The sequence below is a fragment of the Rhamphochromis longiceps genome, linkage group LG17 (genome assembly GCF_057381845.1).
Source record: "Rhamphochromis longiceps isolate RC_006_pf linkage group LG17, R_longiceps_female_GT1.1, whole genome shotgun sequence".
NCBI classification, from domain to species: domain Eukaryota; kingdom Metazoa; phylum Chordata; class Actinopteri; order Cichliformes; family Cichlidae; genus Rhamphochromis; species Rhamphochromis longiceps.
In genome coordinates this window covers 2492640-2727718 of record NC_140573.1, presented here as the reverse complement: position 1 = coordinate 2727718, position 235079 = coordinate 2492640, and the positions used below count along the sequence as shown (strand labels likewise).

The window sequence follows — 235079 nt, the reverse complement described above, 5'->3', positions numbered from 1 at the left end:
GTCCTCACACACAGACGCGCACACACACACACACACACACACACACACACACACACACACACACACACACACACACACATGTATATATTAGTGATGTCAATAGATTGAAAAAAAATTATCTGATTAACTGATCTCACAATTTTCTATAATTAATCGCGATTGATCACAATTACTTGATCAATAGTCTGGCTGTAATTACATTTTTTCAACTTTATTTAAAAAGCTTGTAACTGACATTTATGCAATATAATGAGTAAATGCAGAATAAACACAAAGAATGTTAAATGCTTAAATTCAAAGAGAATTTGAACAGTTTTCCTTTAGCACAGGCTCAACTTTTAAAAAGCCTATATGCTAATAGGGAAGTATACACTGATATATAATATATATATTAGTGCTGTCAAACAATTAAAATGTTTATGCAGATTGATCACAGGGTAACTGTGGATTAATTTTGATTAATGATTAAACATCATTTATTTTTATTCTATATTAACCACATGCTTACACTAACCAGTCCCCGGCCTCCTTCCTTTTGCTTAGCATACATGCTCAGGGTCAGGAGCTCTTTTGTCTTGATGTCAGTGGCTTCTATCTCCTCCTTTGGCCAGTTTTTTTTTTTCATCCCATCAGGGTACCTGATGTACAGGAGGTGACTGATGAAGGCTCCATTCCATAATCTGTATCCGTAGCCAGTCTTGTCAGTGATCTCACTGAGGGGTTTCAGGCCTATGCAGAACAGCAGTGGGGACAGAGCATCTCCTTGGTAGATCCCACACTCGATGGTGACTTGTGCTATGGGCTTGGAGTTGGCCTCTGTGTTGTACGCCACATCCCCACTGAGTTCCTGATGAAGGCTCTCAGGGTCCTGTTGATCTTGAATAGTTCCAGGCATTCCAGGTTCCAGCTGTGGGGCATTGAGTCATAGGCCTTCTTCTAATCAATCCACAGGTTGGTCAGCCTGGTCCTGCAGTCTCAGCTGACTGCTCGGTCTACCAGCAGCTGGTGTTTTGCGCCTCTGGTATTCTTGCCCATCCCTCTCTGTGCCCTGCTTTTGTATTGAGCCATGTGCCTGTTCATCTTAGCCGACACAGCAAATCAGTTTACCAAAAGCACCTATGCAAGGCCTAATTTCTATATTGTGTGAGTCCCAGCTCCGGGATTGCACATTGCCCAACTAATGCTGCACCTGAGCCAGTTAACATAAAAGCAAACCCAAATGCAAAAGAATCTGTTTTAAAATGCAACTCTTACTCTAAAATAAAGCAGTGAAGAGCAACAAAAGGAGAAAAGGAAAACAGTAACACAATCTCATGTGCAGCCTGCTCTGATATAAATTACATGTCAGTGCATAAATAACACATTTTTATCTGTTGAATGTATTGAATTACCACACCTCCAACTGACTGCTATGTTTACTACACAACTTAATTATTGTCCTCTTAATCACTACTAAAAAGCAATGTACAATAAACATCAGACACATTTCATCAAACTTAATTAAAAAGAGCTGACTTAAAAAAAGCATCTGTACCTTGAATCTCTGCTGTAGGGCAAAATAATCACAATGCGTGTGAATGGCAGCTAAATCTAAAGAGAGAAGAAGAGCACTTGCTGCTACTTCCTCCCTTTGATCCCTTGTGTCCTAAAGCCTTCCCCATTACATCTCAATCTATTTCCTGACCATGTTCATTCCACCTTTTGCTCCTTATATTTCTGGTTTTGTTTTCTGTCGTAGCAGATCCACCTTTTTTCCCCTTGTCTATCTGTATGATCCACTTCAACACTAAACTGTGTTACACAAGGTGCACAAGCACACAGGTAAGGTTAGGGAGAGGCCGGTTGTGTTAAGAGATTTAATTGGGCAATCTACTGTCAGTAGTAAAACTGAACCAGTGGGCTGCTGTCAGTGCTTAAGGGGCTTTCACGCCATCCTGTAAGCTGCATGATTATAACAACAAAGAGGAAAAAAATTATATTGACCAATTGGCCCAGTGCGTAGGCCCACCAGGCAAATGCCAGTTTGTATGCCAGATTTCCAGCCCCAGTTACAAACCAATGGTAACAGCTGGTTGTGGAAGAAAAAAAAAGTGAAAATGCACTTGAACAATCACAATGAAGCCGTGGTAAGAACACAGCTGCATTACTAAATATTAAGAAAAATAAAACTGCCCACATACTCTGTTCTTTATTCCCAGTCAGTAAATCCACAAGCTGTTGTATGCAAAAGTAACTTTTACCTCATTACTTTGGAGTTTAATGCACAAGAAGAAAACCAAACACCTAAAGATCTTTGAGTGCCCCCTACTGGGCTATTTCGGTTTGTGCAGAGTTGGACAAAATCCAGCATAGACTTGTTTCCTGTGTAGGAACGAACTGTCACAGAGGTGGAAGCTGAGAATAGTGTCCAGCTGCTGCAGCATCAGCATAGAGCAGCTGATGTACCAGCTGACTGTTGCAGCATCACTGTATGCCACAAGTCCTGCACACCTCTCTTTAATTTGGAAGCTCATCATTTAGCCTGGAAAATAGTTTGCTGCTTTATAAAAAAGAAGTTGTTTTGTTAGTTGCAAGGCACTGTAATTATGAGGCAACTTAAAGGTTTGATTCTAGAGGAATGGATGTGATCCTCTCTTACTGTATAGAAATAACCTCACTTCCAGCATTCACACCACCACCTCTTTACACGGTCTGATTCTGTAATATAGCAGCTACAGTGTATGGCCATCATGCTATCAAGTTAAAATACTGGAATCAGTTTAGTTATAACTCTCACAAAGGACATCCACCCAACCTGTAACTTTTTGTCTGTTACAAAGACAAATGACACTGTTAACTCCCTCTGCTTTGAATTCAAAAGAGGTCATTATTAACACGATTTAAATTAATGCATGTATTAGGAGTAGGTGGGACAATATGTAAGAGTTATATTTAACAGGCTGTACATTGCTTTAATTATTGGATTTTTCATCTGATAAGCTTTTAAAGAGAAACTGGAAATTTCTGAGACCCCCAAAAATGAAAGTATCTCACCTCCCTCTCTGAATAAAATTGGAATAGTGTGTGGATGATGGTGACGCGTATTTCTGATGTAGTGTCCAGATCTGCGGCACAGATTGTTTTACTTGATGATAAATGCAGTATTAGCAGTGTCAGCTAAATTTTCCGGTAGTGTACCGGAAGACGGTTGTGCCAATAGCACGTAGAAGCACATCTGAGATAAGAGATGAGCGGATAGGAGCGTTTCTCCTCTGAGTCTGTTCGACTGAAGATTCCACACGCAGTCAGAAACGAGACAAGTCAAATCGGGTTTCTGCTACTATTTTATTTAATTTGTTCAGTACTGGAGTTTCATGGACTAAACAATGGCACACCACTGCGTTACAGTTTCTCTCTTTTGATACAACCAACTAACACAAACGTTAAAATTATTCCTCTACAGAATGGACTAAAGTACACATACACAACCTCTGTTTCTATCACAGGCACCCAGCACAAAGACTCACACAAAGAATCAGTCACGCAGCGCACACGTTCTGTTGACACTCATAAACCACATTCGTACACCCACTCACAACCGAATACATTCTCAGAAAAAAACAATTATAAATTTTTAGAGCATTTCATATATTTTCCATAACACTCATAATGAACAGGACCCACCTCAAACAAGAAGGAGGCCGTACCGCAGTATGGAGCTGAATATCTAACAAAACGACTAATTTGGGAAATTACACAATGATTTTGGTGAGAACAGCCTTGAGGACACACTGTATTTCCACATGTAGCTGTCTTACAGGGATGATTCTCAGCCAATGCAAAAATAGATTTTTTATTTTCCTTACTTTAAAAAAAAAAAAAAAATTAATTCTGGACAAAAACCCTAAACTTTGACCAGTTTATCCCAGGTGAGTGCCATGCAGGACCATACTGCAGGTTTTGCTTCAGCCCATTAATTACAAGTAGTTCACAAAAATGCATACTGTTTTTCAAAGCAAAAGTCTTTTCATTGATTTCCTACCTTCTGGTTTCATTTCAGAGCACTATGAAAATCAACTTTCAGACTTTAAAAATCCATCATTGTAGTTTTTGTAATATCTTGTATTGTGGCGTACATTCAAGAAAATGTGTTTTTGGAACATCAAAGACAAACATGCTGGTCACAGCTAAGTAGTAACTAACGAGTTTGTACCATCGATTCTAATAGATCATTGAATTGGTTTCTGCGCTGTTTCTGATAATGACTTGGATCCAGAAAATGAAACAGTTACATTTTATTGACTGCTCCTTCACGTGTTGACCCAGTAATTTCATTGAGGACAAATGGCATTCACTGGCTAACAGCTAATGCAGCACACCCACTAACAGAGACACATACACATGATACATAATATAGCCACTAGCTGGCTCATCCTAGCTTTCCTTAGCTTTAAAGTTAGCTAGTAATACTGTTGACACTGAGGGAGCATCAAGTAATACTTTGGATTTTATCTGCGACATTCACACTGAAGTCACTCCACAGACTGTTACAGGCAATGCAAATTTGAAACTAAAAGATCTGAAACTGTTGAGTAACTGTGCTCTGAGTTTCAAAATGGCCCATGCTAGCAAACTGCACGCCATGCAAGTTTATATCAAGTAAAGTTAACTGTCATAGTGCACTGAAGGTTTCGTAGCTTCTACTTTGAAAAATACTCAGCAGTGATTTGTGTTTGAGAACAAAAGTAGCAAAACCATCAAGGTGGTAATTTATTTGAACGTCAGTGTGACAAGCTCCAATTTAGCGATGGCTATCCCTTATCTTCCTTGTGCCCAGCACAAAGACTAGAATGACACAGGTAACAGGACATTAGTCTCTAAAAAAATGTCAGCACTGATAAGGGATTTTACATTTTTACCATCAGCATGCATGTTGTTGAACAGAATTACACACAGATAAGTTCAGTGAAGCTGTAGTTGCTACAAACACTCGGGCAAGAGATGCTTCTCTTTCCGACTGCGCCACTACATTCACCTTCAGACCAACACTCCACTCACTCCTGACTCGCTTTTCAACTCCAGTCTCAGTGTGCAGATGTAGAGTCCATCTTCAATATGCGGTATAGGAATTTATATATTAGTAACAATGGGAATGACACAGAAACGTTTAGTTTGTTATAAAAGAAAAGTATAGTATACTCACATTTCCTGTTTAATGGAAAAGTGCGCATCTGTTTGAAGTCATTTTAGAAACTTGTAGATATTGTGATGTATAATGCCATCATGCAAGAAGCGTTTACAGAGACACTTCTTCTCTCTGGCAGCTATATAACGTATTTGAGGGCTAAAGTAGGACTGGGGGAGTGGAAACACGTACTGTAGCGATGGCGGCATGGCTGGCTAATCCAGCGCTTGCACTGTATTTCTATGCGTTTCAGTTTATTCTACAGTCGAAGGCTTTGAGATGCTTCAGCCTACCTAACTCTCTGTGTGTGTGTGTGTGTGTGTGTGTGTGTGTGTGTGTGTGTGTGTGTGTGTGTGTGTGTGTGTGTGTGTGTGTGTGTGTGTGTTATTCAGACAAATTTGAGGGTAACTGCAAGCTACAGAGTGGAAGCACAGGAGACACAGCTGCTTCTTTTTCCTATCACCACCACACCAGGCACATAACACAAAAAGGTAACAAAACATGTAACTTAGATCCTTTCCCCTACAGTTTAAAATATAAAATTCAAGTGCAATGAAAGTTCCAAATACTAGTTACACCAGGTACATTTCTCTATAACGTAACAATCTGTTACTTGCAGGTAGTTTTATCTCATCTCAAAATTACAATGTAGATTTTGCAATTTGCCCAATTTAATCTTTCCCCAGTGGATAAAGCATCACTGGAGTGGAAGGATTTAGATGTCACCACTTTAACATTTCTGATTTAAGTGCACTGATTGTTTTCTCATCTCTGTCTTGTGCACGACAGGGCCAATAAAGAAATCCAGTTCAGGCTGTGCTCTGCGTGGGCACCTGTGTATGTCCACACGCTTGTTCGCAGATCATTTTTAAAACATCTGCGCGCCCCTCTGCAAGTTCCAAAATGTTCAGTATAAATATTAAAAAAGGACATAACAACACAGAAAGCAAATAGGAAGACTGTAGAATACAGTTGTTAGAGAATGTGCAAACAATGGGAAATGACTGTGAGAAAAGAAGAAACAGAGTTTGACCGATATATTGGGTAGCTGATGCTGGCCTTTTGTTAAGTGCTGCTGTGTAATAGCATGCGGATTCAGACTTTTAGATGACTTTAGAGTTTTTTAATATGCATGTTTTAAACAACAGCTACATGTTGATAAATTTGCTTTGTTTTTGAGTTGGATGAGAAGATGAGGTTTTGTTAAAGCTGGAGTAGGCAACATGTTTGCCTGTGTTGGTTATGCTCTCATAACCTTGTAGGATTTTGTATTTGAAGTAGTCTGACAGGGAATAACACCCTTGCACCTTCACAGGGTTCTGCATTCGGGCTTTAGTCTAACTCTTAGCGAGAGACGTACAGTTGCAGGTCTTTTTACGCCTGATCAGCTAGACTATAAAACAGTACAAAGATGGAAAAGGTCATGTTGTAAGCAGAATACAGTGGAGGAATGGATTACGGCTGGTTAGCCTAGCACTGACAGACTAGGAAAGACTAGTCGATAGACCGAGTCATCTTTTTTCCACGAAGCTGCGCATAATATTTCAGTTTTTTGGCGGTGGGCATGGGGGTCTCCCGCAGATGAAACAAACTGACATGTGGGATGTACCATTACCTACAGGTTGGGACACTGCTGTTTCGCTGCACATCCTCCACTTGATTACCACTTTATATACATTCTATAAAACATTCAGAGGAAGGAAATATTTGCCAGATGATTTTACTAAATTAGTAAATTACCATAGTTACTGTACTGTTTCTGCTGAAAAATATGTATTCATTGTTACTGCCAGATAAACCCTTACTCAGATAGCATGCCTGTGGTAATTAACAGTTCAGTGCAAAATCTCCAAATTTAAGAAAGAATATATCAATACAATATACAGTATAAAAATATAAATACTGGCCTTCAAAAACCTCTATCGGTCAAACCTTGTACAGAAAGCTCCATTGTTAGTGATGTCTTACGAGTTAGAAAGCTCAAATATACATGGATGAATAGACAGAGGCAGGGCAGAAGTGGGATGGGGGTTTGGGTTACATTTAGTTTGCTGGATTTGGAATGATGCAGGATGTCAGGGTTGTTGACCAGGACCGCAGACGGGCCTGTCTATTTGTATGGTCGTAGGAACCTGGAGACTTTGGAGCGCAGCAGCTTGATGAAAGAACGAGGGAACATCTCTTTGGACTCTGCTGCTGTGTACTTGAAATAGTTCTGGGGGTGAGCCAGCACATCAAATAGGGCTTTTATCAGCTTCTTGTCCTGTGGGGAGAATAAAGATACAAAGACTGTCAGCATACTGGACCCATCTTATGAGGTGATGACTTTTTTTTACCTTATATGTTAGTGTGACCTTGGAACAAAGATCAGCTGGTAATATGATCACATTACATGCATACCTTGAGAATCTCCTGGTGATTCTCAGAGGCGTATAGCCTGCCATCCCGCACGATGTCTTCTATCAGCTGCTGGTAGTCCTCTGCAGCATAACAGGGTTAAATCAGTGGGTGAAAATACGCAACGCAGTGAAATAAAAAGCTGTAAGATTGTTTAAGGTTGGCTGTCGCTGAACTGCGATGAAGCTGACTCACCATCGTAGGTGACGTATGGAACTTGGAAGCCTTTGCCGCTGTTCCCCTCGTTGGACTTGAACTGGATCCAGAGCTTACGGGAGCGGGAGGTGAAGGCGATGGGTCGCTCGTAGGTCTGACACGTCTCGTAAGTGGTGATGGAGGTGGGATGGGCTGAAGACACAGCACACAGCACAGTTAGAATCTTCTAGAGCTTGTTTTTCTTGGAGCATGTGGAATGACCTAAAGCTCTAGAAAAAAAGCTGATCTTTAAATCGGTCCAGTCTGAAATGAATGATAAACAGTTCAGGTGTGACAGCATGACATACTGTGCCACTGGACACATGTGCATGTCATGATAAAGTCACTGTTCACAGGTAAGCATTTAGGAAAGAACCACAGTGCCATATACTTTCTTACAGGCACTGCCAACCCTACCACTGTGCAACAAACACAAGCAGGCACACTTTTGCATCTTCATTTAAAGAAACGTGAAGTCAACGAGTTCATCAGTTCTGTACATTCATATTTCTGTTTACCGCTCTTCCTCATGACCAGCACGTCTCCACATTCATCCTCAATGGGGAGGAAAATCTCTGGCACCACAATGAGGATGCGTCTCTTGTGTGGTGGATTTATCATCCACACACAGTCCACGTTGGATGGGTAATCTCCAGGGTAGTTAGGAGACTCAATGTAGCCTGTGTACTCTCCCAGCTCCCCTCCGCACACCTGGTCTAAGGACAAAATTGTAGAAACCCTTTGGAGTATTTAAACCAATGCCAACAATATTGTGATATACTTCTCATTATCAACCACAATGGGTAATAGTGGGCAGCTTTACTTTTGCACTGGGAGACGTTGGTAGCACCATCGAAGTCGGTGGTGGTGTTGCCCGGGCAGGTGATGCAGTAGTTCTGGCTGGATTCTGACTGGTAGGTGCCTGCTGGGCACCGGATGCAGCGGTGGGTACTGGAGTTGTAGTAATGCCCGGGAGCACAGTGCACTGAGGAAAGGTAAGGGGTAAGTGTGCACACAGTACAACTCTATTAAAGAGCAGACACACAAAGAAAACACTGAACCGCACACTCACTAAACAAAATCAGTTTGCACCAAGTTCCATCTCAACACATCTGAGCACTACTTTATGGCCCCTTAGTTATGTGGCTTTATTAACCCATTAAAGTGACAGCATTGTGTCATTCAGACAATGCGCTCCTTTATGATAGTGTTTACCACAGATTCGATCAAACGTAACCAAACATTAAGAGAACGAGCCACAGTAATCAGTGTGAATCAGCTAAACGCATCATTAATATTCTCATTTGCTAGTGTCGTGAAATTTTCCAGATATTTCGTCTTAAACGCAAGAAGTTCAGCATAAGTCTTATTAAAAGGAAACAAACAAACAAAAATAGTGGTTTTCATCCTCTAGGATCATCAATGGATGAACATGCTAAATTTCTAAATACACTTTACTTATCTCAGTGTGGACTGACCTGAATACATGACAACAACCAACAATCTCTCCACACATCTAACAATAAGACAGCCATCAAACCAGCGGCAGCTGGCCGCAGGGTTTAGGACAGTGGCTGAAGCAAAAAGAAGTTTGGTAAAGTCGTGAAACAAGACTTTGATCAAATGTTTCTGGCACACTGTCAGGGAACTCCGTCCTTACTGGTCGCCTCTGGCACTTCTATTTTAATTGTGTTGTTTATTGTTGTGTATTATTTGAACTGAACTTGCACTATAAAAGCAATTCTGACAAGTACCTTCAAAATAAACCACAAAAAGAACAAAAGACACACCTCTGGCCTCACAGTCCCTGAAGGACACAGATCCTTCATACTTGGTCATGAGGCCTCCTCCACAGGGGAAGCACAGGACACGGCCTGGTTCTGGCTGGTAGAAGCCCAGCGCGCAGGGCTGGCATGGGCGGAACCCATCATCAGAAAAGTGACCAACTGGACACTGACCTGAGGGGATGATAGAGGAGAAACTTTCTTTTTGGTTTTCATTTCTTCTTTCTACAACATTAATATTAATATCCAGATTTTCTGACATTATAAAATGGAAACAATCTCAGTATTAGTGAGGAAAAAATGGGATAGGGAATTACCTCCACACTGGGATACATTCTTGGCACCAGCGATTCCCTGTCCTTCAGTACTGGGACATGGCTCACAGGAAAGTTGTCCCACCGTGTCCTGGTATGTACCAGGGGGACACTGGACACACTGCTCTTGCTCCCCACTATAAAATGTCCCCACACCACAGCTCACTGAGAAGAAATACACAAGTTAGATCGATAGATCCTGATGAAACAGTAACACCCAGTCAACTCTTTCAGCTGCAAACATACCACACTTTCCATCTCTGAGGACTTGTCCTGTGCTGCAGGTCTCAGCACCCTCTGCCGCCTTAGGTGGCTTCTGGGCCACTTCATATTCGGTCCCAGAGAACTGGATGTAGAACTGCTGTTTGGTGATGGACTTTCTGAGTGTCCTCATGGCACTCTGCAGCCTCTGCTTCATTCTCTCCCGCACACAGTCCACGTTACACGACTCTGAGGAAACAACATTCAGACCACATTTCGATCATAAATATTTGATTTCTCTGTAGATTTAATGTTTTTGTGTCGATTATATTTAAAGCAGAGTTAAGAAGGATCACCACACCTGAGGCATCTTCCTCCTTCATCTCCATCTCAAACTCAGCGGTAATGTGTGAAACCTCCTTTGAAGGAGATTTGCGTCCTCGCCGGCGCTTCTTAGATGAGTCACACTTGAGGTTGACAAACGTTACCTGGCAGTCATCGGTGCAGGGGAACTGGCCTCCTTTCAGGCAACCAAAAACAGTGAAGAAGATCAAATTTAGAGTGGGCTATAAACGCCAGTATAATATCAGTGCCAGATGCTGCTGTTTAAATATGACAGTTCATTACCTTGGATGTTCTGCTTGGATACGTCTCGGTGTTTCTCCTTGTTGCGGGGCTTCAGGTGACACTTGGCATCTTTGATCTTAAACCTGGCCTTCTGCTTGATGGGTGGTGCCAACGTGTCTATTCATACAGAACAACACAAGCTGTTACCTCAAGATCACTTTACAAATCAACTCTTTATTTGATCATTTATAGGACGCTACAGCCATCACATAACTGCTCATTTGCTATTTGTTGCACATTTGTTGTGTGTATAATCTCAGTTGCTTGTTTGTGGTCTGGTTAAGTGTGTGAACAAACTCAGAGTGAAAAAGAGGCAAGTGAAGAAGAACTTGCTCAGTGCATCATGGGAAGCCCCCAGCAGTTTACTGCAGCATTTAATTAGAGCTATTTCGTTATATTTGGTAACTCATAACATATCCTGTTCTTTCATTTTGTTACTCTCTGCCTCCCGCTCTACTTTTGGAAACTTTAGTCACCAGTAAACCTGCAGAGTAAACTCCTCTGTTAGTATAATACACTGAGATATGACAGGACCTGATCATTCAAGATTTTAAGCTAAATTCCAAATTCAACAGGAAGGTCAATGAAGAGACAAAAACATAACAGAAATGTGGTCTCAGGCCAGTTAGTAATCTTGCATGTAGTTGTAAATTATGCTTATTTATGTATGGATTATTATGTATTTATGGATGGATGTTGTATTTTCAGTATGTACCAGCTACTGCCTCCTAACTACCTGCAATTAAGATAAGTGCTAAAATAATAAATGCTACCAGAATTTAATGAGTAATTTGTGTAAAAACAATTTCTCAAGTGGAGACGAAGCAAATCCAGAATAATATTTTGTAGAGTCAGTACATGTGCAGGGAGCATAGAATCCCATCACTGATCTGCACCTACTGTGTCCCATTATGTTTACTGTACCGGCACAGGCGGGTAAAGCCGTGGTGACGTTCCTCTTCTGAGGAGGTTTACCAGGCTGGACGGGCACTCCGCAGCTCAGTGTGTAGCTGTTCTCTGAGTCTGTGAGAAACAACAACGCAGAACAGGATTAAGTGACCAAAGAAAACCAAAACCTGATGATGAGAACAGGTTAGGACTCTCGTTGTATGTTTCATAGGATGGCCAAAGGCACAGTTGTCAGCATTATTAAAACAAGTTTGGTAGATGTTTAGTGGTATAAACAAAAATGTGACCTTTGATTGTGAAATGAAGACCCAGATGAAAGATCTATGAGCCATGCTTTTCTCTGTTAATACACGTAGAGACAAAGATGCATTTGGACGGGGAAGTGAGGGATTAAAAAAGAGCCCGGGCTCCTTTCAGCCACAGGAATTTACATGGCTCATTCCTCCTTAAATTAAGATGTACTCATAAAAGACACAAAAACAAATATTTCACTTCATGCCTGAGAGCGATCCATCATTCTCACACAATAGCTGCCAAGTAAAACGAAGGGACAGCCATGCTGTGGAAAAATTGGCATGATCAAAGAATGCAATCGATTTACAGATGTGTGTTAAGTACTATTGCAGGAGGAGAGGCTGGGGTGCCAGCAAAGAGGAAGGATGGGTGAAGCCAACAAAACCTCTCAGAGTGAAAAACACATCAGTCTGAGCACAGAGGCCCCTGAAGAATCCACAAATATGGCACTAAAGAGCGCAAGCTTCATCAAGAGGGGAATGGCACAGACAGACCACCAGAGGGCAGCAACACATGCTGCACCAGAGCAGCACAAAGGACTGTTTCCAACATACAGCTACAGAGACAGAATAAAAAACCATCGATGGCAATCAACATGTTAATGTAGAGATTTTACTGTTGTGCTATATAAATAAAACTCTATTGAATTACTGTTAACTAATCTTTAGTTTTTAGGATTAGTTATAGATTAGATTAACAATTAATCATTTTGAAGCTACAAATGAAGCTGACAGCAGGTTAACAATTGCTCTCTCCTTCCTGTCTGACTTTCTGCAAACTTGTTTGTGATCCTTCCTGTTTTTAATACATATTCAGTGCAGGTTTGCTTTGGGTTTTCTTCATTTTTTCAATCAGTTTCTTTACAGATTTACAGATTCCAGATTCCAATTACACATTTATTTGCACCAAACAACCATTTAATGGACTGAAAAAAAAATGAAGGCATGAATATAAGTTGTGTCAGCATTAAACATTTGTGGTCGACAGATGAAAAGGAAAACCCAAAAAACCAAGCTCCTACATACAGTGGGGCAAAAAAGTATTTAGTCAGCCACCGATTGTGCAAGTTCCCCCACCTAAAATGATGACATAGGTCAGTAATTTGCACCAGAGGTACACTTCAACTGTGAGAGACAGAATGTGAAAAAAAAAAATCCATGAATCCACATGGTAGGATTTGTAAAGAATTTATTCGTAAATCAGGGTGGAAAATAAGTATTTGGTCAATAACAAAAATACAACTCAATACTTTGTAACATAACCTTTGTTGGCAATAACAGAGGTCAAACGTTTACTATAGGTCTTTACCAGGTTTGCACACACAGTAGCTGGTATTTTGGCCCATTCCTCCATGCAGATCTTCTCGAGAGCAGTGATGTTTTGGGGCTGTCGCCGAGCAACACGGACTTTCAACTCCCGCCACAGATTTTCTATGGGGTTGAGGTCTGGAGACTGGCTAGGCCACTCCAGGACTTTCAAATGCTTCTTACGGAGCCACTCCTTTGTTGCCCGGGCGGTGTGTTTTGGATCATTGTCATGTTGGAAGACCCAGCCTCGTTTCATCTTCAAAGTTCTCACTGATGGAAGGAGGTTTTGGCTCAAAATCTCACGATACATGGCCCCATTCATTCTGTCCTTAACACGGATCAGTCGTCCTGTCCCCTTGGCAGAAAAACAGCCCCATAGCATGATGTTTCCACCCCCATGCTTCACAGTAGGTATGGTGTTCTTGGGATGCAACTCAGTATTCTTCTTCCTCCAAACACGACGAGTTGAGTTTATACCAAAAAGTTCTACTTTGGTTTCATCTGACCACATGACATTCTCCCAATCCTCTGCTGTATCTTTGCTCACCGTTCTCATGATCATTTTGACCCCACGGGATGAGATCTTGCGTGGAGCCCCAGATCGAGGGAGATCATCAGTGGTCTTGTATGTCTTCCATTTTCTGATGATTGCTCCCACAGTTGATTTTTTCACACCAAGCTGCTTGCCTATTGTAGATTCACTCTTCCCAGTCTGGTGCAGGTCTACAATACTTTTCCTGGTGTCCTTCGAAAGCTCTTTGGTCTTGGCCATGGCGGAGTTTGGAGTCTGACTGTTTGAGGCTGTGGACAGGTGTCTTTTATACAGATGATGAGTTCAAACAGGTGCCATTCATACAGGTAACGAGTGGGGGACAGAAAAGCTTCTTACAGAAGACGTTACAGGTCTGTGAGAGCCAGAGATTTTCCTTGTTTGAGGTGACCAAATACTTATTTTCCACCCTAATTTACGAATAAATTCTTTACAAATCCTACCATGTGGATTCATGGATTTTTTTTTTTCACATTCTGTCTCTCACAGTTGAAGTGTACCTCTGGTGCAAATTACTGACCTCTGTCATCATTTTAGGTGGGGGAACTTGCACAATCGGTGGCTGACTAAATACTTTTTTGCCCCACTGTATAGAACACGCCCTGGTACGAATCTGAACATCACGGCCCCAAAAGTTCACTGACAAAAATAGAAAAATATATGATTAATAGGAAACACTGTTCTGCCATGAGACGCCAACATGAGTGTGTTTGTGCACACCTGCGAGGAAGAGGGCATTGGAGGGGCAGGACAGTGAGCAGACCTCAGCTCCTCCGCTCTTGATGCAGGTTAGCTGGGCTCGCGGTGCTGGCTTCCCATTGGGCAGACATTTCACTCCCTCTGAGGAGTACAGAGTCATATCACTTCTGTTGTGTGATCTGTTCACCGTGCCTCGCACATTCACAAATGTACACACAGGTGAGTGTGGGCTGGTGCTTACCGATGCAATCTTTCTTGTTCCAGTGGAGTTTCTGTCCGGGTGGACACACACACTCGTAGCTGCCCTGGGTGTTTATGCAGCCGTACTCACAGCTGCCGTTGTTGATGCTGCACTCATCGATATCTAAGACAAAGACAGGATTACAGCACGTGCGTTGGCATTTCACTTTTCAGCTTTCACGTCTAATGGATTTTATGCACCGCGAAGGAGAGGCGATTTGTACAGGGTGTATCCCACCTCCCACCCTATAATAGCTGGGATGGGCTCCAGGCAAGCGCCCCACCCACACCCCCTCACTCCCAGCACAACTCTTAACTGGATAAACACTTAGGAAAATTGATGGATTGAGTTATGCAACACTCGTAGTGCTCTTTAAGGGAAGGTTGCAGATGAATACGGCTTAAAGGTCATTTTAGACTCTGTCTATTGTTTCAGGTTAATTTAGCAGCAGTTATACATGGACTTCATCCTGGAGTTTCATTCTGTGTTCTTTGGGTTATTTAAATCTCTCCCTCTTATTATTTATATTTGAGGGTATTATTGGACAGGCCCTGCTGGCGACCTGTCCAGGGTGTACCCGCCTCTCACCCTATGACAGCTGGGATAGGCTCCAGCGCCCCCCGCGACCCTGAAAAGGATAAGCGGAAGCCAATGGATGGATGGATGGTATTATTGGACATCATGCAGTGGAAATGAAAGGAAAGAGAAATGAGTTAGGCTACGTTCACTCTGCAGGTCTTGATGCTCAATTCAGATTTTTTGATCAAATCCGATTTTTTTGTCTGCTCGTTCACACTACAAATAAAATGCGACAGCAAACGCGCTCTAGTGTGAACGCTCAAAGCGGCCGCATGCGCAAAAGAAGACGTCACACACAGACGTCTGTTTAGACCCAGAGCAAACAGTGTTGTGTGACTGATGGCCTTAATATAAAGACTTCGGACTTTACGTTTCCCAATTTTTGCTTTAAGTTATTTTGTTATTTACATAATAATGTAAATAACCTAATAATGATCCTTGTTGCTGTTTCAGAGGAGCGCTGCTTCAAAGGATAGCTGCAGATTTCTGTCAGAATCTGCAGATTATACAGTACAAATAAAATGTTCACGTTGTCTTCCCAAGAGTTTCACTGGATGGCCAGGAAGCGTTCACCATGTCTTCTTGGGCGCTGATAATTGGCGTCTGTCTCGTGTCAGTGACATAAAAGACGGATTTAATGCGACGTGACCATCAAACAGCAGTTGCTTTCTAAAACATCACATATGTATCGGATTCAGGACCACATATGAAAGTGACCCAGGTCGGATTTGAAAATATCGGATTTGTGCCGTTCACACTGTCATACCATGATCAGATAGATGGTCGCATAGGGTCAAAAAAATCGTATTTGATGCGCTTTCACCTGCAGTGTGAACGTAGCCTTAGAGACCAGCCATGTACCAGCACCCTAGGATTAACGGCCCTAGAAGACACTAAACTCCGCCCACAGAGTACAATTTACTTACAAAGTTCTCCTTTCCAAATCACATATCAACCCGAAGTTTTACGTTTTACATTTCTCAAGGACTCTTTGTCCATTTTACAAGTCTTTTCATTGCCTCAAACTGTAGAGAATCTAGCCTCTCTCCCTACTGTACATGCGTAACTGCCTCTTAGGTACATGTGATATCTAAAGCTGCTAAAGGTGAAAACATCTGCCTTCAGAACACCAAAGCGCTTCAGTGTTGTCACTATTTTTTCCTGCTTTCACTTGAGTGTTATTAGCTTACTTCTGTGCTTAGATGTTTCCTGTGTCTTTAGTTCTCAGAAGCTTCTTGGATGAGGTGAAACGTCTTCAAGAACCTTTTCTATCCAGGCTCCTTGGACAGATTATAAATTGCTACCTTTTCAAAAATTAAATGACCTTTTTCCATTGCTGTGTGATTCAGTTCATGCCCTTTACAGGTACCAGCAGAGTACATGCATCGCCATGACCTTCAGTATACAGGGAGTGCAGAATTATTAGGCAATATTAATATCAAAGCTGAATGTTTTTGGAAGTAGTTTTTAGTTTGTTTTTAGTTTGAGCTATTTTAGGGGGATATCTGTGTGTGCAGGTGACTATTACTGTGCAGAATTATTAGGCAACTTAACAAAAAACAAATATATACCCATTTCAATTATTTATTTTTACCAGTGACACCAATATAACATCTCCACATTCACAAATATACATTTCTGACATTCAAAAACAAAACAAAAACAAATCAGCGACCAATATAGCCACCTTTCTTTGCAAGGACACTCAAAAGCCTGCCATCCATGGATTCTGTCAGTGTTTTGATCTGGTCACCATCAACATTGCGTGCAGCAGCAACCACAGCCTCCCAGACACTGTTCAGAGAGGTGTACTGTTTTCCCTCCTTGTAAATCTCACATTTGATGATGGACCACAGGTTCTCAATGGGGTTCAGATCAGGTGAACAAGGAGGCCATGTCATTAGTTTTTCTTCTTTTATACCCTTTCTTGCAGCCACGCTGTGGAGTACTTGGACGCGTGTGATGGAGCATTGTCCTGCATGAAAATCATGTTTTTCTTGAAGGATGCAGACTTCTTCCTGTACCACTGCTTGAAGAAGGTGTCTTCCAGAAACTGGCAGTAGGACTGGGAGTTGAGCTTGACTCCATCCTCAACCCGAAAAGGCCCCACAAGCTCATCTTTGATGATACCAGCCCAAACCAGTACTCCACCTCCACCTTGCTGGCGTCTGAGTGGGACTGGAGCTCTCTGCCCTTTACCAATCCAGCCACGGGCCCATCCATCTGGCCCATCAAGACTCACTCTCATTTCATCAGTCCATAAAACCTTAGAAAAACCAGTCTTGAGATATTTCTTGGCCCAGTCTTGACGTTTCAGCTTGTGTGTCTTGTTCAGTGGTGGTCGTCTTTCAGCCTTTCTTACCTTGGCCATGTCTCTGAGTATTGCACACCTTGTGCTTTTGGGCACTCCAGTGATGTTGCAGCTCTGAAATATGGCCAAACTGGTGGCAAGTGGCATCTTGGCAGCTGCACGCTTGACTTTTCTCAGTTCATGGGCAGTTATTTTGCGCCTTGGTTTTTCCACACGCTTCTTGCGACCCTGTTGACTATTTTGAATGAAACGCTTGATTGTTCGATGATCACGCTTCAGAAGCTTTGCAATTTTGAGACTGCTGCATCCCTCTGCAAGATATCTCACTATTTTTGACTTTTCTGAGCCTGTCAAGTCCTTCTTTTGACCCATTTTGCCAAAGGAAAGGACGTTGCCTAATAATTATGCACACCTGATATAGGGTGTTGATGTCATTAGACCACACCCCTTCTCATTACAGAGATGCACATCACCTAATATGCTTAATTGGTAGTAGGCTTTCGAGCCTATACAGCTTGGAGTAAGACAACATGCATGAAGAGGATGATGTGGACAAAATACTCATTTACCTAATAATTCTGCACTCCCTGTATAAAGCACAGCCCTTACACAGCAGGCTGGATTTCCTGTGTGTCTTGATGCCTTTCTAGCACACACAGCATTGTGTTTTTAGCCTTCTGTCAGATTAGAGCTATTGTGTCACGCATTAGGGAGCCTCTGCACCCACGGCTCTGCCAGTACTTTACCAGCTGTACTTCCTTTGACGAGCATTAGTACTGGTCAAAGGAAGTACTAAGCACTGCACACTGAGATCACCCCATAGAGCCTGTCATCTTTGACCATCACAACAAGCAAACACATCATACTGAAGAGCTCACTGCACATCTTGGCAAATGGCCCTGTTACAGATTATTAATGCTACTCACTTCTGCTGTCATTGTTTTGATGTTGGGGGATTTCTGTAATTTCCAATGAAATGTGATTTGTCTAACTCACAAATGGACTTCATTCATAGGTCTTGTTCTCTTGTTGCTTTTTCTTCTTCTCTCAGCTGCTCCCTTTAGGGGTCACCACAGCAGATCATCCCTAACATATCCTCCTTCACTGCATCCATGCATCTGTGCCTCCCAGCTCTATATTAAACACCCTTTGCCCAATATATCTACACCATCTCAGCCTGGCCTAGTTTCCCCTCTGATATCCTCATTTCCAGTCTTGTCCATTGTGGTCACTCCAGCTCCGTCAACTGTGCCACCTCCAACTCTACCTGCTGTCTCTATGTTTCCTTTTCTTTGCACCTTTACACAAACGAACAGATCCTATCGATTGTCTAAGACTAGATAAAAACTGTGTTAAAAAGTCAGTTTCATCATCTTGTTGTGTTTCATGTATTCTTCTCTTTCTCTGGGAAATAAATCTGAGCTGACACTCACCTCCACAGTGAGTCAGACCGTACAGGATGTATCCTTTGTTGCACAAGCACTCAAAGCTGCCAGGGTAGTTGATGCATGTGTGATCACAGGTTCTCTCAAAGGAGCACTCATCAATGTCTGAGAAAGACCGAAAAGACACAACAGGTGAGGAGGAAATGAGTCAAAGTAATACTACAGTGTAATAATACAGAATGTCTTCATTCACTCATTTCCCCATTCATCTGGGCATGCGTTCTTTGAGCCAGCATCCACCCCTCTAGCATACCTGGGAGGGTCTTACCAGGTCCATCAGCTGTCAGGCATTGCTCTCTCATCCTCCCCCTTTACATCAGTCTATGTTGGCCTTGTGTTTGTTTTTGTTAGTTTATTTTTAATCAGTTCTTTTTAATTTAAGTCTGTCTCGTGTCGACTCCCTTCTAGATAATACTAACTGTTAGTCCCATGATTGGTCACTATAATATGCCTTCATACACACTTCTCATAAAAAATGATGTGCCCTTAAATGACCCTAAATTTGTAGCATGGTGTCCTTTATTTTGGATATTCATTCAAAGGGTAAAGACTAAAAGCATCGTTCTGTCGGCTGCTTTCATACTGACCTAAGCTTATCTAATGAGTTGGCGGTCTGTGTTGTTAAATACAGTTTATACAATGTTGACTTTGTACATTATGGTCCGATTAGGGTAAGTCAGGGTGTATTATAGGGTTTGGGTTTGACAAGGTGCTACTATGTAAGTGTGCCTGGTGTCTTTGGGTTCCCGGTCATATCTACCCCTCCCTCTCATCAATATTAGACAATATTCATTTTGTTTCCTGTCACGGGGCTACTAGAACATGAGATTCACAAAGGATAGTGACAAATGTTCAGTCAATTAAGGAGAAGAATGACTGCGATTGTTCAAATCCAAAACAAATTTGTATTCTGATGACAAATATTTCAGGGTATTAAGTATTTCCACTTCAAAAGTTTCACAAAAGTCTGCTGGTGCATCTCTGGACAGGTTCAGTCAAATAGATCTAAGAGAATACAAAGGCTCTCCTGCTGCATAGAAGTAAAGGTCAGTGGAATGAGTAGATTATCAACAATCTGATGGCAAAGACTCATTTCAGGGTGCTCACCAAGTACTGAAGAGGCCATGTCATTAATGTGCACGTTAGAGTAAACAGATTCAAGCGTCCCACACTAAACTAGGACAAGACTTATTCTAATAAAGCTGGAAAAACTTCCCGGAAATGAGGCTGAGGCACATTCACTGTTGCATCAGTGTGAATATGTGTGCACGAGTGCGCATGCCTGCCTGCGTATGTGTTTTTGTGTACTTCTCCTGCGCCAAATATTATTAACCTAGCAGGAATGGAGGGCAGCTTTTTAGGCTCACCTGGTTTATTTCAGGCTTTTCTGTGGGGCTTTAAAGAGGCTAAAAATACAACATGTTATAATGGAGGAAGTTTTTAAGGGCTGGACGTTGGCTCGGTAAATACTCCAGGCAAACGTCCATGTCAGGACGTAGGGATAGCTCGTCTGTTTAGAGTTTAAATAAACCGAGCTGGGAACACAGGAGCTGCATATAGTGATTTAGGATAGAATGAAGCAGCGCTGATGTCTGGAGCGTGATCGTTTTTTCAGTGAGATACACCCTTGGTGATGATGAGGTGTTTTGATAGCTATTTTAGATGTTTATTTAAGTGCTGGCAATATCCCGTCTTTATAAACAGTAAGAATGGAGGGAATCATTCGTGGAAACTAATGATGCAGCCGTGGCAAACAACTAATCTTTCTGCTTAAGTTTCTCAGCTAGGTCTGGAAAATGCTCTACAGTTGGCATGTAGTGCATAACCAGAAGCTATTTTCTCTGGAATTACTCAGAAGCACAGAAGATGTTTACGAATGAAACAGTATATTTCATTTTAAGGTTATGTTGAGGCTGAACATGCTAGACGGGGCAGCTATTCGGAGCCACGAAACAGTGGCATAGGTGTGTCAGAAGTAGAGAGTGGTGCTGTGATGTGGCTGACAGGACTCAACACCACGCTCTTAAACACTCCAAAAGCAATGCAGAGTTACTCCAACACGCCGCGTACACAGTTTTTCCATCCTGGGAATTTGAGGCTGAGGGCAGAAGTACCTCAAGGTTTAATTGTTAATAAAAAAATCATTTTGTGTCTGCCTGCCTCCTGTCTCACTTGCTGTGACTTGTAACCAGGAATCTGCCTTTGGTCATATAAGCATGAGCACTAAGGAGGCCTGTTGACTAGACACCCAGCTGACGAAGCAGCTACACTGTTGCAACAAGCACATTCGTTACATTCTGAGAAACATTTGGATTTTATGGAAGTATTTGTATTTAACTTTCCACAGGTTCAGATGAGATAACAAAAGGCCAAAAGGTCCAGTAGCATGTTAACTTAGCACAACTATAGGAAGTGGAGGTAGTTCCAGTACACTGTATCTTTGCACTTGACGAGAGGTCAAAGTGACTTTATGATCTTTATATACAGTGCTGCACAATATCATTGCTCTCATTTCAGTTAAGCAACATACTTTTTAGCCTGACATTTATAATAAAACAACAGAAGAAGAAGCATCAGAAGCTACTTTCAGTTGTTGCCTTATTCACAAAGGTTTGATTTTACGCCAGATGCCCTTCCAGACTTTTTTCTTCTCACAGGATCAGACTGGTAAACAAATGCATAAGCCACTACTGCTAATATACTAATAGTAACATAATTTATTACAATAATTTTATTTACAAAAAGAACAGGAAATGATATATCCAGAATAATACTATAAATTATTTTGCAGTGATTTTCCTTCCATGCTTCACTGTGTTCACTAATGCCACAGCACTTTGTCACAGCTGGTGATATACAAAAGTCAAACTGTGTCACTAGCAGCTGAGAGCGACTGACCTTGGCATGTCCTTTCATCTGTGAGAAGTTTGTGGCCTTTTTGGCAGCTGCACTCAAAGGAGCCCACAGTGTTTCGGCAGAAGTGGTCACAGCCTCCGTTATTCTCCTCGCATTCATCAATGTCTGGGCAGAAAAAATACAATGAAAAGAGAAAGGCAGCAAAACTTTGTGTCAGAACTGAACTTGTGATTTATGAAATGTGACTTGAGTCATAAAATTAGATGTAACATTATCTACACCTACTTTCAGTACCATTGGTATTAATTTAGAGTAGTTGTCAAACAGCTAACAGATCATCTGCAGAGGTTTATTTGAAGAGTTTCAGTCAGGGTTCAGAGCTCATCACAGCACAGAAACAGCTTTAGTGAAGGTTACAAATGATCTTCTTATGGCCTCTGACAGTGGACTCATCTCTGTGCTTGTCCTGCTAGACCTCAGTGCAGCGTTCGATACTGTCGACCATAATATCCTATTAGAGCGATTAGAACATGCTGTAGGTATTACAGGTACTGCGCTGCAGTGGTTTGTATCATATCTATCTAATAGACTCCAGTTTGTGCATGTAAATGGAGAGTCCTCTTCACACACTGAGGTTAATTATGGAGTTCCACAGGGTTCAGTGCTAGGACCGATTCTGTTTACATTATACATGCTTCCCTTAGGCAGCATCATTAGAAGACATAGCATACATTTACACTGCTATGCAGATGACACCCAGCTCTATCTGTCCATGAAGCCAGATAACACACACCAATGAGTTAAACTGCAGGAATGTCTTAAAGACATAAAGACCTGGATGGCCGCTAACTTTCTGCTTCTTAATTCAGATAAAACTGAGGTTATTGTACTCGGCTTAGAAATATGGTATCTAAGCAGATTCTTACTCTGGATGGCATTACCTTGGCCTCCAGTGACGCTGTGAGGAACCTTGGAGTCATTTTTGACCATTTTTTTTTCTTATCTTATCTTAATTCAATTCAATTTTATTTATATAGCGCCAAATCACAACAAAAGTCACCTCAAGGCGCTTCATAGATACAGAGAAAAACCCAACAATCATATGACCCCCTATGAGCAAGCACTTTGGCGACAGTGGGAAGGAAAAACTCCCTTTTAACAGGAAGAAACCTCCGGCAGAACCAGGCTCAGGGAGGGGCGGGGCCATCTGCTGCGACCGGTTGGGGTGAGAGAAGGAAGACAGGATAAAGACATGCTGTGGAAGAGAGACAGAGATTAATAACAGATATGATTCAATGCAGAGAGGTCTATTAATACATAGTGACCTTAATGACCTTGTAGTACCATATCACCCTATTAGAGCACTTCGCTCTCGCTCTGCAGGCCTACTTGTTGTTCCTAGAGTATTTAAAAGTAGAATGGGAGGCAGAGCCTTCAGTTTTCTGTGGAACCAGCTTCCAGTTTGGATTCAGGAGACAGACACTATCTCTACTTTCAAGATTAGGCTTCAAACTTTCCTTTTTGCTAAAGCATATAGTTAGGGCTGGACCAGGTGACCCTGAATCCTCCCTTAGTTATGCTGCAATAGGCTGCTGGGGGATTCCCATGATGCACTGGGTGTTTCTTCTTCACTCACTATGTGTTAACAGACCTCTCTGCATTGAATCATATCTGTTATTAATCTCTGTCTCTCTTCCACAGCATGTCTTTATCCTGTCTTCCTTCTCTCACCCCAACCAATCACAGCAGATGGCCCCGCCCCTCCCTGAGCCTGGTTCTGTTGGAGGTTTTTTCCTGTTAAAAGGGAGTTTTTCCTTCCCACTGTCGCCAAAGTGCTTGCTCATAGGGGGTCATATGATTGTTGGGTTTTTCTCTGTATGTATTATTGTAGGGTCTACCTTACAACATCAAGCACCTTGAGGGGACTGTTGTTGTGATTTGGTGCTGTATAAATAAAACTGAATTGAACTGAATTTCAAATGCATCTTTGGGCACGAAAAGAAGCCTTTGGTAATTCCATGACAAATATCATAACCAGTAATAATGTCAGCAACAAACATCCTGAAAGAAGTTTTGGAAAAAGATTAAAACCAATTTTTCTCTCATTATGCTGTGAAAAAAAGTGTTTTAATCAAAAACATCTGATATTTATATTTTATATTTTCTGCATTTTTCAATCAGAAACGCCCTGCTGTAACTCTCCCTGAATGCCTTTTTCTCAAGCAGAACATAACAAAAGGCAGGGGGGCTGATAAAGTGACAGCTTCATTTAAACATACACCATGTGGGTACAGTAGCAAGACATAAGCTGGTTGCTCAGGCAGACATTTCACAGCCCATTGTTTTTTTGTGGTGTCCAATCTTGTCTGCAGAATCACAAAGAAATATTTGAGGACTGGAAACAGTCAGCTGGCAGACAGAAAACAGCTGACTGCATCATTGTTATAAAACATAAGAACTGGGGCGTAGTAAATCACGAGTGATGAGTAAGAGTACCCATATGGAAAAGATATATATAAATCTTTTACTATTTCTTTTCCATATGGGTATGAAATACAATATATATATCTAATATTTTTTGAAGAAATAATAACAAAACAGCTCACCATGTTACATGAAATAAAAGATCTAGAAAAGGAAAAGGAAAAGAAAGAACTTGGTGGAACATCTCATAACTAAACAATTAGTTAAGAATAATTTTTTTGCACATGTCGAGGAGCGTGTCAGGCTACATTTCATTGTGTGTTATACTTGTATAACTATGCATGTGACAAATAATAAAGAACCTTGAGTAAGAATTATATTTGTCAGCAGAAAACTGCAGTTTCTCGATTTTATCATTTTATACTTCTTTTGGCTGCTCCATTTAAGGGTGGTCACCACCTGTCTCCACCTCATCCCATCCTTTGCATATTCTTCTGTCACACTTTTGCATGTCCACCCATGAACCTTCTCTTCAAGAAATCTGAGAAATCTGTGGAAGTAGTAAACAGGACAAGACTTTGGTCCTCCAGATTGCAGTGCACGTATTATCTTGTCCATGTATCTGATTTAGAAACTGTATAAAATACTGTAATGTTGAGAGTAATTCTAAGGCTTAAATGGATCCAGTTTATAATTTCAGAGGTCTAATGTGCAGCCATCAGCTTAAAAACTCTTTAAGCATTTATTTTTTCGTATATTCATATATTTATGAAAAAATAAATGTATATAAGAGCATATATCTTAGCTGTTCCTGAGACCATGCTCTACTGGACAGAGATCTTAGACGTTGTTCCTGGGATCTGCTGGAGCCACTCGCCTAGCTTGGGGGTCACTGCACCGATTGCTCCGATTACCACGGAGACCACCGTCACCTTCACCCTCCACATCGTCTCGAGTTCTTTACTGAGCCCTTCGTACTTTTCCAGCTTCTCGTGTTCCTTCTTCCTGATATTGCTGTCATTCGCTAGATCGATCACTACGGCCGTCTTCTTCTGTTTGTCTACCACCACTATGTCCGGTTGGTTAGCCACCACCATTTTGTCCGTCTGTATCTGGAAGTCCCACAGGATCTTAGCTCGGTCATTCTCCACCACCCTTGGGGGCATCTCCCATTTTGACCTCGGGACTTCCAGGTTATACTCGGCACAGATGTTCCTGTACACTATGCCGGCCACTTGGTTATGGCGTTCCATGTATGCCTTGCCTGCTAGCATCTTGCACCCTGCTGTTATGTGCTGGATTGTCTCTGGAGCATCTTTACACAGCCTGCACCTGGGGTCTTGCCTGGTGTGATAGACCCCAGCCTCTATGGATCTTGTGCTCAGAGCTTGTTCTTGTGCTGCCATGATTAGTGCCTCTGTGCTGTCTTTCAGTCCAGCTTTGTCCAGCCACTGGTAGGATTTCTGGATATGGTAAATGGTAAATGGACTAGTTCTTATATAGCGCTTTTCCACTCTGAGCACTCAAAGCGCATATCAGCCACCTCCTCTATCTGCTGGTGGTGCATACCGTGCAGGGCCCTGTCCTTCCTGGTTTCTGCTGCCTGAGGTATTCACTGAGCACACTGAGTGGATGTTCGCTGTCTCATCCTGGACTGTGGTTCTGACACTCACCAGTCCCGGCCACCTTCCCCAGACCTAGCATACAGTCTCAGGATGCTGGACTTGGGATGAAACCCTCCATGCATGGTCAGGAGCCTCCTCACCTTGATGTCAATGGCCTTAATCTCTTCCTTTGGTCAGCCCATTATCCCAGCGAGGGTACCTGATCACGGGCAGGGCGTAGGTCTTGATAGCCCGGATCTTGTTCTCACCGTTCAGTTGACCCCTCAGGACCCTCTTGTCTGTCTGCAGGTGCTTGGTGGTTGCAGATTTCCTAGCGCTATCTTCATGGTTCCCATTTGCCCTAGGTACCTGTAGCTATCCTCGATGTCTGCAATGTTGCTTTCTGCTAATTCGATCACCTCAGTTCTGACTGTCTTCCCTCTCTTTGTTACCATCCGACTTTACTCTTCCAATCCGAGTAAAGCAGCAATGACATTCCAATGCTGCATTTTATGGTGGTGTGGATCAGTGAATCGATGTCTTTTTCACTCTTGGCATACAGCTTGATGTGTGCTACTTAGCTACACCCAATAAAACCAGTCAAACAACTGGGAGACAGACTCAGTGATTGAGAAATAAGCCTAGTAAAGAAACATTGGCGACTGTAACTAAAACAGATGTTTGTCTATTTATATTGCTCAAAAAATGAAGGGAAAATTTATAGTCACGGTATAACAGAGAGTCAGTTCGACTTCAAGAGTATCAGTCTGTTCAATTTGGAAGCATAAACCACTGTGAATCAATTTCAGGTACTTTGGTACAAACATCAATAGGACAAAATGACAATAGGTGCACTGGTGAAGCAACAGCAAGACCACTCCCCAAAAGAGAATAAATTTGCAGGTGGTGAACGCACACCATTGCTCTGTCTTATAATCTGTCCTGATGGACTTTTCTCTAGTTTTGCTTTTTGCTAGTGCTGGTAGGATGAGACTGTACCTACAGCCCATTCAGGCTGCACAAGTAGCACAGCTCCTCCAGGATGGCACATCCACACAAAGTTTGCACCAGATGGGCGACCTGTCCAGGGTCCTGCCTCTCAACCTGAGACAGCTGGGATAGGGTCCAGCCCACTCATGACCCTGAACTGGACAAGCAGAAGGATGGATGGATGCCAGATCACATAATTTCAGTACCTAAGTTATCCTTTAACAGTTTTACCTCAAAGTGTATATTTACTCCCCTCACCTCAGTCTCTAAGCGTATATTTAGTCTTACTCTTCCTACATATATTGTTGTTTTTTTGCACTGAATGGAACTGGAGCCTCGTCGTCTCGTCTCTCTACTGTACTGTATGTAGCAGAGATGACAATAAAGTTTATCTGCTCATTGCAAATGACACATGAATGAATGTTAAGTTATGGTTGTTATGGTTAAAAACCTTAGTTAAGGTTAAGAAAAGACTGAAATGAAGCATAAGATACAGTCCATTTCTACATTTGAAAAATACTACTTTAGGCTTAATTGTAAAAAATTGTAGCATAAATTTTCAGATTCTAAGAATTCTTCAGTAATCCAAGTTTTAATTATAAATATGAATATAAAGTATCAAATGTAAAGTAAAGAAAAGTTTGGGAAGCAAAGGAAACTGAGTGCCAGGACTTCAGAGAAGCATCATTAAAATCATATTTGGGCCTTCTTGCTGCCAAGGATGGTGAGATGAGAGCAGTTTTCCCTGTTGTCCTCTTCAGTCTGTTTTCTACTACGGCACATTTGCAGCTTTCGTTACAATGTTTTATACACCGGTAATCCAGGACAATTCTAAAACTGAAGCAGTTTGGATTTAGGACCTTAACAATCATTATACAATGCTTCGTCAGCCAGTGTTATGTAAACACTGTTTGTGATGATTCAGCACTCAAACAGTTATGTGGTCCTGCTAGAAACTGTGTGCCAGTGAAATAAAATCTGGATACCTGAGCTCTAGCTCAGGTGTGGTGCAGCAATCCACAGCCACAGATTCAGAACAAATAATGCAAAGGCAACCCTGAGGCACCAGGTTCACTGCCAACCACAAACCTGCTGGTTTCTGGTTTCACCAGCTCCAAACCTCAAATCTTATTTCCTCCCCTCTTCCAACTTAGCGCGGCCTCAGATGAACCCAAACTTCAAAATAGTTCATCTTTTTCTTAGGAATACATTTTAGTACTCTTCTTTTAAATCTCTTTAGAACAAGTGCATCCTTTCCAGATAAGGACTAAAGTCTTTCTGTTTACTCACACAGGGAGAACTAAGCCCAAAGGAAAAAAGGTGGATGGGGAATCGAGAAAACAAAAGAGGAGAGAAAGAGGACAACGGTCTGGCATATTATACACACTAAGCCTTTTTTGATTGGTGCTCTAAGTGATGAAAACTGTGAGGGATTAACACCTAAGCCCTTAAACCAGGGAATAAGTTGAGGAAGACACTACAGAGAAATAGTGGAGTAGGTGTGTGTGTGTGTGTGTGTGTGTGTGTGTGTGTGTGTGTGTGTGTGTGTGTGTGTGTGTGTGTGTTGAAGTGGGGGGAAGGGTGGGGGGGGGGAGAGGACAGGAAAGTATATGATGACAGAGAAAGAAGGCGAGGGACGAGGAAGAAGGTTCCCACCAACTACGTTTGCTTTTTTGTCTCCAATTTGACGTCTTGGTTGCATCGATAGTTATTTTTTAGATGACATTTCAAACAGGAAGGTTTTATTTTTCTAGACCATCAACTACCACGGACAGATTTGTGTCTTTTTATTGTTTGTATATCCAGATAGCTAATCAGTTTAACGTTAGTTTCATAAAATGGTTAAAACACTGACTAACGTTACTTTTTAATACACCAATAAATGAGAAAAGACTCTGAGGACCAGACTGGTGTATTTGGTACATCCAGAAGTTCAAACTACTCAGCAATGTTATGGTTTTAGGTTTTATTTTAGTTTTCACTTTTTGTGTTTTTAGTGTCTGCTTTTCCCCACCATCTTCTGTCTCCAGTTGTGCTGAGATCCAGAAGTGGACAATGGATTGCTGCTGCCAGAGTTGTGGTATTTGCCAGTTCTGCGATGACTAGCCGGTCAGTCAGCCGATCCGTCGCCTCCTTTATGCTCCAGCAGTCAGCCAGTACTCTCAGAGGGCAAGTCTGTGTATTTTGAGGGTTTGATCTCTTATTACATATAATCTTGTTATGTTCACTCCAGTGTAATGAGACCCATCTGAATTTGTGCATTTATGCTGAATGCTGCCTTCTGTAATACTAACACAATGCAGAGCAGCTACCCAAGTTTTCCTACCACCGAGATCAATTCTCACAGTGTAAGACTTTGGATACTCGTCTGAAAAACAAGGCAGCATATCAGAGATGCTTGAATCTCTTGTAATACTGTGCACCTTAAAGCAGATTACATGCAAGCTGGAGAGTAAATAATTTTGCATTCATTCAGTTGATCTTTGGCTTTGGAAAATAGTTTTTACTCTATAAAAAAAAACCTTTCCATAAAGCTAGGAAATCCTATTCCCTCATATTTGTCTCTGAAAACAGAGCCAGTGTTCTGATAAGCCAAGTATAATTCAACCAGCATTGGCTTTATGAATTTATTCCCTGATACACTTGAGCAGAGTAACTCTAATCATAGTATACACAACTGCTGATGTTTACCCACAATAACATCTTTCTCTGTAGCATCAGTCTTCAGTCCCACAGACCCAAGCTACCGGGTATTATTGAACTGATAGCTCTGACTTTGAGGTTTTGCTTATGTTACATTCTTGGTCCTTGGATTATGGTTTCTGTGTCACACCATTTCTATGCCTCGTGTTCCCATGTTCCAAGTTTTGGTGTTGAGTCTCAGTTTCCTGTTTTACTTTGGTAATCCTTGTCCCATGTTTCTGGGTTCAGTGTTGCTTCCCCGTGTCACATCATGCCTGCATTGTCCCTCGTGGCTCGCATTCCCTAATTATGCCAGTATGTATTTAAGCCCTGTGTTTTTCCCTGTTGTCACGTCCTCCGCGTTAGCTGTGTCATCAGGTTATGACCAGCCACGCCATGTATTCCCAGTTTAGGTCTTGATGCATCTCAATCATCCAGGAAAGTAAATCTCCAAAAAGTTGATTCTGTTCATCTGGACGTAGCGTTTTGTGGGAGAAACGTTTCGTCACCCATCCAGGTGACGTCTTCAGCCTCAGCTGACTGCAGGTTTCCTTCCCACTGAAGGAACAATGGGCTGGGAGGTCAGTTCCTTAATCTTAATTATGCAAATTCTCAATCTTTAATCTCCCAGCCCATTGTTCCTTCAGTGGGCTGGTTTCAGTCATTATGTAAATGTACTGTTTATAAGATTGAAACCTTTGTAAGAAGTCACCTGGAAGAGTGACGAAACGTTTCTCCCACAAAACGCTACGTCCAGATGAACAGAATCAACCTTTTGGAGATTCCCAGTTTAGGTTAACCCTCCTAGTTTGAGTTTTGTTATTGTTTTATAGTTCTCATGTGTCTAAGTTTGTTTTGCCTGCAAATAAAGCCAACGCCTCAAGTTTAATATTCCGTCTTTGAGTCCTGCGTTTGGGTCCAACCACTTCCTGCCACACAGCTTACCGTGACATGGTGAGAGTTAAACCCTTACCTGGCCCACCGGTCTAATTATAGACTGATTTCTAACTTTTTTTATTTCAAAAATGAGTTGTCAGGTAGTTAACTGGTCACTTGCAAAGGAATGGTCTCCTTGAAGAACAAGAAACAGCACTAGTGAAGGTCATGAACGATCTTATGGCCTCTGACAGTTGGCTCACCTCTGTGCTTGTCCTGCTCAGTGCAGCGTTCATCACCACTGACCACAATGTTGTAATACAAAGATTAGAACAATGTTATTATTAAATTAACTGTCATGCAGTCGCCTAAAACATATCTTTGTGATAAATTCCGGTTTGTGGAGTTAAACGGGGATCCTTCCTCATAGAGTTGCAAATGGTTCCAATCAGGTTACAATGTACTTTTTACATCCTTCTTTTAGGCTTAACTAGCCTTAGCCTCCCATGACACAGTGAGGTTATTCTTAATCTGAATATGTCCTTCAGCATGCACATTCAACAGATATGTATCACTCCCCTCATTCATTTGAGGAGCATCACTGTTATCAGAACATGCAGTCTCAGAGTCTCATGAGCACTTTGCTCTGAGACTGCAGGCTTACTGATGGCTCCTGGAGTTTTTAAAAATAGAATGAGAAGCAGAGCCTTCAGGTACCAGGCTCTGCTACGAGCTTCCATCCTTTAGTTATGCTGCAATAGGCTGGTGGGAGGGCCCCTGTTTACTCTTCACTCATTTCTTTTCACTCCCTGTATCTATACACCATCATACTTTAATCATCAGTGATGATTAAACTCTGGCTGTCTCTCTCATAGTGTGTCGTTTCTCCTGTCTCTCTCTGATCTCTTCTCTTTCCTCTTACCCCCAACCGGTGACGGTGCAGTGCAGCTGCTCTCCAAACCTGGTTCTGCTGGAGCTTTGTTCCTCTTAAAAGGGAGTTTCTCCTTCCTACTGTCGCCAAGTGCTTGCTTATAGGGCATCATGTGATTGTTGGGTCTTTACTTTTAGTTGTAAATTGGCTTTTCTCCACATCTTTGTGTCTCAAGTATTTCTTTGTTTTATTGGCTCTTGCTGGATCATCTTTGTACAGTGCCTTTTGTTGTAAGTGTTTTGTTGTTGTCTCTTTAGTGGCACTAAATGAGTCTCAAACACACATTACCTGCTTTAAACTTTCACAATCAAAACTTTTCAAACCCCCACTTCCCAAGTAATCTTCCACTGGGAAAAAAAAAATGAAAACCCTGCAGCAAAAACGTACGATGGTTCATGGATATCATGAAAATGTTAACACATGTAAGAAGCAGTGTGGCTTACACTTACATGGCTTACTCTTATATATTAAAAATGTAGATCTTTATGGCCTGAGTGAAGAAGTCAGCACAAGAGCACAAACACGCAAAAACCTTCTGGTTTATTTTAGCGTGTCATATTCCTGCCATACATAGTTTTCTGCTTAGACGGGATAATCCACTGCAGTCATGGAGACTGAAGTCTTACATTTCTCTTGAATAATTACTAATAGATCTAAGATTTGCATGGTTGCTGACATCAACCTTCCAGAGTTTGTGATTTTGAGGGACTGTGATGTTGTGATGCTGTGACAGTGAAGAGGAGCACCTGTGGTAACTTGCTGTTGTGTTAATTAACAGCACCATTACATGTAAGAAGTAGCATGCATTTAATGCAGTGTGTAGCTTTAACCAGTTGGAGCCAGTTACTACCAGCATCAGTAAGAGGTGGTGAGAGCACAGGAGTACGCGCACACGTTCTCTCAGTGTGGCGTGATAGGAGCCCCATAAAACAGTAAGTCATCCACTGTGTTTTTCCAGCAGGGCAGACTCAGCCTCTTTGGCCCGATCATCTCAGTCTCTATCCTGAGGGAGTTTCTGCTGAATGAACTCTTCATCTAAATATGGAGCTGAGACAGGAATCCAGAATGAGCTGGCTTTGCGCCACAGTAGAAATGTAGTAAACTGTGTCCCGCCGTGCCCTGTTTAAAGGGATTGTCCCTCCATCTGGCTGCGCTAAAACAGATTTCCCCGTGGCTGATGGGAAGAAAATAAGGCTCAGGGATCTTTCTTTTTTATGGAGTGTAGGACAGGTAAGGGCATCCAGACACATGCAACAGCCTGTCGAACACTCCAGACTGTGATGTCATACTTACAGATAAGTACAAGGAGGCTGCTGATTGCTCCTTTTTGCTTTCTGCTCTTCACTGTCAGAAATTCAACTTGGATTTCATTTTTGTGTGTCATCTGCTCCTACTTTCTTTTTTACACATTGTATTTTTCTGTATCTTCCTCTTTCGTGTCTAACGTGAGGCTCTGATTCTCTCTGAGGATTTTAAATCAATCAGCTGCTTTCCTGTTCCTCTGTGGCTGACCGCAGAACGCATGGCTATCTTTCCCTTCAGGTACCAGCCCAGGCACACTTGGCCTCAGGACTTTGAGACTTTAGGAAGTCAAGAGCTTTTTTGGGTTCATTTTCTGCATCTAGTAAGTTCAGTAATCGTTTAAAAAGAATTTACCTAAATTCTCTCAGGTATACTGGCCTATATACCAACTAAGGAACACACACATACACACACCATCACTCCCCTTCTGCCCACATTGTCTCCTCTAATGCCTCTAATGTAACAAAGGTAGCTACCACCATCTACCCAACACAGAAAGCTTCCTAATTATTCTGGCAGCTGCAAGCACTAGCACACACAACCCACACTTAATGACCCCACCAGGGACCGCTGAACCTTATAATGGGGTATGTAATTACCCTGAATGGAGCTTAAATAAGCTTTGAGGTTAAATAAATACATTAAGTTTTAGCACATCTTGAAATGATCACATCTAGAGAGAAGACACAGGACAGTTAAAGACAAGTGAGGTTGTGTGATATGTGTGGCATGTCAGAGTTGGTCTTTCTACACGGAACCACTGCTGCAAATCCATCCATCCATCCATCCATCCATCCATCCAGGAGGAATCCAGGAGTCAGATGCCCAAACCGCCTCAGCTGTTAGGAGGAGGAGCGGCTCCTACTATGACTCCTTCGCAAATGGCGGAACTCTTCATCCTCTCTCTAAGAAAATGCATAAAATATCACCTGAGGAACCCAGTCATTTTATATAATCATAAAAAGAGTGCAATCCTCTACCAAGACCAATGCATTATTTCACAACTTTAAAGTTTCCTGCATCACAGTTCAGTGGGTTCATGCACCTCTCCACCAAGCTTAGCCTTTTAATTTTGCATTCAGACGATTTTGCCTTTAGCCATCATGATGAATTTACAAGGGGCCAAAGGGTGAGTGAGTTAAACAGGACAATAAAACCCAACAGCATTTGGTGGGACTTTATCCTTGGAAACTGTCTAATGGGATAACGTCAATAAATAAGATCACTGAACACAAGGACATTGATATGAGTTAAGGTTTTCACAGCTAGCAAGCAGGTGGGTAATGCTGTCTTTAAAAGGAACATTTGAGAGTAGAAGGTGCTTTCAAAAATACTTGTCAGTTTACTGGAGGAATTATTTGTCTCTTGTAACACCTAAAACAAGACTAGCTGCAGCCAGCAGTTCCTCACAGGAAGCTGACTCATCAGAAACAAGAGTGATTTGGCTACGAGCGCAAAGGATGAAGCCTAGCAAAAGTGCTGTTGAGAAACTCAGGGGAATCATAAACCAGAGTATTTGCATTGGGCAACCTCAGGATGGTGCTAGAGGTCAAATCACAGGACCCCCAAGGTACGTGACATTCATCATCAAGGAAGTGTTTACTGACAGTACAGTCGACACTAAACAACATAATTTGTAGCTGGGCTATGCAGTGCTATCACAGCTAACAACACAGCACTTCTGCTTGTGTTTGCATGAGAAAACAATAGAAGAACACCTTTATGGATAATGAGCACATTGATAGCATCGTGCAGGTCGTGGGTTTGTTAATGCAGGTGAACTAACTGCAAAACAAGCTGGACTGAGCTGAGACTCTCTGACAGGGTGCACATGCAATGATGTGTCCTGCCTTTGTAAAGGGAGTGGTTGAACATTTCAACCCCACTACCACCACCACACACACAAACACACACAGATACACCCACAGGCTGTCTCTCGGGATCCATGTCTGACGTTTACTCTAGACGATCAATAACTTACTCCAGCCTCCAATCAATAGTTCCAACCTTTACCACGTCTCTGAACACCACGTAGGTCTACCAGACGATTCAAACCGATTGTGTATGAATGTTTATGTTCAACAGCCAAATTTAGTACTTTTTAGACCTTTTGTAAAGTCACTTTAAGGATTTGGATTTACGAGAAATTTATCAACTACAATAAAGTAAATAAAAAGCTGGCGAGAGCAGTCCACTTCCAGCTGAACCTAGGTAATGAATTTTCTGAGAGTGTGATGCCACTCAAACACAAAATCAAACATTACAGAGACAATGAACGGCTTCTTTAGGGATAGAAAATGTGTCAAAATGTTTATTGCAATGCTGAATTTGGAGTGTTTCTCAGTAGAAATTAAAAGTGTGCATTAACACGGAAGAAATGAATTTAACAGCGTGTAGCAGCAGAGGAGAATCTCGCAGAAAAACGGTGGTTCTGGAAACAGTCATAAAAGTTTAGAGCAGAGCATCGTTTCGACTTTCAAACACAGAGAGAGAGACATGACACTCACTAAGTCACTCCTGCAAAATCTGTCTGCACTGCTAAAGAAAATATTCTGGAACCTTTTAACAAAAAGAGAAAAAAATCACAAATGAGAAGACTTGCTGACATCCACCTGAGCCAAAGGAAACAGGCCTCCCGACCCCTTCTCTTTCTCTCTGTGAGCCTCAGGCTGGGTTTGAGGAGCCCAGTGTTTGGAATGAGAAACCTGACTCCAGTGGAGACCCTGATGATGCTGCAGAGCCTGATTAAGACCTAGCAACTGGCCCAAGTGATCAGTGCTGTGGACTATACTAGCCAACTGGAGGAATGATGGACTCTAACTCCTCAACTCTGACTGTTGCCTCCAGAGGTCAACGGTAGGGTCTCCAGTATGATTGCCTGTCCATTTCGTTGAAGCAGACTGACCAGGAATACAGCTCTGGTCACTTAAGCCAATATAAGATTTGTTGCAGGAATGTGCACACAGACCTCCTGAGTATAAGCTGTGTGGTTTTACCAAATATTTGCAGTAAAAAGCAATTAAATGGAATAAATTTGCAGAAACATGAACCTCCACAAATAATTATGCACGGGGGAAAGGAGATCTAGTTTTCTTGAAGAGCGTAGGTGTTCTTTGCGGGGTGCTGGTGGTGACGGGGACAGACATCATGCCGGGAGGCAGCGTGTATTTGTTCAGGTATTAAATGATCCTAGTGTTCGATCCTAGTGCTGTTTAATAACAAACACTCCACGAGGGCATGTGGGCCAGGGCTCCAAACTCTCACAACAGTGAAAGAGTCAGTGATCCAGCCCGCTTCAGCTGGAACAGAGACGGCCGGCTGCGATTGAGTCAGTGTGTCTCAGGCTTGATCTCACTGACCTGCGACTTCTCCCGAGGTCAAAAGTGACATAGGAGTTACTAAATTATGTTTCTATATAAACTGTCGGACAAATGTGTCATATTGAAAGACTGAATGAGTCGCATCCAGACTGTGGCTCAGGAGGCAGATGCTGTTAGTAACTGAGGTTGTGATGTTGATTTTGGTCAAACGTAGCCACCTGCCCGCCGTGTTTTCTTGACCGGGAGCATCTATAAAGAATGTAAACAAGATTAAAAATGCTGTCACAGCAAGTTCACGCCACACTACCAGATCACTTTTGTACCAAAATATAAAAAAGGTGTCACATGTGCAACTGGTGTTGTTACAAGAGTGTCACAGCTTCATCCTCACATCACGAGTGTGAAGCTCTGTGCAGGTGTCTGCATACCAGCCAGTTATTATGACCGTGTGAACTGGTCCTCGAGACACTACACCACAATGCACCAACTACACATGTGTCCTTCAGGGGCTGAGTGAACTCCAGAGACAGCTAACAGGAATGTACAATCACCTGCAGGTGTTGGGCCACTGACTCATGTTCAGTGCTTGACTTTTACAGAACGTTCATAGCACATGTAGCATAATTAAACTTCCTAGTGCAACTATGAAGCAGAAAATTGAAACATAACCATCGCTAATCATAGTAGACTGAAAGCAGGGTATGTGTTAACTGACAAGTTGTTTCTTTATGCTTGTGTTTTTCAGTCACTAGTTCTGCTTCAAAACACAAAGATCAGCAGAAAGACAAACTCACAGTAAGGGACGAGCACAATTGTTCATCTAGATGATTCCCCTTCTGTAAAGGTCTATTAATTTCCCCATGAATGGCTGTGATCATGTCCTTGTCTCGGTTTGATGTGAATGTATGTTTGTCTGTTTGTTTTCACTTCTCTTTAAGTAGAGAAGGAATGCAGGCCAGTGGGAACGTGTCTTCGGTGCCACTGTAGTGGGATTTGTACGCCGACCACACAGAAACACAGATAACCGCACGCAGAGGTCCAACAGCGTACATGCAACCGAAATCTGCGTTAATTAACCTGCAAAAACAGAAGCGCGCACACATGTGCTACAGTAACATATAACCACCAGTGTGCACCATCTAATCAAACATCTGGAAGCTGTTAAAAACAACCTCTCCCTCTGTCTTTCTCTCTGACCCAGTTGTCGGCACGAGAGCCTGTGATGAAATGGCTCCTCTGGTTGGCGTGTCTGTCATCGTGAGAGGCTGAACCGCCTTGTCTTTCAGCGCAGATGAAAGAGCGTTTATCAGACTTGTGGGTTTTAAACATGCCCTACATATTTATATTGAAGTGATTATGATAGACAGACATGACAGGGCACATCCCCTTGGCTTTAGATTTAAGTTGGATGCAAACAGGCCGAAGGAGAGCTGTCTGTCTCGATCAAGCAATTTAGAGGCACATTAGACGGGAGACCACCTCATAGCACGGCGTTTATCTTGCCACTAACTACTATGTTCTGAAAACTGCTAAATGCAAGCAATTATACCCTATGCACTACAATACACTGCTAACACTACTGTGATTACACGCGCCACCAGAGTGGAATACACCTTCACACACACGACGCACATAAATACGCGTATATGTCCTGGAGCAGGATGTTGCATCTTCAAGGTAACAGGAAGCTGTCACCCCGCTTTAGATTGAATGATGTCGAGAGCCCATATACAGAGTAATGATATTAACACAACCTAACGGAAGATGTTAAAATATTCAGTCTTTTACATCCAGGACTGGCTGAAGTGAAGCAAATATTCTTAACTTAAGACACTTAAAAGGGTGTAATTTTGTTGCTAATATACACCAGTAAGTTGAAAATTGGAACTGATAAGGCGTCACACACGGTTCAGAAAATGAACGCACATCCAAAGAGTTTAGACACTAGAGACTGTTTTTCAGCCAGTCGTCAGACAGGAACCATTATCACACATATGTAAAGTATCATGAGTGGATCTTGAACACTAAACAGTAAACTCTGCATGAGACACGGGGTAAAAGCATGGACTGTAAGTAAAAGATGGCCACAGCCACCTACTGGTCATTGCGTCTTTCAGCTTTAATGGCGATGCGGTCGCGTTTTTCTTGGGCTGTTGACTTTGATCACTTTTTCACTGTAGCCATTTCAAATGAAGAGGCAAACAGTAAGCCCACATTTAAGGACCTGTGGGTGATGTCACACTGTGGCCATATTTCTCCAATCTTACATGTTTTCTGACCTGATAGACACTGATGTGAGCTGCCTGCTCTGTGTTTCTCAGTTCCCCTCAGCGCTGGATTTATGAAGCCCGGGGGCTGATCCACAACCAAATTATGTGGGCGTGGGACAGCTGGACTGCACTCCTATCCATCTTTCTAACTCAAGGCAAAAAAGCAGAGCGGGGAATCTTTTTTTTCTCCACTATAAATGCTGGGTTCTGTCAGCATCACAAATCACCCAAAGGGACAGTGTAAGTGTTCGCACAAGATGCTGGGCTCTTAACTTGACATCTGAAGAGATGATCTTCCAGCTGTGATCTTTACATAACTGCCAGCAGATGATGGTGCTGAAAGGGTCGCTGGAATCATTTTCAGTACACATCGTGTGCAATAATTCCCTTTGACTGATTTCTGTCTTTAAAACGACTCAAAAAACAACAACAACAAAAGGATGCAGCACCAGTTGTTTCAGCAGGTACCTCAAAACAAAAGCAGGTCTTACATCTTTACGTGACTTTATCTTCAAGTATTTATGGCTGAGCAAAGAAGGAGCATTGGTTCTACTTTGACCCCCTCCAGCTGTACTATTGTGCAGTTTGTCATAATGAAATAAATCAGTCACGCTATTAAGCTTTTAGTAAGGTATTAGCAAGTAAATATCATTTATATAGCATTACTCCTCCTTAGTAAACCATTTATGAACACAGCGATTATTAGTAGCACTGTTAGCAGTACATGGTTACACCACATACAACAGTGACAGCTGTACATGGTGTAACAGCAGCAGATGGATAAACATATCAGCATAAATGACATACCAAGTACAAGTAATGACATATAAATGGAGAAATAAACACTTGCTTACTACCTCAGTATTATGATAAAATCTAGTGCCACCACACTGGAATCAAGTTGTGACATGATTTAAGTACTGTACTGTAACACAGGGTGGGACCACACAGCTTTACAAACTCAAAGATCAGTGATGCTCCAACAGCATTTAACATGAAACTCAGGTACCCATTAGTAAAGCTAATTAGTTTAAAATTAGTTATGAAATTCATACCCGAGAAATTGTATATTGAAATGATTAAAGTCAACAATTTACAAGCTACAGGGTGACAATAACAGATCATGTTTTTTCATTATTAAATTTTTTGTCATCTTAATAATCATAAATTATGGATTTCATCCTTTTTACTGGTTGATTTGTTGATTTTAATTTTTACATTGTTCTCTTTTTAATGATTTCACTTGCACCACGTTTGCTTTTTGATAATTTTTTCCATTCATTTTCTTGTTTTTTGACTTAGTTGACCTACTTTTATATAAGCTCTTGTGTCATAACAATAACATGTTAAATCAATGCATCCAGTCAAAGCTGGCTAACATTATTAATTAATCATTTGAAATTACGCTGACTCGTCTTGCCTTGTGGTTGAGTGCTCTTGCAGGTAAATGGATGTATTTACTGTATTTGCAGCTGGATGGTGCTGTCTGTGTGAGCGTGTGCACATCAAGGTCGAAGAAGAGAGTGTGTGTGTGTGTGTGTCAGAGAGAGAGAGCGAGAAAGGCCAGCGTGGGCCTCACTGTTCAAACATCTCAAAGTTTGCCGACACGTCGTCTGCCTTGCAGGCCTGAGACAGCTCTGGCTCCAGAATTTCACACACCTACATGCCACATTCTCAGACTGCCCCACAGTCATTTTGCAGACACACTTTATCTGGAAGACATGCACGCACACAGTATTTTAAATTATAGGACCATACTTCCATAAGACCAGCTGTCCAGATTCTGGACATCTTGCCTTGTGCAAAATGACCAATTCCTTGATTCTACGTCGACATCTATCTCACGTCCATCACCTGTGGGCTGTTCACTGTAAATGTCTCTCTACACATCAGATATCACTCACAGAACGTACCACACTGAAAACCTGTTCACATCTTCTATTACACACCAAAATAAACTTTTATTTTCAGGCAAATCTTTACTGATATGTAGTTGGCATGGGTCAGCAAGGTGAAATTACACAAAGAGAAGGTGCTACTGTCAGCCAAAGACCAAAGACTGGGAGAGGCAGGACGTGTGTTTGGAGGCAGTGAGAAGCAGAAGAGCAGAGGTGAGAGTAAGGACCATCAAGGGAAGCAAGGATGGTGGATTCAAACTGTTCTACAGTACCATAGGAAGCTAAATGGAGTGGGACTAATCCTGAAGGAAGAGTATGTGACTGTGACTCTCAACACTCCCACAGAAGCTTAACATTTATTAAAATGGGGCAACTTGGAGTTCAGTAAAAAGAGCGAGGGAACTGATCTTTGAGTAGATGGCCTATTTTACTCCCAGAGGCATCCTTAACTGTTGTGGAGGTGTAGACTTTGTCAGACAGCATAATTAGTTTTGAATCTGGAAATCGAAGGCGTGCTGTCATGAGCATCAGTGCGTATGACTCCAAGTTGGATGTTAGTTAAAAGCGAGAGCTACTCTATAGAAAAGTGGCGCAGAGTGTCTGCAAAGGAGGTTTGCTTTGTTTGGGACAGACTCCAACAGACATGTAGGAGAAGGAAATATACCATACCTATCCTATATGGATAGGTATGGTGTAAAGGAGAGAAATGCCAACGGTGGTGGAATTTGCAAAAAGGATGGAAATGGCTGTTGAACACTTTAAGAAGAGGAATCGACATAGCATAACATATAAAATTAGAGGAAGGTGCACACAGAGAAGAATGTAACTGGATGGCATTGTGTGGGATGACTTTGAAAATCAAATTGAGGAAGTGAGAGAAGGTAAAGGACTAAAAGCTGAGAAAGAGTGTTGATGGAGAAACACAGGAGTTGCACTGTGTCTCTGTGGGTGCCAAGAGAGGAACTGTGGTCCTGCACGAGGAAGTCAGGAGTGGCAGAGAAGCATGTGAGGGTGGTATGGTAGGAGTGACAGATGGTTTCAGAGTGGGTGTGGGATTACATGAGGGATCAGCTCTGAGTCCCTTTTTGTTTGCAATGGTGACGGACGGGACAAACGAGGTCAGGCAGGAGTCTCTGTGACAAGCTGTGATGTTTGCAAATGACATTTTGATCTATAGTGAAAGTAGGGAACAGGCTACAGTCTGGAGAGGAGGAGGGGTGCTTTGGAGAAAAGAGGAAAGTCAACAGAGGCCGACAGAATGTGAGAATCAAGTATAAGAGTGAGGAGTAGTGGCAATGAGTTTGAACACAGAGAATCAACAGCAGTGGACACTGCATAGGACAGGTGGGACAGGGTGGAATAGAGATGAGTATCAGAGATGGTTTGTGACAGAAGGAGATGATTCCATGTGAAGCTGACGTGATATTATATTGTTTGCTTTACTTGCTGCTTTGTTGAAATATTTCGGCGATGTGGGACTAGGTCTGTTCATGATAATATGAAGTTTAACTGTGATAAACTGCAAAAAATTGCAAACCTATTGCCGAATATGTCCCGGTCCTGGGTCGGTGGCCCAGTGTTTTTGGTTTTGTACTTTTACTTTTGATTTCATTACGAAGTATGACTGTTTGTTTTGGGTTCTGTCCTAGTATTTCAGCTTCCTAGTTTTGGCAGTACTTCCTGAGTTCTTGTTGTTAGGTTTTGTTATTTGGTTTCCCAGTGTTTATCCTCTTCTCTGTGTTCCTTCTGTCTGTCCATGGTGTTATTCTGTCTGCTCATGAGTCTGCGTCTGGTAACTTCTGTCTCGTCTGGCTCGCTCTGTCTGTCGTGTACTTCCTGTTTTACTTTGTAGGTCTGTGCCTTATGTCTGTGCGTTCAGCTCTGTGCGCTCCCTGTCTCGTCAGTGTAATCAGCGTCAGCCGTGTCTCCCAGCTGTTTCCTCTTAGCTCTGTTCACCTCTTGTATTTAGTGTCTGCGTCTTCCCCTGCTCGTTGTCGCGTCGTACCCTCTTTCACTGTGTGTTCTGTTTGCCAGCCTGTCTACCTGTTTAGTTTGTTCCGTATTCCCAGTTTAGTTAGTTTTTCTGTTCAGTCTATCCCAGCAATAAAGCTGAGTTTTCTGAATTACTTCTGCCTCTGTGAGTCCTGCATTTTGGGTCCTCTCTTCCTGCCTGCACACAGCCACGACAGAATGCATCCACACTAATTCACATTAAACAGAAATTCACACTAATCGCTTAAATTCAGTCGAGCCAGACCCTCACAGATCTAAAATAAGAAAGAAATTCCTCCACAAACTGTAACAGGATGGCGATTCAACACAAAATGATATACACTGCTTGTCAAACTTGCCTTGATTTAGAACCAGCTGGCAAACACTTGAATTGCTTTTCCAAACAGATGTGTTTTTATGAATTAGCAGTTTTTTGCAAACCTTCACCAGTCTGTATATCAGTGACATTCAGTGCAATTACTGAGAAATCACTTTTATTTGCTAATCACAAGGTTGCATTTTTACTCTAGTGTGAATGAAACATCACATAATTTTGTTGATAGTCAAATTTCTTCAGCTGGCTGTACTTCGGTGATTCATCTTAGAATAGTGTTTGAATGCTTTACTTTCACTAAAGAAAAGCTCTCAATTGTTATTGTGTATCTTACAATATTAGGCGCCTCGAGGCGACTGTTGTTGTGATTTGTCTCTATAAAAATTGAATTGAATGAAAGGTCCTGAGGAGCTGAGCAGACAGAAGCCCCTACCCTCTGGGGTTCTTCCACCAACTGAAGACAAACAAACAGAAGTGGCCTGCTCTGCACTGCTGGACGTATGAATGCAGTCTTTAAAATGAGAGCTGATGACACATTCTCAGATTGTTTGGGACCGCTATTCTGCTCTTTATAACCTCTTTATGCATTTGAAAAGTTCAAAAACAGAAAACCTTGAAGCCCTTTTGTTGCTTCTTTGTCCAGCCCTGACAAAAATAAAGACTTGTGTGGGACTGGGCTCCAACCCAGCCACAGACCCACAGGTCTGCCTTACTCCACGAGGTTGTTTGTTTAGAGGAAAGTCAAAAGGCTATAATAATGTGTTTGGATTGTTAAGGCCCACGCTGCAGCATCTTCTCCTCGGACCACCGTCATTGACGTCATAGCTCGGCTCCCAGAAGGGGAGAAATGCTCAACTGCAAAACCAACAACAAGCAGCAGCAGAGCAAATGACCACGAACGAAGCTTTGTGCAGATCGAAGTGAAGCGGATGGTGAGGCCAGAGTTTGGCTGTGGATCACTCAGAAAGCAGTCGTGTGAACCGTGTGAAACTAACCCTTTCCACTCACATAAGTCACACACATGTATATTCACACACTATCTTCTCTTTACTGACCTTTGCATGTTTTTCCATCAGGCTGGAGGGTGAATCCCACAGGGCAGCTGCAACGCACCCCCGTAGCTGTGTCTTTACACGTCCTGTCACAGCCGCCGTTGTTGACGGCACAGGTCTCTGCAGACGGCAGGGCAGAGATGGGAGAAAGGAAAGAGGGCTTATTACCATGTGAGCCCTACCTTTGAAAAGATGAAAAAGCTATTTCTGACACCTGACACAGGTTGAGACAAAGCTTCATGCGGTAGAAGAATACAGTATGAAATGACAGCACAGTGAACTGTATTCTCGTCTCATGTAGCTTTGTCAACACACGGATGAATCCTATGACAACTGCAGTTTTTATGAATGGAAGAGTTTTATATATTCATTTACAACACTTGGTAGTATACACACGTCAAGATTTATTATAAACAATGTATCAATACAACAAGACAAATTCCACTGAGGAGTGTGAAGAACTCTGAGATCGGTCCTGTTTCCAAAAGTGACAAGAAAACACAAGGGTCAGTAGATGAAAAATAAAGTTAGTGGATTGAGTGCTGTAAGTCTAGAAGACATTCATCAGAGCTCAAGTGTATATTTTCCTAGAGAAAAATGTTCTTGTATCTGGTGGAGATAAGTATTCCCTGAGCTGATCCTAAACAAACACAAGTCCATGGTAACTCTGGCTTACCTGCCCAGCTGCTGTTGCTTTAGCAAAGCTCAACACAAACCTGCTCAATGGGCCTGCAGAAGTGCTGAAGAGGCTGAAATTTGACATCCAGAGGAACTGATTAAAACTACACCTAATAAGGAAGATTGGCTTTGTATCTGTTCTGCTTCTGGTGGAGGTGACTGAGATCCAGAGAAAATCGTACCAAAGTATTTCTGTAAGGAATACTAGAATATAGTATAATAACAAATTTAAGGAAACAAACACACCTCAGAAACATCCAATCGAATTTATTTAATTCCTAAGAAGATGACACTCTGGACCTTAAATAGCGTTGGCAGGGACGCCCCCCACCTCCTTTCTCTTGGCAGCTTTTCCTTTAATTAAAATGCTAGGAGATTGTGTGCCCGAGTGAAGTAAAGAGCAAAGTAGGAAAGGCCTATTCAGTCAGGCAAACACATCCACATCTAAAGGTCAGTGCATTAGCATAATGCCCTTTCAGAATGCAGAGTCACAAACACATCTGAGCCAAGATGGCTGATGTTTGCTATCAGGAAACAGGAAGGTATTTGTACATTTGTTTGTTTTCCCTCATGCAGCACCAAACAACATCAGTCTCACGCCACCATCCCATAATCTGTGCTTTCTGGTCCGTATGTGTTTGTCACTCTGCATTCATCATCCTTTTAATGCCCATTTCTCTTGCTGGAAAAGTTTCCAAGCAAGAATGCAAAATGATTTCAAATGTAAATGTCTGGCTCAAATGAAGCATTTCAGAATGACAGCTGGCAGTTTTGTAGTTGCAAAGACTGGAAGGAGAGATACCTCGACATCCAGGCAAGACACAGCAGAGCCCTGTCCCGGACTCAGGCCTCTGTCAAGTGTGTGTCTCACAAATGTCTATTGCATTGAGGTCAGTGTGTCTGCATAGGTGTGTACAGTAAAAGTGTATGTGCCTGTCAGTGTGTGGAGATGTTGTTTATGGGTCAGGGTGATCTATACCGAGTACAGTGGGCCCTGTCATTAGCTGAGGGTGAGCCTCTCTATCGCCACGCCCAGCCCAGCCCCAGGGCCAGGCTGAGCTCGGGAGTATTGATGAAATGCTGGGCCTGCCTGACATCCGGCACAAGCCCCTCATACTTTCCTCTCCAAGCCTATAACTCCAAATACTTCTTTCAGGTTTATTTGAGAGTGAGTGGTGGGACTTGTAGCAATAATCCGTTCTTTGTATTTTATTTTTATTTTCTACGATGGAGGGTGGATGCAAAGAAAAGAGAGACAGGCTTTCACTGGTGCTTGCTGAAAGTTTATGACAGTGCTTGCTACCAAACAAATACTCGCTGTAGTCTTGTGTTCAGCATGCAGAAAAGTAGACCTGAAGATTATATTTCAGCTGTGGGCTCTGCGGTGAGTACGTTACATAAATTAAATGTGAGCAGTTCAGCGTAGACGGCTGCCTTGATTAAAACAGGTCGTCATGTGGTGATTTCAATGATGCTCAAAGATCGCCCTGCAAAAATAACCTCATTCACTTTCTCATGTCTGACCTTGTTAAAAAGTAACAAAATCTGTCAGTTCACAGCTCTAAAGTGCACACATTAACACTAATTGAAATTTTGCTTTCATCCACTGCAGCGTCTTCCTGATTGCTGGTTGCTTGTGTGCACAAGCAGTGTACCAAGCATTACAGTTGATGAAGTTAATATTCATTATTCAGGTTATATTCATTTACTTAGTCAATTACAAGAAGACCCTGCGATGTGCACAGCTGCTCCCTTTGATTATTCAGTATCACGTCCATACATCAGATATGGACTCTAAAAACCCCAAGAAAGTGATATATACAAATTATAGAGGTTTCCTTCAAACATTCAAACTTAAGCGATGCCTCTGGTCAGAATTCTTTTAAAAAATGTAAATTTAGAATTCTGCAAGTGACACGTCTGTTAATGTGTCAGTAGCCTAAAACACGCCATTTAGTATGGCTGCTCCGAGTAAAGTTAAAAATGTTCTCCTCATTGCTAAGCATTCAGAACTGCTTTTGCCAGTGTGGTTAACAGGGGTCACATCTTTTTCCTTGTGTCTTGTGTATTTGTGCACATTTTAAAGGCTTGTTATGTTTCTTAGAGCACTGTTTGTTGCTGGAATGTGAGCTAATCCCTCAAAAACACGCCCAAGTCCCTGACAGCCTCACATAGTGATCATCCCCCAGCTCCATTTATTAAAAAATACTGGCAACTGCCAGTGCTACCCCTCAGCCTCCTAACAGACGCACCTAAGGTATCAACTACAAAATCTTACGTCACCTTGTTCTCAAGTTGTAGCATTCACAAACGTTGGCGTCCACGTCACCTGGTGTGGGGATGATAATACCCCATGTAAAGCCTAGCTCAGCCCAGTAGAGCTATTTTGTAGTATATTTATATTTTACATAATTTTAATATTTGACCATAAACATATATATGCTTATACTTGTTGATGTGGCCATTTTTAAAACTGCTATTGTTGAGAGGAGGCTGGAAGATGATACAGACTGAAGAAGAGTCCAGCTTCAGCTGTCAGGATTACAACAGGCCACACAGGAGAAGAGGAATAAAAGGTAAAACAGTTGTACATACATATCTGTTACACTCCTTACATATTAACACTGACTGCTGTTGCCAACTCTTTCCATGAGAGGAGGACACATCTCCTATTTATTTAAGCTGGGGAGCATAAAACTGTGCATGCTAAAGCAGAAAGGATTAGGACCTGCTGCACTGCTGTAAAAAGGGAACAGTGGCATGACCTCTCAGCACTCGACAAGATCCACTGTCGATCCTGCGGTGGCCATGTTACTGAGCTATGTATAGAAACACCAGTGTTGGGGAGTAACGGAATACATGTGCCGCCGTTACATATTTAAAATACTAAATATGAGTAACTGTATTCCGTTACAGTTACTCTCATTGAGTAACGTAACAGAATACGTTCCAAAATACATTTTGGGGCATGTAATCTGTAATCTGTACTGGGATACATTTTAAAAGTAACCTTCCCAACACTGATAAACACACACATAAACACACATGACACACGATCAACTGTGATGATTTCCCTTGTAGCACCATTTATTTATTTATTTTTACATTTTGCTCTCTCCTGTACCTGATCCACTTTTAGCTGCTCATACAATATTAACACCATGAGCTGTCACAGAATGATTTAAGCCTAGTCTCTTTCCTCCCTATTTCCCCTCTCCCTCTCCTTATGGCTCGTTTTAGCAGCACATTTTCATTAGAGCCTCGGCTGCAGCTCGATCAGTCTTAAACACTGTGTCATCTGCAACAACGAGGGTGGACACTGCAGCACCATTTCTCTCAGAAGCAGAGAGAAAAATGATAGTAGTGTCAAATCTAACATACTGATGCTCTCAGACAGTTTCAGTGCAGCAGTGGTGAGGTCTCTGTGCTCTAAGGAAGCACATATACATATTTATGCTCACAGATCTGAAGGAAGCATGTGAGGTATTAATGTTTTACAGAATTAGGGTCATGTTTAGGACCAGGCTAATATCTCTCTATGATATGTTAGCGCACAAATCAGCATTTATCAGTGTCAGTCAAATTTTAATTCAACAGCAGTTATTATCAGGAATTGACTTGTCACGTCAGATGGGTTCTTAGTATTTAGTTTGGTTTGGGTAACACATGTGTCACCTGCTGTTTGCTGTAAATCTAGTCTCAATAGAGACTTTGGACATGGAGCTGTCCAACACGACTTATTTCAGCTCTTATGGGAGTCTGCTGCATGGTTATTATTGGTCCAGCCGATATGGTTAATGGTTAAAAGCTAAAATGGAAAGATCTTGTTGACAACCAGCTAGGCATCAAAAAAGGAAAGAGTAGATCTTTATTACACATGACATGAATGAATTAGAGGCGCTGCTTGTTACAGAATCGTGTTTCTCTGTGGAGGTTTGTGCCATTCCAGCGTGGCATACATGACAGACTTTCAGCAAACCTGTAACACTACTTTTGGGGCAAAATCAGAAGAGGAGGCTTGCTGATATGACAAGAGATGAAGCAAGGTTTAGAATGTGAGCAAATCAAATATTTGGTAAAAAGATGAATGGGAGCGGAGAGAAAATGGAAGAAAAGCTAAAGAGGAATGAGGAAGCCTGCGAAACCCAATTTTCCATCCTTGCTTCAAGCCACAGTGGCCAGAACCTGCTTAAAGAAAACTCGTGTAAGTTTGAAACATGTTTTAATGGACCACAGAGTATACAGGACATTTGGTAACAGCAGGACTTTAAGTTGCTCGACTCCTGTCTGAGAAACAAAAAGACCCCAGGCATTGAATTAGAGTAGCAATGTGTTGCTTCAGAAAAGGCACATCTTGACTGATCCACCCATTTGATTTGGTGAAAGTCTGATTGATTGAGGTGCTACAAAGTCATTTTAAAGGTGTTAAAGTAACCACGCTTGATGGTAGGCTCCAAACCTTCATTAACTCAATCGTAGTTTGATGTTTTTAGCCCACCCTTGGTGTTTTTGGAATTAATTACAATTGGGATTAAGATTAGTGGCTCCAAAATTTTCACCAATAGCACAGACGCTGATCTGCAATAAATTTAAAGGCGGAATAGATGGATACATCCTCAAAGTGGTACAAACCATCACTGAACCATCAATGTGAACCAGGGATCTGGCTGCTACAGTTTCACAGCCTCTTACCTCTTCGATGGCTACGGTTATGAGAACGTTCTGCTAAGTACAGCTGGAACCTTTTATGCTACACTTGTGTCAACATGGGGAAAGTTGGGTCTATGACCTTTATTTTTCTATAAAGCCTTTTGTTTTGGAGCATCAGTAATCAGAAATACAGGAAGTGGAAAACAAAACATTTGGAGTATAACTGGGAAAGTAAATGTTAGTCACTGAGAAAACCTTCGAGGCCTCCAGAGGTTTGAAAAGTAGAGTTATTCAGTGAGACTTGTTTTACCCGTGTTTTTAAATCTCATCAGATATGAGAAAAAAAATAAAGCAAACTGTGACTGTGGGGGTAGATGCAGTGAGCCCCGAAGGGTTTCCAATTTTCTCTTGATAAAATTTAGTTAGAGAGGAGAAGGAGAAGGGCGCGGATAGGAGTAGAGTCGGGAATACAAGCACAAGCGCCATAGCAACACATAGAAAGAGGAAGAAAAGAGTTACCCATAAGTAGCCGCCGTTTCACCCGCTTGTCCACATCAGCTACTGACGTGGCATTGAACTCAGAGCTCTCAATTGCAGCCTCATCTTTCTCTAAAACACAAGTAACAAGGGGACAAACAGTGAGCAGCAGGTTAATGAGAAGCCCAAATGACCAGACCTTCAGCCCCTCTTGGCGTTTGAGCAAAAAACCAAAGCCAAGAAGCAAGAAGCGATGAAGAGGCGCCAAAATCCCTGTTAGAGTGTTAATCCCCAAACAAATGATGAACCCCCAGAGCAAATTAAAAGAACAAAACAAAATGAAATGAAAATGATCAGTATCAGTGTGGAGCTTTCAAAATGAAGCGGTAGGTAGACAATAGGTAGGGAAGGGAAGGAGCTTCAGGGCCCACATATGAGTAGATTTGTTTAATGATAGCGGTGTGGGGTTTTAGGGGTGGGATGGGGTTGGGATGAACAGTGGGATCGGGGTTTATTTCTTTGATGGAGCTTCTGTCTTAGACCAGCCATGCTTTGTCAGCAATGATTTCCTCACATTAGGATGGAGGGACACGAGAAAGAGAGGGAGGGGAAGTCACTCGTGGAACATGTTCGAGACGAGCTGCCTTAAACGTGGGCACAGAGACGAGAGGGATGACAAGAAAGAGCAGAAAGAGTGATGCACAAGAGGTCACAGGGTGGAAGGAGTTGCCTGAAGAACTGAGCAAAGATGAGATGATTGAGAGGGAATGAAAAACACAGAAGAGCAGAGAAAGAAGAAAAACATCAGTCCCATCATGCCCCACAGTGGGAGAGCTATATGAAGGAAGGAGGTCTGAAGGGATGGGGATTGAAGGGGGTGTAAGGAGAGCATGCAGAGAAACAAAAAACAGGAGGAGGTAGTCTGGGGGCAGCGCTGGTTGCCTGTTTGTCTATGGCACATGTCACAACTGGCTTTAACAGTCAACGCTGGAAAAACCACATTCCCAAAGGCTGGGCAGCGGAGGTGGGGTGGGGGTGGAAGAAGGCAGTCGGATGGCTGTTAAAGAGGCATGCATGTGCTGCATTGGGGATGGTAGGTTTGGCGATGAGCAGGAGAGGGAGGTGGTCTTTTATTGGGCTTGAGCCATTAAGGCCTGAATGAGCAGCTCTGTGAATGCATGCCACTCGCTTCAAAAAGGACAGGCCTTGGATGTACATGCTCGGTCTCATGAGGTGTGGATGGGGGAAAGGGGCATAGATAAGGGGGCAATTAACGTCTGCCTCAGCCTGCGACCATTTTCTCCCTCTCCTCTCAGGCACATGATGGACAAAGTGGAGGGCTCTCTGAAGCACACTCAGGGATGAATGCAGGCTTTTCTGGTGCTGAGCTAGTGGATAAAATGTAGTTATTTGAATGTGTGTGAGTGCCGAAGCAAGAGCTGCTGCATACCATCTCTTGTGTGAAATAATCTGTCAGAGTGGGAGACATAGTGGATGTGGATGTGTCAGACAGGTTTAGAAGGGGTTGAGGGAGAGAGGTCCCAGCCACTCATCCCTAAAGAGTCTATGGGACTAAGTGGTGGTCGAAGTCCCATAGAGAGGGGAGTTGCTTTAGAGAGCCAGACCTACAGAGAATGAGGAGTGGGAAGAATTGAACCACTCTACTACTACAGCGAGGAGGAGATGGTAAAACCAATGCACTGGGGACGAAACAGAAGGACCAGTGTTGCTACAAACAACAGCAGCAGCAGCAAAAGAAAAGTCCTTCAATTAAAAAAGAAAGAAAATTGAAAGGAAAAAGAACAAAAGTGAATTACAGGCTCTCCTATGCAGCTGAGCAAGCAAACAAACAGCCAGACAGATTAATGAAAGACAAACGGTCGATGTGGCATGTGAGTGACGCATGCAGCAGGAATGGCAGGTAATAAAGTGAGGATGGGTGAACCCTCCAAGTCCCTTTTCCTCGGTTAACATGTATGGAGCAAGAACAGGTACAAGTGGATGGAGTTGCAGCGACTTTGGTTTTTAACCAGTCTGTGAGATGGAGGGTGAGGAGGTAGTGAGAGAGCTGGAGGAGGAGGTTAGCTTTGCTTTTATGGGAGCTTTCTCTAAGATCAGGCTGCAATTGAGATTTCCATTTTTAACCACAGAGTCTAACAAAAGGTCCCCCAACCCATAGTCACTCTTTCCTCTCGTGCACTGAGGATTAATCCCCATATCCACCTGATTCGGTTTGAACATGGTTGCTCAGACAAGACAGGCAATCAGGTACTATCACCAGAAAGCAGGAGGAGGGAGGAGGAAGAAGGAACAGAGGAGTAGCGCTATATAGAAAGGGTCAAAGGGGGTGGGGGTTAAAGGTAGGCCCATAAAGCAGTTGGGACACTCAGACAGAGGGGGTCCTTGCTTTGATCAAAAAATGAAGAGAGAGACAGACAGAGAGAGAAAACACACAAGACACTGGGAAAAGAGGGAGAGAAGTGTTCCCGCTCTCATTTTGCTTCCTCTTCACAGCCTTTTCTTCATCGAGTGTTCCAGTTCTTCAGAGCAGCTGGAAGGAAAAAGGGTTAGTGGCAATCAAAACCCGGCGCTGCTGAAGAGCAGCACAGCAACCTGCTCCAGTGTTAAGGCTGAGAGACAGCGAGGCAGGTGTGTCCAGTGTTCAAACACAGCCATCAAAATGTCATCAGATAATTATGTGTTCACCAGTGTTCACAGACACGACTGACCACAGACTCATCAGCTCATCTGTAACATTAAATATGAAATCACACTTTAGGTTTTAACCTCTCCTTGATGTATACGTGTTGTGTTCACCGAGGTTCAGCTGGCAGTTAAAAACCACCTGTGAGCCACAGTCACACAGTCTCATCCGAAGCTCTGAACTCGATTGCTAATAATCCAAGGATTTCTGTCTGGAAACATACTTTGACCTTTTCTGGAGTTCCAAACAGCCACATAAGACTCATTTTGCTATCCTTAACTTTCCAAATATGAGGATCTTCCAGCTTTCAGATGTCAACCTCCGTCTCGTAATACACATAAACGCCTGGGTTTTTGTCCTATTTTCTTTAGCTGACTGGGATATTGTCATTGCTTTTGATCAGCAGCTCTTTTAGCAGGAGACACAGAGATTTTTCCTGTGCACCAATTTAACTTGAACAGATGGTCTCTGCTCTCATTTACTCTGAGCCAAAGTGAAGCTTCTTCCTTAAAACTTTAAATAACTAAGAACAGCAACTGAAAATACTAACTATGCTTAATAATTCACTCCCCAAAATTAAATAATTTTCACAAATATTACACAAGAATGGTCATTTTAAGGACTGTATCTAGTGTGCCATTTCCTTCGTGCAAACAGTGAAAACGTTGTTTATTCCGTACTGTAAGACACCAGAATATCTGCGCTGCTCACAGTCCAAGCTAGCCAACACAGGAATTTACCATGCAAAGTGTTTGAGAATCATGAGAGGCCACCTTCACGTCCTACTGCAAATCCTTACAGTAGCGACATTTATTTAAGTACACTGAGGACCCTGATGATTATTAGAATATGTAATCTGACGATCAAAAATACAAGTGATCATGTGTGTAACAGCAGCACTTGTACCCATATACTTAAACTACGACAAGCTCTGATAAACATGCTCTGAGAGCCGGGTTGTAGTGATGAAAACTGCTTTCAGATTTAGCAAAGTTTCTTAAATTTAAGTCAACAGTAAGAAGGAAAAGCTCTGAATGGCTTCACATACCTGGAATGCCTTATTCATGCTTTACTGATCGGAGAGCAAGTGAGATGAAAATGAATCTCCTCTAAGCAAGAACCAGGATGTGTACAAATGATCTGTGTGAGCAGAGACAGCTCCCTACTGCTCGCTGACTGAGCTCATTACTTCTGATATAATGAATGTGATTATTATTCAATATGTGTTTAAAATATGTCACCACTGTTTCCTCGGTCCTGACATGTTACTGCTGGCATGCTTAATAAATACGAACTTTAGCTCTCCTAAATAAGCTTGGATACAGTAGCAGAGTTGGGTTTGAAAATCATTGCACTGAATCTTTCATTTGCATTTTACATGTTTTTGGGAAAAAAACATTTATTTGTGCTTCTTCAATTATATAAAAAAGCAGAGTTATTTTAATTTGTTACACTATATTCTCTCTTGTCTTACTGTGTGTGTGTGTGTGTGTGTGTGTGTGTGTGTGTGTGTGTGTGTGTGTGTGTGTGTGTGTGTGTGTGTGTGTGTGTGTGTGTGTGTGTGTGTGTGAACTTTTACTCTCACACAAGCATATTTAATCTTACAGTATCACATTTCTTATTTATATAAACCATCACTGACGGTGTCAGTGGTTCTAACTATGCTAACAACATGTTCAGATATGATTCCCAAACAGTGGAGTATATTATAAATTCACAGTAAGTTTGACAAATGACCTGAAAACTTTAAGTAGTCCTGGAAGTATGAGTCACAGTCAGGTCTGCAACTATGATTAACTGTACATGTATCGCAGTGTTCCCTTCCTGTCGAAGCCCAAAACATTAGTAGAAATTCTCATCAAAGCTTTGAATCCATCGTCTTTTTTAAGGTCTGTGTGAAAAGCTTCCTCGCTCCCTCGTGTTCACAGAGCTTAAGTACGGTAAGGTTGAGGCAGTATGGGGGAAGAACTTTTAGGTGATCTGTCTGTTGACTCACCAGCTCCAACCCCCCGTACATGTTACTCTTTGTTCTAAGCTATAAAACTGTCTGAGGCCTTCCATTATACAGCAGATGTTACAGTCAGGCAGCTGTGAGAGCTTCGGGGTGTGTGTAGAGAAACTCGGTGGCTGTCACTCACCAATGCAGGTCTTGCTGTCTGAGTGCAGGGCATACTTCTGGTGGCAGCCACACACAGGCCCCGTGTCTGTGTCGTTGCATGTGTGCTGGCAACCGCCATTTCCATAGTTACAGGTCACTGAAGATAACACAGACATCAGCTCTCTTTAGAGTTTATAATACAGTGCCAGTGTTCATTTACTTGTTTATTTGTCTATATTTGTTTACATTACTGATCTCTGGTCATTTGTGCTGTAAGACGCAATCAGATTTATGCTGGTCAACAAGTCAGCTTGACGTGAGTGAGAGGACAGAGAGAGAGCTAGAGGAGAATACACTGAGTGGGAATTAGATGGGATGGTAGCAGAAAAGGGAGAAGAAGTAAAAAAGAGAGGGAGCAAAAAGTTATTACGGTGGAAGAAAGGGCGAGAGAGAGGAAACGCATACTGAAGCATAAAGACATGGAGGAGAGAGAGAGACGGGATGTAACGGACGGAGAGGAGACTGAGCATCATGTTCAAATCATTTCCGTAGCAGTTTCTATATGTTGCTGTTTCTGAAACGACCGGACATTTTAAATACAAATACGCACAAAAAACAAGAAACCATCAATATTTGTCTGCCTAAGATCTGATATGTTTTACTCTTTCATCCACCTCAGCCTGGATGGAAAGCTAGCTTTATGGCTCCACAATAACATCAGAGTACCTCCTTCTTATTTGCAGCACAGGAGCTTTGTCTCTATAAGGGCACAGGAAGAACTGACTGTGTTGGTGATTGCCATCCTGGCTGCTGCCAGGGCCTAAGGAGCTTGGAAAGAAAAGTGTCTGGACTTTTTTAAGTTTCTTGAAGACGTTTCATCCAAGAAGCTTCTTCAGTTTTAAGAGCAATTGGTGGAGAGTCCCAGATTTAAGCCCTATGGGAGTGTCCCCAAGGGGGTCACGGACCCCCTATTGATCCTCCACCTAGTCACTTGGTTATGAGAGGTGAAACGTCTTCAAGAAACTTAAAAATGTCCAGACGCTTTTCTTTCCAAGCTCCTTAGACTACGATGACCTGGATGAAGCTTCACAGACCAAACAGTGATTACTTACGTGCACTGAATAAACTCTATACAAGACCAAAGGCTTGAGTTTGGTCATTAACCGTTCAGGGAAAGTAAAGTAAATCTTCCTGTAGTACTCAGGAACAGTGTCTGGTCTTAGTATCTAGCAGAGAAATCCAGTTTCAGCTTTTGTTCCTTGGAACATAAAAACAATCACCTATGAATTCCTATGTTATCATTTTTCCATCATTTTCAGGTCCTCCTATTTTGCCGAGTGTTCACAGGTCACAAAAACCAAGTGTAAATAGAAAAACTTAGATCCTTAAGACTCTTCATCCTGTGTCGATTAACCCTTTAAGACCTACCATAGAACCAAGTCCGCCAGAGCTTATATTATATTTTTACATGCTGTGGAGCCATTTTTGGGAGCATTTCAAGTTGCTATACATCAATACAACCATTATAGCCCAGATTTTAATAATATGTATTCATTAAGTGCATAGTAATTACATAAATTGCAAAAAAGTGCAATAAACTACAAAAAAATTGAAAATCGTTTTTGATTTTTTAACATATATTTGTAGTTAGAGAAATTTAAGAGGCTTATCCCTCAAAACTGTAAATACAAAAAAGTTGCACAAAATAGTTTCCCACCACAGGAAATTTATTTTGAGTGTCTTCATAGTTTTATTTTTGAAATACACCAATTTTTATACACTGCAGGAAAAACGAAAATAAATATTATACTGCAAATTTGCAAAAAAGCAGCATATGCATCAAAATAAACTATTTCCAGCAGTGCAATATGAGTCCTAAGCATCCCAGAAACGACACAGAAAGTCATAAAGTCAAAGATAACTTTTAAAAAGAGCAGTATAGGCCCTGAGGCCCTGATCGCAAAAAAGACTACATTTCCGCGAAAATGACGTCACTTCCGGTTTCGGGCAGGTAATGGCGGAAATGCAAAAGTTCGCGCTGACGTCTATTCCAACGTAGGAAGTGTTTTGAACAGCTGATCGGACCAGCAAAGCGTGTTTCTGGAATATTATGTTTTTGTTCCTGCAAGCGCTTTTTATGCAGTTTTTGCAAAGCTTTATGTGGAAGGAAACCGTGACCTAGGACAAGCTGATGGCACAATATGTAAGTACAACTCCTCCGGTTTCATATGCCAAAAAAATTTTTGCGCTAGCTTACGTGGTTGCAGTGCTACTGGGATTTAAAAATAGTTACGCATAACAGAGCGTGCCCGCTCCGATCGGCTCTAAAGGGTTAAGAACATCAAACATAGAGAACTGGAAATGCGATTAACAGGCATAAGAATGACAGAGGAAAGTGAGGTCTGTGCGTCTGTATGTGTGATGCTGGAGGCTTTGCAGTCTGCCAGTTCTTTCATCACTCATTTACTACCGTCCACTGCTGCCATGCTCAACAGGCCAGCACAGCACCGGGTCCCTTGCCGCTAATGAAATATTACCACAGTGGGGGAAACATTAGAGCTTTTTTGAGGCTTTCAAAATCTTAATACTCTCACTGCCTAAAAGTATAGCGAGATGATTTGCCAAACATTGTAAGTGAAAGCTCACTTTCCCCCATCAAAAACAGCAGCCCAAAATTCCAGGGCTGCAGGCTCTAGGTGCGAGGAGTGAGAAACAGGAACTGAGTTGCAAAAGGACATGAAATCGCTCTTCTGAATCCTTCAGCTTGGCTTGAAACGCTTAGCTGATTTTGGTATTAAATGTCCAACCGTATATTTTACCACGGGAGGCCCGGTGGAATTGGTCCATTCATTGCTATTGCAGATGTTTATAACAGGAACATTTTGATCCTTCGTGGCACTAATACATCACCTCAATAAAATCAGGTCTATAAAACAAAGTGATAACACCTTGCTGTCATGTGAATTGTAAAATACAACGACAAGCACACATCTATGAAAAACGTATGTAGACTTAAAGGCCACTGTGTGCGTCGGTTTGGGTAAGTGAAGGTCAAATGTGATACATACATGTGCAGTCCTTCTGATTTTTGGCCAGCTCAAAGCCAGGACGGCATTCACACGACACGCCGCCTTTCCCCGGAGCTTCCCTGCAGATGTGGGCGCAGCCGTGGTCCTTGTTCATGCAGTTCATTCCATCTGGGTGGGAACACGGAGAATATTTAACACTTTACATAAAGAAAGCTTTTTTACCTGATTATACAGAAGTGAGAGGACAGTCCTGATCTTGACTGACTTAGCCCCTCAGTCTGAAACAAGCCTTTTTAGCTGTAATGAATTCTACTATTTGAAACTACTTTCTATGGGCAGAAATCTGTGCCATCAGACACTGAATTTGAATAAGTTAAATGTGAATTTGAATCGCTTGGATTGAATCTGAATTGTAACTTGAATAAATGCTTTTAAAAGCTGAATATGAATTATCCTAATTTGAAATTCAATTTATTGGTTTGAAAATGATCATCACTAAATTGAAATTGAATTTTATATTTTGAAAATGAATTCATTTGCTTTGAAACTGCATTTTACCCTTTAAAAATTTAGCTCTTGAATAATTTCAGATTCACTTCTCACCGTTCAGTTTCAGTTCCAAAATTCAGTTTTTGGGACTTACATCCGGAGTAATGAGCGCAGATTAATAGAACTACGTTTTACTAGCGGACCGAAAGTGTTACTGACGGGAATCTACAGCGTCTTGAGCTGAATTAAGACTTCAGAAGTCATTCGTCATGTCGAATGACCAGCGGATAAACTCTCAGGTTGGTAATAAATGTATTACATGTATAAGAACAAGCGTCATGTTAACAAATGATAGCCGTACAGTAGCATTACAAAATGCAAAAAGGAGCCTTGAGTGTTAAACCCATATTACTCCAAAGGTGGTTTTTAGTTGTCTAGCTGACTATCCCGATTCCTCTGCTGACATCCTTCACCAACTTCATCATCCTTACACCCTTAATCACAGCTGTAAAAATCCCACAGGGTGCCGTAATCACACACGGCAGGTCAGCCGCAGTATTAAAAGGAGACAGCAAGGAGACTTGTAACTGAAGAACTGTGGTTTCTCTGTTAGATGTGTTATATGTGACAGCAAGCCCAATCTTCAGGGTGAGCTGAACAGCCAAGGGTCATTAAACCGCTGCTTTTCTTTCCTAATGCTACGAGCCAGAATGATGCTATCTGAAACCTCATTCTCACACACGGTAGAATCTCGACACGTCTTCATCAGGACCAATTAAAGTCTACATGTCAATGCTTGACCCATCTCAGCTTCCACTAAGGCTTTTTCTTGTCAGCACTTACTATTTCTTTGTTCTAGTCTGTTCATCCATTCGTTCAATCACAGAGGTCTGCTTGATGTGCTCTTAGTCTACTCCTGGTGATTTACAGAGCACATTGTGGCAAGAATATGTGAAATAGGACAGGGGAGGAAGCAAAGAAGCAGAGGATGGAGGATCAAGTAGTGAGGAAAACGCCAGCCAAAGATATCACTGAGCTCTGGCAAGAAATGGGGAATTCGTTTGGATTTGTGTCACAATCAACTGACTTTCTCTACAAAACAGAAGTTGAAAATTTGATAGGGGGCTTCAGTTTGAAAGAACGGTTTGTTTCATCCTCGTAAGAAGTTGTTTTTCTTGCATAGCTTTTTAGTGGCTGGTTGCTCATACGACTCCTTTCACTTAATAACTGTTGAACAGTCTTTATTCTCCTGAAATGGGAGTGATAATGAATGATTAATGATTTTTAACTGTACACTCTTAATTTGACTATTCAATCAAAGTGCAAAATCAAAAGCACTCATGCAGGAACATACATTTACATACATTTACATAGCTGACAAAGAGTAAAACCAAATCCACCTCACATTACATAATTCAGCCAGATTGGCTGGTACTGATATGCAGCCAAATCTGGACCCTGTACAACTCATAAAATTAGCAGACCAATGATGCTAGAGGGTAAAAAGCTCTGAACATATGCCAAAGCATGCATAGATCTTATTTGAAAACTAAACTCATAAGAAAGCACTGTTTCTACAACCGGTTTAAACTTTGGAGAAGTCAAATAAACGGAGAGAGAGCGAGAAGACGGACACAGGCCCGGCCGTCAGCACAATTGAGCCTAAAACAGCAAACAGAGCTGCGGGCGCGAACTGTGGCCAACATGACGAGGGGGTTAGGCTGCCTGGCTAAGCCTAGAGCTCACTGACACACTCAGTGTGCTGCATGGGTTACTGGTGAAAAACGGCAGAGGTTCATGGACCAGATCTTAAGACGTTAGAACTATAATAAGTGTATGAAAATAAAACAAAGGATTTTTTAAACCCATACGAGAAAATGATAACGGTTGAATCAATTCCCATTTTAAAAAAAGTTGCACCAATAATGGAACAGTTAGGTGAATAAACACAACCGTAAGAAGTCAAAATCCATAAAATCTAACTGAAATTTTCTGATAAAGCAACCCAACAAACACCTTGAGTGACTCCTGCAGTCTGAACAAGCTGTAACAAAGACTTTCACTCCTTGCGAGTATAGTTAGGCGATATTTGCAGAAGTTATGCAGATCAGCTGTTTATGTGGGCATAACAAAAAAACTACACACATACACACAGCTGAAGCATGACTGAACGTCCCTTAACCAATGTGCTTTTTCAAAGGCATAAAGAATATTAATGCATTTAAAATATATATATATATCTGACCTGACCTCTGACCTGTGGAGTCAGTGGTGCTTTGAAGTGAATAAAACACACCAAAAAACAATGATATGTGCTGCCTGTGCCAATTGTGACTGCATTTCTTCACTTAGCAGTGAAAAGGTAAAGAAAGGGTTGATCTTTCTTCTTTCCAGCTCAGTGTGCAGCTTTGTTTAGACAAAGAAGGTCAGCAGGTTTACAACTACTGAACGTCCTCGCTGGGAGCCCCAGAAGGTCCAGACAAAACACTGAGGCACATCCTCGTGGCCCTGTAGGAGCCCCCAGGATAGACTTTGCCTCTCACACAGGCTCTCCTCTGTCTCTTTTATTATCCTCTGTCTGTCTTTCTCTTTCACCTCTCTGCTTCTCTTTATCCAGCAGTCCTCACATCCCTCTCCTGCTCTCTCAGGAGGTCTGACTCCAGATGAGGTCCAAGCATATCACAGCCATGTTATTACAACCTGACTCTTGCAACGTTACACCCCAAAGCCCAAAAGTCTGGCTGGCAAAGTACAATCAGAGACAGAAAAAAAGGAAGGAATGAAGTGAAAGACAGAGATGGGAGACAAACTGAAGAAAGACGAGAGGAATGTGGAAAAAGAATGTTAGAAGAAAGGCGAGAGAGGGACGCAGAGCGGGATAATTTAGAGTCTCCGAGTTACTCTCCTCCCCGTTTCCTTTGAGGGTGATGAGGAATGAGGTGATGCTGACAGCGAGTCTCACAACCCGATCTCCCCACTAGGGACAAATACACATTTGACAGCTCAATTCAACTGTAGATGTTAAAGTTTCAATAATGTGAAACACCTATACAAATACGACATAAATGGAGTCTGGGAGCTAGTTCGGTCTGTCAGTTGAACTGTGTTCGCCCCAGTATGCTCACATTATGTACCAAACACACCCCTCCCAATTTAGCAGCCAATTCTCAATAAAAAGGACATTTCCCTGACATGTTTCTACATCCACCCACGCCACCAACACCCACCTTCACTTTGCCGCTCCAAGTGGATAACTACTCATTACTCCTCTGTTCAAATGTGTGGCATGTTCATGGGGAATGACGATGATCACTTCAAATGTGTCTTTTCTGACTGAACTATATTTATAAATCCCATGAGATTAATAGAAACACCTTTTTAAAGTGAATTTCTTTTGTCAGTTACTCAGGTTCAAACTGGACACCTGATAGATGAAAACGATTAGACTTAGTTTGGTCAGAGTTCTCATCTTTATGCACTCATTTAATTCTCCACTGTGTAAAAAACACCTAATATTAAGCAGTAAATTGATATCCACTTATTTAACAAAAACATGACCATTGTTCACTGGCAGCACTACTGGCATCACATTTAGTGACCACTGGTTTCCTAACCACTGGTTGGATTTCTTGATGACAGCCACTTCTCCTTTGTACAGATAGATATCCCATGCAAGGGCTTGGCCGTGCATGATAGTTCCTCTTCGTCTTCCTCATCGTTTTCTAGCTTCAGCTGCCCGAGGCTTTTCTGGAACAACTCATCTCGGGGATCATCATTCACTAATCGTGGCCCTCTCGCTTTCCATTGCTCATAGAACCTCTGGGTAAGACTTTTGAAGTGTTTTGGTCTTGATGTCAGTGGCATTTATTTCCTCCTGTGACCAGCTTATTATTCCAGATGGGTATCTGTTGACTGGTAGGGTGTATGTTCATCTTCACTGAGTCCCACGGAGTTCCTGATGAATGCTATTAGTGGACAATTTGTCTTGTACAGTGCCAAGAACTCCAGTATCCATGTTTTCTTGTAGTCAGTTCAAGTGGTGCTCAGATTGGTCTGCCTGGTCTTAGTGTCCTGACGTACCATCAACCAGTTTTTTAAGTTTGTGCTTCGGCTCTCTGGTGTTATTTTCAGTATCTGAACTATGTCCATGGATTGACTCATATACCTGCTTGGCTTGGTTTCTATGATGCCTAAGAGGAGCTTCCATGTTGTGGAGAGGCAGGTAATCAGCAGGTAGCTTAATGGTGTTACACCCTTTGGAGCTTCATGATCAAGATTGTTCTACTCTGTGTGAGCCAGTCTGAATGAGTATCTGGTATAAGCTGCCTCCTTATTTGTGCTGCCAGGCAATTATGGAGTGTTGTTTAGCTTCTTCAGCCAGTAGGCATGGATCATGTCAGGTCCTGGTGCACTCCAGATCTTCATTGCAGAGACGTGTTGTTGGATGTCTGCTCTTAGATCCACCAGCCATTGATGTGACAACTCTTTCCCTCAGATGTTCTTCCAGCTCTGGGTGGGTCTGCCCTTGTGTGATCCTTCCTTTGTAGCTGAGAGTACACCCTGAATGGATCTTTGGAGATCAAAGCTCCTCGGGGTGGCTGTAGCTCAGGTGGTAGAGCAGGTCAGCTAGTAATTGGAAGGGTTGTGGTTTGATCCCTGTCTCCTCCGGTCTGCACGCCACATGTTTTTGGACTTTGGGGCGATGGTGGCTCAAGAGTTGTGTGTTCGTCTTGTAATCGGAAGGTTGCCGGTTCGAGCCCCGGCTCGGACAGTCTTGGTCGTTGTGTCCTTGGGCGAGACACTTCACCTACCGCCTACTGGTGGTGGCCAGAGGGGCCGACGGTGCGATATGGCAGCCTCACCTCTGTCAGTCTGCCTCAGGGCCGCTGTGGCTACAACTGTAGCTGCCTCCACCAGTGTGTGAATGTGAGAGTGAATGAATAGTGGCATTGTAAAGTGGTTTGAGGGGTCCCGAAAAGCGCTATTTAAATGCAATCCATTATTATTATTATCATTATAAGATACTAACCCCAAGTTGCTCTCTGATGCATTCATCAGAATATATATGTGTGTGAATGTTAGAATAGATAGAAAGCACATTTTTGTTCTCTAGCATATCTCTTCAGCTTGTGGCCAGAGCTGGACCCTTTGTTTGGCAGTTTCAGTTATCTGTATCTTTTTGTATGTGTTTTTCATCCAGGACCTTCTGCATGATGCCCTTCTGCACCTCAGTTAACCAAATAATCTCCTTCCCTGATTTTGACTTCCAACCTTCTTCTCCATTGGGCGCCTCCTGCATCCTTAAACTTAAACCCAAGTGCTCCTAGGATTACTCTGGTAGTGGTGTATATGAGCCATATGGTTTCAGTGTTACATCGTCTATTTCAGCTCCACTGCTCTCTTCTATCAGGGCTGGATCATTATTTCCATACGTTGTCCAATGCGCTCTAGCCCCAACATCTCCAGCTTTCATAGTAGCTTTCGGCCATTGAAGTTACTGCACTGAGCAACTAGGTGCTTCTTGGTCATTGCTGATGTTGGCTTTCTACTCATCAAATCAAATCAAATCCCTTTTATCATCACATCACATGTGCAGGTACATTGGTACAGTACATGTGAGTGAAATTCTTGTGTGTGAGCTCCACAAGCAACAGAGGTGTGCAAAAATACAATAACACAAGAACAAGCAAAATATAGGAATGGCTAAATCTGAGAATTATATGAATAATATATGTACAATATAAGCTGTCTCTCAGTCTGCTGGTTCGGGACCAGATGCTGCAGAACCTCCTTCCTGATGGAAGTAGTCTGAACAGTTTCTGGCTGGGGTGACTGGAGTCCTTGATGATCCTCCCCGCTTTCCTCAGGCACCGCTTCCTGTAGATGTCCTGGAGGGAGGGAAGCTCACCTCCAATTATCCGTTCAGAGCACCGCACTACTCTCTGGAGAGCTTTGTGGTTGTAAGCGGTGCTGTTGCCGTACCAGGTGGTGATGCATCCAGTGAGGATGCTCTCAATGGCACATCCATAGTTCCCAAATGCATTGCACATAGACCCTCTCACTGGGTTAGCTGGTCCAGTATCATTGCATTACTTATTATCAGTCCTTGCCCATATATGCCTTGTTCCTTCCTCCTGACTCAACCTCTGTATACTTCAATGAGTAAAACTGGTCAGCTATGCTGGTTGTGGGTTATAAGAGAGTAATTCATGTTTTGTTTAGGCAGAGAAACATTAAATAGTCGGGGAGGTCCAATAACCCTGAGCCTGAAATTTTGTCATGCTTCCTGTACATCCCACAAAAGTGGTGAACATAACAGGGATTTCAGCCATAAGCTTTTAGCTTCTGCTAAGCTTATAAATGATAAAAATTCTGTTCACTTCATTGAGCTGGCAATATTGCGTCACTGTTTTTTTAAGAACTGTGGAAAAAAATTCCAGTTATTTGACATCTACATGTCCAGTATCATGTAATCGTATACATTACTGCACACGTGCAAAGTACCATCAAAAATGAATGCCTAACCCTCTGACACTAAACACATTTTGAACCTCAAATATGGCTTCAAACTCGTGGGGACGGGCATTTTGTCCCCATTAGTGACTGTTGGTCCCCACAGTTATAGTAGCTTGCCAATCCTCACAAAGACAGACACACACACACACACACACACACACACACACACACACACACACACACACACACACACACACACACACACAGTAAGACAAGAGAGAATATAGTGTAACAAATTAAAATAACTCTGCTTTTTTATATAATTGAAGAAGCACAAATAAATGTTTTTTTCCCAAAAACATGTAAAATGCAAATGAAAGATTCAGTGCAATGATTTTCAAACCCAACTCTGCTACTGTATCCAAGCTTATTTAGGAGAGCTAAAGTTCGTATTTATTAAGCATGCCAGCAGTAACATGTCAGGACCGAGGAAACAGTGGTGACATATTTTAAACACATATTGAATAATAATCACATTCATTATATCAGAAGTAATGAGCTCAGTCAGCGAGCAGTAGGGAGCTGTCTCTGCTCACACAGATCATTTGTACACATCCTGGTTCTTGCTTAGAGGAGATTCATTTTCATCTCACTCGCTCTCCGATCATTAGTGACTGTTGGTCCCCACAGTTATAGTAGCTTGCCAATCCTCACAAAGACAGACACACACACACACACACACACACACACACACACACACACACACACACACACACACACACACACAAGTTTCCAGTTCAGTAGTCAGAAAACCACCCATAAAAGAAATCAAACAAACAGAAACAACCTCCACTTTAAAGAACACTTTTACATAAAAGCTTTGAAATCTGGGATATCAAACAGGAACAGTTTAAACAGTTTATATTGTTACAGTTTCCTCTTCAAAGAAAACCCAGTTGCAGACTAGCTAACAGAGCAGCTTGCCATCTGCAGTGCCTTGGGTACGGTTAAAGTCTATTTAGTGGTTTCAGTCGAGGAAATACTTCCAAAATGTTAAAAAAAAAAACCCTCTATGCAAAACATCCTTTTAATTTTTCAAAGACATCAAACTTTGTTTTTGCTAACCCAGAAAATTATAAAACTAACCCTAACCAAGGGAATTCAGCAACTGGTTCCAAAAAGTGGAACTTTTCTCATTTTCTGACTTGGAGAAATAGGATGTGAAGAAATCTTCTTTACAAACTGGAGCAAAGAGGCTCTCCACCAGAAAAGAAAAAAGCAGCCCCTCTTAGCCATCGCCCCCCTCCCTCCACTTTTCCATCCATCTCTTGTAAATGCCATTTTAATTTAAATCTGTCAGCCGCTGGCTGTGTGTCTCTCACTGCTCTGCTCAAACCACAGTGCTATAGGTGCTAAGCCATGAATTTCAATGAGAGCTTTTCTTCAACTCGCTGCATTGAACTCCTTTAAATAAGGACTGTGCCTTTTTAATAACCCTCCCCAATCTCCTGGTTAAACACAAGAGGAAACAAGCACCATTCCCACCTACACACACACACACACACACACACACACACACACACACACACACACACACACACACACACACACACAGAGTTTATTTTGCTTTCTTTCCTTCATCTGGCTCTAACCTAAGACATATCGGCATATCAGGAATGCAGATTTAAATACTAACTTTGGTTTTGAGTTATGAGCATAATTACTTCAACAAGCATAACACCAAGCAATGATGCTGTATTATTATTATTATTATTATTACATTGTGGACAATGAAGTAAAACTTGGACAGCAGCTGAATCAGTTCACTAAGATAAAGTGCAGATAAATTGTTCTGAAATGTGGAATGGAAATATTGTTTTTATCTTCCACATAAATGAAGCCAAAAAGAAAAGCAACACACCCAGAGAAATAATACAGAGAGGCAGCAAATAACAAAAGGGAAATGTGGTCTTTGTTCACAGAAATGCAACCACTATGACACGTGCTATTAAAAGTCTTTAAAGTGTTTAAAGCTGCCAAAAAAAGGATTTAAAAATAGTTAATTTTTAAATAAACATTTGTTGTTGAAACAGTGTTTAAAGGCGTTTAATTGTAACATTGTTGTTCTCTATCAGTACAGGAGCTCGAGCATTCAAGATGAAGGTCTCCTTCATCCAACACATGTTTATATTTACTGTTTTGTTCATTTATTTTGAACAATTTTTCTACAAATCTAAAACATTACATTTCATAACATCAGTCACAAACAGGATGCAGCATCAAAAACCACCTTGGCTTTGGTCACTAGCAGATTACCATGGTCGCCTGTAGTTTGCATGGAAAATGTTAACACTCACTAACTAACCACCATGTGGTTGTGAAACCGTAACATTCACCTTCAAAGTAAAAGTTATCCCTTACAGTTTCACTACAGCTTAGCAAGTAATTGTGTTTGCAAACTACAGGGAGTGCAGAATTATTAGGCAAATGAGTATTTTGTCCACATTTAGTATTTAGTATTTATTTATTTATTGTCATTGTCAAGAACAATGAAATTGCGTTTGGGGCTTCCATACAACCCAAAAAAAAAACAAAAACAAAAAAAAAAAAAAAACCTCTTCATGCATGTTGTCTTACTCCAAGCTGTATAGGCTCGAAAGCCTACTACCAATTAAGCATATTAGGTGATGTGCGTCTCTGTAATGAGAAGGGGTGTGGTCTAATGACATCAACACCCTATATCAGGTGTGCATAATTATTAGGCAACGTCCTTTCCTTTGGCAAAATGGGTCAAAAGAAGGACTTGACAGGCTCAGAAAAGTCAAAAATAGTGAGATATCTTGCAGAGGGATGCAGCAGTCTCAAAATTGCAAAGCTTCTGAAGCGTGATCATCGAACAATCAAGCGTTTCATTCAAAATAGTCAACAGGGTCGCAAGAAGCGTGTGGAAAAACCAAGGAGCAAAATAACTGCCCATGAACTGAGAAAAGTCAAGCGTGCAGCTGCCAAGATGCCACTTGCCACCAGTTTGGCCATATTTCAGAGCTGCAACATCACTGGAGTGCCCAAAAGCACAAGGTGTGCAATACTCAGAGACATGGCCAAGGTAAGAAAGGCTGAAAGACGACCACCACTGAACAAGACACACACGCTGAAACGTCAAGACTGGGCCAAGAAATATCTCAAGACTGGTTTTTCTAAGGTTTTATGGACTGATGAAATGAGAGTGAGTGATGGGCCAGATGGATGGGCCCGTGGCTGGATTGGTAAAGGGCAGAGAGCTCCAGTCCGACTCAGATGCCAGCAAGGTGGAGGTGGAGTACTGGTTTGGGCTGGTATCATCAAAGATGAGCTTGTGGGGCCTTTTTGGGTTGAGGATGGAGTCAAGCTCAACTCCCAGTCCTACTGCCAGTTTCTGGAAGACACCTTCTTCAAGCAGTGGTACAGGAAGAAGTCTGCATCCTTCAAGAAAAACATGATGTTCATGCAGGACAATGCTCCATCACACGCGTCCAAGTACTCCACAGCGTGGCTGCAAGAAAGGGTATAAAAGAAGAAAACCAATGACATGGCCTCCTTGTTCACCTGATCTGAACCCCATTGAGAACCTGTGGTCCATCATCAAATGTGAGATTTACAAGGAGGGAAAACAGTACACCTCTCTGAACAGTGTCTGGGAGGCTGTGGTTGCTGCTGCACGCAATGTTGATGGTGAACAGATCAAAACACTGACAGAATCCATGGATGGCAGGCTTTTGAGTGTCCTTGCAAAGAAAGGTGGCTATATTGGTCACTGATTTGTTTTTGTTTTGTTTTTGAATGTCAGAAATGTATATTTGTGAATGTGGAGATGTTATATTGGTTTCACTGGTAAAAATAAATAATTGAAATGGGTATATATTTGTTTTTTGTTAAGTTGCCTAATAATTATGCACAGTAATAGTCACCTGCACACACAGATATCCCCCTAAAATAGCTCAAACTAAAAACAAACTAAAAACTACTTCCAAAAACATTCAGCTTTGATATTAATGAGTTTTTTGGGTTCATTGAGAACATGGTTGTTGTTCAATAATAAAATTATTCCTCAAAAATACAACTTGCCTAATAATTCTGCACTCCTTGTAGTCTGCATCTTCACTGCACACTACGGGCAGCTGCAACAGTCTGGTAGCAACCAAAGCAATCGCAATTGTTTTTTCTGTGCAGCACCATATAGCTAATCGTCATCAGTTTAACTTAGCAACAACCATGACCACTCACAGTCATGCAGGCCTGGTGAACAGACCGGGCCTGCATGACTGTGGCTTTAGCAGTCAGTTTCACAGCCACTAACACTCCCAGCCAGTCTGGGCATACTAATGTTTTTGCTAACTGGTTACCAGGTAATTGCCAACCCGTCTCTATGGCTGTGGGACAGAGTCCTTGTTAATTATTCTTTCCATTATACTCCATTTCATCCACACAGTGTATCAAGTTAAACAAACTCAGCTTTGAGTCACATGACTGGGGCAACATGTCACATGCCTGTGAGTAGCCCTTCACAGACATTGCATCTTAGCATATCTTAGTCCAGACCACCATATAAATCTAATGAAGCAGTTTTTGTAATTACAAAAACAAAAGTAAAAAGGATGTAGAACTGTCACTATTATCTGTTGGTGTATAATTTTGCTGCTGCTGGATCCAGGTCCTGATACCAAGGACCTGATACGTGGTGTAAAGAAACTTGCAGGAATTTAAACAGCAGAATGTCTGAGGTGAGAAAGTGGCAACCAAGCCTGCTACAAGGTGTTGGGCAACAACTTAATCACTTTCTGTGAGGGCAAGGCTTTATTCTTTATACAGGACACACCTACACCCATGGGCAGCCACACTACAGATATCCTGCTTGTTGGCTGGTTGCAGACTTTTGCACATCGGATAACATTGTTTTCAAATGAATATAAAAGTCACATTTAAAATTGGTCTGCTGCTTTTTATGATATGCCCACTGAAGAAGCCTGACATGATTTGGCAATAAGGTGAAAGAGCCATGAAACACATAATGTCAGCTGAGTAACGGATGGATCAACAGAACTATTGTTTGCATTTCATTTCTCCTTCCTATCCATCCCTCACCTGCAGTGTCTTTACTTCAAAACTAACACTCTGATTCAAAACTATAAATAAGTGATTAAAAAAAACACCCCATTATTACATGAGAGGTGTTTGGATTCAAGAGTCATTCACCAAAAATCACAGCACATGAGCAGCTACTGGATTCAAAGCAGATAATATACAAAATGGATGTGAGTGATTACACTCTGTAAGCGCCTAAACTGTCAATGCTGCCAAATAACCCAACTTTGACAACAGACTAAAAGCACCTGAACATTCACTGTGATTAATCACCTGTCTGAAGCAACTTACAAGTCCCTGCAAGTTGTCTTTCACAATGTACTGAAGTGAACTGGACTGCCTGAGCTTTAGCTATATCTAAAAACTGATGGAGTTCTTTGAAAAATGGTCAGCAGTTATGTTAAGTACACTTAATGTGTAGTTAATGAGGTACAACCTGCAAACCACAAGCCTGCTCCTTAAACACACAAGCAGTGCGGGTGCTCGTGCCCTCGGAGCTACAGCTATGGTGTCAAAGCAGCAATGCTTACATGGAAGCCAGAAACAAAAGCAGGGCAGCGTTTAGTGTGTAATGTTACCAGAGTCCAGCTGCTGATGTCATAGAGAGACAAATGTCCAGGGAACTGTTTGATGCACATAGTCACTGTTAACTGAAACAGTTTAAGCACAAAACACGTGTCCAAAGCAGGTAACTGATGAGAGTCGAAAACGTTTACTTCATGTGCAGATATATATATGTGTGTGTGTGTGTGTGTGCGTGCGTGCGTGCGTGCGTGCGTGCGTGTGTGCGTGCGTGCGTGCGTGCGTGCGTGTGTGTGTGTGTGTGTGCATGTGTCTCATTTCCCATAAAGTCGTCTCCCCGTGTTTCCTGTGTTTGCTACTGTGCAGTGGCTGCTCACCAGCTCACCTCCACGCCCTCGTATTAAACATTTCCACCTACCAAAGACAAACTCTGAACTAAAAATACAGCCAGAACAGGGAGAAAAAATGGGAATTCGACCTTCCGCTCTCATGTAAATAAGTTATATTTACCCCTGAGAGAAAGACAAACAGAGGGATTACTCAGTTATTAGAATTTGCGTTAGGTTAAAAAGGTTAAAAATCACAAGCTGGAATAATATTTAAACAAAGTATTTATAAAATGAAAGAAGAGGGTTTTGGGAGGAAAGCATTAGAGTGTGCTTTGAGTGTGTGTGCATATGAATGTATCTGATCAGCCCATAGTGTGTAGTTCACTCCTGAGACACACAAAAGCAGCTTTTACGTGTTAAAACAGAATTGAGACACATGCCTGGCAACATTTAACATACTCAGAAACTCACAGCATCCAAAGCCAGATGCAAACATCAAGCTTTTCTTTTACCTGCACTGACCAGGAAAGTGAATACAAAGGATAAACATAGACCATTTTAGGTCTGGTTCTTTAATGTGGGGTATGAAAAGACACGAGTGCTGCAGTTTGGCTCGTCGTGCAGGGAAAACACACAAAACAAGATGGTTCAGCTTTATCAAATATGCCACTAAACCGTGACAAGGAGCAAGCATTCGTACACTCAGCCTTATCTTTATGGACAGCAGAGAAATGCATGAAATCCTTTCATAGCTGCAGAGTTTGCAACATTTCTGGTAGTACTGTAGGTAGGTAGTAAGAAACCTCAAATCTTTTCATGTGTGGAAAGTAACAAAGTAGAAATACTTTGTTACTTTTTGAATTTTTGAATATTCATTTTTCTGACAACTTTTGACCTTTTTACAGGCGTGGGCTGCATCTTGTTGTATTCAGTGGCGTAAATCCACAAAGAGCAGTAAACCTCAAAGCAACAGCAGCACATGTTGGGATCCTTTTACCCACTCAGACTATCTCAGGAGTCCCACTGACGGCACTCATTCTTCTGTTAGGTTTGGAGGGGAAGTAAAAAAAATATTATATGTTCATATATGTTATTATATTATTATTAGATTAAAATAGCATGAGGTGCAGTTGGCTTTGCATACATCGTTCCTTTTTTGAATACATTTCAGAGGCTGTACTTTTTCACTTTTATTTGAGGAAAGAAGTTGAATTAGTAATTCAGGGTATGTACTTGAATGTGTGTATTTTTGCCACCTCAGATAATCGACACTGCGGTCAGTCTGAGCTCATTGTTGATGCTTGTAGGCGTGATAAAGCCATTATAAAGCTTGTATACAGAGGTGAAAGTGTACAAGTGGTGCTTAAGAGCATTATCAACTATACAAAATACAATACAGAATAAATGCTGCCCTCAACAGCAAGCCTGACCCATAGTCCATTATTGTACTTTAGACTGCTGGAAAGTATCCAGTAGCTTATTCTCACACTTTTCATAACATAAAAATAATTATTCAGTGTCCTTTTAGGAACATTTCACAAGGACACTGAATGTAAGCTTAAATATATCAATCTGCCCTTTTTTCACTCTCAGTTGAGTCACTGCAGTCGTTGATTCTATTTTAGGGGCTTTTGCATCAACACATTAAACACTATAAAAACAAGTATCAGGTTCCTAATTGTCAAACTAACAATCATTTACAGTGAAGCTGTCGATATGAACCTTAATGGCATTATTTCTAGCTTTCGGTTAGCTTAGCTTTCAATTGATGCTATGATGATAGCAGCCAGGTACACAGAGTTCCCTGTACTTAAGGTTCCCACGTGGCCCAAGCCTGTCATTTAAAAGCTCTCTGTACCTCCAATTTCCTGCTATGGTTTGTTTAAACTGAGAATTCCTCTGTCATGAAGAGGATGTGTATGTGTGCGAGTCACTGTGTGTGTGTGTGTGTGTGTGTGTGTGTGTGTGTGTGTGTGTGTGTGTGTGTGTGTGTTGTGCAACAACCTTAGCCTCAGTCTGCTTCCTCTCCTCGCACAGCTCCAAATAAACAGCACTGCTCCAATCCACTATGTTTTTCTCACTGTTTATTTTTCTCTTTTTCTACCCAAACATACACACCTCCCCCACAGCCTGCTCCCACTGCTCTCTTTCCTTCTCTCTCTTGACACGGTACAATATGTGCATATATATATATATATTGTGTGGATTATCTCATTATTTCAAATAATTCCCAACTCGATTAGTTAGTTATGCTGCTATAGGCTCGGGGTGCTTGAGGACTTCGTGTCCTAACTCCATGTATTTGTATCCTGGGCTTAAAGCAGGATCTACAGGTGGGGGGACGCTAAGTTCCAGTGGAGCAATGCACCACGAGAAATGACTCACTTACAAAAAAGTCACATAAGAATTTCTACTGTGAGCTTCAATTTATTTGCTTTCATGGTGGACAGACTGTGGTCCACTGACCCGTGCTGCTACTGGCTCTGAGCTTTACTGCTCTTTGTTGATGTAGCCAGCTATATTCTGCAATATATAAGCACATGTTACATAGATATTATGACTACTTTCAAACCCATATAAATTCAAATAGATGAGTCCAACCAAAGTCCTTCTAGAATCATCTCCTCTGACTCATCAGTCCCATTGGACCAGTAATTTTGAACCATTATCTAAATGAACTTTTTTTTTTCAGACAAATCTCTTAGATGTTTGACACCAACATTACACAACTTACAATCCAAAAGTCTTTGGGTGCCATCTGCTACTATCAGGTCCTAATATAGCAATGACTGCAGACACCCCAACCTGCACCCATCCAGAATCGTCACAATCACCTGTCCTCCTCGTCATACATTGTTTCTAAAATGCAGCCTGTCCATCTTTAGCTAGAAAGACAGATTATGTACCAAACCACACAGAAACATTTTGTTTGTCTTTGTCGAGCTGTTTAAAATCCTGCATTTGAAAAAGTTACTTGTGCCTAAAAGTGTGAATTGATGACAGGAATAAGAAGGAAAAAATCATTTTAATAATCATTTTATTTACTGATTAACCAAAGATATCTAACATTTGCCTATTTTGTCCTTTTTCTTTTTCATGGTCTCTCTATGCTCTTCTGCATTAACCCCGTCCTTGCTTGGTTCTGCCGAAGATCTTGTCCTGTTAAAGGGGAGTTTTCCTGTCCACCATTGCCAAGTGCTTGCTCTGACTGGCAAAGGGCTGTCCTTTTTGCCATCTGGTTATCGATGTAACCACACTACAGAAACGTCAGCTTACACTCAAAATGCTAAAAATACTGCTGGCGGCCAGAAGCAGGTACACCTGTGTGACATCTGACTTGAGTTATTCCATTCACAAGATTTTCTGAAAACTTGAGTTCAAGATCACTGAAATTCGAAGTTGCCTGAGATTTTGAGTAGATGCCTTTGCTATCGATTTCCTTCTATGAGGCTTTGTTCTCGAGTTATCACATTCACAATCTTGGCTGCTCACCTGCAGGGTGATGACAACACCCCATCAGCCGTTCACACGTGGGGGGTAAAAAGCATCAGCAAACAAAGGACGCTGCAGTAAATACAAACCATTAATGTAACATGATACTGTAAATTTAGTTGCATTACACTTACAAACATGTCCTCGCTTCCTTTACAAAGGTGGGCTTTGTAGTCATACGTAAATACTAAGATCACACGTCTGTTGTCATTAGGACAGGAAGTTGTGTTGGTGTGTGAGACTGGACCCTATAGGGTTTATATTGTTAACTCATAATTAGGAGACAGTGCATTTCAGGCCATTTTACAGAGAAACGAGAAAGTAATACAACGAGAAGTATAAAAAATTACTTTCCCCTCGGAGTAATCAAGTAACATCCTCCCTTCTTATTAAGAAGAGTTGTGTGTAATATGTGTAAAACATTTTTTGAGTAACAACCCCAACACTGATCAAAACAAAGAGGGGAAATGCCTCCAACACACAAACACTTGACCACACATCACACAATTAATTTGCATTAATATAATGTGTTTGATATTCTGCTTAGAGTCCGAATGGAACTGATAAGTGACTCGATAATGGAATCAGAATTGCTTAATTCATATCAATTCCCATTCCTAGTGTCCATACCTAAAAAACTGAAAGAAAGGTCCTCATCATCTTTATTGGGGATTTGTGTTGATGTGTGAGACTGTAGGTTTATATTGTTAACTGGTAATTAGGTGACACTGCATTTCAGGTCACTTTACAGAGTCATGAGAAAGTAATCTAATGAGTAATGTAGCAGATTACTTCTAAGAAATGTAATGGGTAATACATTACCAACAATCCCAACACTGGCTTGTTGAAGATATTGTGGGGTTAACCTAGTACGCAATGACCAGTGTCTACCAAAGAAGAGACCTGTAGGAAAACACATGCACTGAGGCATCAAAGGTGTTTAGGGTAACCACAAACTAACCACAAACTAACCACAAACTAACCACAAACTAACAATATTAAGCAGGTGGATTTAACTTGGTTGCAGATCGGCGGTGCTTTGCGCACTCAGCTGTACTTATACCACTGTTACTGAATTTCCCAGAGGAAACCACCCGAGGGATTAAAAAAGTTCTATCTAATCGAATCTTATCTAAAGTTCATAAGATTGCAGGGGTTTCCAAAACTGGTCTCTGCTGGTTCAGTCTGTAAAACACACAGGACAGCTCGCGCACAACTGTGAGGCTGAAAACTGACTTCATGGAAACACTCAGACGCAGAATCGTTAAAATGTATCTTGATAACTAACAATCAGCATCGTGATTCTTTCTTTCTAGCAGCGTATTTTTCTTACCCAATATTAAAAATCCTCAAGTCCTTGGGTTCCACAGTTCACAGAGATTCAGCCGACCATGGCGTCCGCATGAAATGGTGTTTAAAATTCCCAACCTACTGCCAAGTCCAACTTTGCCAGGAATTTTGGTGTTGAGCTCCGAGAAGAATTTACAAGCATATTGTTTTCACTGTGTTTGGCTGAGGCCACATTGTCCAAAAGGCACAATAAATAAATCAGACAAAGAGAAGACCTCAGTCAGCTCAGAAGCATCAATTTATTCTGTAATACTACACTGCAACTAATCAACCTCTGCACTGCTGCTGCAAATCATAAAAAGTCAGGGTCACAGACAGTAACGTGAAACTTTCACTGGTTTAATTAAATGATGGCTAAATAACTGATGGCACAAGCTTTAGCCTGAAGTCAGCAGGTAACCCAAAGCCCCAGTTGACAATCCAGATCTCCCATTTTCGAAATCCCCAAAATGGAAAATAGCCTCTCTGTTCAACACGCATGTCACCGTTGGGCCTTTGAGCCATACCTGACTCATGCTGTCATAGCTTTCTCACGTCATGACAGATCGGGAACATTTGCTGGGAGGGCTACTTCCCAAATCAAAATTGGGAGCTCGCAGGCCAGAGTTTGGTTCTCGTCTGGATGTGCTTCAGACAGAGCTATGAAGCACAACAGAGTGGAAAACACACCATAATGGAACAAACAATTGTTGCTAGGCTTTATTATCCCCCAGCCGAGTGTCAGGAAGAAAGAAATGAGCCGCGAGCTGACACTTACCATATGCAAAGCAACAACCTAACACACAGCGTCTCTCCTTCTCTCACACAGACTCCTCTGCTTTTACAAACACCAAACAGTTGTATGTCTAATCGTTTGTCTCTAGAGTCTGTTAGAAATGATTCAAACTTTTAATACCTACAGTATGTTCGAATCTCTGCAGTAAAACGTTGTGGTCTGAGATGAGTCCACTGTCAGAGACCATAAGAACCTCCAATAGTGCTGTTTCTGCACTGTGATCAACTCTTTGAAGACTTTGTGAAATAAATGGAAGGTTGGAGATTCTCACTCTGTCTGGTGTGAAAAATTGCTGCTCATACTCACGCTGGTCATACAGTGTAGATCGTTGTGAAGTGCAGGAACTGTTCATTTCTACTGGTCTTCACAAATCTTTAAACAAATCACAAACCCATATAATATGTTTCCATAAATACATTTTGAGGCAGATAATCTGACTCAGCATTTACCGTCAGGTGAACTACAAATGATCACCAACATAATATCCTGAAAATACCAGAGCTTAAAGAAATTCTATATTGCACCACATAAAGTTACATTTTTATCTATCTAGTTACAGAGTACAGTTTTTTGGGGGCTCAGTTGCTTTTAAATAGTTTGACCTACTTTAGAAATAGTTAATTTTCTGCAAACTAGTGGTTGGAGATGCTCCAAAGAGTCACCACATAGCTAAGAGGCTATTAGATGACTAACGGGAAAGGAAAAGAAGGAAAAGGAAAGTTCTGCTCCATGAATCTGTTTTCATTTGAGGACTGTCAATCACTGATTTATAAAATATTATTTTACAAATACTATATAATTTAGTTATTAGTTATTCAACTGAAACCATGTGAGAAGCTTAGAAGAAGAATGTCTCTTTGGTGGAACTGTTGGACATCTTAAGTGGGACAAACGGCCCAAGCGGGACATTGTCTTTTATGTACATTATGTACGATTTTTTTAAGATGCAGAATTCTTCATTAATGCTCTGAAATAAATGCTGTTCAGCATCTTCTGACATATAGTGAAGCAGAAAATGAAATCTGGGTCATCACAGCATCAGTATGAGATATAAAAAGCTGCGTTCTTTGTGTAATCTGCAGAACTTGTACAGATTACATAAAGAACAGGAAGAAGGAGAAGATACAGGATTAGGGAAGGTGGGCTTGGAAATGTGCAGGGAGATTCCTGTGGGATATTGGGATGCTGCTGCTATTCCTGTCCAGTGAGAGGTTCAGGAGACAAGCTCTTGATTGAGGAGCTCTGGATGGGGCGGTGCAGTGGCGGTTAAAGGCTTGAGACAGCCAGCAAGAGCAGGGCAGCAGAAATATACCACAAGCATCTTCACTGGTTGTTTACCATGAAGATCCCCCTGACAGCAGCAGGGATTACACAATCTAAAAAGTACACAGCACAGAGGACGGGGTGGACAGACAGGAAGACCAGAAGTACTGAGACTGAGAAGGTGCTGTTTCTCTGTTAAGGTGGATTCCTAAAAGCATCGATGAAAAACAAATTTAGTGTTAACATAAATGAATGGATTAAATGAAATGGATCATTCAGTTTTTCAAATACATGATAATCTGCGCTGTGGATAGTTGACCAAACTTCGTCGGCTACATTACACAGAAATGAAGAAGAGGAAGTGTCCCTAGCTGTCACCTGAATCTGCTTCCCCTTTTGTAAGATGTGGAGAGAGCAAAAAGACAGGCATTTTATGGTGTTTCCAGTGAGCAAACACACATCTATTTGTGGATCTCTCTCCGAACATCTCAACAGAGAATCCTCTAACATCCTGATACTAGCTCCTACGTGCCTTCACCCTGACCACACCAACACTGTGACCACTCAGGCTAGAGAGGGACAGCACAGAGAGGCCAGTCTATCTCTGCCTTTTCCTTTTACCTCACTTTTCTCTCCTCTAACTCACCCTTCAGCACTTTGCCCCAGTGTCCCCTTTATGTGTCACTGAATAGAAGACAGATGACTGTCTTCTCATGTGTCTTTGAACCTGATTGCAACACTGTGCTCATTCATAGGCCCATTTATTGCATTTATAGAACGAGAAGAGAAAGCAACCCCTGTCCGTGTCAGGATCACTGGTCCTTCAGTGGTCCTTGCCACCACACATTGAGTGGATATTAAATGTGACAGATTGAATGGGTTACAACAGCAGGATAGTTTCAAAGGATTTAAAGAACCACAGCTGGCATCAAATGTCACGCGATCCATATCTCGCCTAAGTGTGAAAGTCAGAATGTCAGTGCTCTCACTATGGGCGCTTACATAGTTATCTATAATCTACAACGTCTAAAATAACTTTACATTACGTTACTTTAAATTACTTTAGTTACAATAGAAAAAAAAACTGGTGCGAATGGTTGTCCGTGTCTATGTGTTAGCCCTGCGACGGATTGGCCACCTGTCCATGCTGTACCCTGCCTCTCACCCTACGACATCTGGGATAGGCTCCAGTCCATCTGCAACCCTGAAAAGGATAAGCGGAAGAGGGAGGGAGGGAGGGATGGATGGATGGATGGATGGATGGATGGATGTGATGGATGGATGGATGGATGGACAACAGAAAATGGTAGGGCTGTAAACAGGAATGGGTAAAAGTGGGGAAGAACAATCTGGAACAGCATACTAGTGCCTTAAAAATGTGAAAGAGGTTACTGCATATTATTGCTGACTGAGTTGATGTTTCGTGTCCTGCAGCCTGGCCTTGCTTTCAGCTCACATGCTCTTACTATACAGGGAGTGCAGAATTATTAGGCAAGTTGTATTTTTGAGGAATAATGTTATTATTGAACAACAACCATGTTCTCAATGAACCCAAAAAACTCATTAATATCAAAGCTGAATGTTTTTGGAAGTAGTTTTTAGTTTGTTTTTAGTTTTAGCTATTTTAGGGGGATATCTGTGTGTGCAGGTGACTATTACTGTGCAGAATTATTAGGCAACTTAACAAAAAACAAATATATACCCATTTCAATGATTTATTTTCACCAGTGACACCAATATAACATCTCCACATTCACAAATATACATTTCTGACATTCAAAAACAAAACAAAAACAAATCAGCGACCAATATAGCCACCTTTCTTTGCAAGGACACTCAAAAGCCTGCCATCCATGGATTCTGTCAGTGTTTTGATCTGTTCACCATCAACATTGCGTGCAGCAGCAACCACAGCCTCCCAGACACTGTTCAGAGAGGTGTACTGTTTTCCCTCCTTGTAAATCTCACATTTGATGATGGACCACAGGTTCTCAATGGGGTTCAGATCAGGTGAACAAGGAGGCCATGTCATTAGTTTTTCTTCTTTTATACCCTTTCTTGCCAGCCACGCTGTGGAGTACTTGGACGCGTGTGATGGAGCATTGTCCTGCATGAACATCATGTTTTTCTTGAAGGATGCAGACTTCTTCCTGTACCACTGCTTGAAGAAGGTGTCTTCCAGAAACTGGCAGTAGGACTGGGAGTTGAGCTTGACTCCATCCTCAACCCGAAAAGGCCCCACAAGCTCATCTTTGATGATACCAGCCCAAACCAGTACTCCACCTCCACCTTGCTGGCGTCTGAGTCGGACTGGAGCTCTCTGCCCTTTACCAATCCAGCCACGGGCCCATCCATCTGGCTCATCAAGACTCACTCTCATTTCATCAGTCCATAAAACCTTAGAAAAACCAGTCTTGAGATATTTCTTGGCCCAGTCTTGACGTTTCAGGTTGTGTGTCTTGTTCAGTGGTGGTCGTCTTTCAGCCTTTCTTACCTTGGCCATGTCTCTGAGTATTGCACACCTTGTGCTTTTGGGCACTCCAGTGATGTTGCAGCTCTGAAATATGGCCAAACTGGTGGCAAGTGGCATCTTGGCAGCTGCACGCTTGACTTTTCTCAGTTCATGGGCAGTTATTTTGCGCCTTGGTTTTTCCACACGCTTCTTGCGACCCTGTTGACTATTTTGAATGAAACGCTCGATTGTTCGATGATCACGCTTCAGAAGCTTTGCAATTTTGAGACTGCTGCATCCCTCTGCAAGATATCTCACTATTTTTGACTTTTCTGAGCCTGTCAAGTCCTTCTTTTGACCCATTTTGCCAAAGGAAAGGACGTTGCCTAATAATTATGCACACCTGATATAGGGTGTTGATGTCATTAGACCACACCCCTTCTCATTACAGCGATGCACATCACCTAATATGCTTAATTGGTAGTAGGCTTTCGAGCCTATACAGCTTGGAGTAAGACAACATGCATGAAGAGGATGATGTGGACAAAATACTCATTTGCCTAATAATTCTGCACTCCCTGTATTTGATCAGTATTATGATGACCTCTCACAAGACTTCCTCTTTTCTGTCTTATCTCTGTGATGTGTTCACAGTGAGGATGTAAATAATTAATTCAGAATATTTACTATTTAAAAAGTAATTTCAAATGTACAAATATAACTGTAATAGCAGCAAACATCAGGATAGCATCTTGCTAAATGACTGATATTTGTTGCACTTACAGCCTGAGGTGTTCTCTGGGATGTTAACCATTGCACTTTACCAAAGACAAAATGACTAATGCCCTGCGATGCTGCAAACTTTGGTATCAATCCAACACCAAGTAAATACAGGGCCAGTACTACAGATTCTACTAAATCATTGTGCTTGTTACTTTTCACAATAAGTTTACAATATTGAACACAACAAAATGCACCTTTCAGTTTTTCACGTATTTTTCAACTAGTTGTTTTGTTTTGTTTTGGGGTCTCTTGTCCTGCAAACAGGAGGAGCAGACAGAGAGAATGTGCCACAGATACAAACCTCACTTTTTGTTAAGCAGCTAATTGTTGGGGCTTTCTCTTATAGTCACTTTGAGGCAGTTGTTGCTGTGATTTTGTGCCTTTAATCCATAAAATATTTCCTTATAATCTGCAGCAGTGATAGGAATTATACAAATGTGGTTTCCATGTATAGCTTGGTCAGGGGCAGGATCTTGTAGCAAGCAGGGGGAGGAAGAATGATAAAGTGAGAATGTGCTACCACCTTAAGCCATTATTGGTTACACTTGGACAAGAACCATGAAAACTGAACACTGTAAAATTTAACTAACTGAAAAAATAAAGCAAGTCAAACATGCGAACACAAACCAAATTCATTTTCTTTTTTATATGTCTCAGCATTAACTTATTTTGGCTTGTTAGCCAAAAGTAACTCATAAAGGAGCTCTGTGAGTGCCTACATCGTAGTGAATTGTTGTTACAGTCTACTTACAGAACTTCAAGTTCACTAAAGTCCTTTAGGCATCAAACCATTCTGGAAGCTTGCTTAGTTTGTATTTGAGGAAAAACTATGAAAGAGCTTCAGAAAGCCTGATGAAATACTGCCCATCCATCCATTTTCTTTAACTTATAGTAGCTGTCATAGCGTGAGAGGCAGGTGCACTCTAGACAGGTCGTCAATCTGATTGATCAGACCATTTTAAAAATGATAAGGAAGTCTGACTCCTTGGAAGGACAACGTAAAGAAATGTGACTCAGAAACTGTTGATTCTGTTCATCTGGACGTAGCGTTTTGTGGGAGAAACGTTTCGTCACTCATCCAGGTGACGTCTTCAGTCTCAGCTGACTGCAGGTTTCAATCGTATAAACAGGACATTTGCATAATGACTGAAACCAGGCCACTGAAGGAACAAAGGGCTGGGGGGGTCAGTTCCTTAATCAGCTTTGACAAAAGTCCAGCTGGGATAACCACAGTTACTCAGGGCCTTCTTGATGTTCTTCTGCCTCCCTGGCTGCTGTGTCCGTGGGGATGGTGTTTGCTCTGTGTTGTAGCGTCCTGATGACGCCCAGTTTGTGCTCCAGTGGATGATGAGAGTCAAACCTTAAATACTGACCCATATGCGTAGGTTTCCGGTACACGTCAGCTTTTAGATGTCCCCCATTACTGATGGAAATCTCACAGTCTAAGAAGGCTAACCTGCCACTGTTCATATCCTCCCTGGTGAATTTGATGTGTCGGTCCACCAGGTTACTGTGATCCGTGAAATGTGGAACGACCTGAGATTTGATTTTCACCCAGGTGTCATCCACATACCTGAACCAGTGGTGGTGTTTCAGGGTAGGATAGCAAAGCCCTCTTTTCCACTTCTTCCATGTACAAATTGGCCACGATGGGTGAAACTGGGAGCCCATGGCACACCCATGTTTCTGCCTGTAGAACTGACCCTTGTATGTGAAGTAGGTGGAATGAAGACACAGTTCAAACAGACTTGGTCGATGCTGAGAGCGGTCCTGTTGCTGAGGTTGGGGTCATCCTGTGATCTCTTACAAACTACCAACGCTTCTGTGACTGGGATGCAAGTGAAGAGAGATGTAACATCGTACGAGACCACGGTTTCATCTGCCTCTTCATGCAGCAGCATTTTGTGTTCATAAACAGACACTGTGCAGGTCGCAGCTCAGCAGCTGTCTTGAACACCAAACTGAGTTACTGTTTATGCTCCTAAGTGCAAAGAGCAGCATAGAAGTGGACAAAGATAAGGATATAATAATGCCAGTTGTCTTTAAACAGCTGCAGGTCTTACTGACAGTCCATAGTATAGTACTTTAGCCAATCTACCAAGAGTAGCACAGATTAATTTGTCAGATCTGATGAGGGTATGTCTAATCTACTTAATCATAAGTGCAGTCTGTTATGCATGAAAATGTGCACAATTTCTGCTCTGTGATATTGCAACAAGTGTTTATTGAACTAAAAAAAATGGTCTCTTGCACAATCAGCACATAGTATGCTTTCTAATGTTTGTAAAAAGTGCCAAATTAACCTACACAGTCTCATTTGTGTGCGTGCTGCTGACTATGCACACAAATTTAGTCTTCTGTGGTCTTTACATAATTTTTTTTGCATGTTTTTTATTTTATTTTTGTGATGGACTTAAAAACTGGGAAGGAAAATCAAAAAGAATTGCAAAAAGACATCATATTGGACACTCTGTCTCCCATTTCCCTCTAATGCTCCACATTAAATTCTACTCTACATCAAAATCGACTACATCGACTACTGAGCACCATTTACGTGCACATTTGCACGTGCACTTTGTTGTCTGCTGTCTGTTAACATGAAAAAAAAAAGTCTTCCTTAGATAGTTAGATAGTTAGTTTTTGTTAATTTATGTTGTAATTCATGTTAGGTCAGTCTGTCTTGTCTCTGCTAGCCAGCTAACTAGGCCTCTTAGTTAGCTAGTTTAGTGTTTTCTGTTTATTTATGTTGTAAATTTATGTTGCATGTAGCACCTTGGTCCTGGAGGAACGTTGTTTCGCTTCACTGTGTACTAACTGTATATGGGTGAAGTGACAATAAAGCCAACTTGACTTGACTTGACAAGCATGAATAGCTCAGCTCTAAACATTTGGAATGACCTAAAACAATGTGCTAACTGTTATTCATTCACTGATTCTGACTCAAACAGCCAAGTAACAGCAAAGAAACATCAACTATTAAATGGCCGACTTACTAAATATTTATATGATAATACAAAGATTCTCCTTCGCAAGTTTGTGTTATCAAACAAAATGAAAACTTCCCAAATGTTCACAGCATTTCTTCAGTTAATCCTGACTGAATGTGTGTTAAAGTACAGTACAGTGGACGTGGCTCTCTTTAACTCGCCGTGTGTTTTCCAGGCTTCGTTGAGCGGGCTGAAGAGCTCGTAAGAACAAAAAACACAAACGTTTTAGGACTAAAAAACAAGTTTAAGCTGTTACGTTATTGCATCACTGCTGAGAAACAGTTTATTTGAAGAGTTCCAGTCAGGTTTCAGAGCTCATCACAGTGAAGCTAAGAGACAGATGACACGTGGATCTCATTAGGATAGAGATTTGTGTTGGTGTGTGGGACGGTGGTAATTACAAGCCAGTGCATTTTGGGTCATTTTGTGGAGAAACACAAAAATAATATAGGAATAGTGCAACAAATGGCTTTCTCCTGGGAGCAATTAAGTAAAGTACTGTATTTAAGAGTTCTGTTTAATATGTGTAACATACATTACTGTTTTTTTGACTAATGACCCCAACACTTCACAACAAAGACAGGAAAACATCACAAACATTTGACCACACAGTCTGCAGTTAATGGTCTTTGATATTACATTACATATTATTTTGAGAAAATAATAAGAATAAGAAATATTGATAATGGCATCAGAGTTGCTAAATTCTTATAAATTCCTGTTCATTATTATCAGACTGTCCTAAAAGCTCACTGAAAAGCCTTTGATCCAAAACACCTGAGAGAGTACTGACAGGGACATAGCTCTCCTGGATCCTTCACTTCACTGGATCCTGTTAAATTTAAAGTCCTTGTCCTCACACACACAAGGTCTTGAATAATCAGGCACCATGTTTTCTTAAAGACCTCATAGTACCGTATAAGCCCAATAGAGCACTCTGCTCTCAGTCTGATGGTTTACTAGGGCTTCCTGAGATATTTCAAAGTAAAAATGTAGAGTCTTCACCTTTCAGGACACTCTTCTGTGGAACCAGCTCCCAGTTTGAATCCAGGAGATAGACACCCTTTCCTTTTTAGATTAGATTTAAACGTTCCTTTTTGACAAAGCATAGTAGTTTATATATATAGTGACTGTTTCTTGGGTCAGGTGAACATGAAATCTCTCTTAGTTATGCCCCAGAAAGTTGATTCTGTTCATCTGGACTTGGGGAGAAACGTTTCATCACTCATCTACATGACGTCTTCAGGGATCAAGAAACAGACCTACAGGCCACTGTTCTGCTGCTAGTTTCAGTCATTGTGCAAATGCATTGTTTACAAAGGTTGATTAAACCTGCAGTCAGCTGAGACTGAAGAAGTCAGTTGGATGAATGACGAAACGTTTCTCCCACTGAAAACGCTACGTCCAGATAAAGAGAATCAACTTTTGGGGATTTCCTTACCTGGATATTTATATTCCACTTTGCATTTCATTAGTTATTACTGATTTCTGGCTCTCTTCCACAGCATGTCTGTCAGGAAGGGCAGTGGCTCTCCCTCCATGAGCCCAGTTCTGTCAGAGGTTATCGTCTTGTGTTTGCTCATATGAGATCATCTGCTCATTGGGTTTATTAGGGTCTCTACCTTAAACTATAAAGCCCTTGAGGCCTTATATTGAATTGTATTAACTCACATTAAGCATCACAATCTAAAGATAAAATGTTTTCCAGGAACATTTCATGTTTCCCATTTGAGCATCACTATCATTGGCTATACCATCATTCCAATAGCAAAACTGCCATTTTCATTCTGTGATTTTCAGTGAAAAAGTATTTGCCCCTTTCCTTCTGTTAGGATCTGCCCAGCTGACTTTGCAAAGAGAGACAATTGAGAAGTATATTCATGAGAAGTATATTCAGGCCCACCTCATCTCTAGTGGGCGTAGGGTTGTTCTTTGTGGACAAAAAGGATAGGACTCTCAGGCCATTTATGGACTTCCTTAGATCACTGTAAAAAAAAAAGAAAGAAAGAAAGAAAAGAAATACCCACTGCCAGGAAACAGTTCTGCTTTCAAGCCCCTCCATCTTTACAAAGTTGACCTCAGTACCATTTAGTCAGAAGGGGACAAGTGGAATTCAACACACCACTGGACTACTTTGAATACCTGGTGGTGCTTGTTGGACTAACGAAACACTCCCCCACCATGTTTCATGTCCTAGTAACTGATGTCCTCGGACACTTTCTGAACATCTTTGTATTCAGCATGCTGCAGCAGTTAACTGAGATCCGTCTCTATGTGTTTCACACACCCTCAGTAACTTTTCTAAGTTGTGTTTTCAGAGGACTTAGAGGGGGTCGAGCAACATTTTGTAATATGGACTAACCATAGGAACTTGACTTATGTGCAGAACACCAAAGGCAGAATTCAGGCATGTTGGTCTCTGCTCTTTGGTTGTTCAGCTGCTCCGTTTCTTATCATCCAGGGTCAAGGAATATAAAGCCTGATGCCCCTTCCCATGAGTTTTCACCTGATAGAGATGATCTTAAGCCAGAGAGCGTTCTTGCATGCTCACACACAGTGGGGAAGATAATCCTGGGAGTTTAAGCAGGATCCTTGTCACAGGCCTTCTTCCATAGATTCTCTAAATCAGGACATTTCATAGTTCCTTCTCTAAATTATCAAACTCCTGCCACTGAAACGTTTAATCTCCATCTTGAACATGTTTTCAGGCTCAATGGCATTCCTTTGGAGATTGTGTCAGACCGACAACCCGCTTCATATCCCAGTTATGGAAGGTTTTCCATTCACCTCTCGGAGCCAACCTGAGTTCCGGATTTGCGGACAAACAGAAAGATTAAACCAAGAGTGGAAGGCAGACCTCCGCTGTGTTGGCTCAAGTAATGGACGGATGGATTGAATGTGCGCATAAGTCACTTACCTCATCTGCAACAGGTCTCTCTCCATTCAAAGTGCCCCTAGGTTACAAGCCTCGCATGTTTGTGGGCACAGACAAGAGCCCGCCTTCTCCACACAAATGAACAGAAAGGACGTCTCTCTGGCCTCCCTGCTACTCCCAAGGTGAGAGAAGGGTGGTTCTCCTGAAATCTCTTTCTAGGACTCTCCGCTGTAAAACTAAAATTGCTCCAGGATACACTGAACTTTTCACATGTCGCAGTTAAACCGTGTTTCTTCCAGTCCACTGCGCTCTCCAACCAACTGCGTACCTCCCGCCAGCTTGTATTCGACGGCAGCCTGCACACAGTGTTTGATGGATTGTGGATGTCTGGCACCGGGAGCATCCGTAGTTGATCGGGAGGAGTATGGTCCTGTTTAAAACTGCAATCCAATCAATTTTACACTCTGCTTATACATGAATACCCTCCAGTGTGGCTGAATTAAAATACTTCTGAAAAGAAGAACGGGGCAAACTTTCTCCACAGCGCTGTGAAAGACTGAATGCAAGATATTGCTAAAGATGCTGCTAAGGGTGGTAAAGCAGTTATTAGGTTTAGGGGGCAAATACTTTTTCACACAGGGCCAGGTAAGCTTGGATGGATTTTTCCCTTAAATAAAAGAATTATTTAAAAACTGAAAGTTGTCTCCTTTGGTTATCTTTGTCTAATATTTACAATTTCTTAATGATCTGAAACATGTAAGTGTGACAAATAAGCAAAAAAAGTAACCAGGTAAAGAGCAAATACGTTTTACAGCAGTGTAGAGCAAAGGCCGTTACAACCTAATCATGTTGTGAAAGCGACACGAAATTCATAATTTTCAGGATATGAACTTGTCATGTACAAACCGAACATGTTTTTGTGAAAATTATCTCCTCAAAGAAAGCACTGTGAAGAAAATGAAGTCAATATGAAGCCATGATGAGCTGGTACTGATGTTTCCAAACGAGAAGGAATCAGTTCATCCAAAACTCACAAGAAGGAAGCAACAGGGAGAATTTCAAGGTTTGCTTCAGGAATTGAAGCTGTATCATGGCCACTTTCTTACATATCTTAGGATCATACTGGGGCTGTTGCAGCTTTTTAGCTACCGAGTTTTGCCTCTGAGGAGGCAGTGAAATCACTTCAGACACAGAGCAGCATCTAGCTACTTGTCTCAGGTAAAATTGTATTATTCTACAATTTGTATATTCAGTACTGGTGTGCACGTTGAGTCATGTGTGCACTTGCTCAGATCTGTTGATTAGGATCAGAAAAAATGATCAGACTACATGGTCAGTGTCGACGGCTGCTCAGGTGACGCTATTTAGTTGACTCAAAATATTTTTAATGCACACAGATGTTACACATCTGGTGTGTAAATGCCTGAACAATAGGTTTTATGATGTGCAGATGGGTTTCTTTATTCTCAGCATCTAGATCTCCTGCAAGGTGGCATACATTGTTGTGGTTGTATTTGTATTCAGTGTATTCAGTGGTTGTGTTTTCTTCATCAACAAAGGCTAGGGTGGCTGTGGGGTTCTGTGACTGTCTTACTGAATTCAAAATGTTCTGTCTACCTTCCTAGGTTGTAGTCAAAATCCTCGGCTGAAACACAAAACTGAGTGATGAAAACAGTCAAGAGAAATAATTTTATGGAATGGAATCAGTTTTCAGGCCCCTCCTCTGTAGAAGAAGCTTCCAGTTTGGATTAAGATCAGGCTTCAAACTTTCCTTTTTGCAAAAGCATATAGTTAGGGCTGCATCGGGTGACCCTGAATCCTCCCTTAGTTATGCTGCAATAGGTGTAGGCTGCTGGGGGATTCCCATCATGCATTGAGCATTTCCTGTCACCTTTCTCACTGAACATGTGTTAACAGACCTCTCTGCACTGAATCATACCTGTTATTAACCTCTGTCTCTCTTCCACAGCATGTCTTTATCCTGTCTTCCTTCTCTCACCCCAACCAATCACAGCAGATGGCCCCGCCCCTCCCTGAGCCTGGTTCTGCCTGTTAAAAGGGAGTTTTTCCTTCCCACTGTCACCAAGTGCTTGCTCATAGGGGGTCATATGATTGTTGGGTTTTTCTCTGCATGTATTATTGTAGGGTCTACCTTACAATATAAAGCGCCTTGAGGCGACTGTTGTTGTGATTTGGCGCTGTATAAATAAAACTGAACTGAATTGAATTGAATTAAATTGGAGGAATAATTAAACACAGAGCTTGTTTGCCACAGTTTGTCCAATAGCCTGCCTACATCTTCATGCCTATGTGGCAATTCTTTTTCCAGATCCATAAAGTTTTGCATTGGATTTTGACACCTCAAAATTATATTCCCATCTGGACTGACTGGGAAAAGCTTCACATCATGATTATGAGCTATTTTTATCCTCCTTATCAAGACTTGGTTTGGTGCTCATGACATTGGAAAAAAGGTCATCATCATAATTATCTGTGATAGAAAATGTAAATTCTGGAATTTTACAATGAATTTTATTCCACATATTCACATTTATATTAGCACTATCACGAGCACTATCACGTTTAGTGTTGCTCAAACTGCAAATCTACGACATCACTGGTCAGTTACAGTTATTGTCTTAGAACAAATAATTTGATGTTGCTAGTTGAGCCATGTGCTTCAAAAGTCAAGATTCAAAACCAATGAACCATCATATGAATTAGACTTGTTGCCTCACAGCAACAAAAAAGTGTTTTGTGTGCGGTCCACGGTGAGAGTTCACTGTGGACTGCACTCTTTCTCCACTGATGTCTTACCGTCAGAGCGGTGGATGCAGGTATGCTGGTTGTCACTGAGGAAGAAGCCCTCTGTGCACATACACTCATAGCTCCCCATGGTGTTAACACACACTTGCTGGCATCCACCGTTGTTGTCCAGACACTCATCCACATCTGTTTGGATGGAGAGATACAGAGAGAGAGAGACATAAAGGGAAGTGAGCAAGATAAAGTCGGCCACGACAGCGTGCTGGAATAACAGCCCATTAGACTTCATAAATAAACTTGTGTCAGTGAGAGTTTATGTGCCGGGAAATGTCTGATGAGACGGATGACACCAGAGTCAGGAATGCGAGGGCCACACGCACACGTGCACACACAGACTGGGAGAAAGGGCAGGCACGCTGTCCTAAGGGGCCGACCCTGGCACAGCGGGCGGCCGAACCAAACTTCAGGCACTGTAAAAGGGGGTGACAGGGGTGTGTTGGTGTGAGTGTCTGCATTGTGTCGTTGCGTCTATGTGTGTGTTAGTGCACACTGGTGGTGCACGAGTGTGTTTATAGGGCCCGACTGTGCTGCTGAAAGGCCAGTAAATTTCCAATGGGGCATGTTGATGGGCCTGAAGTGAACTGGAAACATGTAACACCCTTGACTGACTTTAAGAGGGATCAAACAGGGCCACCCCTGTGTGTGTGTGTGTGTGTGTGTGTGTGTGTGTGTGTGTGTGTGTGTGTGTGTGTGTGTGTGTGTGTGTGTGTGTGAGAGAGAGAGAGAAAGAGACTTTGCATTGTGTTTAGTCTGAGGTGGTGAAGTTGACGTAACAGACAGTGCAGACAGGTTACACAAACACAGGCAGAAGGAAGGACAGACAGACGAGAGGCGATGTCATACGTGCTGGGAGACTGAGGGGATCAAACATGGAGCTTTTCTTTCTGTTATAATTAGTGCTGTCAGTGGCAGTGCTGTTGCCCCGTGCGCGGGGCTGCACGGCGCTAACGCGTTAATGAGCTAACTGCGCTAATGCGTTGAAGCTGTTAATGCGGTTATGGCGTTAACGTCATTTTAACAAGATTAACGCTGACAGCACTAATTATAATTTGTCAAATATTTTCAGTGGTTGACAGGTCTGGACTTTAGGTAAGCTAAATTAGACTGTTATTAGTGAACCTTGCTTTAAATATACATATATGGTAAATGGTAAATGGCCTGTATTTATATAGCGCTTTACTAGTCCCTAAGGACCCCAAAGCGCTTTACATATCCAGTCATCCACCCATTCACACACACATTCACACACTGGTGATGGCAAGCTACATTGTAGCCACAGCCACCCTGGGGCGCACTGACAGAGGCGCCCCAGGGTGCTTTCGGTGTATGTATATATAAAAACACCCAGCACGCCCCTGCGGGTGGTCTATCCTTCCAGCTCGGGTCCTCTACCAGAGGCCTGGGAGCTTGAGGGTCCTGCGCAGTATCTTAGCTGTTCCCAGGACTGCGCTCTTCTGGACAGAGATCTCCGATGTTGTTCCCGGGATCTGCTGGAGCCACTCGCCTAGCTTGGGAGTCACCGTACCTAGTGCTCCGATTACCACGGGGACCACCGTTACCTTCACCCTCCACATCCTCTCGAGCTCTTCTCTGAGCCCTTGGTATTTCTCCAGCTTCTCATGTTCCTTCTTCCTGATATTGCTGTCATTCGGAACCGCTACATCGATCACTACGGCCGTCTTCTTCTGTTTGTCTACCACCACTATGTCCGGTTGGTTAGCCACCACCATTTTGTCCGTCTGTATCTGGAAGTCCCACAGGATCTTAGCTCGGTCATTCTCCACCACCCTTGGGGGCATGTCCCATTTTGACCTCGGGACTTCCAGGTTATACTCGGCACAGATGTTCCTGTACACTATGCCGGCCACTTGGTTATGGCGTTCCATGTATGCCTTGCCTGCTAGCATCTTGCACCCTGCTGTTATGTGCTGGATTGTCTCTGGGGCATCTTTACACAGCCTGCACCTGGGGTCTTGCCTGGTGTGATAGACCCCAGCCTCTATGGATCTTGTGCTCAGAGCTTGTTCTTGTGCTGCCATGATTAGTGCCTCTGTGCTGTCTTTCAGTCCAGCTTTGTCCAGCCACTGGTAGGATTTCTGGATATCAGCCACCCCCTCTATCTGCCGGTGGTACATACCGTGCAGGGGCACGGTATATATATATATATATATATATTAGGGGTGCAACGATGCACAAAATTCACGGTTCGGTTCGGTTCGATACTTTGGTGTCACGGTTCGATATTTTTTCGATACAAAAAAATGTTCATGCATTTTTAATTTGTCATTTATTAAAATTATAAATATATATTTTAACTCAAAAGTACAGTTTTTAAATTTAACCCTAACCCTTGTGCGTGTTTTTTATTTTGACAGCGAATGCGCACCTGCGGACCACTTATGTGCAGCCCTGGTTATTTAGCTCATCATATCGCAGCCACAGAAATTCTTTTGTCCATGAAACCATAAAGCTGCACTTTCTTTTTGCCTTATAGTCTGATTTGTCATAACTTCTCCGTTTTGTGGTAAGCTTTTCTTTGGCTGTCACTTCTTCACCCTGACCTGTCTTATTTGGCTCAGCAGAACTGAAATGCTTTTACACGCTTTTACACGCTCACTCAGCGATTCTCTGCGCGATCAACCTCTCACATGTTTAAGCTGCGGGAGATTTCACTTGTCATGTTTGCATAGTAAGCTAACGATTAATAAGACGATGTCAGAGGAATTGGTGCGCAAATTATCATCACTCACAGATCAGTGCTGTCGCTCTCTATACACAGTTTGCACGATTGCAAAGTGAAAGCAAAAAAACAAGCGCAAATTCAAACATGATTTCAATATGTCACATATTGACAGTGGCTCACCGATGCCAATGACATAATTACCCAGCTACATTTCTGAAAGAATGCAAAAGCATTGACATATATTTTTCCTTCGTACAAAAGCCCGACGGGCAGGGCAGAGATAGATTTTGGTAGCCCGACTGAAAAAATCGCTAGCTCCGGGACGTCGGGCTAGCGATATTGCAAGCCCTGTATCTGATTGAGGAATCACTCATCTTTGGAAAAGAGTGTTTATTACAGAGAAATGTCTCTTTCAAAATAAAAGCTATACTATCCGCTTCTTCTGGGCTATATTCTCAGCAGCATATTAAACATATCAGGTCCCCATAAGGAGAATCATATGCTAACGGCTGTCTAAACGACTCGGGTAAAGTTTGTAGCATGCGTGCTTGTTGTTTTTGTCTGCTTCCACTTGTCTTTGCACTAGGATGATGTCGGCGTAAATGTGCAGTCATATTCGTTGTGTTCCCACTAGTGCTTTCAGGTTAATCTCGTTGAAATGACCTTAACGCCACAACACGGCAAATCTCCGTTAACGAGCTACCGCGGATCGCCTTGAGCGTGGGGCTTGATGGCCAACACGTTAACGAGCTAACTGCGCTAACACACTAGTTCCCACCCATGTAATTGAGCATTGCATGGCACATCCAACATACTTTACTTTAGTCCATGACGCGCTTACCTTCAGGGTCATACGTCACATGAAAACCAAAATAGTTCCAAACGCCAGATCTGAATGAGGGTGGGGGAGGTTCAATTTGCCATGTTGCAAGGAGAGCTTAACTTCTGTCTCACTAGCTTGCCCTACGCTCAGTGAATCTGCGCTCGACTGCTGCACTGTCGAGCGCAGATTCACTGAGCGCTCAACACAGACAGCATCGTCAGAAGGAAAGTTGATAAAATAAATTAAAAATTTTGTATTGTTCGATACATATGCGTACCGAACCGAAAGCACTGTATCGAACGGTTCAATATTGATACGAATATATATATATATATATATATATATATATATATATATATATATATATATATGTGTAGCTGGATAGCGTAGTGGTTAGACTACACGCCTTTGGAACAGAGGATCGCAAGTTCGATTCCTTCCTGGGGCGTCTGTATCCAGTAAGGGTCCTAAGGCTAGACCCCCTATGCTAAGCAAGCCTACCGCAGACATGAGCGAGACAGATAAATATGAAGGCATGCCGGCTCGGACGTCGCCCGGATCAACAAGGTCCGCGTCAGGTGTTGAGGAACCAGGGCACCCTGACGAAAAGTGGGCTACTGGAACAAGAAGGCATCGGTGGGCAAGAGACGAAATGAACAGGCACATGGGTCAATACATGAGCGGGACACAGAAAGGGATTGGAAAGAATACCAGAGGCGCAAAACACCAGCTACTGGTAGACAGAACAATCAGCCGAGACTGCAAGACCAGACTGACCAACCTGTGCACTGCCTGGATTGATTACAAGAAGGCCTATGACTCAATGCCCCACAGCTGGATACTGGAATGCCTAGAATTGTACAAGATCAACAGGACCCTAAGAGCCTTCATCAGGAACTCAATGGGGTTCCTGATGAGGCCAACTCCAAGCCCATAGCACAAGTCACCATCAAGTGCGGGATCTACCAAGGAGATGCTCTGTCCCCACTGCTGTTCTGCATAGGCCTGAACCCCCTCAGTGAGATCATTAACAAGACTGGCTACGGATACCGACTACAGAACGGAGCAGTTGTCAGCCACCTCCTGTACATGGATGACATCAAGCTGTATGCCAAGAGTGAACGAGACATCGATTCACTGATCCACACTACCAGGCTATACAGCAATGACATTGGAATGTCGTTCGGACTGGAGAAGTGTAGTCGGATGGTAACAAAGAGAGGGAAGGTAGTCAGAACTGAGGGGATTGAACTACCAGAAGGCAACATTGCAGACATAGAGGACAGTTACAAGTACTTGGGGATCCCACAGGCGAATGGGAACCATGAAGAGGCCGCTAGAAAAGCTGCAACCACCAAGTACCTGCAGAGGGTCAGGCAAGTCCTGAGGAGTCAGCTGAATGGTAAGAACAAGATCCGGGCCATCAACACGTACGCCCTGCCCGTGATCAGGTACCCTGCTGGGGTAATAGGCTGGCCAAAGGAGGCGATAGAAGCCACTGACATAAAGACAAGAAAGCTCCTTACCATGCATGGAGGGTTTCACCCCAAATCCAGCACCCTGAGGCTGTACGCTAAGCGGAAGGAAGGGGGCCGGGGACTGGTGAGTGTCAGCACCACAGTCCAGGATGAGACAACGAACATCCAAGAATACATTAGGAAGATGGCCCCAACTGACCGAGTGCTCAGTGAATACCTCAGGCAGCAGAAACCCAAGAAAGAGGAGGGAGACGAGGAACCATCATGGAAGGACAGGCCCCTGCACGGTATGTACCACCGGCAGATAGAGGAGGTGGCTGATACCCAGAAATCCTACCAGTGGCTGGACAAAGCTGGACTGAAAGACAGCACAGAGGCACTAATCATGGCAGCACAAGAACAAGCTCTGAGCACAAGATCCATAGAGGCTGGGGTCTATCACACCAGGCAAGACCCCAGGTGCAGGCTGTGTAAAGATGCCCCAGAAACAATCCAGCACATAACAGCAGGGTGCAAGATGCTAGCAGGCAAGGCATACATGGAACGCCATAACCAAGTGGCCGGCATAGTGTACAGGAACATCTGTGCCGAGTATAACCTGGAAGTCCCGAGGTCAAAATGGGAGATGCCCCCAAGGGTGGTGGAGAATGACCGAGCTAAGATCCTGTGGGACTTCCAGATACAGACGGACAAAATGGTGGTGGCTAACCAACCGGACATAGTGGTGGTAGACAAACAGAAGAAGACGGCCGTAGTGATCGATGTAGCGGTTCCCAATGACAGCAATATCAGGAAGAAGGAACATGAGAAGCTGGAGAAATACCAAGGGCTCAGAGAAGAGCTCGAGAGGATGTGGAGGGTGAAGGTAACGGTGGTCCCCGTGGTAATCGGAGCACTAGGTGCGGTGATTCCCAAGCTAGGCGAGTGGCTCCAGCAGATCCCGGGAACAACATCGGAGATCTCTGTCCAGAAGAGCGCAGTCCTGGGAACAGCTAAGATACTGCGCAGGACCCTCAAGCTCCCAGGCCTCTGGTAGAGGACCCGAGCTTGAAGGATAGACCGCCCGCAGGGGCGTGCTGGGTGTTTTATATATATATATATATATATATACATATTTGCAGAATGTAGTTTGGCATTGTCCTGCTTAATAAAACAAGACTTGCCTCTGATGAGAGTTAATACATTTAAGTTTATAATGTTCTACCTAGCTTACATAAATGGCAAGCAAAGCACACCAGCTAACCTCATCTCAAAGCAAATAAGCCATCCACCCATATCCTTCTGCTTGGTAAAGGGCAAGAGACAGGGTACACCCAGGACAAGCTGCCTATCTTTCACTCACCAATTAACCGGACCCATCCATATCTTTGGACTCTGGGAGAAAGCCAGAGTACCATGACATGGAAGCTCCACACACACAAAAAGCCCCAGGCAGGAGCTGAACCAAGGATCTTCTTGCTATGATGAAACAGTACTAACCGCCACAGCACCTTTAAAACAGCCATATTTACTCCAATTCAGAAAGGAACACTTTGGAAAGTCTGTCATAACGAAAAGGAAAGCTGGTAATTATTTACACTTAGAAGAACCTTTCAGCTTTAGTAAAATGAACACAGCACCTTAATTTCTAATGTCAGATAAGAGAGTTCAGACAATAACTATCAAGAGACAGGTCCATAGGACCTTCACATATACCTTCCACTGAATGAACGGATGTCTTTGTGAGTTCCTGTATATTAGCATGAGACCCGCTGCTCTGCACAAACGATATACTTCTGTTCAGTATCAAATGTAAAACTCTGAGCATAGTGTGACCAGCCTGTCTGCTAGCATCTGAAACTGTGATTTTGCTAAGAGGTTTTTCCTCTTAGGTACAGGTAGGTCTTTCCTCTTGTCTCTTGCACTGTTTACTAAGGTCGCCCCCCACATGGTGTTAAAGAGAGAGGCTCTTCAGGGAATACAGAAAAACAAGAACAAGAAATGCACCAGACATGACACTCCTCTAGTTACAGAGCCCTATATTATGTTCATTTAAAGGGAGGCCATAAAAAAGAGTACATATGTGTAATATATGGGCCGCTGTGTTGGTGGGAAATCATTTATATAGTTTCCAGCTTCGAAAAAGCATTTGCAAACTGGAACTCTGTCTTTGTAGTAACTGCTTGAATGACATAAACAACACAATTAGGTCATTCTAAAGATGTATTATTGGGGTGGCTGTAGAGTAAGTCAGTGACTAATCGGAAAGGTGGTGGTTCGGTGCCTAGCTTCTCTGGTCTGCATGCAAGATCCTGACCTCGTGTTGCTCTCTGATGTATCCATTGGTGTTTAAATATCAGATAGAAAGTACATAGTACTCGAGCGGTTATTTTGTGTTTAGTTTGTGTGTGCATGACATCATATGATGTCAGTGATATCATATCACTAACATCATCAAATGTCCTCATGGACTCCTGCTGTAGCAAGAGACTACCACAAGGTGGTTTTGACTAGTTTGGCAGGTGCACATCCCTCTCTCTGAGCGTGCTAAACCACAAGATGCAATCACAAAGCTTAAACTGTGAAAAATGAAACTCCATAGACTCGACTAGACTTCAGACTTTTATTCTACTGACCTTAACTGCACTGCATTTTTACCAAATGTAGGCTACTGTAGATGGCGCATGAATGGGAGTCTAGACAAGCATTGTGTCCTGGCCTTATAAATGCATGAGCTTCCAGTAAATGCGTAAATAAAGTGGTTTAAGAATAGCACAGAAGTCACGTTGTCCTCGCTGAACCCTCAGCTTTGTTTTTATTGCACTTCCTAACACTATTTCAAGCAAATCTCATGGTTTAATGCTTGTCATAATATGACTGGTTCATTTAGTTTCCAGGCTGGAGAGGGGGAGGGAGTGAGGACAGAGAAAGAAGAACTGAAGCTGTGTCCAAGTCTAAGTGATCTCTGCCAACATTTCTGCATGAACAAAGGCCAGTTCCAAAATGCACTCGTCTGTTTTGTTTGATTGCGCTTTGTAAACTTGTGTAAAAGTTTGTTTGGACACAGTGACAATGTGCTTCTCACATCAACTGAGAGGCTGAGGGAGGCAATTCAATTCAATTTTATTTATATGGTGCGAAATCACACCAGCTTCCTCAAGGTAATTAAGGCAAGGCTTAAAGCAAGGCAAGTGGGGTGAAAAACAAAATGGAAAAAGGCACGGAAAGGTAAGGGGGGTAAAGCTTGTAATTCATAGTTGCGATACAGTCATGGGGAAAAGAAAGTACACTCTCATTCAGACAGCATTAAAAATATAAAAACCAGTGGGTACATAGTGGATCCTAAAATTATCTATTTGCCATCTATCAGCATCAATATATGTAACTGCTAATAATGTACGTCTTAAAATGTACAGAAGAGATTGCGAGAAATACCGTTCAACTTGTAACATCCTAAGTTGCATTATTTGTCCACTAGAGGGCACTCTGCAGCTTCCTTCTTGGTAACGCGTGTGGAATGCTACAAACGTAACAACCTGCTCATCTGAACAGTCAGGCAAAGCGTAAACAAGTAAATAAATAACTACACATAATAACCGTTAGAGAAATTTGTTCATGTTTTGCATATCTAAATCAATCAGTATTCTGATTTAGAATATTGGCTTTTAAAGTTTGAATTTATTGGCATCAGTCTTCCTATATCAGTCAGGCAAAAGCAAACCACATATTAACCAAAACACCTCAAACCAACAGTCGAGCACAATGAGGATGATTTTGCCTTGATTTGAAGAACGGGACAGCGGCACAATCCCGTTACTGAAACCTCTGTATACCAAAGTATTCTTAATGTGAAGCCAGCTAAAACTGGGCCAAAAAACATGACAATAATCCCAGGCATGCCATCCACATCAACTCTACAAGAATCACTGTGCAAAAAAGTAATCAGATTACTTTTTTCAGGTAACTTGACCAACACTGCTCCTGACCCAGCATTTTCAGTTCTTTGTGATCTTTGGATTATGTCAGGTTCATTTGTGATTTATTCTACGGTTCCTAGGTTTTGATCCCCTGCCCCTCATGTTTCTCTGTGCCTTCTGTTCTGTGTTTAATCTTCTCTGCCTGTATGTTCCCCCTGTGTTGTTGCCTATGTGAGTTATTGTGCTTTGCTCCCACTCCTTGTGTTCCGTGTTTTCCTCTCCCCTTCGTGTATTTCTTCATGTTCTCTCCCTCTCTCTCTCCAGGCTGTCTGTGTACTTCCTGTGTTACGTTTAAAGTCCACATCTTGGTGTCAGCGTTTCTAGTTTCGTGTCCTCCCCGTCCTGTCAAGTGTAATTGTTCTCAGCTGTGTTCCCTGTGTGCTTCCACTTCCCTCATTACCTCCTGTGTATTTATGTCAGAGTCTCCCTCTGTTCCGTGTCGCGTCGCCCCTCATGGCTGTTTCCCTGTGTTTCCTCGCGGTTCAATTAGTCATTTCCCAGCTTGGTTTAGTTCTGTTTTCCCCGTTCTCCTGCAACAGAGCAGTGCTTTTGAGTTTATTCCTCGTGTCTCAGTGAGTTTGTGTTTGGGTCCAATCCCTGCCTGCACACAGCTGGAACATGACAGTTCCCAGGTCACTGGGATAGGCTTCAGCTCCCCTGCGACTCTGACAAGGATAAGCGCAAGAGAATGGGTTCATCTCACCAATGAGGTATCTTCCAAAGTCTGTTTATTCTCTTTTGCTGGGCAATATGTGCACTGTTAAACTTTGGATGATGCCCAGAAAGACTTTCACAACCCAGCCTTATAAATGACTATGTACAAGTACTTTTTTACTGTGGTGCATTTCTGTGTCTTATCTGTTGGTGCAGATATTCCACCAACAGCATCTCTTCCATACATTGGAAGTTGCATGCAAGTTTGTGTTTCCCCATGCAGACCTTGTCTTTTACATGTTGGACTGCTCTGTGACACACTGTCTCTGATGACTGCCCCACTGTGCAGTCACCTCTCAGATCTCCACATGAAATAAAAAGAACTTGTCGGAACAAAAATAAACTGAAGCGAGAGCGCCAGACATTCACAGAGGGCACCGAACCATCGACACATTGAGGCCAGCTGCGTCTAAGCCAAAGCCAAATAAATAAAGTCAAAAGAAGAAAGGAGCTGAACAGGATCACTCTTTAATCAGAACAAAATTAAGCAATCTTAAATCAATTAGAGCTCGACTCGTTGACACGGTGCATCTGGAAGACTTCCTGCAGACTCGCACACGTCTGTTGCCCTTTTTCTTTTTTCTTGGCTCACTTTTTCAAAGTGCAGTTTGTCATCCCAGGCTTCTTCAAAACACCACAAGTTTCTGAGGTTTCTGAATGTCATTCTTTGGGTCTATTAAAAACCACGAGTCGTTATTGTTTTCCACAGGCAGGCCCAGAGAGTGTGAGAAAAATGAGAAATAAATTGAGAGTGAACTTTGAAACAAACAAGCTGGATAAAAATGTTGTTTTCATATTATTCTGTTGCCCTGTGATGGTGACCAAACACCGCAGTCAACTTACCACTTCCCCGTCAGCTTTGATCATCGGCAACCTCTCCTGCTGTGAAACCACACAACCTGAACCCGAAGCTGATCGGACCTGAAGACATATGTGTCGCAGCAATCGACATTATTCGCCAAGCTATGATTAATGAGTCAGAAAGCAGAGCAGTGCCTGTTAGCGACTCTTTCACCAGTCATGGAAGACATATGACTTTAATGTACAACATCTTTGCACTTATCACAGCTGATTCAACCCACAGCACTGATATACGATGTTATGACAACTTGTAATATGAGAGCCAAGACACTATCTGTCTATGAATCAATAGTGTTCATATACAAAACGAGTGTGCAACACATTTTCTATACAGTAAATGTGCTGAATGAGACACTGGAGAGTGAGACATTATAACAAATACTGCCGTTCTGGTTGATGGGCAGCACGAAGAACAAGACTAGAGCTCGGCTTTAACTGCGGTTTGATGTTAGGCCAACACGTCACTCTCCGAAAGTTCTGTTTATAGGGTTACCATGCATCACAGGGCACTATTTATCTCTTTAGCTAGCGACGACAGTAAACACGAAGCATCAGAGAGTCTCCATGAGTCAATACACAGGAACGTAAACTGCAGTGTCATATATCTTCTCAAAGTGGGCTTAATGTAGATGGATTCTATGTAACACACATCATATCTGAAGTATAAGCTAATCTTCTGGATCTTTGGTGGCCAAACAATGCTGTTCTCTTTTGGCTTTATGAGTTTTCAAATGGAAAATTCAAGGACCGCATTCCAAAATGAGATATTGTCCCACATTTGCAAAAACATCTGGGATCAGAGTAAGCCACACATCACAGGGCTACTACTAAACATGTGAGTAATCCCAACACCTTTGCCCACGAACTGACTGGATTTGTCTCGTTTGAATTCCTTGTTTTCAGCTGAACTTTAGGGAATAAAAAAGTTCAACAGAGGTCATACAGAAATGGCAAAACCACCAGGTGGGTAAAATAAATGGCAGCAGCCCAAAACAACATCATTCCATCTTGCAAATTTAGTAAATTATTTTCTGTTTCATGTTTAATTGCTGAAGACGCGTCTAATTCTATAAATATACCAGTGCCAGACCACAGTAGATACCATTTGTTGTTAAATTGTTTTTTAATGAGCAAACCATTTATAGAAACAATTAAGACATAAAAGATCTAAGAACAATTTTATAGTAAGTTATACACTTAATTTACTGTAATCGCATTACAAATGACAGATCGTTGGAAAGGCACACGAACTGTAGATTAGGAAATCCATTTGACATTTTTATATTCTGTGTAGCAATGGTGACATCACCACAAAGGACATAACACTGCATTAAAAAAAGCTAACTTCACTGCAACCTTCACATTTCTGAAGGTCTTGCCTCTCGTCCATACATTTAACCCCAACGGTCGAAAATGTTCCAATTCAGAGAAACATTTTCATGGGCGTGACTGGTTTCTTTGGTTTCTCCATTTAAAAACAACAAACCTTTACCATCGATCACGTCCCCCACTGAGCCACTTCAGGGTGCCGCAGTAGTTTCCTAATTTATTTTCACTTTGTACGCATCTGGCAGGGAGACAAATACTGTCATTACACACCTTTGGGGTCATTTCTATATCATGGTGTTTGGGATTATTGCCCAAACATCAAAGTCCTGGTGAATGATGGGACGCGCTGAATATTTCTGTTTGTCTGTCTCAGTTGTATTCTCTTTGCTAAAGATGTGGAACAGCGTCACATGAAAATGGGTCTGCATTTTGAAAATATGACTTTTAGTTTGAACAGTGTTTGTGTAGTAACGCTATATTTGCTTCTTAAACGAACAGAAGAACATTTCCTTATCCTCCTTTTAGCTGTAACAGGTGGCAACATGAGGGAGTAGATGAGTAACAATTAACAAACTCTCTCTCTACAGATTTATACTAAATGCAGAGAATGCCTTTTATTGTCACTATACATGTGTACAATCAGACACAGAGATACAGAGATCTCCTGCTCAGTGCAGACATGGGCTGAGGTGCACAGTTCTACAGCACATATGAACAGTGTTCAGAAATATCCAATGTACAAATATACAAAAGAAAAAACCTAGATACATACCTTTAAATACAGGCATGTATTCAGGTATACTTATAGCTGTTAGCATAGCTGTTTCTGTTCACATTTGTAGCTGCTGATGTGTTATAAGACAAAGGTCAGCAAACAGAAAGATTTCGAAACATGCTAAAAACATGACAGAGAAAGATGGGAGGATAAAAAGAGCATGTCACAGATCAACAGAGGAAGCACTGGGCGAAGAGATGGAGGTGAAGAAAAACTCAAATAATAGAGTGAGAGAGGACTGTGAGGCAGAGATACTGGGCACCATCAGAGAACATGCTTTCAAAATAAAGGCATGGAATATTTATGAACAGGAGAATAAAAAGAGGGGAAAATGGCTAATCAACAAGAACAGAGAACTAAATGACAAATGCCAAAATACAGAGAAAAGGACAGGAATGCAGAAATTAGGAAAGGCAAACAAGTAGCTGGTAGCGGTCTGACTGTGATCACACACATCGTGCATCTGATTTCACACTTTACTGCCTCGTTTGAACTCAGTAACCTGGTTTTAATTAGCAGCAGTTCATAACAGCCAGTTTCAGTCACCATCTAATAAAACAAGTCTCGCACTGATTTCCTGTCACTGGGCTGCAAAGAGCGACCGATGACAGTTCCCACAGCAGTCAGTTGGTATCACTTGAATTAGTGGCACAAACACGTGCGGTGAAATGCCACGAACCACATGCCCTCTTTTTAAGGACGACGCAAAGGCTAACCAAGCTAGCGGCACAGGATGACAAGCCAGCAGAAAATAAACAACACAAAACACAGCAACACATAATTATGGTGACAGCTTCCCACCAACCCACTGCTCCACATGTAAAACTGCCATGTTCTCAGGGAAAATCTCTTTAACAAGCATGGGCTGCTGCCATTATGTCTCTCTCAGCCAGTCACATTTAACACATTTCGAAAGAGTTCAAGTCTAAAACCCGAAGAAACTCGTGAGAATTGATTGAAATGCAGTTCCTTTAATGACCACTAGATGCTGACTTATAATGAATTAAAAGGAATATAGAATAAGAATAGCTCGTGCAAGCACAGCGCGCCCTCTTAGTGTTAAATGACAAGACAATGAGGGGAGAAAAACAATGAAAAGTTGGAAAGGTGTAAAGTTCTGTAGTGTGAAGAAACCTTTAGCGTGTTAGCAAGGAAGCCTGATGATGATGGAGAGGGGAAGTCCTGTTTCAAACAAGTGCAGGCTGCACCAGCACTGTCTGGGAAATCAGTCAGTTGAATGAAAGTACTGCATTTAACTGCATAAACATTTAATATTTACAATTGATAGAGCTGGTCGTCAGCAGTGTTGGTCAAGTTACTTGAAAAAAGTAATCAGTAACTAATTACTGATTACTTCCCCAAAAAAGTAATCCCGTTACTTTACTGATTACTTATTTTCAAAAGTAATTAATTACTTAGTTACTTAGTTACTTAGTTACTTTTTAAAAACACGATTTACAACCTGAAGAGGTGATAAAGTGATAGATCTTTCAGCCCAATTCTACTTTTTCTGCATAATCCATCATACAAAATGTAATCAAATGGAAAAGTCTCTTTTTAAAACTTGTTTTATTAGTTTTAATCTTTTAACTTTATGCATCAAGCAAACATTAAATTATCTGCAACATTCTCTGACTGGAAGAAATTAGTTTAACATTTAAACCTATTTTCTGCACATTCCAGCACATAAAATAAAATATTTTTTGTGTTTACACTCAGTCTTTCAAATAGATGCAAGTGAAACACAGCAGAAAATAAATAAAGTCAAAGACTCAGCCTCGGTCCTGTTGCTCTATTTTCACCTGTAAAGCAGGAGTGGGGTAGGCGGAGGTTTACCCTGGTGCAGGTGTGCCGCGGTCAGTGGAAGAATCCGCGAGTTTCTCTGTGAGTTTCCCATTACGTCGTAGCTACTCGGTGCTTGTTGGGAAGTTTAGGGGTTTTTCACTGTAAAAAGAAGTTTTCTTCCCACGCACAGCGGACACTAATGTTTTTGTCACTTTTTATGGAATCAAACTCAAAGTAAGGTCAGTGCTTCCACGCTTTAAACGCTGCACGCTCATACTCTCTCCCACACTCCATATATGATCCATTGTTGATCCGCACACAGCTGTTGTCACTAACGGCGCACTCGCTTACGTCACTGTCATGAGACACTCTCGCAAAAAAATCACGGTTTTAGTAACGCAGTAACGCAGCGTTCCTACGGGAAAGTAACGGTAATCTAATTACCATTTTTGCAATAGTAATCCCTTACTTTACTCGTTACTTTAAAAAAGTAATCAGATTACAGTCAGAGACAGCCACACAGTGAGTATAGAGTATGATCTGAGCTACCTTACAGACATATGATAGATGTGGGTGATCACAAACACTACAAAACAAACCAGGAAGTCAACTGAAGCATCAACCTTTCATCATAAGGCTGTTTTGTTCTTAGTTTCTGAAAATTGATCAACTTTCCTCTCTTTAATAAAAAAGGAGAAGAACTAAACTAATTACATTTAAAATATTTAGCAGGGAGTTATTATTAATAAAAAAAAAAGGTGTGTCATGTGTTTGGAAGTGCAGTCAATGTTAAGAATGTAGCTCAATAGACAGTGTAGTAATAATGCCTTTGACCATGTTTGTGCATGAAATTAAATTCTAATGGCAAACCTTCAACTTTAGCTTTAACTCTGCTCTATATCAGCTGTCTGAGAGTCATTCCTGTGAGGTGAATCCACAATTCAGCAGCTAGTCTCCACTGGCAGCTGCTGCCTTAGCAATCAATCTCTCACCTAGTCTCTCTAAAAGTTTAAAGAATGAGTTACAACACTTTCAAATGCCAAACATATCCCAGCAAAGACACACGAGCATCTGGAACGACTGTTCTTATGTTTCTGACGTTACTTTGTGGTCGTCAGTCAGCAGCACAGGACCGATGAGATAAAGTGTGTTTGAGCACATCCACGCAGTCCTGCATGTTACACGGGGCAGGAGAAAAAAACACAGAAGTCTAGCTGACTGCAAGTGGATAACAGAGCACTCGGCCTAAATGGTCTGATCTGTCAGTACTAAAGCACAGCCAGATATCTGCAGGAGAACTCTTCAACCCTGAGCGCCTCCCTGCAGTACACAGAAAAGAGCATAAAACAGCACAAATCATGGAAACCCTCCAACTGATGACAGAGCGACTATGCGAGCAAGGCGTCCTGAGCCAGACAGGTTTAATAGGTACAAGGACAAAAGTGCACACACTTAAACACACATACTCGTTTTTATATCTTAGTGTGGACATCTCATTGACATAGCCAGAAATGAATGTCTAAACCTAATGTCTATGTCTAAACATGTACACACACACACAGATATATAGATTACCCATCATCACTAAATGTGCACGCAGTATGCAGACACATACAAGATACTCAAGATGTTCTCATTTTGAACAAAGCTTAGTTATTTTGCAAAACACCACAAATGTCATTGAGGTTTGTATCCTGTTATAAGAGATGCACACGAAGGGGAATAATGCATTGAAAAATTGAGTTACCCAGACAGTTGTGTCCATCGTGGGCCAGCATGAATCCATCGTAGCACATGCACCTGTAGTTGCCTGGTATGTTGATGCATTCGTGGACACAGCCCCCATTGTAGTCATTCTCACATTCGTCCATGTCTGATGAAGACCAGAGGGCAAAGGTTAGTAATCATGCCGGCCTAAATGGTGTCAAATGAATTACAGAGCTGACGTAGCAGTTGAGTCATTAAAGCCCGGTTTCAGCGGTGTAGGCAGTCGCTCTTAACTGAAGTAAATTGAGAATAAACCATTTTTTTTTCTATATACTGTAGAAGTAAACGTGAAAATGACCACTTTAATGAACTAAATATTGCTGTTTGAGGGGAAATGCAGAGGGTATTTTTATTAGCAAATTTGAAACTTGACTCACAGTGCTTTCCATTTGGTAGCTCTGATCAATGACTCAATGCACTCTGTGTACTTAAAGTCTAATAAGCTTTGTGAGTGGGCTCTCGCTCACTGCCACACCTCTTCACACAGTCTGGATGAAACTGGAACCCTTGAAACCTGAAGGCTGAATCAAGTCTGTGCATCGGTCACAGATGCTAAATGAAGTTACAGGTAACAGTATTGTATGTAAATATGTTAAAGGTGCTATGCATAGGAATATGAAGAGATGCTTCTGAGTGCCTTTACAATTTCACCATCACTGCCCTAGAGTGGATTTCCCTGGCGTGACATATCAAGTGTTCAGCTTGAGTAAAATTGTCTCGGACAGAAACAAATGAGAGTAAAGACACCAAAACAACACACAATGACAGCAAACACACATTAGAGAGGCACTCTAATGTGTGTTGTTTGATACAGTGATTAAAACGACACACACACGTCACCATAAAAGTCTGTTCCTGCTGGTTTCTTAGGTAGCAGGAAATCCATCAACCCTGATGAGTGCCATCCTTCGAGAGTAACCCCTGAAACATCACAGTACAGCTCAGGAAGGGAGTAGTTGGTTGGGGGATGTCAGTGAGTGTTTATTCATCTGGGGATAACCACCCACCTCCATGCTGAGCCAGCAGAGGTTTTCATCGGAGCAGCTTGCAAGTGGTTGCCATGCAGAGCCACTTAAACAAACAGTCCTCCCCCTCCGTGTGAACAGCAGGAGATCTGCCGTGCAGTAGAGGAAGACTTAAGCCCAGGTCCTCCTGCTCTGTCTGTGCGACGGCTGATGCAGCACAGGTCTACGTGCACTCTGATTCAGGCTGACGTCTGTGCACCTTCTCTTCCTTGAGCCAAGTAGGATGCCGCCTGGATGGGTTAGTCAAAGTCATGTGCAGCCTTTCATTCTTCTTTCCTGGCTTCCTGTGTCCCAAACTCTCTCCCTTTTTATCTCGTCTCATTTTGCTCTGCTCCACACATCTGCTGTATTATCTGCCTGTCTATCTGCCTACAGTTCATCTGACAGGTTGTATACATGAAAACAATTTAAGAGTAAATTCACTGGAAAGAACCTCATCCGTGCACCTTGCCCGATGGCCTGATGACTCAATGAAAAGAGTTTTGTGCAACTCTGAGCTAGAACTCTGTGAGCTGTGAGTTACTCCTCATCCTGTTTTCCACAGATGAGGAGTAAGAGACATACTAAACCCTTTAGTCCTTTACTTCTGTGGCTAAAACAGATCTCCAGAGACTCTTGCAACAGCCTCGCATATGAGTGCAGTCAGCAACAGCACACAGTAATAGTTGACATGCAGTGACGTGGAACCGGCAACACGACACATTACAGTAAATCAGAGAGATGCACCTAAAAACGTCCACATTTATCCTGCATTTAAAATATTTTAAATGCTGTACATGTGCATTTTCACAAGTAAAAGAAAGAAGGACAAATTGTAAAAATGAAACCCTCAGCCATTCACTTCCTTTCACAAGAGTGATGTTGTGATGTTGGCTCAAGCGACCGCTTTGAAGAGTCAGACAGACATAAACATAAAGGATCCTCATCAGAGAGGTTTTACTTAATGGTTTGAAAACAATTATGACTGCCACGATCTCCACCATGAAGCATCACAGACATGTTTACCGGAAGCCAATTATGCAGACTAACACACACAAGGGCATTTTAATTCGCTTTGTTTGATCTCTGACAATACAAGCCCATATTGTGTGTAGGTCATGGACCAATGTGATTGTGATTATATGAGAAGATTAATATCACTGCCTAACATTCAGTCCTGTTATAGGAAAAGGTAACCAGAGCCCTGTTTAAAAACTTTAAAGTGACCAAAGTACTTTAATTGAGCTACACGTGAGCACCAACAGATTGAGTTCATTTTAAAATGAAAGAAAATGTAACAAAAAATCACTCATTTAAAGAGCATGAGCTTTGTGTATACAAGCTCCTCACGGCCATCACTGGCTCATCCTAAAAGGCATTTGCAACTAATTACACTGAGCTTGAATGGGCGTCTGTTTGGGGAAAGGTTGTTTGGACACTTTGCTGTGCTGCCAGCTCAGATGGTGTGGTTCAACACGATGTGGCACCTCCTTTGTCGTCTGCTTTTCATCTGTCAGAGACAAAGGGGAAGGTAAGGGCTACAACTAACGTTGCATATAGGGAGAAACAGCCTCAGCGCTGCGTGTGAGTGAAAAGCTGCAGGTGACTAATTGGTGTCTGTACTGTTTCAAACAGCCGGACCGAGTCTGTATCGTGGATTATGTTAAGATGGCCATATTTGAATACACGTCTTTATGGGCTTTTAAAAGCGCAGTATGCAATATCTCATGGGCATAATGACACAAAGTAAAGTGGGAGCAGGAGCTGCAATCGTTTCTGATTCACTCTTGTTGATAATTAAGGTTGAGTTTATGTTTCCGATCTAGTTAAATAGATGCAAATAATGCAGAACATCATGCACAATGCTAGCTTACCATTATAACTTGAGTCAACTACACATGCAGATGCTGTGCTGACAGGTGTGGGGGAGCCCGGGACTCGTACCTGCTGCCAAACTGAGCTTACTAAAAGAAACACTACAAACGCTCACAAAGCAGTGTACACAAGTGGGTAAAATAAATAACAGCATCAAGCGCCGTAATAGCCAATAAAAGGATACAATAAGACATAATACTATAAACAGGTAGTTTTAAAATGCATAAATAATAAATAAATAAACATTTTCAACACTAAGCTTGTTTAAACAATTAACTTTTCAGCTATTTTTTAAAGAATCTACAGAGTCAGCAAAATGTAAAATGTTCCACAGCCTTGGTGTTGCAGACAGAAGGGATCTGTTCCCTGTACTCTTTAGTCTCGTACAGGGAACAACTAACTGAATCTGAGCCTGTGAATGAAGAAGCAGTAGCTGAGATAATCTGGAGCCTAGTGCTCTAATTAACACAAGAGACAACGATTTTATATGTGAGTCGAAGTGCAGAGAAGAATCAAATATTTAATTCAATTCAATTTAGTTTTATTTATACAGCAACAAATCACAACAACAGCCATTTCAAGGCGCTTTATATTGTAATGTAGACCCTACAATAACACACACAGAGAAAACCCAGCAATCATATGACCCCCTATGAGCAGCACTTTGGCGACAGTGGGAAGGAAAAACTCTCTTTTAACAGGAAGAAACCTCCGGCAGAACCAGGCTCAGGGAGGGGCGGGGCCATCTGCTGTGATTGGTTGGGGTGAGAGAAGGAAGACAGGATTTATATAACAAGATTTCAAATGCAGGACTTAGCAGTCTTGCAAAAAGACGCAAGAGCCCGACTGTAACTCAGGAGGAGCAATAATCTCAGTCTTGTTGGTATTTAAAAAAAAAGGGTAATTGTTGGGTTTCTTTAGTAACCTGAGTCAAGCAGTGGCCGTAGACATGAGGGTTAGAAGACATATGCAGCTGAATATCATCGGCATTAAAATGATAAGGAATGCCATTAAAAGATTGAAGAATGCTAGCTAAAGGAAGCATGTAAGAAAGAAATAAGACATCAAAGGATGCACTGAGATCAAGCAGAATGATTATAGATTATAGAACAACTCTCTGCATCAGACGCCAATGTAGGACCAAAGCTGGTGCGAGTCCCAGACAGGACAGATGGCTAATATGTCTAAGGATAAAGGTTTCATTTTAGATTTCAAGTCCATCACCTTGGCCCTGTGACAGACTGGCGACCTGCCCAGGGTGTACCCCGCCTCTCACCCTATGACAGCTGGGATAGGCTCCAGTGCCCCCCGCCCTGGAGAGGATAAGCGGAAGCGAATGGATGGATGGATGGAAGTCCATCACCTTATTTACAAGCTGATTAAGAAATGTGTTAAAAGCGTCATCAGCATGTAACACAGCATGTTGAGTTGTAGAAGAAACACCTTTGATAGTATCACATAAATCCTTGGATTATTCTTATGACAATTTATGCGATTGTGGAAATAAAAGTATCTAGCCTCTTTCATGCATCATTATAAGAGTGAAGGCCGTGAGTTTGATTATTTAACCAGAGTGAGTGGGAACTGACAGCTGGATAGTTTGTAAGAAGTTAACAAGGAGCTCCACATTATCAAAAAGAAGAAAACAGTTATCGATAAAGTGGCTGCGCTAAAGACAAACTTCAGAAAAAGACTCTGAGTTACAGGAAACATTAAAGGAGACTGACTTATGGTCACTGAGAACAACTTCACTTATGTTCACACGGTCAATAGTAACGCCATGAGTGAAGACAGAGTCCAAAGTATGACTGGCAACATCACTACCCCCAGATACATGCTGAGCAAAGTTCAGAGTGCATGATGCTCAGGAACTCCTCAGTACTCTCTGATGTATGTTAAAGTTCACTTTTTACTGTTTAGTCTTTTTCTTTATAATCGTATGGGGGGCATATGTCAGACGTACGTTTTAGAAAAACCAGCACAGCTATTTACAATAAAAATTCAGAACTTGACAGTCTTGACACATTTAGAGTCTCACAAAAAATGCTTTTCCATGAACATCAGTCAAAAAACAAAGAAACTGTTTTACCAAACTAACAGATATATTATATTTTTATTTTATTGTTTTGCTTAGCCACAGAAACCCATGCTAATGCCGAGGAGGCTTGGAACTCTGCAGTTATTGCAGTCAGCACTCGGCCACCTGTGACTGCACGCGGTCAGGGATGCTGGTTTAGCTCAGTGGGTGAGCAGGTGACCATATGCCGTATGGCTGGACAGCAGTAGGCCCAGGTTTGAGTCTGACCTGCAGCCCTTTGCTGCATATGTTCCCCCGTCTATCTGCACTGTCTGTATCCATAAAAGGCCAAAATAACTGTGTGTGCTGTGATTCCTAAACACTTCCTTCTGTAACGTCATTTTCTGTTTCACCAAGATGCTTAAACTGGTCTATAATATAAAATCATATATACACATTAGTGTGGTTTGAGTTAGTGCTGAACCATGCTTGTCATCGTGGTAATAATCAGTGGGCTACAAGAGGCAGTGGTACAGTTCATAGAATAAACACACATACTGAGACAGTATGAAGAAATGCCAGCTAGCAGCAATGAACAATAGAAAAGTGTGCAAGTAAACAAAAGTCAAGCCACAGTCGCTTTTGTGACACTTTTTGCTCCCTGTGGGCAGCTGTGGCTCAGGTGGAAGAGCAGATTACCAGCCAATTAGAAGGTCAGTGGATCAGGCCCGGACTCCTTCGGTTGAAGCATCCTTGGGCACAGAACTCGGATTTCCCCCAATGCGTCGATTGGAATGTGAGTGTGTGTACAACTGTTAGAAAGCACTTAGGCACAGATACACACTGTATGATTGTGTGTGTGATTGAGTGAATGAGACTTGCAGCAGAGAGCTCTGAGTGCTCAGTTGGCACTCAAAGGTGGGATGTAAGTGCCAGTCCATTTGTCAGTTACACAACTGAATCATATGTTCAAAACAAGCTCCTTCAGTTTGCCACATTCAACAAAGAAGCATCAAAGAGACGAGCAGTCTGTGCTCATGTTTCCTGGAACAAACTATTTGAAACAATGGATGCATAACAGTCCACACAATTCAACTAATTCGTGGCAACTTTTCTGAACTTCTGCTTATTGCGTAAGCGTTAAGTGCTCATATGTTTGTTTGACAGAGAGATTAGAGGGAGGTGGGGAGCTGTGTAGAAGGAGGAGGAAGGCATTTCACTGGATCTACTTTGCCTCAAACAGTGCCACTTCCTGCCCCTGAGCTGTTGCTGACATCTGACAGCAGTGCCCCAACACTGACTCAGTGGCTGCTGCTTCCACTCACATGCACGCATTTTCTAATTACTAGAGAAATGTTTATGCTCCACGTCTCATCAAATGAATTAGGCGCCTTTGCTGATGGACCTACACCCCCACTCCCACACTGGAATTATATTCTGAAGGGCACAGGGAGTAAATGAGAAAGGGGGAGGATGCAGCTTTCCTTTCAGGTAGGATACTGGCCTCTGAAGGTTTCTAGTGTCTGGATTCTAAGTTGAATAATTACATGCTCTGTTTACTGAATACCAATGCTATTTTATGGCAGGAATTAATAAATAGGTAAATCAGAGGTTACTTTACTTCAGAATGCATTTTTCTGATAACTTTTTATTTTTACTTCCTACATTTTAGCACAAACACGTATAAATGGACGGGTTGTTATATAGTGCTCTTCTACTCTGAGCACTTAAGGCACTTACACAACTTGCCTCTTTTGCTATCTAACACTCAGATGGATGCGTGGGAGTATATTGCCCGAGCAACTTGGGATTAGTATCATGCCCAAAGATATTTGGTATGCAGACGGGCTGCTCCAGTGTCCATACCAAACATCAGTAACCTTGTAATGCCCTGCTTTAGCTCCTGAGCTATAGCCACCCCAGTCTGTGGGTTCTCCTCCCTACATTTTCAAAACACATTCACTACTTTAGGTTTCATTGAAATTTTAATTTCACAGCACTGCACACCTTCAAATGTCCTAAATAGAGGGAACAATAGCACATTAAAGACAGTCTTATTGGTGTATCCATCACTGTGGCATACAAAGTAATAGTTGCAGTTCTACACACGTCTCTGCAGTTTCTCTCGTCCTGTGATTCCCTCAAACTCCAATCCCCACACCATCAAAATAAAAAATACAAACAGCAAGAAATTTAAAAGAAAAAAATAAAAAGAATTAACCATAAATAAGAAGGATGTAACACTCTCAACCCATAGCTGGACTGGCCATCGGGCATACCGGACATTTGCCCGGTGGGCCGATGGTGATTTTTCGTTTTTATGGGCCGATGATTTTTATTTATTTATTTTTTATGACAGTATAAACAATGAGAGGTGGTGGATTGGCCAGATGCTGGCCGATGTGTAAAAATAACTCCGTTGTTTGGTGGTGGCATCACGGAGCTTCCACAGAGGCCAGCAGGTGGATGAGGGAAGGGGAGGCAGGAGGAGAGCCCCGAGGCGGCCGCCGGTCCGAGTGTCAGGTGAACTGAACTTCAGGTAAGAAGTTATGACCTGCAGTCTGTCTGGGTCAGATATGAACCAAGCCTCGCCTCTGTCAGTGCGCCCCAGGGTGGCTGTGGCTACAATGTAGCTGCCATCACCAGTGTGTGAATGTGTGTGTGAATGGGTGGATGACTGGACGTGTAAAGTGCTTTGGGGTCCTTAGGGACTAATAAAGCGCTATACAAATACAGACCATTTACCTTTTTTTTTTTTCAAGTTTAGGTGGAGTTTATTTTCGTTGTGCTGAGTTTTTACTGTCAGTTATAATAACTCGTACTGCGTGCTAGCTAGCATGACGGAGTTTCTACAGCTGGGTGGTGCTATGATGATGTTGAACTTTATTTTGTTCATAAGGTTAGTTAGTAGAGTTTCCAACCGTCCCCTAAAAAACTGAATCGTCTCGTATTCAGAGAAAATATTACGCGTTTCGTGTTGAGCTGAAAAGGAATACAGTTTATCCCGGACTTCTGCTACAATGAAAAAGACAAAAAGATGGATTTATTCTGTGTCTTTACACTGTCAGCTGCCTCTTCTTCTCTCATTCAATCATGAAACTGATCAGTGATCAGCTGATCGGCTTTTCTCTCTTGTTTGTTTATCGCCCACTTTGCGCCAGAAAGAGGAAACCAGCGGATGTCGCGCTAAACAACAGCAGCAGTTTAAGCTTGATCAGCTGTTGTTAGAATTTATTTAATATTAATTTCTAGTATCAGCTGATGTTTGCTGGAGCCACAGCTGTAAAGCTGCTGGTCATGATGTCGGTTTGGATATGTGGTGAGAGGGAAACATGAAGATGAAACCAGGAGATGTCCTTACTGAACCATCAGAGCTGAACAGGTGATGGAGAAACAGGTTTACCTTTTAGGTGACATGAATGAGTTGAAGGGAAGTTATGAACTGTTTCTGAGAGACAAATAACACCAGGATCCTTTTCTAAGTAGCTGACAGCTGGTAACTGTGCAGGGGCGGATCTAGCAAAGTGTTGCCAGGGGGGCAGGTAGGGCATTAACAGGGAGAGGGGGGCACAAAGAAATACTTTTCTTTCTCATTCTCATTTAAAATATCTAGCTTTTAAAAAATAATTGTCTGAATCTTACAACCAAAGTTTTTATCTGATGTAAAATGTATAGAAATCATACATAAACCAACAAGACAGCGTACATCACTGTCACCACAGCGTCTGTTTTCATTCAAAGGCTTTATGGCTTTTCCTGTAATACCAGGGGGGCCGGTCTCTAGTCAAAATGCCCGGGGCGATTTTTTGTCCCAGTCCAGCCCTGTCTCAACCACAAAAAGAGTAAATGAATTAAATGTGTACTATTAAACATTAGGTCTCTCTCCTCTCAGTTCTTTTTAGTAAATACTTTAAAAATTAAACCGCACATTCAGTTACTGTGCCCTACAGAAACTTGGCTACAGCAGGATAAATACGTTAGTTTAAATGAAACAACACCGCCGAGTCATACAGTCAGAATCCTTGAAACCCAGGCCAAGGAGGAGGAGTGGCAGCAATCTTTCACTCCAGCCTATTAATCAGCTAAAGACCCTGGAAAAGATCTAACTCGTTGAAAGCCTGGCTCGCTGTCATGTGGACCCTAACCAGAAAGGTCACAAACAAGTTTTAGTTCTTATCTAGCATCCTCCTGGCCTTAATCAGAATTTCTGTCTGATTTCTCAGACTTTTTATTTAACTTAGTGCTGAGCAGAGATGGGCAGTAACGTTACTTGTAACGCGTTACTGTAATCTGATTACTTTTTTTAAAGTAACGAGTAAAGTAAGGGATTACTATTGCAAAAACGGTAATTAGATTACCGTTACTTTCCCGTAGGAACGCTGCGTTACTGCGTTACTAAAACCGTGATTTTTTGCGAGAATGTCTCATGACAGTGACGTAAGCGAGTGCGACGTTCGTGACAACAGCTGTGTGCAGATCAACAGTGGATCATATATCGAGTGCAGAGAGAGTATGAGCGTGCAGCGTTTAAAGCGTGGAAGTACTGACCTTACTTTGAGTTTGATTCCATAAAAAGTGACAAAAACATTAGTGTCCGCTGTGCGTGGGAAGAAAACTTCTTTTTACAGCGAAAAAACCCCTAAACTTCCAACAAGCACCGAGTAGCTACGACGTAATGGGAAACTCACAGAGAAACTCACGGATTCTTCCACTGACCGCTGCACACCTGCACCAGGGTAAACCTCCGCCTACCCCACTCCTGCTTTACAGGTGGAAATAGAGCAACAGGACCGCTGAGTCTTTGACTTTATTTATTTTCTGCTGTGTTTCACTTGCATCTATTTGAAAGACTGAGTGTAAACACAAAAAATATTTTATTTTATGTGCTGGAATGTGCAGAAAATAGGTTTAAATGTTAAACTAATTTCTTCAAGTCAGAGAATGTTGCATATAATTTAATGTTTGCTTGATGCATAAAGTTAAAAGATTAAAACTGATAAACAAGTTTTAAAAAGAGACTTTTCCATTTGATTACATTTTGTATGATGGATTATGCAGAAAAAGTAGAATTGGGCTGAAAGATCTATCGCTTTATCACCTCTTCAGGTTGTAAATCGTGTTTTTAAAAAGCAACTAAGTAACTAAGTAACTAAGTAATTAATTACTTTTGAAAATAAGTAATCAGTAAAGTAACGGGATTACTTTTTTGAGGAAGTAATCAGTAATTAGTTACTGGTTACTTTTTTCAAGTAACTTGACCAACACTGGTGCTGAGTTCAGATAAAAGAACAGTTGAAAAGCTTTCAGTTTATCAGAAATGCTGCAGAAGAGCACTACCTTAACAGGAGTGACCATATAAGCTTCTTTTAACTGACTCTGTGTTGAATTAAGAATTTCATTTTAAATTATTTTATTTTCATACAAAATCAGGTCCCATCAGGGTACTTCACTTTCAGACTGCAGGCTCTGTTGTGGTTCCTGGACTTTCCAACAGTAGGATGGTAGACAAAGCTCTCTCCTGTCAGGCCAATCTTTTTTTAGGTTTAGGACCAGAAAAATACATAAATAAAGAAGCTCTCACTACCACTGCTTACAGAATAGTAACCCATAAGTTTACCTGTGCTTTTATTGTAACTGTACATTCTTCAGCCATCATATTAAAACCACCTGGATTATGTATACCACACTTCTGTAGGTACTTTGTGTTACTTACATAAGTGCTGTGTGAGCCCAGCTTGTTCCTCTAAAATAGCTCGGATTCATCAGAAGACAGGCGTTTCTCCTGGTGTCGGAATTTTCCACATCTTCTAATACGGCAAACAAATGTCAATAACAGCTGGCCACAACCAGACCAACAAAACAACTTTAAGGGAATTTACCACCAGGCCCAAAACAAACAGTACAGTTAGCAACAAGCCTGTGAAGACAGTCATTAGTGGAAGCCAAACAGACCCACAACCTCGGTCACACAAGCCTAGTGCCTGACAACCTCTGATGGCTAGAGGAAAATGTATAATGTGGTGTCTGGCTGTCGCCTGGGGAAATCAGCAAATCAGCAACGAGAGTGCTGCCCCCAAAAACCTCATGTGATTGTTTTGGTCACTCACAGACTGCTGCAGTCACTTCTCTACAAACACAATTTACTCTCCAAGTTGTAGTGAATCTTCACAACCTCACACAACACGCGAGAGCATTTTCATCTTCAAAGTAAACATTTGTCTTCCAAGTACAAGTTGTGTAACACAAAACACACATTTCAAAGGCACAACTTTTCCTTTAAAGTCACAGAGTACACCGTTAGCGTCACACAGTTCCATTGTTTGTTTGCAAGTAGCTGGCAGATAAGTCAGCGTGATATATGCAAACTTATGGTTCGTGTCACGTGTTTTATCACAGCTTGCTTATTGTAAGTCTGAAGCTTCTTTTAGACTTCTACTTCCCAGGTGAGGACCAAAAACAAAGAGGCATGAATGTATTACAACAGTATAGCAAGCAATCATGTAGTAAACTGCGACATCCCAAACAGTTACCAGTTACCATATCATATGGAGGCTGTATTTAGTGGACATCTGATTGACAGCTGCTCTAAAACCAACTAAAGTCTTTACCGCTACATACTGATTTAGGTTTTCATCCCCCAAAATGAATGCGAGCTTATCCATGAGTCTGGGTGACAGAGAAAACGAAACATAAAGTTTGTACTTTGTTTGGAAACCATAACATGTCACAGTCTATCGCTCAGGCTGAGACTGTGGTTGGATACAGAGCCACAAAGCAGCTGTGTGGTTGCCAAGTCAAGACCGCTTATGTCATCGGGGCTTTGTCTTTCAACTCTGTATAGAGTGAGATGGACTGAAGGCTAAGGCCGGTAACAGTCTGTGTGGCATTTCTTTCCTCCTTCTGCACTTTTTCTGAGTGGCATTACTAATTGCCAAGAAGCAGGCTGTAGATGTTGCCTTAAGGCCTCGTTATCTATATATAAAACTGGAGCCTTGGTGAATCTGACCTGCTCCACTCAGAGTGTGCAAGGAAGTGTCAGAAAGACAGACAAGCGAGAGCGGGAGGTGCAGCAACACACTCAGCGATGGGTGGGATGGATTTCTGTGAGTGTGTGAGCTGAGTTATATCATCTATGTGTGTCTGTAGGTAGCCAGTGAGGAGAGGCTGACTGATGACGGAGGTGCAGACACCAGGCAGACAATGGCCTAGTATCTCTCTGCCATTTCGTCTTCATGCCCTCCCACCTGCTCTGTCTCCCTCATCATCCATTCCTCCCATGAGATGCACTTTTTCTCTCTTTCTCTGGGTGTTCGTCATTACCGCGTCACTCTGGAATCCAGCGTCAAGCTTCTCCTCGTGTCATTTTGGGATTTATTTCTTAGAGCAGAAGAATGTGGTTAGAATTAGGCTTAACCTAAAGGTACGTGACAGGGTGGTGTAGGTTTTGAAACAGGCAACGATGCAAGGCAGCTGTCACTTACTCCAATAGTCAAATGTGCACATTGTTTACCAAGATCTCAATATGCGCTGTTGTTACGTGTACAACAGAAACCTCCTGGCAACTGGGAAAAACCAGTTACCCTGTAAGTGACAAGTGTCGGGTAACCACAGGGTGGCTTTGCAGACAACCCACAGCTCTGCAGCAGCCAGGTCACTCACTCCCTGGATCATCACATGCTGAAATGGAGCTAACCTTTCCATAAAAGATGAAGGAATGGTGCATGATATAAAACAAAGAAATAACAGGCATCTTTGTCATTTTAGGAGGGTTCTTTTGAATTGGAATACCTTCACTAATCTTGTGGAGTTTCTCTTCCCTGAACTATGAAATCCAAGTTTCTTTTATTCCCAGTGCTCCTGCTTTTAAGCACCGGGAATGTTTTCAGTTTCAGCTTGGGAAACCTGTGCACAATACTACTACATTTTGCGGCTCTAGCCCCGTTCTGCATATGCACACACTCACACAAGCACATGTGCAGTTACGCAGGCTCGAGCAGCTCGCCCCACATACTCTTCATTTTACAGCACAGGGATAAAAGTTCACATTTTTCCATAACAAGCTAACTGTATCAGCTAATGGAAGCGTCTACAGACAGGGCAACGCTCATAATCACTATATCAAATTTCCGTGGCGAGCGTTGTCGGCACACTCATTTTAGACAATCACTCTAGTGGGGGCACAGTACTGATGGGAGGAGAATTCAAGTTAGGAGATAATAAGAGAGCATCCGTGTGTGTAGGATTTGAACCTTGTGAAGATAAATATGGCCTGGAAATGCTCATTTCTAGTGCAACATGTCGCGAAGGTAGACTGAGCACACAGATCATCTCCCGTGGTCACCAGAGCTCGAGTCCCAGCCATGACAAAAGCACAAGAGAGTGAGAGGTTTCTAATGGAGCTGCACAGGCCAACTCCCTCTGGAACCTCGAAATTGCGTTGTAGTTATGTCATCATCAACATAATCTATGGCTTTGTTGTTTCTTTACATGTATTGACACTGATTTTCAATATTTAGCTGAACTTTTGACCATACAAACTCTTTCAACCTTGAATATGAGCCAGACCTTCAAGATTTTGCAATTGTTTTGGTGTGAAAAAACCAAATCAGTCTACATTGTTGATTTCTTTGGACACTTGTTTATTGCTTGACAAACTTTCTCAAAACTAAAGAATTTTCCAGTAAAATATCTGCAGGTGTTTTTTTATCAAGAAACATCAAAGTTCTCAAGAACTTTGGACGTGAGGTCAAGCTCGATGTGTTCGCAGCACAGATGTCAGATCCTCATCCAGGTGTTTTGATGGTAGAGAAAGCACAAAAAAGGTTCTCTACCATCTAATGCAAATGTGACATGTTGCTTCTTACTTATGTCCAGAAAAGTAAAGCTGATAGTTCACTTTAAAAGACGATGCCATGCGGAGCCACACTGTCAGGAGAGACATACCAAGCAAATGCTCGGAGAACTCCGCGGCCCCTTACATTGATCCACAACTGTCATGAAGTTTATAGACACGAAGGACAAACATGCTGGGCTACCACATGCTGCCAGAAAAGCTTCAGCGTACCTTGGCATTTGTTCTCCAAGCATCTTGAACTCTGCTACAGGAACAAAACACAATTCTTTCACTACGATCTCACGCCATCGTTTGGTGTTCAGAGTGCATCAGTGTAAAATCTCCCCTGTAAGATCCAACCCATCAAAAAATATCCAGAACATTCTGATGTTTATTAACCCTTACCACAAGATCCACAAACATTTTTTCGCTATATCATGTTGTGTATGACATATTTATTATATTTTTAATATATATTTATTATATATTTTTATATCACATTTGATACTTTGGGCATTTTTGGCAACTTTTCTTAACAACGTTAATTTTAGGCAAAAAGGTTTTGTCCATAACATTTTGAAATTATGGCAAGTATTGATCATGTTGCTGAGATAGAGGTCTATCATATATGATACAAAGGGCATTATATATTATATATATAAACTACTGTAAAGCCAGTAGCATATGATTCACACTCATTCAGCTAAAGGAGAATGATTCCTTCCAATGGGGCAAGAAAAACCATGCGAGCAAAACGCCCCTGTACAGAATGAGAGCTCCACTCATTGCTTAGAAGTTTCAGGTTCTTCAGTGTTTTCTGTGAGTTACAAAATGCTGCTGGTGACTTTGCTGAGGAGGTCAGTTTTGTCTTATAGTATATCAAGACATGAAGTGGATAACGAAAGCACTCCCTGATGCAGACACAGCACACTGCTGTGTTGCAATAACAGCTAATGAACAACTTCAGGAACCCAGAATTTTCTTTACATTGGACTTACTGTCTGTAGTGATTCAATGCAATGGAGAGGTGTTTACCAGCAAAGCAGACGTGTTAAAGAGCTCAGCCACTCTGCAACAACAAAGCCTGCATCACAGCAACATTTCAGTAGTTGCCAATTATATTTCAATCTGTTTACTGGAGTTAACATCAGAAAACGGTAGTTATGCACAGGAAACATACTAATAAAATCACTTGGGCAAACACTGACACTGTGGTTGCATGCAGTCTTATTGGTCATTATAACCCCCAATGTTTGCCAATGCTGATGTCACCATAACGCCCTCCATCACCCCACATCCTCCTTACGTTGTGCTAAGATGTTTATTAGTTTGATTTGGTCAGATCCACCCCATGACCATTACCTCCAGTTTCAAAAAGCAAAGATGGAAGTCTTCAGAAATCAGACTTGACACTATACACATAACTGTCTTTTGTGCCAGTGCTTCTACAGCATCGCCCTTACTTTCAGTACAGGCCACGGTTTATTTGGTTCTTAAGACGTGTCTATTTACAAAGCATGAAGAGTGCATCTGGAGGTCTCTGAAACACAGGTGCTCTGGACCTGGGAAAGATGACAAATGAGAGCAGCAGTCTGGGCTATCATAAATTTCTCGGTCAATGCACTTTTAAGAAATGGGGAGTAAAATGTCTCTTATAAGCACTTCTTTTGACACAGTTTTTCATGATCCTCTGAATGTTTCACTACACTGCTGAGTGATCATCCACTGATATGGAGTGATGCTGATAATAAAGACACAGAGATGACCTTAGAGCTGCGGAGAGCAAGCACAGAGACTCTGCTGCTTCCAGGTGCTTCCAGGAATAGCAGAGCCACTAATGGCGCTGGCCAGCAAAGTGGGCTGTAATGCCTGTTGATGGAAAACACAGCCGGCCAATTACAGCGACCATATCTAATCACCAGGGTCAAGGGTCAACTCCCATCCACCATCTGTCTTCATTTGGCGTCTCTGTCATGAGCTGTTGCTTCATTGCCAGTGAAGAGTTTAAAAGACCTGAATGTACAGTCATGAGGCAAAGGGAGGACAGTGCATGACACGTACACAGTGAACAGTGATGTCTTAGCTGACATTCAAGGTCCATCCATAGTGCACTTCACAAACATGCTCACACTGATTCAAAGGTATCTGTGGCTGATGGGACAGATCTGCTCAGACAGCAACATTACGGAGGGACATCATAACCTTGAAAAGTCTGGAGCCTCCTGCCGTCTCCTCTCAGAGGAGAGAGAGAAGCTGTTGTCATTCAGCACACATGGTTTAGAAAGACTGAGTGTCAAGTGTAATAAATCACCCTGTCTATGCAAACAGAAACAGAGACAGATCCGCGTGTATTCTGAGACATTAGTGTGCACAGTCAGTAATTATGCATGTCTAAAGGGTCAGTTCATCCAAAAATGACATCATTGTGAGATAAGAGCACATGCTGATAGTAGAGAAGAGAGTTCATGGAAAGATCAAATGGCAAGTTGTTGTTGTTGTGCTTTAAACTCACTGTAAAAAGTGGAAGATGTTCTACTGACAGTAGATGTTGTAGCATTTTATTTTAAAAAGTTAAGCTAGCTCTTGTGGATTAATAATAATTCTCCTCTATATGTACTGCATCACATCCTGTCTGGGAACTGTTGGATTTGAACTAAATATTAAAGTTTCTATTTGAAGTTTGAAAAACCCCACAAAGCCAGAAAGACAACGAGTTTCTCCAACTAGAGATTAGAGGGTTTTTCCATAGCATTCCTTGGATGCATTATTTTTTTCAGTCAGTCACTTCTCACTGGAATTTCACATAATGTTAGCTAGCTAGTAGCTCACAGAGCTAGCAGGCGTCTAACAAGAGAAGTTAAAAAAGAAAAGAAAACTGAAAACACAAAGACTGGACCGATGTTACAGAACAACTGCCTATTGAAAACCCATGAAAAATTCCCACACTGAGGACCTGAATGAAAAAGCTGCAATTTAGCTTGAACAAGCTGATTAGACCTGGTTTACATAATCTAGTTAAAGTGGCTATCCAACTCAGTGAGTTACAGATCAGCCACAGCGATCCTGTCATGTTCCTAGACTCTAGTTCTGATTGGTGAATTATCATTGCTGTTGGGAATGATGACTATTTCATAGTCAGCTGAAAATGTCATTTATTATAACCAGATCTGAGGCGATAAAACAGGAAATAGAAATATACTTAAATTAAACCAGTGTGGGAAAGATTAGATGATCACAGTGGTCCTGTGAGCACGTTTAAATAAATGTGTGACAGCCTAGACCTAACAGAGGGTGAGAGGTGGAGAAAGTGTATCTGTGCAGTCGGCTGTGGCTCCAGCTGTGGTGTGCTTTCAGGCAGGAGTGGAGGTGTGAGCGCACAGCCGGGTGCCGCCCCCTTCTCACCCCGACACCCTCAATAAGTCGCTTTCTCTCCGTTAATTAGGAGAACCCTGTGGGTGTGGGGTGTGGGGGTTGTGAAACAGCTGTCCATCCTGCGGTTGCATCAGAGGCCCAGTTCATGCACTCACATCTAAGCAAATTCACAATAATTACGATGAACATCACCTATCCTTCATGTGAGGAGAGCATACTCTGATACAACAGTCAAAAAGTCAGAAGCAACCAAGTATTTTAGTCTTCTTTCAAAGACTTTCAAAGATTTGCTGTGCTATTAGAAAAGTTTGTACACTGTCATCATTGTCATAGTCCCTCTGTGATCAGCGTAGAATGAACCTGTTATACATCTTACAGCAAGGCAACGTCTTTGACAAATCAGTGGAATAGCCTCAAACACTTTCACAATGGAAACCTGCTACCCAGTTAGCAGTAACTGACTTTAAAAATAAAGTTATAAAATTATAAAATGGAAAATTGTCATTCTTGAAAACAAAAAAGTAAAATGAATCACCAAATTTGCTCGAAGAACTGTTAATAACCTAACAACCTGCCCAAGCGAGTCTCTGTGTGAGAAACACCAGACTGGCTGCATTGTACACCTTTGTATAAGAGTCATAGTGTTTTACTCTTCCTTCAAAGACGTGTTACTGCTAGAAAAGTCTGTTTTTAGGTTGTGATCCAACGCTATCAACGTCTCCATGAAGAGGTTGTTTCAAGCTATTGCTAGATCTGCCAGGCATCTTGTTTAAAGCATACTAAGGACTTAAAGCTGTTTGTCTCAACCTATTGCTTCTGGATGTGCTCTCACTCTCAAAGAGGAGTAACATGAAGATGTGCTTTGCGTTCATATTCTATAACAACTGGTACATTCCTGCGTAAATCCCAGCCATTACTGATTGTGCTTTCACTGGGATGAACCGAAAGAAACGTAGCACTCACCCTCGCACTGTTTCCCATCTCCCTTGTATCCAGGCTTGCAGATGCAGTTGTAGGATTTGGCTGTGTTCTGGCAGAGGGCGTCGATGTGGCAGTCGTCTGAGTCCTCTGCGCACTCATCTACATCTGCACAAACACAAAACATCAGCACCTAATTAGACGCGAGTCCCTGGATCAATGAACTCCACGGTGTTGCATGTGATAACTGATATATTGTTGTGATGTGATGTCATCACTTTACACATGTGAGCTAACTTAACAATTACAGAAGGTTTTTTGTATTTCCTTTGTTTGTTTGTTTGTTTGTTTGTTTGTTTGTTTGTTTGTTTGTTTGTTTGTTTGTTTGTTTGTTTGTTTGTTTGTTTGTTTGTTTTGCCTGTCCCGTTTGGTTCTTTAGCCGTCAGAATTGTTGTCTGAAGGCCAACAAAGATACCCGACAGATTTACTTTATCAATCATCATCATGATATTGATATGATAGTGGTTGAGAGAGTCATTGAGGCTATTATAAAACCGTTTACATACATCTGTAATTTATCATTTCAAACTGGTCGATTTCCAGACAGAATGAAAATAGCAATAACTATAAAACCACATTACATTCCCTTTTTACTCTTCAAAAAAAAGCAATTCGAATCATCCACAATGCAGGTTATAGGGAAATACAAACTCACTATTTTTACAGTCTGAAATATTGAAAATTGGCGATCTAGTGAAATTCCAAACAGCATAAATTCTATTCAAAGCAAAAAATAAAGAACTGCCAGGTAATATTCAGAGTATGTTTTTTTTGAAAGAAGGAAGTTATAATTTAAGGGGTTTTTGTAACTTCAAAACAATGAAGGCACGTACTACAAGAAAGAGCTTTTGTGTTTCTGTGCATGGAGTGAAACTGTGGAACAGTCTGAATATGGAATTAAAGCAACGTCCAAACATAAAACTGTTCAAAAAGAGTTATAAAAATATGATCTTCTCCAACTATAAAGAAAAGGAAAATATTGAAATTAAGTGAATGTCTCTATTTAAAAAAAAAAAAAAATTTATGATGTGATATTACAGTATATATTATATCAGAAATCTGTTCACTGTTTTTATTACAAATGTTATCAGTAAGGAAGCTGACTAAATATTAACTGATAATTTATGGCAAAGGGGTGGGATTAAATAAGTGTTTACTTCTTCCCTTTCAACATGTAAATTAATCAGAAGGTTTTTTGTATGTATTTTGTATACTACTTTTTTTCTCTCTTATTTTCTTTTCTAAGTGTACTTGTATATTGTTCACATGTTGAAATAAATTACCAATCAATCAATCAATCAAATGGATCATCATCATGCCGTATCGGTCCATTTGATCGACCATTGTTGTTGTTATTTATTTTATTTTCAGTTGTTACAGACGGGACAGACATGGCTGTGGGACAGGAAAGGAAGAAAGAAAGAAAAAGAGAGGGGAAGAGGGACAGTGAGAAAGGGCACTTAAAAAGAGAAAGAAAAAAACCTCCCGGATCACCTGTTGAGAGAAAGAAAAAGAAAACAAGCAAAAAAAGAGAGCAACATAATAAACACAACACCATCGCATTAATCTAGCTAAGTGTGAATAACAGTAAATACTAAATATTGAAAGTTGTTGTGCAGCACGCAGGATCGACAGCACACAATTTACTTTGAGGTAGCAGCCAGGTTTGTGTTAGTTTGTGTCTGTGAACAGTGAACACCTGTGTACACACCTGTGTGGATGAGCGTGCTTGTATTCAAAAAGGGTATTTCCATTTATTAAACAGGAAGCTCCTGTGTTGGATACACTTGCAGCAATGAGCAAGTGGTCATTGCTGCACTTTACCGAGACAGGAGCGTCCTTTGGTGACAACACATATATACAGAACAGATTCAGAAAAGGATGCTTTGGCTTGTTTAATTACAAAGTTTGCCCAGCAGGGGGCTCTGACTGTATTGTTCTCAGCACTGTCTGCAGTACATGTAGCAGAGTACATGTCAGAGAGCCCAGAGATAATAAAATCATTTGAGAAATAAATTGCTAAAGTTATTTAAATATAAACCAGTTGTTATGAACACGTAGTGTGCATCAGTTTGATAGTAATATTCCCACTGACACATTTGGGTTCTTCATATTCTTCTCTCAAACGAGCAGTGACTGCTGTTGAATATGAACAATAAGAGAATTGATGAGTGAAACTAGCTACTCTGTGCGATGTGTCGTCCAGTCACGTGAACACAGAGTGGCCAAGCGTGGAAACAGGTTGAGGTTCAAGCACCCACTGATAACTCTGATGAAACACACTGATTTAATACTGTAACAGTGTAACAATGTTCCAGCACTCAACTTCCACATTTCCACACAGTCTGTGAACTTCATTTAAGGAATGCTTTCCATTCTTGGTCTAAGCAACAAAACTTAAAACTGCAACAAGTGAAAGTCCTTCATTTATAATTTTACCAATGTGGAAGTTTCATCATGAAAAAATGAATTAAAGTATTAAAGTTCTCTATGTAGAAAAGCACCCCTCCTGGGTTTTAATTGCACCTTAGAACACACATGCATCAACACTACAATGAGCGGGTGGAGGGAGGTTTGGAGTCTTCTCTCACCCCCATTCTCTGCGGCCTGCTGGAGCGGGAGGGCTAGTAGGAGGAGTTGGCCGTCCGACTGCGGTCTGGGGTGTGGGGCCTCCCTGCTGCTGCGGAGTCGGGGTGGTCTGCCTCTCCCCACCGCAGGGAAAAGGGTAACACCACCTGGGTCTGGGTGCAATTCCCCCCTCCAGGGGCAAGGGTACCTAGACCCGGTTTGTAGAGTACTCTTGGGGAGTGTGATCGTGTGTACAGCGTCTCTTTATGTCTGTCTCCACGTTGGTTGAGTGTGGAGTGAGTGCATATGAGAGCATGAGGGTGGGAATGGATGTTTGTGTCTGTGTGTGCCTGTATGTCTGTGTCTATATGTCAGGTTGGGTGTCAGGCGCCACCTCTCTGGGGACATCTCAGGCCCTCCAAGGTTTGGAGGCCTATCTCCACCCACCACCACTTCCCCTGCCGGTGGCGGACTCCCTCAGGTGTCGGTGTGTTGGTGGTTCTTTGTGTCTGGGGGTGGGCGTCCGGGTACACACCGGCTCACTCCTTGGCGGCCGCTTGTCGGGGCCTGGGGCCTGGGGCTCGCTCGGGCCCCTTTGGAGGTGGGGTGCCCCCGGCCTCTCGGCCTGGGGCTCGGTCACTCAGGCACAGCTGGGGGCCGGCGGAGCTCACGGGCGCGTCACTGCAACTCCCCCTGACTTCTGCTCCGCGGCTGCTGGGCGAGCCCTCATCTGGGACTCTCCTCAGCTCTTACTGGAACAGTGGCGCGGCTGCCCCTCTGTTGGTCTTCCATGGTCTCTTGTGTTCTGGGGGCCTCTGGATGTCTGGAGTTTTGATCTCCTCCATACCCGCTTCACACCCTGGAGGACGGGGCTGTGGCCCCCCCACACTCCCTAGCAGATCATTACATGGAGAAACCTTTGGAATGCAAGCATGCTGATCCACACAGGTATGCACACATGGGTATTCACAGACGCGGACTAAAGCTTTCTTGGCTGCTGCCTCAAAGCACACTGTGCGCTGTCTATCTTGCGTGCTGCACAATATCGTTTATTATTTAGTAAATATTGATATCTATGGCTAGCTAGTTTATTGTGATGGTGCTTTGTTTTCTCTATTATTATGTTGCTCTTTGTTGTTTGCTGTCTCCTCTGTTTGTTTTTTTTTGTTTGTTTTTTTTTTTTCTCCATACAGGTGACCCAGGAGTTCTTTTTTTTTTTTCTCTCTCTTCCCCCCCTTTCTCACCGTCTCTTCTCCCCTTTGGTTTTCTTTCTTTCTCTCCCCCTCTTTCTCTCATTCATTCCCCCTGTCCTATTTATTAAAAAAAAAAAAAAAAAAAATGACAAAGGATGAACTGAAGCTCTGCCATCACGTAATGTCGCATACTGCTGTTTCTGATGTCATTTAGAAAAAAAAAAAAAAAAAAAAAAAAAAAGCACTTTAATGACATTATTTTCACTCATACATTACTGTCAGGATTCAGCTGTTAGTTTTTTATACTTCATATCTAACTGCATGTATCTGCTCACTAAGATTGCTTTGGTTTATCTGGGCCCAGATTGTCTGTGCAGAGGTGCTACGAGCTCAGTGAGCTGTTCTAGGGGAATACTCGTCTCGTGACTTCCAGGATGGGGTTTTACCCTGATGTGTTGTTGCAATGGTAATCCTGCTCAGCATGAGAGGAAACGTCATTTGTTGTATGAGTTCAGGAACCAGTGGTGCAAAGCTAACAACTGAACACCTCTAATTAAAAAAAAACCTGCCTAGATGCACCACTGGTTGGTCTCAGATAGCCGGACTCAGCTGCTGAAGGAGAGCTGTTCATGACTGGGCTTGGGGACAGCTCGATGAACCTGATTTTATGTTAAGGTCTTGTTGAAAGTCATTCTTTGATGAGGCAGCTCATGCGGTAGAGTGGGTGGTCTACCAACTGGAAGGCTGGTGAATCGATCCCCAGCTCCTCTAGTTGAGTCCACAGTTGCCTGCAATCCATATATGTGCATGTAGGATATATGTGTGCATGATTGGGTGAATGAAATGTGTAGTAGGGAGTGCCCAGCTTGAGTAGAAAGGTGCTATAAAGATGCTATATAAGTACCAGTCCATTTACCATTTACCCTGACAACCAGGAGACATGATCTGTCCTGCTTATCCTGTGTCTGCTCCAAGGTCTCCTCACCAACAGCTCACCTTAAACTCCAGCAGGCATCCTAATCAGATGCCCCGACCAATGTTGAGGACATATGTAACTCAAACTTCTACTTAAAAACCCGGGTAACTGTACTCAGGCTCTATTCTGGCACAGCTTGTATTGTATAGAGGTCAAGTATCCACGAACTCGAGAAAATATTGTGAGAACCATCAAATTAATAAAAGCAAATGAAAGACGAGTAATTACTCGTCCATCATGTCAGACATTTGTGTTATTAGACACACTTTTGTTAGACAATAAGAAAAGTGAAAACAGTTTGAGATATTATAACCCAGACTATTCTGTTCGATGGATCAAAGTGTGAGAGAAAAGATTGTAAAGCTCCAGGTTAAACCCATGGTTCGACCAGCTGTCTATAAATGATTTGAATAAAATGATGTGTGCTGCCTTATTCAGCTTTAATGTGACTAATTTGGCTCTTTTGCTGTTTTAAATCGTTCATTTTACCTCTTTGTTTTGCTTGAGAGTGTGACAGTGAAGGAGAGCTCTCCCGTCATGGTGCAGCTGCAGATGACATGCAGAGAGCAAAGGGCTTAACAGCTCTTCAATTGATCAAGTTATTGATAGAGGAGCTGGTCACATCTGGGCCTCAATCCAAGGGCAAAGGGCCAGCTTATTACAGAGGGAATAAACACACACACACATTCACACAAGGGGGGGACTCACAAACACAGACACAGAGATTTGTTGGATCCTACTGTCAGATCCTTCACCATCTCCACAGAGCTGCTTTCCTCGTCCTCCGCTTCCACCAGAATACAAAAGGCCAAGGTGTAGGCTAGCTACAGGCGATGAATACACCTTAAAAGGAATTTTCCAATAAATAATTTCCCAATGGAAAGAAAAAAAGTTTGGACCTAATTTGTGTAGAAGTGAGAAAGAGAAAACTAAAAAGTGGTCTGAGGGTTTCAGCTCCAAGTTGTAGCGTTTTATTTTATTAGATCATTGGAGGGGGGCATTTTAGGAGTTTGTCTGCGCTGCCTGCATCGTGGTTCGCTGTCTCAATAACCTCACCCTGTTCCCAGAGGTGAGAGTCTTAACAATATGCTGCTGCTACTACAGGCTCGTTATTGGCGCCTGCTGCCTGCCTGTTCCTCCTGGGACTTTTGACGGTCCTCCTGTCACCTTCACCAACCCTCCTCACCCCACATTTACACACACACACACACACACACGCACGCACGCACGCACACACCTTCCTCCTCGTCCCCTCCTCCAGCTCTGGAAAGCCGGAGACGAGATGCTACGTTTCGTTAAATGACTTGCGCCGTCTCACCCCCTGAGTAAAATCCTGAAATCAGGCAGCGCTCTCACTCCAAATCAAAGCAAACGAGAGCCCAGACCATAGATCAAGCTGTGGTTTCCGACTGAAACTGACCTTTGCGCGCAGGAAACAGAAGTTCCGGTGAAGTCTGGGAGTCCACTAAACCAAATTGCGCGTCACAAATGCCGCACAGAGGGAAAACGGTGATGTAAAACAGAGGTCCTGCCAAAGTGGTGTCACTTAGCTTAATAGATCAAGTATGCTTTTATGAAACGCCCAAGTTAAATTCACACCGAGCGAAAATAGTGCGCAATCGCGAGTTTTCAGTGCCATGAAGTGTAGTTTTTGCATCAACACAGCGCTGTTATGTCACATGAAAACAAGTGCCATGTAATGTCATTGCTGTATTAATACACAATGCGATTGTAGTTAAAAGGTAAGTTTAAAGACGTCGGGATATTTGAAAGATTGTTTTAAAGTCTCCAGCGACAATATTTTCACTCATCATTTCCTCATCGGAGCCGGCAAGACAGAAGCCACCACAAAAGTACTAATGGTTGACAATAAAGCAAGACAGAGAGGAAAGGGGAGCGCTTACCTGCCAGTCCGGCATTCCCCATCACCCCGCAAGTATTTATGAGGAGGATGAACAAACAAAAGTCCCGAGAAAAACAAGCGCTCCCCATGCTGACAGACGGTGTGAGGATTCAGCACGGCTTTTCTGGGGGTTTGGACTGGACTGAGTGGTGTGTGTGTGTGTGTGTGTGTGTGTGTGTGTGTGTGTGTGTGTGTGTGTGTGTGTGTGTGTGTGTGTGTGTGTGTGTGTGTGTGTGTGTGTGTGTGTGTGTGACAGGAGAGGAGGAGGACCGCTTTCAGTGGACTGGCAGTGCAAGAGAAGAGAGAGGGGGGAGAGAGACGGGGAGGGGTGGTGGTGGTACTCGGGTTCTTTTCAAGCTCAAAGCTCTCCGATAAAAACATCATTGTGAAAAATGACCAAAAAGGCCGGCGACCCCCAAGACATCCCAGGAGCTGATTTTTTTATTTTGAAGTATTTATCTAGGTTTTCCTGTGTGAAATCACTTGTATAGTAACCTCTCCAGATCTCTTTAGATGAATAAAACAGTAACGCATTAGTGTGGATATAGCCTGAGGCTATGGAGAGGGAAAGGTACTTTTTGATCAGAACCCACGCACATGACATATAACAAATACCGATGCCAAAAGTCAAGCGCGCTGTGAGCCACTAAAAGCTTTCGCCGGCGATACAGAGTCCTGTCAGCGCGCATGCAGCGATTTTCTTTGAGCAATCCTAATGTTTCCATAGCAAAAGGAGGTTATGAGTAAGAACAATCTATTTAAATGTGTACAAATATTACTGGGTTCAGTAGAAGCAGCATAAATCTTTGTTTTAAAAATGCACGTCAGACTGCGTTTCTTGCTTGGGTCAGATACATAGACTGTATATAAAAGATGAACACAGTCACTCACTGGTCTGATATTTTTAAAAATCACTACACTATTGTTGCTCTTTGCCATCACAGGGTCGTGAGCAGAGGCTCGGAGCCCCCCCCCCCCGACTATTGAATTATTTGTGTGCAGTGATTTTAGCGAGAATGCAGGCTTACGCAGCTTCCTCATTAATCTTTCAGACATCTTTTACATACAGCCAAGACCTCTGCCTGGATCCAGATCTTTGAATCCATCCACCCTCTAGTGGCTGATGACAGAAAACAAAATTCCATCCTCCTAGAAACTAGGTGTCATGCTGAAGCACTTTCTGATTTCTGGTCGGTACGAGGTCGGTGGAAGTGTTTGCTGGTCACATGGTTTCAGAACAAACCAGATCAAGAACTTGGTGTAAGGTGTGGTGAAGTTTAATGTGTTCATTTTTATTTTTAAGGGCTTTATTGGCATGGATGTTTAAATAAACAAATATCCAGAACATACAATAAACAGTAACAGCAATATAAATCCTTTCCTTCTTCTTCTCTTGGCAGCTCCCTTTGTTTTCAGCCGATCACCTGCCTCCATCTCACCCTCTTGCTCAACATGCCTACATCCATGAACCCTGGTATGGGTGTGTTTTCCTTTATGTCCCCGAGGTTTACAGTCTGGGAAATTACCTATAATTTTAATCTTTTAGGATGACAGTGTTTCTCATTCCTTGCACATTGATATGCTTTCTGAACTGTAACCGGCATGACTTTGGCGCTTTCATGGATAAGGAGGACACCTAGTGGCCTGATGTCAAGAGGCTAAGGAGTAGCAAATTAGGAAACAGACCTTTGGGGGGAAATTGAGTATGTAGTCATTTGACTGAAAGGAAAAGCACAATGAAAAGAAATGCAGGGATAGGAGGAGGTTCGCTGTCTTGTGACAAAATATTCCACGTGTTCTGAAGGGTCAGATATGGCCTGGCTTCTCTTTTTGTTAGAACTCAAGGACTACAGTTCATAACACTGTAAACATACATATGTGAAAATGAAATTATTTTTGTCAGACATATACAGTGGGGCAAAAAAGTATTTAGTCAGCCACCGATTGTGCAAGTTCCCCCACTTAAAATGATGACAGAGGTCAGTAATTTGCACCAGAGGTACACTTCAACTGTGAGAGACAGAATGTGAAAAAAAAAATCCATGAATCCACATGGTAGGATTTGTAAAGAATTTATTCGTAAATCAGGGTGGAAAATAAGTATTTGGTCAATAACAAAAATACAACTCAATACTTTGTAACATAACCTTTGTTGGCAATAACAGAGGTCAAACGTTTACTATAGGTCTTTACCAGGTTTGCACACACAGTAGCTGGTATTTTGGCCCATTCCTCCATGCAGATCTTCTCGAGAGCAGTGATGTTTTGGGGCTGTCGCCGAGCAACACGGACTTTCAACTCCCGCCACAGATTTTCTATGGGGTTGAGGTCTGGAGACTGGCTAGGCCACTCCAGGACTTTCAAATGCTTCTTACGGAGCCACTCCTTTGTTGCCCGGGCGGTGTGTTTTGGATCATTGTCATGTTGGAAGACCCAGCCTCGTTTCATCTTCAAAGTTCTCACTGATGGAAGGAGGTTTTGGCTCAAAATCTCACGATACATGGCCCCATTCATTCTGTCCTTAACACGGATCAGTCGTCCTGTCCCCTTGGCAGAAAAACAGCCCCATAGCATGATGTTTCCACCCCCATGCTTCACAGTAGGTATGGTGTTCTTGGGATGCGACTCAGTATTCTTCTTCCTCCAAACACGACGAGTTGAGTTTATACCAAAAAGTTCTACTTTGGTTTCATCTGACCACATGACATTCTCCCAATCCTCTGCTGTATCATCCATGTGCTCTCTGGCAAACTTCAGACGGGCCTGGACATGCACTGGCTTCAGCAGCGGAACACGTCTGGCACTGCGGGATTTGATTCCCTGCCGTTGTAGTGTGTTACTGATGGTGACCTTTGTTACTTTGGTCCCAGCTCTCTGCAGGTCATTCACCAGGTCCCCCCGTGTGGTTCTGGGATCTTTGCTCACCGTTCTCATGATCATTTTGACCCCACAGGATGAGATCTTGCGTGGAGCCCCAGATCGAGGGAGATTATCAGTGGTCTTGTATGTCTTCCATTTTCTGATGATTGCTCCCACAGTTGATTTTTTCACACCAAGCTGCTTGCCTATTGTAGATTCACTCTTCCCAGTCTGGTGCAGGTCTACAATACTTTTCCTGGTGTCCTTCGAAAGCTCTTTGGTCTTGGCCATGGCGGAGTTTGGAGTCTGACTGTTTGAGGCTGTGGACAGGTGTCTTTTATACAGATGATGAGTTCAAACAGGTGCCATTCATACAGGTAACGAGTGGGGGACAGAAAAGCTTCTTACAGAAGACGTTACAGGTCTGTGAGAGCCAGAGATTTTCCTTGTTTGAGGTGACCAAATACTTATTTTCCACCCTGATTTACGAATAAATTCTTTACAAATCCTACCATGTGAATTCATGGATTTTTTTTTCACATTCTGTCTCTCACAGTTGAAGTGTAGCTCTGGTGCAAATTACTGACCTCTGTCATCATTTTAAGTGGGGGAACTTGCACAATCGGTGGCTGACTAAATACTTTTTTGCCCCACTGTAGGCTTCACCCGTTGCCTACTGGTGGTGGTCAGAGGGCCCGGTGGCGCCAGTGTCCGGCAGCCTCGCCTCTGTCAGTGCGCCCCAGGGTGGCTGTGGCTACAATGTAGCTGCCATCACCAGTGTGTGAATGTGTGGATGACTGGATATGTAAAGCGCTTTGGGGTCCTTAGGGACTAGTAAAGCGCTATACAAATACAGGCCATTTACCATTTAGTTCAAGAAGTTATTTAATGCTGCTGTGTGCCTTACAGGTGTATTAGTGATGTGTTCAATGTTGGTCTGTTTAGCCTCTATGTGAAAGTCGGCTACGGGAAGATGATCATCTCTTTCTGCTGGACACCAAATTTAGCTTTTCTTCGCTCAAAATAAATTTGTCTTCAAAATGCAACACTTGCACCCGCAATTTTTTTTTACGTGTGCTCAGAATAGTGGCACAAAAATAACGCCATACCCAGAGCTCCGAGTGGTTATAGAAGCTGTATCCTAGTTCAGGGTCTGCAGCCTTAAAGGCCGCATTTTAAGGCTGATTACGTCACAGCGACGCGACGAAGGCTGTCCCAATTCAAAGGCTGCTCGAAATGCGGCCCTCAAATGCGTCCTTCATTTCCCTGAATTTTAAGGATGGGTCTGTGTAGCCTTCGTGGCCCAACATATCCCAGACTTCATAGCGCGGCGGTGGTTTGGATAATTTTGCCGAAAAAAAACGGCGGAAGCGTTGACTGAACTGTCAAAAATAAATACTGAATATGACGTCACTTATTTATGTGCGAATGTTTAATAATGAAGAACATTAAAACATTCCTGTTGGCCACATGTCGGCAAAGTTACGAACATAAGCAATGTTTGTACTAACTTGGTTTTAAAGCCTCTACTTCTAAATATATATATAGTCGACCTTAATCTCACAGAGAATGTGATGATTTATGGATAATTAAAGTCAGTCATATATCCACAAACACAACAGGCTGAAAGTCAGTGATGCTGCTCGGTCCTGAATATGACGGCACAAGCAGGATCCACTGCACTGTTAATGTGAGCTGTGTTATATTGCTGCCTCTGTTCGCTGGTGTCGAGCCAAACGGACTTTAACGTGTGTTTGAACGAGCTGACGGTTCACTCGTTAAGCTGAAAGAAAGATGCTTTAATCACAGCAGTCACACATGTGTCCACTGCACCATCTGGAACTCTTCTTGTTTACACTCGTAATAACACAAACACTAAATCCTCCTGTTGTGTAGCAGTGTGTACACCTGAGACTGTCACCTGTCTGTCTGTCCTGCACTCTCTCTCTGTTTCTTTCTCTCTGATTGTGGAATAAAAGTATGAACATGTGTTTATAAGTTACACTTGTGTTTGAATCCTGCAGCTTATCACACATTTGATTTCTATGTGTGACACCTGCAAGTGTCCAGAGTGAGGACAGACTGAGGGACCCACTGCTGCACATCATCTATGAGGCTTTGCACCCCTGATGATCCACCAGGACAAACTCAGCAGTGTGTGAGGAAGAGGAGGAGGAAGAGCCAGCAGCAGCTGACAGATGGAGAGAATAGACAGACTGTTCCCTGTTTGTGAAGGACTGCTAGGAAAGTTTAACTGTCTGTGCTGAATCAGTCTTATTAGGTAATGTTCAAATAATGTGATCATCCCAGTGTTTCCAGTGTGGGAGAAAGTACTCAGGGCCTTCAAGCTACACACTATGAAAGGCAGCAACAAGTTTGATGTTCAGAAACCTAAAGTATGTATCAGCAGCAGAATGGAGCTAAAATAAATGTTGGTTTCAGTTCTATGAAGCTTTGAGTATTTTGGATCGGCATCGTGGTGGGGGGCGGCATCACGGGCATCGGCAAAAAAATAAAAAATTGCTGGTACTCATGCTGCCCCGACGTCAGCCAGCGCATATTGGGAATGGCATAGGCACCGATCGGTTTTCTATCGCCCATTTGCTGGGAGTAAGGGCGCCCTCTGTTTGCGAGGTGCGCCTGCTGCTTGCGGCACAGGGAGGAGAGGGCGGGGCGGCGGGTGATTCTCTGACCGGCTGGAGCAGCATCTAATAATCCACCCCAAAATAAAACAAAATAAAAACAAACCAACAAACACAAAAACCAGACATTATGATACAGACTTATAATTTGCACCGATGTTTTTTCAAAATTCTATACGTAAAAAGTGAGCGCGAGAGCCCTCGGTGTGCCTGCTCGCTGCTGAAGTCAAAGTAAACTTTATTGTCATCTCCGCTACAGTCCAGTATATAGAGAGACGAGACGACGAGGCTCCAGTTACAGCAGTGCAAGTAAACAAACAATAAATATAAGACCAGTAAGAAAATAAATATACACTTTAGGACTAGAGGTAAAGGGATCAATAACAATTTAAAATATATAATTTACAGGTTGATGATTTAAAGTCTCACACACAACACATCGAAACGTTGAGGGGGGCCGGCTGCTTCCAAATAGAGCACATTTCATTCATAATGCTGTAAATCCAAGCCCATTATGTGTTCATGATTTGAATCCTGGGTTGTGTGAAATCCTAGAAATAAACCCTAGACAAAGTGAATCTGTGAACTAAGGTGTAGGTCTATTAGGTTATGTTGTGGTGATCCTTGAGTTGGGGGATGGGTGTTCATACTGTGCAAAATTAAAACCAAGGTGGAATAGAAAAGTTCAAAGCCATCAGGTGCTCAGTTTAGAAAAAAAGAAAAGAGGAGGAGAAACGAAAGATACAGGCAAGCAGATGTGTGATTGGATAATGGCAGGTTATGTATCCTGAAACAATCAGAATACTTTATTAATCCCTAAGGAAATTATGTGGGTTACAGTTGCTCCAAGAACTGGTAAAAATAGTAACAGTAACAGACTAAACTCCAAACAATACATTATATTACAGATTTTAATATTAATTAGTCATTGTCAGTTGTTGATTTGTCCTGTTCTCAATGTACGACGAATTATGATGGCTGTTTGGTAGTCGTTTGCATACTATGCATACTCTCTCTCTTCGCGTGTGTGTGTTTCTGTGGTGAAATTCAGTATGGTTCCGACAGACAACAGTTTTATGTTAATGTACAATCGTTAATTTTTATGTATGTGTGTGTGTGGGAGTGGGGCGCCAGAGGGAGTGTTCGTCCAGGGCGCCAAACAGGCTAAGACCGCCACTGCTGTCAAAGGTACTTGTCTTTGAGTGAAGATTTAAGGTGACAGGAAATATAAATAACTGCAACTTGAGTCTCTGACCCAGAGTTCAAGCTCACTAATCAATCTATCTGACAATACATATAATATTGTCCATATTTTCACCACAGGGAGATGATTTTAGTCTCAAGAACAACATTAGCTAATTGTTATTTACTAACTAATCTTAAATGAGTGTTCAGCACAGAAAGGAAGCCCAACAATCATGTTTACAGTCCTGTGGTCTCAGCCTCAGATACTCAACTAATCACAGTGATGTCATGACAAGAATGAATGACCAACAAAACATTTTTTTCTCCTTCATTTCTGTCACACAAAGCCGTATGAGACATTTCTCGCGGTTAGTATCATGGTTGCTAGGCAACCTGAACAGCGCGACGAAGGCAAGACCGTCCCATTTCACAAGCCTCTCACTTCCGCACTTCTCGTACGCACCGTACGTAGTACGCGTAGTGCGCGTACTTCAAGCGTGCAGTCTCCTAATTGGGACACAGCCCCTGAATTGAGATACAGCCGCAGTCGCGTCTGCGTGCGTAGTCGTCACGTGACTCGTTGACGTGGCAGACAAGTCCAATGACGTAAAAGTCTTTTATCGGTCCGCTTGACTGTCTTGCACAGACCTCCAGGAGGCAGGTCGGAGCAGAGCAGCGCTGCATTCCATCCAATCACATGAAGAAGCCACAATGACGCCTTTAAGAACCAGAAATATGTTCGCTTTGATAGTTACAATCATGTAATCATATCTTTTTCTTCTCCTCGAGATTGTTTTTGTTACATTACCGCATGTAACCTGTCAAAATGTCCTAAAATAATGAATACTGAACGGAGTCTTTTGTGGGGATAACAGTGTGCCTTTATTTTCGCGTTACAGTACAAACAATAGCTGATAACTCGTACTGACATTACAGCGACCCCGTAACAACCTGAAACGTTCAAGTTACGTTATTTCATTCAGTTTCAATTATCAGCGATGACCACAGCAACTTTTACCGACTGTCAACATTTACCGAATGTGTTATCCTTGATTGAAGCTCTGTACATTACAAGGTGTACACGAACGCAGCACTGAACTCCAGCAACTGTCATGGCGTCTTCCTTGAAGGGGGTTTGGTACTGGAGAAAGTAGCTGCTGTCACTTACCAGTTTCTCCGTATTAAAGCGCAGCTGACGTGGACTGAAGAGTTTTGGGGCGCCGGTAGTTAAAATGGGGACCGTCCATGCTAAGGTAAAGCTTATTTCATCCTAACCTTTAGGTGCATTTTATATCATGACCTCCCTGCCCAGTGAATGCTGCAGGCTACAGAGTCACCAGCATGTGTACTTCACGTACTGTCACACGCAGTTAGAAAATGACCAACAACAATAAAAAGCGACGCGTCAAACTGGTTGATTGCTCTTGTTGATTAAACGGTTACACTTTGCCTTTAGCTCACGTAACGAGGCGAAACGCAGGTTTTTCTCCGCTGGTTTGTCACCACGTTTTAGATAAAACTCCTGGTTATAGTGATTATATTTTAGGGACATTTGCGCCTTCGAGTATTTAAAGGAAAACACTAAAAATTCACACCTGTGTGAACATTATTTTCCAGTACTTGCCCAGACCAGTATTGTCATTCATTTGTCATGTCCCGCACGTATTTACTGCGTGTCAGGACTCCTGTCTTTGCTAGTACTCCACGTCCAGCGACTTTCACCGGCATCAGACACTCCTTCCTGAAGCTCCACCCACTGACCCTCTTGGCCTTTGTTTTCCAGCTGGTTTTTAAAGGTGTCATACGAAGGGTTTTTTCCAATTTGAGACTTTTTATTTCCTTCTTGTACTGTGACGTAAACCATTTCAAAATACAAAATACAGCATCAGACATGGAAAAATAGCAAATGTAACTTTTTTATGGACACTTTTTCAATTAAATATGTTGCAAAAGTCAAATTTGTTTCAGGTATCCTGTGCTTCCTTGCATTAATGCACTTTATTTGTCCTCGGTGCAGAGTCTGGATCCACTCCCAATGCATGGCCGGGACTTGGATGTCCACCCTGAAGATTTCATGGAGACTCCAGACCAAGGGCAAGACTCCAAACAGGAGATCCTTGAAAACAAAGATGTGAGTAGTTGTCAAAGCAAAACATGCTAGTTGTATGTTTCTATGGTTTATTGTTTTATGTCATGTATGTTCTGCAGCTTTGGATGTTCATATTAAACATGGCCAAGTATCAACTAAAAAGTTAAACTTTTAAGAAAGTGACCGCGATCAGCCAAAAACTCAGGCCTCAGGTTGTCCGTACAGTCACAGTTGGATGTAGCCAGCTCATTTGCTTTGTAGGGTCATTGCTACAAGCGCAGCATGCACGTGGACAGGCAGAACGGCTCGCGAGCTGCCTGTTTGTAGGTTAGGGCTCTGTGAGGAACCACCAAAAATATGAAATGAAACTGTCAAGATGCAAACGAAGTGCAGACCTTAATTCAAGGAGCTGAACAAAATCTTTGCATTGATTGTTAAGAAGCTACAACAGTTTTATTTGTGTGAAATGTCTGGAGATGATTTCCCTGTTTCCAGTCCTAAATGTATATATGCTTGATAGTACGGTGCTGAGCATAGCTGTAACTAAGTGTTGTGCACCACAATAGTGCAAAGAATAATAGTAACTGTTGTGATCCTAACCAAACTCCACTTCATACAAGTGTATGAAGTGTAAACTGAATGTAGGATACAGTAAGATTGCCATAGTTCATAATGCAGTGTGTTGACTCAACCACGAGGTCATGCAATAGGATATGACCATCAGACACATGATTAAAAGTAGCAGTTTTTAAAAGAAAGTAAGTGTTTGGTGACGATGTGACTTTTATCCTTGATCACAGGTGGTTGTCCAGCATGTGAACATCCAGGGTCTGGGGAGAACCAAAGAGGATCTGCTTGGCTATGAGATCTCTGATGTTTTCCATGCCAAAAATCTCATTGATGTATGTCTCATAATTCTGCTTTTCATTAAGCCGTCACGGTCGTCTCAGTGAGTCTATCTGAGATCCGTAAATAACTGCAGAGGTCTTTTTTCAGGTGATGAAAAGAGCTCATGTCGCTAGGCAGAGGCTGCTCCGCCTGGGAATCTTCAAAGACGTCGAGGTTCTGATCGACACATCTGAAGGTAACTGATTTACACCTGCAGCCCAGAACAGAGCTTTGATTTCACCTGCTGTTCTCATGTGAAGCAGGGATGGTCTGTAAAAGTGACTGCATAGTGTGGTAAACACTCAGCTGACAGAAGCATTCTTTGTTCTGATTGGACCTCAGGTACAGACGCTCTGCCCAATGGCCTGGATGTAACTTTTGAGGTGACAGAGGTCAAGAGGCTGACAGGGAGCTACAATACCATGGTTGGCAACAATGAAGGAAGCATGGTGAGAGACGCAACAGCTGGCATGTTATTTAAGCTGCATGTGTTAACAGTGATGAATAACTTGCCCAGTTTGTATTAATAAAGACACTTATCATACCTCAGAGCTGCCTGTTTGACAGAAGTGTGTTTGTGACCCTCTGTAACGTCTCTCAGGTTCTGGGTTTGAAGCTGCCCAACATGTTGGGGCGAGCTGAGAAACTTACCTTCCAGTTCTCCTATGGGACCAAGGAGACGTCCTATGGCCTGTCTTTCTTTAAGCCCCAACCCGGACATTTTGAACGCAAGTATGTGCACAAAATCCCGCCTTTTGTGTTCTTGTTCTTTCACTGTTTTTTTCAGTTGGGCTCTTTTTTTTTGTTTTTTTTCCCCAAGACGGATCCTCTGTTCAGCCTTGTTCAGAAGGTTTTCAGTTTTTTGACAAATGGAGACATTATGTGATTTTTCTCATGTTCTTCCATAACTACAATCAGCTGCGTTCATATACACTTCACTCCGCTGTTAAACAGAGCAGGAATTTTTAGCACAGCTTTTCCAAACATGCTTTTATTTTGGATGCTTTGACTTTACACACAGAGAAAGAATTATTTCACAAGCATCAGAAACTGTCAGGGTTAAGATTATTAGTCCTCCTGATGTTTAGAGGGGAACTGCAGTGGTTTGAATCATATCTATGTAATGGACTCCAATTTGTTCATGCAGATTACACAATATGATTAATTATGGAGTTCCACAGGGTTCAGTGCTAGGACCAATTCTGTTTACATTATACATGCTTCCCTTAGGCAGTATCATTAGAAGACATAGCATACATTTACACTGCTATGCAGATGACACCCAACTCTATCTGTCCATGAAGCCAGATAACACACACCAATGAGTTAAACTGCAGGAATGTCTTAAAGACATAAAGACCTGGATGGCCGCTAACTTTCTGCTTCTTAATTCAGATCAAACTGAGGTTATTGTACTCGGCCCTGAAAAGCCTAGAAATATGGTATCTAAGCAGATTCTTACTCTGGATGGCATTACCTTGGCCTCCAGTAACGCTGTGAGGAACCTTGGAGTCATTTTTGACCAGGACATGTCCTTCAACGCACATATTAAACAAATATGTAAGACTGCGTTCTTCCATTTGCAGCATAATACTCCCACCGCCGTGTTTCACCGTGAGGATGGTATCCATCTGGCTGCATGCCTCTGCATTCTTTCTCCCAACATAAGCAGAATCTCTGTGGCCAAAGAGCTCTAGTTTTATTTCATCTGACCAAAGGCTGTGCTTCCATTGCGCCTAGTCTTTTTCCAGCTTATCTTTAGCAAGCTTCAGTCTGGCTTGGTGGTGTCTCTTCTGCAGAAGTGGAGTTATTGATGGTCTACAGCCTCACAGTCTGTCTTCACTGATGGTACTGTCAGGCCCTTTAAGTTTGTGCAGCTTGCCCATTTGGAAGGGATTGATGCATCTACCACAGGTGTTTAACTGGACTTCACTCAATGACCAGGCAGAGCTTTTGTTTCTCTTTCCTCTTTAATCCTCTTTTCAGCCATAGATGGAAAAACCAGCTGCCTCCCTTTATTTTATAGACACATCAGTTCCACACAGTCTCCCTGCTGGTGACTACTTGTTGAAGGAATTATACTGGTTTCTTTCCCCGCATGTGACAACTTCCTGTCATTCCATAGTTTGTCTTCTTTTCTTTCCCGGACAGAAAAATAGACACAAGATTAGTTCCTGGCTTGCCTACCAAGCTGTCACTGTACTTGTTGCCTCAGGGTTCACCGCCTCCTAAATTCCTGACTTGGCTAAGTCCTTCACTGGTATCTGGGCAGTTGTTCTGGAGTCTGTAGATGCATTCAGCTCAATTGGATTCACTTCAATCCCAAGAAAGGCACCGGGAAAATTTTTACCAAAACCTTCAGTTTCATAGGTGCCTAATATTTTGTCCTGTCTGCGGTATTTGCTGTCACACACTGTTCCTCATAGTCACAGCTTGCTGTGTTTAACATGTGTTGATCATAATTATTGATAGTCCGGTACAGTCAGTGCATTGTTTGGAATTGTGCAACATGTGTGTTATTGTTTTACAGAATAGCATTTTCAAAATGTGATACTAGCAGAAGGTGGCCAGTAGGTGTCACTGTGGCAGTGGGAGTCGGACTGGTTCGAAACCTCATTACACAAATGCTTTGAGCATTTCAAACCTGGATATGTTGTAATTGTTTTGCACCTTTTGTGCAGTTTGAAGGCTGAGGTTAGAGAATCATGCTGATGCAAAACTGTCTGTCCTGTCTGGTTCCCCCATTAAAATCCATTCGTACTGTACAGTGGCTTCTTTAAGATGTGGTGATCTATAAATATACATAAAAGTTTGTACTTATAGTCTGTACCCACCCCTCCATCGAACTACCATATGCTACACAAAGGCTCTCTGTAATATGAAGAAATTGTCCTAGGACTGGCTGGGGAACTCCAGGCCTCGAGGGCCGGTGTCCTGCAGGTCTTAGATGTGTCCTTGATCCAACACAGCTGATTCAAATGGCTAAATGACCTCATCAACATGTCTTCTCCAGAGGCCTGGTGATGAACTAGTCATGTGATTCAGGTGTGTTGACCCAGGGTGAGATCTAAATCCTGCAGGACACCGGCCCTCGAGGCCTGGAGTTTCCACCCTGTCCTAAAAGTTGATGTATGAAAAGTAATTCATGGTCATTTTTTGTACTTGTCAGTCTCTGCGAGGTTATAGACACAATGAGCCTTCAGCGTTACTTATCATAGTGGAACAGCTAATCATGTAGACCTTGCAGTACCAGAGTTTTTCCTTACTGGAGTTCTTTGTTTTTTCCACCATTTCCCCCAAACAGGTTTCAGCCACAGCCAAAGGAAAATCACCTGGAGTTAGTTTAATGAGGAACTCACAAAGCTTTGTGGCATTTTCTGACAGCAGTCGTTCTTCTGATTTGTCATTTAACTTGTTTCTTACGCATTCATCTACCAATAGGCATCTATATGTTGAAATATGTGCCGTTGTCTGTTTCAGCCTCACCCTCAACATGTACAAAGTGACGGGCCAGTTTCCATGGAGCTCCTTGAAAGAGACTGACAGAGGCGTATCTGCAGAACTGAATGTCAGTGGAAACGATATTAAAAATGATGACAGTTACTGGGAGAGGGAAGGAGTAACATTTGTGTCTCTCTGCAGTTTCCTCTTGGCGTGACCAACCACACGCTGAAGTGGGAGGGTGTATGGAGGGAGCTGGGCTGCCTGGCGCGCAGCGCTTCCTTTGCTGTGCGAGAGGAGAGTGGACACTCACTGAAGTCTGCTCTCTCTGTATGCCACTGAATTATTACGGTTCCTTTCAACATGTGCTTTATTATCATGTCGTGAGAGTTATTGATTATTGATGATTGCACCAGTTCAGCAGGTCTCCTGTTGGTTTTGTTTGCAGCACACTGTGTCAGTTGATTCAAGGAACTCTGCCATCTTTCCCAGCAGAGGTGCCTTACTTCGCATCAACCAGGTAAGTGTGCGCACATAAGTACACTCGTAAACGTCTGTCTGCCACACTTTTGGCTCTTGACATTAGGTTTGAAAAAGTAGCAATCCCCACATTTGCCTCACCTGACCTCTGAGAGATACGTCAGGTACGATGGACAGACAGGCCGTATAGGGAAAAATGGGCGTTTCTTCCAGGTCTAAAGGCGTTGCCACAGTGGGTGTGCCTTAGACCTGAGTACAAGTTTTATGAGAAAATGAGCCTTCGCTGATAAATCACTAGATTCAAGTCTTCCTAAATATAACACCGTGGTCCTTTTTCACTCCAATCTTCCCCCAAAGGATCTTTATACACATGAGCCTGAACTCTGTTCTTGAAGAAAAAAGTAAAGTTTTAGCTGTGAGATTTTTTTTACTACTCTTCCATTGAATGATATTGTTACCAACATCAAAATCATAATGATCAGTAGGTGTGTTGCAGGATTGTAACCGAGTGTGTTTGTATGTGTAGGAGCTGGCTGGATACACTGGAGGAGACGCCAGCTTCTTGAAGGAGGATTTTGAGCTGCAGCTCAACAGACGGCTCTTCTGGGATTCTGTAAGAGTGAAATAAGTCACACATGAGCCGTTCAGTATGATTCTGTAATAATATCTGTGTTATGGAGGGTTTCACTTGGTCATTTTATACTTGATTACTCAGGCTGTGTGTATGTCAGCCAACCAGCAGGGGACAAAAGAGTTGGCTGTTAAACTAAATGTGATGTGTATAAGAAACGTTTTATGTCCCCTCAGGTTTTGTCTGCCTCTCTGTGGGGTGGGATGCTGTATCCCATTGGAGGACAGCCGTCCTGCATAGCTGACAGGTATGCCTGATTTCTCCAAGAGCTGATGTCTGACTTTGACTCACCAGCACTGCTACAGTAGATCAGCAAGTAAACTGAGCTTTCTGAGCAGTCAGTTACTCCAAATGAAATATAATAAAGCTGATTTATTGTGAGTTTGGTATGAAGGAGGACAATTATTTTTATAATTTGTCTTTTAGACTTTTGTACTTACCAGTAGAACTGCTTTCCTACGGCTTTCTTTACCCAGTTTTTGTCATTTTGTCATCAAACTGTCGCCTGATGGTGAAGTCATTTTGTATTTTGTCCAGGTTTTACCTTGGAGGCCCAACTAGTGTACGAGGATTTGGGATGTACAGCATCGGGCCACAGAGTGAAGGTAAAGTCCATTGTGACATCGATAACAGACATCACCAAGTGTTCTGTCACAAATGTTTGAACACCTGAGAAAGAGCGGTCTGCAAACTGTGAGCTGTTTTTCTGTCACGAGGCTTACGTTAGTTAAATTGTAATGCGGTACGTCTGTGTTACATTGTTTCCAAATGATGTGACAGCCTGAACCAGACGGATACATAGGAATCAGTCCGTTTACCAAAAGGTACAGGTTTGTAACTCTGTGCTGTCTGAATGTGGATGGACTCCCATGCAGCATATTAACAAGCAGTACAAATACAGAGCAGATAGCTCAGTAGGTAGAGTGGTTGCCCCATGATCGGAAGGTCGGGGGTTCGACTCTACTGAACAGCTACCCTGAGGTACCCCTGAGCACCTACACACTGCTCCCCGGGCGCTGCATTGGTGGCTGCCCACTGCTTCACTGGGCGAATCCCTACGGGGACTAACACATACACATTAGAGCTTAGCAGCACAGAAGAACAAAAATAGACAGTTCACTGTGGTTCCTCTGTGTGTTCTAGGTGACTACCTGGGTGGAGAAGCATACTGGGCAGGTGGTCTGCACCTCTACACTCCTCTACCATTCAGACCAGGCAAGGGAGGCTTTGGAGACCTTTTTAGAACACATTTCTTTCTCAACGCAGGAAATCTCTGCAACCTCAGCTATGGTGGGTGAACACTGTCGTCTGTGAGATTCAGCTTTTTCTTTTTGCCTCTGTCTTTGATTCGTTTGCCTGTTTGTGGCTCTTTCACAGTAAGATATAATAAGTTCGTTTCCATCTGGGCTTCGTGACAATTTTATTTACATTTTTTTGAGGAAAGTTTTTTCTCAATCAGCTGTTACTGTTTAACAGAAATGATGCCATGAATCTGTAGTGTGCAAGTTGTGCTGCATCATTGTTCCATGTTATGTTGTGCAGGTGACGGTCCACGAGCACACCTTCAGAAGCTAGCTGAGTGTATTCGCTGGTCGTACGGAGCGGGCATCGTACTGCGGCTTGGAAACATCGCCAGACTGGAACTCAACTACTGTGTGCCCATGGGAGTTCAGAGTGGGGACAGGTGGGGGTCCGGTGCAATATGACTACTGCATTTTACAGGGTTCGGGGTTTTTATAGATGCAACATGGGAAGGGCATGGCTAACTGGTTAGCAGTTATTGAATTTTAAAAGTGTAGGAGGACTGTCCAAAGTCAGGTGATGATGGCGTTATTGTATCAGATGAAAAAAAAGAAAAATGCTGAAACTACCTCAGTGAATGGCACAAACTGGGACTACTTTCTACCTAATGTGGTAACGTAGATGTGCAGTGAGTGCAAAAACAGCCCAGCCTGCTTTCAGTGCCAGTAAGGAGTCTACAACAGCAGTGTGGTAGTGGTGGTCCTGAGGCAGTAATCAATGTTTTTATGAGAGCACAGTGCTGCACAGAAACATTAGATTCAGAGTATTGTACAGAAGAAACACGGCTGTATGTAAACTACAGATAACCTTCCAGCTCGTCCTTAACTCTGCACGTTTTTGGCTCGATATCGATACCTGACATAACTGATTTTACGTCAATAACAGACTAAAAATATAGCGTCGAGCTTCATGGTAGCAGGGTTTCTGGGAAATGTCTCGTTAAGCGTGAGAGCCTGCCTCCGGATTTCCCGACTTGTGTTTCTCGTCTCCTCTGTAGGATATGTGACGGTGTCCAGTTTGGAGCTGGAATTCGTTTCCTGTGACCTCATCTGTCTGCCGCCCCGAGTCCTCCAGTCGCTGATGTGAAAAGGGAAACGTTTTGTCATTGTCACCTGTAACTTGTCGTAGACTGTGTAACACTAGCATGGATCCTGGATAAAAATGTGCCTGACCTTGCCAAACTCTTCTTTTACATGCAACAAAATGATAGTTAGACATTTTACAGAACTCAGCTGATTGGTCAGTCAGACGCAACCTGATATAAAATGTGTTTAGCAGCTCTGTAAAATACCCAACACGGGTGAAAAAGCGTCTCAGCAGTCATTGATCGATGATTCCTCTTCCTGGTTTGTTTGCTTTTCCTTTGTTTGAGGTCAGCAGCACTGGCACCTTGTTTGTGGTAAAATAATCCAACCAAGTTGTTTCCCGTGACAACACAAAATAAAGAATTTCCAGAATGTTTAAAGATGTTCTGGGCATGCAACATGCCATCTGCTTCTCCAGGAGCATCACATGTTAATCATTTAATTTGACAGTTAAACATACACCGCACGCTCTCTCCTGAGTTGGCGTGTTTGCTCGAATTGTACTTGATGGACTGCAGTATAGAAACCAGCACTTTTTTTGATCACAACGGTGGCGCGGGAAGAAAGCGAAGAGGAGCGGCGTTCCCGTGCTCATCTGTCAGACGTGCAGAGGCGGGAACCCTCCCCCGAGCAGCATCCACCAACAGTGCTCTTACCTCTTTTTGATGTTGTTCAAGCTATTCACAAATAAATCACATCTGCTCCCTGCTTTCTTTCCTCTCCCCTGTTTGGTGTCTCAAACACACACTCAGAATGGGATAAAAGTAAAAGAGGCGGGTAATCGCCCTGTTTTATACCTTTTAGTGGGTTTGTTTGAAGCTCTAATAAGAGCTGCAAATTGATACCACGGACGTGTGCCAATATTTATGCATTTGTTTAAATGATTCTCACAGTAAACATTCTCTTCAGTAGCGCTGTCTCTCTTGACGGTTAGGGCTCTGTGGCAGTGGCCTGGTTTTTCATTTCATAACAGCAAATGGTTCTCTGTTAGGTTTGACCTTGACTAGATTGTTTTGGACCACAGCCTTTACATCTGTTAATAAATCTGAATCTTATTTGAGCAGGTAATAACATAGAATAGAATAGAATTCAACTTTATTGTCATTGCACATGCACAGATACAGGGCAACGAAATGCAGTTTGCATCCATCCAGAAGTGCTTTAGTGATATAGATATATTACAATATATATTAGCAATAGTATAGATATGTGAGTATATTACAGAAATGGGTCTATTATGGTATGTTATAATGTACACGGTATGAAGTATGTTGTGAATATTCTATAACTATAAGTATGTACAGGCTGTAGTGAGTACAAGCTATGTACAGGCTATGAACAGGATATAAATATGAAAAACTATACAGAATATGAAATAAATAACTTTACAGAATCTGAGATATACAGCTATACAGAAATGGGAACTATGCAAGTTGTAAACAGTTGTAGGATTAAAGATTATCGAATGTACAGAATGATTATTTACACAGAGCTATACAGTAGTGCAGTTAAGATAAGTGAGGGTGTAGATAGTTTCTACAGAGGCTATATAAAGTGCTAGTGGTTGTGAGTGGTGGTTCAGTCCATGTTATTATTGTGTGTTTGAGGGTACAGTTGTCCATTGTGGGGTTGTGTATGTCCAGTCCGTGAGTTTAACGTGGGTCAGATGTCAGGAGGCAGAGTTCAGGAGTCTGACAGCTGTGGGGAAGAAGCTGTTCCGGTACCTGGTGGTCTCCTGTAGCGCCTCCCAGAGGGCAGGAGGGTGAAGAGTCCATGTGATGGGTGACTGGGGTCTTTGATGATTTTCCCAGCCCTTTTCAGACACCGCTTCCTGTAGATGTCTTTTATGGCAGGAAGTGGTGCTCCGGCGATGCGCTGGGCAGTTTTCACGACCCTCTGCAACGCCTTCCGGTCCGAGGCAGAGCAGTTCCCGTACCAGACTGTTATACAGTTGGTCAGGATGCTCTCGATGGTGCAGCAATAGAAGTTCACCAGGATGTCTGAGGACAGGTGGTTCTTCCTCAGAGTCCTCAAGAAGAAGAGGCGCTGGTGAGCCTTCTTGACCAGCTTGGAGCAGTTGGTCGTCCAGGTGAGATCCTCGGAGATGTGGACTCCCAGGAACTTGAAGCTGCTCACACGCTCCACAGCCATCCCCTTAATGTGGATGGGTGGATGTGGGTCAGCATTCCTCCTGTAGTCCACGATGAGCTCCTTGGTCTTCTCGGTGTTAAGCAGCAGGTTGTTTGTGTCGCACCACAGCCAGACGATCCACCTCCTCCCTGTAGGCGGCCTCATCGTTGTCCAGGGTGGGGGGGGAGACAGGATTTGAAGTGTGCTAGGACCAGCTGCTCTAAGCACTTAGTGATGATGGGGGTGAGTGCTACTGGGCGGTAGTCATTGAGGCAAGATGGGTTGGAGTTTTTGGGTATGGGGACGATGGAGGTGGATTTGAAGCAGGCCGGTACCACAGCATGGGCCAAGGACAGATTGAATATGTCTGTGAGCACTCCTGCAAGCTCCCCAGAACATGTTCTGAGAACACGCCCGGGGATGCCATCAGGACCTGCAGCCTTGTGGACATTGATCCTGCTCAGCACCGCTCCTACATCGGTGGGGGAGAGAGTCAGAGGTTGGTGGTCTGGCGTCATGTCTGCTTTGGTTGTGGTTGTGGGGTTCCCTCGCTCAAAACGAGCATAAAAGTTGTTGAGCACGTTGAGGAAGGAGACATCAGAGGATGCGGGGGAGGGTTTGGTGGTCCTGTAGTCTGTGATGGTCTGGAGTCCTTGCCACATGTGTCGGGGGTTGGAGTTGGAGAAGTGTTCTTCTACCTTCTTTTTGTAATGGTGTTTGGCTTTTTTGATGCCCTTCTTTAGATTAGCCCTGGCTGTGCTGTAGGCGTGTGCATCTCCTGACCTAAAGGCGGTGTTGCGGGCCTTCAGGAGGAGACGAACATCCCGGTTCATCCAAGGCTTCTGGTTGGGGTACATGGTGATCCGTTTCTGGGTGGTGACACTGTCTGTGGTTTCGGAGATGTAATCCAGTACAGATGAGGCGTACTGGCAGGCACGTGCAGAGGGGGGGGCTAGAGGGGCTTGAGCACCCGCCCCTTTCCTGATGGGTGCCCAAAGTGCCCTTTTGTTGAGGCAACCTTAACATTTTTATTTTTTATTTTTTTTTATGTGCGTGCGTGCGGAGTCCTGTCTGTGCCCATCAACAATAATATTTAACTATTAATCACAGTTTTGCTAAATAAAAGGATCTGGCTTGCATCAGTCACATGATCACATTTAACCAATGATCACTCTTGACGGCAGAACGCGCTGGTTACGAGCCGGGAACGAGCTCACAAAGAGCACGCGCATTTTTTGCGGTCTGGAGCTGCAGGAGAAACACAAGTTAACTCAGAGACACAGACTGATGCGACAAACCCAGTAAGTAGGTGTACAGCGTACACTGTAGTGTGTAGCACCCAGGAGTATTAGCTTATTACGTACACGTTGGTAAGTTGTCTTGTTGCAACTGACGAACTGAAACAAACGAGCGTGCTGTGTGTGCAACAGCGCGACAAACATTACCTGTCCTTTTATTAACTGCACAGGTAGTGCTGGTCACAGCTGCTGGCTACCTGTGTAAGGCTGTCATGGGTCTGTAGCTCTGTCACCGTTTTAGGGAACATATTTAGTTTTAAAGTATTTATAATAATAATAATAATGGATTGGATTGATATAGCGCTTTTCAAGGCACCCAAAGCGCTTTACAATGCCACTATTCATTCACTCTCACATTCACACACTGGTGGAGGCAAGCTACGGCAGTGGCGTGTCTAGAAAATTTTTGTTGGGGGGGCCAGGTAGGGGCACAGATTTGGAGAAGGGTGGCAGATGTAATTGGCAGATAATGTTAAAAACAATTCTACCAACCGTTAACCATAATTCAATAACCCTGTAAACCTAATAACCGTAACCTTATTAGAATGAGATTTTAACCACTACGGTGCAAAGTGTTTAGATACTGTGTTGATTAAGTACAAGAGATACAATCAGTCAGTGTTTATTCAGCATTCAAGGACATCAATATTTGCATAGTATTTTTACTGACATGTAGTGCACATGTGTTTTGGGCAAAAACATTTTTGAATATTAAAATACGAACATTTTTAACATACAATTGGCAAATTAGCCAATTCCAATGCAAAACCAATGCCTGTTAAAAAAAAAAGAAGAAGATAATCTTCTCACAAACTGGTGTTTGATTTTGAAACAGGAAAAAAGTGGAGAAACAACTGAAAAGACTAACATTTGAATAAAACCTGAAAGCAAGTAAATACTTTATATGCTGCCTTACTTTGGTAATATTGAGAACAACACTGGCTGATGATGAAATGCAGTCAGCTGGCATGGTGACACTGCCAGTATTAACCTGCAGGGCTGGACTGGGACAAAAAATTGGGCATTTTCACTACAGATTGGCCCACCAGGTATTAAAGCCATAAAGCCTTTGAATGAAAACAAATGCTGTTGTGACAGTGATGTACAGTCTTTTTGGTATATGTATGATTTCTATACATTTTACGTCAGATAAAAACTTTCTTCGCAAGATTCAGATAATTATTTAATAAAAGCTAGATATTTTAAATGAGAATAAAAAAGAAAAGTATTTCTTTATGCCCACCTCTCCCTGTTAATGCCCTACCTGGCCCCCTGGCAACACTTTGCTAGACCCGCCCCTGCACAGTTACCAGCTGTCAGCTACATAAAAAAAGGATCCTGGTGTTATTTATCTCTCAGAAACAGTTCATAACTTCAACTCATTCATGTCACCTAAAAGGTAAACCTGTTTCTCCATCACCTGTTCAGCTCTGATGGTTCAGTAAGGACATCTCCTGGTTTCATCTTCATGTTTCCCTCTCACCACATATCCAAACCGACATCATGACCAGCAGCTTTACAGCTGTGGCTCCAGCAAACATTCTAACTAAATAAATTCTAACAACAGCTGATCAAGCTTAAACGTGCTGCTGCTGTTTAGCGCGACATCAGCTGTTTCCTCTTTCTGGCTCAAAGTGGGTGATAAACAAACAAGAGAGACGATCAGCTGATCATTGATCAGTTTCATGATTGAAGTAGCAACAGGAGAGGGAGGGGGAGAGAATGAGAGGAGAAGAGGCAGCTGTGCAGCGTAAAGACAGAATAACTCCAGTTTTGTGTCTTTTTCCATCCTAGCTGAAGTCCGGGACAAACTGCGTCTCTTCTCAGCTCAATACCAAACGCGTAATATTTTCTATGAATGAGGGACCATTCCATTTTTAAGGAGCTGTTGGCAACTCTACTAACTAACCTTATGAATAAAATAAAGTTCACTATCAGTAACATCATAGCAACCGAACATCTGTATAAACTTGTCATGCTAGCTCACACAGTATGAGGTATTGTAACTGACTGTAAAAAGTCAGCACAACGAAAATAAACTCCACCTAAACCTGGTTTATATCTGACCCAGATAGACTGCAGGTCATAACTTCTTACCTGAAGTTCAGTTCACCTGACACTCGGACTGGTGGCCGCCTCGGGGCTCTCCTCCTGCTTCCCCTTCCCTCATCCACCTGCTGGCCTCTGTGGAAGCCCCGCCATAGCCACCACCAAACAACTGAGTTATTTTTACACATCGACCTGCATCTTATAACTCATAACTCTTATGTTAAGTGGGGGAACTTGCACAATCGGTGGCTAACTAAATACTTTTTTGCCCCACTGTACACTCACTGGCCAAATTTTTGTTAGATACACCTGTTGAGCTGCTCATTAGGTCAAATACCTAATCAGCCTATCACATAGCAGCAGCTCAGTGCATTTAGGCATGTATACATTAATAAGATGACCTGCTGAAGGTCAAAGGGGATTTAAATGACTTTGAACATGCATTGTTGTTTGTGTCGGACAGGCTTGTCTGAGTATTTCAGAAACTGTACAACCATCTAACCGGTTTATAGAAAATGGTCTGAAATGGAGGAAATCTCCTGTGAGCAGCACTTCTCTGGGAAAAAATCACTTGTTGGTGCCAAAGATCAAAAGCGGAATGAGCAGATTACTTACAGCTGTAAGGAAAGCAACATGAACTCAAATACCCACTTACTTCAACCAAGTTATCAAGAAGAGCACCGCTGAAAGCACAATACGTTGAACCTCGAAGCTGATGGCCTAGTGTCACCTGCTGGATAGAGGTGAAAACACAAAGCAAACAATGTCTCTTTCATCTGTTTCACAGCATGCACGGGAACTGGAAACTCGCCGAAGGGAGGCAGAGGAGAGAGAGCGGAGGAAGCAGAGGGAGGTGCAGCTGGAACTGGAAAGACAGCTGAAAGAGGCTGTGATGGTAAAAAAAAAAGTTTTCCACTTGACACCAATTATGTACAGAGTCTTTTCTCCTTGACTTTGATCTTTGAGAAGTCCAGCAAAATGTTGACTGTCATTATAAAATTCACACCTAGTCTTTAATGATTTGGAAAAATGGTTATGACAGTCCAGGAAAAGGTAATTCAGGAATAGGTCAGTTTATACCGCTCTGTTGGTGCATCTGTTTATGTAGCTGTGTGTGTGTGTGTGCATAGATAAAAGACAGCATGCAGGCTGAGATGCAGGTGAAGGAAAAGGAGGCTGAACAACAGAAGAAGAGGATCAGGGAGCTGGAGCTGACACAGCAGCAGCTGGAAGTTGCCCTTAATATGGAGATCCAGGCTCGGCTGGAGGAGGAGAGGGCCAGACTGGAGCTTGAGCGGTAACAATGGATTTCTAACTCTTATTATGGCCCTTTATTATTTTATTTGTGATGGAGATCTGAGATATCCATGAGAAGTATTAACATTTTCAGTTGCTTCTTCCCTTTTTCCCCTCCTTCAGGTTGCTGCAGGCTGAAGATGAAAAGAGGAAACATTTCCAGCTCCTCCAGGAGCAGCAACGTACAATGCAAAACCTCAGCCCCATACAGGAGCTGTCAGATGGCAGTCCCGATGAGGACACCCCCTCAGCCCTCAACTCTGCCTCTCAGGAGCTCCAGGATCTGCAGGCATCTCGCCAAAGAAGTCACCAGCGTCTGGAGGTGAACAAGTTTGTTTTGACTGGCTTTGTGAGCAGCATCTTATTTAGTGCTCTTCTAAAACAACACTGATGAAGATGCCTGCATGATTTTTGTTTCCAGGAGGTTCAGGAGAGGCTGAGGAATGCCAGTCAACAGGTACGGCACTGGAACATCCAGCTGAACCGACTGATGACCCCCATTACTCCTGCAGGTGCGGTATTCACTTTGCCTCTTTGCAGCACAGACTTCTGGAACAGAGTGTTAGTATAGTTAATAACAGTGTAGACCAGGGGTGTCAAACTCAAACACACAGTGGGCCAAAATTCAAAACTGGATCAAAGTCACGGGCTAACTTTAATATTTATTGAAATATATTTATTCCTCCAGATATAAGAATGAATCTTTTCTTATGGACTCAAACACATTTTGCTGAAAAACTGAATATGGAACAAGCAAAGCTTAATACTAAACAATATATATATTAGCTGTATAATACCAGTAGGCCAGCTCTAATAGTAATTTGGTATGGCTTCGCGGGCCAAATGTAATTAGGCTGCGGGCCAAATTTGGCCAGAGTTTGACACCTATGGTGTAGACCATATAATCTGTCAGATAATTGCATTAAAATGCTACAAAAGGCACCTACCCCCAAACATGTCAAGAGATTCATTCAGTGACTTGAATGAAAGAATCTGACTCACCTCAAGTTAATTAAAATTAAAAATAAATCTTATTATGATTTAAACACGGAAATCTTAAAACGAAAAATAACCGCATGCACAGTTGTTACAGGCTGCAAACATGTTTTATACTGCTTTGAAGTCTGGGACAGCATCATAAGAGGCATAACTGATCTCACCATAGTCCCATGAAGACTCAAGATGAGTGTTTTCACGACTGCCATCTTGGTGTTTTGAAATCAGGCATGATGAATGAAGGGAAGAACTGTCTGTTAAGGTTCTCAGTCGTTCAGGTCATCGTAGTCTAAGGAGCTTGGAAAGAAAAGCATCTGGACTTCTTTAAGTTTCTTGAAGAGCATTTCACCTCTCATTCAAGAAGCTTCTTCAGTTCTCTGAAGAAATTCTGAACTGAAGAAGCTTCTCAGATGAGAAGTGAAACATCTTCAAGAAACTTAAAGAAGTCCAGATGCTTTTCTTTCCAAGCTCCTTAGACTGTAGTTAAACTTCACACACTGGACTTGTCAGTCACACATCCTTCGCCAGTAGGCATTCCCAGAATGATCTTTCCCCTTCTGACGCTTAGAATGACCAAATATGTGCAAAATGGACAATTCCACATGCCACCATGTCAGTCTTTTATTAAATATGACATGAAACAAATGACTGAGCCATTAAATTTGTCACAAAGGTGTTCACCTAATTCCAGGCAAATGGAATAGACTTCTATGGGACCATAAGTCTTTTTGCACTTTGACATTTGTTTTACTTTTCAGATCTGTAACCTATAACTTTTATACTGTATGTGTTTTGATCATAGGAGTCTACTTACTTACTTTTAGCACGTTTAGCAGATGATGTTGGCTTCTTTTTTCAGTACTGGAGCTTCCTGCTCATTGAAGACTTTTCTAAAAGGAAATGCTTAATCCAAAATGGCGTTTTAAGGGCTTGGATTAATGTCAATTTCAGCAAATATTCTTTCTTATGTTAAAAGAACATGGATCTCTGTCAGTGATAACTTCTGACTTTATAACTCAAATTTTAAGAGAGAGCTTCACTGCTAAGCTCTCATCTGTGTGGGTGTCACGGTTCGCTTGAGGACTCACACGCAGGACTCAGAGGCACAGTCTGTATTTATTACAGTTCCACCAGGTGTATATACAAACAGTGCAGGGGATAGTGCTATATACAAAGCGGTGACAGGGAAAAGGCTCTGGGGAAATCCAGGTAGGGAAAAGACACTTGCTCCTCTTCTGACTCTCTCTCCAAACACCGCTCGGGGGATGCAGAGTCGGGTCCAGGGGATCTATGTACAGAAGGAAACACACGTTAGAGGTTTTGCACAGGGAAGCAAAAGAGAACTTGCTCAGAGCCGGGCTGCACTGACGCGAGTCACACACAACGATCCAGTGATGAGTAGAAGCCACTCCCTGGCTTAAATGCTGGCTGCACTGATGAGGCCCAGGTGTTTCCTCCTCAGAGGGGCATGGGCCGAGGGCGTGAACCCACCATGAGTTCCGCCCTGGCGAGAGAGAGAGAGAGAACACTACTAGTCAGCGGCCTGCTGATCCCCTGGCCGTGACAGTGGGGTTCAAATCCCTTATTCAGATTAAGATTTTATGTGACATTACATTGGCAAAAATTAAATTTACTTGAATAATGTGAGTATTGGAGTAAGTACTTGAGTAGTTTTTGAATAACTTTAATTTTGTAATGTGCATATTTTATGAATAATGATGTTTCAATACTTTAATCTACTGAATAAGTAAGAATTAGACTTAATAATCTTTTTACTTTAAAAAGGGAAATTGTGTACAATCTTTTATTCTCCAAAATGCACATAATAAAAATGTTTTGGGGAATGTATATGCTTTTTAAAAACCAATTGCTTCTTACTTGATGCATGCTATAACTTTCAGCAAAACTGAACTAAAATGTGTTAACAAGCTTACCAAATAAGAAATGTTTTGCACCAAGGCGTTAAAGAAATGCTAAGAAAAAATGAAAATACTACGTTGCAACCTGTGTGTGTGTGTGTTTATATATCTGTATCTATATAGATATAGATATATATGTGTATTCGTACCCTTTTTTCATCATCTAGTTTCCTGTGCCAGATCTTCTACTGATCCACTGAGGCAGACATGTAAAAAACATGAACTAAAGCATATTTCTGTATATAAACAGGACTTTAAATCTTTATCAACAGCTACTTTAGAGGAAATTCTTCAATAAACTGCAACCAAAGGCTCAACTCAGAGGACAAAACCCAACCTGTTATAAATAGTGTGACACCAAACTTTCTCTTGTGTAAAGTTACAAATAGGAGTAATTATCCACAGAAGCTTTTATACATAATGAAGTTATAATTCGTCCTGTAGAAATTGTACATTTAAGCTATATAGTTCCCTCTGTGATAACTCTGCTATGAATGCCTCTTATTAACTTTTATGCTTTTACAACCCACTATGAGCAAACACTCAGCAACAGTGGGAAGGAAAAACTCCCTTCTTGAAGGAAAAAACCTCTGGTAGAACCAGGAAATCTGTCTAAACTAGTTGGGGGTTAGAGCAACAGATGCAAGTCTTCAGATCATTTGCAGTGTGACTGTCTTTGTGCACACTTTAACCTGATTCAGTTTTCTTATTTGTCAAAATGCACCATGGGTAAAAACAAAACAAAACAAAACAAAATAGTAATGAAGGAGAATCCTCAGCAAAGATGAATTAAACAAGTTTTATTTTGATCCAATTTTACTTTAAGTAAAACACATCTTTATTTGATGACTTTAATGTCATCAAATAAAGACAGTTTTGATGGAGCTCCTGACCCAGCCCAAGCTCTCTATGAAGACGAGGAAAAACTCCCCAGGGGGCCAGATCGATGGGAAGAAACCTCGGGAAAGCCCATTCAAAGAGAGATCCCCTTTCCTGGGATGGCTGGGGGGTTACAGGAAGTCCGAAAAAGCTAATTTTTTATTTATTTATTTTTTAAGATTGACCCATTCCTGTCCAACAGAAAAAAGAAAGGAGGTTACCACAATGTATCACACTTATATGATAAGGTGTGAATTGTGTGTTTGTGTGTGTTATCTTAGCCAGGGGTGAAGCTGGAGCTCCTCCAGTGTTGGGCGCTTCTCCGGGGCTATAGTTAAACATGCCTCCAAGAAATTCTGGCATTCTTGAAAGAAAGAAAAGATCAAAAAGATGAAGATGATAGTTCTAGTGAATCTGGAAGTGTGAAGTTTTCTTACCTGTGGACAGACGCTTTTTGATGCTCAGTTTCTTTGCGAGGAACCTCTCGGTACTAAAGTGCCGTGCATGAAGCGCTTCATACAACACCACTCCCATTTGCCACACCGTGGTGGGTCCACACCTGTAGCAGCTCCTCCTGTACCACTCGGGAGGGGTGTGAAGAGGAGTGCCTAACAAACAGACACAATTACAATTTCTTCTAAAACAAAAGACACAAATTGTTACATCTGTGAAAAGCAGGAGCAGAATATGTTACCATAGAAGACGCGATACAGAGATCGCTGTTTAACAAAGCAGCTCAGTCCAAAGTCAATGATGCGAACTCGAGGCACATCGGAGCCGGTCTCAATCAGAATGTTTTCTCCCTTGATGTCCCGATGAAAGATGTGTTTATCCTCAAGTTCCTTTACAGCATCAACTAGTTGCTTCAGAATGACCTGGAAAAGATGAAAAACACAATAATGAGTTAATGCTTTTCTGCCTTGATTGAATGCTGTGCAGTCTAAGGCTCTCCCAGTCAACCTACCTTGGCCTTGTCCTCTGGTAAGGTTCTTCCATATTCTGCTTTGTATTTTTGCAGGTCCACAGCGGGGACAGGTCTCTCCAGCACCAGGATCAGCTCTTTGCCAAGGTCGAACCACTCCAGCAAGGACACAGGTGCTGATATTCCCACTGACCCTTCTGCTTCACCTGCAAGTTTAACCATAATGGCCACTTCCACCGAGAGCATCTTCCCGCTTTCATCCTGAAATATTACAACAAAGTGGATGATGAGGAACGCCGCATTCAATCCAGTAATGTAAAACTGATTCAAGTGTTGGACGCTTACCGCCACTTTGCAGTAGACTTTATTTTTGGGAATGTGTTTGATGGCAACCTAGAAGACACAGAGCATTGGTGAGCATTTCCTCAGTATGACATAATGAAAGGTGGAAACACAGCAGACGTCTCAGTTTACGATATTATCCATTATCTGCGTTACTGCCTGTCTTACTACCATCATCTGAACACTTACTGGAAAACGATCTTCTATCCGGTAGCCAGAAAACACTGCTCCGCAGCCTCCTTCTCCGAGCTGGTGCTCCTCCACATATCTGGCTTGGAATTCACCTGAACAGACAAAACAGCAAATCTTGTTTTATTACAGCTGTGACACAAATTACTCTCCTCTGTAGCCTAAATGTTCCTTTTGCCCTTCCCCTGAATATAAAACCCAAGCTGCTTGCTACTTACGTTTTTGGTCTGCCACTGATTTTTTGTCCTGGTCCACATTCCTTTTTTTTTTCTTGGGTGACTCTCTGTCGTCTCCCGTGGCCTTTCTTTTGCCATTTTTTGCGCACACCTGTTTGTTGTTCAAGTCTGGAGATGTGGAAAACACCAAAAGCACATCAGCTCACTGGATGATAGACACAAACACTAAACACCAATATCTTAAACCTAGCAACCACACTTAATCTACCCCCTTATTCAACTAATTAGCCTACCTTTACCAGAGTCCAACGAGGAGGATGCTTGCTCCTTGTCACCGCTCATATGGTCAAGAAGTTTAGCCCTCTTTGCTTTCTTTGTTGTGTCCTCTTCATCTTGCACAACCTTGCGCTTCACTCCTTTGACCACATCTGAGCTGGTGGAAGGACCAGCCTGCTCAGCGACCCTCCTCCTTTTCATTGGGGTCTTCTTTTCAGGACTGGCCTTTCTTTTAGCAGTCCTGCTCTTACGATCTATAAATGACAACAACACAGTGGTGAAAAAGAGTCCCCGACATCAAGACTGGAAGCAGTTTGATGGCAAAGAATTTGAAATTGCTTTTGCTTAAATGATCACAAGTTTAATCTTGGGATGAAAAAAAAAAACTGATCAGTGCGAGTTGATACTAGGTTTACTAAGTCTTAGATCTTGATGGCACTTGTTGGTCTGTTTTTACTGTTGAGTCCAAGAATAAACTTATTACATTATTTTACCAAAAGACCGGTAACCTTTCTTTGATTAGACATCTTGTATTAAAGCTATTTTCAATTAAACATATGATTCAATTGCTCCAAAAATGATTCACACAGTGTCAACATTTCTAGGATTTGGATTTTACCAGGATTTGATTTTATTATTTTACTTACCTTGATCTCCCGAATCTTTCTTATCGGCTGGAGTGGCAATTTTTCTTGTTTCCTTTTTCATTGTAATTTCGGAGACCCTTTAAAATCGAAAATGTAAACCGTAATGAGCTAAGATTGAGTTAATACTCCTTCAAATGTGCACCCTTCAAATGCTTGACTTTTCTAACTGAATTCTGTAAGTGAGCTTTATAAGTAAACTCTGGAAACTACGGCAACACAACATAGAATCTTGCCTTTCAGTGACTTCACTGACTGCCAGTAGTTCAAAGTAGTTTACAGAAAAACACTGGCAGACAAAGCCATAATATTTCATATAATTCAATCATTTCATATCAATTAAACAGTTTCTTTCATTATCTTTCATCATTTGTATAAAGACCTCATCTATGGATGACAGTATGAAGATTTGTGGTTGACCACACACATTATAATAAACACAGTGTCAGCTACATTGTCATCTGATTTAAAGTATTTATTATGTACATTTAACTGTCATGGTAGTGAGTCTGTGACCCAGTGTTTTGTGTTTGTTCATTTATATTCATTGATTATTCTTATGTATGTTTTTGGTTCTCTTTATTGTTTTCTTCTTGTGTTATATTCTTAGGCTTTAGGTTTCTGTTACTTTGCCTTGCCCCTGTGTCCCACGTGTCATGTCTAGTCACTCTTGTTTCCATGTTCCCCAATTTCTCCCCAGTCAGTCATGTCTCTGTGTCAACTCTGTGTCTTTGTAAAAGTCTCTTGTTTGCTGTTTTACTTTGATAGTCATGTGTGCTGTGTTAGTGTTTTCATGTCTGTGAAGGTTCTCAGTCATCTAGGTCATCGTAGTCTAAGGAGTTTGGAAAGAAAGCGTCTGGACTTGAAGTTGCTTGAAGATGTTTCACCTTCTCGGATGAAAAGAACTTAAACTTTGCTTGAACGTCTTCAAGCAACTTAAAGAAGTGCAGACGTTTTCTTTCTAAGCTCCTTAGACTATGTTAGTGTTTTCAGTTTTCCTTCCCCATGGTCTTGTTGTTTGTGATTTCTCGCAGCTGTGCTCTCATCCTGTGTCTTATTCCCTCATTTATCCCTCTGTGTATTTAAGCCCATTGTTTTCCTCTGTTTGCTGTTGGGTTATCTGTGTATCATCCATGACAATTAAATGAAATAGCAAATGCAACTACAATTTCAATGAGATTCATTCCTGGCATTCTACTGCGGTGGCTGAAAGTAGACACCAAGCATTATCACTGTAACTGATGTAAATATTGGACTTGGAGGGGATTCGTCTGATAGACTGATGCAAACATTACTGTGAGGAAATTTTTGAATCTCCCAATTTTCTTTTTTTCCTGAAAGAAAGAAAGTTGGTTACTGTATCACATTTGTATGGCAAGATGTGAATTCAGTATGCGTGTGTGTTTGTGTCAGAGAGGAGTTTATCTGAGCCAGGGGTAAAGCAGGAGGTCCTCCAGCATTGGGCACTTCTCCAGGACTTTGTTAAAACTTGTTTTCAAGACGTCTGAAATGAAAGAAGGACAAGAGATATCGAGATGATAATTCCAGTGATCCAAGCGATCACATTGATTTTCTGCAAAATTTTCTTTTTGAGAGTCATTCGGCTGGGCAGGGGGTATAACACATCTGCAATGCAGCAACATCTGCTCTCTGGGCCTGTGTGAGAGTGTTATCTCAATGGCGGGAATGAGGATGTTGGAATTTGGCATCTCAGGCACCAACTCATCTCTTTCCTTAACCGGGCTCACCAGAGATTGGTTTCAGCCTCTCTCCATGCTTTAAGGAGGTTGAGTTGATAAATCTGACTGGCCCCTCCCCTGTCTGACCCTATCTCTTCATAGTCAACACCAATGTTCTCACCGTGTGACCATGAACGGTCCTTACCACTTGGCAAGTAATTTCGAGCTAGAAGAAGGGAGTAAGACAAGCACTTTATGTCCCTGTTAAAATACAACTACATTTTATCAAATATCACTAAGCAGTCCTTACCTTTAAATACAGCCTGGTTTCTTTCTCTTTCTTTCTATATCTCTGAGTGAAGTTAGCTCTCATTCTTTCTCTTCCTGTGAAATACAGCAAGTAGAGCTTTAGATAGCAACACACTGTGACACAGTTAGTGTTTGTTGAGGTGATAGAAATGCTGCATTTGAAATTACCTGACACAACATTTTACTCCCTTTTATGTTCACTCCTTTTTTTCTGAAGTACCGCAAATTATGGGCACGTGGGGTTGTTCTGGTGTTGTGCTAAAAATAAATAAATCAAAACTACAGTACATGGTTTGTTCTTTCATCTCTTTTTATGCGACATCCTCTACTGATTAAAACGCGACTGCCTTTCACTGTTTAGGCTCAAATCTCATTGTTTGAAGGCCTGCAGTGACGTGAAATATTAACTTCCCCCAAATGCGTTAAACCCAAAGTAACGAGTTTGTTTTGAAAATATACGGAGTGGAAACTACAGATATTTGTAGTTTTGCACGTCTTTCTTCCTCCACCAGAGGCCATAGGCGCTGTCGATCTTGTATGTCCTCCTGCGGCAACATCTCTGTGAAGCTGATGCCTTCTTGCTTGCAGGTTGAAGAATCTTTGGTGCGCCTCCACAATTCTTCTTTAATTCGCCTCTGTGTGAATAGAATAATGATGTTTCTGTTTCTGCCATCAACTTGTTTCCCTAAGCGGTGGACAATATCAACAGCCTCTTCTAAGTTCAAGTCAGGGGCAATCTTCTGAAGCGTTTGCAAAACCTTCACTCTAATGTTTTCGTCTTTGTCTTCCTTCACCCCTTTCAGTTTTAGGCACCACCTCATTCGGTAGCGCTCTTGTTCTCTCACTCTTCTTTTCAAGTCTTCGTTTTCTTTAAGCAGCAGTTCATTCGCATTTGCCAGTTTAACAACTTTCAGTTTGCAATCAGCTATCTCTGCAGCGTTAAACTCTACAGCCTTAGCCAAGCTGGCAACCATAGCTGCACTTTGTCTGTTTTGTTCCTTGATATCCTCCAGTTGTGCTTCAAATTTTTTGTCAAGTCCCATAATGGCTTCAAAAATAGTTTTATTGGAGATATCATCTTCCTTCGCTGAAGATTTTGTTCTTTTCTCCTCTGGCGGTTGTTTTCGTCTCTCTGTGAGGTGTCATGCCGAGCAGATATCAGAATTGAGTTCAAGCAAAGTTGACTCTTTTGGTGATTACAGTTTGTCCGGGCGGGCTGTGCGTCTTATTTCATCTGCAGACACGTCGTTGGATGAGGAACAGCTCATGTTGGCATCAGTGGCAGTCAGGATGGCGGCATCTTCCAGAGGGAAGGTCAGGTCGCTGGTCTCTCTGAGCAGGACGCTGTCCACCAACAAGCCCGGTTCCACGGCTGGAGATTACCCTCCTCCGGCTGAAGCCCCCGCTTTTCCCCTGAACAGCGAGCCAGCAGCGGCGCCTCAGCGGAGACCCAAAAGCAGCGGCTGCTCCGTGCTCCTCTTCCCCAGTCAGGGCAGCCAGTTTGTGGGCATGGGCAGAGGACTTTTGAAATACCCCAACATTAAAGAAATGTTCACCATAGCCCAGAAGATCCTGGGTTATGACCTGCTGTCTCTGTGTCTGGAGGGCCCCGAGGACGAGCTGCAGAAAACCCCAAAGTAAGTGCCAGATAAATGTCTGGAAAAGGACAATAACTGCAGGTCCTGCCTTCTTAAATGTGGCTATTTTATCTTTTTTTAAAAAAAAAAAATACTGCTACAGTAATATTAATTTATATTTAAAATGTGCGCACATTATGTATGAAGGTGTGGATGAATGATGCTTGTTGTAAGAAAGCATTTTGAGTGCCCAGTAGAAGAGCATCTTTCAAATGCAAAGTTTCTCATTTCAACTTTAATTACTGCACATGATTAAGGCGATAAGAGTAAATAAGGCTTCCAACAGTGGTTATTTCTTATTATCATATCTTATTTTTATTGGTTTTATCAGTAGATTGTTGTTTCACTCCCACCAAAAACATCACCGTAAATAATCTTCTGATTCTGAATGACCATTTAAAAAAATAAACAAATTGTTCTGAGTTAATTTCAGTTACGGATGTATCAGTGACGTAAATGATATATCGGTCATAATCGGGAGGCTGTTACATTTTTATTTTTTTTTACTTGTTTTGACTTGTCTTTTCTGGGGCGATGAACTTTGCAGAAGGTAGAAAGATTTCTTTTTTGGGGTCTTTTTGTGCATTTGTACAGTGGCGTGTCTAGAAAATTTTTGTTGGGGGGGCCAGGTAGGGGCACAGATTTGGAGAAGGGTGGCAGATGTAATTGGCAGATAATGTTAAAAACAATTCTACCAACCGTTAACCATAATTCAATAACCCTGTAAACCTAATAACCGTAACCTTATTAGAATGAGATTTTAACCACTACGGTGCAAAGTGTTTAGATACTGTGTTGATTAAGTACAAGAGATACAATCAGTCAGTGTTTATTCAGCATTCAAGGACATCAATATTTGCATAGTATTTTTACTGACATGTAGTGCACATGTGTTTTGGGCAAAAACATTTTTGAATATTAAAATACGAACATTTTTAACATACAATTGGCAAATTAGCCAATTCCAATGCAAAACCAATGCCTGTTAAAAAAAAAAAAAGAAGATAATCTTCTCACAAACTGGTGTTTGATTTTGAAACAGGAAAAAAGTGGAGAAACAACTGAAAAGACTAACATTTGAATAAAACCTGAAAGCAAGTAAATACTTTATATGCTGCCTTACTTTGGTAATATTGAGAACAACACTGGCTGATGATGAAATGCAGTCAGCTGGCATGGTGACACTGCCAGTATTAACCTGCAGGGCTGGACTGGGACAAAAAATTGGGCATTTTCACTACAGATTGGCCCACCAGGTATTAAAGCCATAAAGCCTTTGAATGAAAACAAATGCTGTTGTGACAGTGATGTACAGTCTTTTTGGTATATGTATGATTTCTATACATTTTACGTCAGATAAAAACTTTCTTCGCAAGATTCAGATAATTATTTAATAAAAGCTAGATATTTTAAATGAGAATAAAAAAGAAAAGTATTTCTTTATGCCCTCCTCTCCCTGTTAATGCCCTACCTGGCCCCCTGGCAACACTTTGCTAGATCCGCCCCTGCACAGTTACCAGCTGTCAGCTACATAAAAAAAGGATCCTGGTGTTATTTGTCTCTCAGAAACAGTTCATAACTTCAACTCATCCATGTCACCTAAAAGGTAAACCTGTTTCTCCATCACCTGTTCAGCTCTGATGGTTCAGTAAGGACATCTCCTGGTTTCATCTTCATGTTTCCCTCTCACCACATATCCAAACCGACATCATGACCAGCAGCTTTACAGCTGTGGCTCCAGCAAACATTCTAACTAAATAAATTCTAACAACAGCTGATCAAGCTTAAACGTGCTGCTGCTGTTTAGCGCGACATCTGCTGGTTTCCTCTTTCTGGCTCAAAGTGGGTGATAAACAAACAAGAGAGACGATCAGCTGATCATTGATCAGTTTCATGATTGAAGTAGCAACAGGAGAGAGAGGAGAGAGAATGAGAGGAGAAGAGGCAGCTGTGCAGCGTAAAGACAGAATAACTCCAGTTTTGTGTCTTTTTCCATCCTAGCTGAAGTCCGGGACAAACTGCGTCTCTTCTCAGCTCAATACCAAACGCGTAATATTTTCTATGAATGAGGGACCATTCCATTTTTAAGGAGCTGTTGGCAACTCTACTAACTAACCTTATGAATAAAATAAAGTTCACTATCAGTAACATCATAGCAACCGAACATCTGTATAAACTTGTCATGCTAGCTCACACAGTATGAGGTATTGTAACTGACTGTAAAAAGTCAGCACAACGAAAATAAACTCCACCTAAACCTGGTTTATATCTGACCCAGATAGACTGCAGGTCATAACTTCTTACCTGAAGTTCAGTTCACCTGACACTCGGACTGGTGGCCGCCTCGGGGCTCTCCTCCTGCCTCCCCTTCCCTCATCCACCTGCTGGCCTCTGTGGAAGCCCCGCCATAGCCACCACCAAACAACTGAGTTATTTTTACACATCGACCTGCATCTTATAACTCATAACTCTTATGTTAGCTGCCCTCAGTAGCATACTGTCTGAAATATTCGATGGTTGCAAAAATTCTTTAAGTGTTATTTTTTTCCTTGGTATTCTAATTTCACCGAAGTTTACTAAACTCAACAAACTTAATATTACTTACCGGGACATTTATTCTGTCCTCATTTTCTTTCACCGAAAAATTGTTTCCTGCAGTGTTGTCCTTTGTGCTTGGCTCTCCTACCTTTGCTAACGTGATGCGCATAGCGCAGAAGCCGATGCTGCATTCACTTACACTCGGATATCTGAGCTTCACCGTGAAAACATAATCGTACATTTGATATTTGATTGGGTTGGGGGGGTGGCCTGTGCCCCCCCAGGCCACCCCGCTGGACACGCCATTGAGCTACGGTTGTAGCCACAGCTGCCCTGGGGCAGACTGACAGAAGCGAGGCTGCCATATCGTGCCTCTGGCCAACATTAGTAGGCAAGTAGTGTAAAGTGTCTTGCCCAAGGACACAATGACCAGGACAGAAAGCCCAGGGATCGAACCGGCGACCTTCCGGTTACAGATGCGATTCCCAACCCCCTGAGCCACGGTCGCCCCGTATTTAGTTTTAAAGCAAGTTACAGGGCTTTTCCTGCCTTTCTGGAGGGATTATATTTCACTAAAAAACGATCTAATATGCATGTCCACATAATTATGCATTATTATAATTATAATATATTAAAATATATTAAATATATTTTAATATATTAAAAACACACGCTGTATTTTAAAGAACATACATTAAGAAGCAGATTATATTAGATTTATATTTTAAATAAGACAAAATTTGGATTTTACAGCAGTAAAATGATTGTATCTCTACAGTTTAAAGATGTAATAAGCTTTGCCCTGCACAGAGTGGATAGTGAAACAAATGGAATCATCATAAATACATTATTTCATATTTATTACTTCCCCCTCCTCATTGCTTTATTATTGTAGCTCTAGTAATAAATATGTAAGGATTCTGGATCAGCACAGTGATGCCCATAGTATATACAGTATTCTGAAGAAGGTCTAAAATGTCACTGTGTGTGCATGTGTGTGTTTTATTTAGATGGATTTTTTTAAAAAAATATTACTCATGATATAACATTGTGCAGACGTGCCTGGTAAGGACATGAGGAGGAAACAGTAGGAGCTGTGTGAGGCTACTAAAGGCAGGGCTATAACATTTTTCTGTCATCATTTTATTTTAGATGCTGGAGTTGTTAGGTGTGGATAATTAGATTATAGTTTATTGCAATAGCAAGTTGTGCCTTGTTCTCAGATAGACAGCAAGTGGAGAGTGATATATGAAATGATGGGATGGAAGGAAGAAGAGAAGCAAAGAGTGATTCACAGGCAGAGCCTAAGCGCTGTCACCAATCTTTGCATTTTGTTATTATCTCATGACACTTGTTTAATCAGCTACCATCTCTCCTGTGGACTTTTTAATGTCTACAGTCTCAGATCAGCACAGCCCTGCCCTTCCCATATTAGATTCTTGATAAATGTGTGTTGTTGTTATTCAGCCTGGTTCAATGTGCCCCTTTTTAACTTTGAGCACCCGCCCCTTTAAACCTCTCTGCACGGCCCTGCGTACTGGTCCAGGTCTGTGTGGGTGAACATATTCCAGTCTGTGTTTTTAAATCTGTCCTGGAGCACTGCGTCTGTCCCCTCTGGCCACACTTTAATTGTCCTCACAGCAGGTTTCACACGTTGGATGAGTGGTGAATACCGAGGTGTAAGGAACAGGGAGAGATGGTCCGATTGTCCAATGTGGGGGAGGGGTGTGGCTTTGTAGGCTCCAGCCAGGTTGGAATACACATGGTCTAAAGTCTTGTCTCCTCTGGTGTGGCAGGAGACATGTTGGTGGAATCTGGGGAGGACTGACTTTAAGTTGGTGTGGTTGAAGTCGCCAGCAACAATAAAAGCAGCCTCGGGGTGTTTATTCTGGTGTTTGTTAATGGCTGCAGAAAGTTCTTTCATGGCCAACTTAGCATTAGCGTCGGGGGGGGATATACACGGCAGTGAGTATGATAGAGGTGAGTTCTCTGGGGAGGTAATAAGGTCTGCATTTGACCATTAAAAACTCCGCATTAGGTGAGCAGTGACTCTCAGTAGTAGTGGAGTTCATGCACCAAGCATTGTTAATATAAATGCACAAACCTCCACCTCTGGTCTTGCCGGAGGCATCTGCGGCTCGGTGTGTGTGGCGTCCTGCTAACTCGATAACATTGTCCGGGCAGCTGTTGTTCAACCATGTTTCGGTGAAAAACATGACATTTTTAATGATGTTATTCATAATAATAACATCATTAAAGGCAGTGCTGTTTTTATCACTGTACTGGAAAAAGTGCTCTTATACTAATAGTAAGACTTTAGGCTGACAGCATGCAGTCTGTTGGGCAGCTTTAAGACGGATTGCACTGCCCTTTGCCGCTTACAGGAATAAATGAGTGCTTGATCTGCCAGCAGCCTGTGTCAGTTTGAACCTGTGCTGGCCAGCTGTTTGATTAGAGCCTTTTCCACGTGGGAGTTTGGGCAGGTGCACAGCAGAGTAGATATTTTGGGCTTTTTCAGTGTTTGTTTGACAGATACACAGAGAAAGGACAGGAAAACGTATTTTTGGTTTTTCTGATGTGAATTATGGTCAATATCTTTTTCAGAGGTCCACAGTTTAGCTTTTGGCAGAATTTATGACAGTAACTGAATCTACACAGAGATAAACATGTATGTATACTATGAACATGTATGTATAATTCGCTTAAGTCATTCACAATCCCAGACTAAAGCAACGTATAACGAGCTCAATGACCAATAACCATGAGAAGGACGAATTCCCACGCGTGACCGCGCCGGCAAGGAGGTAAAATAAGCACCACGGGAACGCGCACGTCCGGTACAGTAGGCAGGACGTACCGCGTCTGCTGCCGTCGAGTATAAGCTGGCTGTGACGAGCCCACACCACGGTCCGCCGCTGAGTCTGGCTCACACGGGCAGCATAAGGTGCAGCGTGTGAAGACAGGAGCGCGCCTACCTCAGCTGGGGGCTCTGAACATCCGGCAGCGTCTCGATTTATTGTCGTTTCTATTGCATTGAACACACGCGCGCGCATATAGATTAAAAACAAACAACAGCGCCATTATGTTGTGGACGGCGAGTCAAGTCTTGAGGAAATTCTCCACTTCATCCGTGAGTAACGTTGCAAACAATCACCGGGGTTTGATGCGTGAGCTGCTCTGATTGCGCGAACATCGTTTCTCTAAATGTGTCTGTGTAGCGCTGAACGCATGCAGCGGTCTGCGGGTCATGAGGAGGACTGAGCCAGGCTCGGGTCTGACTGCACTCATTCTTAGTAAGTCACTCAGCTGCTGTATTTTCAGCCAACACGGGAAAAGATGGTGCACACTTTGCCACGTTACGGTGTCAACGGCGCCCTCCTCCTCTGTTCCTCCCGCTGCGCGCTCGGACGGAGCTGGCCTTTACTGTACAATATCTGGAGGAGTTGCATCATCATCACAGGAGGCTCACAGTGTACTGGCTGGAGCCCGGCTTACTTACGACCCTGCTGGGCTGAAAGAGGCAGCATCAGACGGGCTCTTTCATTTCTTATCTATTTACCGTGTCGCTTGGAAGTTGCTGTGCAGCAGCAGCCAGACCTGTCAAATGTGCACTTGACAGGATCTTACATATGTGCATGGGAAACCTGAAACCTCCATGCTTAACACATGAGGGGGAGGTTCTGGCATGCACTTGTCACTGCTGGGTAAGGGTTGTAATCTTCATCAGCCAATAGCTTTTCTCTGAGCTGCCTTTAGCCAATAACAGAGTTAAAGGCCACTAAGACCGCCAAGGAAGGTTGAGATTTAAGGATTTCTCACATATGCAATGAACAGGTGTAAAATAAAATATTACAAGGGTCTGACAAAAAGTCAATAATATGTAACTTCAGGGAAAAAAAGCTTAATGATGACGGACATTTGCCCTGGTTGTGAAAAGTTATATTATGGGAAACAGAAGCAAAGAGGTTTCTGCTGCCCCAGTTTGACTGTCAGTTTAATCAGAAACTGCTGTGCTGTTAAAACTTGTGAGCTCGCCATCGTTTCTTTATATTTTGCTTTCAAAAAGTTTTAAAGTGGTCTTGAGTTATAGTTTTCCAGGCTCTTTGGAGGTCTTTCAAAGTCCTTCTTTGGACATTGGCCACATTTTTACTCATTTTCAGTCCAGTCATTAAACCTGACCATTTTCAGAGCACTTTGTTTGTCAACTTGAATCAGTCAGGCATGGACAAAGGACCAAATTCAAGAGAAGAATGGTTGAACCCATTTTAAACTGCATGTTTAGGCATAAAAGAGTATGTTGCACCAACAAGGTGGTTCCCAAACAGCTGTTAGCCAGAGAAGTGGGATATCTCTGTAGGTGCACTGTGTTCTTAAAAAACAAGACAACTGGAGGACAAAAGAAGAACAAGCAGGCATAAAAGAGTATCTGCAGCAGATGACCAATATCTGAATGTTAGTTCTGTAAGAAAATGATCAAATCCTGCACACAGCACCTAATAGTGCGCCTGCCCTGCAGTTGGTTCGTCTACTGTTTTCATAAACCTGATGAGAAATAGTCTCAGTGGAATCGTGGCTGTCAGGAATCCATTGTTAAGGATGGAAAACAGGGAGAAAAGGATGAAGTATGCAAGAACTGGACTGACAGTAATTGTGGAGGATGAATACAGATTGGAGATTTTTGCTCAAACTTTAGTCAGTATATACAGAGGTGAGTATTCAGTCATGTTTAAAATACTCGGGGCTGCGTTCCAGCCGGTGGACACAAAGTACTGTCAGAGTTTGGTCCAGCGTGCGGTCACATCTGGGAAGTGCCTGGGAACAGCTTCATTTTTCATGATCCCTCGCACACGACATATACTGGATATTAAACACACTATCAGTCATGGATGGGCCGTCCCAGAGCCTGGGCCACCGCCTTCTTCTCCTCCTGATTCTTCTTCTGATTGTTGTTGTTGAAGAGGTTTAACTTCATCATGACCGAGAACAGAACTAAAGGAAACCCGCCTCCAAAGAAGAGCTTTGGAATATCTTTCATGAAGCGTAGAGAACAATTACTGATGATTATTTAACGACATACAAGAATTCCTGCCTAAGCGAGTTCAGGCTGTGTTGAAGAATAAAGGTGTTCCTACCAAATATTGGCTTTCCTGTTTCTTCCACACAACTGTTTTTTTCTATTTATGTTTACAAATTTGTTACAACTATTTTTGCCAGTTTTCCAAGAGAAAAGAGGTGTGGCTTAAGACCTTTGCACAGTACTGTAGGTCAAAGTAAAATAACTGCTTACTGGAAGTTGCATAAAATCTATTGAACTGTAGTGAAGTGTCTAAAGTCTTCTTCTGCAGAAAGACTAGGGCATGAGCATTTGCAGTGTTTCCAGTATGTCTGATGTGCTTTCAGTGAAGTTGAAACTTGTGTGTTTTTGCTCCCTTTACAGCATCATTACCAGAACAAGTTAAAGCTAGCAATTATTGGCCAGAGCCTGTTTGGTCAGGAGGTCTACAGCAACCTGAGGAAGCAGGGGCACAAGGTGGTGGGTGTGTTCACGGTCCCTGACAAGGATGGCAAGGCTGACCCCCTGGGTAAGTTTCCTGTTCATTCACAGGTTTCTCTCTGACATGTCAGATACCAAACTTTCAACATTGCTGTCTTCTTGTCCTCCCAGTTTGCTATTATTATTTTTAATAGTGGGGCATTTGGAGTCACTACTTCTTCAGTTGGTAAAATAAACACCTAAGAACGATGGAAAAGCGTTGTGTTCTACAGTACAAGGAAATGTTTCATTATCAACCCAACTATCAAACAGGCTGCCTGGGCTTGTTTTGTCATTTTGGCCGTAAAATTACAAATTAATTCTCATCTTATAGGAACCTTTAGAAATCTAGCCAGAGCTGCGTTTCTGCCTGTGTTCAGACTCTAGTACCTTGTGAAGGCTTTGTGCTACTGATAGAATAATATCCCCATAAAGCCTGTTTTCTCTTCTTTTCGAAACACTTTGAATTTTGTCTCCAATCGCTAACAGAGTCGTGGCTTTTCAAAGAGCCTCGCCACAAAGGTTTGAGTCAGTTTGTGTCACACTTTGTAGAAGTGGAGGAACTTAAAGTTTGTTCATGTAACCCATAATTATCTAAAAGAGGTGTTTGGATCCACCTTAAGAATACAGGTCTAGTTCTAGCTTCTATTTTAATTCCTGAGCTCTTCAGTTGTGTTTTCGTCTGTTTGGTGCTGAGTAGGTGTTAAGTTGAAATGTTAAATGTTTGTCATTTTTATGTTTACCATTTGTACATAGTATTAAAGAATTCTTTCTGTCCTCCCCTCCCCAGATCCTTAAGATTCTGGGAGGGGGGGTGGTAGTGTTTTTATCACAGTAACACCCTTGTTTGATGTTAGCAAACCTCCTCCCCTTTGTATGGCTTCACTGTGTTATCTAGGGTGAACCATCTAGGGTGTGGGGAGACTACCCTCTTTATGACCAAGGATGTTCCTACTGTGCTTTTATGTTATATGACCCTTTGATCAGCAGGAACACACACACACACACACACACACACACACACACACACACACACACACACACACACACACACCCAGTGCCTTGTCTTTGTAACCAAGGGGGGTTACGGGGGAAGGTATGTGTTGTAAACTATTGTTTATTGTGTGAACGTTGTCAATAAAAGGGAGCGAGAGGGGGCCGAGAGAGAGAGAGGTTATTTGTGATGAGCTGAGATACCGACAAGGCCTCCCTTGCAAGTAAAACGATCGATCGCCGTTGCCTTGTTTTTCTTTCACGGGAATAAGTTCTGGGATCAGCGTGGTCTGACTTTAGACCCAACAGTAGGTAGTTTAGCAGTAGGGCTGTGCGATATGACCAAAATCTCATATCTCGATATCAGACATCTATCGTCCGATAACGATATAAATCACAAATGTAACATTTTCTGTAAATTCTGTGAATCTCGGGCAGCTCGACTTGCGTGAAGTGTTTCCTGCTGGGCGTCGTGTAGCTGAGTTGAGTGTTTTAACCGATGCATGAAACGATACATTTTTAGACATAAGTTGTAACGGCGCCGTTTTCTTTGTGAGTATTTATTACACGGCGTGCTGCGGGGAGAAGCCTGTTCTAACGTTTGAGTCTAAGGTTTATTTTTTAGCACCTGGCGGCTCTTTTTTACTTCTCATCCGTAAATAATCTGCTCTTTCACATGATTCAGTTTATTTTGAAAAGTCTCAACAGGATCTTGAGCTTTATTGTGAAAGGTTTATGTGGAAAATAAACAAGCGGACACGCGATGGTTTTACCCTCGTTGTTGCTAACGACAACGCATAAAAACAGGCGCTTGTCCATCCGTAGTGTGGTTATATTAAATATAAGAGAAAGAGAGAACTTTAACTAATGAATACAGCCACTACAGTGACATCAGAACCATGAAAAATATCGCCGTAAACCGTTTATTTTGTGACACCACGAAACAAACGACAGCGTAAAATGAAACGATAGATGTTTTTATATCGTCATCCGATATATATCGTTACATCGAGCAGCCCTATTTAGCAGTGCCAAATGTTCAGCTGAGACTACGACAAACGTAGGCTGTAAAATCAAAATAATGTGCTGTAATAAATTCACATGAAGGGCAGGCTATGCTACTCCTTTCAGTTATTATTGCAAATAGGGAAACTTCTTTTTCCTCGCCCCTGATTAGATCATGTAATGCTTAAACATTTAGATGCTTGTACGTGACAGCAGCACTACTATTTAAAGTTCAGTGTTAATCAGACTGTGTAAACTTTGAAATCACATATAACATTACAAATAAAAGAGATTACAATTAGAATCTGCATAAAACTAATAACAGCCTGTAGGTGAGATGAAGCTCTGTCCCTGGTACTAACTGTGGGTCACCAGAGGCCTGTGCTGCAGCTGAGGTAGATGCGTGTTGACTACAGTGCTCCTGGACAAAGACAGGCCTTTATTCTGCATTAGTTGCGGGATAGGGGCTCCATTGTCTGTGTGAGGAGAGGCCCTGTGTGGCCCAGAGATGTAACTCTGAGGTGAAAAGTCTGCAACAGGGAGGGTGCGCTTTGGTGATGCCGTCTCACCACGGAGCATCATCTGCTGCCTCCTGGCTTCACCTGTTGTTGAAAACTTAATTTCTTCTTCTATGGTTCATAACCTGGAGCAGATCTCTACATTGCATCATCCCACTGTTTGTATATGTTTGAGTTTTTTTCAGTTCAATTTGACTTACATAGCACCAAATCACAACAAAAGTCTCCTCAGGGTGCTTGATATTATATTATATTATATTATATTATATTATATTATATTATATTATATTATATTATATTATATTATATTATATTATATTATATAGTTTTGAGATCCCTTCCCAGACGCCTTAACGCCCACTCACATCCTGGGCCATCTGACCTCAGGAATTCGCATGATAAGGTGGGGCCAGGTTTCACAATGAACACACCCGAAACTCTGGCTGATTGGGACCCACACCCAGTTTCACACCTTGGCTCAGGCGATTAGAGGATCATCAGGGGTCCTTTTGTCCCTCTGTGGGGGGAAACTCCCACTAGGTTTATATCTGGGACTCTCCACCATTTGACCTTAGAACTGAAGAAGCTTCTCGGATGAGAGGTGAAACGTCTTCAAGCAACTTAAAGAAGTCCAGTCGCTTTTCTTTGCAAGCTCCTTTGACAATAATATAGTATAGTAGTCTTTCTACGATAATGGAGAAAAAACCTCAGATGACCCACTATGAGCAAGCACTTAGCAACAGTGGAAGAAACCTCTGACAGCACCAGGCTCATGGAGGGGTCGCAATCTGCTGTGACCAGTTAAGGGTTGGGGGGACGAAGACTAAAGGATCCTTTTGGGCAGAAGTAGTTTTCATAAGAGTTTGTGGTGTCATTGTTAGCATCTTGTGGCATCCGTGTAAAGTAATGAGCATGATTTAGGACTGAAGGGGAGTACTCATGCTTACCTGGTGCACTTATTACAGGCTGTGTTGCAGCGTAAAGAGTCCTCCTCGACACCTCACTGTTAATCTGTTTTTTCTTTTTCTTTTGAAGCATCTTCACACAAAGCCACTTAAACATTTTTATATATTATCCTGAGCAGTTCATTGCATGTGCAACAAGTATGTATGAATTTTTACATGTCACGCTTCTCAGGCAGCTTTCAAGTCTCCACAAGTTGATTTTCACATTGAAATGAACATTTCAGTTAGTGTTATCTAATCTTTGCTAGTGCTAGATTAGCAGCGGGACAAAGTTGGCAAATGCCCAGGAGCAAAAGAGCCTCTGACGATCACTGTTTGCATAGTCTGTAGGATTAAGATAAGATAAGATAGAACTTTATTAATCCCTCGGGTGGGTTGCTCTGGGAAGTTCGATTTCCAAAAAGCACAGCACCGACAGAAGTTACAGAATATCATATATATACACACACACACACACACACACACACATATAAATACAGAGACAAATATAAATAAAATATACGAAGGGGATAAATAGAATAAATAGGAATAAAAAATAAAAATACAAGTGAATTGCACATTTCAAGTATTGAGTCTATTGCACTGTTGACTATTTACAAAAAGTATTGCACAAGGTATTGCACAGTGAGGTGAAGAGGCACTACAGCTTAGTTGTTCCCCCCTCCTTTGTCCTCCTGTCTCCCCTCCCTCTCCCCTCCAGAGAGGAGTTAAACAGTCTGATGGCGTGTGGGACAAAGGAGTTTTTAAGTCTGTTAGTTCTTGTCTTGGGGAGAAGCAACCTGTCACTGAACAGACTCTTCTGATTGTTTATGGCCGTGTGCAGAGGATGCCCAGCATTGTTCATAATGTCCATCAGTTTCTTTAATGTCCTTTTCTCTGCCACTGTCACCAGAGTGTCCAGCTTCATGCCGACCACAGAGCTAGCCTTCCTGATCAGTTTCTCCAGCCTGGATGAGTCCTTCTTTGCTGTGCTGCTCCCCCAGCACACCACAGCATAGAAAAGTACTCCAGCAACCACCGACTGGTAAAACATCCTCAGGAGCTTCCTGCAGATGTTAAAAGACCTCAGCCTCCTGAGGAAGTACAGTCGGCACATTACAAATGCAAATTGTAATATCTCAAATTGCCTTCAAGGGCCTTTAAAGCCAAGTTTAAATAAATAAATGACATGATACATTTTAAGGAATTAATTTTAAAAGTAAAAGGTTTCTGGTGTAGCAAGTGGATATTTATGTTTTTACATCTAATCAGGACAGAAAAATGACTTTTTAAGGGTTATATGTTGAACAATCAAAAGTCCAGTGCAGCAGTGTCCCTGTTACATGATGCAGCATCTTTTTATCCTAACTTTTAAACACTCCAACACACCAACTGTTCCTCTGTTCCCACGGCGGCCGCCAACCAGGGGCATTTGTTCCATGTCACTTCCCATCTCTTTATTTTATTCTCCGGCTAAAAACAAAAGGGTTTATATTTAAATGAAGGTTGACGTTAAATTAAAATATATTGTTGGTCACAGTTTATAATAAACTGATTGTAAATGCATTATTTACTTACAGTGTCTTCAGACTGTGGTTTTCCTTCATCTTAAGCTGTGCCAGTGTTGTCTTCTCCAGTTATTCCAGGAATTTAATTTTAAGTCACACTCCTTACAGATTATCTGATGTCCTTCTGTGCATCAAAATCTCTTCAAAGACATACTTTGTAAACACTTTGCCTGCCACAGTAGCTGTGTAACTGCAAGCCACTTTGCAGCCAGCTCATCCTTTCATTCGTTGTCTGATTTAATCCATTTTATAGTCTTTGTCTTTTCTAAACTTGCAGTATTTAATTTCTGACATACACTTAGACTTTTAGCTCATTACTCAGGACCTCCATGAAGCCGTGGCGTTCAGGACTGCATCCCTAAAATGTCCTCTTTTCTCTTAGCGGTGGCGGCAGAAAAAGAGGGGACACCTGTGTTCAAATTCCCACGGTGGCGGGTTAAGGGGAAACCCATCCCAGAAGTGGTGGATGCCTACAAGGCGGTGGGTGCTGAGCTCAATGTCATGCCCTTCTGCTCACAGTTCATCCCCATGAACGTCATCGACCACCCAAAGCATGGCTCCATCATCTACCACCCCTCCATCCTGCCCCTGCACAGAGGAGCCTCAGCAATCAATTGGTGAGAAAGAAGGGGGTTCGAAAGGAGTTTGTTTGACAGCTTGGGATATGCTGGTGATACTGGTACACTGAACAAAGTGGATTTAATTATAAGGAATATAAATATTCTGTCCTATCAAAAGACAGGAAGGCTTAAGAAATGAGCCTTCCTGTCTTGTCAGAGGTTATTTTGGGGAAAAGACCCAACAGAAACAGAGCGACCAACAACGAGTAATCCCAATAAGGCAGAAAGTATCTCCATCGATTGTTGATGGGAAACTGGTCTCAGAGCTCACTGAGAGAGAGAGAGAGAGCTGTGCAGGAAGTGCGATTATTATTGTGATGGAAGCAAGGGGATCCACACTTTGTTTCCATAAAGTATCCTGATTACATGTTTTTGCAGAAGCTGTTTGCCTGCTCCTTGATCTGTTGTTGAAATTGGTTTATTCGCTTTTAGCTGAGATTCTGACATTCCTGTGGATACCACACGTCTATATTTAAATAACAGATCTGGCGGTACATCCCATTAAACCCGATGTCCCCCCCCCCGGTACTGGGGGCGTTGGGGCTTAAACAATAAACAACAGGTTAATTGTTGTTGTTAATGGCCTTGTTTAGCATGAATGGCCATGTGGGAGGGGTTTATCAGTAGGAAAAGCTGTAAAACTCATGAAAATACAGTTAAAAGTCCAAAATGTATTCTTGTGCTTTTTTGCAGAGATCAAACACGTTAAGAATTATAAATGGCTTCAAGCGCACATTCAGGCCTGTGAGACTCATTTACACACTCATCCGTCTCTTTGTGCACCTGGCCTTTGCCAAAACACCTGCAACCTTTGGAACGTCTTCCCCCATCCTTCCTTACGTAATGGTACGATCCCAGTCTGTCTGTGCATGTGATTGGCCCACCTTTGCCTGTATGGACTCCCAGCAGTGCTGAAGCTTTGGCTCCAACATGCAAACAGTCCATGAATAACTGACATGTGTAATTATGTTTGCCACCCCTGGTCTGGTAGGTTTAAACCTGCGATGTTTGACCTCAAACTCGAAGCAGCCTGGCTTTCTTATCTCTTCTACTTCCAACAACAAATCTCAACCCAAGAAAGGAAAAGTCTCCAAGCTCCTCCTTCATGAAAAACCCCAAACTCTCATGTTAAGTGAGGTTTCGAACTTATTTTCAGCACATCAGTGATCGACAAAGAGCACAGAGACAGTTACAGTTTGCCCAAGCCGAAGGCTGAGACTCACCATAATGTAATGCTGGCTCAACAGGAGCATGAGTTATAGGTGTTGCTTTCTGCAGAAATCTTTCCCACGAGTTTCTTTAACTTAGCAAAGAGGCTAGCTAAGAACCGTCCAAAGCTCAAACTGTTCAGTGCAACTATAAATGTAGTTATGTATAAACATACTTTGATTAAAAAGAAAAACACTGCTCACCATTTTTCTCTAAGTAGAAAGCGATCGTTTTAAGGAAAGGACTGTTGAGAACATTTTCTTAGTAACATTTCAGCAGGCAGTAAAATATGGTATTTAACAGACCGCTGGGCACCTCTGCATGCATCTGTAATAGAACAACACAGTCGGGTCGATGTGTTTCCTGGTTTGACTGTCATAAAAAAGCTATGGGCTTGCTGGTGGTGGAGCGGTGTGCCATAAAACCTTCCTCATTATGGAATCCTTCCTTTCCTGGTTAGCTTTCTCCGCGTGCAGAGGCGCTGACACTTCAAACTGAGCACGAGCCAGTTTAGCAGAAATGCTCACCCTGAAACAATAAATCAAAGATAATCAAATTTGTCTCTGTGTGGAACCTTTATGGTTAAAGTTGTCATGCAGTACAGCTGTCATGTCACACAGTCAATGCGCTGAGTTGCCTTTAATAAGAAACCTGTTGCCCATACAACCTTAACGATGGCTTCTCCCCACTTTCTCTGTATTGCACCTTTAAAGGGCTCCCTGATTGTGGTTTTTTCTGGTTTCAGGATTAACTGTTAGTACACTGTAATGGTCTACTTTATAGCCTTTATCTGTTCTAAATATAATTGTTTAATGACACAGCTCTTTGTTTCCCTTTTATATGTCACCAGGACTCTGATCCATGGAGATAAGAAAGCCGGCTTCACAGTGTTCTGGGCTGATGATGGACTGGATACCGGACCCATCCTGCTGCAGCGCGAGTGTGATGTCGAGCCCAATGACACTGTGGACACACTGTACAACCGCTTCCTCTTCCCCGGGGGCATCAAGGCTATGGTAATCACATGGACCTCAGTATAATGAAAAGGACTAGTTCTAATCATTTGGACCTTCAGCATCTAAACCTACATTGCACTACTCCACCAACCCCAATGTTTGTGCTTGTGTTTGAACTGAAACACTGAGCTGTCACCTGGACTCTGTTTCTTGGTGCAGGTGGAGTCTGTGCAGCTCATTGCTGATGGAAAAGCCCCTCGGACTCCTCAGCCAGAGGAAGGAGCGAGCTATGAAGGCATTCAGAAGAAATCCAACGCCAAGGTGAACGTTAGACGGCAGTCTGAGATCAGGCACTACATCATATCAGGAACGTGCATCGGGTCTGGATTGCCATCAGGGGTGTATCCAGACCTTCAGAATGACGGTCTGAATATTATTCCTGCACAACAACTGTGTATGAGTCGGGTTGTTCGGCTTTATAATAGCTTACAAGAAACACTGATAGAGTCTATCATTTATACGACCAAGCCCAAGTTAACCCCTCTTTACAAATGCAGCTCGTACTCTGAACAGCTGCTCAGTGTAATAACTCTCTCACTGGAAATTTCCTATTAGCTGTGCAAGTGAGACTGGTTTGGGGTGGGTCTCCCTGTAACGTGAAAGCGCGAGGTGGAGCTGATCTTAGCTGCTTCCTGATTTGTCACATGGAGAGATGTTTGCTTGCAGCTATTACAAATGTGCTATTCCTGGAGCAGTCTCGTTTTCTAGCATCATTTTTCCACGTGTTGCTAAATCGGAGGCCGTCAGCTGACCTTCCTTCTCTTTCTCGGAAACGTAGCTCAGGCACTGTTTACACTGGCTTCTTCTTGTGTCCCCCAGGTGAATCTGGCACAGCCAGCCGAGGCGATCCACAACTGGATCCGTGGCCACGACAAAGTCCCCGGTGCTTGGACGGTCATTGATGGCCAGGTGTGTTTTCCAGAATGACTGAGCAAAGATAATACCAAACATTCTGGATGTATTTTAAAATCTTCTCTGGGTCTGTCCTCAGTCTGTGACCCTTTATGGCTCCTCCATGTTGGGGGGGTCTGTACCCGAGGGCCAGCCGCTGGACATCGAGGGGGCTTCTCAGGCTGCTCGTGTCACCAAAAACGGGCTCGTCCTGTATGGAACTGACGGCAAAGCTGTGAGTGACCTTATAAAACAAATAACTGAGAGCAAACAAAAGCCGAGCTGGATGAGTGTGTCGGTGCCTCTATTAGCTATCAGACAGTGAACTCCAGAGGCAATAAGGTTAACTCAACCACAGCTGACTGAATCAAATGCACTGCCAGCATGCCTGTTTCATCTTTACTCTGTTTGTGCCACAGCTCCTAGTGAAGAACCTGCAGTTTGAAGATGGGAAAATGATTCCTGCTTCCAAATATTTCTCTTCCGGAGAAAGCGCCAGTGTGGAGCTGACCGATGACGAGAAGACAATGGCAGAGGAGATCAGGGCAAGTGAACCCCTGTGTTATCTGATTCTTTTTAGCCTGCTGTCTCCCAATAGACTGTAAATGATTTAAATGAAAGACATCAGGCCATTTAAAACATTTTTTTACTGCAGAACATCTGGAAGGGCATCCTCAGCAACGTGCCAGCCATTGAGGACACCACAGACTTCTTCAAGTCCGGCGCCGCCTCCATGGATGTGGTCAGGTGAGACGGATCAGTGCAGGGACTGCTCAGAAATGTTTTACCTCTTCTTGTTATCCACAGGTGGAGCAGTCTTTTCATTTTACAGATACAATTATGTCATGTATTTTAAGTTGTGCTGAAGATGGCACGCTCAGTTTCTAGTCAGCTCCGTTATACTGAGTTTAGGCCACATTTAAAATCTCAGATCTTTGGGCTCAAATCCTGAATTCACTTTAAAAAAACACAGTCTATACAGAACACTGTGCAGCTAACGCCTTCTTTAAATTTGTTATGGGTAAAAGATACTGGCTTATATCAGAAGTAACCTCTAGAATAAATGCATAGTATAGCTTTTATAAAGAAAACACCATGATAAACCAACTGTGTGCACATTTCACACAAAAAAGAGAAAGTCTGCATAATTTCAGGCTCTGATTCAATAACTGAATTCTACATTTAAAAGTTATTTCAAAGCAGATGTTTCAGTCCAGAGTACCTTTTTCCGACTTTTCCAACCTGACCAGTAAATCTTCATTTTGATATCAGTTATTGTGTTTGTTTGTATATGTCGGGGTTTTTCCACTGTGGACATTGGAAACCACTACAGACTGTATATAAACAATGGACATAGCCACCCTGTTATCATTAATTGCTTTCAGATGCAGTTTGAAGCCTCAGCATGAGTTTAGCTGGTTGGCTTCATAAGCAAGCTGCGTTCATAAACAGTCCTCTGGTTTATGAACGCAGTTCCTCTAGTGGCCACTAGAGGACCTGCGTTCATAAACAGTCCAACACAGAGATGCACGTAATAAAATACTATCATTTTACTCTCCGAGAGCACAGCGTCTTTGGAATGGATTCAGCCAAACAGGAAGTCACATTATTTCACAGATAATTCCATTAAAAATGCTTCACAAGGCACCAGCGCAGTGAGGCCACAGCTCCCTGTGTGAACATCTGTCAGTCAGATTTGACAGATGTTTTTTTGTGTTAGCAATAAAAATCATTCACCTCACAGCTGTTATGAAGGGGTACACTATCCAAAGAGCCTAAAAGCTTTTTATACTGGACTACAAACATGGTTTTAATGCTGTGTTTGGGCATTTTAACATGGGTGTTTGTGCAGTTCCTCTAGTGGCCACTAGAGGAACTGCAGTTTTTTTGTTTTCTTTTCCACTTATGGATTGGCTGCATTTTTTCAGGGCTGTCTGCCTGGGGTAACCACACATAAATGTCTGCTTTTGTAATGTTAAGTGTCCTGTTGTGATTTGGCGCCATATAAATAAAATTGAATTGACAGCTGAATTGCATTGAATGGAATTGTAGCAATTGGAGAGTCTCCTGATACCAGTCTGGATAATACAAAAACCCTGACCCAGTCTCACTGCCAACAATGCAGCTTTAACACACACATTTATATGTGAATAATACATGAACAGAGATATTACATTCGAGGTGATTGGTTTATATCTCGCGCCCTTTAACCAGACAGCAGGAGCTTGGTGTGCGTGTCTCACCTTTAGTTGTTAACATGAATGTGAGTTCACCAAGCAGAAACAAAAGCTTATAAACGTGTAAAAACGCAGTGTGTGATAAAGAGCTGTCCTCACTGTGTGCAGACTGGTTGAGGAGGTGAAGCAGAAGTGTGCTGGCGTGCAGCTACAGAACGAGGATGTGTACATGGCCACCACATTCCAGGACTTCATCCAGATGTTTGTCCGCAAGCTGCGAGGAGAGGACCAGGAGGAGGAGCTCGTCGTTGATTATGTGAGTCTAAATCCGAGCTAAAGCAAAATCAATCAAGTAACGAGGGGAGATCCCGTCACTCAAACCCAGTTGGGGTTTTCTCCATTGTTACCTAGGCAACCAAAGACGTAAACAACATGACAGTGAAAATGCCATATCAGTGTTTCATCAACGGCAAGTTTGAGGATTCAGAAAATGGAAAGACCTATGATAGCATCAGCCCCACTGATGGATCCGTGAGTCACATGACCACACTCACTATGCTCAATGCACAGATTTTCCATGCCATGTTCACTGGATCATGTTTGACGATCTCAACCTTCAACCAGGTGATCTGTAAGGTGTCTTATGCCTCAGTGGGTGATGTGGACAGAGCTGTGGCTGCTGCCAAAGAAGCTTACGAAAATGGGCCCTGGGGCAAGATGAACCCCAGAGACAGAGGAAGTCTTCTTTACAGGTGAGTACCTCCCTCTAGAGGATTACTTTGGGGTTGCAGAAACATCAGAACTGTGGAGAGGGGGGGTTTGGGGGAGAATCTGATCTAGATTATCATATTAAGATTTGGGACACATCGTCAGTAGTGGACCTTGGATTCATCGGGTGTTGCCAAGTTGGCATACCACAGCTTCTTACGCTCAATTGCTGCCTCCCATGGTACCGTCAGCTCAATGACGTACGCAAGTTTTCAGGAGTTAGACCAAAGGACGAGGTCTGGTCGCAAAATTGTTGTTATGATCTCTGCGGGAAAAATTAGCCTCTGATCCAAGTCCACTTGCATCTGCCAATCCCTGGCAACCTTCAGCGGGCCCAGGTCTGGGTTGAGGGGCTCGTCCTCGGCTTGTCTCCTTCCTGGATAAATGTTGATGAAAACTGACGCTCCTCTTGGTTCGTGAAGGTTGAGCGTTGATGGATTTTCTTTTGCGCTCAACTTTCTCGGCTAGACACCTGAGAACCTGGTTGTGTCTCCATGTGTGTCTGCCCTGAGTAAGGCTAGTCCTACAACCAACCAAGATGTGCTTGAATGTTGCTGGGACTGTACACAGGGGGGAGGATGGGTCCTTTCCAAACCACAGCTGCAGATTTATTGGGGAAGGCAGCACATCGCATGTCGCTCGGATGATGAAACTTAGTCTATTAGACTCCATGTCCCAGATTTCACTCCATGAGAGTTTCCTCTTTTCCACACTCTCCCAATTCATCCAGCGACCCTGCTTGGCCAGCGCTATGGCTCTGGCATGTCTGGCTGTTTCCTCCTGTCGCTGCACCTCCGCCACCACCATTTCCCGACGTTCGGTTACAGATACCTGTTGCCACTGAGGTGTTACTGCGCCAAGACCAAATCCTCCTCTGCCCTGTTGGACGTGACCCACCACGTCACGATGGTGAAGAGCAGATTTCACCTGTAGCACCGATGTGGCCGGGGTCCACTTCCTCCCCGTTGCTAGGGTGGGAGCAGTGCCTCTCACTATGGGGTCCCGGGAGTCCGTGAGTGACATCTCAAGCCTCACTTGTGCACATTCAAACTCCTCTACCAGGCTAGAGATAGGCAATGACAGTATCCTGTCGCTGTAGAGTCCAACGCTGCTGGGGCACTTGGGAAGTCCGAGCCACTTCTTAACGTAGGAGCTCACTAGCCTCTCTAGTCGATTGGCATGATTGAGTGAGACCTCGTACATTGTCAACGGCCACAGTAGTCTGGGTAATAACCCAAACTGGAAGCACCAGAGCTTCAGTTTCCCTGGGAGTGCAGTGTTGTTAATCCGCTGAGGTCATCCGCCAAGTTCTGCCTTAACTGTTCTAGTTGCCACGTATCACTGAGGTCTGCATCGTCCCACTGTCCCAGGCTCTTTATGGGCTTCTCTAAGACTGTTGGAATTGGTTCTCCACGGATATAGAATAGATATAGAGAGTTAACATCGAGCTCCTCCCTTCAGGCTTGCTGACCTGATGGAGGAACATCAGGAGGAGCTGGCCACCATCGAGTCCATCGACTCAGGAGCCGTGTACACGCTGGCCCTCAAGACACATGTCGGCATGTCCATCCAAACCTTCCGTTACTTTGCTGGCTGGTGTGACAAGATCCAGGTAGGTGAAGGTTTCTCAGGGTTTGTGTGTTAGTGGCACACAACCTAAGCTCTTCACTTCAGCACACTCTGTCTGTTTTCTGCAGGGTAAGACGATTCCCATCAACCAAGCCCGGCCCAACCGCAACCTGACCTTCACTAAGAAAGAGCCTCTGGGGTAAAAGCTCTGCATTCACTAACCTGAACCTAATTATCCTCAGCTATTTAGACAGTATACACATTTCTGTGGATTTCACTGACTGAAGAGCTTATTTCCTGTCACAGTGTGTGTGCCATAGTCATCCCGTGGAACTACCCTCTCATGATGCTGGCGTGGAAGAGTGCAGCTTGCCTGGCAGCTGGAAACACGCTGGTTCTCAAACCTGCACAGGTGGGTTCATTGTTCCTCGTGCTGTGTACTGTTTCAGTTCTTCCTGGGCATTTTATGTGTTGTAATGATTATTTTTGATATTTACAGGTCACTCCACTGACGGCACTAAAGTTTGCTGAGCTTTCAGTGAAGGCAGGCATCCCAAAAGGAGTCATCAATATTTTACCAGGCTCTGGTAATGAACAGTATCTGTACAGTTTAAACAGGCTCTTTTTGGTTATTCCTTCTTTAGGGAAAGTTCTCAAAGATCAGCGCTGTGAGCACTTCAGTCCTTCTCTCTGTGCTTCATTTGCATCGTTTTATTTGCCTGGAGAGCTAAAACTGTACGATCACAGCAGGGAAAAAGGAGCATTTGTTTGTCCTTCAGCCTGTGTGGATTTTTGTGACTACAACATTAGAAATAGCTGTAGGCAGAACTACTCACAGCACGTGTAGAAGTGTCCAGTTGACTGCAGCACATGTGGAAGATTGTGTCATCCCCCTGGGCTCTGTCACGTGACCTTCTCGATCTCCTCCAGGTGGCGTGGTTGGACAGCGTCTGTCCGAGCACCCAGACATCCGCAAGCTGGGCTTCACCGGCTCTACGCCTATCGGCAAACAGATCATGAAGAGGTAAAACCCGGCTGACTCTTACAGGTCTCACACCACAGCTGCACAGTACTTTACTCTCTCTCTCTCACAGCTGTGCAGTCAGTAATCTGAAGAAAGTTTCTCTGGAGCTCGGGGGGAAGTCCCCCCTCCTCATCTTCAGTGACTGCGACATGGATAAGGCTGTTCGCATGGTGAGGGAACAACGCTCAGGGAACCAATTTGTGATATTTTGTAGACCAGTTAGTTGTGCATATAAATATTAATTATGAATAATCACGAGACAGTTCGGTTCCTTTCAAGGTTCTGGTGTTGGTGAGATCCTGAAACGCCACAGAGTGTGACTGAAATGGCACACTGATGCTTGTGTGTTTGTGCGTGCTGCCTCACAGGGCATGAGCTCGGTGTTTTTCAACAAGGGCGAGAACTGCATCGCTGCCGGCCGTCTCTTTGTGGAGGAGTCCATACACGACGAGTTCATTGACCGAGTGGTGAGTGCCGAAACAGCCATCATGTGACTTTAGAAGAAGCAGAAGAAGCCAAACCGGCATTATTAGCTGTCAGAAAAATCATAATCCTGTCTTTACACCCTCTCCTTAAAAGGTGGAGGAGATCAAGAAGATGAAGATCGGAGACCCCCTGGATCGCTCCACAGACCACGGCCCACAGAACCACAAAGCCCACTTGGACAAGCTGCTGGAGTACTGTGAGATCGGGGTGAAGGAGGGAGCCACACTGGTGTACGGAGGCACACGGGTCGACAGGCCAGGTAGAACACGCCCTTCTCTGGAGGCTAAATGGCTGCTACACTCGTCCTCTGTTGTTTTAGTCCTTGAATACTGCATGTAAGAACAGAAAGATGATTTTCATTACCAATTTAATGTCTCATCTAAAGATTGTTTCTCTTTCAAAAACCAGCCAAATAACTGGGAGCATGAAGTTGGTGCAGAAAAAGCACAAATCGGATTCTAATATATGAGCAAGTTAGGTTGCACCAGCACTGACTGTGGAATCAGTACATTCAGGCCTTATCATGGAATATTCAAACAAACTATTATTTGAAATCTTGAAACCACAGTATAGATTTATAGTTTTCACATGGTCATTGATACCAAATCTATTTTTCCAACATCCATTATGAGCCTGTCACAATAAAAGCACCTGACAGGGCTCAGTCATGGAGCACGAATTCATTTTTTAAAATGACATAAAACAAGAAAGGTCAAATAAAACAGTAAAGCTGCTGTAACGCAGTTCATCAGAGCGTGATTATGGGCGCCCGTCTTCCTTCAGGTTTCTTCATGGAGCCCACCGTGTTCACTGATGTGGAGGACCACATGTTCCTCGCCAAAGAAGAGTCCTTTGGTCCCGTCATGGTGGTGTCCAAATTTAAGGACGGGTAAGTCGAGGGTAACGAGTATCACACCGTAGAGTCGTGGCTCGGTGTTTCATATCCTCGCTCTGCTCTTTTCCTCCAACCTCCAGAGATGTGGACGGCGTGCTGCAGAGAGCCAATGACACGGAGTACGGTCTGGCTTCAGGCGTGTTCACGCGCGACATTAACAAGGCCATGTATGTGAGCGAGCGGCTGGAGGCTGGAACCGTGTTTGTGAACACCTACAACAAGACTGATGTTGCCTCACCTTTTGGGGGTTTCAAGCAGTCAGGCTTTGGCAAAGACCTCGGTGAGAAGACAACTGGAATTTATTACATTTATTTAATATTATATTCAAATTTTATTTGTCACACACACAACCATACACAGTATGACATGAGGTGAAATGCTTGTAGCTGTGCGATGCAATGCCTGACCATTAAATGACAGTGGTTTTACAGTATTTACAATTTACAGGTTATACAAAATTTACATGAGTAGGGCTGTTTCAATTCTGACTTTTGAATTGATGCTAGCTGGCGTGGTGGTCACGCTTACTGATAAGCTTCTGTTATTCAAAGTAAATATATGACGTTATTATAACTCCTTTTTTTAAAGTAGGAAACCTTTTGTCCCACAAGCTTTTAACAAGTTGTCGTTTGTGTCCACAGGTGAGGATGCTCTCATGGAATATCTCAAGACCAAAGCAGTGACAGTGGAATACTGAGGCTCACAATCTCCCAATGAACTCTGAACAAGAACAGGAACTCAGTGTGTGTGTGTGTGCGTGCGTGCGCAAATGGTTCAGAGCATGTGTACTGTATGAGTGATGGGGGAAAGCTTGGTTGACCTTGAGGTGGACAACATGCCTTCTTTGTTTTGCAGCCATGTTTCCACAGCTGGTCCCTGAGGAGCCGAGCTGCTCCTGGCTGTACTTTTAAAATGTTTTTTACCTTTCTCTGGTTTTTCATTCTTGGATCACCTGATCTGTGTACTGCCATCAGGGTGCCGTGTGTGCTGGATGCCTTTCGGCTCACGTTTACTCACCCACGAATACTGCAGCTTTGTGTAGGCTGCAAACAAAATAGCAATATTAAACATCCATACTGGTCCGAAAAATGGGGATGTTTGAGTCTAGAAAGCAGCATTAAAATAGCTTTACAAATTTTCAGGAAGCTTCCTGATCAGCGGTGCTCAGCACACAGTTCTGGAACAAGGCTAGGAAAACAGAAGACACGTAAACCGTGTGAGAAGCAGGATAAACTGAGGCCAGCGGTCAGGACATCGCTGTTTGGACAGACGTCGATCTCTTTGGCTGTAAATGTAAACCTTTCTGTGTTTCTGATCAGACCCAGAGATCTTTGATGAATGTTAACGATGAAAACAATGTATAAACTGATTTTAAGCTTTCAGATTTTAGGTAGAACAAACTACATAAGAGCTCAGAGACTGGAGTGTGTAATCCAGAGCAGTTAAGTCACGTTTTAAGTTCCTTTCAGCTTTTCCTCGTGTTTCGGGTCATTTTCTTTGGTTCGCTGCGTCACATCAAACAATCCTGATTTCCTGAAATGGTTGCTTAGCAGCTGAATTTAAAATGTCAAAGAATCAATGTGAGATATTTCTAAGCTGTGATGAACCGCCTCGAGCTGGGTGCTGCATTAGAACTGAGCTAAGCCAGTATTTAACGTCAGTGTTAGTTTAGCTGTTTACATCACGCCCGTTCAGACATCCTGACACATCCACTCGGTGTCCAAACGTCACTTTCTGTGTAAATACTTTTTTAAACAGGTTAAAAAGACTCTTTGATACATTTTGACCTTGTATTTGTGAACTGCAGCAGGACTATGTAGTGTTCTCTATTCATTAAAGTACACCAGCCAGATGTTTTATACATCGATCATGTGACAAAGTCGTAAACTTAATTTTCTAATTATGCCACATTGTCAGTGAAGGCAGCGCGGGCTACGATGCAAATGTTTCTCAGTCTTTATGAGAGCGATCGTGTCAATAAACAGTAAGGCTCCAGAAAGCTTGGTGTCCATTTGACTTTGTAATGCTGACGTTGATTAAAGGCGCTGCGCAGCAACACTCGTTTCAGTGTTTTATAGGATGGACCACGATCTGATGATCAGTCATTAAAAACTGTTGAATACAAACATTGTGACTGCGACACTCACAGGGTGAAACATGCATTCGGGGGCACTTTTTAGGCATTTTGTGTTTTCAGCTTTTACAAAAATTACCATTCAATGTCATCATTAAACTTTATTCAGTTGGTTCAAAATCACATTCACAGCCTTGTTTCAAAAAAGGAGAATCTGTGGAAAATTTAAATATAATTCTTAACAGAAGTGAAAACAACAAATATACACAGAGGCTCGGATTCTAAAAGCTGAGAGCGCTTTATGCTGTGCACTTTAAGCATTGTTTGTCACACTGGGTACATGATGAGGGTACAGTATATTGCTCAGGCGAGTGCTGTCAGTGAGCCTGCTGTATCCACAAACACAAAGAAGAAACAGGCGCCTCATGTGGTGTAAAACGGTCCAATGATGGATGCTGCATCCACGGAGACAAAGACAATATGCTGCACAGTTCAAGTGCCAGCATCTGCAATGGGATCCAGGATCATTCATCCATGTGGGGTGGGTCACTCACTCAATGCTGGTTGTGGAGCAGGCTTTGTTTCATTACCATCTGTACTCACAATTCACTTCCTGCTTCAGCAGAGAGCTGAAGTGAACGGTTTGAAGCCCAAACTGATGCAAGGATGTGTTCACGTTCATGAAGCAGAGGACGAGGAGACAACACAGCATGCAGACATCGTGGTCACAGGGCAGACTCCCAGCATTTGTTCTGGCTCTATGGGCAGTTTGTGTGCACATTTCAGTGTTCACTGTACTCCCACAGGCAGCAGCTGTTCTGTCCGCTGTCTGTGTGTGAAGAAGGTTTGAAAGAAACAAGAAACTCTGACATGACATCTGAGGATCTCGTTGGCAAAACGTTTCCCATGGAAAAGAAACTAAAGGTCCCTCTGTCTGACTCGTCTACTCCCCCTGCTGGTCCAGAACCAGGATGTTGACTTTCTTTTTCTTGCCTTTGTCTCCGGGCAGTTTAAAGTTCTGCTCTGTGACCTCGCCGTCATCGTCGCTGCAGTCCGACTCCTCAGAGTCCGACGTCTCGCTGTCACCTGACTCATTGAGCTCCACGAGTGCTACATCCTGAGGACACGGGGACAAAATTACACGACTGGTGAAAGACGCACTTAAAGCAGCTAAATGGAGAGAAACTGATTAAATGAGCAGTAGATTGAGACTTATCCACCACCAGAAGAACAAATAAAATTTGTCATTTGCAAAAGTGTTCAGAGCCTTAACTCAGTGCTGCGTGGAAGCGTCTGCAGCAGCAGTTACAACTCATGGCTACCTGGATTTTGGCAGCTTGTGTGCCACGTTCACATCTTTGCAGCGCTGTTGGGGACAGTTAGCTGTTCTGAAACGATCTCTGCCCCGGGTGTTGAGAAGAGCACACACAGAATGATGATGCCACCATCATGCTTGTCTTTATGGACGTTAATAGAAAGTAATAAATAGTACAGACAGTTTGGGCCTTTTTTGTTGTCAAAATAAGAGACCGACTCTCCTCGTGTGCTCCGAATTCTTTAAACGGAGCTCTTAATAGAGTCGATTTCAGTTTTTCACTTTTGTTTTGGAAACGCAGGAAAGAATTAAGAACAGGACAAAAACAGTAAATTAATGCTAACTGAACTGCACTTAAGTTGTAATGTTGAATAAAAGTATGATGGTTCAAAGATTAAAGTCGTGTGTAGGGCTGGGCGATAGGGCCTAAAATTCTATCATGATATAATTTGAAGCACGTGCGGTAACGATATATATCGCGATATATTCTTTTCTTCTGTATAACCTATTTCCCACACTATAAGGACTTAAAATCCTTTAATTTTCTCAAAAATCGAGAGTGTTCCTTATGTATGAATTCTGGTTGTGCTTACTGACCTCGAACCGATTTGGGCAGAAATCTGTTAAAAATGTTTTAGTACAACTTTGGTAAGCCGCACTGCTTGATGGATGGTCAGAGCATTACGGCTGCCGTAGTGAGGAGCTTCGGAGTAATCTGGGTCCAAAACTCCGTCAACTTCAGGTCCCAAAGTCAAACGAACACAGAGTTAAAAACGGTCTAAATTCTTTCATCTTTAATTAAATCATCAGCGTTGCTGCTTTATCGGGTGTAACAATGAAGTTTAACATCCAGGCATCCATGAAAACAGAATTTATTAAATTTAACGGAGTTAGAAGTTAACAGGAAGTTGGCTCGCTAGTTTCCACCTAAACATTTCATACCATGTTCTGACAGAGATTTTTGAAACTAATTCAAACGTACAGCTCTGCTACCACTTCCAACATAAATGAAGACAGAAAACTAAACAGCAGTGGCGTTCGCAGGGTTACTGAAGTTGGACTACCTGGTATATAATGATGTGCTACGTGATTGCTAGCGACACAGCGATGTTAGCATAACATTAGCACAGTGAAGCTGGAGGATGAACGCCAACTTTTTTTCCACTCGATAAAAGTTAAAGTGAGGGATTCTGGTGGTCAGGGACAAATGCAGTCGCATAGCAGGATGCTGTACACGGGCCAAACGTCAGTCAGGAGAACAACTGAGATCATTCATCCACAATACGAGGTTAGTTATTAATATACTGCAACAACATGGGAACAGAGTAGCTGCGAGAGAATTCAACATTAATGAATCAACGTTATGGAAGTGGAGGAAATGCAGTTTTCGGCTTTCCCCATATTTGAAAAGTGCTTCATCTCTTTGCTATGACTGTCGCCCGCCACAATTTGCAGATGATAATGGTTGTAGCCGCTGCGATGCTTTCAACCAAAACAGGCGCAGCTTGATGACATCATCAACATGCGCTATCACGATAGAGCGGTATAGTCAAAATCTCTATCGTTGGCCAAATTTATATCGTTTATATCGCCCACCCCTAGTCGTGTGCTGCTGTTGGAAAAACAAGGCTCAGTACTGTAACACTTCCCCCACATGCTGCATGTCTAATTGTGTTGACATGGTGACGACTGAGCTCTACAGAGTTCCAGTTTAAACAAAGGTAAGAAAAAAATATGCATGCATGTAACCGAGTTATTTGAGTTACTCGATGCATTGCTGCAGTCCTAGCAGTCACACACAGCAGACCTCTTTGGAATAACGCAGCCCTTGTATGAAAGGAGCTGCCAGATTTACCCAGAGACCAGCTGCCCTAACCTCCAACACTTCTCTACTGCAGAGTCCTTTATGTTCCATGTCACAGTTCAGTACGTCACTAGATGGTGGCAGTGCAGCTGGTTCAGCGGCAGGCCGATACTCACCATCTCTATGACCCTCTCTGCCTCGTCCACACTCTCTATGTCAAAGCGTCCAGCAGGAGCCTCCTCCATCTGTCTTTTCAGCTTCTCGTTGGCCTCCGCCATCTGAGGGAGGAAGCTCTGCAGCCGGTCCAGAACTGATTCACAGGGAAAGACCCGCACACACACACACATCACTAAACATCACTCTTATGCTTTTTGGTAGATCAACCATCGACCAACTTGTCACTAAAAAGAATGCTTGACATTCTCACCGCTGCTTCTGGGGACTCTCTCTGTCTGCAGTGATCTTCCAGCTTTTGGATTGAGGAGAAGCTTCTCACTGAGACCTAGCAGCACAACACACAGATCAGTTACTCCTCATGACCAAACTTATGCTCCTATACTGCGGGAAAAGAAAGACACGTTTCTCATGAGTGGGTTAATGTGTAGAAATCCTTTCAATCTTTTAAATACAGCAGTTGTGGCAACACGTCCCTGATAGAGGTCCCTAAGAAAGTTAGTGAAATGACCATTCTGTGTAGCTAAGATTTGGGTTTACTCTAGTCAGCACAATGATTAATCTAAATCTGGAAAGCTGCAGAGAAAGTTGCCAAACTGAGAAATAATCAGGCATCAATCAGTCTATCTGGATGGACCACAAAGTTGGGTCACAGCAGCAGCAGGGAGGATACTCCAAATGTCCTTCTCCCACCCAGTGCTTTCCCAGTCCTCCCAGGGGAGAGTTGGATGACATACCACACTCTAATTTATAATGTGAGTCCAAATATAGACAAAAAATAAATAAAAACAACAGAAAAGGAAAATGCAGACTTTGACATGGTGTGTGAAGATTGGTTTCTCTAATGTCTCTAACGGCACTTTTACTCTAACTGACAGACATCAACAGAAACCTCCAACAAAACATAGCAGAAACATTATAACCTGATTTACGGGGCATTAAGTGAAAGAAGTCACTTTTACCCAGTGTGGAGTCTTTGTCTGCGTTTGTGGCTGACATGTTTCTCTACATTCAAAAACTACCATCACAATTAGAGACTGTCCGTTTATTTATAAGTAAAAATGTTTTTCCCCACGCTGTAAACACGTGATCCGTGGACTTTGTTTTAACTTCCATTAGTCTAAGATGGGTTTATTTGTTATAAAGGTCGACTACGTTTCAATTAAGGACTCAACATGACCTGCAGAGTCACAGCACTGAACTGTGGCACTAAACTTACCGAGTAGGAGGAAATCGGGCCTCAGCGCTCTGAAGTCAAAGCAAAGACCGCAGTTTTTTAGGACCGTGTTTGCACGAAGTCTTTAGGTAATAACTTTGTTTATATGACGCTGGCAATGATTTAACTAAACGTGTAGTTTTCATTACTCCATGTAGCTGCTTACATATATTCAAATAGTCTGACAGACAGTTAGTATTTTACAACAAAATACTGACACAGAAGCTGGCTTTCCTGTACGAATGTGCAGTTTAGGCTCTGTACTTCTTCCCAGTCCAACTCTCCTGACATTTTGACAAAACAGAAAGAAATAAAAAGCATCCAAACCTCCTCCGTTACCACACGACAGCAACGCCTGCGAGCTCGTTGTCTTTACGTTTAATTCCATGTTAGATTTAGAGAGGACACGATAATGTTTTCCTCCACATGTGGGTTTTTTTGGTCGAAATCCACATCCGTGTGAAAGGTAGGGACAAAGCTTGTTTTAGGAATTATACAGCGCCCCCTGGTGTTTGGGATGAACTCTAGCGTTTACGCACACATTCCAAGCTCCTTACTACACTGTCAGGTTTTATACAAATATTTTGGCTGGCTTTTCATACCTGGCTTTATTCCAGTGGGATTCAAATTACCCCATTTACCTGAAATATGAAAATGTTTGGAGTGTTTTTGAAAGAAAAGAAAGCTAATTATGGTGTTAATGTGTTATTAATCTTGTGCAAGCAATTTCTACATAAATGTCGTTTTTTTAAGACCAAACCAACACTGGCTCACTGGAAAAACGACTTAAACCTGTTGGTTAAATCTTTGACTTTAGTTAAAAAGAAAAAGGCTGCTTTTTTGTTTCCTTTGTGGAAGATTTTGATTTAGTGAGTTAATAATCTGTTAAATTATGTGACCCCATCTTTATATTTTCTTTTTCCTATGTATGAAAGTTGCTAATATGTAAGGAATGTTTATTCTCTGAATGTGTAATATATGGTGCATTTTGTTTGTATGTTAATTTTACTAATAAAAAACAAAACAAAACAAAAACCCAACTACACACTGTTAGGTGTAAAGATTACGCACATCCTCCAGATGTGGACCGAGACTGTCAGGTTTAAACTCCCCAGCTGATAGACTCGGCTTACCTGCAATTAATACTACCAAAACTACCACTATGTAATGTGGGTAATACAATAAAAATTATATCTGAAAGTTTTGTTCTAATCCGCTGAAGCCAGCTGATGTTTTATTCTATAGCAGTAATGTTAATGCAGTCATAATGCAGTCGAAGATTAAAAGTGCATTACTTAATATAGATGTGAGGAAAACCATCCCATTTGTCGGACATACTATGTCTTTGGATCTGTAATCAGGTCAACCCGGATTTATAACTTCTGGTAAGCAGGCGTTGTTTTCAAACGGAGTCGCTCGTCGTGTCGCGTAGACGATCTTGGTTGGCCAGTTTCGCTCTGACGCGGCTCTCTGGCTGGCTAGCTGTCAGAGGAAAGGACTGGCATCTCCTCTGGGTGGAATTTCTTCACAGTGAAAACGTATGTCAAGGATAAAAACAACGGTAATAATAATCCTTAGCACTGAAGAGTTATATATATCCTATCTACTTGTAATACTGGCTAACTGTGGCCACCGTATTCTCCCGGTTTACGTTTAACGCTGGGTAAGTAGGCAGCCGACGTGCCTTCTACTGTTTTGATTCCTCCACAGCTAGCTAGCAGCATTTCCGTGTTATGTGGCGACCATAAACATATACACAACCAGCCTGTTTGTGTCAAGTTCCTGTTTGGCTAAATGATCCATGAATGGCAGCTGTGGTGTGAGACGGCGCTGAATAGGATGGTGGTAATAAATGGGCCTGAACAGTGGCAATTAAAAAAGTATGAAAACTGTCGTCTCGAGAACATTTTACCAACGAAACGCAGATAAACTGGAGACACCGGAACAGCAGCAAATTATGGAAGAACTTTGTGAACATCCTCGGTTGGTACATTTAAAGAAGCAGCTCGGTGGACCTCGGATTTAAAGACTTGATGCTCAATCATTCAGGGAAGCAAATCTCCAAAAGTTGGTTCTGTTCATCTGGACGCAGCGTTTTGTGGGAGAAACGTTTCGTCACTTGGATGCTAGCTCGGGTTTAGTTTGTCAGCCCACACGTGAATGACAGGAACAGGCTGAATTGTATTTCCGGTGCTCTTTGGGATGCTTCTCAGCTGTTCCTGTTCATTTCTTTAATTTTCTAACTGGTAGCAGTCCTTTAACAGAAAGCGTTGTTGAGGTGAGCAGTGATGCTGGCACTGATATATCTGTGATGGTGATCCAGTCTTGGGATTTCTTCCCGTCGTTGCTTGATGATGTATTAAAAATAAAGTGTTGTATGTTACAGCAGCTTCAGCACAATCCTTCCCTGCAGTAATGACACGTACGCTCTAACGTCACCTCTTGTTTCTCTGCATTTCCACTTTAAGAACCGTTTGTTCCTCTTTATCACTTACTGTTGTTTTGTCTTATACATATCAGCAGCTGGCAGATATTCCTCTTCTCATTTCATTTCGTGTGTGTTTTCTTTAGGCTGATGAATCCCTGAAGCTCGCTTCGACCGCTCGCTGCCTGGACACCGCCCTCAGACCGGATGACAGGAGATGAGACACTGGAGCCCTGGACCACATCATGAGCATTCAAAGCCTACAAGGAGCTATAGGGGAGTCTCTTGGCTCTAGTCTCACAGTGCGCATGAGTGCAGCAGGTGGCGGGTGGAACAGCCTCTCCCCGAAACCTGTTTCCCCGGGGTGGATCGCCTCCATTTTCCACACCATGGTCCCCACCGGTTACACCAAACTTCAGGAGGAGCGGTTGGCCATGGTGGACCTTGGAGCTAAATCTGAGGCCAACTCACTCCAGAACGGGTACAGACAGGAGACGTCTCATATAGAAGGTAGACGGGTTCTGGACCGGGCCTCTCGGGCCTCTTTGACTTTAGCAGACTGTGGCGATGGAGACTGCTCGGAGACGGAGCCTATGCTCACTGAGAGGAGGCTCTCAGGTGAAGAGGCAGATGGGGAGGAGGAAGAGGAGGAGGAAGGGCTGGGATCGAACACGCAGAATATGCCAAAGGAGTCAGTGCTGGCTATGGCATTTCAGATTTTGGTGCCTTTCCTTCTAGCCGGATTTGGAACCGTATCAGCTGGAATGGTGCTGGATGTTGTGCAGGTAAATTGAGCAACCAGCATTATTAAACCAGTCAAAGCAGGCTGGGATTAAAGGCTCATTCAAGCTCCTTACAAATATGGGTTTTGTTCAGTTTTGCTCTCTGTGAATGTGGAACATAGTAGCACAACTGCAGCGAAGTTACCAAGGCTGGGAAGTGTTGTGCTGTAAAGCTACATTTGAAAGTAGTAGTCACCCAACCCCACCAGGCTGCAGTAAAAGGACAGTGTTGGCTGAGGTGGAAAAATAACTAAACACATCAGTCACTGACTAATAATGATCACATTATCCAAACCTTCCTTGGGTTATATGCTGGCAACCAAGCTTGATATGACTGTAATCTCACCAGGCCGCTCTGTAACGGCGTTGTTAACGGCACTCTGTCATATCACATGTTTAAGGTGCACGTCTGTGAGCAGGGTGTTTTACATAGAAGTCCCAGGTTGGAGACGGGGACCTCTGTTCTACTTCTAGAATTTCTAAACCGTAGTTTTAATTTCAGTGTTTCTCTGTGAATGTGTTGAAGATTTTAACGTAGAAACGCAGCGCCCACTCGAGCGTGGTCCTGCCTGCAACCCTTTCCGTTTCTGCACATTTACATTTTTTGGGTGAAACCATCTGTCAGACGGTGGAAGCGTGAGCCAACGAGCTGGAAGAGTGCTGCTCGCGTCCCAAATGTGTCCTTCATGCAAACGTGAAAGCTTTGCTGTGGGCAGTCAGTAAGGTGTGAGGAGAAGAGTTTCTTGCTTTGCTCAGCTGACATTACAGCAGTCGTGTTATCCCTGTTGGCAACATCTGACAGAATTACGAAGCTTTAAAAGAAAAGTCTGTGAATGCTGCTGGATTTACTTCACTGCTTCACAGCTAAATGATGCAAATCCCCAGTTTGCCTTATCCTGAAAACACAACATGTAAGTGTGAAGTTCAGTGATAGCCAGAAAAAGCAAAGTGACTTTCTGGTGTCTGCAGCACTGGGAGGCGTTCCAGTACATCACAGAGATCTTCATCCTGGTACCCGCTCTGCTCGGCCTCAAGGGAAACCTGGAGATGACTTTGGCCTCGAGGCTGTCCACAGCGGTGAGACACACACACACACACACACACACACACACGCTCTGTAGCCCATTCCACTCTAAGACCCCAACACAATAGCATCTTTATGTGTAGTAATAGTAAACAACACCCTAAACTGAAGAACTGTCATTCTTTCTTGTAATGCACTTGTGGTTGTGGAAGCTGTGTCACTGTTATTCCGTCTTCACATTCGATGTTGTTGTAATCAGACGTCAGGCTGCTTTGTCCTGCGAGCTTGTTGTTTCACTCTCAGAAGGACGGAGTGGTTTCCCGTCAGCCTCGTGCTCGTAGCTGCTGTTCGAGGATCACTGATAGTGCAGTGATGTCACTGTGTACGTAGTTGCATCATTTTTGTTTTTGTGGTCATGACTCACCTCCACAGAGCCTCTAACTGTGATTAGGTGTTCATCATCCAGCCCAGTCTGGAATTATAGCTCCAGTGCCGTCGACGCTGTGCGGTGAACACCACAGGCTTATGTGCCCAGCTGTTACAATGACTTTGGGCGTTTCCACGTAAGAATTACTTCAAGTGTTTGAGAAATAGTTGGAGTCAGGAGGAATTTGCTGACGGGGAGTTGGGAGAGGCTGTTGCAGCCAGGATCAAATGGTCAGACGGTGAATTGTTGCTCTGCTAAAGAGGGTGAGCATGTGTTTGCACCCTGTCCCATCAAACAGGCTCTCCTTCTGTCCATAACCTTACTCGTTGCAGTCCTGTTTGTCCAAGTAGAAGAGGTGACTGAGCAGAATTCTCTCTTTGTTGGTTTTCGGCTCTTCCTGCTCCCCACGCACAAGCTCCACATTCACAGCGCTGTGTCAACATAGAGAGTGGAGCGTAGCATGAGCCAAGTTTCCTCAGCGGTGTCCCAAAAACAGTTTGTCTTCATGTTACTGTTGCTCTGCTCAGCTGCTCTGCCCTGCAGTGCTGAGAAATGCAGGAGGACTTATGACAGTTGTTGCATGTGTGAAGTCACACGTGATTTCAGAAATGTCATTACAGTTAATTGAATTTGTTCACGTTAGTTCAGCTAAGCATCAGAGTGGGACAGACAGGTGGTCAGTAAGGCACAGGTGCCCACATATGAGCAAAATGACTGTAGGCCACAGAAAAAGGTCTTTTCTTTGTGCAGTGCAGAGCTCACTCAGAGTGAATCCCAGCTTCTCATCTTAGAGCCACAATTTACAGAAGTCCCCTAAACATGTCACGTCCAGGCAGTGTGAAGTTACTGCTGTGAAAGAGGACGGCTGAAAAGATGCACTCACAGGAAATGTGCCTGATCATAGCAACAACCACTCATCCAAACAGTGAGTCTGCAGTCACAGCTAACCAAGATAATTACATACAGATACAATGTTCTGCTATCTTCCACAGAGCTTTACATCATCTGAGTGATATATTTACAAGAGTGTGAACATTTTGTGCAGCTATTGTGTTATGTGTCACCTTTATGACATGGTTGGGAATTTATTAATGTTTGTGAATGTCCTCACAGATGTGCGAGACACCGCGGACAGAATTCCTGAGCTGTTAGTGGGATACAGAGTCGGATTATATCTTTGTTCAGTTTTACTCCAGTTATTGGCAAAACCACATTGTTGAAAATGACTAACGATGTTCTCATTTTTAAAAAGTGTGTGTGTGTGTGTGTGTGTGTGTGTGTGTGTGTGTGTGTGTGTGTGTGTGTGTGTGTGTGTGTGTGTGTGTGTGTGTGTGTGTGTGTGTGTGTGTGATCAATCACTCATAATACAGAAAAAGGTTAGACCCATGAAAGTGCTCCATCTCTGGTAAATGTCATCAGGTTTTATCGTCACGTCACGTGTGCAGGTACACGGGTACAGCACATGCAAGTGTGCGAGCTCCACAAGCAACAGAGGTGTGCAAAAGTACAATAACACAAGAACAAGCAGAATATAGGAATGGCTAAATCTGAGAGTTATATGAATAATATATGGACAATATAGGAGTGCATTACTGAATATGTACACTCAACAAAAATATAAACGCAACACCTTTGTTACTGCTCCCATTCCCCATGGGATGGACGTAGAGACCTAAAATTCATTCCAGATACACAATATAACCATCCCTCCCAAACAGTGGTCACAAATCAGTCCAAATGTGTGGTAGTGGGCACATCTGCTATATTGAGATAATCCATCCCACCTCACAGGTGTGCCACATCAGGATGCTGCTCTGACATCATGAGTAGTGCACAGGTGTACCTCAGACTGCCCACAACAAAAGGCCACCCTGGAATGTGCAGTTTTGTCTCACAGCAAAATGCCACAGATGCCACAAGCAATGAGGGAGCGTGCAATTGGCATGCTGACAGCAGGAATGTCAACCAGATCTGTCGCCCGTGCATTGAATGTTCATTTCTCAACCATAAGCCGTCTCCACAGGCGTTTCAGAGAATATGGCAGCACATCCAACCGGCCTCACAACCGCAGACCTCGTGTAACCACACCAGCCCAGGACCTCCACATCCAGCAGGTTCACCTCCAAGATCGTCTGAGACCAGCCACCCAGACAGCTGCTGGAACAATTGGTTTGCACAACCAAACAATTTCTGCACAAACTGTCAGAAACCGTCTCAGGGACGCTCAACTGCATGCCCGTCGTCCTCATCGGGGTCTTGACCTGACTCCAGCTCGTCGCCGTAACAGACTTGTGTGGGCAAATGCTCACATTCGATGGCGTCTGGCACGTTGGAGAGGTGTGCGCTTCACGGATGAATCATGGTTCACATTGTTCAGGGCAGATGGCAGCTGAGAATGTCCCAGTTCTTGCATGGCCAGCATACTCACCGGACATGTCACCCATTGAGCATGTTCGGGATGTGCTTGACCGGCGTATACGACAGCGTGTATCAGTTCCCACGAATATCCAACAACCTCGCACAGCCATTGAAGTGGAGTGGACCAACATTCCACAGGCCACAATTGACAATCTGATAGACTCCATGCGACGATGTGTTGCACTGCATGAGGCAAATGGTGGTCACACCAGATACTGACCGGTTCTGGGTCCCCAGACCCCCAATAGCGCAAAAAACTGCACATTCCAGGGTGGCCTTTTGTTGTGGGCAGTCTGAGGTACACCTGTGCACTACTCATGATGTCAGATCAGCATCCTGATGTGGCACACCTGTGAGGTGGGATGGATTATCTCAATATAGCAGATGTGCCCACTACCACACATTTGGACTGATTTGTGACCACTGTTTGGGAGGGATGGTTATATTGTGTATCTGGAATGAATTTTAGGTCTCTACGTCCATCCCATGGGGAATGGGAGCAGTAACAAAGGTGTTGCGTTTATATTTTTGTTGAGTGTATATCTACGTGTGTGTGTGTGTGTGTGTGTATGCAAACCAAGTGGCATTTATATACAGTGTGGAGTGCACAATGTTGAAGTTGTGGTAAGTGAAGGTGAGGTGTCTGTGAAGTGTTCAGCAGCCTGATGGAAAAAGCACATCTTCACATTCATAGCAGTAAATGTGTTTGTGTAGCACGGATGGTTCAGATGGAGAGTGTGACGACTGAAAAGGCCAGACCCAGTGTTTGTGTTAGTCTTTGCTTTTAAGTCTATTTGTTACACCTGGGAAGTTTAGTACTCTTTGGTTTTTGCAGGGAAACCCACAATATGAAATACTGGGATTAAATGGGACCACTTTTAAGTTTCTAGCATTTAATCAATTTAGTGTCAATCCTGGAAAATAAGTGGCATTTCCAACACAGGCTTTACTCTGTAAAATAACTCTTCCCATCCCAACTCAGGTCAATGTGGGCAAGATGGATTCTCCCATCGAGAAGTGGAATCTAATCATAGGGAACCTGGCACTGAAGCAGGTAATGGCTCACAGTGGCTGTCTCATTGTAGAGAGAACACTTTCATATAAAAACGAATCAATCCTGCATCCTTTGCATTGGCATGAGCTGCAGTTTTATTCGTTTCTCTTCCTTTTTACTGGGAGCAGTTTTTAGAAACACCTTTTACTCAGGTGTTTTTCCCTTTTTGGTCATAACAAAAAACATTAAATTGTATTTTATATGTTGAATGAAATATCACAAATCTTTGATAATATTAATGCAGTGCTATGGCTAATATCCAGTGTGTATATGTTGATACGGTGCACGGACCGTGCGGGTGTTTATTTAGACCAAAGTCTTTGGCTGTGTCGTAAGACCGAGTGCATGCTGTGTTAATATCTACCTATGTACGATAAACACACCACAACATGACGTATGTAATGATAAAGCTACACGCTGAGCCGTTCGTCCTGCATGTAACGTGTCACCAGGAACTATTAGGGAAAAATGGACGTGCACGTGTTGCTGCTAAAGCTCACTTTGTGTCATTAATAAGCAAGTCTGGATCATCTCCTGCCTCTCTGCCCCAGGTTCAGGCCACTGTTGTGGGTTTCCTGGCGGCCGTAGCAGCCGTGGTTCTTGGTTGGATTCCAGAGGGGAAGTTTCAGATGAGCCACGCTGTTTTGCTCTGCTCCAGCAGCGTGGCCACGGCCTTCATAGCCTCCCTGCTGCAGGGTAAATACACACACTGTGACGCGGTATAAGCTGGTAATGCTGCTGCTGCTTCACGTCAGGCCTTTTAACACGCACGTTTTCAGTTGCCTATAATGTGATGGCTGTGAGTAATGTGCTTATCCTCTTGATGTCATATTTAGGTATCATCATGGTGGGGGTAATTGTGGGCTCGAAGAAGACGGGGATTAACCCAGACAACGTAGCCACGCCCATTGCAGCCAGTTTTGGTGACCTCATAACCTTGGCGATCCTGGCCTGGATAAGCCAAGGCTTGTACAAGTGCCTGGGTAGGTCCTACCTTTACTACACTTGCATATGTTCTGACCGCATTACAAGGAGCCACTTTGTTTCACAGTCAGCCAATCGGCTCATTATATTCATAGAACCCATATATTACTGATCCATACTGTGTAGAATTAGGACACCTGTTCTGAAGAACCTTCCGCCTCCACCGAGCTCTGTTCAGGCTGCTGAGCCCATCATGAAAACATCGGCGCATAAATAAAGATTATTGGCGAGCACAGAGGGTGTGCACTTTTAGTTTTACCACAAATTATTAAAAGTGTATAAAATTGTACCTGTGCAAACTTCAATTTTATTTCTTAGCGCCAAATCACAACAACAGTCGCCTCAAGGCGCTTTATATTGTACAGTAGATCGCACAATAAGGTGAATACAAACGCACCTGAGGGGATTATATCAGACATCGCAGCCAAGTAGTCTTTGGTCTTATCTGTCTGTCCACTGACGGCACACATGCTTACATGATAAAATGTCTGTCTTTGTGCCAGTTTATCTGGTAAAAGTCAGTGTGAACATCCATCCGTGCATTCGCCGCACACAGTGATGGAGCTCCATCGCTGCGTATCCAAGGCTGGGTTGTAGAGCCCAGATGAGCCCGACTGAAAGATGTAATCTCTCCAGCGTGTCCTGGCTCAGCCTCCCCCACAGCCACACTTTCCTTCAGCCAAACTTTTTACACCAACATTCTCCTTTGAATATCTTCTTAGGCTCTTGCTTTACTGATGGAACAAGAGAGGATGTCAAATGTACTTTCTTTTGAATAAACTTGCAGATGTACTGTATGGAGATCTGCATTAAAGGGCTCACAGTGACTGCCTAAGAGCCCTCATGCATATGATCATTTATTAGTGGGCCATCACATGCATGAATGCACCTCGGAGTGTTTCAGTCTGAGTGCGGATGTTTAAATTCAGTCATAATATCCAGTTCAAATATGCTTCATGTGGTACTGTAGAGTCATACACTCCCGCAGTCGGCCAGCAGGGGTCCTTCCTGTCTCACTCTGTAAGAACATCAGCCTCCAGTTTCAGGACAGACCATCTCTCTTCCTCCTGACATGCGCTCCACATGTTTAATTCATGTGACAGCAGACCTGTGCTGCACCACCTTGTATTACTCAGTGCAGCCACATTAGAAGCGTTTTCCTTTGGAAACCATCTCATGCTAATTAAACCCGTCAGGTCTAATTGCTGAGCACAGATGTTCTCCATTATAAAAGGAATAGTTTAGTGCTGGGAGCTAAATTTCTTAAGCACACTTCAGATTTCCATGGCAGGGCAGTGAGGCTGTCTGGCTGTGTCGCTCACACTGGCTCTCTTGTTTTTGAGCCCAGCAGACACCTGCCCACTAAACTCAAACTAACGGTCAGTTTACTCGCAGATGATGAAAACTGAAATCGCTCGTCTGTCTGTTCTCGTAAGAAAAGCTAAAGCGAGAGTCATTTAGAGGCATTGAGGGAAACAGCCAAGTAGAGACGCAAGCGAGACATTGCAGCTGTAGGAATCATGTGGAGTCCTCTTGGGTTTATTTATAGTGCTGTTAACCAACAGGATTGTTACAGAGTGCTATACTGAGAGGGCTCAACAATGGATGAGAGCAGCGATAATGTGAGTGTGAGATGAAGCACTAACACCAAGAAAAGGGCCCAGAGTTTATGCACAGGTTGTGTTGATACATCGCACAAATTAACAGATGGGTGTTTACATGCCGGCTGCATGTAAACCTGCAGAAAAGCATTCAATGCAACACGGTGCACACCCATGACACGAGGAAGCAGAACTACGATTTTAATGAGTGGGATAAAGGATTTCTCCTTATATGTGAAACCGTTACATTAACGGGTCCAAAGGAAGGTTGGGCTTTGGCCCACAGTCAGCTGAGACTGCTCACTAGGGATGGGTATTGATAAGATTTTAACGATTCCGATTCCATTTTCGATTCTGTTTAACGATTCGATTCCTTATCGATTCTCTTATCGATTCTTTTTTTTTTTTTTTAAAGGAGAACACTAAAGTCGATTAGCTTAGAACTGTGTTTTATATCTTCTCTTTGAACAAGATAGAAATTTAGGAGTAACATGGCCTTACAAACCCAACAGTGAGATCTTAAGAGATTCACAGCCTACGGCTCTTCAATGGGGTGTCACAGGGTCCCCAGGAAAAAAAATGTATATGTAAAATAATAAAATAAATATTCTCCTGTAGCAATAACAAAGTTTAACATAAATTATTCTGTAGCAATTACACAAGAATATCCAGTAATGTCCCTGCCTACAATTAAACACATGCACTTACCAAAGTGAAATCGGGGGCATCTGCTGTGGCAAATGGGTGCAAGCCTTTGACCACAAACTTAGACACTGCTCGGTGACATTCGTCTATCTTGGCCTGAAAGGAGACGCTACCGGTAGACTGCAGCGAGAACTGCCAGCATCTGAGCCAGACTCTGTCTCTCTCATCATGGTTATCTAAATGCAACGCACAGTAATAGCAGGTTTTGTAATAAGGTAAATCGCGCTAACATAATGTGCAATGCTAATTGATTAGTTACCTGCAGTATTAACGGGAGAGGACGTGGAAACGCTACCGCTGCTGCTGGGTTGAGCTTCGCTAGTCCGGAGCGGATCAAAAACACGACATTCGTTGAACGCAATCGCGTGTTTTTTGAGCAAATGCTTTTGCATGTTCGTAGTGTTTCCTCCCTTTGATGAAATCTCTACTTTGCAAGTATTGCACGTTGCCCTGTTGTCATCCTTTCTCATAAAGTGTAACCAAACTTTTGAGCGTTTGTGCCGCTCAGGCGCCGTGTTTCCTACTGGGTAAAAGACGCTACTCAACGTGATGACGTCATTCGGGGCGACTGGAATCGATAAGGGAATCGTTTATAAAAGTGGCAAACGATTCCAAGGAATTGAAACAGTGGGAACCGGTTCTCAACAAGAACCGGTTTTCGATACCCATCCCTACTGCTCACGTGAAAGCTGCTGTAGGTTCACCTTTAGATAAGAATGAAGAATTCATCAGTCTGAGTCTTCTTTCTGAGTTGTCTGTTGTGAGACAGACGCTGCCATAGTGCAGGACTTTGTACTCTATGCACCAACTCTAAATGACAGTTGTCCTCTTTCTATATATTTTTCACACTGACTTCAGTACAGTGAAATGCTGCAGTCTCATCCACTTCACCTCATCTATGATAGACGTGAGTCGGACTTGAAATAGTTGAAATAACAGAAGAAGAAAGCAGTTCTTTTGTTTGGTCCCCACCTGCTCAGGTAACCTCGCCACCACGTCTCTTTGCAGGCTCCTTCTTGTTAAACAGGTTTTCTTGACAGCAAGAAAGCAGAACACTTTCTTCTTCTTCTCATTATTATTATTTTCTGCTTGCCCAGTTCATGCTGGGTGCACGACTAGCATCTAAAAACACGGTGGTAGTTATCATCACTCTTTGGAAACACCATTTCTTTCCCAAGCATTAGAAGAATGGAGCCATTTAGATAGCTGGCAGCTGCTCCGTCCCTCTTCCTGGCAGAGTGTCGTAGCAAAATGTATTCCTTCAGGGATGGGCAGGAATATCAATTGCTTGCTCGCAGGTTTATTCACCGAAGCAAGATAATTATTGACACGTGCAACGTCTAAAGGTAGAAGAGTCTAACTGGGACTTTGCCTGTTAGCCAGCTTACTTAGTCTATGTTAACTTGGTGCCACATTTCCAGAGGCTGCTCTGGGGCAAGGCTCCGCTCCAGATATGACTCCGTTTATCTGTTTCACATTTTAAAATCCAAGGCCTACTAGAGCCCGTTGTATCCTGAGCTGGACACCACGCCCTTTCTTTTCTTTAGACCATCAAGATAGTAAATGTGGGACTGCTTGCTAATGACAGTTACTGAGTGCTTGAAATGTTGGAAACATCTGGTGGTGGCTTCATGCAGGTGCTTTAGTCTAATTACCTCTCCAAAATAACTGTTATATTTTAGTTGAAACAAAGACGTTTACTGTTAGAGTCTTAGAGCAAGTGAGAGAAAATATCCGGTGTGTATTTACTGGATGGATTTAGGACTGGATGCCAACGGGCAGAGTCAGCCACAAGTAAAGAATCTTCATTCCTTAAAGTGCTGGAAAAAAGTCCTGTTTGTGGTGCTGAACCATTGTTCCAGCAATCTGGACGTCCCGATGAACAGAATCAACATGTTGGGATTTTCTTACCCGGGTCATTGAGACGTTTCAGGTGTTACTCAGTTTCACCTGAGCAGGAAACGGACAGAAACTAAAACCCAAGTGTGTCTCGTCTGCAGATTCCTATCCGTATGTGTCGTCGTTGGTTTGGGCCTTCTTCATGTGTCTGACTCCGCTGTGGATCGTCATCTCCTCCAAGCACCCCGCCAGCCGCACCCTGCTCTACTCAGGATGGGAGCCCGTCATCACTGCTATGGTCATCAGCAGGTGTGTGTGTGTGTTTAGTCTTCTGAAGGAAAAAGAACAGCTGTCCCGAGTCTGCACCTCCCAGCGTCTGGTTTGCATGATGACTCATCCCCTAAACAAATTGCGGCATCCCAGCACATACACCCTCAGGTCTCCTTGAGCCTGGCGGCCTTACAGAGGAGCCAGTAGGAAGCAAATTACTGTCCCGCTCACTCTCTCTCACTCTCTCCTCTCAACAATCAGTGCTGCTGATATTACAGACCCACACAGGCTGTAATAGAGGAGGGGGAGCTGGGCTGTGAACAATTGAAAAATCCTTCATTCTCTCTGTCCAGTACAGCCATGAAGGATTTTAGTAGCTCTTCTAGAGAAGCACACAAATCCACTGTACACATCACTTAGGTGAAGGTGAGCCTATGCCTTTCCATGCACTCTGAGTTAATGAGCTAATTATGTTGTGCTCTGCAGCATCGGAGGGCTCATCCTGGACAAAACGGTGTCTGACCCAAATCTGGCCGGCATTGTAGTGTACACCCCCGTTGTCAACGGTGAGTATTGACACCGCTTCCTTCTTTTGTTCTGTGCAGCATAGAGGTGTTGCTGATGTGCAGTCGTGTGCCCGGGGGGCATGAACAGACACGGAGGGGCTGGCTAAAGACCAGACCAAAGGTTTTAGTAACAGCTTCTTAAATCCTATTTATAAAACACACACATGAAAAATCCCACTCCTCCTTGAATCTTCCATCCTCTAATTCTTTCAGGATACAGCATTACAGTAGGGTTGGGCGATATGGTGAAATTTTCCGAGAATTTTAAGTCCAATAATCGACGATGGGCGATATATTCGTGCATGTGCAGACTTTTTGATGGGCGGAGCAATGTAATCATGCACGGACTAATTTGTGCGTTTACAACACAGAAGAAGTCCAAACATGGACAAACGAATTACCAAAACAATATAAAGTCGCCACTTTGGGATGAAGGAGGTAAACCTAAGGATGTAACCAAAGCGGTGTGCCGCTTGTGCAGATGTATAGTGCGAGCAGAGGACTCAAAAACGACTAACTTGCATGAGCATGTACGCGTCCACCATCCGAATGTTTTTGTCTGAACGTAGGCACTGCCTTTCTTTCTTTCTGTTATGAGTTTGAGTAAATGAATCGCTGCGTTTGGGCGCACTCTGAGGAGGGTGCATGTGCTCGCAGATGAAAGAGGGTGCTGTTGAAACAGCGCTATTATTCTGTTGACTGCTTCTGTTAGCGCCATCATTATTAGCAAACTTACTCATGGGCAAATAAATAAATCGCTCTTGTACCCACTGTGTGTGTGTGTGTGTGTGTGTGTGTGTGTGTGTGTGTGTGTGTGTGTGTGTGTGTGTGTGTGTGTGTGTGTGTCACATGGTTGCCATGAGTATTACATGTAGAGGCAGCACAGTGGTGCAGTGATTAGCACTGAGCTCGGTCCCACCACCTGGCTGTGGACTTTGCGTGGGTACTCCAGCTTCCTCCCACAGTCAAAGACGTACAGTTAGCAGGGTTAATATTAGTCTAGTGTCTTTATAAGACTACAGTTATAGAGAAAAACACTCAACACCCATCAGACACCATCCTCCCCATGAGCAAGCACTTTGGTGACAGTGGGAAGGAAAAACGTAATTTTAACATCGAGAAACTTCCAGCAGGCTCAGGGAGGGGCGGAGCCATCTGCTGCGACCACTCGCAGAGGTGGGACATGCTTTTTTTCCCTCTTTAATATTGGCACAAATAGAAGTAATATTTCATGTGTCAAATGTTAGTGAATCAGGTCTCTAATATTCTTCACCTGAAACGAACTCCCAGAAATACGTTTGCAACAAGTTCAGTTACAAAAATCTCCGAGTTCCCACCTCTTGCACGCAGTCCTTTGTAAATACCAGCAGTATAGTTTTTAATTACATTTATTCCTAGTTAGCTGTACCACAGCACATTAGTTAATCTGCTCCATAGTGTCTTAGTAAGGTGTACATGCTGCTAGAGCTGAACAGAACCCACCCTTTTCAGAAATGTCCATATCTGGTGTTTCTGCTCCGCTCAACTTAATATGTGCCTTCATCTTTGTTTATGAGCTGTTTCTGCACAGCTGCTACTGTAATAGCAGCTGTGCACGGTACGAGACACCCTGTGAAGTCAGTTTAGGAATAATCGTTATGGGCTTCATGTCCTCAACAATAGATTTGATAGTTACCAACTCAACTTTGTTCTTTCTGTGATGAGAGAGGAAGCGTCACATCCAGTCTGAGTGTAGCTGCTGCTCCTGGCACACCCTGGGGCTACACATGTTGTGGCTGGATGTGTGAACCATTATTAAGATAAAAAGTGAAATAAATAAATAAAAACACATAATTAAACAGACCAAACGAATTAAAATATGCCTCTTTTGATGTGGTCACGCTGAAGGCCTCGAGCCTGAGACATCAGACTCTGCAGTACATACTAACACAGGTAAGTGTAGATGGCTGCTGTTCTGAAAATTCAGTTTTAACAGATTCCTCCTGCTTCCAGAAATGAATTAACGAAGCACTGTATTCATCTCAAAAGTAAAGACACAATTGCGTGACCAAAGAGAAAGGCAGCGATCGACAGGCTGACCTGAGGAGTCCGGCCCATACATTTAAATGCAGGCGTTCCTGCAATAGCCAGCTGGGCGTCCATGCCCCACCAAGCTGCTCTCAAAGTCTGTTTGATCTGTTCCTCTTTTCATCTTATCACATTAAGATGCCTCTGCGTTTGTATGTGTAGCTTCTACCGTTGGCTTTTAAGATCACCTCTGTGATGGTTCACAGACACACTATTAAATAGTAGCTTAAAGGTGCATTACAGCTAAATATGTACCCTCATAAAGCTTTTAACCTGAGACACTGTGCTAACCAACCACAAACAGTTTCTTGGTCCAACAACTGTGTTAGAAAACACGGCGTCATTGAAGCATGGTAATAATGTTGCATGTTGTCACTCTGTGCTATAATGTAGGCTTGGATGTTATTGAATGATCACATTCCCTGAAAGCCATAATTTGGGAACTTATAACTTAGTTTACATTTTTGGCAGAGTTATAAATATGACGGCTTGGCTAACAGCAGTTCTTGCTTTTAATTTAGACCTCGAGCTCCTCCCTCAGCACATTGCTTTCATACTGGAGCAAACCTTTAGTTCTGGGTTGTGCTTTTGATTCTGTGCTGCTTTACTGAACTTATTTATGACGGACATCATTTAATGCAACCCAGAGTGTTTCGTGGCCACATCTCTGTCACAGCCTTTAGCTGGAGCTCCACTTGCTGACTGTGTTGATAAGTGGGCTGAATCAGCAGCCAGGTTCAGTAATGACCTGCTCTTCTCCACATGTAGCAAAGCGCCCTGACGAAGCACATCACAGGGTTTGAAGACTGTCCTTTGAATTAGGAGAAGAACTGTCGCTGCTACCATCAGTTTAGACTTTGGTCTTTCTGTGTTACTGTCAGCTCTTTAACCTATAACGTGCCTTGAAGCAGCTGATGTTGTGATTTAGCAGTTTTTGCAGCTGCAACTCAAACACGTGTGTGTATGCAGGTGTTTTCTTTGCTCTGGCCGCTCAGAGTAATTTAGCAGTATATAACGTAAAGTAGTGAGACAACACTTAGCAATAATTTTGTCAGGAGGGATGTGTTGCACGTATTTAGTCGCACTGAAAATGAAATTGGAAAAGACCACTACAGGGTCACCTGTGCTATGATAGAAGGTGTGGAAGTGATTTAGATTAAATGGATCTTGCCTTGTTGGTGCAGTAAAGGTTCCTGGTGGCCAAAGGGCTGCTGTGAAGGCAGACAAATGGCTCTCAGAGGAGACAAAGGCCACATCTAGAAATAATGGAAAAGCTCTCTGCTGGTGTGCTTTGGATTTTCTGTTTTTTCTGCTGTTTTTCTGACAGCGCTTTTTTCAGATCTTAATGAGCAGCAGCATTAAAGCGCATTTGATTTGACTGGAAACGAGCTGCTTAACGTGGAAGTTTGGGAACAGAGAAACTGCTTCTGTTGTTGTTTGTCTCATTTATCCCTCTCAGCTTTATAATTAATGCAGTCTTTGACCCTGGGAGCAGAGATGGAGACAAAGTGTTTCTACACAAGATGGATAACACACTGCAGAGTCTATTTGTCTTTTTCCTCTAGCTGCTCAGTTCCCAGGTGTGAACGTACGTGAATGTACGAGCAGCGGAGGGACGTGCTCGGTACACACTCCCTGGATAAACGAGGGTTACTAAAGAGCCTCCAGATGCTCATCACCATAAATAAGTTACCTAATGAGACTGGTTTAGGCAGACAGTTGGAATCCGTCTGTCTCCGGTCCTCTTCCATTTCCCCTTACCTTTCCCTCATCACATTTCCCACTGCCAGCGGGCTCAACCGCAGCTGCCAGGGCTCTGGCACCGCCACAACAACAGATAAGCTTTTAATTAAATGCCATTAATGAGAGACGTTTAAGGAGATGGAGTACGAACCTGACTCTAATTGGTTTTCTACTGAGACGTACCCCCGGCACAAAGCAGCTGTGGAACCACTGCGTGTCCGTTTGTGAGCACTGGGACTTTTTGATTTTGTTTGCACCGTTGGGAAAAGAAGCCATCTCCGATTTCAGGAATCGCAGAGCGAGTGCCTCGTGTCTTTTGGCTGATAAAAATGCACCAGCGCTCCTGTCCTAATAAAAGTACATTTGAAGAAAGGGCAGACGGAGCAGAGATGGGGAAAGCATGTGGATGTTTGATTAGCAAAGAGTGGGGGAGGGGGTGTGTAGGGCTTGGTAAGAAGGCAGGTTAAATGAAACATGGGGGAGAGAAAGCCCTCTTTTCCCACACTGACCTCCATTATTTCGTTTTAATGCTTCAGGGTTATTTCGTTCAGTTTAAGCTTAACTATCCTGATACTGCAGGTTTCAAACTGGGTTCTGACATCTTTAGTATCCAGGGAGCGTCTGACGGTTTCCTCTTGTCCGCGTTGTGCGATGCACATCGCAGGGTTTTGTCATCTTTTGTTTCTTTTGATCTGAAATGCGTTTTCAGGTGTGTGTCTTAGAGACTTTTATGTGACTTTGTGAAACGTGCAGATACATTATGCTGCATATTTTTGTACCAGACATCACTGAGAGACAGCCCAGTCTTTAATCTTTGCTTGTCATCTGGGCATATTTGCCTATTTTTCTTTCCTTCTGTTGTTTGCTTCAGGATAAGGTGTCTGCCTTTTTTACATCTAACTCCTACCAATAAGTCATCTTCTCCTTCATCTGTCAGTGTTTTTCTTTCATTATGCTTGTTCTGTATTTGTTTCATTCTGCCACTTTCTCATTTGAATAAACAATATAAATGAAACCTTGAGAAGAGAAGCCAAGATTCGCAGACCTTTGCTGCCACCACCACCACCTCCCTGCAGGCAGAGTGGCCCAGTTGAGAGCAGCACAGACCCCCTGTAGCTTCCACGAAGGTTTGCCGTGGCCCAGACATCCTCATCGCCCTCATTGCTCCTGTCAGACCAAGTGACCTAAATAAGCCAGATTGCCCTCTTAACCACCTTCAGCTAACTCTGCCCCCTGCTGAGGTGGCAAGAATGCCCTCATACCCCAAACTGTGTCGTTGAGGATGTCAGAATCAGTGCTCCATCACATCAACCATAAACGTTATGAAATGTGATCATTTAACATATTTTTGAAATACCAAATTCAGTACTAAAATGAAACTTTCAAATGTATGAAGGTTGGAAAAACACTCTTGGCAAATTGGATGCTTAAATTGTCAGCCTACACATTTCCTTCCCTCCGTCAAACTCTGTGTTAAACATATTTTATCACACCACAAAACGTGTGTTGGAACACAACCAGCCTAAAATTATTCATATAAATATAAAAGTAATTTTTAAAATGGTGAAAAATATTTATCACGTCCTCTGAATAGCTAAAGGCACGTTGGTGACGTAGGCAGATGATTGTTTGGACACAGTTGTACTCACCTGGACTGTACGCTGACCTGCTGCTGTGGTTCTTTACAACCAAACCAATTTATTAAGTCTGACGTAGTTATCCGTTTCATTTTCCAAGTGCTTCTTTCATAAGACAAAGAAGCACAGAGATGATGGAGAACCAGCCCTGCAGGACAGCGTCTCTGGCTGTGGGAGTGTTTCTAATATTCAGTCAGGCTGACAGGCTGACCTGAAGGAGGGAACACAGGTAGTGTTAGCCAAATGTTAATGCCTTGACCCAGAGTGACGGGTGGATCCTGGTAGTGGGTTCAATGTGAGTGGAGTTGCCCCCCACCTTCTTCAAATCTAACAAAAGTGGGATCAAACGTTTGTGCTGCAAAAATGTTTGTTTGTGCTGCTTTCATTTTAAAAATATTAATAAAATAATGTCCTGATGCGTGCTTAATCATCGATTCTGTTCATCTGGACATTTTCAGTGGGAGAAGATTCTCGTCACTCATCCAGTGACTTCTTCAGTCTCAGCTGACAGCCGCTTTCTCCAACCTTATAAACAGGACATGTGCAGTGAAGAGAGATCTTACATCTGTCTCCACTGGCATCCCAGTCACGGAAGCGTTGGAGGTAGTTTGTAAGAGATTACAGGATCACCCCAACCTCAGCAACAGGACCACTCTCAGCACTGATCAGTTGTGTTTGCTTTTGAAAGTGTGTCTTAATTCCACGGGTTACCCAGTTTCACCCATTGTGGCCAATTTGTGCGTGGAGGAGGTGGGAAACCGGGCTTTGTTATCGGTCACGACAGGTGTGTGATGAGCCCTTTCCTCCTTTTTAAAATGGTAGCTGCACAAACGTTTGATACCACTTTTGTTAGATTTGAAGAAGGTGGGGGGGCAACTTCACTCACATGTGTGATCACTCTGTCATTCTCACATGGTTTTGGTTTGCTGTGATAAATGCATATGAGTGTACTAGTGCTGGGTGATATGGGGGAAATCTAATATCACAATATTTTTTTAGCTATATCGCTTTTGGTGACCGAGTAGTTGTGGGAACCGACTAGTGTGCAGCGCCCTGTCGTCACCTCCAAACGTTTTCTATACAGTTCCCTTATAGCAGTCAAATAGTGCAGTCACTAATGCTGCTGGTGCTTCAGACAGAATGACAGCAGGACACAGCTTCACAGATGTGAACAGTCCCTCGAGTACGAGCCGCATACATAACTGCATCGACTGCATACACGTTAGAGCCCAGTCACTCGCTCTGTCTCTCTGTTGTTTTGGGTGTTTCACATAATATATCCACATGTTGATGAGATCTAACTTTCAGTGCAATCCAAACTCAAACTTGATCCAGCTCTTTTTCCCACAGCAGACAAAGCCAGGCCAGCTGCCCCTACTTCCTGTCTATATTTCTCCACTCTGACACGAGGTTCACATCATCTCCACATTGTACCTTTAAAGAATGGCATGGGATTGTGGCCGACGGAAACGGTGAGGACAGGAATGTGAGGGGACAGATGGCAGAGAGCGTGAACGCTCGTTGTGAAGTGATATCTGTTTACAGGCCCTGTGGGAGGGCTGCTAATGCTCCAGCGTCACCAGGCAGACAAAGAGCTTCAATAGATGGAGTTAAGTGGACATCACCCTGAGGTGGCAGCGGTGTCTAATCTAATATAGTCACTACAAAACGAATTTGGGAGGCTTAACCACGCGGCGTCGCTTCTTGTCCTTTGTATTTGGTTTCCAGCACATGATCACAGTGACCATCCGATGACATGTAGTCCTGTGAACCTTCTGAATAGCAAATACGTGAATTATTTCTGAATAAATCATCCTCCTTCCTGCCAGTTCTCACCTCCCCTGAACACTTCTTTATGTACATAACAGCAGTAGGACTTTGTTCTCTTCTGACCTGCTCTGTGTACACCTGTCTGCTAGCTGGTTCTTCGTGTCTTTGTGTAAGTTCTCCTCTGTGGTTTAGTCACCACGCTGTGGCTACAGGAACAAAAACACAAGAAATGTGTTTGTGTGTCACCTGCTGAAGGAAAGGTGATGCTGAGGCACGTGAATATAACATCAGCATGTTTGTCAGTACAGATGGTGTTTCATATTTCCATCACTGATCATCTGCTAGATGATTAAATGCATGATGAAAAAATCCAAATCTAAAGCATTTTGAAATAAAGAAGATTGGAATCATTTCACTGTCTTGGAAAACATGCAAAATGTGAACATATTGAGAGCTTTGTGATGCAAGAGCAGAAACACCAGGACTCTTTGTTCACTTTGGCAGATAGATCCAGAGGAACATGAGACAAAACTGTTCAGCGATAACCAAAGGAAACCTCACAACCCCCCCGGAGAGGTGCTACATGCTAGCAGGCAGAGCCTTGAGGAAACCGGGGTTGTGCTAGAAACAAACCGATCTGAAAACGTGAACACTGGTAACCTGCTGGTGGTGAAAGCTTTACTTTAAAATGACAGACTCTAATTACAGTATAAGTACTTAGATTTGTAGTTATTTGTTGTAGCGCTCTAAGCTAGCTCTGGCCTTGTTGTAAGTCTCTATAACATTGAAGCAAAACCAGTTTCTGCTAACTTTGGGTTGATGGTGCTGTATCTCAACATGCAGAACTAAGTTCTCAGCAATCGTTGTTCTCTACCTCCGTGATGTAAATGGACAACAGTCCACACAGAATCACAGACACCCTACATGCAGAGTTCTACGAGTTTGTTCTACATTTTTCATTTTGACCTTTCGTGGTACGTACGCAACAAATAGAGTCGACCTTTAACAGAACAGGCGTCTCCTCTCAGCTACAGACATTTTTATCTAATTCTAACAGGTCTCACTGTTCACAATCACGTTTTATTTTTGAAAATCTTGAAGTGTTAGCGAAATATGTTGCAGAGCTAATGTGTCTTAATTACCCTAAGCTATGCCCACAGGTTTCCAATGTTTAAGCACAATTAAAAATCAAGAAGCATTTAGAAAAAAAGAAGAAGAAGAAGAAGCGCCTTGTTGTCAGTTACTCATGTGCTCTACTTTGCAACCTGAGGTCACCTGTCTGTTTTTTAACAGCACTCCCTGCAGTGTCACAATGCATATCATTTCATAAAGTACATCATGCATTATCATGACTCCAGCAGTGCCTGTTGTTTTACTCTAAAGCAGCGGAATTTATGGTTTTCAGGGTTTTTATCGTTAACTCTGTTTCCCCGCGTCTTTTCCTGTGTTGTAGTTGTGCGTCTTATTTTGAAAGAAATATTTACATGTTACCATAGCGACCAGAGGGCATTAAGAAGCAGAGAGGAGGATGTTACTCTCCACGTTGTTGGCGCAGTTCAGGAGGACGCTGCTAATAAAGTTACACAGTGAATTCATCTTTATTATTATATTTACAAAATACCAGTTTTTGTCTCGGTCGTATCGTTTTATTTTGTTGTATTTATCCGCCACACCTTAAAGGCCGCAGCGTGAAAACATTGTCTGACATTAAACCGTCTGTGGAGCAACAAAGGTTGGGGAGCGCGGCTCTAAATAATATTTGGTACTGATTCTTATAGAGGACTTTTCTACCCTGGAGCACCGAAAGCACTTTATAAACATGCCTCATTCACCCATTCATACAAGCATTCACACTCTGATAGCTGCATCAGAGAACAACTTTGGATATTTGGCATGCAGACTGGAGCAGCTGGTGGTCTGCTCTACCTGAGCTACAGCCACACTTTGGGAGATATGTTAGCAGGTTTTTGAACTCTTAAATATTGATGTCTTCTCACTTAGGAAAGGTGAAAAGTAGTGTTTCGTTTCAGCTTCATGCTGTTGTTGAAGTTATGTTGATAACTGCTTTCTGTAACGTGCAGGTATTGGAGGTAACCTGGTGGCTATTCAGTCAAGCAGGATCTCCACCCACCTTCATTTCCACTGTGCTCCTGGGGAAGTTCCCAATGAGGCCAAGGGCTGCTACTACCCCTGCCGCACATTCTGTGGTACAGGTCAGTACGTACACACACACACACACACACACACACACACACACACACACACACACACACACACACACACACACACACACACACACACACTGTTTAATTGGCTTTCACGCACGTATACGTGTTTAAAGTAGGCTTGGATGTCATGTTTTATGATGGTGTCAGAATGATGATCAGGCTCAACTGAAGACTTTGAAACGAGCTTTTAGCCATTCCCCTGGCTCGTTCGTTGTGAGACCCTCTCCTGCAGGCGTAGATTAGCTCTGTGTTTGGAAGAAGCAGTGGGGGCAGCTGGTGGACTGCGTGAGCGGGTACAGTTTGTCACCAGCCTGTGTGTTTTTCATAAAGAATAGAAGAATGTATTTTGGATCCCTCACGTTCAGCTCTAATTTTTTTGTCTTGTTTGTATTTTCTCAGGCGCCAATCATCGTTCTGCACAGATGCTCTTCCTTTCGGCCATCCCCGGTCACCTGATTTTCCTCTACGCCATCCACTTCATGAAGAGTGGCCACACAACCCTGACGCCCATCTTTATGTCTGTCTACCTAGCTGCTGCTATGCTGCAGGTGAGTACACAGCCAGTGTAAAGAATTCTAGAATAATCCTTCCACATGAAGCATTTAAGCTCACTGGCTCTTTTTGCAATCCCATCTCAGACCTTAATGCTTTGTTATCAACACCAACAAAAAGGCATTGCTCAGGCTCCTCTGTGATTCCAGTTGTTTAAAGCTGTATAAAGTGACTATATGTGGTCCGACAGGCCGCTTTAGTGACAAAATATTAGGCTCACATTCATCAGTGTACAAAGGCTCTACATCAGTGCTCACCCTGTTGTCTTCAGTTTGCATCAGCAGATTTTTTGCAACATCTACAAAGTTTAAACAGAAGAAATGATAGCATGTTTTTAATCCGCTGTGTTAATTGTATTTAAGAGGGTCAGCGAAAACAGCAACACCTGTGAACCTGTGTGAAAATATTCCGAGTCAGATATAAAAGGAAGATGAGTCTGTGTCTTCCTCAACAGCAGGTGGAGATGCAGGTGTGTGAGTGTTGTGGTTTGAGGCGGTGCCTGAAGGAATCTTATTTTGTTTTGGCAGCAGGTATGATAATTATGAAGGAGCAGCTTGAATTATGATTGGCTGCTTTCACTTCTTAGGTGCATTGTGATCTGTCTTTAAGGTCTGGAATTCGAAGAATTGACTTGGCGTGTGTGCGTGCGTGTGTGTGCGTGCGTGTGTGTGCGCGTGTGCGTGTGTGTGTGTGTGTGCGCGCGTGTGTGTGTGCGCGCGTGTGTGTGTGTGTGTGTGTGTGTGTGTGTGTGTGTGTGTGTGTGTGTGTGTGTGTGTGTGTATGCGTGTGCTTGCATGTGCATGCGTGTGTGTGTGTCTCGGACTCTTGCTCTGCCCAAAGGCTTTTTGAGGCTTCCCTAAATCTTTAATGCAGACACAGAACATTAAAATGTAATCCTGGCCACTGAGGCATTGGACACTCTCCAAATCAATTAAGAGCAGAGCCACTTTAAGGATCCTTCAGTCCCAAATAGAACATCAGATGGCAGAGACGACTCTCGGGACTGCAGGAGTAAAAAGTGTTTGTATCCAGCCTTTTTCACATTGAAGTCACCAAAGAAGATGACTGATCTGTTCAAGAGCTGAATCCTGCTTTGTGTGGGTCTTTCTGCACGTCTTCATAGATGGAAGTGTTTTAGGGTACAAATGTTTATTGAAGTAAGATGCAGAAATGGCTCCCAGAAGTACGTGTGCTTTGTCACGAGGTTTCTCCTCGTGCCATATTTAATCATCATTTTACACCGTCATATGGATGGATGCTAAACTCTGTAATATTCAAGAGGAAAATGTTGAATAGTAAATTCATATGATTCAGTTTGCATTGTGTTTGCAGTGCCTGCACACGTTCGTGTCTCAGCCGTTTGAAGAAAATAAAAAAGCCACCGTGCTCCAAACAGCAGACAGACACAGCTGATGACACACTGGTAGCATGGTGGGGCATCTAGTAGAGTTAGAAAGAAGATCAGAAAAAAGGAGCTTAAAGGGACTACAGGGAGTGCAGAATTATTAGGCAAGTTGTATTTTTGAGGAATAATGTTATTATTGAACAACAACCATGTTCTCAATGAACCCAAAAAACTCATTAATATCAAAGCTGAATGTTTTTGGAAGTAGTTTTTAGTTTGTTTTTAGTTTGAGCTATTTTAGGGGGATATCTGTGTGTGCAGGTGACTATTACTGTGCATAATTATTAGGCAACTTAACAAAAAACAAATATATACCCATTTCAATGATTTATTTTTACCAGTGACACCAATATAACATCTCCACATTCACAAATATACATTTCTGACATTCAAAAACAAAACAAAAACAAATCAGCGACCAATATAGCCACCTTTCTTTGCAAGGACACTCAAAAGCCTGCCATCCATGGATTCTGTCAGTGTTTTGATCTGTTCACCATCAACATTGCGTGCAGCAGCAACCACAGCCTCCCAGACACTGTTCAGAGAGGTGTACTGTTGTCCCTCCTTGTAAATCTCACATTTGATGATGGACCACAGGTTCTCAATGGGGTTCAGATCAGGTGAACAAGGAGGCCATGTCATTAGTTTTTCTTCTTTTATACCCTTTCTTGCAGCCACACTGTGGAGTACTTGGACGCGTGTGATGGAGCATTGTCCTGCATGAAAATCATGTTTTTCTTGAAGGATGCAGACTTCTTCCTGTACCACTGCTTGAAGAAGGTGTCTTCCAGAAACTGGCAGTAGGACTGGGAGTTGAGCTTGACTCCATCCTCAACCCGAAAAGGCCCCACAAGCTCATCTTTGATGATACCAGCCCAAACCAGTACTCCACCTCCACCTTGCTGGCGTCTGAGTGGGACTGGAGCTCTCTGCCCTTTACCAATCCAGCCACGGGCCCATCCATCTGGCCCATCAAGACCCACTCTCATTTCATCAGTCCATAAAACCTTAGAAAAACCAGTCTTGAGATATTTCTTGGCCCAGTCTTGACGTTTCAGCTTGTGTGTCTTGTTCAGTGGTGGTCGTCTTTCAGCCTTTCTTACCTTGGCCATGTCTCTGAGTATTGCACACCTTGTGCTTTTGGGCACTCCAGTGATGTTGCAGCTCTGAAATATGGCCAAACTGGTGGCAAGTGGCATCTTGGCAGCTGCACGCTTGACTTTTCTCAGTTCATGGGCAGTTATTTTGCGCCTTGGTTTTTCCACACGCTTCTTGCGACCCTGTTGACTATTTTGAATGAAACGCTTGATTGTTCGATGATCACGCTTCATCATTTGCAGACCAGTGCAAATGATGCAATGCCCACCAGCAAACTCACATGTGCAAAAAAAGCGTGACACTTTAAGGTCGTAAAGGGAGCGCTGGCTACTACTGTAAAGATGCATAATATCTGATTGCATGAGGAACATTAGTTTTAACACTGTTTATGACTTGGAGTAGATCGTTTCTGCACTGGCTCTGAGAAAAAAGTAGCCTTGGTCAGTGCTCGTAAAAGACCCCGATGCACTCACTGCACATCGGAAACTGAAACCACATTACCCACACGGATACATTTCATTTGGTTTTTGCCAGTAAGTCTTTTTAAAGAAATAAATGCTCAATTCAAACTGGCTGTGCGAATACCCAGTTGAGATTCAATATGGACTTATTTTTCCCACACCTTCCAATGTCGTTCCAAATTTTCTCCTACATTCGATGCAGCGCGAGACCCCCCAAAAAAAGTGTGTAACATGGCAGAATTTGATAATGTCATTCAGTTCTACTTTAACTGTAGCAGTCTGCTTCTTTAATAGCAGTGATAAGCAGAAACTGCACATGGTACAGTTTGATAGCGTTCCATTGAAAGTGAAAGCAGAGAAAATAAGGGGAGAAATTGAAACATTCCTGCAAAATAGCCCGACTCATTGTGCTATCTCTGCCTGCTTCACAGTACAGTCACTAGTTAGGAAGGAAGAATGGGGTTGTGCATGTTTTGGCGCACGGTGATTAATAATTTTACATAAATCCATAGGGATTAAAAAAAGCCTGGAACATGGCAAGAGATGAAGCATGAAAACATAAACAAATCACACAAGACAGCACGATTTAATGTTAGCCCACAGCATATCCAGTATAAGAATGAGGCAATACTGAATAAACTAAGGCAACACGGTGCAGTCAGTGGTGGTGTGAAGGGAAAGTAGAGAGTTTGACAGATTGGGATTGGAGCAACTTTGTCTGATGAGGTTAAACAAAGTTTAATAGTGAAGCATATGCATGTCTATGATAATATTAATGGAAGCCAAGTTCCTGGATAACACAGAGGTAGTACACAGGAAAACATGAATCAATAATAACTGAGGTAACCATCTCTTACTCTGAAGACATGATCTCATTATTCCAGTGAGTGTCAGATCTTATCCAACTCAACGTAGTTTGGGCTCTCATCTGTCAGCAAGCGTTTGGTCCACAAACCAGTCAGCTTCACGCATGCATCAAAAGACAGTATGGCCAGGCTTTCTGAGGTCCGCATGACATTTTCCTATCAAGTACACCAGTATAAGTGTCAGCTCAAATGCAGTCAGGGTGTCTGTCAGGCAGTGCTCAGCAGCAGCAGGATCGTATTTTGCTAGTTTAATAGAGTAATTGCTGTGAAAGGTTGCCTAGAGGCAAAATACAGAGGAGTGTTTCTGAATGTGCTCAGTAGACAGCTCAACGCTCTCAGATGTGAAATCAGCATCATCGTCATCAAAACACCAAAACAAAGCAGATTTTATTTCCCGATTTGGCTTTGACTGCTGTGTGATGTGAGCGACAGCTGAAACGTGAATCCAAAAACAAACAAAGCCTCGATTTTTGTGATGGTAAAATCCAAGAGATTTTACAACCAGCAGCAACTTTGGGGTTGAAAGATTACGCCTGTAGAGACGTGCCGAATAGCTTCTTGAGGCTGGCTCCAAGAGTCAGTCCCTTTAGACTTCCATGTTAAAGTGTATCATAACAACTGTACTCAAGACCACTGCTTTTTAATAAATCACACTATTAAACTTTATAAATGCTTAAAGTTAGCATTGTGGCTGCTGGCACAGATAAGTTGCAAGCACCCGGCTTTATCCCCGTCCCTCTTCCCCGCTCTTTTTCTTTCCCTCTTTCTTTCTCCCGTTTCTTTTCCCCAGTCAAGTCTGTCCCGTGTTCAGCAAATGAAAATAAAATGAACAATAAAAGGTGAATCAAATAGACCAATACGGCAAGGCTGGGATGGTCCATTTGGTAAAGTAAATTTCTTTGGCTTTAGACAATAATTCTGATGGCAAAAGAACCAAACGGGACAGGCAAAAAAAAAAAAGCAAGCACCCGGCTGCTGGGTGAATGAAATTCACGTATTTTATTGTAAAATTTAGCACTGATGCCTAGGGCTGTTCGATGTAACGATATATATCGGATGACGATATACAAACATCTATCGTTTCATTTTACGCTATCGTTTGTTTCGTGGTGTCGCAAAATAAACTGTTTACAGTAATATTTTTTCATGGTTCTGATGTCACTGTAGTGGTTATATTCATTTCTTCAAGTTCTCTCTTTCTCTTATATTTAATACAACCACACTACGGATGGATAAGCGCCTGTTTTCATGCGTTGTCGTTAGCAACAACGACGGTAAAACCATCGCGTGTCCGCTTGTTTACGTTCCACATAAACCTTTCACAATAAAGTTCAAGATCCTGTTGAGACTTTTCAAAATAAACTGAATCATGTGAAAGAGGAGATTATTTACGGATGAGAAGTAAAAAAGAGCCGCCAGGTGCTAAAAAATAAACCTTAGACTCAAACGTTAGAACAGGCTTTTCCCCGCAGCACGCCGTGTAATAAATACTCACAAAGAAAACGGCGCCGTTACAACTTATGTCTAAAAATGTGTCGTTTCATGCATCGGTTAAAACACTCGACTCAGCTACATGACGCCCAGCTGGAAACACTTCACCTGCCCGAGATTCACAGAATTTACAGAAAATGTTACATTTGTGTGATTTATATCGTTATCGGACGATAGATGTCTGATATCGGGAGATGAGATTCTGGTCATATCACACAGCCCTACTAATGCTCCTCTGTGCTGGATCTATGTAGAGACTACACAAGTGGAAATGCTGTTGCCGGTTTCTGAGCAGGCTGCATCAACAGCACATACATTATAAGGGAGGTGCATATCAGGTTAGGGCATAAGGTTTTAGAAGGGTTTGTGGTTACAACGTTCCTATGGCATTGATTTGATACAGACATATAAATCTAATGTCATTTATATGTGCCTCTGTAACATGCATCCAGATCATCTCTGGATGCATGTTGCTTATCAGGCTTGCAGTAAGAGCCATGTGCCTGTTCATCTTAGCCCATATGATGCCTGACAGGAGCTTCCATGTAGGACTGAGGCAGGTTATTGGTCGGTAGTTGGAGGGGACCGGTCCCTTCTGGGGGTCCTTTGGGGATCAGGACCGTCCGACCTTCGGTTAGCCATTCCAGGTGTCTCTCGTCAACTAGCAGCTGGTTCATTTATGCTGCCAGACGCTCGTGGAGTGCAGTCAGCTTCTACAGCCAGTAAGCGTGAACCATGTCGGGCCCTGGTGCTGTCCAACTCTTCATACTGGAGACCCTTTCTTGGATATCTGCCACTGTGATGGCTACTGGACCCTGTTCAGGGAGGTCGCTGTGGTCTGCTCTTAGATCCACTAGCCACTGAGCATTGCCGTTATGGGTTGTGTCCTTCTCCCATATGGTCTTCCAGTATTGTTCTGCCTCCAGCCTTGGTGGTGCTGTTCTCTTATTGTTCCCTTGCCACTGAGAGTACACCTTGGATGGTTCTGTGGAGAACAGCTGGTTTATTCTCCTGCCTTCGATATCTCTTGTGTACCTTGCGGCTGTGAGTCGTTGCTTGGCAGTCTCAAAGGTTTCAGGTATGGACAGCTTGCTGTACTTATTAGGCACCTTCTTCATCACACCTTTCTGCAGCTCCAATAGTTGGCTAACCTCCATCCATGCTACTGTGATCTTGGCCTCTAGTCTCCTCCATGGAGGATATTGCTCCTTGTGGCTGTTCAACTCGTAGCCAAGCATCTCACTGATCTCTGCTGCTGTAGTGCAGATCAGCTGGTTAGTCTCTGTAATGGTAGCGGTAGGTAGGTCCGTAGTGCTGCATTCACATCATCTAGTAGATGATCTGTCTGTACTTCACGTAGTCTTGGAAACCGGCAACGGAGGATCCAAGTTTAACGCTTTCAGGTCAGTTCCTCTTGCAGTCAACACTTTCTTCCTTCGCTCTCGGGGCTTGGTACCTAATCTCAGGTGGGGGTGATGATACAGTGGGGCAAAAAAGTATTTAGTCAGCCACCGATTGTGCAAGTTCCCCCACTTAAAATGATGACAGAGGTCAGTAATTTGCACCAGAGCTACACTTCAACTGCGAGAGACAGAATGTGAAAAAAAAAATCCATGAATCCACATGGTAGGATTTGTAAAGAATTTATTCGTAAATTAGGGTGGAAAATAAGTATTTGGTCACCTCAAACAAGGAAAATCTCTGGCTCTCACAGACCTGTAACGTCTTCTGTAAGAAGCTTTTCTGTCCCCCACTCGTTACCTGTATGAATGGCACCTGTTTGAACTCATCATCTGTATAAAAGACACCTGTCCACAGCCTCAAACAGTCAGACTCCAAACTCCGCCATGGCCAAGACCAAAGAGCTTTCGAAGGACACCAGGAAAAGTATTGTAGACCTGCACCAGACTGGGAAGAGTGAATCTACAATAGGCAAGCAGCTTGGTGTGAAAAAATCAACTGTGGGAGCAATCATCAGAAAATGGAAGACATACAAGACCACTGATAATCTCCCTCGATCTGGGGCTCCACGCAAGATCTCATCCCGTGGGGTCAAAATGATCATGAGAACGGTGAGCAAAGATCCCAGAACCACACGGGGGGACCTGGTGAATGACCTGCAGAGAGCTGGGACCAAAGTAACAAAGGTCACCATCAGTAACACACTACAACGGCAGGGAATCAAATCCCGCAGTGCCAGACGTGTTCCGCTGCTGAAGCCAGTGCATGTCCAGGCCCGTCTGAAGTTTGCCAGAGAGCACATGGATGATACAGCAGAGGATTGGGAGAATGTCATGTGGTCAGATGAAACCAAAGTAGAACTTTTTGGTATAAACTCAACTCGTCGTGTTTGGAGGAAGAAGAATACTGAGTTGCATCCCAAGAACACCATACCTACTGTGAAGCATGGGGGTGGAAACATCATGCTATGGGGCTGTTTTTCTGCCAAGGGGACAGGACGACTGATCCGTGTTAAGGACAGAATGAATGGGGCCATGTATCGTGAGATTTTGAGCCAAAACCTCCTTCCATCAGTGAGAACTTTGAAGATGAAACGAGGCTGGGTCTTCCAACATGACAATGATCCAAAACACACCGCCCGGGCAACAAAGGAGTGGCTCCGTAAGAAGCATTTGAAAGTCCTGGAGTGGCCTAGCCAGTCTCCAGACCTCAACCCCATAGAAAATCTGTGGCGGGAGTTGAAAGTCCGTGTTGCTCGGCGACAGCCCCAAAACATCACTGCTCTCGAGAAGATCTGCATGGAGGAATGGGCCAAAATACCAGCTACTGTGTGTGCAAACCTGGTAAAGACCTATAGTAAACGTTTGACCTCTGTTATTGCCAACAAAGGTTATGTCACAAAGTATTGAGTTGTATTTTTGTTATTGACCAAATACTTATTTTCCACCCTGATTTACCAATAAATTCTTTACAAATCCTACCATGTGGATTCATGGATTTTTTTTTCACATTCTGTCTCTCACAGTTGAAGTGTACCTCTGGTGCAAATTACTGACCTCTGTCATCATTTTAGGTGGGGGAACTTGCACAATCGGTGGCTGACTAAACACTTTTTTGCCCCACTGTATCTGTCCCCAATACATATAAATATATGATCACTCCTTGCTCCAAAAGCCAAGTATGGCTAGTATTGTAATGTTGAGGTAGAACCAGCTTACTTTCAGACGTGATTTTGGCTTCCACAATTGTGAATAGAAAATCATTGTAAAAAACGTTTACTATTAAGCTCTTCTTCTTTTCTGTGGTTGTAAGTCAAGTACACTCTTGCATGGTTTCTTCCCTCCCAAAAAGCTCAAGGTCACCTATTTTTAAGTGCAGCTTGAGCAGGATGACTAGCAGGGAGGCACTGGTGAAAAAGATCAATCTCACAAGGTTGGTGTACAATAAGTGAACATGTGGAACGGTTATTAATCACTGCAGAGACAGTCATTCGGTTTGCATTCAACAGCACACAACAGTTAGCTTGGGCTCAGCTCTATGCTTTACGATAAGCTCAGTGGAGAATCACATGTAGAACATGATGCTGGTAATAAAGGTTCCAAAAATAAAAGATCTAAAGCAGCCATGCTAATTTCTGTTGCTGTGTTTCTGTTACACTCATTTGATGGAATTCAGCTACTAAAATGATATCCATGTTTCCCAAGATATGGATGTTTGAAGTTAGTCATAAAAAAGTCATCCTGACCAAAAACGTGATTTTGATTTTGACAGATCAGCAAAATTGATTTATGTTTTTAATCCTAAATGAAGACCATAAAGCTTTCTTGTACGTATGAGGTTATAAGGGTTAAAATGAGTAGACATGCACCATGCACCACGGCTGTATATCCCTACAGACCTGTGGCCAGGTGCATCATAAAGAAAGCTGATTTATGCTGAGGAGAAAATATTGAATATAAGAAATGCTCCCAGATACAATAAGCTCTCTTAAATATATCGTATTTGCCACTTAAAAAAGATCTTTCAGTGTACTTTTGTATTAAATGACTTCCCCTTTAAATCTTCTAATTCAAAACAGATGAATACAAATGAAATGCTATAATAAAATACCCAAGTCCGTGTATTCAAGTCATTCTCAAACTTAATTTTGTTATAGCCTGGAAAAAGAAAAGATTATTCAATAATGGCTCAATAAAGCAGCTTGCAATGGTCCACAAATCAAGCATTTCACTGAGCACTACTGTAGAATACAGCAAAATCCAATTATGTTTGCCCAGATGATAAATACTAGAGTATCTAATAAAGTGGCTTCAAGTGATACTGTTTGTATCACTGCAGGATTTGCAGGTTTCTTTGAGCACAGGGTTCCATATATACTGTATATATGTTGCATATTTAGCTGAGCTGCAGAGAAAAAAGGGGCTCAGAGATGTAACCATGAATAAGCAAAAAGATGTCTACGTAACAGCTCCGCGCACATATCAACAACACAGTATAACCTTACCTCTCAGAGATGATTAAACATTGATTATTTCAGAACATCTATTCATGTCAAAGTCTGGGATGTGTTCGGTGTTACGTGAAAGTCTGTTTTTGTGCTCAGTATGCTGGATGATTTGAGAAATGTGCAGGTATAAATATATGAGTGACTTTAGCACAAGTCTTTGTTGTAGTCATTACAGACCACCTTACAGTGTTTGCATGTCTTTTTATTGCCTCACCAGTATCAGAAGAAACACTTTCAGTCGTCCATACTTTCTGTCTGGTAACAAGCAACGTCCAATTATTTACAGGATTAAAGGATTTACATGAAAGATATTCAGTGATTCCAGCAGCGTCCTGAATTGTCTCTTAATCTCATAATTCCTCTGTGTTTGCAACATTACAACTCATCATAGTTCTTTGAAGCAAAGCACCAGCAACTGCACAAACTAAACATAAAGAGTCCTTCTTGGCAGACCTCCAGTCATTCAAGAGTTTCAAGGCTTGGAGACGAGTCAGTCAGTCATTGCATTTTATGCAAATGGTCCAAAATAAAAGTAAAGTCTGACATTTTTACTGAAGCAAAGACTCTCAGGTTGCACTCATACAGTTTAGTCTGTACCACGCCTTGGAAAGCTTGTATTCACTTTAGTTGGACATGAGCAGGTGTGTCCATGTAGCACAACTGAAAGCTGCTGTCAAAAACCCACAGTGCTACAAAGCACAGAGAAAGTTAAACTTACATTTTGTCCTGAGAGAGTGCTGTTATTAACAACAAGACAACCCAGTCTGGCTGAGACCTGTCAGCCTATGGAAGGAAGAGTTTTCTGCAAGCCTCCATGTTCCTTGCTTCGTTGTATGTACAGATCATACACAGGAATTTAAAATTGCAGTGCTCCCAACAAATAGTAGCTCAGTGCTCCAACATTCGGAAGAAGGGACTGCTCTCAGGGACGGGGGGGGGGGGATCATTACTCCAACCCAAGATTGAGTACCAAGCCCCAAGAACGATGGAAGGAGGAGCGTTGAGTGCAAGAGGAACTGACCTGAAAGATAGGATCATTGCGAAGGTGGAAACCTGGACCCTCTGTAGCCGGTTACCAACACTGCATCACGTACCCTCAGAAGGTCTACTTGAAGTTGTGGATGCAGCACTGTGGATGATCCCTGCTGCAACCATCACTGAGGCTAATCAGCTGATCTTGACCACGCTAGCAGTGATCAGTGAGATGCTTGGCTATAAGATGGACAGCCTTAAGGAGCAGTACCCTCCATGGAGAAGGAGACTAGAGGCCAAGATCAAGTTAGCACAGGGAAAAGTAGCCAACTATGGGAGCTGCAGAAGAAGCTGCCTAAGAAGTGCAGCAGGCTGACCTGAGGCCTTGGAAACTGCCAAGCAAAGACTCAGAGGCTTGGGCAGCCGCTCGGAGAGGTATGCTAAATAAATAGAAGGCAGCTGTACGAAACCAGCCGAGGTCTATGCCCAGCGGCAGGGGAACAATATGAGAACAGCATAATTTTTGTGTCTTTCAACTGTATTTTTATTTCAGTCACCTGTGTACGTGGACCGTCGCAGTCGAACATGGCCATCTCCAGAGATCAAACAGCTTCTTTGTGTAGACAAATCATCCCCCTTCACTCAGGCATGATTAAGGAACCAGGTACAGATGCTGTGGTCGAGACTGCTTGATGGATCGACACTCTGCTGGAGTTCCTTTTTTCATCTTTCATTTGGTTAATCGCATTTTTAAATTGGATGTGTCTCATTTGTTAAAAAACGCGGCCCCCTTTGCACACAAGCGCCTCTCCTTCCCCTCCCGCCTGAAAACCAAAGCTAAGCTGTGAACTGTAAATGATAGTGTAGTCGGCATTTTTAGATCCAGGATGGTTCAAAGGCAACAGTTTCAGCAGCTGAGAAGATGTGCTGCCCTGTCACCATGAATGAAAGACAAAGTGACAACGCCCGTGCTTGTGAATAGGTTTGAAAGCTTGTTATTTACCTGAGAGACGCTTTGCAGGGTCATGACTGAAGATTATTAGATGTGAAAGCAGGAGAACGCATTGTTTAACCGTATCAGATGTTCCATCACAGCCAAAGACAAGCAGGGCTGTCAACAGGTTATCAGAACTCATACATTAATGTTATTAAACACAAAACATCATTGTCATAACCAAACCGTCCCCCCTCTTCTGATATCATCATCCCTACTTTGCATGATGGTATCAATCAATGTCTGGAATACTTTGTTTGTCGAATGTTTTCACTGCCAACTTGGACAGCTCATTTCCTCTTAAATTATAGACCTGTCCTTATCTTTTAATAGACTTTTCTTTTCCTCTCGCCACCGTTCCACTTCATGTGTGGAAACTTGAATTATGAATAACACTCTAAGAACTCGTCTCTCGGTCTGCTGCTCTGTCCATTACTCCTCCTCGTCTTTGTTGCGGTTGCAGTTTTAAGTGTTTACGCTACTCTGCTTGGTATTTAAAGCACCTATTCATTTTCTTTCTCTTTCTTTTTAAGTATAAAGTTCTAAGGTTGCTTTTCTCTTTCTTATGAAAAAGAAAAATACTACTTGGAAAGTCAAAAGAAAGAAGGAAAAGTCAAGACTTCCCAAAATTGCCATTATCATAATTATGATTATTATCTACATTATATTGCCGTTTAGAAAGCAGCGTGTCTGAGAGTCTGGAGCTATGCAAACATGCTGCTGTGCAGTTATGTTTGCCACTTCACTCAGAGTTTGAACATTTGAGTTACGTGCTGCACTGTTTTTCACCACTGTGATAGCCAGTCCTGTCCTAATAATAAGTGTGCATGCATGTATAATTATACTTTGTATGGAGTTGTTTGACGCTGAGAAATACAAGTTAGTTATCTTAGTTTTAGACAAAAAGGAGTAACAGCACGAATCTCCAGCTTAATATCAGGTTATATATTTTGCAACACAGGCATTAAGTGTGATGCGCATCCTATTCAATTAAATATATTTATCAGTGCTGTCAATAGATTAAAAAAATTAACTAATTAATCTCACAATTTTCTGTAATTAATCGCGCTTAATCGCAATTACTTGATCAATAGCCTGGCTGTAATTACATTTTTTCAACTTTATATTTAAGCTTGTAACTGACATTTATGCAGTTACAAGATACTAATAGGGAAGTATACACTAATATATATATTAGTGCTGTCAAACTATTAAAATGTTTATGCAGACTGATCACAGGGGAACTGTGGATTAATTTGGATTAATGATTAAACATCATTTATTTTTATTCTATATTAATCACGTTTCATTTTGCATGAGCAAACAGACTCGAGAAAAAAGGGCAAACATCGCACTTAACATGTTGAACATTCATGTAAAAACTCTGTAAACATGTATCCTCTCTCTGTCTGTCTTGGGGAGGCTTCACGTGCTTGAACGAGGAACCAAAGCTGTGTAAAGGTTCTCAGTGATGTTAACAGGTCTGCAGTTTGTTCCGCGTGGCGTCAGTCGATGTGTCCGAGGTCGACTTCCTGAGGCCCCGATGCTCCGCGAGTGTCCAAGCTGGGTGAGGCGTTAGCCAAAGTGCTAGCAGCATCCTGGCTAACGTGTGCTTCGAGTCAATGTGATATTTTAAGCTGGAAGCGCTTCGGTGAAAACAGAATTCCTTCTTGCACAACGTGCAAAATACCTTATGTGGGTCGACTGTTCCCTCTTATTTTCTTAATGCTAAATTTCCCACAGACAGGGCCGAAGCGCGTTTATCATCTTCCACATCGAGTTGATTGGTGCAGCTGGCCGTCACTACACACCAGCTGCCCCGTGCGCATGTGCGCAGCTGACTCTACTTGGACAAACTGCCCGAAATGCCTTTATAGAAACATTGCAGGGATTCTGAGTCGCTCTGCACTCCAGGTGTGTTAAAAATTGTAATCCTGTTGCCCGTGATGGCGGATTAATATTAACACGTTAATTTTGACAGCACTAATATTTATATAATCACAACAACAGTTGCCTCGAGGCACTTGTATTGTAAGGTAAAGACCCCACAAGTACGTTCTAATCCTGTAATCGTAGCAAGAAAACAGAGACGTGGGTTTACCATCGTTCATATTATCCTGACAGGGATGATGGATTTTCTGCTGCATGTTTGTCTCAGTGAGCCCACCTGGGTATGCGTGTATACTTCCTGCACGCTCTCGATCAAAGCTGCCTTCTAATCCTTCTCTTCTCTTCTTCTAGGTACTCCTGTTGTTGTGTATAGCAGACTGGATGGTGCACTCAATATGGAGGAGCGGCAAAGACCCAGACAGTTTCTCCATCCCTTACCTGACGGCGCTAGGGGACTTGTTGGGCACCGCCCTGCTGGCACTCAGCTTTCACTTCCTGTGGCTCATAGGAGATCAGGACAGCGACGTGGGCGACTGAAAGCGTGCCACTTCTCCGTCTCTAATGCCCTTAAGCCTTGTTGTACTGGCGGTGCTCCCTGTTGCTGGTCAGCACATTCCTTAACTTCACATCCTCGATGAAACTTTTAATCTACACGAGGGTTTAAAAATTGTTCCTGTTTATTTCTACATGCAAACCACACCGTACTCGTTAAATTTCTGTTTTTGTGTAGCGATTGTGACCTGCATCATTTGCACCAAAGCACTGCTGGTCTTGTTCACTGGAGCAGGAAATCACCAGCCATCGCCCACAAACCTGAAGAAACCTTAACTGGTGGACTCTGCAGCCCAGCATCAGTCAGAGGCCTTCAGTGAAAAATTAAAAACATGTCTTTTATGTGGAATATATTTTGGGGATTGTGTCTGCCACCATGTCTAGTAAGATCAACAAGTGAAGCCTGACTGTTAGCAGATGAACTCGACTGCTACAGACTCGAGAACAGCTCGAGTCTGTACTGATGGTACGAAACGTTTACCTGTGTACTTTTGTTTTTATTTGTTTCATGGTTTGTGTTGGATTTCTCTGTTCTCTGCATATTTAAGGGGCGTTCCTCTCCTGTTGTACCCACGCTCTGTGCACCAATCAGCTGTGGGCTGGACATCTGGGGCCGCCTTGTGGTGTGTGGCCTTTTCAGCAAAAATGTAAGCTTCTGTGGTTTGTTTTCAGAGGGCGTCCCCGTGGATCCCACTCTTTCTGATCAGTCTTGTGGAGAGCCACTGCTGTCACTTTTTTACTTTCTGTGTTCTCAGTGTTTTGTGGATCGGGGACCAAAACGTCTGCTCAGCACTGATGTTTGTTTGAATTTAAGTTTTAAACCAAGAATCATCTTCTTAAAGATGCTTGTGTTGGAAGGTGAACAGGGGTCAAAACAGATTATGCCACATTGCTGATAGTGGACCTTTGATTAAGTCCTGACCCACAAGCTTAACAGCCACAACCTACCTGGAGCAGTGCTTGGTGGGGGTGGAGGTGTTGGTGGGTTCTGGTCTTTTCTTTTGTTACTATTCCAACACCTATACTCACAAGACTGAAGTGACAGGAAAGGATCAGGTGTTGTTTAATCTAAGATGTGCATGTTTGGTCATGTTGCAGCTGGCTACTTCCAGGGTTAATGTTTATTAAGTTACTCTGTGAGATTACCAGTAACATACCTGTTAGTCTTGGCTGAGATAACATTACATTTACCAAACATATTTAGACCTCACACCGGAAACCTGACAACTGTAAACGTCAGAAGCTCTGCATAACATTGCATACGAGCACTTGAACGCCCTGTGCAGGGACGTTCAGATGATTAGTGCATGTGCACATGCTTCATGTTTCAAACGCGTGAGCACAGACGTTACTATAATTAGCCTGCGAGTGCACAGGGACACTTTTAATGATACAGCCAGTTTTGAAGTATCAGGAGGTATGAACAGCTGGTCTGACATTCATATATTCAGGATTAATATTTAGCAGGGAGGGTATTTCTTATGTTGTACATCATCTTTACTGTCACAATGTCACGTAAACCTTGGTAACCCACAATGCCAACCACCACACAGCTCCGCCTCCCAGATCAGATCTTGTGCCTGTGTCAGTGCGCCCTCTGACCTCTGTTTGACCTCTCTTCCTCGTGTATGATCACTCTGATGCTGTTTACAATTCCACTATTTGGAACTTTCCTTCAAAGACCAGCCTGTCCCCGCAGGAACCTGGCAAATGTGGGAACATGGAGCGTTCTCATTACAAGGAGCTCTGTCACCACCGTCTCATAAACAGTGCAGACCGACACGGCGGCTACAGAGTCACAGGTTCAACTACAACAACCGTTCTCTTTGTTGGGAGCCTCACTGCTCCACCTCGGGGCGAACCCAGAGCAGCCTGAGCGTTCGTAGCACCTGTACAAAAATATGAAATACTTTCATTTGGGTGTATTTTGGGTCACTTTAAATAAAATCATCAAATTTTAGGCTAAAAAAAGAGATTTTTTTTCGTCCTGTCAATTATGACCCAGAATTAATTTCTGCTTTTTGTTTGTGAGACGAGGTTTGTGAAACAGTGGGACCACTGGCCTCCCACGGTGGATGATCACATGCTGTTTACACGATGAATCATCAGTTCTCAGACTGAACAGCAGATTTCACCTTGAAAAGATTCTTTTTTCTGAATGTATTGTTTCATTATTCAGAGAGCAGTGATTCAGCTGAGTCAGCCTGAGTGGAAATCATTCCCTGTAGCTCCTCCGGGAATGAGACGGGAGATTAAACCCACTCGTTGAAGTTATCCGATGTGCGTGTGTGAACGTAGCCAGTGGTTCTCTTTAAACCCAAAATGTGCCTCTCGAGATTTACTGGTTGACGAGGTATTTTTCACTCTGTCACACCATTAATGCAACTTTCTTTCTCCTGTATTGTAACACTGTGCAATGAGCTTCTTTTGTACTCTCAGTTTCTGAAGAGTTTCATTCCAGAACAGCATATCCACCATCCTAACTGTGGGAAACTACATGCAGATATCAGACGCGTTCTCGGATCGGGGCTGTTTTTTGGAATGAAACCCTTTGTTTAGGTTTGTGGCTCATATGGGCCACAAATGATTCAAAAATAATAAATATCCTTGATTTGAAAAGCAGTTTATTTCTGGGTGTTTTTGTTGAAGCATCATATCAAGCAGACTTCATTTTTGAAGTCAGCTTGTGTATCTTGTATGTCTGAATATGCAGAGAAGAAGAAGAAGAGGCACATGTGACATCCCCCCTTTTTAAGTGAGCGAAGCACAATTAAACAGGTTGAGCTTCTTTGCAGCTTACTCCTTTTCATCAGCATCATTGGCTGAGAGAGCAGAAAACAGAGATTCATTTATATGGTCTGCACCAGTTTAATCCCATCAAGACCATCAGGCAGGAAACCCAGCATGATCATATGTGGGTCCTTATGACAACCAAAGAAAACACAGGCAGTGTGAACGTGAGAATATTTGACAGTTACTATCTGGGTGTGCCGTGTGTCACTTCAGTTTTCCTGAAATCTCTTTAATCCTGTTTGATGATGATTAAAAGCATGATGCCAACTGTTGGGTTTCTTTTCTGTGTGACTGAAACAAAAAGTTTTTTCAGAAGCGGGAACAGAATTTCCTCGCTGGAGCCGAGAAGCGACTGTACCTCAGCGAACTGATAAGAAAACAAGCAGCTCCTGAGAAAACAGTTCCTCTAACATGATGGCAGCGAGAAATAGGATGCAGCTTGAATGTTGATTGTCACAATGCATGTATTTCTTGGAAGCAGGAGAACAGAGCATCAAAAGAAAAGGCGGGGTGGAGGGGG

General features: G+C 42.7%; 6 protein-coding genes across 16 annotated transcripts; 3 read left to right on the top strand and 3 right to left on the bottom strand.

The window, feature by feature from the left end:
- Positions 1-5436: 5436 nt before the first annotated feature.
- Positions 5437-129951, bottom strand: scube1 (signal peptide, CUB domain, EGF-like 1). 3 transcript variants are annotated; one of them, XM_085386343.1, is made up of 23 exons: positions 129796-129951; positions 123140-123262; positions 105056-105181; positions 88896-89030; positions 57224-57352; positions 54196-54312; positions 49396-49485; positions 43552-43668; positions 21916-22038; positions 19006-19122; positions 14683-14805; positions 14463-14582; positions 11607-11705; positions 10683-10799; positions 10417-10575; positions 10101-10304; positions 9858-10019; positions 9547-9714; positions 8580-8741; positions 8275-8472; positions 7757-7909; positions 7565-7644; positions 5437-7427 (listed from the first exon to the last, which is right to left on the bottom strand). In XM_085386343.1, exons 1-23 carry the CDS (start codon positions 129881-129883, stop codon positions 7275-7277), a joined length of 3063 nt encoding a protein of 1020 aa, XP_085242469.1. In that variant the 5' UTR covers positions 129884-129951; the 3' UTR covers positions 5437-7274. The 3 variants fall into 3 exon arrangements, with proteins under 3 accessions (XP_085242469.1, XP_085242470.1, XP_085242471.1); XM_085386344.1 differs by lacking the exon at positions 49396-49485; XM_085386345.1 differs by lacking the exons at positions 123140-123262; positions 129796-129951 and adding an exon at positions 115685-115907.
- A 7622-nt stretch (positions 129952-137573) lies between these two features.
- Positions 137574-147104, top strand: samm50l (sorting and assembly machinery component 50 homolog, like). The gene is made up of 15 exons (XM_085385991.1): positions 137574-137733; positions 138498-138611; positions 139370-139471; positions 139566-139653; positions 139800-139906; positions 140059-140189; positions 142938-143025; positions 143100-143228; positions 143347-143418; positions 143905-143991; positions 144186-144256; positions 144547-144614; positions 145153-145299; positions 145552-145693; positions 146309-147104. The coding sequence occupies exons 1-15, from the start codon at positions 137713-137715 to the stop codon at positions 146352-146354; spliced, it is 1413 nt and encodes a 470-aa protein (XP_085242117.1). The 5' UTR covers positions 137574-137712; the 3' UTR covers positions 146355-147104.
- Positions 147105-155262: 8158 nt separating this feature from the next.
- Positions 155263-166208, bottom strand: LOC146649065 (serine/threonine-protein kinase pim-1-like). Of its 6 annotated transcripts, none has more exons than XM_085385995.1 (11): positions 165442-166208; positions 161502-161575; positions 159516-161016; positions 158886-159122; positions 158635-158760; positions 158417-158511; positions 158231-158278; positions 157928-158146; positions 157658-157838; positions 157401-157571; positions 155263-157327 (listed from the first exon to the last, which is right to left on the bottom strand). In XM_085385995.1, exons 3-11 carry the CDS (start codon positions 159574-159576, stop codon positions 157236-157238), a joined length of 1230 nt encoding a protein of 409 aa, XP_085242121.1. In that variant the 5' UTR covers positions 159577-161016; positions 161502-161575; positions 165442-166208; the 3' UTR covers positions 155263-157235. The 6 variants fall into 6 exon arrangements, 5 of the variants coding, with proteins under 5 accessions (XP_085242121.1, XP_085242120.1, XP_085242122.1 ...); XM_085385994.1 differs by having other exon boundaries at positions 159516-161575; positions 165442-165528; positions 165743-166208; XM_085385996.1 differs by lacking the exon at positions 165442-166208 and adding an exon at positions 161669-163194.
- A 2350-nt stretch (positions 166209-168558) lies between these two features.
- Positions 168559-188291, top strand: aldh1l2 (aldehyde dehydrogenase 1 family, member L2). The gene is made up of 23 exons (XM_085387881.1): positions 168559-168805; positions 171113-171257; positions 176619-176853; positions 178916-179081; positions 179241-179342; positions 179901-179990; positions 180073-180207; positions 180392-180517; positions 180628-180719; positions 182318-182465; positions 182561-182680; positions 182774-182901; positions 184379-184529; positions 184615-184685; positions 184793-184898; positions 184986-185073; positions 185417-185510; positions 185581-185680; positions 185879-185977; positions 186090-186255; positions 186780-186885; positions 186972-187171; positions 187533-188291. Exons 1-23 carry the CDS (start codon positions 168758-168760, stop codon positions 187586-187588), a joined length of 2772 nt encoding a protein of 923 aa, XP_085244007.1. The 5' UTR covers positions 168559-168757; the 3' UTR covers positions 187589-188291.
- An 820-nt stretch (positions 188292-189111) lies between these two features.
- nopchap1 (NOP protein chaperone 1) lies at positions 189112-193952 on the bottom strand. Its single transcript, XM_085387882.1, has 4 exons — positions 193802-193952; positions 192512-192586; positions 192261-192394; positions 189112-190082 (listed from the first exon to the last, which is right to left on the bottom strand). The coding sequence occupies exons 1-4, from the start codon at positions 193860-193862 to the stop codon at positions 189909-189911; spliced, it is 444 nt and encodes a 147-aa protein (XP_085244008.1). The 5' UTR covers positions 193863-193952; the 3' UTR covers positions 189112-189908.
- Positions 193953-194910: 958 nt separating this feature from the next.
- Positions 194911-234819, top strand: slc41a2b (solute carrier family 41 member 2b). Of its 4 annotated transcripts, none has more exons than XM_085385884.1 (11): positions 194911-195035; positions 196046-196684; positions 197651-197758; positions 201533-201604; positions 202156-202300; positions 202441-202587; positions 206895-207042; positions 207490-207569; positions 216868-216999; positions 217414-217562; positions 231566-234819. In XM_085385884.1, exons 2-11 carry the CDS (start codon positions 196145-196147, stop codon positions 231749-231751), a joined length of 1707 nt encoding a protein of 568 aa, XP_085242010.1. In that variant the 5' UTR covers positions 194911-195035; positions 196046-196144; the 3' UTR covers positions 231752-234819. The 4 variants fall into 4 exon arrangements, with proteins under 4 accessions (XP_085242010.1, XP_085242012.1, XP_085242011.1 ...); XM_085385886.1 differs by having other exon boundaries at positions 194922-195012; XM_085385885.1 differs by having other exon boundaries at positions 194949-195137.
- The last annotated feature ends 260 nt before the right edge of the window (positions 234820-235079 follow it).

Excerpts from the sequence above, each read along its gene's own strand:
- aldh1l2 (XM_085387881.1), top strand. The coding sequence starts at position 168,758 with ATGTTGTGGACGGCGAGTCAAGTCTTGAGGAAATTCTCCACTTCATCC. Across the intron at positions 180,720-182,317 it reads GCCTCCATGGATGTGGTCAG|ACTGGTTGAGGAGGTGAAGC; the intron begins GTGAGACGGATC and ends CACTGTGTGCAG. Across the intron at positions 186,886-186,971 it reads GTGTCCAAATTTAAGGACGG|AGATGTGGACGGCGTGCTGC; the intron begins GTAAGTCGAGGG and ends TCCAACCTCCAG.
- scube1 (XM_085386343.1), bottom strand. The coding sequence starts at position 129,883 with ATGGGGAGCGCTTGTTTTTCTCGGGACTTTTGTTTGTTCATCCTCCTC. Across the intron at positions 123,263-129,795 it reads GGGGAATGCCGGACTGGCAG|ATGTAGATGAGTGCGCAGAG; the intron begins GTAAGCGCTCCC and ends GTGTTTGTGCAG. Across the intron at positions 105,182-123,139 it reads AGATGGGAAACAGTGCGAGG|ACATGGACGAATGTGAGAAT; the intron begins GTGAGTGCTACG and ends GGTCTTCATCAG.
- samm50l (XM_085385991.1), top strand. The coding sequence starts at position 137,713 with ATGGGGACCGTCCATGCTAAG. Across the intron at positions 139,654-139,799 it reads TCTGATCGACACATCTGAAG|GTACAGACGCTCTGCCCAAT; the intron begins GTAACTGATTTA and ends ATTGGACCTCAG. Across the intron at positions 145,300-145,551 it reads TCTCTGCAACCTCAGCTATG|GTGACGGTCCACGAGCACAC; the intron begins GTGGGTGAACAC and ends TATGTTGTGCAG.
- LOC146649065 (XM_085385993.1), bottom strand. The coding sequence starts at position 159,576 with ATGAAAAAGGAAACAAGAAAAATTGCCACTCCAGCCGATAAGAAAGAT. Across the intron at positions 158,761-158,885 it reads CTCGTTGGACTCTGGTAAAG|ACTTGAACAACAAACAGGTG; the intron begins GTAGGCTAATTA and ends CCACATCTCCAG. Across the intron at positions 157,839-157,927 it reads TACCAGAGGACAAGGCCAAG|GTCATTCTGAAGCAACTAGT; the intron begins GTAGGTTGACTG and ends CATCTTTTCCAG.
- nopchap1 (XM_085387882.1), bottom strand. The coding sequence starts at position 193,862 with ATGGAATTAAACGTAAAGACAACGAGCTCGCAGGCGTTGCTGTCGTGT. Across the intron at positions 192,395-192,511 it reads GAGAGTCCCCAGAAGCAGCG|TTCTGGACCGGCTGCAGAGC; the intron begins GTGAGAATGTCA and ends CCTGTGAATCAG. Across the intron at positions 190,083-192,260 it reads CAGAGAGGGTCATAGAGATG|GATGTAGCACTCGTGGAGCT; the intron begins GTGAGTATCGGC and ends CCGTGTCCTCAG.
- slc41a2b (XM_085385884.1), top strand. The coding sequence starts at position 196,145 with ATGAGCATTCAAAGCCTACAAGGAGCTATAGGGGAGTCTCTTGGCTCT. Across the intron at positions 202,588-206,894 it reads AGGCTTGTACAAGTGCCTGG|ATTCCTATCCGTATGTGTCG; the intron begins GTAGGTCCTACC and ends TCTCGTCTGCAG. Across the intron at positions 217,563-231,565 it reads TAGCTGCTGCTATGCTGCAG|GTACTCCTGTTGTTGTGTAT; the intron begins GTGAGTACACAG and ends CTCTTCTTCTAG.